This window comes from Desarmillaria tabescens, assembly GCF_030435595.1.
Source record: "Desarmillaria tabescens strain CCBAS 213 chromosome Unknown EV420scaffold_45, whole genome shotgun sequence".
In the NCBI taxonomy this organism is placed as follows: domain Eukaryota; kingdom Fungi; phylum Basidiomycota; class Agaricomycetes; order Agaricales; family Physalacriaceae; genus Desarmillaria; species Desarmillaria tabescens.
The window spans coordinates 1-261052 of record NW_026848344.1 but is presented as its reverse complement, the minus strand read 5'-3'; the positions used below and the strand labels follow the sequence as shown (position 1 = coordinate 261052).

Genomic DNA, 261052 nt, shown 5'->3' with positions numbered 1-261052 from the left:
AACAGCGTTGCGATGACTGGCCTTGCTGATCTTCGGCACAATGGAGATGAACTAGTAATTTGATCCGGAAGGATCCCAATCTTAGGGTAGGTCCCGTGTGAGACTCGCTTGATTTCTAGTAATATGCTCTCTTGTCAACCCTCTACCACTTCAGGAGAGATATCATCCAGACATCGAACACGTCGCAGTCACTGTGACATAGTGTATTGGTTTCGAATTTCCGGCTGTCGTCGCATGCACGCAGCAGGCAGAGTTTGCGGGCACTATCATGGGAATTCGTGTGACTCTATATCGCCTTTTCCTTCAATCGAGGAGGGACGTCCTCTAAGTCTACGCTCAGCCAGTTTATTGTGGTACGGCATATCTTCGTGACTGTGTAGCTCAATCTCCAGCTGTTGCCATGCACTGTCTGGTCTGCTTCTCTCAAGGAGAGACAACGATGCGTGTGACCTAGGTAATGTAATATAAATACTGGAGGAGCTGTGAATCTTGAATCTTCGAGAATGTTATGAAAGATGTCGTGTTGAGTGACCCGCACATTGTCATGCTGGCGTAGTTTGGCTACTCCCTGTGAGTTCCACATTTTGTGCATTGATTGACTTATTCGCCAAGCCCGTTCACTTCTTACTGGCGTGTTTTGAAGTGGAGTCAAACTTGAAAAGAATCGTGAAATTGCGTTGATGACAAATTACAAACCCTGAATGCCTCTCTTTGTTTTCTTTTCTGCGCACCTGGAAATCGATACTCACTTGATGGAAACGACACATCTAAGCGATGAACATAGATGAAAATACCAAGTATATATATATACATTATTTAGCCACAAGAATGCTGTTCACAATATTGCTTCTAGATTTCTTCTAGTCTTAGCATCGGATGCGCTACTAAGTACTGAATAATTTGTACAATTTATCTTCCAAATCAAGCCTGTGCCGTTCGAAACAGTCACCAGTATCATGCCATTTTCTGAATAACAATAATGGGCCTTAAAACTCGAAATCAATTCCACCCTTTGAATGATTCAGACCACCTTGAATTTCCGTAAGAGGAATTTCGGCATCATTAGGACTGATGCTAAGGTTGCCGGAGCTCCGGAACGGAAGCCTGAGGACCTTGGGAGCATCAGATTCTTGGCGCCCTGTCACTGCTTCTTGCCTCCTTCGTGAATTTAACCTAGACGCGGTCAGCTTGAAGCAAGATCAGCTACAGGGGAAGGACATGCATGGCTAGCAAGGAGTTAATATAGACTGACGATTATCCTTTCAGCCATTATCAATACTAAATGGTAAGAAATGAACCAACGTTTTGGCAATATGAAATCTATGGCCAGGAAAATCAGACAATCGGGCCATGCAAGATACTAGAAATCTAGGTGAAATCCTTTGAAAATGAATCAAGTGGAGGATAACATGCCGAAATAAGAACAAGCAGCGAAAACACGCTGTTGGTCTAAGATTAGTAAATCTGCGTGAGGAGCGTGATGCACAGTTACCTTGTGATCACCCCCGATATCAAGACAAGCCGCATTAAAACCAAAAGGGCAGTAGACGTGCTGCGATAAATTCATCTTCGAAGTCCCAAATTCACAGAATGGAAATCACCCACCTGGAGAATATCGTGGTGGCCCTGCTTTTGTATAGGTAATAACACATTAAGACGGCGATGATTATGTCGGCTATCACCACAGAAGAGAAAAAAGCATAGATTGTTCGCTGAAATACATCTTAGTATGAAAAAGGATGAAATCCATGGACCGCCGCCCACGTACTTTAACTTCTTCAGTGGGAACTGAAGACAGTGTCTTCGTAATATACCTATAGTAAATAGATCCAGCTGTGAGTGCCATCGAAGAAGCGATGAAAGATTCTATTACGTATCATAGATCGCGTCTGGCATTCCTTTGTGAGCACGAGAATACAAGAATAGGATAATAGAATAATATCTCACAAATTCCTGAACCTTTGATTAGATTATATCAATTCACGCAGCTAGGCAAATGAGATAGTCGTACAACCCACCAAACACAGCAGCTACGGCCAGAAACTGTCATCAGTTTGTCATTAACAGATTTATCTCATAATCAAGTGGATGCTTACCACGATCCAGGGAAGGATTCGATGAAGGTGTCCCCCGACTAAAAATAACTTAAAGATATACAATGTCTTCAGTAATCATCATACGAACGTTTCCAAATCCGAATGGCATAGATACTGTGGTGCATTGATAAATGAGTTTCAGATGTGGCAATTCACGAGGATGAGTCAACCGACACTTACGCTTGAACCCCAACAACTATCAGAATCTAGGACAGTTACTATCAATTATAGATATAGGGAAGATGGATGCAAGACACGCACATGAATTAAATACTGCAGCTTATAATGGTAGCATCGATCAAAAATTGTCAGAAAACAAGTGAGAAAAAATTACCTTGAGGCTCCTACAGTGAAATGTTGGTCAAAATCGTACGGGAGGTAGGTATTTCAGTGTCCGACAGCGTACCATACGATTTCAGTCAGTGCGGGAAAGTTACCGAATGAATCAACCAAGTAGAAATATACTGCGTGTGTAGTCAACGCGACATGGATTGTGTCAAGTATCCTACGGAAGACCATGTTCAGTTATTGAGGGACTCGATAGAATTGAAATATACCTACCATAGTGCTGCTACCTGACTCAGATAGAACAATGAGAATAGGTGCAATTGGATTTTCCAATGCTACAGACGCACCGAATATCGGTAAAGCAACCAGTCGTTTGGGTATTTCCTGTAATATCTTGCTGCTTGTAGATTCGTTATGCCAAATAAACTAGTGGCCGTCATGCCGAGTGAACAGACTGAGCGAAAGAAAGAATCAAAGCAAATGTTCTCACATGGCAGCAACCGTCGCCCCAATGTAAGCAGCCCCGAATGACTTTCCTAATGATGGAAGCTGCGTTGACATGGCTAGGTCTGGAGAAGGGTGAGGAGTTCGTTCAGATACTATCTTCAATCTTGTTTATAGGCATGATGAATCAGTGAAAAAGTAAACAGCTGGTCATCGCGGGCTTGCATCCCGGCCTGAGATGCTTGGGCTGTGTCAGAACCTGGGTTTCAGAGTTATTTGTGCCGTTACATACATTAGACCAGAGATTGGGATGCGCCCCATACAATTAAGTGTGAAAATTACGCTGATGTGCACCTCCTTCAACTTTGCCAGCATCACAGTGAAGGACATAGGTACAGCTTGGCAGTGGCTATCATTAGAGGATACTCTCAAGCATGCGACCGATTCACCGGTACGGTGTATTGCCGTGTCCGATGCATTAATATTGAGATCGAGGAGCATCATAGCGCTTAGAAAAGACCGGGAAATATCAGAAGGCAATGTAAACTACTACCATGAAGATTGAATACCTAAGACATCCGATGCTGAACCCTTATGCATTCAACGAGTGTGCGATCACTGGTTATTCATCTCGAGCTCGAAACACCACTTAAACATGTGCACCGCATACATACCCATCTTCTACTCATCCCGAACCATGTGGCGGTGACACCTCTGACATATAAGTGGGTACGAATCCTAATAGACGGAAGCGGACTTCGGCGGTGATTGCAGACCAACGAACACGGTGGCACTTCGGAGATTGAATTGTATGGCCGGGTCAAGACTCCGATTGGCCATCACCATCATCGAAGTTGTTCAACGCGGTGCTGTATTCTTGCCTTACATCGCATGAGTCCCATGCTCATGTTATATCACGCGGATCGACTTGTATCAGCCGCCGATCAGAGCCGAGCGCTACCCCATTATTGCCCTCATGGTGTCCTCAAATTTAGGCTCTGGAGCGGCTTTAGACTCGACAACCCAACCGCATTCCTTCAATGCTTTCTTTGGGCATTGGTCTTGCACTAGTGATCTCTTTGGCTGTTATTGCTTGGCTGTCGAAGCCAAAGCATTTACCTCTACCACCCGGGCCAAAACCTCTACCGATACTGGGAAATTTACGTGATTTTAGGCTCAAGGAGCTCTGGATAAGCACTACAGCGCGGTCTCAAAAATATGGTACGTGATTTGGAAATGTCCTGCCTGCTGTAACACGACCAATGGGTGTTCAGGCGACGTCTGCTACCTCCACGTCCTCGGATGGAGCGTCATATTTCTCAGCAGTCCAGATTCTGCATATGAACTTCTCGATAAACGTGGCGCTATTTATTCTGATAAGCCCCAGCTCGAAACGATGGGAGAATTGTCAGTAACTATTTCAAGATTCTATTATATGAGCCGTTCTCAGCTAACGTGCATATTTTAGAAGCGGTTGTGAAAATTTGGCAAGTCATTATTCCTCCTCCATGTCGGAGGCGAAGTAATCAGAGGTCATTCACAGCTGCCTTTATCAAACGATGGTGAGAAATTCAAGCGACAGAGGCGTCACATGCAGCATACTCTCGGGCCTCGCAGCATTCCCTTGTATCATGAAATGATCCGGACCGAAACTCAGACCTTCCGAATACCTCGGTCACATTCGCAAGTATGCTGGAAGTCTGACCTTGTCAGTCATTTATACACTTCGCGCCACGTCTTCAGAAGACAAGTTCCTTGTTATAGCTGAAGAATGCCTGTCCATCCTAGCAAACGAACTCACAGCCGGGAGTGGAATTTGGCCAGTGGACTTATTTCCGCCACTCAAATATCTACCTTCGTGGATGCCCGGAGCTGGTTTCAAGAGAAAGGCAGCTATTTGGAAGACAAAAATGAAGAACTTCGCTGACCAGCCTTTTGAGTCTGCCAAATTGAGCACCGTACGTATAATTTCAGCTACATCATTTGAAAGTCTCATCATTAATGATATGGACGCTTTGTAGCGAGAGGGAACAATTCTTTCATCATTCTGCTCCAAGTTCCTTGCCGACGAGACACTAAGTAACGAGGAAGACGAGTTCAAGCTCAGTGCGAACTCCATGTTCGCTGCCAGTGCCGATACCGTACGTATGTCTGTGTATCGTTCAGAATTAGTTCTTACCTGTGGATATTACTTAGACTGTAACGTCGATTTCACAATTTATTCTGGCTATGGTCATGTACCCAGACATTCTGAAGAGAGCGCAAGAAGAAATCGACCCAGTTATTGGCAGAGATAGACAGTCTCTACCTTACGGTACGTCCATGAGTTGTCTTCTTTTTGATATTTTATGCTACGTAATTTCCAGTCGACGCTGTGATGTCAGAAGTATGGCGCTGGGGTGTGCCCGTACCGCTCAGTAGGTCTCCTTGACTCCGACGACTTTAACAGTTTCATGCTGTATATCTCAGACCTGCCTCATTGCGTAAGACAAGATGATGTTTATCGTGGCATGTTCATACCCAAGGGCTCGATCGTATGTGCTCATTTTATGGAAAGACTCTTCTCTTAGTTAAAATATCTCAGAATTCCAGGTTATCGCAAACATATGGTGTTTCCATTACACTCTAACGCTTACTATCAGGTTAACCTTGACTATTATAGAGCTATACTCCGAGACAAAACACTCTTTCCCAAGGCCGACGTTTTCGATCCAGACCGGTTTGGTCCTGATGTTGAGTCGGAGTTGAGAGAAAAACGCGATCCCCGAAACTACATTTTCGGATTTGGTAGAAGGTACGCCTTCTTTTGCACCCAGATATGCTATTTACATTATCCGCCGAATAGGCGATGTCCAGGTGCCGACTTGGTTGAATCATCAATCTGGATCCTGATTGCTACCATGATTGCGACGCTCGACATCAAGAATCAGTAGACTCCAAAGGAAATACTGTTGAGCCTATTGTGCAATTTAGCAACTCGACCCTCAGGTACAGTCTAAGAGATTTCCGTCATACTTTTACCTAAATTTATTGTCCTTTCAGAGTTCCGGATCACTTTGTGTTCAACCTCAAACCACGGTCAGAACATGCGGTGTCGCTACTGGCATAAGTGTCAGCTTTCCAGTGTGAAAACTGTTCGACATTAAGTACGAAGGGTGCCTACACGTACAATCCTGTATGTCAACTTCGTTAATTACTATGCGATTCGTGTTTTCGTATTCATGGTGAAGTTTGGTTTTTACGATGTCCGGGGAGCTGTAACTGTCGTGTGCAGGAAGGAGCCATAGTAGCTGTCTCCGGAGTCCTGTATTCTGCTTTGGCGCAGGTTATCCTCCTCAAACTTGGAGAAATCTTTGAGCGACAGGGCATGTCGCTTGTGGACATATACGGCTTGTAGATTGTGGGAAAGGCACGAAGACAAACCGAAAGTGGCGGTATCTATAACTCCGACTACAATTCAGGATGCGAGAATAATAGGCAAGAAAAGAAATGTGTGTGTCTTCACAGTTGGAATGGTACCTCACCCAGAACGGGACTTGTCAGTGTTTACCGTCGCTAAGATGGGATGTTGAAACTTCACGTATTTTGCCTCGACGCACTTCATGACTATCGCAAGGTCAGGAAGTTCAAGAGAATGGGCGCAGCCCAGACAGGCCGTGTTCCAATTCAGTCTGATACCCTTATATCTTCCTGTAAATCTTGTCACTGCCTACGAGTTGACCTCGTACGATAATGTCACTTGAGGTGTGGGGTGCATCTCAAGTCCTGGAGTATAGTTGGTAGAATTGTCATCTTATATCCTGTAAAACAGGTAGCTCATTACGACATTTCCTAACGATCTCGGCGGCTCAGCGGTAGGCGCCTCCTACTCCGGGTTCGAGTCCCGGCAGTGTAGATTACAATTCTCGGTATTTTGTTCATTTTTCTTCTGAACAATGCTCGCGTGGTGCAAACCGAGGACTAGGAGTCTGGAAGGAAGTGCATTCTTGCCTGTTCGCATTGTACTAATCGTATCAGCCACCCACTTATACTGAAAGAATTGAATTAGTCTCGTCGTTGTAGAGGTATGTGATGACTTTGTCGTGATGGCAAGGGCGTGAACACAAACGAGTTCACTGGTTTCCTGAACTTGTATCCACGCAATTTCCTTTCATATTTCTCTATGATAGGGAGCTCAAATATCTTTCTAATGGACAACGAACATACGTTAACCTTACTTCAGGCTCCCAGAAACGAGCGACTTTCTTTGGGGGCGAAACATACATCCTCTCTGTTGGTGTTAAACGTGGATAAGTTACGAGGTCTACCAAAAGTCAGCGGCTCAAGTTGACTCGTGCCAGCCTCAGGGATCGTTCCCGTGGCCAGCGTCGTAGTCCTCGACCTGCTAAGCAACGCGAACTATAACCAGAGAGAAGATAATCCCGACGAGTGGAGATGCCTATCGATTTCGTAAGATGAAGCCTTGTAAGTAGAAGGACAAACAACAGACCATATCAGCGACAATTGGCAGACTGCCTTTTCCTCTCTGAGCTTGAAGAACCGCAATATAGGTAATAAGGTCTGCAGTATTAAGAGCTCCGCTTTCGATGACAATGCGAACCACAGGCATGAGACGTCCTCTCTTAGAGGTATTACTTGTGATAGCCTTCATGCGGCTCTCGGACCTCCAGATACGGTAAGCGATAAGTGCTATGGGACTCGCTTAGAATATTCAAGGGACAAGGAATTCAGAAACTGCTTACATGTCGATATCGCATTGGCAGCAAGCGAAAGGATAAGTATAGCGGTTCCATAGCTCGAAGGTGTCTTCAATATGAACGCGCCGGTATCTCGGTGTTGTGTGGCCCAGATTGTCATATATGCGAGCACTAAGCAAAAATATTCTATTCTGTCCCCCATTGTGTGCACATAAAGACTCACCGGCACTGCTGACGGAACACAAGATCGGCAGAACAACCAAGTACCAAGGATAAGCCCAAACGACCCAACATCTGCATATCTACAGACAGCGAATTGAGTATCCACGTTTCGAGTTAAATATGGGAATATTTGTTACCACGATAGCATCACCGAGGACCATCATCGTGAAGAAAATGGCGCGTTTCGCGGCATTGACAGGTATGGTAATATTCGCTAAGGTGGTTTGCCTCGTGGCTCGGCCCATAGGTACAAAAGTATTGAATATTGTTACACAGTCTACGGCAAGTTGAGCAGTGGCCAGGGAATACATGAGTCTATTCTGCTTGGAAGCGCCACACAAGGGGTGGGGAGAACGCCAGGAGCCTTACAAAGATGTTGCTAAAAGGGTATAGTTCGTGCTCGCTCGATTACGCCTGCGTAAGAGAACGCAAAGGGTTCCCATTGTGAGTATGGTGAAGACTCCTAGACGAGGATAAATAACCGTTAAGACCATAAATGGGCTCTGGTATCCACAGCCTACCGTATAAGCAGGCCTCTATGACGAGGCCAGCGAGTTCAGCGACATCACTTTGCATAGGCATGATCTAATACCGAGTAAATGATGGACAGAGACTACAAGGAGATTCTCAGAGCCGTATTTATAGCAGAATAGTGATATACCATCAGATAGTTCCTTCCTATGGCTCTTATCACAATATCAGGGCAGTGTCCTAGATGAACTTCAGGGAAATTTCATGGACCAGCTAGCGCGGAAACACGCGGCACATAACGGTGGCGAGTAAAGCTTCCAGTAGTAAGTCACTCACAGCAGCACGGGAAATTTTCGATACGAATGCCTGGACGTTCGAGAGTCCCCGATCGTAGAAGGATGATCAACGTAGGGAACTCCATGAATCATGAGCCAGTGAGCCTATGATACGCGATTCTGTCAAGTTCATCAGATATGCAGATGGTATCAGAAAGAAGTATCAGATTGCGACCTCCAGCGCCAACTGCTTTACGTCTGGCAGAAATTTATGCAAAATCTCTATGATCCCATCGGGTTCGCTTCGTTATGATATCCACGAGTTGAGCTCCCATTCCTAGGCGGTCTAGGAAATAAGTAGGCAAGAGTTCGCAGTGTCGGTGTCGAAGGTAAAATTCGCTCGGAAATTTGACAATTCAGGGTGATCTCTTGTCTCCGAATCTTGTTCTTCGTGTAAAAATATAATATTTGGAGGAAGAAGAGAAGGCGGAAGGGTCGGTTTGAGTCTGATTCCCATTGCCGAACTGTGGTGTCTGGCCACTTCACACATCACCGAAGTTTTGCAACTGTTTCACGCACACTGTACATATATCCTTTCTTTTAGCAAATGTGGCTTGAATACGCCACATAGTAACCGCGAACAAGGTCGAGACACACCCTGACGATGCTCCTTGCGATCATACATCCACGTATTCGTAGATACGCTATTGGGGTGCCCATCACGGTCGACGACAGCAATGATGGGCAGCTCGTACCCTTAACACGACTTCCTAATACTACTCCGCGATCCCAGCTCCGAGGTCTCCATCACGGTCCCCGGTCAGCTTAGCAGAGAAACGTTATTCAGGTCTGTTTAACACGTGCATATTTCGTAGTGGCAGGGTATATCTATAGCTCTGTTGATTTCCTTTCAGAATGAGAACAGCAAAACTCACCTGAAAGACGAGGCAAGCCTAAGGAAATAGAAAGTATGTCCAGCAAATAAGTGGTTGTCGTTGTATGCTTTAGCTTCGTTGAGTTCCGCAGCTGTTAATCAACACGCAGGAGACGGCCATCGTAGCAATGGCAAGATGGCGGACGAGTAACGCTGTCGTCACTAGTGAGCACCCCAGTAGTGGTGGAAGGAAAGAAACGCGAACGAACGTACAGTCACATCACGACCTCTGTTTACCTCCCATCCCGTCGACTTCGAACCCTTGACGTCTATTACGACTTGACCTTCTTCCAAAAGGCTATTGCTCTCTCTGCTCTAAAGGTTCCCGCTGTTCAGCTAGCACGGGTCTTGATCCCGAACGAAGGTGATAGGAGACTATGTTTCTTCCGATCCTTTCTTGTTGCTTTTTGAATTGAAGAAGCGCACTGCAGATCTCCTCGTCATTAGTTATACTTCATTCTCCAGTGTAACGAAATTCCCTACAAAAGTCTAGACTTCAAGGAATGTGTCCACAGCAATGCTAGGAAGGATAGTCACGGAAGATAATGCCAGAGAAAGCCGAGAAACAAGTTACGAGTAGACGGAGGCACAGTGATCGTGGGAAGTCGGGCCAATGCACAGCCACTGAATCATTGCCCCTTCCTCTGTCTACGTTGTGCTTCAGCAGGCTTCAGCTAGTAGCATTCCTATCGAGCCGCGATCAGCCGCCGATAGTATATCTATGTTCTCGGTCGCCGTTCATCAGAGACGGCTTCGTGATGGTAGGTCTTGCCGGCCTTAGCGCGTAGCGTTTAGCTTCAAGCTTTGGCACGAGATGCAGACCAGTCGCCAAATCACGTAGGATCTTTGAGTGTGTCCTTGCGTGAAGTTTTATGTAACATCGCTCGCCTTTAGGAATACGCTCTTCCGTTCCAGCAAGCTCTTGTATGCACCGTTATGGGCGTAATAGCGTGCAAAAATTCACCTGATAACAAGTTACCTTTATCTCTGCAAGTCAACCGAAATCCCTCCCTTGCATGTTCCGTCTGGGGTGACCAGTCCGCAAGTTCCTGTTGGACTCCGCAAGTTGCTGCTGGACTCCGCAAGTTTCAGGTGTGCTAAGCACAACTTGGTAAAGCCTATTCCTCACATGTTTCTAGTTTATCGTTGTCCACTCAAGTCCAGCAGTCTATAGGCGAGCTTCACTTGTGAAGAGGAGTTTCTTTCTATTCCGGCAGTTGGTCCTGCCATTTTCTGGTAATTTCCAAAGTGTCTGAGACTTGTTGCTAGAAGTCGGCTGCTTACCATCTGAATGCATGTCAAAATGTGCCAAGAACCGAATGGAAGGGCGGATATATATTTATACTGAATCTTATGGATGGTATCTGAAATATGTAAAGCCTATCTGTTGGCGCAGTTAGCGATTAATGACTTATATTATCCACGGACCACAAACGGCTCTCAATTGCTCCGAGATTAATCAAAACTAGGGAATACTTGTATTGTGAGCTTCAACCATCGCTGAAAGTTTAATAACCGCCTCGCAATACACCTCTATCCCCCAATTTGAATCCTCTGCCTCAAAATTGAAATCTCCCATCAATTCCTTCACAAACTCAATCTCCTCATCGTTGTTTAGAGCTACATCAGCTTCGTTTTCTTCGCCTGCGCTCTCCCCTGCTTCTGGGGGAGCAAAAGGATAGTTATCGTTGATATCTCCGTCGATGCCATAGTACGGATTCCCTCTCACTTCATCAGTGCTATCTCCGGGATCACCTGTCCAGTATCCACGTCGCATCGCCTTTTCACGGCTAAGTTCATATATCGCGATGGGAGTCTTGTAGTGTTCTGTGCGAAGCTGATGATGATTCCATGCATCACGGGTACGATCCAGGGAGGCCTGGATTCTTGGATGGAACACCAAGAACAGACAAACACGATGAACCAAGTTATCCATATCTAAGAGATCCATCTCTTCCAAATACTGAAAGATTTGCCGGTATGTTTCAAGAGAATCTTTGCGTACATCAAGCCATAGGCGCTCGATTCGCACGTTGTGAGTGGATCTAGATGAGCCTAATCAATTTAAGAAACATAGCATTGACTGAATCATACTCTACCTGCCACGAAGATATGCTCGATGCCCTTCTCCCCAGTGTCCAACAAGCTCTGCTTCGATTCCATTGTTCTCTTTTCCATAGTCGCCTCTACCCCTGCTTGGCCATCCAAATGTCTTCACAGCTTTGCGGAAGAGGATAAGGAGCGTAGCGGAACGTTTGTTTGAGCAGCACTCCAGGTATATGATCAGCCTCGAGTGGCCGTCAATACAACCGTGCACCCAGAATCCCCAAGGCCGAAGCTTCTCGTTCGCATCGTTATGCCACAATGCGTTGGCTCCTCGCACCTTGTATACACGGCGCTTGATTATACCTACCCACCTGTTCAATTTTCGATCAGACTTTGATTTTGCATGTCGGATGGGAGATGGATTCACCTCACAAGAACGCCAATGGCATTAACCCTTCGTACACTGTCCTGTACTCGCTTTCGTGGTATATGGATCTTTCTTGACTCCAACAGTCCCATGACAGTGGAAGAGCCAGAGAATGGATGCATGAGAGATATCTCCGTAACTACCTTGTCCAAGTCCTCGTCTGAGATCTGCGTGTGCTCCCTTTTTGCCGGAGAGAGACCTGCATAATCCAGATGGTTATACAGTGTACGTTTACCTACACCAACAGCATCGGCCACCGAATCCCACGTATTCCCAAGATCGTGCAACAGGATAACTCGTTGGAGGTCCAATGCATACCGTGGACGGCCTGGTTTCCCCGTTCGAATTCGCGGTATTTTTGTGGAAGCAGGTGGAGGTGGATTATCCAAGAAGTCTTGCAGCGGCTTCAAGACAGCATCAATGTAAACGACTGATTGATTGATGTCCTCATCAGACATCTGATGATCATCTAAAGAATGAAGAATAGTTCGAATCGCATAAAGCTGGTGAACAACTCGTTCTACTGCTGTTGTTTCAGCATTCGGAAGAGAGTCGACCATGAAGGTTGCCTGGGAAGAGATATTATGGCACTCGATAAGAAATTGGTGGATAGGATCTGTGTTTAGGCCATGGTTCTCTGACATGATGGTGGTATGTCGAAGGCTTTGTTATGATCAATCTCTTTCAAAAAACACGGTCAAGGCGAGACCTTTTAGGGACAAATCATTATACTTGTTTCAAAGCGTTCATCAACTACGTATTATACACCAGGTGTTCTAGTTATTGCTTCGTTAATGGCCTTGCATACCTCTTCTGCACACTCCCGGAAGTCAGCACGCTCGGAAACATTCTTATCATAATGATATAGCTAAATAAATGCGGATTCACATCAGTATTAATACCAAAACGTAAGGAAACTCTTACCAAAAGAGCTGCACGTGCACGAGCCTTCAGGGACTTCGCCATAAATTCTTTGAGGACCGGACGCCTTGTGCGATTTGGATGTGGATACTGAGCCAACACGTGACTCAAAAGGACTGCGAGGGAAAGTCGCTGACCAACAAGAAGTCTTGCCTTCTTCAAGCTGTAGGTTAGTTTGTCGTCGGGAAGCATCGCTGGAATATCTGATCCTGAGCCGTCAGAGCCAGAATCGTCCGATATCTCAATGTAACCGGGTATACCCGAGGGAAAATCCTTTGTACCTCCAGGAACACGGCTGCGGTCGTAGAACCTTGGCCTCGATTGTTCTGGCCTGGATGAGGAACCGGGTTGATTCCGCGTCCGCGGCATAGGCCTTGATTTCGGTTTCGGTCTGTGATTGGACGTCGATGAGCCAGCGGCAGACTTTGGTCTCCCCCTCTTTGCATTAGACGATCCTTTAGTTCCTGTTGGTTTATCATATGCGTGACTGGAATATTTGGTTTCCCTTAACTTACGGTTGCTAGGTTCCTTATCAGTGTCCTCAGGATGGCGCAACCCCCGTCAGAATTTGATATCTGGTTGATTCTCCTCAACGTCACAATACCACTGTGATTCTAATGAAGCGGTGTTTGTCATATCTGTTGTCTGGCGTCAGTGCGTCTCACTGAGATGATGGATTGAGACTTTACCATCTGAACTGTCGGTATCAGTGTTTTCGTTCGTGGGAATCCTCCATTTTCCAGTCCTACAGATAACAAAATGTGATATATTATATGGTATGCACGTGGAAAACAGGTATCCCTACTTGGCGTTACACTTGGATCGTGTTCTTGGGCCTTGTTCCTCCTACATCGTACCGCTATGAGTGATAACAGTATACCAGTGCGGCCAGTTTCACCTTTGAGTTCTTATTGCTGTTATTCGAGGGCTTGGTACTTTTGTGTCGTCCATCCTAGTACAAATTTAGCCATGGAATAACGATATGAGTCAGACCACATCACCTTGAAATAGTTGACAACCTTCCGAGCAAGGGAATGAGACGCTTTCGAGAACAGCTGATAAAACTCGCGGTGGTGTGGCTCGGAAAGTGGCATCACATCAAGAATATACACTACCAGGTCCTTGTAGTATCCATGGAGACCAAACTCGCCACCAACCACCACATCTGCGTACATCATTTTCGGATTACTTGAGTCATGAAATGCGCTCGTAAGATCAAACTGGACCTGCGCCGGAGTCATAGTCTCCAGATCAATCTTCTTCAGGATCAGATGCATGCGATGATTGGCTTTTGCGACCTGATGGGAATTTTACGTCAATGATATACTTTGAGGAATGTGGGAATAACATTACCGTGAGTCGTTGATCATACTTAGCTAGCAGAGTGGAAAGCTCACGAAATCCATCTGGATCCCACAAGTGGCGTTCATGAGCATGCTTGGCACGGAATCTAGTGAGCAGATTACAAATAACAGTCGGAAGGGCGACATAGAATGTCCAAACTTCCGAAAGCGAAGCATCCTTGCGACAGTCAGCCAAATCACGGTCAAGGATGTCATAGGTATACTTGAGGTAGGTCAAGACAATACCGAGTCCACCAGGACCGATGATGAAAGATGCGTCAAACTCTGACTCATCGCGTGAGGTCCACAGACCTGATATGGCATCTAGACGAACCCAGTCCGACAATGGCGCCTTATGAATGACTTCTGCGAGAAACAAAATTATCTGCTGACGAGAAAACGTCGCCGGGTTCGTCCTGAACATACGTAGAACACCCTCAAGGACGGTCGTCGATGTTTCGAAGTGTCGAAACAATGGGTGAGGTTTCTCTGCCCACTATGTTGCGTCAATCTCACTAACAATTATGAGCAAAGAGGGTGAACTGACCCATAACTGATTATCGTCCGGTGTTTGCATGTAGTGCAAGAGACGGAGGACGACATGATAATCACTTGGCGGCAAATCTCCGGCATCTGATTGGCTGTCGTCAGTTTGACCGGAACAGGGAGGCTAGAGAAGGTTATAAATAGACCTAGATTTTGTACAATGAGCATGAACGTACATCAATGTTTGGTTTAGGCTGACCGCCAGAACTTCCGTTTGATTCATTAGGTAATGATTCATCCTAGATGATGATGAGCGACAACTTTGCAACAAAGAGAGTTGGACTACACCTTTTCGTGTGAATTCCTCTGTTCTGGCTCTTCATTGAGACCAGCGGTTGACACCTTTGAATCGGTAAGTGTACCAACATTAGATGAAGCATGCAGGCACCTACGTTGTTGCTCTCGGGAGGGGTGTCAGCCTTCATGGCTACAATCAGTACAAATATGATATTCGAATATGCAGGCACTCACACTGCCTTCGTCGACAGCTACATCTGGCGCCGGTGTAGTGTCATTCATGTTACATCTCTAAACATCCATAAGATATCAAATAGTGGGGCTGGATAGCATACGTACGCTTGATTTTCTCTCCTGAGTGTCCTTCCCGCATTAAATGTGGATGAGCTGAATGCGTTAAGGGAATAACTCAAAGCAACATACCTGATCGTTTTCGAGGTTCTGACCTTCGAGATCGTCATCTTCTGATTCTGAATAGACGTCGTCGCTATCATGCTTCATATTCGTTGTTCTGGCACGTGGAGGGTTGAACTGAAAAGGGATATTGGGATTTCCAGGGCGCAGAGCGACCCAGAACAAGTTGGGGAACGTGGTGTTCTTTTCATACCCGCGAGGCTTGGCATTCTTTGTACAGGCCCTGTATATCAAGGCTTAGTAAACGAAGGGAAAAGGTATATTGACGCACAGTGCAATATCTCCGGAACCGATCAGTCCCGGTACCCTGAGCCTCATCGGAATGAGATGCGTCGGACCTCCTTGCCCTGATCCCAGCGGCGTCAGAATTTGCCATCCATCGTATGAGGATAATGGAGGGTTGAGCCCAGCGAATGCTAGCTCAATGGAGGTTTGGATCTGCGCATTCGATGCATTCGACGACGGCAGAGAAATGAAGTTAATCAACCCTGCATTATACATCGCGACCAATCTGTATTTTCAATTAATGGACCTGTCATGTGCAAAAGAAATGACCGTACTTATCGGCACCGGGGCGCTTGTACATTGTACTCGAATGGACAGCTGCAGTGTCTTCGACGAGCCCCACAGTGAACTCTTGATTAACTGGTTTGGACTGCGAGGATGACGCCATCATCGTCGGTGTTCCCGTGGAGCCTTTGCTCTTTTTCTTCGGAGGTCGTCCCGTGATATTGGCGAATTTTTCAGCGGTGCTCTGCATTATTTAAGTCCACAGTAATCTAGCCAAGTAAAGGAATCACCTTTTGTGCAGGATTGAATGCTTCCATCGTGTCCCGACTCCGTTTTGCAGCAATATCCCGAAACGGTGGCGCGCCCATTGCTGCTGATGGTGCCTTACCACCTCGCATCGTCGAGCTTGAGGCCGTCTGCCTAGATTCCTTCATTGTGGTCTCAGTAGCCGACGGAGGTTTGGAGAACTTGGGAGAAGCAGCATTGAACGTTGTGCTAGCGCCATCACCACTGTACTCGGGTTTCTGCTATGATAAGAATTCAGCAGTGATCTTGATATCGAAATGAAATGCATGCCTTGTACGGATCCGTCCTGGCACTGGTACCGACTCCAAAGCCATTTCCATTGGACTAATAATCATGGTTAACATTTGACTTGAAATATTTCACCATGACTTTACCGTTGTTCCAGGTCCTGACGATGCCGCATCTAATCCTGGATCGAAAGACGACCCTCCGGGAGGTGCATTTCTCTGGGAAATCAGCCATCCAGTCAGTATGAGGGAAGCATGAAGTGAAAATAGACTACCTGTAAATGGGCTTTTGCAGAGCAACCGCAAAAGAGGTAGACGGTGGTGGCTGGGATAGTTGTTGCTTCCATGTTGACGTCTCCAACAGGGAAGAACTGCTCGCAGCTCGTATTGCATGTCTGGAGATCTCGACATGGTCCGAGACGCGAAACGGGAAGCCTGAATGCCATGATGAGAGCTCAACGGAAAAATTCGTCTGATGATGGTTATGTGGAGAGGGACAAATCGGGATTTAAGTCCAAAAACAAATCACAAATCATGCAGTTCCACAAATAAATACAGCAAAACATCTCCGTTGACAGCCAGTTTCCAATTATTACAGAAGGAATCGGTCAATTGACACGAAACCAGGAAACCAACTGAGTTCGCGTTGCAGGTCCAGCACTTCGAAAAACTTGTGCAAAGCTCCGTTGCACCGGGAACGGAACTTGCGAACATGGGAGATGGAACGGAACTTGTGAAGTACAGAAGGGCTTAAACTTGCGTTGTGGAAGGGGTGGTCGAAGTTGGGGACACGACCGCGTTGTTGTGTTTTGTGTGTCAACGGACTTGTGACCAAAATTGGTCACTTGCACTCATTACTAACCAACTTGCGACCGGAAAAACGCAACGTGTGCCTGTATGAATTTTTGCACGCTATTACGCCCATACACCGTCATTGAGCCAAAACGCATCATGCATCACGAGTCACGGCTAGCGCTGAAACTTTCGGCTCCTTCGGAGTAGTTTTTCACTTCCAAAGTATTGAAGGTGAGTTTCTGAATGCTGTTCTCACTCTTAGAAGAAACTGGATGGCACTTGCAGACATAACGCAACTTTGCCAACTCTGACGGTGAGTCTCGTGCCTCCACTCAGCACTAGCGCTTTACCCATCTGTATGTTGACTACAGCATGTGCCCAAGGTAAACGAGCATCTTGGTAGGGGGTGGTAACGATGAGGGAACTTGTATTGTGTCCCACCGTTCAGATTCTTCGATGTACGCACCACAAAAGTAGCTCGTGTTAAAGGTTTCAATTCTCTGGCGCATTCGCTCAAACACTCAAGCAACATCTTTCAATTAATTCGGCTGTATGTATTCATTCAAATGACATCCAGCGGTTCTAGATGGGCCACGAGGTACAAGTCAAGCATACCTCTCCTCCTTCCCTGTGCCGCGGATTCGTATCTAAAATACACAGTCGTCAGATTGATGCTTCTATTATTCGCATACGGATGTACACTCCAGAAGCGCAGGATGCCTGGCAGTTCAAAGCGAATACCATCTGACACTTCAATCCTTCTAGTGTAGCGACCGAGAGAACCACTACATTTTTGGGTCTACTCCTTCCATTCGAGGCAGATTACTTCGCCGTTATCGAAAATTCGCAAGTCTTCTTTCACTAGGGCTGGATTCGTGACATAAGGAGTTGACATTAGAATCTCGAAGCTGGACGACAAAGTGAGTGACAAAGGCTCGGTTACATCTATGGCAAGCACGACGCGAGGCACCAACGATCAGATATGCATACTTTGTAGACCAGTAAATCCCGCGGAAATAAGCAAACACGTACGTGGATCCTTTCAATAATATTAATGACAGCTGACTATAGCCATACAAAGCTCGTAACTTCGCAGGCATCTCTTTAGCTAACTATCCGGCTTCATCGCTTGCCTCGAACTTCGTGTCTCTCGTATATAAACGCAATGTAGCATTTAAAACTTCCCCCATCGAACCAGCACTCAGCTATCCGATATCCAATATCCAATGGTCCAACTCACTTCCAAGTTCGCCGCTCTCTCTCTCGCTGTATTAACGCCCATCGTTGCGGCAGTTGATATCCGTCTCTGCGATCATGCGTACTACGTTGGCTGTGATTGGAAGTACAACGTCCCCACCGGAAAGTGCCTCAACAGCACCGCCAGTACTGGCTGGTCCGGATTCAACGACAACGTCGTGAGCTCGTAAGTGTCTTCCTAGGAAGCATTACTCTTGGTCGCTCACCTGGTTCTGGTGCAGTTACAATCAGACGAACACCGGCAGCTGTGGTGCATGCTACTATTTTGCAGACGACGACTGCTTCGATCTGTTGTTCAGCAGTGGCGACGCTAGTTTGAACTGGTTCGCTGGAAACAACGACCGTCTCTCGTCTATTTTCTGTTCTGAGAGCGCGTAATTGCGAAGTGGTGAGTTTCGAGGCTACCTAAATGCAGACTCTGCATGCTGATGAAATTCCCAGTCTTGGAATCGTGAAGAGTTTCGACAGTGTAATCGTGTATGTTGTACTTCCTACGTATGCAATTATGTGTGTGATTTATGAGTGAGAGAAGTACCGGATTCAATTGAGCTTCTTCGAGGATCCCTGCAAGCGCAAAGAAAGCCCAGTGCATGAGTGAAGGGTCACGTCGTCTCATCGACACCCCTACAGCAGAACGGGTCCTGCTTGTCGGGGTCTTCCGGTCTTACTTGTAGGTTCGCAAATCCCAGCTTAATGGCTGTCTCCGCAGTCTTGTATTCTGCTTTGGCCCAAGTTATCCTTTTGAAACTTGGGGAAATCCTTGAACGACAGGGTATGTCGCCTGCGGAGTGCGGACATATCCAGCTGGTAGATTGTGGACAAGGCGCGAAGACAAACCCGGAAGTGACGGTACCTATAACTCTCCGACTACACAGGGACAAAAAAAAAAAAAAAGAAACAATGTGCACTCACCCAGACCGGGACTTGTTAGTGTTTACCGGAATGCTATTTTGCATCGACGCACGTCGCAAATTCAAGAGAATGGGCACAGACCAGATAAGTTGTGTTCCAATTTAGTCTGATACCCTGTCAATCTTGTTGCTGCCTCCGTCAGTTGGGGCGTGGAGTCCATCTCAGTCCTAGTACCTGTATGTATGCTTGAATCCCCTAAGGTAGTTCATCTCAACGATCTGGGCGGTTCAGCGGTTAGGCGCCTCCTAACTACTCCGGGTTCGAGTCCCGGCAGTCAGATCTATAACCGCTTTGGAAGGTTCGTTTTTGCCTTGAATATTGCGAACTGAAGATTCCGGAATGAATTACATTTTCGCCAGTTTGCATTGCGGTAATCATATCAACCAATTATTCCGCGATGCGGACGTTATAGTGTAAACAATCGTGGCGGAAACAAAGGTCATTTTTACCTGTTCGCATTGCGGTAATCGTGTCAACCAACTATTCCGCGCGCAATAGTAAAGCAATCGATATATCATTCATCAAAATCAGCACGTATATATTCACAAAACTGGGGACCATTTTAGTCAACCCTTCTTCGTCGACGCCAGTTGAATGGACGCTCGACACGTAAAGCAAAAAAGAAAAAAAGAAATTTAATCTATGGATGTTGAACCCTTACGCGTGAAGATCTATGTGTGATCTACCAAATCCTAGTCTCTAGCAACAAGTCGCTGCTACCCTCCAAGCCAATGCAGGCTTTGAGGAACGCATCGAGCGCGTTACGCTGCCTGTTGAGGCTGTTGACGACTTCGGTGCCTACATCAAACGGATTAGTTGAATTAGAGACCGACGGCGATGACAAGACCTACCGGGCTTGACGAGCGGCGCCTTGAGCATGTACGAGAGCAACGAGAGGACGCTGTAGAGAGGCTGGAACTCGCTGGTCTCGGCCTTGTGGTACTTGACGCGAGTGAGGAGCTCCGTGAGGATAGGTCGAGAATCAGAGGCGTAGCAAGGAGGGAGTCCTGCGAAAGGGTGTTAGGAAATGAAGAGAGTAAAACCCTAAGTGACATACCTCGCATTCGTTAAAGATGTTGATAGTCGATCGACCACCGCAGAAGATCTCAGAATAGTACTCGTCGATGGCCCTCTTGGAGTCGCCGACAGCGGGGACGTACTTGATAACAACGACATGGTCGGGATGTTCCCCTTACCCTCAGTGCCCTCCTCAGGAGCCTTGAACAGCAGCCTATTCGTATTGACCATATCATCCACGACGCTGCTCTTGCTGATCTCCTGACTCCTGAACTGCCTCTCAGCAGAAAGGTTGTGGCCGTCGTTGTTACCGAGATGGTTGTACGACGCGATAGACAACGGCTTAATACCAGCATTGACGAGGAACTCAGTCAAGACCGACTTTTCGCGTTCAGCGAGCTCGATGATACCCGGGACGAAGGTGTTCTGGGGAGCACCGTTGACGAAGGGTTCGCCCTCGAGAATCGCAGCGACGGCAAAGACGGAGGATGGAGAAACTTCAAGGTGAGAGGTCTCGATGGTGTTCAAGATGTTGTCGGCGGTGTCGTTGACGCCAGGAATGAGGTCACTGTAGCATTCGGTGTTGGCAGTCCAGAAGACGACGACGCGGTCGAGACCATTGTCCTTCTTGAACTTGCGAACGTCAGCACGGATATGCCTGAGATGGGCTTGCTTGTCGGAATCTGGGATGAGGTTGTCCGCGCGTGCCTCCTTGGTTCACAGGGACGAAGTCGAGGTAGTAGATGGAAGGAAGGAGTTTTATCTGAGCCATGTGGGGAGTGATTTGGCGCTGGAGGTCGTAATCGAGAACACGGGCTCGCTCCATCGCCTTGTCCAAAGAGAAGCCAGAGCTATCGCGGCGACCGAGAATGAGGTCGTTGGGGTGCACCGTGTTGGGATTTACAACTTCAAGCTTGTACTAGAAGATTCCCGAAGCTTCGGCTTACTCATTTGTCACGATACTTAGATATATTTAGTTACTTTGGTAGAATATTCTAGATACATTTCGTAGTATATAAGGAGCTCACTAGGAGCTCTAGTAGCTAACAATTCAGTATTATACCTACTGCAAGCCTCCCACTGCAATAATTCCAACACACCGTTGGTAGGACATCGGAAACTGGGATGTGGATATCCTTGCCAGCGGTAGTCTCGGTATCGATGCGAACGGTGGAAGCACGGAGGGAACCAATCTAGTTGGCCTGCCAGACGCCCGACTTAGTAAGCCAAGGATCACGAGTTCAACAGCAACAAGGCTGTGGCTGGCTGTGTTCGGAACGTATAATTGTGGCGATGTGTTTGGTTTATTTTTGGAAGCTCCAGGACCTATTAAAGCCTACGCATCCTTGGCGTCTCTTTTGTGATCCTCTTGAACATCTTCCCTTTGTCTTCTTTACTGACCTCATGTCGGAACAGCGAGCACAAGACATATACATCCCTCTTATGATGGGACATCGTCATGGTTTTCCTTTATGGTTCCCTGATCCGGACTCCAACCTTCCTCCGTCTTATCAAGCGACGGGGACTCGAGTGGGCGATCTTGGATACATCACCGACGACGGAGCATTTGCCTATCTTTTCAATGTTTATGCACCAGCCGATGATCCTATCAATGTGGGCCGTGTACCCCCGACTTCGAACCTTTGCCAGGGGTTCCTCCTGCTGATTTACTCGTTCGTACACAGCAAGAACTGCACCCGAAGCACCATGCGTTGACTACGTCTGATGTACAACAATCAACCTTTACATTGGAGGCGTCCGCTCAAGGGCCGTGAGTATTCTCTGTGCCATAACCTCGTCGTATACTAATTATATCTTTACTGATAGTAACATCCCTGGAATCGGCGGAGGTGTTGGTTTCGAATTCTCCTGCTCTTCTGCTCGAGCCGCTATTCTGTTCCTCCCCGATGGCGCCGTGCGCTACAATTGTAACTTCCCTGCTCGCCTTTATGAACATGCAAAGACGAATGCCCAGTCTTGGTACCAGTATTTCAATGGTGAACAAGGCAGGGAGATCCGTAACGGCTCTCTATACCTCGTCACGGGTTGTGATAAATGTCATTCTTGGGGAACTGCATGCTTTCATTACCCTTCTGATCATCATTCCGTATCCTTGCGGTTCTTAATTGCTGGGCTAGGTGAGGTTGCAGGATTGATCTCACACAGATGGGAGGTCCAGACCGGAATCCATCGGCGTAATCACCAGTGTGACGCAACATCGAATCTTGCTAATCAGACCATTTTTATCCGTGGATTCACGATATCAGTTCGAGAACAACCTCAGCTTTTGAGGCGAATGTTCGGAATGAAGTCAGCTGTGGAAATTTACAAGAGCGATGGTAGCAACGTGAAAGGTCCCCGGATCTTTTCATCAATCCCATATGGCATAGAGAGTACATCAGAGAGCTCTAACTACAGTACGTCAGCCATGGATATGTACCGGACAAGCGCAGGGGTAATGTTACATCATGCTCCCTTTTCTACCTGTGCTGACAGTTATTGCTCTTGGTAGAACCACAGAGAGGCTGATGCCTCCCTATCTGATGGTGACATGAATCCAGTAGAGACATTTGCAGAAATCTTTCCAGCACGTGAAAAGGTATGGATCATTGTAATCACGCATGATCCCTTTCTTAAATCCGCAAGTCAGATCTTCAATCCTTCAGCTAAAATAAATGAGTATATACTCCAAAATGTGAACAATTTGGTTGCAGTCACTTCTGTCTGACTGATATCATTGACATTTTAGTGTCCGACTGCTCATGTCGCTATTACCCATGATGAGCAATGGATGAAATTTGGGCACAATGAGTGCCCTGACATGGAATCTCTGTGTCAAATATCTCTCCTGACAATATACTGATAACTCAGGGCAACTCAACATTTTTTACAAGAACAACATCTCGTTTGCTTCACTCGACAAGGAATTGCTAAATCACCTTGTTGAAATGGGCTCAATTTCGGTCTCAGATGGTAAGACTGTCTCTCTTCATTCTATCATCTATAGCTCTGATGTTCAAACAGGTTGTGCGATGCTTGAAATTACTACAGACACACAGGTGATTATAGATCAACGGGGAACATTTCCTGTTCCAAGGTATGGTCAATGGCAGGAGACTCTTTCACGTCATACAAATATCAGAGTTTCTCCATATACTGACCGACCATTTTAGAACTCCCGAAACCACAGGATACACCATGCAATGCCCAACTCTTGAGAATGTACAAATTCGGTCCACCAATGATGCTCTTGCAGTGTTCCATGGTGTGGCACTGAAAATCCTTCCCCTCATCACGTGTCAGCTTGACATCGAGGAGCGGAGAGGAATTACAGCCGGAAATGTGTATGTCTGGGAGGAGCGTGGCATCAACACGGAGACTGTTGGGCAAGGTAGTCTGGCCGCGGTCCGGTGCAGGACCGCATGAACCCGGTCCGAACCTGAACCGAACCCGCAGGTCCAGGTGCGGTTCAGGTTCAGGTTCAGCACAGCCACCAAGGTCCAGGTGCGGGGTTCAGCCTGGCCGAAATTTGCGCACCGGGTCCGGACCGGGTTCGAACCTGCTGAACCTCCAAATAATTCGTGCAAATTTCGCGAGTGTACAGGTGAGTTTATAAATCTAAATTTCCCCTCGTAATACTACCTAATACAGAGAATCGTGGTCTCATTTTGGGGTAACTATATAGTCGGGCAATATAAGGTTCAAGCCACCACGTTCAGCACTGTAATTACGTCTTTGCAAGAAATTTGAGCAAATCGAGTACGCCCGAGTATGCCCGTCGCCTAGTGCCAATAATCCGGCCATGGGTCGAGAAGTTGACGAAACATTGATCCTTCCAGAGAACACGAAGCGTCGTGTCCAGGTTGCAGCAAAGCTTATCCAGCGTTTGAAGGAAGCTCATCGAGATGGACGCGTAAGTGCGCAGAATGAAGCGTGGATGGATACTGGACCTTGTTTTGACAAGGCAGACTGGGACTTTTCAATGTAGTCGTTGATCCATGTAGTTTAGTGATTGTTTTTATATACATGGTTTGTGATACACAATGAAAAAAAAACTGTTGGACCGGGTTCGAACCTGGCCCGAACCTTGTGGACCTGAACCTGAGGTTCAGGTTCGAGGTTCGGGGGGTTGGGGAGCGAACCTGGAGGTGCGGGTTCGAGGTTCAGGCAAATGTGCCCGAACCTGGACCGAACCGGACCCCGGCCAGACTAGGGCAAGGCTTCGAACGATGGATGGATGGGATGGGATGGGGTCGAAGTCGCATCCATGATAAATTCCTATTCTACCACCAGAACAATCCTGATGACAACCTTGGGCCTATCACTCAGTCTCTACCGTGGGCACGGTCAATGAGGAGGAATGGAGAGTCTTCCAAATTTCCGGGATATTCCATATCATCAACATTCCGAGCCCTACCTGAAGCAAGAAATCTCATCAAGCAAACATACAGTGTTCATGTCAACCTACCCGCAGATCAACCTAAAGGTATTACACAGAAATGGCACCTTACTGCCTATTTCAGCCAAGATACACTTGAATCTCTGCAGACTGTGGACTCTATCCCAGGGGTTGGAGGCATGCTACCACCTGAAGGATGGTTTTGGAGTGCAAGGACAAGAAGAGGACCCAGCAGAAATGGCCTAAAATCCTTGACATATTCTCCTCTATCATCTTATGACCTAACTTCCCCATACTTGCTTCTCTCAACCCATCAGAAAGAGGTGTCCTCATCATCACACACCCACGACACTCTGTTATCAGAATCAGATACCAGTCCTGAGTCATCCAAATCTCTATCAGCAGCATTGTCCTGGGGATCCAACAACATCCCGTTGGATCGCGTGGAAGTCTCACAATGCACATCAGTACCTCGCCCCAGCTCAGTAGATGAGGCTCTACAACATCTATTTTCGAAAAGGTTGCTAGATAGCTAAGCCGTACCGCGGACACAATTTTCGGATTTACGTACGACTCGGATATCCATGTAAGAAGGGAAGCGATCCCTCTTACAAGTTACATCTTCAAGGTGTAATGGACTTCAAATCACATAACTTCCGATCTGTTCATCTTTTATGAATTTGTTACCTTGATACATAGGTTGTTCCGACTTTACTCATTCTTGCGCTCGGTGTAGTTCCGTACTCGTTTTTCACCCTTTTCATTTGATCTCGCTGCTTCGTATGGACTTACGAAATACCTCAATCTTATTTTTCCTTTCATCCACGAGGATCTGTAGCATGGGCATGATTATTTCGTGACTGCCATGGTTTGGACTCACCGCTCGACATTGTACTTCCAATCCTTTTCTATTCCGGAATAGCCACGCAGATTATCGTCGTAAGTATAGTCGCCTGTTGTTGTCCCCCGATCGTAGAATGACCTATGATATTCTACGTTAGCTCGTCACTACATTTCTCAACGATCTGGGCGGTTCAGCGGTAGGTGCTTCCGCCACCTACCCCGGGTTCGAGTCCCAGCAGTGTAGATAAATAAATCCTCTCTGAGGTTCATTTTTCTCCTAAACAATGTTCGCTTGGTGCGAACTGAGGATCCGGATTCTGGAGTGAAGTACATTTTTACTTTGTTCGCGTAGTACAACTAGTACCTGTATGTATACTTGTGTCCCCTAAGGTAGTTCATTTCAACGATCTGGGCAGGTCAGCGGTTAGGCGCCTCCTAACCACTCCGGGTTCGAATCCCGGCAGTCAGATCTATAACACCTTTCCTGTTTCGTTTTTTCCCTGAGTGGTTCGAACTGCGGAGGTGGAATGAAGTATACTTTTACCTGTTTGCCTTGTTGGTAGTCATATTGGAGTTACTGTGGCTGTACGAGCCATCGGAATCAATCGGCTCCGAACCCGTTACTTACCGTACCCGCAGTTTTCTTTTCTTTACCGTTTACCTCCACGTCGACGTACATAGGCTAAACGAGTTGCTCTTTTCGTTCCCTCCCTTGCTCGAATCTCAACAAGTCATACCATCGCCAAGAAATCAAATAGAGTTGTAGGAGTAAGTGATACTTCATCGTGGCACAACGCCATCACAATAGTAAAACAATCGATATATCATTCATTCAAAAATCAGTACGTATATAAAATCACACAAACTGGGGACCATTTTAGTCAACCCTTCTTCGTCGACGCCAGTTGAATGGACGCTTGACACGTAAAGCAAACAGAAAAATCTAATCTACGGATGTTGAACCCTTGCGCGTGAAGATCTAGATCTACCAAATCCTGGTCTCTAGCAACAAGTCACTGCTGCCCTCCAAGCCAATGCAAGCTTTGAGGAATGCATCGAGCGCGTTACGCTGCCTGTTGAGGCTGTTGACGACTTCGGTGCCTACATCAAATGGATTAGCTGGGTTCAAAGCCGATGGCAGTGAGAAGACTTACCGGGCTTGACGAGTGGAGCCTTGAGCATGTACGAGAGCAACGAGAGGACACTGTAGAGAGGCTGAAACTCCCTGGTCTCGGCCTTGCGGTACTTGACGCGAGTGAGGAGTTCCGTGAGGATAGCCAAGTCGAGGATCAAAGGCGTAGCGAGGAGGGAGTCCTGTAAAGGGTGTGAGAAACCGAACAGAAAATAGAAAGGCTTGCGCGACGACATACCTCGCATTCGTTGAAGATGTTGATAGTCGACCGACCACCGCAGAAAATCTCAGAGTAGTACTCGTCGATGGCCCTCTTGGAGTCGCCGACAGCGGGAACATACTTGATAACCACGACATGGTCGGGATGCTCGCCCTTACCCTCCACACCCGCCTCAGGAGCCTTGAACAACAGCCTATTCGCATTGACCATATCATCGACGACACTGCTCTTGCTGATCTCCTTACTCCTGAACTGCCTCTCCGCAGAAAGGTTATGACCATCGTTGTTACCGAGATGGTTGTACGACGCGATGGACAACGGCTTGATACCAGCGTTGACGAGGAACTCGGCCAAGACGGACTTGAGCTTGGTCTGGCCCGACTTGAGATCGTCACCACCGATGAACGACTTTTCGCGTTCAGCGAGCTCGATGATACCTGGGACGAAGGTGTTCTGGGGAGCGCCGTTGACGAAGGGTTCACCCTCGAGGATCGCAGCGACTGCGAAGACGGAAGAGGGGGAAACTTCCGGGTGGGAGGTCTTGATGGCGTTCAAGATGTTGTCGGCGGTGTCGTTGACACCGGGAATGAGGTCGCTGTAGCGCTCAGTGTTGGCGGTCCAGAAGACGACGACGCGGTCGAGACCGTTGTCCTTCTTGAACTTGCGAATATCGGCACGGATATGCTCGAGATGGGCTTGCTTGTCGGAGCCCGGGATGAGATTGTCCGCACGCGCCTCCTGGTTTGCAGCGATGAAATCAGGGTAGTAAATGGAAGGAAGAGGCTTCATCTGAGCCATGTGAGGAGCGACTTGGCGCTGGAGGTCGTAGTCGAGAACACGAGCTCGCTCCATCGCCTTGTCCAAAGACAAGCCAGAGATGTCCCAACCACCGAGAACGAGGTCGTTGGGGTGCACCATAGGCAGCACATCGGAGACTGGGACGTGGATGTCCTTGCCAGTGGCGGTCTCGGTACCGATGCGAACGGTGGAAGCACGAAGAAGGGAACCAATATAGTTGGGCTGCTGGACGCCCGCCTTGGTATGCCAGATGACATTGTGACGGTTGGCAAGAATGGTCGCACACAAAGTGGTACCATTGTTTCCTCCCATACCAATCATCATCAGACTAAAAAAAAGACACGTCAGAAATGTGAAAGCGACAGCGACGACCGCACACGTACCCAGTCTTCGAAACTTGGCGCTTGGTCTGGAACTCGAACGACTCGACGGTCGGGTTAACGATATACTGTCCATTGACAACGGTAATATTGGCATTACGGTTGTGGAATTTCGCAGTAATGTGCTCGTCGGTGAAGGACGTATTTTCGGACTGCACGACGATGGCGTGCGGGCGACGAGCAGCGGTAGGGTGAACTGGCAGAACTAGTTCGGATTCAGGGGTGGTGTATCCGGAATCGTTGGGAGCCATTGTAGATAGATATGGGTGTATATGCGAAATAGGTGGACAAGTAAGGACTTAGAACTGTATGAGGAACCCGGCCGTCGTGTGTTTCGAGCCGCGATGAGAGTTGTGGGAGCTGCAGAGCTGGTTCGAGTACATGCACAAATGCAGTGACCCTAGGAAAATAAGATTGTCTGCAAGAGAGAACGAGGAAGCAGACGATGAGGGTACTGCTTCAGTAAAAGGCAAGGCTTTTATAGCTTTCAGGCGCTTGGAGGATGTGGTAAGGAGCAAGTAGGGTTGGCAAGGTACCGGAAATTTATCGAATTAGTTCAAAGTCCGACTGCCGACGGTGGTTATTACTTAGTCGTACGATCTGTGCCGTAAGCAGCCTCTTCCGCCGGCTTTCCGGTCTCCTTTCCGTCAGCCGCGTCCTATGCCTAGGCTTGCTGGAAAATCTGTATTTTCGAAACACCATTGGCCAGTAAGTATGCAGTAGGCCTCCCTCAAATACTGCGATAGCTTGCTACTTGTGCATCAGGCTATTACTCAATACAAGGTTTGATATTGATTCTTGCATTCTAATTTTTGATCCTCGAGGCGCAAGATCAAGCTTTGTTGTTGACATCTTTCATGTAATGAATGGTCATGGGGTGAACGATAACTCGATACTACCCCAACGCCACCCTTCAATTGCGACAGTTTTTTGATGCTAGGCATTGCCGAAGGTTAAATCAAACCTCCATCTCACAATTAGCGTGATTATCACTGTCAATCACTGGCCACTAGAAGCGATTTTCTTATCAGTTATTGTCGTGGGGCACGTTCATTGGTCGTTGGCGGAGATAACTACAGCCCATGGAACCGTCTTATCATTTGTTTTGGCGCCGGAGCGACAAAGGCTGAAGGATATTACTCTTGACCGAGCTTGCTCTTAGCCCTACTTGGCCGCAAAGGACTGAAAGGAGGGTGGTCCAGAGCGATCTACGGGAACATGAGAGTATCACGTAATAGCGTGTGGGTCCAAGTAGATCCAATCTTCGGACCGGTTATGATTGCTACTCGAACCGGTCCCCACACCTTGGAAAGTTCCCCTAACGAGGAAGATGGCGGCGACGATACTTGGAATGCTATAAAGAACATGATACGACGTTTCGGAACCGTCACACTGGCCCGGTGTGCGGGGTACGCGTTGGTTTGTGATGGCCGCCATCGTTCCATGAGTGGGCTATTTAAGATCCGTTGTTTGCATCAACCTGACTGCACACGAGTTTGTGATACTTAACTACCACTGAGAGGCTTGAATCCAGCATTCAGAAGGCAGGCAAAGACAGACGCTGTTACCGTGACGACTTGTGACAGCGGCCCACGCTCTCCACGTGATAATCTCGGTATTTACCGGTGTCACAAACAAACAACCGTTTCTGGACACGCGCCATTTCTTTCTTCTGCCACCACCGCGCTTCTTATTCATCCAACAAGTCCAGACTTACGCGACGAAGACCCAAGAAGACATTTATCTGTCTTTTCATTGCTTCGTGCTTCCCCTTTCACGCGCGACACCCTCGAAAAATGGCTGAATGGGCCTCGGACTCAAATAGCGCTCTCAAACTTTCACTGGGTGAGCACAGCGGCAACGAGAAAGAAAACGTGGGCTAAGGTCTTTCATACAGTGCGAGCAGCGTCAGACAAAGAAGTGCTGGGCGACGACGAATCCTATGAAGACTTTCATCCGTCATTCACCTATCCTGTACGTGCTGCATCTTTTTCGGCTAGGCGTGGCTTCAGTGGTTCAATATCGTTCTAATAGATATTTGGAGAAGATGAGAAAATTTACGGCTACAAAGATCTCACCATTGACGTGTGTATCTCGAATATGGCAGCAAAATTATCACGCTGACTTTTCTTTCAGATGCGATTCGCTTCGGGATCTCTGGCCCAGTTCTTGGCCGTCAAGTATACACAGAAGCTGGGAGCGTCGTCTACAGTGGATGATGTTGAAGGTACTTTGAAGGATTTCATACCTCCAGGTACGTTGTTTGGTCTAGCCACCAAACCTCCAGCTTATCTTTCGCAGGGTATTACACGGACGAGGCTGCATTTGCTGCCAAGGTGGAAGAAGATGCGACATCCTTCAAGCCTCTCGGGAAGCTAATTCATTCATATTCACGTCCGATCCCGACGCATAAAGGAAAGGGCAAGGCCACTGAGAGTACAGAGACTGTCGATTATGAGGTTTATCATGTGAGTTGCCATACCACCCCTTCCAGCGTCTGAATTGCTAAATGCTATGTCTCAGACGACATGGGACACTCCCGGATTCAGGGAACATCATCGAAGAATGCAACTTTTTATTTTGTTACATATTGAGGGCGGCTCTTATATCAACGAAGAGGAGGATCAATGGGAATTTGTCGTTCTGTAGGTCGTCTTCTGTTGCCGGCTCGTATTGCACTCACAGCTTTCTTTCTAGGTACGAGAAGCGCAGACGGCGGGACGGCAGTTTTACATATCACTTCGTCGGCTACTCGTCCTTGTACAACTTCTACCATTTCCCAGAGAAAGTCAGGTTACGGCTGAGGTACGTGACTGGGCGAGTTCTCTTTGCATTCATCTACGACATCTCCCAGCCAATTCGTCATCCTCACTCCCTATCAACGACAAAGCCATGGATGTAAGCGTCGTTTCACTAAACGCGATCTTGGTTCACTGAATGCTCCACAGCTGCACTATACTCCGCCCTCTATCAATACGTTCTCTCTCAAGACCATATAGCGGAACTGACAGTAGAAGATCCAGCTGAGGCGTTCGAAGACCTTCGGGACAAAAACGACTTGAAGATGCTCTTTGCCAACGACAAGTTCATGCAAGAAGGGTTTGGAGGTGATGGCCTGTCGCACGGTGGAGGCCGTGTTGGTGGAGTGGGTAAAGGCGGTCGGAGTGGTCGAGGTGGATATTCGAGTAAAGGGAAACTGGGACCTCCGGTTGATAAGCACTGGGCGGAAAAGTGGAGGCAGAGCCTCAAGATCGCTGGTGTACGTGTCACCTTCCTCCCGAGGCAGGTGTAGTTGGGACTGATGAAGATCTGACAGCGCCAATTCAATCGCCTCGTTGAGATGCTCATTCAGTCGCGATTGGACCCAGCTGACCTTCGAGCATATCGACTGCAAGTCAAAGAACGCCTCTACAGATTTAACTTTGTGAGTATTAACCCTTCCTTCCCATCAAACTTGAGTCTGATCTACACTGTCGATAGGAAACTCTTGCGCAGCTAGAGAAGGAAGAGCGATTGGAGAAACTGGAGGAGACGTTCCAGAGTGTTCGGGAGGACTATTCGCGGATATTGGCATTGGTTCGATGACTTTGACGGTGTGTACTGATGTTGTATTCAGTGACGAATGCAGTTGTGTATAATCGGGCCGAAGTGTGAGAATAAGAACGGTGTCTACGGGCAACACTTGGCTTTGTCCATCTGTTCGACGTCATAACCGGCACTTACGTCCGTCTTGGCCTAAAAATCTGACTCACCCAACTCTGGCATAGATCTTTAGTTCCACCAACTTCGTTTGCAGGGAAATGGGTACCATAACCCATCGCTCGCCTGACCCGTAGCGTTCAGTGGGTCCTAACACTGAGTTATAACAGAGGCGACTGTACCTGAATAAACATTAAAGGCAACAGAAACTTCTATTTTTCTTCCAGAAGCGTGACTTTGTTGCCCGTCCGACGGGCCGTGGGGTAAGCGCCCATGATGCGAGGTATCATATAAAGTAAAGCTGACATACCCAGCGGTCTTCGTTCTCACAGCATGGCCTCCCCAGAAATTGCCTTCAAAATATCCATCCCGGACGACAAGCTCAAGCTCCTCCAACAAAAGCTTGCTCTGGTGACCTTCCCAGATGAGCTTGAAGACTCCGGAACGAAGTATGGCGCGCCGCTGAAGGATATCAAGCGTCTGGTTGCTCGGTGGCAAGACGGCTTCGATTGGCGGGCCCAAGAAGCCGCTCTCAACGCGGAGCTCCCTCAGTTCACTCGTGATATCGACGTCGAAGGTTTTGGAGTGCTGAACATTCATTATGTGCACAAGAAGAGCGAGGTCGAGGGTGCTGTACCGTTACTGTTCGTTCATGGATGTGCGTATTTTCCTCCAGAATCTGTGTGTGTAGTGGTGGTGGCTGATACATCATCACAGGGCCAGGAAGCTTCATCGAAGTACGAAAGATTCTCCCCCTGCTGACCGCATCATCACCGGAACACCCGAGTTTTCATGTTGTTGCGCTGAGCTTGCCGGGTTATGGATTTTCTGAGGCAAGCAAGAAGCAAGGATTCAAGCTCGCGCAGTACGCTGAGGTATGCCTCTTCACGAACAGGCCCGGAGCACTATTGACGTTAAGGCACATTATAGGTCGCTCACAAGCTCATGCTGGCGCTCGGTTACAACGAATATGGTGCGTGACTGTTAGTACCTTTTCGTGCGACACCTCCTGACTTTGCGCTTCCAGTTACTCAAGGTGGAGATTTGGGAGGCTTCGTGAGTGCCGTCTCTCCCTGAAACACAGCTACTCATCAATGTACTCATGCAGATCACTCGAAAAATCGCTCTTGTCTATGGTGGCCAGCATAGCAAGGCCTGGCATACCAATATGCCCTTGCATGTGTCTTTTTCAACTCCATCATTCGAAGAGTCTGATTGTCTACAGAGGTCGTGCCCCGACTCTGTACGAGCCCGTACTATACCTCCGCCACCTCTTGACACCGTATACAGCTGCGGAGAAAGCCGGGATGGCGCAGTCTCAGTGGTTCAACACTAAAGGATCAGGCTACTTTGCAGAACAGTCTACTCAGCCCCAAACACTGGGATATTCACTCGCCGACTCTCCAGTAGGTCTTCTTGCGTGGATTTATGAGAAGTTGGTCAACTGGACGGATGCGTACCCTTGGGATGATGATGAAGGTGGGCTGTCCCGAAATTTCGTCTCCGTCTCCTCATCTAAAGACGCGTGTTCTTTCCAGTCTTGACATGGATATCCATCTATTTGTTCTCGAGATCAGGACCTACGGCGTCCATACGCATATATTACGAGGTTTTTTCATCTGACATGGGTGTCTGGGGAGAAAAACCTACTATTCCCAATGGCTTGTCGTACTTCCCAAAGGAACTTATGGCTGTTCCCCGTATGTAAGTATCTCGGATGTCCTCGAACGGAAATTCGTACTGAGTTGACATTACAGCTGGACTCGTACCACTGGTAACATCGTTTTTGAATCCGACCATACCGGTGGCGGGCATTTTGCGGCGCATGAAAAACCTCAAGAGTTGGTGGATGATGTGAGGAAGATGTTTGGGAAGGGAGGGTCTGCATTCGGGGTTGTTCCTGGGAAGACTGGTTATAGGTGAGAAATGCGGGGAGACATTCGATATTCGACTGATGGGCCTTCCAAGTTGTGACAACCAGGCCCCCAGGACGAAGCTGTAGTTTGTATATGTGATATTGGAATGTAACGGTGTCTTATCAAGATTTCCATTTGTCGCGCGGCGCATAAACATCCTTCATCCAAGGTGTATTCCATGCTCAGTCGGACTCCAAGGAATGCTTCCCTTTGAACTCCTTCATAAGACACCGGGACCAACTTCTAGGGGCTGTTGCAAATGAGTTTCATGGCTAGCAGGATTTGCACCTGTCATGAGCTTCGGGTGTCATAACCTAGACACGGACCAATGCAGAATCAATTCAAGTGTCAATGTAGTACTCATCTAGAGCATCGTAGCGTTTTCCTCAGGTTCAGCTCTGGTCATTCCAGTGTCCACCGGAACGCAGGTATGGGAAGAACGATGTTCACTAGTTACGCCTCCGAGTTTTAAGGAAACAGATCTCTTTTTATGGTGTTTCGCTTTGACATAAATGCCCTAGTGAATGACGCATGATGCATGATGTTCGACGTCGACTCGACGACGAATCGGGGCGTGAAGACCTCGTTCCACGAGATCTGAAACATGGCATCATATGAAAGCTGGCTCTTCATGATGGAAGGAAGGAAGTTGGTTTTATTAGTCGTCGGTGCTCCTTAAAAGAAATGTAACGGTTAGTTCCTTTGGAAAGGTATAACGTTAGCTAAATTACTCAGAGAATAACTAAATGCTACGAACAAGCGTTCCAGAAGAAAATTTCCAACCTCTCTTACACCTCTTGCGTTGGAAACGTTTAACTAGGGTACGAAATCGCCATTGAAGGATATCCAGTATTCTGCCATGGTGACTAGGCGGAAAGATAGCTTCAAATGGGACGCGCAGGGAGCCGCTTTCAACGTCGGCCTATCTCAGATTGCTGATGATAGCAAATTCTCCAGCTCTTCCACAGTGTAGAGGGGATCCGCAGCCCTTAAAAGCTGGATCTAGGTATATTACGAGGACATTCTCTTCACTTCCCACTGAAGACATAAGATATCAGACTAAATTGGAACACGACTTTTCTGGTCTGTGCCCATTCTCTTGAACTTACTGTCCTTGTGATAGTCATGAAGTGCGTCGAGGCAAAATACCTGAAGTTTCAGCATCCCGTAAAACACTGACAAGTCCCGTTCCGGGTGAGGTACTATTCCAGCTATGAACACACCCACATTGTTTTTTTTTTTCCGCTGCATCCTGAATTGTAGTCGAAGTTATAGATATCATCACTTCCGGTTTGTCGAGTCCGCGCCCTGTTGACAATCTGTCACTCAAGAATTTCCCTAAGTTCCAAAAAGACCAGGAAGACCCCGACAAGCAGGACCCGTTCAACTGCGGGAGTATCAATGAGACGTCGTGGTGATCTGTATGTGATGCTTCATTCATGTACTAGGCTTTCTTTTCGCTTGCAGGACCTTCAAAGAAGCTCAGTTGAACCCAGAATTTACGTCTCTCTCGCTCATAAATCACACACATAATTGCATACGTAGGGAGTACAACATACACGATTACAATGTCAAAACTCTTCACGAATACGAGACTGCGAATTTCATCAGCATTCACAGTCTACATCTACGTAGCCTCGAAACTCACCACTTCGCAACTACGCGCCCTCAGAACAGAAAATAGACGAGAGACGGTCGTTGTTTCCAGCGAACCAGTTCAAGCTAGCGTCGCCACTGCTGAATAGCAGATCGAAGCAGTCGTCGTCGGCAAAATAGTAACATGCACCACAGCTGCCGGTGTTCGTCTGATTGTAACTGCACCAGAACCAGGTGAGCGACAAAGAGCAATGCCTCATAGTAAGACACTTACGAGCTCACGACGTTGTCGTTGAATCCGGACCAGCCAGTACTGGCGGTGCTGTTAAGGCACTTTCCGATGGGGACGTTGTACTTCCAATCACAGCCAACGTAGTACGCATGATCGCAGAGACGGATATCAACTGCTGCAACGATGGGCGTTAATACAACGAGAGAGAGAGCGGCGAACTTGGAAGTGAGTTGGACCATTGGATATCGGATATCGGATAGCTAAGTGCTGGTTCGATGGGGGGAGTTTGAAATCCTACGTTGCATTTATATACGGGAGACACGAAGTTCGAGGCAAGCGATGAAGCCGGATAGTTAGCTAAAGAGATGCCTGCGAAGTTACGAGCTTTGTATGGCTATAGTCAGCTGTCATTAATATTATTGAAAGGATCCACGTACGCGTTTGCTTATTTCCGCGGGATTTTCTGGTCTACAAAGTATGCATATCTGATCGTTGGTGCCTCACGTCGTGCTTGCCACAGATGTAACCGAGCCTTTGTCACTCACTTCGCTGTCGTCCAGCTTCGAGATTCTAAGGTCAATTTCCTATGTTACTACTTATCCTAGTGAATGCAGTCCTAGTGAAAGAAGAGTTGCGAATTTTCGATAACGGCGAAGTAATCTGCCTCGAATGGAAGGAGTAGACCCAAAAATGTAGTAGTTCTCTCGGTCGCTACACTAGAAGGATTGGTCAGATGATATTCGCTTTGAACTGCCAGGCATCCGGCGCTTCTGGAGTATACATTCATATGCGACTAGTGAAAGCATCAATCTGACGACTGTGTATTCTAGATACGAATCCGCGGCGCAAGGAAGGAGGAGAGGTGTGCTTAACTTGTACCTCGTGGCTTATATAGAACTGCTGGATGTCATTTGAATGAATACATACGGCCGAATTAATTGAAAGATGTTGCTCGGGTGTTTGAGCGAATGCGCCAGAGAATTGAAACCTTTAACACGGGCTTCTTTTGTGGTGTGTGCATCGAAGAATCTGAACGTGGGACACAATACAAATCCTGTCGTCGTCGCTTCTCCTACCAAGATACTCGCTTCCTTTGGGCACATACTCTAGTCGACATACAGATGGGTAAAACGCTAGTGCCGAGTGGTGGCACGAGACTTACCGTCTGAGTTGGAAAAGTTGTGCTATATCCGCAAGTAGCATTCAGTTTCTTTTAAGAATGAGAGCAGCATCCATAAACTCACTTTTAATACCGCATACAAGAGCGGATTCCTGACGGCTAGCGATATTACAGAAAATTCTACGCAACGACCCACTCAAACACCTTACATGATTTGGCGGCTGGTCTACGTCTCGTGTCAAAGATTGAAGCTAAACGCTACGCGCTAAGGCCGAAAAGACGTACCATCACGGAGCCGTCTCGAACGGCGACTGGGAACATAGATATGCTATCGGTTGCTCATCTCTGTCGGAGTCGTAGGCTCGATTAGTTTTAGCTCCGAAGATAGGGCGGTGACTGGCGAAACTATTGCGAGTCACGGCATAACATGTGACCTTGTTGATTCTGATCCCTTCCGGACCGGTAGGATAATTTTCTTCCTCCACCACCATCAAGACGCCGGCAAGCTATCATTCGCGTCTTGGGCTACTCTTCCTGCTTTTCGACGAGTTTTCCGAAGGACAACAATGGCAAGGAACAACGGCAAAGAACAACGGCAAGGACGAGAGTCTAAGGGTACAGATCGCATTGCGGGTTACGTAGCTCTAGTACTATGTGCGTGTCTCCTCCTGCCCACCGCATTCTTACCACTCACACGTTCATCCAGATATCCGTATGAAGAATTTTGGGATGTATTTCCAGATAGTTTCGAACTTGGTTTTGAATTCCTCGTCTTGCGGTATGTCAAGGCATCGATTTTTCTTCGCTATACTGTTGTTTCTTGCATGGAATGCTCTCAGCAAAGGAATCTCTGAACCTTCTGCGCTCAGTGTATTTTCCGAGTACTGTCTGGATCAAGAACGACTCGCCCTCACTTCGTCGTCCTATCCAGCCCTGAATTCCTCTTAATCGATGATTAATGTCGCAGCGTACATCAAGGACAGAATACGGAAATATTGCATGTCGGCGACGACGCGAACATCATATGCAGGCGGATTACTCAACAGCTTCTTGATAATGCTGTGATTACGAGTTGACTAGGGACCGATGTTTCCAAATCGTGGATTGCGTTGAATATGAATGATTCCTTTGCAAGATGGTGAGATACACGTCAGTCTCAGTTCAGACCTTATACTAATCAGCGGTGAAGGCGAGTGTGCGAACGTCTGGGTTCGTCTCACGGTCCAAAGAATTATCCGTAGCACCCTAAGACAGACGAAGACGTTTCTCATAGATATGTTCAATGTGTGTCGTCAAGAAGCCAGTATTGCCACTACCAGGAGGCTAAGATAGTCGGTAAGTAGATCCTTGGTGAACATGTACACATTCAGAATCGAAATTATTTCGCTGTAATTCACAAAATAATATAGAAGGACAGAGTTGAATAAGAAAGTCAACTAGAAGACAAAGCAGGCGGATTTGGAGTCTTGGAACCGCAATGTTTATCCTCTCGGTTGTCACTAATGCTATTATCAACATGTAGGCAATAGCTAATTTCCTCGTCCCTCATGAGTGCTAAGCGACCCCGCAGCACACACGCCCACCGCATCTGGAGGTCCGAGAACCGCATGAAGGCTTCCTAAGTAATTCCTCTGAGAGGACGGTTCGGGCCGATGTGTGAGAACGAGAAGAACGGTATCCGCTGACAACTGGCTATTCGACACTAACAAGCATCTCGGCATACTGCCTATGACTGCATAATAAACATTAAAGGTAACGAAAAGCTCTGTTTTCCATCCAGAAGCCTGACTTCGTTCTACCGACGGGCCGTGGAAGTAAGCGCCCATGACATGAGTCATCGTATAAATAAAGCTAACGTACTCATCGGTTCCGTTCTCTAAATGCCCCCCATGGCGTCCCCAGAGACTCCCTTCAAGATATCCATCCCAGATGACAAGCTCAAGCTCCTCCAACAAAGACTTGCTCTGGTTACATTCCCAGACGAGCTTGAAGACTCTGGAACGAAGTACGGCGCGCCGTTGAAGGATATTAAGCGATTGGTGGCTCGGTGGAAAGACGGCTTTGACTGGCGGGCTCAAGAAGCTGCTCTCAACGCGGAGCTCCCACAGTTTACTCGTGATATCGACATCGAGGGTTTCGGAGTGTTGAATATTCACTATGTGCATAAGAAGAGCGATGTCGAAGGGGCAGTACCGCTGCTCTTCGTTCATGGATGTGCGTATTATCCTCCAGATTCTGCGTGTGTATGCGGTAACTTATGCATTGTTATAGGGCCGGGAAGTTTCATCGAAGTGCGCAAGATTCTCCCTCTTTTGACGGCGTCGTCGCCAAAACATCCGAGTTTCCATGTCGTTGCCCTGAGCTTGCCAGGTTACGGATTTTCTGAAGGGACCAAGAAGCAAGGATTCAAGCTCGCTCAGTACGCTAAGGTAGGACTGTTCACGAGCAGGCCCGGAGCATTACTCACGTTAAGACACGTTGTAGGTCGCCCACAAGCTCATGCTGGCGCTCGGTTACAACGAATATGGTATGTAACCGTTACTTATTAGTTTTTTTGGGATCGTCTCCTGACTTTGTGCTTCCAGTTACTCAAGGTGGAGATTGGGGAAGCTTCGTGAGTGCCGTCTCTCCCTGGAACACAGCTACTTATCAACATACTCGTGCAGATCACTCGAAAAATCGCTCTTGTCTATGGTGGCAAGCATAGCAAAGCCTGGCATACCAATATGCCTGTGTAAGCATGTCTTTCCTCATTTCACCGTATAACGGGCCTGACTGGCTGTCTGCAGAGGCCGTGCTCCAACTCTTTATGAGCCCATACTGTACCTTCGCCACCTCTTGACGCCGTACACGGCTGCTGAGAAAGCCGGGATGGCGCAGTCTCAGTGGTTCAACACTAAAGGATCAGGCTACTTTGCAGAACAGTCTACTCAGCCCCAAACACTAGGATATTCGCTAGCTGATTCTCCGGTCGGTCTCCTTGCATGGATTTATGAGAAATTGGTGAACTGGACGGATGCTTACCCTTGGGATGATGATGAAGGTGCGCCGGCCCGAAGTTTCGTCTCTGTTTTCTCTAACGTGGCGTGGGGTTCTTTCCAGTCTTGGCCTGGATATCCATTTACTTGTTCTCGAGATCAGGTTCTACAGCGTCCATACGTATATATTACGAGGTTGTTTCATCTGACATGGGCGTCTTGGGAGAAAAACCGTCCATTCCACAAGGTTTATCATATTTTCCCAAGGACCTTATCTCCGTGCCTCGTCTGTACGTATCTCCTATGCTTGCCGTGAGTGGTTTACTGAGCCATCATTACAGCTGGACTCGTACCGTTGGCAATGTCGTCTTTGAATCCGAGCATACCGGTGGTGGGCATTTTGCGGCGCATGAAAAGCCTCAAGAGCTGGTGGATGACGTGAGGAAGATGTTTGGGAAGGGAGGGCCTGCGTTTGGGGTCGTTCCCGGGAAGACTGGGTATAGGTGAAGGGTGCGCCGGGAGAGTTATGTTTGATACTCAGCGGTTGATGAGTATTCCAAATCGTAAAGTCAGGCTGATAGGATGAAGTTGAAGGTTCGTGTAAATATTGGACTACAACAGTACGTCTTGGAAACTATCCATCCAACTGCTCGCATTGCAAGTCTAGCTAGTTATGAGTGCGAAGTTGTGAGCCCATCAGGGAAACTTCAATTCGATTTCTAAATCATTGGCTATCTCAATATCGGCACTCCTGCCTTGTTCACTATGAGAACGTGGTAAGACCTAGATTCTAACGAAATATTTAAATTTGATATCAAACTTCTGCCTGGTAGCCACTTGCACACGACGGGTCTGAACTAAGTCGTGACTCGATCTTTGCCGCGTCTTTGTTTTGGCAATGTCAGGCTTATGGGCGAATACTTAAATTTCATATTCGGCTTCTGCCTGACTTGTGACTCACTCTTCGCTTATGATCTTTGAACTTCTATTGTCTTGGCAATGTCAGCAGGGTCAACACCTTGGCGTCGGTTGGATCACCGATATTGACTTTAGCTATCCCTCCAGATGATGGGTATGAGAAGAACCATGCCGCGGAACGCGCGACCCTCTTTGTCGTAATGATACCTGGTGATGCTATTATGGTACGAAACATTCCGACTTATGACTCGAAAAATGGATACTCAAGTTGATATACTTTTTTTCTAGATATTTAGATGTTGCGTGTTCCCACAGCAGCGCTGGTAAGCCGAGCATTTTCGCATGCTAGTATTCATATCGATGGTAAGCTATGCCATAAAACACCCCTGTGACATTTTTCCGACGATCCGTGCAAGTAAGCGCTCATGACATGAGTCATCGTACAAATGAAGCGGTGGGCCAGTGCAGGGCATGGCAGATCCGAGTCCTGTGTGACCTGGGGGGGAAGGCTGAAAGCTGTCAAGCAACGATGTTCAACAGATATTTCAATGACAAGTGAAGATGAGGCCCTAGCAGCACGAAATGAAACGGAAGACAAAGAAAAAGAACAGGATCAACTAGAGTGCACGACACACAAACAGAAACGCTGAACATGAAACAAACAGAGGGAACCACATGGAGAGAGACAGCAAGCACGCCTATCTAAACAAGAGAGATGCGAAAGTAGAAGATGGTCGATTAGACAGCGGCGTATCAACAGACAGCCTAATTAATTAAGTCCGGCCACCAAACGAGACTGATAGCAAAAGAAGGAAATTGTGCACGACAAGGATCCGGAATTGAATGGTAATAAAGGGAATGGTCCCAAACCAAAACAATACAGCTCGGACAGAAGCAACAGAGAAAGAGAGGGAAATGCAGCCAACAGTCGCATGAAACTAGCATATCTCCAAGGACATATCAAGCCATATGTCAGACAGCACAATGTATTAGATGAGCTGATGAACAGTACGCAAAAAGAACAAGTCTCGAGACGCAGAGTGAAAGAATAGCTCCTAAAATGAATCCGCGTTCGATTCCAACGACCAACGCGTACCAAAAAGGGTCAGATAACCAACAAGGAGGGAAGTCGGGGTCAAGACTCAAACCCACATTTGCACACCAAAGCATCAATTTCTTCCTACCTCATTGACGGAAACTGACAGCGATAAATGTTCCGAACAGCGATGGACGAGAACTACCACACAAAAGGCGGCTAGTATGTAAACCACCATAGCAGACGAGACGAGAGGCGTTGATCGGAAGGGGATACTCACAGCGGTGTGTGTTAGGAGGAATATTACACACACGTAGGATAACAAAGGCAGGTTCTTCTTGAGTCAAGTCGACGAGAACGGTGAGCGAAGGTAAGTACTTATAGCAATCAGAGACGCAACAAATGGGATAACTCACATAAAAACCATAGATTTGAGGTGACGGAACCCTAGGTATTTCGGAAGGACGACATCGTGGAAACGCAACTGTCGATCATCGCGGTAGCCTTGAAGAACGGCCAGAAAAAGATCAATCTGAAATTACAATCAATAGCACTCATAGATGAAGGATTCACCAAGATAAGTGCCAACCATCTGAGGGAAGTCAAGGCGTACTGACAACAAGAATAGTAAAGGGAAAGAACGACGCACAACAAGAGCCTGAATGAGAAGAACGAGAAAAAAGATCGAGTCAGAGAAGGAGAGGCGCCAGTTAGCAGAGCTTCGAAGCATAAAGGAAGATACTGAACTATGCATACTACCAGCGAGCCAAAAATATACTGTTAATCATGTTGAAAGAGAGTTAAAGAACTAGAGCGCAACAGGGATGAGGATCCCCGATTCTTTCCGAATGGAGTGAGGAATAGAGAGGGTGTTTATCAGGGAGTCCGCGACCGATCGTCCACCATAGACCGTGGGCAGGGGCTATTTGGCAGTATTTTATTTTGCGTGCTAAATCTTTAGAACCAAACAGTTCTCTCGCGTTTCTTCCCGTTGTCTCTCCCGTACTGCCAGTATTAATTCAGAGCGGGTGGCGTTCTGTGTCTTAGCCGTGCATGCTGGAAAGGAATATAAGCCTCGCTACCTCTCCTCGTTCTTTTCTACTTTTTACCCCCTTTCACACCTCCTTTGCCTGTTTGCTGTGAGTTTTCTTCCGTTGTCGAGCTGCTTTTTCTTCTTTGCTCACTGAGACAACGTAGCTGTTGCCGAATAACCTTCTCCTGTCCTCCTAGTCATTGTCGGGCTACTAAATCCTGTCGTGAGTCATTGTTAGTTCATTGCATTTTGTATGGCTAACGGTAGTGATGTTACATGGCAGTGTGCATTGTTCTTATTTCGTTTCCTCTGTAGTGAGTTTATATGTCCTTAGTATGTGCTTGCGCTAACTCTATTGCCCTGGAAGCTATTCCTTGACACTTTGTTGCTCTGCGACGGCGCTTTGCGTCCCCTTTTTTGCGCTCGGCGCTCTTTACATTTGTTGTCCATGTTTCTGGTGAAAGCTCCATGTCGTTCACCCCGAGTTTTAAACGAAGCTGACGAACCCGGATGCTACGATGAGCAGTCTCCTATCCTGTTTCCGTTTTACTTCGACCCCTTGTATCATCCTGAATGTCACTCTGGTGTCTTAACACCCCAAACGGTTGCTTCCTGGCTTGAGCAGTGTTTTTCTTCTTAATTTGGATGGGAGTATGTTCAGGTTACGTTTTTCGATATGTCTTTTATTGTTGAAAATCACCTCTTAGATTTGTGAGTTGTGCTCGACCCTGCTTTTGTTGCGTCTGCTGAATTTCATCCGCGGCGGTGCCAAACACATTTTGAACAGTGCAATCCCGTTTGGATATACATGACCAGGGAGCAGTTAACAAACGGATTCGAGGGGCTGAATGTTGCTACGATTCGTTCCGGTATCTCTGTGCCACGAACTAAGAGGCGCTGTGAAGACGTGATAGCTGCCGTTGTTGACAAGTTTCTCAAATTGGTGTCAGAAGTTGTAAACACGAGAGACGAAGCTGTGATGGCTGCATACGATATGTGCAACGTGGGTGCTGGGACACGATGTCGAAGGTCAATAATGTTTCGGTTGTTTTAAGCCCAGCCCGGAGAAAAGTTGTTCCCTGGTATTGTGATACCCCAGTCCGGGAGTGGTCGTTTAGCTTCAACTGTTCTCGTCGTAAATCCTATGCTCGGATGCCTTGACCCCGAACTGGATAAGAAGATATTTACTTCTCGTGTTAGGTGTATTCCGCTTGCTCGTTTGAGATCGTGTATTCAGTTAATTCATTACTCTAGAAGAAGGTGCTTGTTGTCCGCACCTCGTGACGAACTGAGAGAGTTTCTTAGGTTGTCTATGCTGGCACGTTGGAACGAACTAATTGTTATGCTGCCTGAAATTGTAGGACTGATTTGAAATGCTACGTTGCGTCTGTTGATTATAAGTCATGGTTTTCCGTTTGTGATGTTATGGATTTTGAGTTTGGTCGTGATTTGTGCGCGTCTGTTTTGCCACCGATACGCGTTAGGAAAGTCGTATAACAACGACGTGACATCGTGTTACAGCTCGTGCAGAGGCTGCAGCACACATTAATGAACATTTTGCCACGGTTGAACACAATTGGCCACAACATGTTCTTCCTCACATTTCAACTGTCTTCGCATACTTCCTATGTGACTTGGTTGAAGAATTGTTTGAAAATGTAGTGGGGAATACCGGAGGGGGAAAAAAACTTGGATGCTGTCGCTCAATCTGTCCCAGCTTCTTTACCAATTTATCCAACCTAAGACTGATTTTCGCCCTCAAAAATCTGAAATCCGTTCCGGCCTCGTCCGAACATGGAAAGAATCGGGGACCGGTGCGAAGTCGCCGCTACTGGATGCTATCAACAACGCCCGTTCCAAATCGGTAGGCGGACCGGCAGCCATAGAGAACACATCAGCAATATGATGCAAACACTGATAAATATCGGACTTAACCAAAATGCACCGCCACCGAGTACCCTCAAACCGAGTCCTGTAATACACCAGGACTCGGAAACGACCTCGTTCTCGGCGGTTGGGGTATCTCTGACTTGTCTTTGGATAAAGCAATGGAGCGGGCTCGTGTTCTCGACTACGACCTCCAACACCATGTGGCCCCCCCCAACATGGCTCAGATCAAACCCCTCCCTTCCATCTACTACCCTGACTTCATCGCTGCAAACCAAGAAGCCCGCGCGGACAACCTCATCTCAGGCTCCGACAAGCAAGCCCATCTCGAGCATATTCGTGCCGATATTCGCAAGTTCAAGAAGGACAACGGCCTTCACCGCGTCGTCGTCTTCTGGACTGCCAACACCGAACGCTACAGCGACCTCATTCCCTGTGTCAACGACACTGCTGACAACATGAATGCAATCAAGATCTCTCACCCAGAAGTTTCCCCCTCTTCCGTCTTCGCTGTCGCTGTGATCCTTGAGGGCGAACCCTTCGTCAACGGTGCTCCCCAGAACACCTTCGTGCCAGGTATCATCGAGCTCGCTGAACGCGAAAAGTCCTTCATCGGTGGTGATAATCTCAAGTCGGCCAGACCAAGCTCAAGTCCGTCTTGGCCGAGTTCCTCGTCAATGCTGGTATCAAGCCGTTGTCCATCGCGTCGTACAACCATCTTGGTAACAACGATGGCCACGACCTCTCTGCGGAGAGGCAGTTCAGGAGCAAGGAGATCAGCAAGAGCAGCGTTGTGGATGATATGGTTAACGCAAACAGGTTGTTGTTCAAGGCTCCTCAGGCGGGCGTGGAGGGTAAGGGTGAGCACCCCGACCATGCTGTGGTTATCAAGTATGTCCCTGCTGTCGGCGACTCCAAGAGGGCCATCGACGAGTACTACTCTGAGATATTCTGCGGTGGTCGGTCGACTATCAATACCTTCAACGAATGCGAGGTATGCTACGTAGGGTTTTTCTCTTCTGTTCGCTTTCTAACAGCCTTTCGTAGAATTCCCTCCTTGCTACGCCTTTGATCCTCGACTTGGCTGTCCTCACGGAGCTCCTCACTCGCGTCAAGTACCGCAAGGCCGAGTCTGGCGAGTTCCAGCCTCTCTACAGCGTCCTCTCGTTGCTCTCGTACATGCTCAAGGCGCCGCTCGTCAAGCCTGGTAGGTTTTGTCCTCTCTATCGGTCTCTAAGCCAGCTAATCCGTTCCATGTAGGCACCGAAGTCGTCAACAGCCTCAACAGACAGCGCAACGCGCTCGATGCATTCCTCAAAGCCTGTATTGGTTTGGAGGGTAGCAGCGACTTGTTGTTAGAGACTAGGATTTGGTAGATCTAGAATCTTTACGCCGTAAGGGTTCAACATCCGTAGATTAGATTTTTGCTTTATGTGTCGAGCGTCCATTCAACTGTCGTCGACGAAGAAGGGTTGACTAAAATGGTCCCCCAGTTTTTGTGAATATATACGTCCTGATTTTGAATGAATGATATATCGATTGTTTTGCCTTTGTGATGGCCTTGTTTGTGTTTCCGCCCCATCGAAGTTATCGCATACCCCTACAATGTCGAGATCGATTTATTTCAGGTTCCGTTTGTCTTCGCGCCTTGTCCACAATGTGCTAGCCGTATACTTATGTCCGCAGGCAGCATGTCCCGGTTGCTCAAGCATTTCCTCAAGTTCGAGGAGGATAACCTGCGCCAAAGCAGAATACACCACTCCGGAGATAGCTATTATGTTCTGGCCTGCACACGACAAATACAGTCCCCCGGAGATTGTAAAATGTGGTCATGGCCTTGGTGACGCGTATCTCATTTCTGACTGTGATTAGTGTTGACCAGACCTTTGTGCATTTGTTTTCCCTTTCCATTAAATTTCCGACAGTCCTGGGATTCGCGAACCTACAAGCAAGGCCCGGGGTTTCGATGAGACGACACGATGATCTGTATGTGATCCTTCATTTATGCACCAGGCTTTCCTTTCATTTGCAGGGATGATGGATCTTCGAAGAAGCTCAATTGAATCAGGAACTTAATTCTCTCTGGCTCATAAATCATCACACACATAATTGCATACAACATACACGAATTACACTGTCGAAACTCTTCACGATTACAAGACTGCGAACTTCATTAGCATGCAGAGTCTGCATTTAGGTAGCCTCAAAACTTACTACTTCGCAATCACGCACTCTCAGAACAGAAAATAGACGAGAGCTGGTCGTTGTATCCAGCGAACCAGTTCAAGCTAGCGTCGCCACTGCTGAACAGAAGATCGAAGCAATCATCGTCGGCATAATAGTAGCATACACCACAACTGCCGGTGTTCGTCTGGTTGTAACTGCACAAGAGTCTAATGAGAAACAAAGAACATCCACTCTCAGAGGAAAACACTTACGAGCTCACGGCATTGTCTGTGAATCCGGTCCAACCATCACTGGCAGTAGTGTTCAGGCATTTGCCAGTCGGGACATCGTACTTCCAATCACAGTTAACATAGTACGCATCATCGCAGAGACGGATATCAACTGCCGAAATGATGGGCGTTATAACAGCGAGAGAGAGAGCAGCGAACTTGGAAGTGAGTTTGACCATTGGATAGCTGAGCTTAATGCTGGAGCGATGGGAGATGTGAAGTGCTAGGTTGCCTTTATATAAGAGACTCAACATTCGAGGAACACGATGGGGCTGACCAGTTGACCAAGAAGAATCCTGAAGAATGGCTCGTTTCACATGGCTACAGTCAGACGCCATCAATAGCACTGACAGGACTAATGTACGGTATTTACTTGATTCCATAGGTGCCTCCCATTCTATGAAGTTGGTGTCTTGTGAGTCGTCGTTAGCGCTGTATGTTGTAGTATTTTCCGGAGATATAACTTACCTTTCGTGTTCTCACTTCATTAGATTCCATCTGAACCTTGCCGCCCGAGTCCGACACAAGTCTTCTCTTTGCCACTACCATGCATGGTACTCACCACTCGTAGCGACATAATCCGCCCTACATCACCACCTCAGAAGACATCTTATGCCACTCCTCGTAAAGAGTCGCCGACCCGGAGGAAGCCAATACCTATAAGTAATGTCAAGCATATTCTGCATCCATGGAATAGAATGTAATTTCAGTTTGTCTTAGAGCTTACAGAAAATTTGTGGATATGTGTGGACATACAAGTCTCTTCCGCTCCTTATTTACAATATGTACACAGTGCTTGTTCATGTTCATGTAGCCTCTCCAGCTACTGATACGAAGCTATGGTAAACTATTTGTGTTTCTAGTACTTATGAAACTTCGACTCTCACTGCGAACACAATAATGAAGCAAGAAATATGAGCCTCGATCGCTGTGACTGAAATGAATAGCTCCGATTTTAAACCTATCTCAATATGTCTCGACTCTTTTCTTCTGCTACAGCTAAACATATCCTAGGTACCCGCTCTCATTCATTATTTCATCCTAATAATAATACGGATAACTGATGCAGTGGTATGTACACTCTCCTACTACCGCAAGCTTGGTAGCTCATTAACCAAACATCATCTGACACTTCAGTTCTTCTGGTGCGGCAAGCAGTATGGTATATTTTTGTGTAGTTGACTCCGATGTCATCGCAAATTCGCAAATTCCAATGCTTCTTCACTGGGGCTGGATTCCATAGATTAATAGCATGGACAGCTGACATCATTAGAATCGCAAATATGGATTCTAATGGGAGTGAGAATGCGAAATGTAAATTATGTGTGTGATGTATGAGCGAGAGAGAATTAAGTCGATGATCCCTGCAAGCGAAAAGGAAGCCTAGTACATGAATGAAGGATGACGTACAGATCTCCACGTTGTCTCATCGACACCCCTACAGCAGAACAGGTCTTGCTCATCAGGGTCTTCCAGCCATCCTTGTAGGTTCGCGAATCCCAGGACTATCGGAGATTCGGAAATTTAAATGGAAAGGGATATATCTACAAATTTTGGTTTTAATGCGGCTTCTCTTGATATCAGGAGTGATCACAAGGTAATTGTGCATCACGCTCTTCACGCAGGTTTACTAATCTCTGATCAACAGCATGTTTTCGCTGCTTAATCTTATTTCAGCATGTTATCCTCCAATTGATTCATCTGTTGGAGTTTCAAGTGTCATGCATCACAGCACAGTTGACATCGGGATCATCGGTTGTCAGGGTTAGTCAGGCAAGAACTCGTTTATTACATCCTGTTGCTTCTATTAGTGTACACGGTGAGTAGATAAATAGGTAGTTGAATGAAGACAACCCTCGCCTGTTTGCGAGGGTTCCCTGCTATATCCGGATGAGCAGCTGGAGAATTACCGCTTATCTCAACATCATCTTCGAAGGATATAACCTAGATCTCTAGTATCTCACATGGCCTGATTATCTGGTTTTCCTCGTGATAGATTTCGTACTGCCAAAATGTTGGTTCATTTCTTACCATTTGGCATTGATAATGGCTGGTAGGATAATTGTCAGTCTACATTAACTCCTTGCTGCCCATGTGTGTCCTTCCCCCTGCAGCCTGATTTTGCTTCAAGCTGACCGCATCTAGGTTAAATTCGTGAAGGATGCAAGAGGCAGCGACAGGCCACCAAGAATCTGATGCTCCCAAGGTCTTCAGGCTTCCGTTTCAGGGCTCCAAAAATGATAGCGTCAGTTGTAGTGATCCCGAAATTCACCTCACAGAAATTCAAGGTGTTCAGTCATTAGATAAACTGAATCGTTCAAAGGGCGCAATCGATTTCGAGGTTCAAAGCCCGTTATTGATATTCTGAAAATGGCCTGATGCTGGAGACTATTTTGAAGGGAACCAGCTTGATTTTGGGAGATAAATCGTATGAATTATTCACTAGTGGCATGGGCGCATCTGGTAAGGCTAGAAGAAATGTAGAAGAACTTTCGTAAACAGTGTCCTTGTGGCTAAAGAATGAATATATAGATTCTTGGTATTTTCATCTATGTTCATTCCTGAGATGCATCGTTTCAAGTGAGTATCATCATACCGATTCTGGAGAAGAAAACCAAGAGAGGCATTCAGGGTTTTGTGATTTATCAATGGTCATTGACATAACTTTGCCATTCTTTTCAAGTTTAACTGAACCTCGAAACACGCCAGTGAGAAGTGAACAACCTTTGCAAATATATCAGTCAGTCAATGAAGTAAATGTGGAACTCACCGAGAGTAGCCCATGTTGAGATAAGCGGTAATTCTCCAGCCACTCACCCGGAGATAGCAGGGAACCCTCGCAAACAGATGAGGGTTGTCTTCATTCGACTACCTATTTATCTACTCACTGTGTACACTAATAGAAGCAAAAAGATGTAATAAATGAGTTCTTGCCTGACTAACCCTGACAACCGATGATTCCGATGTCAACTGCGCTGTGATGTGCGACACTTGAAACTCCAACAGCCCAAACTATGCCAGCATGACAATATGCAGGTCACTCAATGTGACATCTTTTCATAACATTTCCGAAGAGTCACAGTTCCTCCAGAGTTTATGTTGTATTGTCGAGGTCACATGCATCACTGTCTCTCCTTGAGAGAGCAGGCCAGACAGTGCATAAGAACAGACTGATATTGAGCTACACAACCATGAAGATATGCCATGGCACAGTTAGGGCTTCGCACCGTCACTGTATAATATGGTTGTACGGGTACCGTAACTGTACCGTCGAGGGCTTGAGAAGCACCCATATTGATGGCCATTGACATCTGTGTGTATGGTATGTAGCCCTGAATCGCTGGGGAGTAAAATTTAGCTATCCCTCAGGGCTCAGAAGCTAAGTACGAAGTAATACCTTTCATTACCATTTATTTCCAGGCCATTGCAGACTAATTTAGAGGTGTTCTTGCATACTTGGGACTGATGACACAACTGTACACCTGTTAGGGGTATTTCTTTATAGTGAGAACCGGTTCTCCAACGAGGGTGATGATGTTGAGGTGTATCAGAAAACAAGCTAGGTATGTTTTAATGACTACATGGTATAGTCTTATGCTAGTCTGACCTACCAAGCCCAGCTCCTTACATATGGCCATACACACAGCCATGATGGATGTACTCATACAGCCAGTACACCGTCAACAGATTGGAGCTGACAGCTGTATACCATATATGGTACAGTGCGAAGCCACAGGCACAGTAACCTAGCTGAGTTCAGACTTCAAGGACATCCCTCCTCGATTGAAGGAAGAGAAGCGATATAGAGCCATACAAACTCCCATGCCAGAGCCCACATAGAGTTTCTGCTGGGTGAATGTGAAAAGAGCCATAGGCTCGAAATTAGTACACTCCACGTCAGTGAATATGATGTGTTCAACATCTGGATGATATCTCTCCTGAAGCAGTAGAGGGTCGACATGAGAGCACATTATGGGAAATCCAGCGAGTCTCACACAAGAATCTACCCAAAGATTGGGATCCTTATGGGTTGAACCACTGGTTTGTCTCCTTTGTGCCAAAGATCTGCAAGGCCAGTCATCGTGATCACAATGCTATTGGTGCTGAGCAAACTGATAAGAAATCCGTAGATGTGCCATCCGATGGCGGTGATGGTGGTGGATGAAAAGGGAACTGACCAGAACAGTGATGCCATCACATCATCTTCGAGCTCGACATCTGTCATATCAACAGCCCATACCACAATATTATTTCTCCTCATTGCCACACTGCTTACCAGCTAAAATTGACTGGGTCATAACTCAAAAAAAGGATGATAGTGAAGGACCGTATGCCTACCTACCCCTTTCTCTCTGCTTTTTGTACGTGTCCTGTATCTTTTTTGGCTCACAGTGAATCATCCAGGAAATTCTTAGTTGTGAAATGAGGATGAACTATTGAAGGAAGCTCTCTTACACATTGACATCACAGTCGTATCATGCAGCGACACTGAAATATGTTTTCAAGTAAAATTGTGGAGGTATGTTGCCGCTGCCCCCTCCACTTCTGCAACTCCGGACTGCAATACCTAGCACTCAAGGCATGGTTTAACTCGCAATGGAGACTAAGTAAGGTGACAACTGGAAACTTGTATTCCTAATGTCTGGTGCTTCATGTTCCATCTTTTCTTGATATGAGGCTCGACGGGGGACCCCTTTTGACAGAAACAGATGTGCATATTGATCCATTTGACGCTACCTCAGCAAAGTCCTTTATACGTCATTGGGATAGTCTCTCCGAATCGCCAAGTTCAAGAGGGGGCATTATATTGATGCAGAGGCATCGTGTTTTCACATATGACTTGCAATATATTCTGAATTATTGAAAGTATACTGATCAGGGCTACAAGCGCTTCCACAACCAGGCAGCACACGTTCTACCAATCATAATCATTAATGAGCATTTCTGCTCATACTACTTGGCAAGCATTTCTTGAAGTGGGACCAAATCTAAGGAGAATCTAGTTGAGTGAGAGAAAGTAGATTAAGTACGTGCCCTAGAATGCTGTTGTGATGCGGTTTGTTTACTTTGCTTTCAACCAGCTTTGACCAACGGCATGCTAATTCAGCTGAACCTTTTTTCCACTAGCCTAAAAATCTACAGTTGTGACTGGGACTCGAACAACATGACTTCCAGTTATGATAGTCCTCGTGTATGCTTTATTCTTCGGTTCAACAAAGTCTGGATTACATCAACTTGGGACGGACTCTCTAGGTCATCCATATTCAAGCATCAGCCTACCAAGTCGGGTTAACTGGTTCAAGCTGGTGTCGCCACTACTGAACAATGACTCGACTGCCAGTGGCATGAGTATACAGCTTTCATGCTGAAAAGATTGAATTCATGCATGTGGGTGTGTTTTCAGTACTTTTGACAACCAGTATGTTTTGCCAACTCCATCGGAATGAACATATCAGCTGGAACCTACTCTCAACTGCCAGTTTGTGATACTTTGGGTCTCTACTGCAGGCAGTTCCCAGTTTGTCCCCTCTTAGATTGTTCTCAATCTCTTCATCGGCTTTGTTCTTGGCACTTAGCTCACTCCGGTATGGAATGAGTGCCTTTGATCCCTGTTCCCATCGAGAGTGGAACAGTACTTTCTTGAGAAATTATCGATGTATCATCCAAGGATTTTCCACCAGATTTCACTGATAAGCATTTACACTGTTCAAGACCGCTCATGCCATGTCAGCACCAGTGATTGTTGGGATTTTGCCAGAAAGTTCTAGAAGGAGCAATCCAGCATTATGCTGAGAGTTGCTGAGTAAGCACAAGACTAGTAGAAAGTTGTAGTACATTCTAGATTACATTGCGAAGTAGTATAAATACAGGCTCTGTAGGAGCCTAGGAATAACAAGTTCATATCAACTGGCCTTACCAGCCAGGAGTCTACCCTGCACAACATCGAGGATTCCAACAGTGATGATCTTAGCTTCTGATCTCTTCTTTGTAGCAAAACCAAGAGGGATGAAAACTCATCTTGATAGCCTTGATAACATATTCCCTTGGCTGTCTTCAACTGTTAAAATTCCAATGCTCTCTAAGCCCCTTCTACATGTGGATTTTTTTAAATTTTTATTTAAACTATTTTGTAGTGTATTTACTACTATCCTACACATGAGCATATGGTCGGATATCACTTCCTTTGTAATACTACTCATGCTTTGAGTGTTATGATGTCATCAATTTGAACCTGCTCAACTAGCATGCGACTATGGCACAGAATTATCCCTTGCCCTCGATAATTTTGGTGTGACTCAGACACTGCCACCTTTTCCCATTTGGGAAATCCTAGCCTCTGCTGAAAGTGGCCACAATCTGTCTGTCACTGTTGTTTCTTCACCTATCCCTTCTCATGACCTAGTCCCACTTCCCACCAGACTCCATCAATCCCAGTCCTTCTCCAGTCTCTCTTTCCCAGACCTGCCTTATGTTAAGCACTAACTCTAATCTGAACCAAAGCTGATCTCTATCCTGTCACTCGCATTCGGTGATTCAGTGTTAGAGAGGCATTGGTAGATTGGGAGAAGTTAGGTGTCACTTATAGCAAAAGCAAGGAGCTTGTAAGAGTTAGGAGTATATAACCTTAGCCGAAGCTGGGGTCTAAGGCCACAGCGTAGGCTAGCTTAAATACATGTTAGACTCATACTAAGAATAGTATCTACAAGGGTGCATGCAGCGAGAAGTGCGCCCTTCAATGAATGAGAGGTGAGGACACTAAAAGAAGTGCACTCCCAACGAATGAGAGTTAAGAGCGCATGTCACCTGTATCTGCACAGGACTCCATCTGAATAGGCTGCATCCCGTAGACCACCCTTGACTAGCAGTCGACTCCTGTCCAACTACTAAGAAGCATGATGCCATCAAGAGAAGCGTGATGGTGCATGCAGGTCGTCGGTCATCTGGGATGCAGCAGTTGTGAACTGGGGTGATGGCAACTGGGTAAATGGGTAAGGAGTGTGCCAGTGGAATATCATGGGTCTGAGAGATAAGATAGGTAGGTTCAGGGTTCCGAGGGATAAGGATAAGATAAGATAAGGAAAAATAGGGGTAAAGTCATAATACCTTACTTGGCCAAGATCACCAACACAGTGTGATCAATTGATGTGGGGGCGATGTGCCGGGCCAGGGTGTGCTTGGATCACCACTCCATTTTGTTGCACCTGGGTCCCAACCAGGTGGCAGCCTTGTGGCATGCAACTCTGTTTCCCTGCACATGGGAAATTCCAAAATTTAGGATGATCTGATTTGGAACTTAATCATGTGATGCCACCCTAGGTGTATTATCCATATAAAGTATTCCCAACAGCATTGGGATTATATAATTAGGTTTCAGAACTAAAATAAGATGATTCTAAATTTTTGATTCCTGGTGTGTAGGCTCATTTACCAGCTGGCATTTTGCCCATGTGGCTGTCCTATGACTTTTGGGCGAAAGCGGCTGGGCAAATCTGCAACATTTTAGAGGGTCACGCTGATGAGCCTAAACTTCCATGGCAACGGCAAAAACCAAAACTCTAGAGGAGTTCATGGCAAATGGTGCGTAGCGGCAATAAAGGCTTTGTTGTTTTGCGAGTGTTTTGGTGCACCTCCATGCGATGAATTCCTCAAGAACGCAAGTATACACTGCGACTTTTCAGTCAGCGAAGTAGTACCCTTAACGATTGAGTACTAGAAAACGTTGGCTGTAAGCCGGAAGGGGTCTCGATAGACGAGAAGGAACGGAATCCGGTATAACTGGGAATACCAGCAAACTGTGAACGAAGTGACAGCAATTTAACTAGTAAAAGCTGTGGGCGATGTTGACGGAATTAGAGAAAATGCCATCAAAGAGAAATACCGTTGGCAAGATAACAAATACCGTGACGGCAAGAGATGAAGACTGTAGTCGAGAAACGAGAAACTGGCAGTAAAATGAAGATAAGACTGGCTGGCGATGATATGAGGGGGAACTAGTGACGGCAAAACAATGGCTGGGACTGGGCTGGACTGAAACTGAAACTATACTGAGGTTAACGATGGCAAAACGAAACTGATACTAATCCTGAGTCTACACGGAGACTATCCTATACTGAAACTGATGGCAAGATACCAAATACCATGACTGATGATCCTATACTGAAGCTGTCGACCGAAATTCCATGACAGATGCTGCTGGCGGCAATAACGATCCTAATCTGAGTCCACACGGGGACGTAACGATCCTGAACTGAACTGGGTAAAACGATGGCAACGTAGAAGGTGAAAACTGATGAAAACGATCCTGGCTGGTGAAAGTGAAGCGATGCTGGTGGATTAAAAGATAAAAGTGAGTTGTGGACACCAAATTCCATGTATTGGCACAATATGAGCATACACCAATACCGTTAGAAGAAAAGCCGTGACAGAGAGTATAACTTGGAGTGACTATGTTGTTATTGTCTAGCTCCTAGCGAGTACAAGCGATAACGGTGGTCGATAACGTGGATGATGGCTAGTGTCCAGTAACTTCCATCTAGCAACTCCTACTATACTAGCTTTTATACTACAAGTCCGGAATAAAATTAGAATACTTGAAACGAGTCCTTAGTAAGTCCTTAGTACATCGATTGGTAAGAAATGATACAAAACGTGTGCTCCCAGAGTTCTAAAGTAACAGCACCCACACGGTTTTACCGTGTATAGACTTAGTGATCAGAAAGAATTCCCCTGACATATGGACTCTTGGGCTGCTGTGTTGCTGCGGCAAAGTACACTGAAGGTAGTACACTGAAGTAGATGCGTGCGGCATTATCTTGGCATTGTAACAGCCTTAGTAAAGTGAGTGGAAAGGTCACGGTATTAGGTCTTTGCCGTGGAGTTGGTACTTTGACTGCGGCATTCTTCTAAATGACGCTTGATGCTGAGGTCATCGATGGCTGTGCTGGGCGATCAATGATGGTCCTAAATCCATGAGATCTGCAATCAGGTGCCTGGCAGCATTAATGAAGTGGCGCATATTGATACGGAATACGAGCTGGGAAGGATAGTTGGCAGTAAGAGTGGGTATTGCCGTGATTGCAATCGTTGACTTTAGTGAAAGTCCGCTAAGTGGACAAGGCATTTATTATAATGCTAAAATCCGTGAATTCTGAGCGTACAGAGCCTTGAGGCTCATCAACGCTTCATGTGACTTGGGACTTAGAAAAATTTCACATCTTCACTGCCAGTTTAATGGTTGTCCACTCCCTTCCTTCGCAATGCACTGTAGATACATGCATTTTATACTTTGTTTACCACTGAGCCACCTACACAGCTTATTTTTGTGGCCTTGCCTGGAAAACATTATTTGTGCTCCCATGATGTCATCCTTTTGTCATCATTCTCTTGTCATTCTCTCATGCGGTGATGAGCCTAAACTTCTGTGGCAATGGCAAAAACCAAAACTCTAGAGGAGTTCACGGCAAATGGTGTGTAGTGGCAATAAAGACTTTGTTGTTGTGCGAGTGTTTTGATGCACCTCCATGCGATGAATTCCTCAAGAACGCAAGTATACACTGCGACTTTTCAGTCAACAAAGTAGTACCCTTAATGATTGAGTACTAGAAAATGTTGGCTGTAAGCTGGGAAGGGTCTCAATAGATGAGAAGGAATGGAATCCAGTATAACTGGGAATACCGGCAAACTGTGAATGAAGTGACGGCAATTTAACTAGTAAAAGCTGTGGGTGATGTTGACGGATTTAGAGAAAATGCCATCAAAGAGAAATACCATTGGCAAGATAACAAATACCATGATGGCAAGAGACAAAGACTGTAGTCGAGAAATGAGAAACTGGCAGTAAAACGAAGATAAGATGAACTGGCGATGATATGAGGGGAACTAGTGGCAGCAAACAATGAATGGAACTGAGCGATGATGAAACTAAAACTGGACTGAGGTTAACTGCAGTAAAATGAAACTGATACTGATCCTGAGTCTACACGGAGACTATCCTATACTGAAACTGATGGCAAGATACCAAATACCATGACTGATGATCCTATACTGAAGCTGTTGACCAAAATTCCATGACAGATGCTACTGGCAGCAATAATGATCCTAATCTGAGTCCACACGGGGATGTAATGATCCTGAACTGAGCTGGGTAAAACAATGGCGACGTAGAAGGTGAAAACTGATGAAAACGATCCTGGCTGGTGAAAGTGAAATGATGCTGGCAGATTAAAAGATAAAAGCGAGTTGTGGACACCAAATTCCATGTATTGGTGCAATATGAGTGTACACCAATACCGTTAGAAGAAAAGCTGTGACAGAGAGTATAACTTGGAGTGACTATGTTGTTATTGTCTATCTCCTAGCAAGTACAAGCGATAACGGTGGTTGATAACATGGATGATAGCTAGTTTCCAGTAACTTGTGTCTAGCAACCCTTACTACACTAGCTTTTATACTACAAGTCCAGAATAAATTTAGAATACTTGAAGCGAGTCCTTAGTAAGTCCATAGTACATAGATTGGTAAGAAATGATACCAAACACATGTTCCCAAGGTTCTAAAGTAACAGCACCCACACGGTTTTACTGTGTACTGTGGTTCGAAAGTAACAGCACCCATATGGCTTTTACTGCATATAGAGGAAGTGATTAGCAAGAATGCCACCAATCTCCGGAATTTTGAGCTGCTGTGTTGCTGCGGCAAAGTACATTGAAGCAAGTGTACTGAAGTAGATGCTTGCGGCAATCTCTTGGCAGTATAATAGCCTTAGTATAGACTGAGGAAAGGTCACGGCATTAGAGCTAATGCCATGGAATTGCTATCTGAGCTGCGGAATTGTGGCTGTGCTGCGGAATTGCGGCTGTGCTAGGCAATCAGATGGGATTCTAAATCCATGAGATCAACAATCAGGTGCCTGGCAGAATTAATGAAAGAAGACTGGTGGAATTAGTGAAAGGGGCATGTAATTGATGTGGGGTACAAGTGGGGAAGGATAATTGGCAGCATTAAGCAATATTGCCAGGATTGAAATAGTAGGTTTGTGTGGTGGCTGGGGAATTAAATATCTGGTAAAATCCGCAAATTCTGAGCATACAGAGCCTGGAGGCTCATCAGCGCTATTGACCAGCAGTGGACCCATGATCATGGTATTATCATGCATAAAGTGGCTCACCCCACCCCAGTCTACAATGTGGATGGTACTCGTAACAAAGGCGGCAACATCACCGAGTTCGCTGAGGTCCGACTTAAGATCAGGGACCACAGCAAACACATCAAATTAGCAGTTGTTGACCTAGGAACAACACCCATCTTCCTAGGACACGACTGGCTACAAAGGCACAACCCACTCATCGACTGGAATACAGGTTCGGTAACCTTAGCATGCTGTGACTGCTGCAAGGTACCGTTCCGACTCCCAGACAAAGACCTGGAACAGCAGTGGGGAACCAAAGTCAAGGATGGGGACACTATCCTCATCATAGACTTTGAAGAAGCCTTTCACATATGAGTGGTGGGGCATAAAGCCAATGACTTAGCGGCCAAGGCCAACAAGGGAAAGAAAATAAAATCATTCAAGGAAATCATCCCCAAACATTATCAAGACTTCATCATTTTCACTAAGGAAAACTTTGATGAACTTCCCCCTCACAAGCCTTGGGACCATGCCATTGAACTTATTCCCAATGCCAATGCCAGTTTGGACTGCAAGATATACCCTTTAAACCCCAAGGAACAAGAGGAATTGGACAAATTCCTTGATGAAAACCTGGCTACTGGCTGAATTCGACCCTCCAAATCCCCTATGGCATCCCCCTTTTTCTTTGTCAAGAAAAAGGATGGAAAGCTGTGGCCAGTACAAGATTACCGCAAACTTAATGAAATAACCATCAAAAACCGCTATCCCTTACTGCTTATCTCTGACCTAATGGATAAGCTTAAGGACGCGAGGTATTTCACCAAGTTAGATGTCTGTTGGGGATACAACAATGTCCAGATCAAGAAGGGCAATGAATTCAAGGCCGCATTTCGCACTAACTGAGGACTCTACGAGCCCATGGTTATGTTCTTTGGATTAACCAATTCACCTGCCATGTTCCAGTGGATGATGAATGACATCTTTAAAGATCTCATTGCTCAGGGAAAGGTCACCATTTATTTGGATGACATCCTCATCTTCACAAAGGACAAGGCGGAACACCAAAGAATTGTATGGGAAGTCCTGAGGATTCTGTGCAAGAACAGATTGTTCTTGAAGGCAGAAAAATGTGAATTTGAGGTACTCAAAACCGAGTACCTCAGGGTCATTATCAGCAAAGGATCCATTAAAATGGATCCAATAAAAATCGCTGGTATCATGGACTGGCCAGCACCCTCCAAGAAACAGGAGCTACAATCATTCCTGGGATTCACCAATTTCTATCAATGGTTCATCTGGCACTATAGTGCAATTGTCAAACCGATGACGAAACTCACAGGGAAGGTCCCTTGGACATGGGGGAAGGAGCAACAAGAGGTGTTTGAGAAACTCAAACGTCAATTCACAATGGGAGTCGTTTTGGCGATGCCAAACAACTACAACAAGTTTTGCATGGAGGTGGACTCCAGTGAAGGGGCAATTGGTGCCATCCTGTCACAGGAACAGGAAGGGAAATGGTGCCCAATTGCATTCCTTTCAAAATCTCTTTCCGCGATGGAACAGAATTATGAGATTTACGACAAGGAATTACTAGCGATAATGATTGCCTTAGAAGAATGGTGACATTATCTTATGGGTGCCCATCAAGATTTCGAAATCTGGATGGATCACTCAAATCTACAATATTTCCACAAACCTCAGAAGCTCAACTGCTGACAAGTGCAATGGGTCACTGAGTTGGCGGGATACCATTTCATGCTCGACCACAAGCCAGGAGCATCCAATAGGAAGGCCGACCTCTTGAGTTGGCAGGCCAATCACGACCAAGGCAAGAAGGACAATGACGATATTGTCCTCCTAAAGCCGGAATTCTTCCACGCTTTAATAATCCCTATGGAGGAAGAAATTCATGGCAAAATTCAAAGAGCAACCAGCAATCATCAACGATGGGACAAAGGAATTGCTTCAAGTCTCAATCACGAGAAGGGGGTCATTGAAAGGGACCACCTTCTACACTATGATGGACGTATCTACATCCCCCATGATCATATGCTAAGAGGAGAGCTCATCTCCCACTACCATGATCACATCTCTGCAGGACACCCAGGCATCGAAAAGACCAAAGAATTGGTCTTAAGAGATTACTGGTGGCCTAAACTGTGAAGAGATGTGGAAACCTATGTGCGAGGATGCGAAGCGTGTCAAAGAACAAAAACTGATACACAGTGGAAGGCAGCTCTGCTACATCCTAATGCTATACCATCTCGACCTTGGGAACACATCTCGGTCAACATGATCACTGGATTTCCAGAATCAAAGGGCTACAATGCAGTATTAGTCATTGTAGACTGATTCTCAAAATACATCGTGCTGATTCCATGCACGAAAGAACTCTCGTCAAGTGGATGGGCCAAGATCCTATGCGACAAGATTATCTGTCGATTTGGGGTCACCCCCTCCAAAGTCATCTCTGACCGGGGACCACAATTCATATCGAAATTCATCACCGAACTATACGCAATGATGAATATTCAAGGAAATCCATCGATGGCTTATCACCCTCAGATGGATGGACAAATGGAATGGGTTAACCAAGAACTCAAAAAGTATCTTTGAGTCTTTGTTAACCACAAACAGGATGACTGGAGTGAATGGCTGCAATGGGCAGCATTTGCTCACAACAACCGCCAACACTCTGCAACGGGCTTTTCCCCCATCAAAGTAGTCTTCAGACGAGATGGGGAGATTCACCCAACCATGGTGAGGCCGTCGGAAACACCATCGGTAACTGACTTCATTGAAAGCCTCCAGAGAGTATGCAAACAAGCGGAACACTCTCTGAATAAAGCCGCTAAGGTTATGAGAAAGGCTTATGACAAACACACTCGTCCTGCACAGGAATACCAACCAGGTGACAAAGTCTGGTTGGATTCGACCAACCTTCACCTTCCCCGACTGGCGAAAAAGCTAGATAACAAATGCTGATGTGCTTGGTAACGGTGAGTGACAAAAGGCTAGTGAATGGATATGAACACCACAACACCAAAACCCTCTACTACTCTACACTAATCACTAATATTATTGAGTTTGGGTGTTTTGAGTATGATGGAAGCACTCTGCAGACTTCAACAAATCAGGGAAGGGTTGTTTAAAGACATATATTTGGTACTAGTGAGCTACACAAGATGTAATACTCATGCTAGCAGGGTTTTAAGACACGATTGGATAAATAGTGACTTGGGTTGAGCAACTGCGCTCAGTCTAACTCTGATACTTCAAAACTAGTGGCACTCTAGGCCAAATACTGGGTCTCACAAGCAGTCTACACTTGACTAGCAGCACCCTAGGCTCGACTAGTGGCACTCTTGGCCTAAGAACAAATACTTTAACTCTGAGAAAATACTTTAACTAACTTTGAAATGCTCTGAGTCACTCCAAGATGGAATAGTAACTTTAAGACACTTCAATTCGTTCAATACTATAGGTGACTAAGTGACTAGTAGACACTTTGTCGAGGTTAAGCACAAAAGCCTTTAATTTGGGCACTAGAATATGGACTAGTAGGTCACAATTGTGGGGATGGCTTGCCTGGCGTGCGAGGCTGCCCCTCCTACTTATATACTACAGAGACAGGTACAGAATAAATATAAATAGATTCTTTAGGGGTAATATTGGTAAGGATATCTTGGCTAGTCATGAATTATGGTGAATGATCATGCAATAGTTGGCCTAGCCTGTTCTTTCTGTCGGATAGCAGATCGAGGGACTCCGCTATTGGGTCGTTTCTGCACCCTTTGCCCAGCAGTGCTCCACTAGTGACATGGCTATATGAATAGTCAGGTAACCGTGCCTGTAGCAACTGCTCGATTGTGATCGGGGCACAGCCTGGCTATACTAGTGCCAATCATATGAGACCTGTATCACACTAGCCAGATCTGGGCTAAGGGTTATGCCTTTACTGGTTCATTTCTAAGTCCTTTCAGAAGTGCTCGCATGACTAGTCATCCTGACTTAGGCGTTCATGCCCAGATCGGTCCACTAGCAACTGAATAGTTGAGATCTGTGTGGGTTCTTACTTCTTGTTTGTGTGCTAGCAGCTGTATTCTTTACTAGTGACCGTATTTTACTAAGTCATACTAGCTTTGGAGGTGCTAGTCCAGTTGGCTGGTAGGGCTGACCCACTAGTGGTATCATTCCTAAGTCCTGACTCGACTAGTAGCATGCTAACTTGACTATCAGTCTGAAGTCTCAACTATAGCCCTTGATATATGACTAGTATAGGATAGACCTGCAACAGTATTGTTATAAAATCGCAAAATCTAGGTGTGAACACATAGACAGCATATCAACATAACATAGGTGCTCTCAGCAAAGGAAGCTCCGAACCTTTGGCACTCAGTGTATTTTCCAAGTTCTGTCTGGATCAAGAACGACTCACCCTCACTTCGTCATCCTATCCAGCCCTGAATTCCTCCTAATTGATATTTAATGTCGCAGTGTACATCAGGGATGGTAATATGGAAATACTGCATGTTGGCGGTGAGGTGAACACCATATGCAGGTGGATCACTCAACTATTGAAAATCGAGCTCGCAGATTTCTTGATGATGCTGTGATTCCAAGTCGACTGGTGATCGATGTTTCCAAATCATGGATTGCATTGTATATGAATGATCCCTTTGCAAGATGGTGAGATACACGTCAGTCTCAGTTCAGACCTTATACTAATCAGCAGTAAAGGCAAATGTGCGAATGTCTGGGTCTGTCCCACAATTCAAAGAATTATCTGTAGCATCCTAGGCCAGACAAAGATGTTTCTCATGGATATCACATTCAATGTGCGTCGTTAAGGAGGCAGTATGGCCACTACCAGAAGGCTAGGATAATTGGTAAGCAAATCCTTGGTGGACATGTATATATTCAGAATTGAAATTATTTTGCTGTAATTTACAAAATAATATAAAAGGACAGAATTGAATAGGAAGGTCAATAGAGTACAGGGTAGGTGGATTCAGAGTCATGGAACCACAATGTTTATCCTCTTGGTTGTCACGAATGCTATTATCAACATGTAGGCAGTAGCTAATTTCCTCGTCCCTCATGAATGCTAAGTGACCCCTCAGCGCCCATTGCCCACTGCATCTGGAGGTCCAAGAACCGCATAAAGGCCTCATAAGTAATACTTCTGAGAGGTCGGTTTGGGCTGACATGTGAGAATGAGAAGAACGGTATCTACTGACAACTGGCTGTTCAACACCAACAACCATCTCGGCATACTGCGTATGACTGCACAATAGACATTAAGGATAACGAAAAGTTCTATTTTCTGTCTGGAAGCCTGACTTCATTCTACCCGACGGGCCATGGAAGTAAGTGCCCATACCGTGAGGCATCATATAAGTAAAGCTGATGTACTCACTGCTTTCATTCTCACAGCATTCACTCTCCATGGCATCCCTAGAAACCTCCTTCAAAATATCCATCCCGGAGGACAAGCTCAAGCTCCTCCAACAAAAACTTGCTTTGGTCACATTCCCAGATGAGCTTGAAGACTCTGGAACAAAGTATGGCATGCCGCTGAAGGATATCAAATGTCTGGTCACTCGGTGGAAAGACGGCTTCGATTGGCATGCCCAAGAAGCCGCTCTCAATGCAGAACTGCCACAGTTCACTTGTGATATCGAGATTGAGGGTTTTGGGTTGCTGAATATTCACTATGTGCATAAGAAGAGTGAGGTTGAAGATGCTGGGCTGTTGCTCTTCGTACATGGATGTGCATACCCTCCAGATTCTGTGTGTGTTTAGGCAGTAGCTGATACATTGTTACAGGGCCAGGAAGCTTCATTGAAGTGCGCAAGATTCTCCCGCTTCTGACGGTGTCGTCACCAAAGCATCCAAGTTTCCATGTCGTCACGCTGAGTTTGCCTGGGTATGGATTTTCTGAAGGGACGAAGAAGCAAGGATTCAGGCTCATGCAATACGCTGAGGTAGGATTCTGCACCAGCAAGCCTGGGGCTCCACTGACGCCAAGGCACCATTGTAGGTCGCCCACAAGCTCATGCTAGCTCTTGGATACAATGAGTATGGTGTGTCATAATAGTTTCTTCAAAAACCTTTGTTAATTTTCCTCTTCCAGTCACACAGGGAGGCGATTGGGGAGGCACCATGAGTGCCATCTCTTGTTGGAGCAACCGCTAATCATGAGCATAATACTGAAGATCACTCAAAAAATTGCCCTTGTCTACAGCGGCAAGCATAGCAAAGCATGGCATACCAATATGCCTATGTAAGCGTGTCATTCCTTATTCCACCATTTGACAAGTCTGATTTTCTGCAGGGGCCATGCTCCGACTCTTTATGAACCCATACTGTACTTCTGCCACCTCTTGATGCCATACACAGCTGCTGAGAAAGCTAGGTTGGCACATGCAGAATGGTTCAACAAGACAGGAAGAGGGTACTCAGAGGAACAGTCCACTCAGCCTCAAACACTGGGATATTCACTCGCTGATTCTCCGGTGGGTCTTCTTGCATGGATTTATGAGAAGTTGGTGAACTGGACAGATGCATATCATTGGGATGACAATGAAGGTGCGCCGGCCTGAAGTGTCATCTCTGTTTTCCTCACCTAACAACATGTGTTCTTTCCAGTCCTGACATGGATATCCATCTATTTATTCTCAAGATCAGGTCCTATGGCGTCCATCCGCATATATTATGAGGTTTTTTCATCCGACAGGGGTGTCTGGGGAGAAAAACCGTCCATTCCACAAGGCTTATCATACTTTCCCAAGGAACTTATCTCTGTGCCTCATCTGTATGTATTTCCTATGCTTATGGCGAATCCAATACTGAGCCATCTTCACAGCTGGACCCGTACTGTTGGCAACATTGTTTTTGTATCTGAGCATACTGGTGGCGGACATTTCATGGCGCATGAAAAACCTCAAGAGCTGGTTGATGATGTGAGGAAGATGTTTGGGAAGGGAGGGCCTGCATTTGGGGTCGTTCCTGGGAAGACTGGGTATATGTGAAGGGTCTACCGGGAGAGACATGTTTGATACTTGGCATCTGATGAGTATTCCAAGTCGTAAAAGTCAGGCTGATAGGATGGAGTTGAAGCTTGCATGTGCATATGTTGAAATCATATTGGATGCAACAGGACATCTTGTCAAGATCACAGTACCCTTGTTGATCTTAAAAACCGTTCCTCCAACTGCTCGCATTGCAAATATAGCTAGTAGTCATGAGTATGAAGTTGCGAGCCAACCAGAGAAACTTCAGTTCAATTTCTAAATCATTGACTATCTCAATATTGGCACTCCTGCCTTATTCGCTATGAGAACATGGTAAGACTTAGATTCTAACAAAATATTTGAATTTGATATCGAACTTAGTCACTTGCGCATGACAGGTCCGAACTGAGTCATGACTCGATCCTTGCCATGTCTTTGACTTCCCTTGTTATGGCAATGTCAGGGTTATGGGCAATTTGTGAATACTTAAATTTAATATTCAGCTTCAGCCTGACTTGTGACTCACTCTTCACTTATGGCCTCTGACTTCTATTGTCTTGGCAATGTCAACAGGGTCGACACCTTGGCATTGGTTGGATCACTGATATCAACTTGAGCTATCCCTCCAGAGGATGGGTATGAGAAGAAACATGTCGCAGAACATGCAATCCTCTTTGTTGTAATGATACCTGGTGATGCTATCGTGGTGCAAAACATTCCGACTTATGACTCAAAAAAGGGATACTGAAGTTGATATACTTCATTTCTAGATATTTAAATGTTGCATGTTCCCTCAGCTGTGCCAGTAAGCCGAGCATTTTCGTGTGCTAGTATTCACAGCTAGGGCAATCTATGCCATAAAAACACCCCCGTGTCATTTTTCCGACAATCCGTGCAAGTAAGCACTCATGACATGAGTCACCATATAAATAAAGCTAACATACCCAGCTGTTCCATTCTCATAGCATTCTAAATGACCTCCATGGCGTCCTCAGAGACTCCCTTCAATATATTCATCCCAGATGACAAGCTCAAGCTCCTCCAACAAAAACTTGCTTTAGTTACATTCCCAGATGAGCTTGAAGACTCTGGAATGAAGTATGGCGTGCTGCTGAAAGACATCCAGCGATTGGTGACTCAGTGGAAAGACGGCTTTGACTGGTGAGCCCAAGAAGCCACTCTCAACGCGGAGCTCCCTCAGTTCACCTGTGATATCGATGTCGAGGGTTTCAGAGTGCTGAACATTCATTATGTGCACAAGAAGAGCAAAGTCGAAGATGCTGTGCCATTACTTTTTGTTCATGGGTGTGCGTGTGCTCTAGATTTTGTCTACACGTGTGGTGGCTGACATATCATTACAGGGCCAGGAAGCTTCATCGAAGTATGAAAGATTCTCCCACTATTGACGTCGGCATCAGCAGAACATCCAAGCTTCCATGTTGTCGCGTTGAGTTTACCAGGATACAGGTTCTCAGAGGGCAGCAAAAAGCAGAGCTTTAGACTTGCACAATATGCTGAGGTGCATCTCTTCAGGACAGCCTTGCGCACCATTGATGCAAGGCACCATTACCAGTCGCCCACAAGCTTATGCTAGCTCTGGGTTACAACAAATATGGTGTGTGACTGTTAGTCCCTTTTCATGTGATGCTGCTTGACTTTGCACTTCCAGTTACTGAAGGTGGAGATTGGGGAGGCTTCGTGAGTGAAATTTCTCCTAGAAACACTGATACTCATGAGCACATTCTTGCAGATCACTCGAAAAATCGCCCTGGTCTATGGCAGCAAGCATAGCAAAGCCTTGCACACCAATATGGCCATGTAAGTTTCATTTTTAATTCCATAATTCGACGAGCCTGATTGTTTACAGAGGATGCACTCTGACATTTTATGAACCCATACTGTACCTCTGCCATCTCTTGATGCCATACATGGCCGCTGAGAAAGCCAGGTTGGCATGTACACAGTGGTTTACCACTCACAGATCAGGCTACTCAGCGGAACATTCTACTCAGCCTCAAACACTGGGATATTTGCTCGCTGACTCTCCAGTAGGTCTTCTTGCATGGATTTATGAGAAGCTGGTGAACTGGACGGACACGTATCCTTGGGATGATGATGTAGGTGGGCCTGTCCAAAACTTCCTCTCCATCTCCTCATCTAAACATGCATGTTCTTTCCAGTCCTGATGTGGATATCCATCTATTTCTTCTCGAGGTCAGGTCCCACGGCATCCATACACATTTACTACAAAATTCTTGGCTCATCCAACATGGCCGTGTTGGGACAAAAACCCGCTATTCCTAATGGCTTGTTGTACTTCCCAAAGGAAGTTATGGCTGTTCCTCATATGTAAGTATCTCAGATATCCTAGAACGAAAATCCGTACTGAGTTTTGTCATTCCAGCTGGACTCATACCACCGGAAACATCATTTTTGAATCCGAGCATACTAGTGGTGGGCATTTTCTGGCACATGAAAAACTGCAAGAGCTAGTGGATGATGTGAGGATGATGTTTGGGAAAGGAGGACCTGCATTTGGTGTTGTTCCCGGGAAGACTGGTTATAAGTGAGAAATGCGGAGCCGACTGATGGGCCTTCCAAGTCGTGACAATTAGGTCCTCAGGACGAAGCTGTAGTTAGTATGTGTGATATTGGAATGTATCAAGATGTACTCCATGCTCAGTCGGACTCAAAGAAATGTTTCACTTCGAATCCCTTCATAGGACCCCGGGACAAACCTTTAGTGACTGTCGTAGACATGTTCCATGGCTAGCAGGAATGCGGCCTGTCATGAGTTTTGGGTGTCATAACCTGAACACAGACCAATGCAGATTCAATTCAAGAGTCAATGTTTTGGTACTTGTCTACCAGGTCATTCCACTGGAGTGCAGGCATTGGAAGAACGATGTTTACTAGCTACACCTAACCTGTACCAAAGTCGGACAAATGCGAATCCATGCAACAAAATTTTGAAGTTTCTGTTGGGACTAACTTGAGCTATCTCACTCTTGATGGGCTGGAATCCTAAGGTCCTCGATGGTTATACGGATTGGTGGTGTTACAATATAGCTATATTCACGTACATGATTTGGATAATTAAATATTCACTACTGCATATGCAACATTCCAATGTTGATCATTGAAACCATCTTCTTCATACAGGGCGACAACCTTATGTTTGTCTCATTGACAGGCTTTGGTTGGGGGCTGTGTCATATTAGTCAGTTTTGTAGCACAAGAGCCGGATCAGTGCCTCATACCTGCTTGATGAATTCTTGAAAGCCCTTTCCAAGGGTCTTGACCAAGCCCAAGTGGGTGATTGTAGTGTGAGAACAGTCAAACAGAACAAAGAATTTGTCCGCTCCATCATATCCTATGCCCTAAATGCAAAACTAAGCATCATCATGGACTCAAGTAGTCAGAGATGTTGTCACAGAAATTTCCACTGTGATTCCAGGCAGAGCACATGGAATAAAGGTATTGGCATTGACCAGGATGTCGGGTTCTTTGTGGACATGTTTCTGTGTCATGCACAATATACTGACTCCTGGGAGGCCAAGTGCTCTGTCGATGGGACCGAATGAGATGAATGGGATGGTCGCATTGATAGGGATAACAGAGCATTGGTCTCCCATGAGGCGATGCAGATATACACAGAAGGAACTCTCCCATGCTTCATATGGCTGCGCTTCTATCTGCCTTCTGTGTTTGCCTTCTCGTACGAGAAAACAGTTTCCTGTAGGCATCTGAGGGTCAGGAACATGGCATATTTGTGACAGTTGCCACACTCCTAAGGCTTTCAAGACATTGTAGTTGTTCCCCAATGGCTGAGTACTCTTTATCAGATCAGAATCAACTGAAGAGGAACATCGAACTGACGAAATCTTTAGGATGGAAGGGAACGCCGTTGGCTCGGCCTTGCAATAATGAGTGTTGGTCACTACTCAAAGGACCCTGGATAATCTGATATCCATGTGGACTGATGGTTATCTGAGGAAATATTAGCATATTGATTTTAGGGATCACAACATTTGGGGAGCCTACCACCAGCAGGGATGTAAATAGTGGTTGTACAGGACCCACATGGGGCTGGACGACAACTATTAAGGGTGTTAGCCTCTGAGGAGTATGCTACAGATTGATATTTCAGAATACAGGATGGTGTTTCAGCAGGTTGAAGCATGTACCAGAGTCCGGCAAAGTTTGGCATAAGAAGGAAGTGTGAAGTTCTACAGGAAACGTGAGATAGGACATTGACAAGACAGGGATGATCCTACCTCTTCGGAAGGCATTCTGCATCGAGGCTGAGATATGGGAAAGTCTCTTCTGTTGAAGGAAGCTATAAATATTTGCGTATCTAACCCCAGTCACTGTCAGACATTGTTTGCTATAAATATTAGGTCATACCTAATTAGCCGTCACATTGTTGCCAGATTTTACTATTGAGTCAGGTAGGTAGGTAGGTACTGTGGCACCAATTCTGTATGTGCAACTGAGACTGGCAAAACATATTTACCAGGAAATGAACAAAGCTCAGCATGAGGAATAAAATTACCTGGCCATTTGAAGGCCCATCGTGACACACTGGTCGAGACAAACCATGTTGTAGAATAAGGTGTAATGAAAGTGTTAAATGCAGTGGTAAACTGTGAGACTCGACCATTTGAGAGAGATTAAGTTAGGAGGTGCTAAAGCAATGAATACAAGGGGGTACTAATTTTGGGATTTGGTATACAACATCGAAAAAACTTTTAACGGCCCTTGACCCCCCAACCTACCTACCATATGACATCATAATTACCATATATAGAATAGTGTGCCTGATAATCTTGTCTGGCAAGCCCGATGCCGCATACCATGAGCTGTGCCAAGCATATAGTTGAAATCCCACCTTGTTGCAACCAATGGTACCTCTGGTACTACCATGTGTTGGAGAAGTATTGTATGATAATGATAGCACATAAAGATTAATTTCATAGCATGTGCAGCTTGAGGGAAGTCCAAAGTGCATATATAAGTATTTGTAGAGTCATAACAAATGTTTAATAACCTTGAATGGGGTCAGATAATACACAAAGTAGATCTATTTTGTACAAAAATGTCAGCATGTACCCATATATAGGGCAGAACTATGTGCTACAAAAAAAAATTTAGCAGCCCTTCGGGCCCAACCTACCTACCACCAGTGTGTACCGGTCTGCAATCCCAGTACCCTCTTGAATGAATATTGGAGGCTAAGATCCCCAGTATATATACTACAAGGTATGTACTTCTAGAATGTACTACTACCTACCAGTATCCATGTCTGACTCATTGCTGAGTGAGCAGACAAACGAACGACTTGAGGAGAAGCAACCCTTCCTGACAGGTAAATGTATTTTTTCCACTAGTTATAGTGGAACTGAAAGTACATTTTCTCCAGTAACTATAGGGCTGCCTTTCTCATCCCAGCTGGTGATAGGAACCATGTGTGTCATTTCTTCATTACTTTTTTCCCTTGCTTCCCGTTCCCTTTCACAAAATCCTATCCCATGGCTTGTATAAAAATAGATACATAGAGTAAACAAATATATATAGTCATTCGAAATGCAAATAAAATATGGTGCCAGTGGGTGGACCATATCGACAGTGGTCATCAGGAGGTATGGTCAAAAGAAGGGATCATTGCCCTGTCATAGTGGCTGATATAAGCTGGAAAAAATAGGTGTCGGGATAGGGAGTGGTGAAGAGGCTCTGTGCGTGCCAGGCTAGAAATGCACTAGCATATATAACACTAACACACCCACACTCACACTCACACACATACAAACCCTCAGTAGTTCGGGGGTGATGTGCGATACAAGCACACAATAGCAGTAGTATTGAAAGAATCCTTGCACGTTACAATATAATATAGCGTGCTTAGCAATATAATAATCTTCTAAGTCCAAATGCTTTGGAACAGGAGGTGAGTGAAAGAATCGCTCGGCCTCAAGGCAAAAGTATTATTTTGCAAGCCCCCAAATGTTCTACAAGAATGTATAACCCTCAAAATACATCGCGCACAACACACAAGTGTCCACAATGTTTCACAATTCACTTGACATGACTTAAAGCCTTGTGCTCCAAGCAGAAAACACTTCAAAACCCATTCGTAGATCCACAGGGTTCTAACCTATGCGATCCAGAGATACACAAACACAGAAAACACGTCCACAAGCCACAGGGTTTGAACGTATGCCACTTGGGAATAAACCAAAAAAACCTCAGAGATTACTGACAAGCCAAAGGGTTTGAACCTCTGCCACTTGCAATAACTCAGAATTCACAAACAAGTTCCAAAAACACAAATGCACATTCAAGTTATCACAATACAATATTCTCTAAGTAGAGCACAATCAATTACTGTACTTTACTTGAACAAATCAAGCACGCTCGAGCAAGGCGTGCCTCGCGAGCCCTCAAGGTGTTCAAAATAATTCTCAGTTCAATAATATTCTCTTGCTCGAAGCTTCAAATAAAATCCTTTCGTCATACACTAAGCGCGCTGCTTCATAGTACAACTGTAGGGGTCTGAAAACTTGCTAACTACCTGTAACTACCGCTCTTATATTTACTGTTAACTATATGAAATGTAAATACTGAAAATAGACAACGCTCCACCTCGGACTCCCTTCTCTTGCGTGCCATGTCAGCCGTAGTGATAGTAATCATTATTTTACTCAGCACTCCATGTCGGCGCGCATGCTACTGCTGTTTTCTCCACTTGGCAAGGCCTAGCCTCGTTGTGCCATGCAGCGTGTGTCTTCTTATTGGCTCCATGGATTTAATTACAGTGCCATGCAACTTATCTAGTGAGCGAGTTTTATTTTATTGGTTGCCACGCAACCATTTCTAGTTTAATATTTCATATGGGCAGCAGGTTTTATTTCTCTCTGGCCGAGAACTCCTTAGAGTATTCGGACTTGTTGATTCTTCATTCAGGATGATGTTTCTCGGTGATTGCTGGATCAGCAGGGTTCGCACGTCATAGATCAATGTAGTGCGAAGCACCTTCAATATATTATCTTCAGTGAATTTAATTGAGTGATACACTGCAGAGGAGGGCACAGTGTGTGTGTATAAGCACTGAGACTGCACACTTAAATGACACAAGTGTGCTGCTCTAAGTCTGAGCCATGCGCTCTACTCATATTATTTTTATTATAGTGCTTTCTGCCTCAGTGTGTAGTGCTCTATGCCTTACATGCACTCTTGTTACGATTTATTCATTTCTTTTCCTTTTTCTTCGTTTGACTCAGCCAGATTACGCACTAGCGATCATCACGGACTGATTCTCACAGTACTATCTTTAGCATACCAACGTGTATTTAAGTAGAGCCTCAGCTGGTCTAAACCCCAGCTTCGGCTAAGGTTTAATCTACCTAACATCGAACTCCGTCCTTCGTGACTATCTGTCCCATCGACTTGACTCGTCTTTGACTTGCTAGAGCATCGTCTACCGAAGTGCGAGTAGTGATCCTAGTATGATCTAAGTCGATAGAGTTAGTGGCTAACATTTAGCCGAAGCTCGTCCTACGTTGCTCAGCATCGCGCTGCCCAACCTACCCGTTCTCAATATTCAGCCGATACACTTCCTCGTCGCAATAGTCCTTTGGGTGATACCCTTTGATCTATTGCTCCAGATCATAGTGCTCGCCTGGATCATCGAATTTCTCCCTCACGACCCCATTCTTGCAGCCCTAGTAACTGCACTCTTTACCCTTGCTCTTGTCAGGCTCGGAATCTCTGCAACATTGTTAGCAGGACTGCTAGCTGCGTTGTACGGATTGTACCCCCGTCTCGTTTAAGGGCCAAAACGAATCCCTTTATCCTTACCTTCCAGCTCGCGGCACTGTTAACAACCCTGTTGATAGTGATTACGAGCACTGCCCCAGACTGCGAAATCCTGCTGATGAACGGCTCGAACTACGAGACCGACCTTAGCCTGATTATTGCAATCCTCATCGTACTCACCATACTTGCTGTCTATCAGCTTGCATGGTCAATCGTCGAATTATGCCGAGAGTAGATCCACGACTGGATGCCCTGGTCCGACTCCATTCTCGCCGTCTTCGCGACTTTTACATTCTTTTTCTTGTCCATTATTTTGTACCGACTACACCGTTGTTTTCGACAACAAAGGCGAGTCCGCGCACAACTACCTTTCCACTACATCCCCAGCATCCCGGCGTATCCCCCGCCAATAATTCACATTCCCACGGCATCTCAACAGACGATACAAGATGTCGAATCCGCCGCCTCCGGGGAACATGGAAGATCCCTCTACACATCGTCGCGACCCAGCTCGCGATCCTCCGAGTCGAGCACCGACTCCTACAGAAGCACTTCCAACGAGTCAGTCAACATCACCGATACCAGGAGCGTACTCCTCGACCGAGGAGACTCGCCCTTACCAGGTCTCTTCGACCAGTCTCCAGTCCAAGGCGAGTCTGGCAACGACAGAAGCCGAGGACAAGGCACCAGGCATCTGGTCGCGGGTGAAGAAAGCGCTGACACCGAGTTCGAAGGGGACGAGCTCACAGAGTGGGAAAGGACCCGACTCGACAACCTCCTCGACGACCTCTACCCGAACGAGGAGGAGAATGCTACCCATACCGGAGACAACTACAGGGGAAGGTCAGGGCATACATGGACAGATGCCGTCTGGAAAAGTGAAAGTAGGAGATACCGGGTCGCCCAGGAGGACGACTACGACAGTGATTCCGGAGAGCTTGGCCTCGGAGCCTCCGCGGCTACCACCAGTGCAACTGACGCACAGCCTCTTCCAAGGTCCTGGCCAACCGATAGGGGAGAGCCAATCGGTTGGCACCCCAGCACCAGCTGGGTCTATGCAGACCGGAAAGAGGCTCCTATGGCCAGAAACCAAGCCGGAGGAAAGCCCGACCCGATCCCTGAAAGGTCCGAGACCCCTGAGGTCGCTCCCGCCGTCCCCTCGCATGAGCCGACGAGTGGGGAGCTTTGGGGTGAGTTCCCAGAGTACGATGCCGAAGAACTTGGAACAATTACCGTTTCTGAGCGACTCGCCGGAGTCTCCAATTGGGAGCCGTCGGTATCATCAAGAGCCTTCGCTGACCCCGTCCCGGCCTCACAGCGTCCGTGGCCCCTCCTCTATCACACGTACGTCGAGTCCCTCCGACTCACTAGAGCTGGCCGGCTCGCCCCAGAAAACGAGGCCGCAATGGAGCGAGGCAGAGCGCATGACGCACGCATCCGACGTGCCGAGGAGGACGCTCTCCAAGGGCCCGGAGGCTGGTGGGATTTACCCCTCGAACCCGACGCCACCCCCGACGAAGTCGACAACCGAATCCGCGCCGCCGCCGTTCGATACGCTGGCGCCGCTCGAAGAGCAGGAACCGACTTGGAGGCCAGAAGAAGAGCCTGGAATGCCTACCAGGCCGAAATCACCGACGAGGACTCCGACATCGGGCGGTGGAGAAGAAACAAGGAGCTCGACAGAATCGCCAGGGAGAGGAAGGAGGCCCAGGATGCCAAGTCGGCCGCCGAACAGCGCCCTCGAGGCGGAGGTGATGATGGCGGTACGGAACCTCCTAGTTCACCCCCACCTTCCTCGCCCGACAATCTTTAATATCTTACCATGGCAAGGACTTTACGAAATCATGATGGAGGATATGGAGAAGGACTCCCAGTGGCTCCTTACGGAGGCGGGAGAAGACTACTTATACGCGAAGTCCATGGGGGACGTATACCTCATGAGGAATATCCTGGAGGTGGAAACATGGCACCGAGCTGCCTTAGTGTGGAATCTGGCCAACCCGGACCAGAAGCAGCGGGAGTGCGTGGCCTATCGACGACCGCAACCAATGCCCAACCCGCTCGAGACCGAGGAGTTTTGGGCAGGTGCGGGGCCAGGCGACGACGACGATATGGACGACCCCGGGGCTGGACCCTTGAACAAGGGTAAGCAGCCCGCTGCCCCGCCGCGACCGCCATCTCAGCCTCCATGCCGTCCGGCTTATCCAGGAGATTATCCCCCGCCCGGGGAAAATTATCGCTTATGGTCACTTCCACGACCGCCTAACCCCCCGGTGCCACCGCGAGCGCCCTCGCCCCCGGACCCCATACCGCCATGGACATTGGCAACGGGGAAGGATGGCAACCCCTGGAGCGACGTAAAGCCCAAATTAATCACGCAGCCTGAATACTTCACTGGGGAGTCCACCGACATCAACCGATTCCTCCACCACTGCGAGATGTATTTCCAAGTATTCCCGCTGCACTTCACCATGAACGACCAGGGGCAGAACCCTTACCGCATCACATTTGCGCAGGGGTACCTTCGGGACAAAGCCAAAGAATGGTGGGGAGACCAGTACTACCGTTACCGAGACGAGCAGGGTCATTGGAGGTTCCCCATGTGGGCGGAGTTCTCCAACGATATTACCACCAAATTCCGCGAGGTAGCCGAGTTGGCCATATGGAAAGCGGAGTGGAAGAAGGTCCGGCAGTCGGAGTTCAAGACGGCTGTCGAGTTCTTCGCCAAGTTCGAGCGTTTGGCCCACAAGTGTGGAGAATTCGGTGACGAGAAGCAGATGTTCAAAGCCGTCGAAGCGGCGATTAGGCCGACAGTGCGCAAGACGGTTATGCATGGGGACAATGAGCGCCCCACAACCTATGCACAATGGAAGTCACGAGTCCTGAGGATCGACGCCAATTATCGATACAACGTCGCCCAGGGTCTCGCCAGTAAGACCTCCTCGAACCCAAGCGGTTCGGGTCGAGGCAATCAAAACCAATCGAAGGGAAGCGGCTCGGGTGGCGATAAGAAGGACGCCACAGGCACCACTTATGGAGGCGCAGGTCAGCCGATGGAAATCGACAAACTGCGGACTGACAAGCGGTGCTTCAAGTGTGGGAACACCAGGTGGAGCCGTGACCATAAATGCCCGACGGACAAGTCCAAGTGGCTTCCCGTCAAACTCCCCCCATGCAAGAAGAAACCCAACGCTGCTCGACTCTGCCAACTACTCGCTGAAGCCGAAAAAGAGGAATTAGGAGAGAACACAAAGGTTGAGGAAGTGAAGGAGGAGAAGTCGTCAAAAGACGAGCCGGCGTCGAAATAAGCGATTCGACGGCGTCGGCTAAGGACTTAGTTTCATTTGGTGCGCGCTCATGTAATTCTAGTCGGACTTATACTATGTATGTAGGTACTCCGTTTGATCAATATACCAACCTTTTCGCCGCGTTACCAGTCGAGGAAACTAAGGATGAGGAATCGCAAAACACCCATGGCGTAGGAGGGGATTCCCGCCACTCTGCGCAGTCCGCGCTCAGTACTGAACCCCTAGGGGCTGTCCAAGCTCAGGAACCCCCGGCTCACCGTACAGGGAAAGCCCCTCGAGGGCAGAGCCCCCTAGGTCGAGTCCCGACTGCACCCCAGACGTGGGGAGGTCACCCCGGAGAGGGAGAAAGGTCAACAACCCAGCCCGCTGGGCCTGCGTCCTCGCCTGTGGGGCCATCTGTTCCAGCGGGAGGCGTCGGAAAAGCAGCTGAGGCTAGGAACTCGGACGACCACCCTCACCCAGTAGCCCTTATATCAGCAAACAGTGAGGACCTTTCGAGGGAGCCAATATGTGTGCCCCCGTGAAGGGTTACCCAAAGTACCGCCGGGTCCAGGAGGAGCCGTAAGACAGGATCAACAGTAGGGGTTGCAACGCCGCGCACAAGCACCCTAGGCCGGGGCCAAACACAGGGCAGCGAGCCCTCCTCTACCAGCTCGATGGAAGGTGACCAAATGCCACCGAGGGGCCTTTTCGACCGGCCCGGCGACCAACTGCCGCTCACGAGTACAAGACCCAAGGTATCATTGGAAGAAGTCGAAGACGAAGAAGCCTACCTACGGTCCGACATCCCGGTCGTCACAAGGAAGGGGACGTCCATCGTGACCCCCACGGACTCCACGGCGACGCGGAAGCCGATCGTCAACAATTACTACGAACCGTTTGGGGCGCATTGGACCCGAAGGGCGTTACGACTTGCCAAGGGTCGGGCCGCTGCGTTCGCCACCCTCAAGCAGTGGATGCACCCACAACGAAGAGAAGAAGTGACGGAGGAGTTGTGGGATGAATTAAAAGAGCAACCCGAGACCGCCACGGAAGCAAGGAGTAGGTGGGAATGGTTGGAGGACTTGAAGAAGCCTCCCATGTACATACGAGGACGGAAGGGGTGCAATGTATCGATTAACGTACAGTTGGAAACCCTAGACACCAGGGAAACCCACGCCGTCAAAGTGCTAGTGGACAGTGGAGCCACTGGAAGCTCCATTGATCGTTCCTGGGCACAAGAACACGCCCTTCACCTCAAACAGGCGGCCCAACCTATTCCCGTGTATAACGCCGACGGAACCAGAAACAAAGGCGGTGACATCATGGAATATGCCGAGGTACGATTACGTATCGGGGATCACGTGGAAAGGATCGAACTAGCCGTGGTGGATCTAGGGACCACACCTTTGTTCCTGGGGCATGACTGGTTACAACGTCATAACCCACTAATCGACTGGGACACAGGATCGGTTACGCTAGCCCGATGCACGTGCCGGAAAATTCCATTTTCCTTACCCGACACCGACCCTACTGCCCGCTGGGATGAATATGAGGAAGGAGACACCATTCTGGTCATCGACTTCGAGGAAGCCTTTCAGGTGCGGGCCATGGGCACCAAAGCCAACAAATTGGCTGCCCAGGCTAACGCCAAAAAGGCCGTAAAAACCTTTGAGGAGATTGTACCCGAGGAGTATCGGGAGTTTAAAGATGTTTTTGACAAAGAAAACTTTGATGAACTACCGCCCCGAAAACCCTGGGATCACGCTATCGAACTCATCCCGAACGCCAACGCTAACCTCGATTGCAAGGTCTATCCACTCAACCCCGCAGAGCAGGAGGAGTTGGATAAGTTCCTTGATGAGAACCTATCAACCGGATGCATTCAACCGTCGAAATCCCCCATGGCTTCCCCATTCTTCTTTGTAAAAAAGAAAGATGGTCGACTTCGCCCAGTTCAGGATTATCGCAAGCTCAACGAGATGACGATTAAGAACCGTTATCCGTTGCCGTTGATCGGGGAACTGATGGACTGCTTGAAGAAAGCCAAATACTTCACCAAGCTGGACGTATGGTGGGGATACAACAATGTCCGCATCAGAGACGGGGACGAGTGGAAGGCGGCGTTCCAAACTAACAGGGGCCTTTACGAACCCCTGGTAATGTTCTTCGGACTCACCAACTCGCCTGCAACCTTCCAATGGATGATGAACGACATCTTTAAGGATCTCATAGCGGCAGGGGAGGTATCCGTATACTTGGACGATATTCTCATTGCATCCCGGACCAAGGCGGAACATTGTCGCATCGTGAAGAAGGTTCTCCAAATCCTACGAGAGAACCAATTGTTCCTCAAAGCAGAGAAGTGCAAATTCGAGGTTGAAGAGACCGAGTACTTAGGGGTCCTCATCAGCGAAGGGAAAATCCGAATGGACCCCGTTAAGATCGCCGGCCTCCTAGACTGGCCAGTACCCCGGAAGAAACAAGAACTACAGTCCTTCCTGGGGTTCTGCAACTTCTACAGACGGTTCATACGCGACTATAGCAAGCATGTGCGACCGTTAACCGTGCTTACTGGAAAGGTAGAATGGAGGTGGGGTGTGGCGCAGCAGGAAGCGTTCGAAGGACTGAAGAAGTTGTTCAAAGAAGACGTAGTGCTAGCCATCCCCCTTGACAAGGGGAGGTTCAGGGTAGAGGCTGACTCCAGCGAAGGAGCGATAGGGGCGGTACTTTCCCAGCTCCAAGACGACAAGTGGCGCCCGGTCGCCTTTCTTTCCAAAGCGCTGCAGACCATGGAACGCAATTATGAGATATATGACAAAGAGCTCCTAGCCATCATGATTGCGTTGGAAGAGTGGCGACAGTATCTTATGGGTGCCAGGGAAAACTTTGAAATCTGGACAGACCATTCCAATCTCCAGTACTTTCGCAAACCCCAGAAACTCAATCGACGACAAGCGCGCTGGGTAACGGAGTTGGTGGAGTACCAATTCACCCTTCATCACAAGCCAGGAGCCCAAAACCGTAAAGCCGATTTACTCTCCCGGCGGGCTGACCACGATCAAGGGAAGGACGACAATAAAGACGTAACCGTACTGAAGCCCGAACATTTCCAGGCTTTGTTAATGCCCACTGAGGATGACCTACATCACAAAATTAAGTTGGCTACTCGCGATGTACGCAAGTGGGACCGAGGCATCTCCGACTCCCTCAACCACGAGAAGGGGATCTCTCGGATCCAGGATCTTCTGTGGTATGACGGACGCATCTATATACCTTCGGACCGACGACTTCGGGGGGAAATTATAGCTCTTCGACACGACCATGCTACCGCCGGCCACCCCGGGATAGAAAAGACAAAGGAACTCATTTTGCGAGACTATTGGTGGCCACGCATGCGCCGCGACGTGGAGGCTTATGTGAAAGGCTGTGAGGTCTGCCAACGAACTAAGGTAGATCGTCGCCCCAAGAAGGCTCCTCTCCACCCGAACGAGGTACCGAATCGCCCATGGACTCATTTGTCGGTCGACATGATCACCAAACTTCCCAACTCGAAAGGTTTCGACTCCATCTTAGTAATCGTCGACCGATTCTCCAAAACAATCATTCCGATTGCATGTACTGAGGAGCTCACCTCTTTGGGCTTCGCTAAGATCCTACGGGACTACGTCTACGTACCATACGGTGTCATACCAGAAAAAGTCATCTCCAACTGAGGGGCTGTTTTCGTGTCGAAGTTCATGAAGGAGTTTTATGCTCTCCTCCAAGTTGAAGGAAATCCCTCAACCGCCTATCACCCTCAAACGGACGGGCAGATGGAAAGGGTTAATCAAGAAATCGAGAAGTATCTCAAGATGTTCGTCAATTACCGTCAAAACGATTGGAGTGAGTGGCTAGCGCTTGCCGCCTTCACTCACAACAACCGAAAACATTCCGCTACGGGTTTTTCCCCGTACAAGGTAGTCTTCGGACGTGATGGGCAGGTTATTAAAACAGCCCAGCGCCCGGACATCGTACCAGCGGCGGCCAAGTTAGTCCAGGGAATTCAGGAGGTACAGGAGAAGGCGAAGGAGGCGCTGGAACGAGCGGCCGAATCAATGAAGAGGGCCTATGATAAACACAAGGATAAAGCTGTGGAATACCAAATTGGCGACAAGGTGTGGCTGGACACGACCCACCTAAACCTTCCGCGCCCTACCAAGAAACTTGGAGATCGGCGGGTGGGCCCTTTCACGATCACTGCCAAAAAGGGGGCTTCCGCCTACGAGCTCAAACTCCCCGTAGGCTGGCGGATTCACAACCGATTCAATGAATCCATCCTAACGCCTTACCACGCTCCCGAGTTCCCTAACCAACCGCGTCCCGAAAGGCCACCCCCGGAGCTCATCAAGGAAGAAGAAGAATACGAGATTGAGGAAATCGCAGGAGAACGAGATCGTGTCGTCGGTCGGGGACGAACCCGACGTACCATAACCAAGTACTTGGTAAAGTGGAAAGGGTACCCTGTGGAAGAAAACTCGTGGGTCAAACGTTCGGACATGGCCAATGCGGAAGAGCTCGTCAATGACTACGAGGCGCGTATCCAAAAGATGATATGGACGGTCAACAACAAAGGAAAAACAGTCGGCAGAGACGATAAAATACCGCTAAACCTTCCAGTCCAATATCACAGCCCGGATACGCCATGTATCACCGATGTCGAGACGGTATATTCCTCCGAGTGTACGAACCCGAGACACTCAGATGCCCAACCAGACTCTTACCCCTCTTCCGCAATCATCGATAATATCCATCTTCCCGAGGACTGTCCTGATGACGAGGAAGAAATCAATCTCCAAAACCTAGAACGTATACGCGAGAATTGGGACACTGAGGATGAGGGAGATGAGGACACAGACGATGATACCTGGTCCTTCTATTCACAGTCACGACAGTCGACTTTGAGCGGCGGCGACAGGTCCGACAATTCATTCAGTTCGGACAAGTATTAAAAACCTATTCACGGTGTAGAAGGGGATTTCCACCGCTCAATCATGAGCATTGAACCCTTAGGGACCGCGGGTCCCGACAGACAGTTGAGGCCTAACCGGCGCAAGGTGGCCCAGGTTGTCCATGGACACCGGGGCCCAGGGGGAGTGCGGGTCGGAAGCTGAACACAACGAGCGATTCTTCATGGTGTAGCGGAGGCCCAAACGATCCTGTTTTAAAGCAGAAGGGAGACCCTCATACTCGCTTTTGTGGAAGGAAGGAGATATATTCTCATTCGGGACGAATGAGTCTTAAGGAGGGGGTAATGTTACGATTTATTCATTTCTTTTCCTTTTTCTTCGTTTGACTCAGCCGGATTACACACTAGCGATCATCGCGGACTGATTCTCACAGTACTATCTTTAGCATACCAACGTGTATTTAAGTAGAGCCTCAGCTGGTCTAAACCCCAGCTTCGGCTAAGGTTTAATCTACCTAACATCGAACTCCGTCCTTCGTGACTATCTGTCCCATCGACTTGACTCGTCTTTGACTTGCTAGAGCATCGTCTACCGAAGTGCGAGTAGCGATCCTAGTATGATCTAAGTCGATAGAGTTAGTGGCTAACAACTCTAATATTATTCACGGGGCACACACACGTTTGCATTCCTAGAATTCACAAAATTACATGTGTGAACACATTGCACATGTGTCAGCAGGCATACACCGGTTACCATGTTGAGCAGCAGGGGCTTCCATGATCATGCAACCATGGATTTTGGCATATCTGTCATGGTCTCAAGTACCTCTTCAATGGCCAAAAAAGGCTTGCTTTTCATCATCGTCACCTGCCTTCTGCATCCCGACATCGCTCACACCCTCGCACCCTTCTGCACCTCTCCGGTACACTTTCTCTTGCTCCATCCCTTGGCCACCATTTTTCATGATTATGCTTCATGTTAAAAGCCTCCTCACCCCTCACACTGTTGCCGTTACCGTCCTGGCTGCTGCCGCTGTCGTCGTTCTGCATATAGTGAGGGAAAGAAGCGGAAATAGAAGTGGCACAGCCACCTGATCACTCTGTGGTTTCACGGACCAGTGATGTGCTCGGTAACAGGCAGCGCACAAATGAAACAAGCATCTAGATCGTCAATCTAGATACTAAATCACACACACACACACACTATCATCAATGTATATAAGTTCGAGGGTGAGTACGATAGAAGCACTCTCGATGTACTTAGATTTAGATAACCTAGTGGGGTTTTGTCTGAAAACAACTTCAATTCTTCTTTTGATGTGTTTTACACAAAGTACACTAGTCCGCGATAGCGGTTTTATGAACTTGTTTTGCAAGGTATAGTCGAGCAAGTTATACTCATTTTGACATCATCTAGAAGAGCTTCTAGCGGACACTTCAAATAATCAAACAACCAAAGACTCCAAGGTCTACAAAGAATGCACAGGTTCTGACTTCAAGTACAAGACTTGCAAAGAGTACACAGACTCTGGAGTTCCTTGAACCTGACGATTGTTCGAACTTAAAGCATTCTAGGGCTTATTTTACTTCAACTAGATGAGATCTTTTGACTTAAAGTCGACTCAGCATGTCTAGATTGCTAATCTCAGAGAGAGAGAGCATGAGGCCTTTGTCCACAGAGCAGTTTAATTAACTAGCAAGGCACAAACGTGGGGACAGCTCTACTTCCTACTTAACTCTTCTAGATTACTGTAGTCGCCCTTATGGGTTGACTTTGGTAATTTAATTCACTTCAGTCGAGGATATGCAATAAAACCAGTGATTGATTAGGTAGCTATACAGGCTACTAGCACAAACATGGGGGAATGCTTTCCTGCCGTTATGCATCTAGTCACTGCTAATTTATATGATTCGTGTTCTAGGTATAGGAGCCCATATCTACAGTAATTATGGTATGAGCTTTGGAATTAATACAAATGGGGAGTCACTATCTTACAAGTATCATGCCATTCCATAGTTTCTATTCAGTTCGACGCAACTGCGCCAGGTTATTCTGTCACCGAGGAGTGCCCTACTAGTCCGTGGGTGCTCCTTCTTCCATCTGCAAGGCTTGCTGCACACCGTATGTATGGAATACTGCGGTATGCGCAGGATCTCAAGGATGTAACCACCGATCGCAATCGACTGCAGGTCCGAGATTATATTCTGTTGATCACTGCACGATCAAGGTCGGTCATCTCAGTACCCAATGCAGCTATTCATTCTTCCAAGGTTATTCCTTTCCTAGCCTGAGTTGATCTTGAAAGCTGATCTGTTTCTCGACTCAGCAATTTTTCTTGACCGGTTCTTTTCTACTCGTCGAGGCGATGAGGCATCTAGTTCATTCCATTCTTCAACTTCTTGGTTTTTATACTCCATACAGATGAGTCCCTGAGATTTGACTGTAATAGTCTTGTTTAGGTAGGGCTTAGCTTGGTGTGTTGATGGCTGGTAGAATTGACTCTTTGAGACGTCATTTCTAAGTCTGTTCTGTACTGCTGTGCTTTCATTCTTTATGTAGTATTTAGCTACCAGCACGAAGCCTCCACTGTAGCTCTCTGTACCACTTGTAGATTGCATAAACTGATGTAAAATCGCAAAATCTACGGGTAGCCTGATACCAGGCATATCACTGGAGCAATTGAGCGAGTGGAATGCATCCTGGGGATGCATCCTCTGCTCCATTCCTGCATCCCAAAGGCCCGAAAATCATCGGAATATAATGATATTGTATTATACAGTTAGTTGTATACTTTTCCATATATTACATACATCCCAGCCTTGATTAATATGTATTTTATGGTTGAAAAACCACATTTTGGTTCATTTGCTAGCATATACTTATTGTATGCTGTTCTATGTTCCATGAAAACAAATCAGATTGGCTGCATATGCAAGATTATATAGTATATTGTTTAAACAAAGTGTCCAATCCACAGCGATCTGCTTGTGTAAACATCATAATTCACTTCATTGCTTAGAAGAACTGTTAAAACTTTGCTCTTGATGCACTTTTGTCTGACCGAAATAAAATTGTGTCAGGGCTTCAGGGCAGGTACATTTTCAGATATATACTACTCAGAATAGATGAAAGCTACACTTTTATTGACTCTGTATTCTCATTTGAATGTGTACTATGAGATAAAGGATGCAGAGTACTTGCATTTGACATCATAATTCATATTTATCTACAAGTCAGATAGAAGTTATAGATAAATAAGCTATACATGATATATAAATTCCAATAGACACTATCTATTATATTTTAAAGGGCTAAAAGAGCTTCATGACTGTACAATTGCGACCCATTGGTCACTGCAACCAGTATAGGGGTTGTCCAGCAAATTCCGGAAATCCATTTTTAAGCCTACCGGATTGGGAATGCTATATTCCCATGGTAAATGCATCTAAGTGCATGATTCAGCTAAATGTACCATGGGTAGAATACTAGTATATGAAATATTATTTCCACCTGTGTTGTTTTTTTGAACCCAGGCAATGAGTAGGAGGGCAGGAGGATATGGAAAATTAGGCATGCTTCCACGTGCACTGATGATATAGTTCCTGACAAAAACAGAGCGTGATAAAAAGGGAAAGTCAAGGCACATCTATCAGGCAGCCAATCGGAGTCAAGGCAGCATACAATGGCTGAAAGTAAATCCAAAAATATATATTTCACTGAGAACACGTCAAAAGTAAATACAATTTGACAAGGCCTATAAATTGTATTTGACAGCTCCAGTAGTTACTGGGGAAAATGTACTTTTGGTTCCCTTGTAGTTACTGGGATAAATTGTATTTTTTGGACATTACAGCCTCAGAGAAGAGACATGAAGGTTCTCGCATGGCTTCAACTCTAATCCGATTGCCAGATTGCCACGTGCGGCTTGCGCATCTTTGACAAACCAGTGGGGCAAAGTGTGTGTCAAGTGCCTTCGAGCAGGAATCCAAATACCATAACATAATACTGTACACAAAGCAGAAAACGTATCGTGAGTTCCTGGAAGTGTATGAAGATAATTTCCAATGACCATAGACGCTCTGCTGATGAGCCTAAACTTCTGTGGCAATGGCAAAAACCAAAACTCTAGAGGAGTTCACGGCAAATGGTGCGTAGCGGCAATAAAGGCTTTGTTGTTGTGCGAGTGTTTCAGTGCACCTCCGTGCGATGAATTCCTCAAGAATGCAAGTATACACTGTGACTTTTCAGTCAGCGAAGTAGTACCCTTAATGATCGAGTACTAGAAAATGTTGGCTGTAAGCCAGGAAGGGTCTTGATAGACAAGAAGGAACGGAATCCGGTATAACTGGGAATACCGGCAAACCGTGAATGAAGTGATGGCAATTTAACTAGTAAAAGCTGTGGGTGAGGTTGATGGAATTAGAGAAAATGCCATCAAAGAGCAATACCATTGGCAAGATAACAAATACCGTGATGGCAAGAGATGAAGACTGTAGTCGAGAAACGAGAAACTGGCAGTAAAATGAAGATAAGATGAACTGGCAATGATATGAGGGGAACTAGTGGCAGCAAACGATGAACGGAACTGAGCAATGATGAAACTAAAACTGGACTGAGGTTAACTGTGGTAAAATGAAACTGATACTGATCCTGAGTCTACACGGAGACTATCCTATACTGAAGCTGACAGCAAGATAACAAATACCAAGGCAGGTGATCCTATGCTGAAACTGATGGCAAGATAACAAATACTGTGACTGAAGGTCCTATACTGAAACTGTTGACCGAAATTCCATGACAGACACTGCTGGTGGCAATAATGATCCTAATCTGAGTCCACACAGGGATGTAACTGTACTGAGCTGAACTGGGGTGAAACGATGGTGACGTAGAAAGCGAAGACTGGTAAAACAATGCTGGCTGGTGAAAGTGAAACAATGCTGGCAGAATAAAAGATAAAAGCAAGTTGTGGACACGAAATTCCATGTATTGGCGCAATATGAGCATACACCAATACCATTAGAAGAAAAGCCGTGACAGAGAGTATAACTTGGAGTGACTATGCTGTTATTGTCTGTCTCCTAGTGGGTACAAGAGATAGCGGTTGTAGCAACTTAGTTACTTGTCGTTGATAACCTGTGTGTCCCGATAACTACTACTACACTAGCTTTTATACTACAAGTCCGGAATAAAATTAGAATACTTGAAACGAGTCCTTAGTAAGTCCTTAGTACATCGATTGGTAAGAAATGATACCAAACGTGTGCTCCCAGAGTTCTAAAGTAACAGCACCCACACAGTTTTTGTTGGAGTTTAGGTGGTGGCGACTCGGAAAGAGGATGTGGTTGACTCGAAAGGCAGGTATATTCTGTCGTAGGTACAGAGACAGTGGGTAGTTGGAGTCAAGTTACAATAGGTACGAAAATGTCAAAGTAAAGTAAAATGGTAAATAGGTATAAATAAGATGTGGCATTGAAGCCATGAAATCAAACCTTCAATAGTTTTACCGTGTATAGACTTAGTGATTAGAAAGAATTCTGCTGACATACAGACTTTTGGGCTGCTGTGTTGCTGCGGCAAAGTACACTGAAGGTAGTACACTGAAGTAGATGCATGCGGCATTGTCTTGGTGTTGTAACAGCATTAGTAACGCTGGTGGAAAGGTCATGGTATCAAGTCTTTTGCTGTGGAATAGGTACTTTGGCAGCGGCATTCTATTAAGTGACACTTGATGCTGATGTCAGTGATGGCTGTGCTGAGTGATCAATGATGGTCCTAATTCCGTGAGATCTGCAATCAGGTGCCTGGCAGCATTAATGAAGTGGCACATATTGATGTGGAATTCGAGTTGGGATGGATAGTTGGTGGTAAAAGTGGGTATTGCCATGATTGCAATCGTTGACTTAGGGAAAGTCCACTAAGTGGACAAGGCATTTATTATAATGCTAAAATCTGCAAATTCTGAGCGTACAGAGCCTTGAGGCTCATCACCGCTCGACGCTCACTGTTGTTTTTGGAACCAGTATTGCCAGAAAACCGAGGCTGAGCGATGAGCAGATACTCACTGGCAATTGTCGGCTATACAGTAGAAATCAGAAGGACTTCATTATGACCCGTCGAAGAACAAAATTCTGATAGGAAAGTTAGCTAAAGCACAAGGCAGACACGTAGGAAGGATTAACACAGAGGTTCAGTCGCTGTACACGCATACAAGACACAGCAAGCATTGAATCACCATCGAAAGGTTGAGAACAAAACTGTATAAGTGTATGCGAGAAGGTTTGAAAGAAAAGGGTCTAGGCGGTGTTAGGAAAGCAACATAATAAAGAAACCAGAACACACCATTCTAACTTCAAATTCTTTATCAGCTGTTCTATTTGGCATTACGAACTAGTATTAAGAGATCTTTATAGCTATAAGTAAAACAACAAGCTTGAAGAGCGAAAGCGCACATCCATATTGATTTTATGAGCATACGAGAGCCTCCAGTACGCTGCAGCCGTCGTCTGTTGTGAGAATTCTCGTAGTCCAAAGTTTCAGTTGCAGTAAAGAAGAGAATCTGCATTGCCTTGGCTCAACAAGAAGGACGGACTAGAAGACGTACTGTGACGTTAGCGATAGAAGTCGGTAGCGGCACACGGGGACGAATCAAAGACCGGGTAAAAGACACCTTGATTCGGGGGGAAAAAGGAAGAAAGACTACTGTAATTCTAGGCATGACCGAGTATTTATACCATAGATAAGAGTGGAGTGCATAGATAAGCATAGATCAAATAGAGTCCGGGTTTATGATACGAAAAAGGGAATAAGACGGGCCCGTCCGTTACACGTACGGTCCGGATATTTCCTTAGCACTGGTCTGCGAGGTCAAGTTCGAGCTAGCCGGAAAGCGAGCACCGTCAGAAAAGAGAGAGAGAGCAGTAGCCTTTGGAAGGAATATCAATTGCAAGTCCATAATAGAAGTCGAGTGCTCGAAGTCGGGGTCGGAGGTCAACAGAAGCCGTGACGTGACGGTACGCTGTTCCCCTTTCTTTCGTTCCACCACCATCGTTTACCGTTGTTGTGCTCCTTGTTCAGTGCTGATGACAGCGTTCTCTGCCGCCTCACCATTTCTACCGCAATGCTCGCTGATGAGGAACTGTTGATCTCGAAGAACCCAGAGCAGTCTTGCAACACCATCAAGTTCAGTTTGTGGAACGTACCTTTGGCTTTTCTCGGGTGAGTTTTGGAATGTTGTTCTTATTCTGAAAAAACTAAAACAGAACTAAAGATACGCTCTGATGACCCTGCTGCTCTTCCCTTCGTCGATTACAATGCCTACGCGTGGGGCACTGGCGTGACTCATGAACCCCGACTCTCTAGCTGGGGACCCTGGACAAGATCTCAGGACTAGGAAGATGGAGAAAAATTGGGAGCTCTTGCGGAAGGCACGAAAGGTCTGTCATCACCGTCGTCGACCCCGATGGGCCCCCCGATAGCATATCTATGAATATGTCATTGGGGTAATCATCGCAAACAGCGTCGCGATGGTGGGCCTTGTCGGCCTTTTGCACGAGGGATTTGAACCAGTCCTTAAAGTCAGCACGGTCATTGGGAGAGTTCATGCGCGGAACTCCTTGTGCCAGTGATGCTCTGTGATGCCGAAACCCTTTTCCGCTCCGAGAGAGAGGTCATCCAGACTTCGAGCTCGGAATGGCTGCTGTGGCGTGTACGTCAGAGGTCGGGACTCGCCTACTCGTGTATGTTTATGGTATGTTGACGGCATCTCCCTGCATGAGTTTATGCTTATGATACTCATAGCGCAAAACCCAGCTTTGCTATTAACGCAGTGTCTTCGATATTTCCTGCCACTCAAATGTCTGTTTTCATCAACGTGGCTCTGGGACTTGTCTTTCTTTCGAGACGCATTCACACAGGCCTCTAATCAGGACTCTCCATCTTTCGGAAGATAATTATAAATGAAGCCAGTCCTGACCGCGGCATCTAGAACTCAAGCGTACCCTTTTGACTGAGTAAGGATGGCGATGACTGGTAGATTGTTTTCCTATTGCTCGGCATCTACCATCCTGTCTTTTCTCGATGCCAGGCTCTGCGAAGATCTTCTCTTGATGGAAGCAGATGACCATGCTTTATCAGTTCGTGCAGTGCGCTACAGCCATCTTGTTGATGAGACCAACAGTCCCAAGCCTGTCGATGCTCATTAGATTGTTAAAAACGGTACGCTTCCTGGGTCACACTGTCATGTACGGAGTCATAATTTTAAAAGGGACGTCAGATGTCTCCCACGTGAATACATCCGACGAAAAATCTGCACCGCCAAGAGTACATGCATCTTTAACTGCCATGTCGTTGTTAGATGCATCACCTTATATGCAGTTGTCCTGTAACTCTGGTCAACCTCGTTCATTGCTCGTCATCTGTATAGGGGCTAACGAAGATTTCACAGCGTTTTGCGCTTCTATCACAATCAAACAACATTCCAGCTGACATATAATCCTGTCAAAGTATGGGAAGCACCAGCGGATGGTACGCATTATAGCCTCCGGTCACACTCATCTTCTCTGGTATAGATAGCGTTTACAGCAGTTGGGGGCATAATGAATGTCGATTAAATGTGCCAGATACCGTCTCGCACCGAATCTACATCCAAAATTGAACTTGAAGGCCGTCGTTTCAGTGAGGAAAGAATCCACGACGAAGTGGCAGGCTCTCTGAGAAAACTTGTACGTGCTTCGCCTTGATGGAATTTTGGCATCATCATCAGAAGGATGAGGACCCTGTGCCTTTCTGATGGATTCGTTAGGATGCTCTACCATATAATGAGCTGATCAAATGGCAGCAAGAGGCAATATCCTCCTTTCGTTCTGTCTTCAGAGTCAACATCATGGCTACTAGAACATATTCCGAGATGGCCATACCAGAACTCACCGACAGCCAGATCAAAGTCATTTTTCTCAATCTAGACGCAGAATTCAATGCGATTATGATGCGTGCATTAACACACGGTGAGAGAGCAATCAAATTATTGACGGAAGAACGTCCACCAATCATGTCTTAGGAATTTACACCGGTGTAGTGGCTGTCACCCCGTGGGCCGTTGGTCTGTGCCTTCCTTTTCTTGTGACCTGCATTTCTGATTTGTAACACTAGTTTCGAGGAAAAACTGCCAAAATAGAAGCCGATATTTTCTCGTTTTTATCATCTTGCTTTTGTATCTCGTGGCGATGGTCGGCACTTATGGCGAATGGACAGAGGGGGTCTCAACTTTTATCACCAACGGGAAAAACTTCTGGGAAGCATACAATTCTGATCCTGGCAAGAGGTCTCTACTGCCTCTGGGAATCGAGGCAATTCTAAGCACGATTCTGGCCGATGCTACTTTGGTATGGGATTCAGTCTTTATTTTCGTAGAATCCTCACTCATGAACTCCAACCAGATATGGCGCTGTTGGACTGTCTGGGGTCGGTCATGGTGCATTGTACTCATTCCGATTGTTTGCACTACCTTGGCAGCAAGTATGTCTTTGATTTCATCATTCTGATAATTTTACCGCTCACTAGCTCATATATAAACCCAGTCAGCAGAGGGATCGTAACTTATTACTCCACTCTTGATGTCGAACATCTGCCACCCCAGGCTCTATACCTCGAGAATGTTGTCAACTGGGCTGTGCTATACACCTCGCTCATAATGGCGACTTTGTTATGGTGCACAATTCTCATTGTTTATCGTATTCTTAAAGTGGGCGGGGTTTCTGCGGGGATGCGTGTATATCACAGAGTGATAGAGATACTTATAGAATCCGCAGCTCTCTATTCTGCCGTAATAGTTATTCTACTGGTGTTCGAAGTTCGTAACGAGGCAGTCGGAGGTTACATTCAAGAGTTGGCGATTGCGATAAGAGTACGTCTAATCCATTTTGACTTTTCTTTGTCATGATTCCAACGTCTCCCCTAGGGAATCATGCCTACAGTTGTGGTTGGCCGCGTTGCAGCAGGGCATGCACGTCCAGATGACTCCTGGAGTGAAGGTTCCACTGCCTCGTCACTTCGATTCGGGAATCGTGCAATCACACAGGATGGTAGCCAGAGGAGCACGGAATCGGACATCTCGATGCGTGACTTAGAAGAGGGCTTAGCCATAGCGGCTGATGGCACGATGCATGATGTCGAGATCCGAGGGAAAATTTGAGCCAAGTCGGCGCACTTGTCATCGGTATATTTATTTGTAATTCATGCCACTGTATGTAGAAAGCGTGTTATTCTAATTTGACCATAAAAACTCGTAGATTGATCGTTGAACAGCTACCAAAGTAAAGTAGAGCGCCCGCGAGACAAGCAAATTGTCTGCGGCTACGCGTTCGAGTACTCCTGAGAGTGAGATATGTATTCATACGGATGTAACCTATCCCTTCTCCCGCATGAAAGTGACGACCTGCTGTATAACTTCGTAAGCAGGGAGATAATCAAACTAAACTGAGAAATATGCACTCGAAGCGTTCAATGAGCACAACATCCTTTCATAATGTTTTCGAGGAAACACAGTTCCTCTAGCGGCCGATTTGTGTTATCCAGACCAACATACGACATACCTGTTGGAATTACTGTGGCTATACGAGCCGTCGGAATCAACCGGCTCCGAACCCGTTATGTACCGTATCCGCAGTTTTCTCTTCTTCACCGTTTACCACCATGTCGACATACTAGGTATAAACGAGTTGCTCATTTTCGTTCCCTCCCGTGCTCGAAATTCAACAATACCCAGCGACTTCAGAGCATGAATCGTCTCTCTTCTAGAGTGAACGGCCGCAAGCCAGGGCGTGCCAGCAGTAAGACTCGGTTACACGAGCATGAGCTCGTCCTATGTTATAAAAAATCCATGGGATCCGCAGAGGTATTCGAACTTTCAATACAAGCTCCCTTCACTTCTCCACGCTACAAGTCCCGAAGTTTTCATTATGGCTTGGCAGAGAGCTGTCACTCATGAAAGTGCCTCATGCGCATATATTATAGTTGAGAGCAAGGCACATCTACGAAGTTTTGAGTTTGTTTCCTTTCAGAATACGAGTACGACGTTTCAAATTTCATAGACCAAACGACGCCCGCATTGGTTCATCCAAAGGTACGTGATCTTCTTGACTGCCCTACTCTGCATGCAACGATAAGATACGTCTCGATATTATTCAAATGCTATTTTCAATTTCGAGTTCATGTTAAAGATGTGCTCGGACCGTCTGCCTGCGAAAATGAATCGTCAAGGGCAGAACCTGGAGTCTTTCTATTCTACACCGGCATGGTAACCAGCGTCCAAGTCTGCTGTGTATTTCCTCCAGGTTCATCTCCGTATATATACGAGTAGCAGTCCGGCACGATGAACTGGCGCCAACATTCCTCGCATTTGGTAGGTAACAAGTACACTCATATTTTCCTACCTCGCCCTTGTAGCTTCTTCCTTAGCTCTATCGAGAGCCCAGCAGTTCAAGCTTCGCCCTGAGCAAAGTGCTTAACTCTGGGCTGTGACACCGGGATATGGGAAGCGACGACGAAGGATTATACTACTTACTTGATTCAGAAACGCGAGCAAGCTGAAACTGACGTACCGATATAATAGTGGTGCACTGTGCGATGGTATGTATTCTGCTTGACGATACACAGGAGGTATCTAAGAGTTGATTGTCAAAGGTACCCAACAGGGTGGCAATTCCGCCCCCGTCGCTGCGTATACTCTTGTAGCGAGCTTTCAGTAGCGCACAGCAAATGTTACACGAAAGAATGCTAAATAACTCTCTGTTGTGCGGATAAATATGACCGCGAGTACTGAGTAAGTCTTACACGCAAAATGCTAGAGTCAATGGATAACTCACGTCGACTATCACTACTTGTTCAAGTCGATCAATTTCTTCTTTTGTCCCTCTTTATCAAACCTTCCTTTGCAACTGATGGAAAGATCATTGAATGGGTGCGCTAGCTCCATCTGCCGTGGACTGTTCACCTGATTACTCTAGGTAACCCACTGCTGCCTGAAATGGTGTTTCCGCTGCCTGCAGTGCGTGTTTACATTTTCCCCTATCATGAGTGGTGTGCCGACTAGGATTCATTGGCATACAAAAAGTTGCAGAGGCTGATTCATCGTTTAGGAGCACTCTTTCAATAAATCTCGTCACTTTGATCCCTGGTAGACAAGAAGGCCTTGATAAGACAAGAAATTCTCAACAGAACTGTCAACGAACTTCGAACTCTCACAACTCTCAATGCGTCGTCTCGAGCTAACTTACATTTCGTGGATGCTAAGTTTCATCCTAGTAAGGTCTGTCTTTCTCTGTCAAGATTAATCTTACAATGGACTCTCTAAGCTACAGAAATCTCCTGTCCACCAATAAATTCTGTTGTCCTTTCTTCCTACTTTTCCATGACAGACTCGGTTAACTCAGGCTGGGACGATTCGTTGCGCTGGTTCACAGTGTCTGCAGTCGTCCAAAATACAAAAGACTTTGGTAGCCCTGATTGTTGGCGTAACGGAGGAACATATACTTCAAAAGCATGTTACCAGGGGATGAAGGCGGCTGATGTGCAACATTGGGAAGGCAGTTTCAACCGTTTGTGAAGAGTATGTGAGTGTCGTGTTTAAAAACGGAGATACATATATTGTGGAAGACCCCATCTGGGTGTCATGGATCGACGATAAAATTGGGTGTTTATTTACACAAAACGTTCGTCGAGCTTTCGTTACATTAGGGTGATTCGTCATTCCACAGCTTCTTGATACTTTATTTCACGAAGAATGTTCCCTCTAATGGCGTTATATCATTACTCTCTAGGACCCAGACCTACACTCAGTGCAGCGGCTATTTCAAGGCGCCAGAATACTGACGAGACCATAAACAGAGTGGGCGTTTAACTCAGGATGTACCGGCCGCATGACTTAATGATGCATGTCATGTTTACAGCTTGATCTGATCTCTTATCGATTCATCTCTTGGAGTCGCTTTCATACCTTCTGAACGTCTTATTACTCCCGGGACCTCCCTCGTCATACACAGACCTGGTATCTGTTATCCTTCAAGTTATTCATCGCCAGCACCGTATACTACCGAGAAAAACCAAATTATATCGACCCTGCGGAACAAGAGTGAATTCGGTCGACGGTGAGCCTCGACATCTTAGCATCCCGATGCCTGTCTCATATAGCTCCGCAGATGTCGTTATCTCAGCCAGGTTCTCCCACTACCCCTGTTATGGTCCGCGCGCGCACACTCCCAGGCGGCTTATTAAAGTGCCCTGAATGCGGATATGCGCTGCTACAGAAAACCATTCCCCCCACTCTCCCTTCATCGCGATTCGAGGAGCTCTCGTCGTGCAATGACGCCCCTCTGGACTCAGAACATACAGCGCTTGAAACAGTTGTCCGAGAAGGCGAAGCCAACCTGTCTTCTCTTCCCCGGCGCATCGCTGCAGCCCGAGAAACGCTTCAAATTCTCCTTAAAGAACAGACCCGCACCGTAAAGCGTATCACAGATGCCAAAGTTCTCCTTAATCCCGTTCGCCGACTACCAGCGGATGTGCTGATCGACATATTCACCGAGTGTCTGCTGGAGGATATGGATTCTCTTGATGCTAAAAGTGCGCTGTGGGTACTCTCTCAGGTCTGTGCATTTTGGAGACAGACTGCATTGGCATCGACGGCATTATGGGCACATATTCATTTGAAAATGGACCTCTACATGAATCACACAAAGTGTGTATTCCGCTTTGGGACAGTATTGCATAGAACGGGAATGCACCCCCTCAAGGTCAACATCAAGGGTCGTCAAGACTTCTCACAACACCCTGTCTTTGCGATGATCCTACCCACATCGGTGCGATGGATATTTCTGAAGGTCATCGCACCTCTCCGTTGTTTCCGTTTGTTCAACAGCATATCACACCAGCTGCCTCTCTTGGAGATCTTGTCTATTAATGTACCGAGCGCCCATCGGTCAGATATGAAGCTTGAATCGAATTTTGTCGTTCACGGCTTTTGCGAAACCCCCCGCCTCCGAGAGTTAAGACTCACGCAAAGATTGTCATCGGACATGTCTTTCTTTCCGCGCTTGTTTGCTTTACCACTGGAAACGATATCACGGTTAGAGCTTGTTTCGACAGTCCCCGATGTGGTATCTCTCCTCCAATCTAACAGAGCGAAACATCTGATAACTTTTTTTATCGATTTGGTCAATTCTGAGCGTCGTGCGCTATCACAGCAAATCGAAATTCCGGTGATCAGGCATGCTCGTCTTCAGAATCTTGCCCTCACCAATTCCGCCACCGAACTTCTGACCCGGCTCCACCTCCCGGCTCTTCAGAGACTGGTACTTGGCCTTTCTAAAAGAGTTACCCTCCCCACTATATCTGAACATACAGCACCCGCTTTGATAGAGCTGACGATAAGCACTAAAGAATCCGTCGATGGACGCGCATTGGTCAATATGCTGCAGTGGACCCCAAATCTGACGTCATTGATCGCTAAAACCATCTTATTGACCGATACCTTCTTCATCGCCCTTGGAAGATCCAGAGACGGCGTTTTCGAGTTGGTTCCGCGCCTGAAACTGATTTCCTTCCAAGGCACTCGGTTCGTGCACCACGGTCAGGCTATTACTGATATGATTGAAGCCCGACGTACCATTGCACCGGACGGAGGACAATCAGCATTGAAGGAAGTCCGTTTGGAATACAACCTCGGAGACTCCGAGCGTTGGGAGAATCTACGCAAGGGTGGACTCAAAGTAAGTTATGGAGCCCGAGTATAGAAAACCGGACCAGAATCCCATCAGTACAGTTGTCTTTCTACTTCTACTTCTTTTCATTCTTTTGTTTTTCTTGCGACAACGAAAATATTCTGGTATCTACACCCATGTTATATGTTTTTAGGTCTTATAAAAATGATTCACGTCAAGATACTGTGTTAAAGTCCCTCCTGACCCGAGGTCCTGGAGTCCATGATTCTATGATCACAATTCTTGAGATAGCGTTTCTGAGTTGCCTGTGCAGATAAATGCCGAGCGGGGGAGCAAGGTCTTCGAAACTCGCAAAAATGAATGATTACTTCGAGGGTAGAATGCGAGAGCTCTCACCGGCTGTGCGGACAAGGAATCGTGTTTTAACTTCGATGGGATTTAACAGATACACGTTGAAACAGTGGGCTCAAGGGTGTTCGCAATCCTTAAAATGGGAATGACTCAACTGACGGAAGACGCGTCCTTTCAAAGTAGACCAAGAAAAATAATTGAAGGAGACTACTAGCCATCATCGTGAGTGGAAATGTCAAGTACCAGTCCAGTGGCTGCTAGCTTTCATAGTAAAGCCAAGCAGCAAACGCAGTCACGAACCACATTACGATTCCAAGGCTTGAGATCTCTATCCAGAAATGTAATTCTGGTAAACGAACTTTCGGTACCAATAGGTAACAAGTCCCATGCCTAGAATCATCGCCGATACGGAAGGAAGGGAAGGATACCTCAGAAAAGTAGGACGCCATGGTGAAATGAGAGCCGAAGAATGAACAAGCACGGGGGTGACTGTTCGTCGTTATTTCAAGAAATATCAGACAGAGCACGGCCCTCCATCGGTTTTCCACCCAGAAAACTGCTATGTTCGGAGTGGAAGACAGTAGTACATCTGAAAAGCATGATGATAGTCCCCACTTATGAGTTACCGCCACATATTGAAATTTCCACAGGGGTACTAAGGTGTCTGTCCGTGTGCAATCCGAACTGCTGCGGTGACGAGATGAATTGCTTTCTTCAAGTTTCGATGCAGGACGAGACGAAACAACTCATGGGAGATATTAGATTTATGCCTTCTTGCACAGGCCATAGATCTTGTGTTCCGCCTGTCGCGATAGGAATGCATCGTTAAGGATCTCTATCTGTACGATCCTGAAATCTATGAATATCGAGTCCATTGGAGAGCAGAGAAAGCTTGGAGAAAGCTGACCACTACGACTCTGAGGTGCTTACCATACAAGCCACTCAGGATAATGCTTAATCATTCAGCAATTAAATACATCACAATCTGTCATCTTCAGTGAGTCCAGCAACTAGGGAATAGAAGAACTGCGAGTAGTCCAGAGCGAAAGGTGTCTGTGTACTCCTGCTGAGCAGAAACTTTCGAGGTTCTTGACAGTCGTTTATGTGGCATTCACACAATATCCAGTCAATAAATCAACCCTAGATCGCGTGAGAAGTCAAGGAAACGAGATAATCTGCGGAAGAGAAGGAGAACGATGCGGTGAGGGAAAGAGGAAAGATGATATGACTCGTTTATTTTCAGACGCGTTGGGCACGTGCGTGGCACGAGGACAATCCTTCGTTCCCTCTCTACCCCCCCGCCCACTCCACGTACCCAACCTCAAAACAGTGATTCCCCCGCCAGGAGCTTCACCCAGTTATCCACCAGGCCATGTCAAATTTAGCCTCAGCTGTCATATTGCAAGTTCGGCTGCACGATTTCCTGTGACTCGAAGGAGGTTAAGTACTTTATAGCTTGTCCTAGTGCACAGGCATGCAAAGTCTGTCGAGGAGATACAGTCCGAACTCGAGCAGGAAATTATGGATTGTATGTTCGGCGTATGGTTCTAACGGCGTGCTCCCTACGCGAAGTGTACAGAAAGAAAGGATATAGTCCAGTCTATACCTATTGTTCGTCATCTTCCTTTGAAGGGACCCTCGTCTTCAGATCTCCTTTTTCTATGGAACTACTCTTCTGGTAACCACTTCTTCCTTCTTTCCACATTGAGGTCATGGGATCATCTATCGAGTGCCCAGCGGTTCGAGTTGTACAACTCTTCGCCCTGAGAAAAGTGCTTAACCAGCCTCGAGCTGTGACACCGGGGGATGGGCGACATCGGCGGAGAATTGAAAAGTAAGAATAAAATGAATGGGTCAACACGCACGTCGCTGCCAGGACTCGAACCCGGAATTATAGATGCCCTACCACGTGCAATCCTCATGAGAGAATGTTTCCAAACACCGAAGAAAGTTTGCGAGATCGTGTGTACTGAGAATTCCTCATCCACAGATGGAAACGTAAATGGCATGCACTGTGGGTAGTAGTAATACCGTTTCAAAATTCCGACGTTCGACTGCGGTCCTTGGAGTAACTAGGGTGAACAGGACATGGTGTACCCATCCGATGGTTTTTCTATCACCTGCAAGAAAGGCGCAATTAGTACGAGGATGAAGAAGAAGAAGCCGACGAACAAGTACTGATAGTCAAGATGACTTTGCTGACCAACCGCCGTTTGCATTTGTTTATGACTCAGTACCCTCGTCGTATTTATCTGCACAAGATGATAGTCATTTAGTCTTTTTTTGTGTTGTCGCACACTAATACAACTCATGGTTTTGCATCTATTGGGTACCTTGAACGATCTGCCCTCTGATTGACGATGGACCGAGAGGAGACATACCATCGTACACTACACCACTGTCCTATCTATCCGTTGGGTATAGTCAATTTCGCTGTGTTTCGGCTTTCTCGCGTTTCTGGATCAAGTAAGTACGGTGAACTGTATGATTTTCCAGCAGAGCGCAAGAATGTTTTTTTACTTGGCTCACCTTGGTATTATTGGAGACTAGTTGTGACTCTCAAAGGTATTAAGGTGTTGTTCTGACCTTGGGATAGGCGACTTTGATCCTCACTAAGTACTTAGTCTGCATCCAGTTAATGGCGCCGTGGTGTAACTTGCTTGTTCCCTGGTTCGATCCCCAGGCCCTGGTTAATACTAGGTAGATGCATCAGATGTTTTGCAACAGCCATAAAGCTTGCACTGGGGAGTGTTCAACGAAATAGAGTGAGTAACAAATATGTACTGCATGGCTCAGCAGTGGGGCACCTATAATTCCGGGTTCGAGTCCCGGAAGCAACATGTGTGTTGTCCCAAAATTTTCATTTTATTTTGCTTGTGTGATTTGCCAGCAGAGCACACTCGTGTTTGCTTAATTTACCTTGATATTCAATGGAGACAACTTGTGGTCAAGTACGTAGTTTGCATCCAGTTAGTAATGGCAGCGGGCGCTGTGGCATAACTTGCTTGAGCGCGACTTGCCTGGTTCGATCCCCAGGTCCGTTAATCACGAGATTTGCTACGTTTTTTTGGGACGGCCATAAAGCTTGCACTGGGGAATGTTCAACGAAATAGGAACGTTTATACCAGCATAGGAAACATCTTTGGGCATGAATCAATTATCTTTTCTGCATTGCACCAGACCCTAGGAGAAGAAATTCCGGCGGCTTGATATAGTGGCAATGAACTCTGATATTTACATCAGAACACTGTTTATGGGGCCAGAGAAGTTCACGCGCAAGGTCGAACGATTATCGCGTCCATTGTCCAAGTCCTGACGACAATTCCAGATCGGGCCAAATCCGAGCGATCTCGACGCGACGTGACGAGCACGTGAGCTCGGCATTTCCCTTTTCGATTCAAGGCGGTACCATGCGGACGCCGAAATGGTTCTTTTTCGTCGTTGGACCCTTCCTCCTTCCTCCTTCCCTCCTTCTCCCTTAATTCTGTGCCGTCTCTTGTAGTCCTGCTGCCTGACTTTTTTTTTGTCAGTGTCACCAGGTGCGCTTATTCATGACATATCAATTGATGTGACTGGCCTCATGTTCCCAGGACCCTCTTTTCTCAGGCACTTTCTTTCTTCATCTTTACGACTGGAACAATCGTTTTCTGCGGCTCCCTGCGTTGCTGCTGGAGGGTGTATTGAGTTTTTGTGGTCAAGGCGCTGAGTGATTTAACAATACGTACGTCGTCTTTCTGTTCGATAGTGCGCCAAATACTAACCGAGCACAAGTTTATCAAACATGTCATCGACAGCGTCATCGTCTTCCTCCTCCTCTTCGACACCCACCGTCTCTACAAGCCCGTCTTCCACTGACAATCGGCCGCTCATCGTGGGTGTAACCCTAGCCTCCATCGCCATCCTCGTCATCGCCATAATCCTCTTCTTCACCTTCCGGCGCCGTAAATCCTCCAGCTCAGGCTCCGACGACTACATCTTCTCCAGGCATGCTACCGTCGTTGATCGCGCCCACATCGCCTCGCGAATAACGCCCTTTGGCGCACCAGGCGGGGAGACGCCACAATTCGGTGCGTATTACTACCGTCGACGCAGTCCGTGGCTGTACTGAGAAGTTGTCGCAGTGCACACGCCAGGATCTAATATGCGTATAGCAAATCGGAGATCAGATGGTGTGTGGACGTTCTCTGACCCTCGAGCGCCGTTCACACCTCGAGGTGTCGGTGAACTCGACCTTGCGCCCGCGTCTCCGTGGTCCCGAGATAAGAAGGGGTTCCGCAAGGGCGCTTTTGATGCTTACGAGTTCGAGCCTGATCCGAGCGTCCTTCCACCCCCAGCGTACGCGTATGGAAACGAAGACAGATATCTCAGACAGTGACCTAGCGTCTCCCCCCACTCCCTCCCTCCCTCCCATTATAATGAGGACTAATTTACGATTTTTAACGACTGGATTTATTCTCGGATTTAACTTCTCCGCCTTCATTTGCATTATCGCTTCCGCTCACAGCTCGCATCTTGCTTTCTTGTTTCGTTCAATTTTTACTTATTATTCATCACATACCATGCATCAGAATGTTCAATTGCCTTTTAACTTGCTTGTATTTCATCTTATTATGGAATGTTGATCTATTGGCAGGAACCGCTTCTTGTCGTGGCTGGCCTGCTGACAGGGCTTTGTGTTCGCTGATACGCTCACAAGTTACTTGCCCATGTGCGACTGTATCACGCTCTTGCGAAGAAACCTACTGGATCAGTAGCTTTCTTGGTCTCAACCCTAAGGCACCGCGTTCAGAGTCGCAGAAACGATAGTATTGTCCTCCAGGCACTTATTGTATATGCACATGGACCGATTTCAAGAGGAGAAACCCACAGATTAACACGCGCGAGGAACAGCACTTCTCTCCGTAAAATCCGTTTTCCTTCCATCACCTCTGTCATCATCGCCCTGTTCTGCCACGAGAGTACGGATGCGTCGATTTGGTCCCGCCTTGTGTTTCGTAAGGTGGATCTTTAATCCCCCGATGTGACTGATCGTTCTCCAACCGGATTTATATTCACTGATAACGGGGGTGATATCCACGAACAACTGAGAGTTAAAATAAGGGTATGCCGTGGTTCTGGAATTATTGTATATGATGCTTGAAGTTTGTCCACCATCCGGAGTCAACCCTCACCGGGTTTCGTACCAGTAAGTTACTGATATTTTACCTCCCCTCCCTGGACTCGGGATTCGTCGGGACCTGAGCAAAAGAAACTAAAGATCATTACAAAGGCACTACCAGGGTTCGAACCTGGGTTGTGTCCTTCCGCGAGATGTTCGAGCCCCGGGGAAAGAAACTTTGTTGTTCTTGACAATCAAAATCCCAAGTGCTGCCACTACACCATAGCGCCGACACTGCAAATTGTTGACAGTCAGAATTTGATTCTCCTACCACCCTCCCATAACCAATTCCTATTTCTCGAGGAGTAAAATATCAATGGTAACTGCAAACTACGGTTGCTGAAATCATTGGCAGGCCATCTGGAGGGACGGTGTCTTTGATCTTAACTTCGACATTTGGAATCCGTCAGAGGCCCCGGGAAGCTCCCGCCTAAATATACTGTGCAAAAGCACCGGTCCCGTCTCTGCGGCTACTAGAAGTCATGAACCAAACACGAAATGAAGAGCAGCGTACCACTATTGCATTGCCAGTTGTTTGCCTTGGAAACTAGAAATGCGATGATTCGATGAACGACCAAAAATCATCAACAAAAGTGGGCCAGTGGCTACCGGTTTTCCATCTCATGACCGCAACGCGGAAAGAAGGAAGGAATGGTTACCTGGCAGAAGAATAGTGCCGTGGAAAAAGGAGAACTGAAGACGAGGGCCCCTACAAAGGAAGATGACGAACAATAGTTATAGATCCGACTATATCCGGAGCGCGCCGTTAGAACCATACGCCGAACATACAATCCATAATTTCCTGCTCGAATTCGGACTGTATTTCTAGAGACATCGTGTGCCCGTGCTCTAGGACAAGCTATAAAGTAGAGTCACAGGAAATGATGCAGCCGAACTTGCGACATGACAGTTGAAGCTAAATTTGACATGGCCTAGTGGGTAACTGGGTGAAGCTCTTGGTAGGAGAATCGCTGTTTTGAGGTTGGGTACGCGGAGTGGCGGCGGGAAAGAGAGGGAACGAAGAAGGATTGTCTTCGTGCCACGCACGTGCCCGACGCCTTTGAAAATAAACTAAAGACAGAGAACAAGTGTGTAAGAACTCAGTCGGCGCAGCGAAAAGCGGAAACGACTCGTATTGAGTGCTACAATACCTAAAGACAGAGAACAAGTGTGTAAGAACTATATCAACTGCGTAAGTATGTCGGAATACTGAAGAAGCTATGAAAGTACACACCTCAGTCGGCGCAGCGAAAAGCGGAAACGACTGAGGGTGGAAAAAGGTACGATACGCCTTATATACGTGATCGAGAGTGATCGAGGAAAGTACGAAAAAGGTTAGCTAAGGAAGATGGTGTGATATGTAATAATAGAAGTGTAAACCTACGGATCCTTCTCCAACATAAACGAGTCATATCTTGCCTCTTTCTCTCATCGTATCGTTCTTCTCTTCAGCGGATTTCTTCGTGCCTTGCCGCCTTACGCGACCTAGGGCTGATTTATTGGTTGGATATTGTGTGGCTGCCGCTTAAACGACTATCAAGAATCTCCAAGGTTTCTGCTCAGCAGGAGTAGTATGCGGACACCTTCGTTCTAGACTACTCGCAGTTCTTCTATTCCCCAGTTGATGGACTCACTGAAGATGACAGATTGCGATGTATTTGATTGTTGAACGATTAAGCATGATCCTGTGTGACCCGTACGGTAAGCACCTCTGAGTCGTAGAATCATGACGTCGCTTCGTAGACCCTGGTTTATCTCCATTTTAGGGCGTCGTACATCGTGCTCTTAGCCTTGATAGCTTTTTTTTTTTAATTATCCGTCGATCTCTGCATTAAAAGGGTGTGGTTCGCTCAGGACGCCACAGACAGACATATTGCCCTTGCAAAAGTAGTCTTATTATATGACATAGCTAATACCTTAACTTGGAGGGACTATTGCGTTGAATTGTATTGCACGAAGTTTCATGGGCTGACTTGTACTTTGAACTCTATCTCGACGTGGCTTATGGTGTGCTGACATTCCTGCAGGCATAGGAATTCCGAATACCTAGCCAACTTGCCTCATCACTGGATGTGATCTTATCCTGTTCTTAACTACGACGACGCGTCTTCCGTCAGTTGAATTGACGTACTTTCCTCGTCAATAGCCTGGTCGAGTCATTCACATCTTACGGATTGCGAACACCTTGAGCCCACTGTTCCAACGTGTACTAGCTATTAAATGCCGTCGAAGTCAAAATACGGTTCCTTGTCCGTATAGCTGGGGGGGAACTCCCACTCGCCGAAGACCTTGGCACCCCGCTTAGCATTCATCTACATAGGAAACACGGAAACGCTGTGTCGAATATTGTAATCGTAGAACTATACACTTCAGGACCTCTAGTCAGGGGGAACTTGAACGGGAAAGTAGTACAAGTATCTCGACGCGAACTAGTTATATAACACCTGTTAATGGAGTGAAGTGGATACCAGAATATCTTCGGCACCAAAGAGACAACAAAACGAAAAGAAGTACAAGTAGAAATACAATGTGGTAACAAATGTGATTCTGGTCCGGTTCCTAAACTCAAGCTGTACAGCGTACAGTCAGACCTTCTTTGTCATCCAACGCACCTCCTTTAGTGCTGCCCGTCTTTTACCAGGTGCAACAACGCGGCGCGCTTCAACCATATCGTCAATAACACGATCGGGGTTTGGAAAGTCTAACACAGTCTTTTCGAGAGAAATAATTTCCAAGTGTGGAACCAACTTGAGAACACCATCGCTCGATCTTCCGAGGGCAATGAAAAGTGCATCGGTCTTGAGCACGGTTTCAAGTGTCATTTCTGTCAAATTTGGAGTCCACTGCAGCATATTCGCCAATGCACGTCCATCAACCGAGCGACTACTAGAGTCTACTGTCAGCTCGGTCAAAGTTGGCGCTGTATGTTCAGATAAAGTGGGGAGGATAGATCTTTTAAAAAGAAGAAGTGTCAATTTCCGAAGAGCCGGTAGGCGGAGCCGGGACAAAAGCCCAGCAGGGGAATCACCGAGGACAAGAAACCGAAGACAAGAATGTCTGATCACTGGAATTTCGATTTGCTGTGGTAAGACATGACGCTCAGAATCGACCAACAGGGTACGAAAAGTCATCATATGTTTTTCCCTATTGGATTGGAGGAGAGATACCATATCGGAGGTCGTCGAGATAAGAGTTAAGTCTGATATCGTTTCCAATGGTACAGCAAACAAGCGAGGAAAGAAAGACATGTCGGATGTCAATCTTTGCGTGAGTGATAACTCTCGGAGGCGGGGGGTTTCGCAAAAGCCATAAACGACAAAATTTGATTCGAGCTTTATATCTGACCGATGGGCGCTCGATACCTCAATAGACAAGGTCTCCAAGAGAGGCAGCTGATGCGATATACTATTGAACAAGCGGAAAGAATGGAGCGGTGCGATGACATCCAAAAACGTCCATCGCAGTGATGTGGGTAGGATCATTGCAAAAACAGGGTGTTGTGAGAAGCCTTGACGACCCATGATGTTAACCTTGAGGGGGTGCATCCCCGCTCTGTGCAATACTGTCCCTAAGCGGAATACACACTGTGAGTGATTCTCGTAGAGGTCCATTTTCAGATGGATATGTGCCCATAATTCCGTCGATGCTAATGCGGTCTGTCTCCAGGACGCACAGACCTGGGAGAGTACCCACGGTGCACTTTTAGCATCAAGAGAATCCATATCCTCCAGCAGACACTCGGTGAATATGTCGATCAGCACATCCGCTGGTAGTCTGCGAACGGGATTGAGGAGAACTTTCGCATCTGTGATACGCTTTACGGTGCGGGTCTGCTCTTTAAGGAGAATTTGCAGCGTTTCTCGGGCTGCAGCGATGCGCCGGGGTAGAGAAGACAGGTTGGCTTCGCCCTCTCGGACAACTGTTTCAAGCGCTGTAAGTTCTGAGTCCAGAGGGGCATCATTGCACGACGAGAGCTCCTCGAATCGCGATGAAGAGAGAGTGGGGGCAATGATTTTCTCTAGCAGCGCATATCCGCATTCAGGGCACTTTAACAAGCTGCCTGAGAGTGTGCGCGCGCGGGCCATAACGGGTGTAGTGGGAGAACCTGGCTGAGATAACGACATCTCTGTGAAGCTATATTAGACAGACATCGGAATGGTAAGACGTTGAGGCTCACCGTCGACCGAATTCACACTTGTTCCGCAGGATCGGTATTATTTGGTTTTGTATATGGTGCTGGCGAGGAAAGAACTTGAAGGATAACGAATACTAGATCTGTGTATGACGAAGGAGGTCCCAGGAGTAATAAAGACGTTCAGGATGGTATGAAAGCGACTCCAAGAGATGAATCGATAAGAGATCAGATTAAGCCGTAAACATGGCATGCATCATTAAGTCATGCGACCGATATACCTTGAGTTAAGCGCTTACTCTGTTTATGGCTTCGTCAGTCTTCTGACGCCTTGAAATAGACACTGCACTAAGTGTGAGTCTGGGACCTAGAGAGCAATGATATAACACCATTAGAGTGAACCTTCTTGTGAAATAAAGCATCAAGAAGCTGTAGAATGACGAATCACCCTAACGTCACGAAAGTTCGACGAAACGCAATTTCATCATCGATCCATGACGCCCAAGTGGGGTCTTCCACAATATCGGGATCCCTATTTTTTAACACGACACTCACATAATCTTCAAAAATGGCTGAAACCGCCTTCCCAAAGTTGCACATCAGCGCTTCGTCATCCTCCGGTAACATGTTATTGAAGGATATGTTCCTCCGTTACGCCAACAATCAGGGTGACCAAAGTCTTTTGCATTTTGAACGACTGCAGACACTGTGTGAACCAGCGCGGCGAATCGTCCCAACCTGAGTTAACCGATTCTGTCGTGGAAAGAGAGGGTAACAGGATTGATTGTTAGACACGAGATTTCTGTAGCTTAGAGAGTCCACTGTAAGATTAATGTTGACAGAGAAAGAGAGGCCTTACCGGGATGAAACTTGGTATCCACGAAATGCAAGTTAGCTCGAGACGACGCGTTGAGATTTGTGAGAGTTCGAAGTTCGTTGACAACTCTGTTGAGAATTTCTTGAGGAAGTTAAATCTGCGATATATGGATCTAATGTAAAAGCGGTTTCGTACCACGTCCAGATGAGAAATATTTTTTCTTGCCTCTGTTGTAAGTTGCGTTGGAGCGGAAAGGAGCGGAACCAGTCGAACAAAGGTCGAACAGGGTCGAACAGGGTCGAACCTGGTCATGTGTCATGCGGACATCAGGCCCGGAAGCCGCAAAATCAATTTGAAACTTGTCTTTTCCACTCACGAAGATGGCTAGTCCTTGTTATTTGTTTTTATTGCTCTGCATTAAAACGATGTGGTTCGCTGACGCTGCAGACAGACATATTTCCCTCGCGAAAGTAATCTTATTACATGGCTAATGCCTTAACCTGGAGGGACTATCACGTCGAATTGTATTGCACGAAGTTTCAGGGGCTGGCTGGTACTTTGAACTCTATCTTGATGTGGCTTATGGTGTGCTGACATTCCTGCAGGCATTGAAATTCCGAATACCTAGCCAACTTGCCTCATCACTGAATGTGATATTATCCTGTTCTTAACTACGACGACACGTCTTCCGTCAGTTAAATCTACGTACCCTCCTCGTCCATAGCCTGGTCGAGTCGTTCACATTTTACGGATTGCGAACACCTTGAGCCCACTATTCTAACGTGTACTAGCTATTAAATGCCGTCGAAGTCAAGATACGGTTCCTTGTCCGTATAGCTGGGGGGGACTCCCACTCGCCGAAGACCTTGGCCCCCACTCAGCATTCATCTACATAGGAAACACGAAAACGCTATGTCAAGTATTGTGATCGTAGAACTATAGACTTCAGGATCTGTAGTTAGTAGGAACTTGAACTAGAAAGTGGTACAAGAATCTCGACGCAAACTAGTTATATAACACCTGCTAGCATATAACGTGGGAGTGAAGTGGATGCCAGAATATCTTCGGCACCAGAGAGATAACAAAACGAAAAGAAGTACAAGTAGAAATACAACGTGGTACAAATGTGATTCTGGTCCGGTTCCTAAACTCAAGCTGTACAGCGTACAGTCAGACCTTCTTCGTCATCCAACGCACTTCCTTTAATACTGCCCGTCTTTCACCAGGTGCAACGACGCGGCGTGCTTCAACCATATTTTCAATAGCACGATCTGGGTTTGGGAAGTTTAACACAGTCTTTTCGAGAGAAATCATTGCCAAGTGTGGAACCAACTCGAGAACGCCATCGCTCGATCTTCCGAGGGCAATGAAGAGTGCATCGGTCTTGAGCACGGTTTCAAGTGTCATTGCTCTCAAAAGTGGAGTCCACTGCAGCATATTTGCCAATGCACGTCCATCGACGGATTGTTCAGTGTGTATCGTCAGCTCTGTCAAAGTGGGTGCTGTATGTTCAAATATACTGGGGAGGCTAATTCTTTTAGAAAGAAGAAGTACCAGTCTCTGAAGAGCCGGTAGGCGGAGTCGGGACAAAAGTCCGGCAGCGGAGTCGACGAGGACAAGAAGCCGAAGACAAGCATGTCTGATCACCGGAATTTCGATTTGCTGTGATAACGCACGACGCTCATAATCGACCAAATCGATAGAAAAAGTTATCAGATGTTTCGCTCTGTTAGATTGGAAGAGAGATACCACATCGGGGATTGTCGAAACAAGATCTAACCGTGATATCGTTTCCAGTGGTAAAGCAAACAAGCGTGGAAAGAAAGACATGTCGGATGTCAATCCTTGCGTGAGTGATAATTCTCGGAGGCGGGGAGTTTCGCAAAAGCCATAAACGACAAAATCCGATTCGAGCGATATATCTGACCGACGAGCGCCCGATACCTCAATAGACAAGATCTCCAAGAGAGGTAACTGATGTGATATGCTGTTGAACAAACGGAAAGAATGGAGCGGTGCGATGACATTCAAAGACGTCCATCGCATTGATGTGGGTAGGATCATCGCAAAGACAGGGTGCTGTGAGAAGTCTCGACGACCGATGATGTTGACCTTGAGGGGGTGCATTCCCGCTCTGTGCAATACAGTCCCAAAGCGGAATACACATTTGGTGTGATTCGTGCAGAGGTCCATTTTCAAATGAATATGTGCCCATAATCCCGTCGACGCCAAAGCAGTCTTTCTCCAAGACGCACAGACCTGAGAAAGCGCCCATGGTGTGCTTTTAGTATCAAGAGAATCCATATCCTCCGGCAGACACTCGGTGAATATGTCGATCAGCACATCCGCTGGTAGTCTGCGAACGGGGTTGAGAAGGACTTTGGCATCCGTGATACGCTTTACGGTGCCGGTCTGCTCTTTAAGGAGAATTTGCAGCGTTTCTCGGGCTGCAGCGATGCGCCGGGGTAGAGAAGACAGGTTGGCTTCGCCCTCTCGGACAACTGTTTCAAGCGTTGTACGTTCTGAGTCCAGAGGGGCGTCATTGCACGACGAGAGCTCCTCGAATCGCGATGAAGAGAGAGGGGGGGCAATGATTTTCTCTAGCAGCGCATATCCGCATTCAGGACACTTTAATAAGCCGCCTGAGAGTGTGCGCGCGCGAGCCATAACGGGTGTAGTGGGAGAAACTGGCTGAGATAGCGACATCTCTGTGAAGCTATGTAAGAGAGCCATCGGAATGCTAAGACGTTGAGGCTCACCGTCGACCGAATTCACACTTGTTCTGCAGGGTCGGTATTATTTGGTTTTGTAGATGGTGCTGGCGAGGAAAGAACTTGAAGGATAACGAATACTAGATCTGTGTATGACGGAGGTCCCAGGAGTAATAAAGACGTTCGGGATGGTATGAAAGTGATTCCAAGAGATGAATCGATAAGAGATCAGATTAAGCCGTAAACATGGTATGCATCATTAAGTCATGCGGCCGATTTACCTTGAGTTAAGCGCTTACTCTGTCTATGGCTTCGTCAGTCTTCTGACGCCTTGAAATAGCCGCTGCACTAAGTGTGAGTCTGGGACCTAGAGAGCAATGATATAACACCATTAAAGTGAACATTCTTCGTGAAATAAAGCATCAAGAAGCTGTGGAATGACGAATCACCCTAACGTCACGAAAGTTCGACGAAACGCAATTTCATCGTCGATCCATGACGCCCACGTGGGGTCTTCCACAATATCTGGATCCCTGTTTTTTAACACGACACTCACATACTCTTCAAAAATGGCTGCAACCGCCTTCCCAAAGTTGCACATCAGCGCTTCGTCATCCTCCGGTAACATGTTATTGAAGGATATGTTCCTCCGTTACGCCAACAATCAGGGTGACCGAAGTCTTTTACATTTTGAACGACTGCAGGCACTGTGTGAACCGGCGCGGCGAATTGTCCCAGCCTGAGTTAACCGCGTCTGTCGTGGAAAGAGAGGGTAACAGGATTGATTGGTGGACACGAGATTTCTGTAGCTTAGAGAGTCCACTGTAAGATTAATGTTGACAGAGAAAGAGAGGCCTTACCGGGATGAAACTTGGTATCCACGAAATGCAAGTTAGCTCGAGACGACGTGTTGAGATGTGTGAGAGTTCGAAGTTCGTTGACAACTCTGTTGAGAATTTCTTGAGGAAGTTGGATCTGCAATATATGGATCTAATGTAAAAGCGGATTTGTATCACGTCCAGATGAGACATACTTTTTCTTGCCTTGGTTGTAAGTTGGAGCGGAAAGGAGTGGCTTCGGAACAAAGGTCGAACAGGGTCGAGCATGGTCACATGCGGATATTAGGCCCGGAAGCCGCAAAATCAATTTGAAATTTTCATGTCAGCTACTTGCCTCTCTCGACTTAGGTCACTACTAAGCATGTCTGCACCAGCTAGAATCTCCTGGTCACATATCCCAATCCTTGACCCTCTCTTGGATATACACCACATGCCGGCTACCAAGCCATATACAACGTTTCTTCCGGGTAATTACCAAGACCAGCGCGCCGACCCTGCTACTTTTTAGCGAGTAGGCAAATCACTCATTGTATAAGCACTGGTCAGTGGTTTTCCGTATCCCAGCACAAGTTCTTCTGTTTGTTGAGAATCAAGGTGCATAGGTCTGATGTCATTCTGATTTCTGGGCAAGATTACCCTCACGTGCATGCTTCGACTGACGTGCCATGACACGCGCCTATAAATACCAGTCGAGGGTTGGTTCTTCTCTTGCCTTTCCGCTCCTACCTTCACTATCGCCTCCCTCGCCTTCTCAGTCGAATTTTACATTGAGCCGACCGGCCTCTGTCATTTCATCTCTGGCTCAGGTTGCTCTGGTTCTCGCCATTCGCTTCTTTGCATCTCATTGTACATCATATGGTGACCTCCGCCCCATAAAATGATTTTCACTTGTCTCAATCCTCTCAGGCTTTGGTCTTTTCTCCCTCTCTACTTGATACCGCGAGGCGGTAACTGTCAACGTTTAGTCTTTCGCACAGCAACCATGAAGAGTACTCTCACGAACATCCGAGTCTAGACAATGTAGCACGGGAGCTGACGACCGTTTCCGTATCTTTGATTGTGAGTCGCAAACATGCATATATGCGTATACCTATACTTATATTGTCTTAGGTAAATAGGCGCCTTGAGTTCTTGCTCCGTGTGTGCCCGACGCCACTTGCCGTACGCGCCGGACATCGTCTCAGCGTATATGCGAATTCTATGGAGAGTACCCACTGACCAACGTGTATCGCTCTATATTTATGGACGACGAATCGCTCTCCAGCTTTTATTGTCTATCTAACCAGATCGCTTACACATTTCATCGCAGCACTGGGTTACCCGTGACGGTGATAAAGGACATATGCCATACAAGGCTCGATGCTAGTTCCTTGGTTCAATCAATACGCTTCGAGCTTCAGCATGGAGTAGCATAATGTGCTCCACAGTGATATAAACCTCGACGCCGCTCGTACGTATTCCATTACTACGATATCCGAACCATACCTCGGAAAGGAATCTCAGAATCTCTTCTTCTCACTGACGCGACTGTAGCTGGTGACGTATTAATAAGCGTTGCTTCTACACCTTATTGGGACCATGACGGGTTCTAGCCTAAACTAACTTATCAAAATCACTTGGCAATTCGTCTTCCCGAGACCCGTTCCCACCGAGTCAACCATTTTTGCTCACAACAAAGATGCATCACGCGGAGATTGGACTCGCTTTTTGGCATCTGGGCGCTTTGACGCTATGTAGATCACTGTCTCGTGGAGCCTCCCGGAAATAAAGGTGTTCGCTTTTCTCCTTGAATAAACAGCACAGCTGACGGATTTTTCGCACTCCCTTGATTCCTGTATACAGCTGTGAGCTTCTTTTCTCATGTCGTAAAACAAGTTTCTTCTCTTCACAGCACTGCCTTGATTGCTTCTTGCATTCGGAACTCGGGACCAAAGACTCTCTCGAAGCCGAAGGCAGTGTTGTCATTTATGACCTTCGGGCTCCCGCATACCGTTGTTCAAACCGACTTCTACAACCCTAGCACCACTTGTGGAACAAAACTGTTTTGGATGTGGCGGTATTCGAACATTACATACATGTACTGCGCCTCACACGGAGACGCAGGGTTTTCCCGAGAAAACTAGAAGATCTCATCTTCGGCCTTCTATGTCCTTGTCGAAGGCATGTAATAGCAATCGTATAACTCGGACCGTATCTGAGCAAGGTCCAGCCCTCAGAGACGCCATTGAAAAGCCACCTTCTCTTTCTCTGACGACAGAATCAGTCATCCGCTGCCGCGATCCGCTACCTTTCTTGCTCCGGAACGCGCTGCTTCTCTTTGGGAGTAGTAACCAGACCCACACATCTATTCCGCAATTACGAATAGGTGGGATACTGGTCTTCGTGAGTTCATCGTCTATTGCTATGTATATCTGGAATATTCTTTTTGTAATGAAGGGAATCTGAAACTTTGTGAGGGCAGCCGGATCAAGGACTTTAGAGCCAAGCAAACGGGTACGTGATACATGCGTCGAAGCCAGCGGATGTACCCGACCCAGATTGAGGAAAGCCTCGAGAAGGAAACCCGAAAACGCATAGAATTCGAGGACAGAAGCAAAAGGAAGAAGGACTTCATCTGGATAGTCTTGTTTGTACCGCATACGGCAAAAGGTTCCGAGAGCTTTGAGCAGGCAATTCGACTTGGGTTCATGGAAGGATTCCCCGGTGTGGCTTGTATGGTGAGCACTATTCATACCGACTCTTTTTCTCCATGACATTTCCGTCGTTTGCTCTTGTCCTAGGCACGCTCGCATTCAATGATTTTTGTGCCGGCTCCTTCCCTCGCTCAGCCAGGATTGACCATCGTCATGTCCAACCATGATCTATGCTGTTTTTTGCCCCTCTTCACCGTGGCGGCATACCATCCAGCACCAATGCCCTTCCTGCGAAAATGACACTCTTTCGCACCAAGAATTACTGAAGCCCCCGATTCGAGATGATAACCAGCATCTACCGCGCTCACAACCGAACGTGGAACAGACTAGAAGTTCTTCTAACGGGGGCGCTACTGAATGCATGAAAGATGCCTATGTCTTCCAGCACCGTCGATTTCGAAGGAATCTTCGACTTCGCCAGTGATATATATTCCGCAAAAGACTGCCAGGCTGGGAGGACTTCTCAGTGCTCCACTTCCTCGATCTAGTCGTCGTCACCCCGAACCACTCTGTCACTCCCAGTCGCAACGTTGATATCTGCAATATTGGATTACTCCCAGTAGACGATTCCTCTGTCCCACTGAACCCGTCTCTAGTTTGTTTGTTCCACGAGACATTGCTCATTGATGTCACTTGGAAGAGTTACTAGACGAGGTGGGGATCAAAGGCCCGAACTGTGCTCCCCGTAGTCCCGTATATTCTTACTGGAACATTGAAACCTGGTTACAGTATTTCCTGCCCCAAACTACGGAGATTTCCCTACTGCCAGCAGCACCCAGCGCGCGACAGTACCAATTTGGTCAAGTTCGGCACACCAGTTTTATTGCTACAAATTTCCCTTTTTTTCGTCAAGATATTGGCTAAATTTATCTGCGCTATTTTAGCCTTCGGCAACTCGGCACTGATGATGTCGAACGCCATTACTGCCAAAGCTGTGAATCTTTGAACCGTAACCACCAGGTTTCTTTCTAATTCTTCTTTATGTAGGCCTGAAGTCGCTATCAATGTCATCAGCGTGGAAGTGCTGCACGGCTCAATCTCCCCATCCTCGCTTACAGGCTACGCCAAACGACATCTCGCAATGGTTACCATGGTTTCTTTCGAGACATGGACGCCACAGATCAGTGGGGGCCGGAACAGTCGCTCTCCTCCTCTAGCATTCATAGCACTTCTGTGCAGTGTCACCTGGGCACCGGAGAAATGGGACAGGTCAGACCGAGAAGCGTAGGAGAGTGATCATGTCAGGTGCTGGGTATGTATTTTTTTTCTCTCCTGGGCCTCAATTGTACTTTTATTTCTTCCTCTCCTTCCATTCCCAAGTCTCGTAATACCTCTACTTGAGCTATTTTTGCGCTCCCGTTGATTTTACATATCGCTGTAGTGGTCTTCTCTGGAATGTCAATGCCCCCCCCTCCTACTTTTATCAGTTATCTTTTCCTAGATACTGTACTCTACTTTACTGCATGTAAGTTAAGTTCACAGGACGGGAGTCTAAAGCCTATTTTGAACATTAGTGTTAACGGTCTAGACCGAATTTCCCCGGATTTTCCGAATTTGTCAACAGATAACTCGCCTCTTGCTCGTGAGCCACAACAGCACTGGCATCTTATTGATGAAAATGCTGTCACGTACTGTCCATATAACGTCCCAGGACGTCATTGCCGGTCCACTTTTATCTTGTGATTACCTGTTCACGCGATTTAGAAGCCAGCATCCGCGCGGTTTCCCAATTACCCCCATCACGTTCACAGCGATATAAGGATTGAACCTCAGACACGCTCCGATGGCCTTTATCAGCTCCCAGGACGGCTTGTGGGATACACTGAACTCGTTGTGGAACGCTATGGTTGGGTTTATGTGGTATATGACTGCGTTGCTGGCAGTTTCTGGCAGTGGTGGAAATGTCGTGGCGGCTCAGTACCTTCTGGGATTGGGTGCGTTGCTTTCTCTTTTCGTCTCTCTCTTCGCTGGTTAACGGCAGTATAGGCGTTGCTGATATCACTGGGTATGTCGCAAGTTCTCATGCTGTCAATATTCGACTGACGGTTGGGTAGCCCGATTGTGGAAACCAACATGATGGTGGAGAAATTCAGCTTCTCTCTATTCACCTGGCTGAAGGGAAATTGTAGGGCTATGCATCTCTAGCGCAAACGGATACTGGGCTCCATATGCGTCAGTTCAGCCGTGTGTTTATCGTAGCTGATGCATCAGACCCTTCCAGTCGAATTCTGTTCATCAACTCTGGTGAGTCCTATCACTTCGACTGCGTGCTGAGCGGACGAATACGGTCTTCTGTGTCGATGAATTGCCGGGTAATGATTGCCAGCGATGATACGCTAGCGCGGAAGTTCATTAAGCGCCTGGGTAATTTCGTGGTCACCGGATCGAGGGAGTAGTCTTGAAATGATGGACGGAGGTACCATCATCCAGTTTTACATGCTTCGATGGATTTTCAGAGGTGTTTTGCTGTTGCGCGAAGCACGGATCATTGATGATTTCCTCTCCAAAACCCAGTCCCTAGCTTTTCCTGTTTGAAGAGATCTGCACAGCGAATCTAACACGATTTTCATTCCGTACAGATATAGCCATGGGAGATTCAGGTGTTAGGCGCTCGATCGTCGCGGAGTTGTCTTCCTTGTACCCGGGCGTCTACACGAACGAAAACATAGCGCTGATAGGGACTCATCAACACTCCGGTGTCGGGGGGTATCTGGAGAACCTCCTACCTCAGATAACTTCCTTGGGCTACGTTCCTCAGACAGCGGAGGCTATCGTGAGCGGCACGGTCCTAGCAGCGCAGCGTGCTCATAATAGTTTGGCGCCCGGAAGTTTAAGCCTGGGAAACACCACTATTTTGGACGCTAATACCAATCGGTCACCTTCCGCGTACCTGAACAACCCCGCAGAGGAAAGAGCGAGATATGAGTATGACCAGGACAAAGATATGACGCTCCTACGTTTCGATGACGAATCGGGTACAGCGAGAGGTTTCTTGAGTTTCTTTGCTGTCCATGGAACGAGTATCTATGAAGTATGTGTGGTCCAATTTCGGAACTATTTCGGTCAGTTCTTATGTGCGTGTTGATAGAACAACACCTCTCGTCAGCTCAGATAACAAGGGGATGGCCGCATACCTTTACGAGTCTATGCTAGAACCTGATGCAATGCCAGGCAACACGTCGTTCGTTGCTGGGTTCACACAAGCCAATGTGGGCGACACCAGCCCTAACACGTGCGTTTTCTGGTTCTCTTTCCACTCTCACCCCTCTAAACATGTTCCATACAGTCTCGGCGCTTTCTGCGAAAGCCCAGGAAAAGATTATGATGGTCTAGCTTGCGACTTCGATCACTCGACTTGCGGTGGGACCGTGCAAGACTGTCATGGACGGTAAGCGCTCATGAAAATAGATGATACAAAAAATTCCATACTAACATATCGAGCGCTTAGTGGCCCGGGATTTCGCGTGTCTGATTTCGAGTCTAATAGAATCATCGGTGAAAAGCAGTTCGAAGGAGCTCGAACGATCATGGAAGGCTCCTTGGCGCCCGTGAGTGGAGCTGTGAGAAGTGTGCATGTTTACATGAATATGTATGCTTGATCGTTTTTTCTCTTCTGGCTAGATCTAATGTGAATTCTCAAGGGCGAACCATACATTTACCTTGCCTAATGGAACTACTGTGCAAACGTGTCCCGCTGCTATGGGTGGGCCTCCTTATTTTCCTCCGAATTTGTGGCCAGGGGTTGTAATTGGCTGTCAATCACAGGTTTTTCTTTCGCGGGCGGCACCACGTGAGTGGGGTAGCGCGATCTTAGCTCACATCTCCACTCATTAGTTATGACACAGCGACGGACCCGGCGCCTTTGACTTCGTCCAAGGAGATAACTCGTCAAATACGCAGTACGTCGGTCATTGACGCAGTCAAGTCGAGATATTCTGACTGGCACCTGTTTGCTGACATTTAGGAATCCCTTCTGGGAGATCGTTAAAGGTATCTTGTGGCTTCTTCGCTAACGTTATGAGATGAGTTCGATTGATGTGTTACTTTGAATATAGGCGTCGTGACACCCTTACCATCTCAGGCCCAAATCGCTTGTCAGAATCCTAAGCCAATTCTATTGAACACTGGTAAATACGATGGCTTTCCCACCTAATGCGATACCCTCGGATCTTTGTTAAACGTCACTGGCAGGGTTACGCGCATATACCATACGAATGGTCCCCCAGCTCAGTCGACATTCAGATGCTTCGCGTTGGGAATTTTGGTGAGTTGTTTCCTTCGAAGCCGATAACAGCATATTGATCGAACGTATCAAAATCATCTAGTGATGCTCATCATGCCAGGCAAGAAAATTCACCCGCCACCCATGTTAACCTTAAGCTATTGTTATTGATATTGTATTATATCACAGGTGAACTGACAACTATGGCCGGCAGAAGAATTCGGTTCGCAACAACTCATCAATGAATTGCGGGGTTCTTTTTGATATGTGTTTATTTTAGGGAGGCCATTCGGGCAGAATTAATATCTTCGGGCATTTTGGGCTCGAACGCGTATGTGGTCCTCGCCGGCCCCGCCAACACGTATGCGCACTATGTGACCACCCGAGAAGAGTATGGTGCACAGCGGTACGAAGGTGCTTCGACGATTTTTGGGCAATGTGGGTTCAGCTCTTCTCGCTCCCTTCGAAAGCATAGTGGATTGACGCGGTACATTGGCAGATACACTTGAGGCCTACATCGACAAGTACACAAGTCTCGTACCCTTTTTGGGTCAGTCGCCGTCGGGAACGCCAGCCTCCGATGCAGCCCCCGCCGAACAAACCTCCAAAGCTATTTCTTTACAAGTGCGTTTTCGATTGACATTCCTCCATTTATTTTATTGTTTATTGTTTATCTATCAACTCAATTGTAGACCGGTGTCGTTTTCGACGCCGCCCCGATTGGGAAGCATTTCGGTGATGTCCTAACTGACGTTAAGGCTTCATACGCGGTTGGGGATACTGTCACAGCCCAATTTGTTGGCGCCAATCCGCGGGTAAGACCGACACTTCCTCCTCGTGATATTGGCTAGGAAGTTCATCGCTTAACCTAGAACAATCTGCGACTCGGAAGTACTTTCCTGACGGTCGATCGCCAGGTCTCGGGCCAATGGGTGTCCGTCAAGTCTGATTCTCACCCTTCCACCACACTCAAGTGGAATAGAACGAGTACTGTGAGTCATATGTATTGAAACTGACGGGAGAACAGCGATTGAAATGGATGTTGCTGTTTCATAGATCCTTGGCACCAGTACGGTGGACATTTCATGGTGCGCCCTTTACTAACCCTGTTGATTGTGGTGCCACCATGATTGATTGATTATTTTGTTACGTTAGGACCATTGAAAGTGGGACACCCGGTAAGGCTCTAGCATGCATTATCGATCGACTCCTAACTGATCTCATTCCAGCTGGAACGTATCGCATCGTTTATTATGGTGACTCCAAGCCGCTGATTGGCTCTATTTCTTCATTTTCCGGGATCTCGTCAGCCTTTACAGTCTCTTAGTGTTATTATTTCCAGTATTGACCTTAGCTTTATTAACGACATGTACGTCCTCCATGCATTAGCTTTACCCAGTGTAGTACGGTTTTATCAATTGTTCTGCTTCTTGTCGTGTACACGTATGGCGACTGGGCCAAATGCGGCTCTCGGGCTGCCTCGAGGTCAACATGAGTCCGAAGCTCATGATGGCTATTAAGGGTCAACAAGGCATGATGGTCACGGAGCCTCCCCTCACATCTACATCGATCACACAGCTGCTGTATCCCCCCGCTCTCAGCATGTTTCGCAATTTTTCCAGCCAACTCGCCGCTGCGGCCGTAGGAAACACCAGCGGAGACAAGAAGACAATGTCTCCGACCCTCCGATCCGACATATACACAGCCGTTGATCAGGCTAATTCGTGGCTATCTGGTGGGAAAGGAGGAAGCTTACCTGGAGATGGGGTGTCATACGGGGCTGTACTAGCTACGATCCAGAAGCACTTCCCTGACACGAAGATTGGTATTGATTCACTTGGAAACACGGAGAGTGAGGTCGCCATTGTTGTCGGAGGCGTCACGAACATGATTCTCGAGATGAGCAAATGGGAAGGAATGGCAGGAGGAATGGCGATGAAGACTTGGGTAGATGCGCTTGTTGGCGCCTATACCAGGGTAGACGGATCGAAGAAGGCCATGATCGCTAAGGGGATCACCAGAGGGATTAACCAAAACGCAGATGTATCGCTCATGACCAAAGAGTTTACGGCAAAGATTCAGATCATAACCTGCTTGAAATCTCGTAGGTTTTCTTTTTCCCATGAGAGAGATTTTCGCGGTCCTGACATTGCGCTATTAGTCATTACTAGGGTTTACGGAGTGGGAAGCGAGGAAGCGCGCCGGGCAGAGGCATCGCTGAGCTCTAAATTCATCTAAATTGAGCTCCGTACACACGAGGTTATGGTATATATGTACAGTAAATGATGTGGTGCACGACAAATCAATGGTAGTGTAAATACGATGGATAAGATCCAGTTAAATTAGAAAAATAATAACTCCGATAGCGAAAGCGGCGATGATAATAGAAATATCTGCAGGGGTAGAGATTCACAATTTGATATATTAAACAAGCGGCGACCCACTTACGCTATTACAGCAGGTAGTGGATGAAAATCCGGAAGTACATGGATAATACATTTGATTTACCTGAAAACGAATCGCAGATCAGCGGCGGCGAGTATCAAGAGAGAAGTGCGACTCACAATTGCATTTGGTAAGTCTCGCTCATATAATTTGACAAGTCCGTTGGGAAACAAACAGATGTTGGCGAACTTGATCCAGGGGTAGAATGATTATCGAAGACCTCACGAGGACTGGGTACGGCCTTCTCGACTGAGCTTCTGTCGGAATGAGGGGGGGTAGAGAAGCCCCAGGCAGCGTCGTCGAAGGAGTGGAAGTCATACACATGACTCTCACACTTGCTATACTCCATCATTTCCGTCGAGTCGTCGGTACCGAAGCATTCGGTTGGCATATTATCGAAAGGGAATCCTCCAAAGCGCGGATCGGAGAGTAGCTGGGGATCGCTCGCTGAATATCCAGCGGGGTAGCTGAATTTGTATATTGCCGAATACAATGTTCCAGAAGGGTGGGGGGTTTCCACTATATCCTGGCAGATAGTGTACTTCGTGGGATCTGTTCGTGAACGCGTTAGAAGGAAATGAAGCGAACAGAAGGGAATATGAGCTTACCGGAGCTCTCGGATATTGTCTTCCAGTAGCCTGGCACTAGCGGAGTGGTATAGAGTAGAGCACCATCGGTACCGGGTGCGGCTTCTGCAGGCGGCGTATCGCGTAATGTAAGGGTTGTCATCTCCGAAAAGACAACGACCCCGTCTGCTAGAACTGTAAAGTTCGAGTTCGCTGCAATCGGAGAACGAGAGAGGAACGCGAGTGTAGGGTCGATGGCGCGGATGGGTCTGGGTTCATCGGAGATCCGTCTAGCATTGTCCGTGATGGCGGAAGTGGATGTAGTGGCGGAGCCGTGCCTGTGGGTGGCAGCATCGTCGGGAAGGATGTCGATGCAATAAGTGTGTCGACCGCTATGCTTCTCGTGGGACGGGAACCCAAAAGAAGCTACTTCGTCTGTAGGTGTAATTGGCACGCTCGCGCTTCCACTCGACGAAGCCGAGTCGCAATTAAGCGAGGAGAGGCCGTGCTGTGAGCCGTACTGAGAGCGAATCAATGAGGAAGAGACTGGTCGACGACACGGAGACAGGAGATCCATGACTTGAGAAGCAGAATGATCAGCTGGAGATTTGCATGGAGTGACCGGTACACGTACGACGCTTCCCTGTGCAAGTCTCTCTGAGTTGTTGAAGGCGACTCCCAACTTGCTTTGCCGTCCTCCGTCTCCCGGTCTTCCGGAAGATGTATTCAGATATGAAGCGGTTGCGCATAGGGAAACGACCTAGGAGTCGCGTCTCCCTCGAATCATCTGGTTGGTATTGCTCCAGGCCTAAGCAAACGCAACAGTGTTAGTGCAACTGCAACCGGCGGAGTTAGAGTAGCTGAATACCTTCGATTAAAGCGGCCTCGAGCTCTGCAGGCCAAACCATCTCTCCCCCTCGCAATGTCTTCCAGCTTTTCCGTCCGTTATAGATGGTTTGGAAGACCTCCTGGGCACCAGTGGTATTGCTGGGTTTGACGTCGTTCATAATAGCTCGAGCGTATCGGGTTGTGGGTGAAGAGGATGATGCCTTTGCGTGAGAAGCCCAGACGGGAGGTGGAGACCGCATTATAACGTGGTGTATGTAACGAGTGAACGAGGGGGAAAGGAGTGTGAGTGTTGGGCCTTTTGAAGGAAGAACAAAGGCCGCAGATTGATCTTCGCAAGCAGCGTCATAGTGATAATTGAAGGCTCTTTAATACCAAGCTTTCTCGGCTCACATCAGTGTGCCGTATCGGGACGTCGGAGATCTCGTGAACATCGAGCGCTTGTCCTACAGGAGTAAAGTGTCTGGAGGAGCTAAAATTCTCTCGCCGAGCATAGACATTCTGATCAAGAAGGTATCCGTTTAGAGGCGTTGCCCCAAACGTGGCAAACTGTTGCAAATCAAAGCCTAACGAAATCAGCGTCAATTCGACTTCGCTCCCCCCCACTGAATTGCTCTCCACTGTTTAGGCATGCTTTTCCCCGTGTCCTACTCGCTCCCTGCAATGGGATGGTGTGCAGAATGAACAGAAAAACATAAGTCCGGGAAGACCCGCAGTACGTGAGCAGGTCCCAACATTGCTAAACCTCTGTGCACAGCTCCGGTGATGGATAACTCCTGAAATTACATCAGTAAACAAGACAAATTTGGACGTGGAATGAGGTGGTGTGACCAGCTGTTTTCCTTCCGCACTGATGCATTATGTTTTTCGACATTAGGTGTCCATCGATCATCAGTCGATCAGCAATCGCGTATCCGGTAACTTAGGACTCATGGAAGGCGCGTGCCTTCGACATAGTCGCCGTACGCGTGCAGTTGGGGCATTGAACGGGGCGCGAACTCTGGGTATATGTTTTTAGGTACCGGACCCACGGGATATGATTGAACGATACGACGAGAAGACTTGGTGAGATACAGATTTGCATCGATGAATCATCCTGAGTCTTGAGAATGATGGAAGCCAGAAATTCGATTCGAAAAACTTGTAGCAGGTTTCTAAAACATCCTCGATCAAACCAGACATATGGCTGCCCTTCATATGCTCAAGCGCCTGTGGGCATTTTGATGAAGGGGCTTACCACAAAGATGGAATTCACACACCGGATCCGGCAAAGCTTCCGTCGTCGACAAATGGCGAGGGCACAGGAAGGTCATCCACGGGTGCCAGTGTATTTGTCCCCGGAGTTATAATGGGACCTGAGTCCTGACTCGGCAAGATCTGCTTCGGACAACTTCACTAAGCGGATTTAAGGTGAACATTGGTGACAAAATATATACTAATAGAATACCAACGTTTCTAGGCGTCTATCAGTCGGCAACTCATCCTTCGAAGAACACGGGTCCCGTGATGGTGTCCGAATGGCAAGGCGTATTTGAGAGAACATACTCAGCAATCTGAGAAACATGACCCTGTTAGGAAACGGAAATTATCAAACAGCGTAAAGGTTCGCGGCATCCATGATTCTCTTCGAAACATAGATCTCAGCTTGTTGCTTCGAGGTCCACGGGCGCCAAAAAAGAACTCGGCAAAGTCGATGGATGTTCGGACTACACATGAGATCAACTCACTTTTTTTTCTCTGGTCCGAACGATATGGATACTGGAGCAGATTCGACGGCGTCCATTCATCTGAAAGCCGATAATCTAGGACTCGCGGGTCGTTGCAAGGAAGACAAGTCGTGGGAAGAATGATACTATATTTAGCAAGCGGTCCACTAGTCTGGCGTTTTCCGAAATATCTGATTTCGTATCCGAATCCCGATGCGATACGATTCTACGGTTCCGACGTTTGTACAACCGACCGACCCCTACCGACCTTCGCCCCCCAGCCGCACCCTATTCCAGCCCCAAGGCAGTACAACAACTGAGGTTTCCTCGCAAAATGTTATCTACCGTTTGACATTTGCTACTAAAATAACAATTAAAATAGAGGCTATGCATATGAGCAATAAGTAATAATTGTATGGCCCTGGCATTGGCAGATACAAGTTCGACAAGTGACGGAATCAGATGTTGTAGCCTCCTGCCAATGGGTAAATCCGGGGACTTCACAAGGCACCCAGCAGATCCGGATGAGTACTATGTCCTTTCATCTCTCTTGGGCGCGCGCGCTGACGGCTGAGCGCTCGTCATATGAGTCAAGGATCGGCCGCCTCGGTAATGTATCTTCCTTAGACTATATGTGTTAACGACACCTTATCAGTGGAGGAAAAGAAGTGCCTAGTTCTCGACAGTGTTGACGAGTAGTTCGTAAGATGATGATATAAAGGAGATAAGCTCTTGATTCAGAGAGCGTGATTGACGACAAGGTCGCTAATCGAGAACATTGCATTATTTTAAGGTATGATAAACAAGAATAATGCAATGTACGAAACCGACTCATATGATACATACAAACGTTGAATAAGTATAACTGAAGCAACAAACTAATACCTAGTCCGTGCGTATAAGGAAAGTAATATCCCAACTCCATTCCATAAAGAACGAAAGTGAGAGAACAGTTCTCTGATAATTGTGTCCAAAAAAAAACTTTACGATTCGTAACCTATACCGCGTCTAGCAACTTCCGTCTCTTGGGCAACATCAGCGGCAGCGGCAGCAGCTGAGGTTGTCCTGGTAGCAGTACTGGCAGCGACAGCAGGTGCTGGCGCCGCCGCAGCACCACCACCCCCACAAACGGCAGGGACGGCCACATTATTAGCGTCCCAGGCATTCGGGTACGTGCATCCCGCAATCGCCGTCGGGGCCGCCCCTGTATCCTGCGCATCATACCAACCATTCCCAACATCAGCACTCTTCGTCGCCTTGGCTGTCAACGTGGGAGGAGAAAGCGTATTCACAGGACCGGTCGACGTGTATGAAGGCAACAATGATAAAGCCGCATCAGCGCCATTTATTGACGCTGGCGGCCATGGAACGGTAGGAGAGATCGTTCCCGCACCCGCTCCGCCCGTCATCCATGACGAATATGTCCCGTCAAAGGGTACGTTAGGTGCACCGCCTATCGCGTCGCATCTGCCAGATGCCGTCCGTGGGTCCTTGGGCATCCACCCGTTCTCCAAGCCGAGTTGATACGACCAGAGAGGTGAGCCCACCACGCCGAGCGTTGTCGACACGCCAATCTTCCACGTCCAGAAGAACCAGTTTTGGAGAGCATCCATACTGGCCATCGCAAAGTTCGATACGGCAGCTTTAGTTTGGTCGTCCCACTTTGAAGAGTCCTGCCAGTCATTGCAGTTACCTCCGAAGGTGGGAACGCCATTAACACCATTGAGGAAATATCCACAGTCGTTCCAGCCATTACTGAACTCGCCAGCCATGGTTACACCAAATGCCGTTTGACTGGGGAGGTCTCCATCAATTTTTGGTTATCATATGAAAGTTCTAATCATACATACCTTGTGTTCATCCACTGCCCCCACTGGCAGACATCCGAGGGCCACGTACCGCCAGCTTGGTTACCAGTACCAGTAACGAAAGGCGCCGAAGCAGTACCACCTGAAAACGCTAGATATGGGTGGATATCCAAAGCGATTCGATCCGATCCTGGGAGAAAATCTGCCCAGTTGGCAGCTCCCGCAAATCCGTCGTGGATCGAGATGAAGGGACCATGCCCTTCTCCCATGCCAGTAATGCCACGAATCATGTCATGCGCCTCGAGATAGCTAGAAATATAAATAGCTTTCTCAATTCCCGTGCTGCAAATAGAGTATTTCAACTCACAAGCTAGTTATCTGGTCTTTGCCGATTGACGATACAATCGCTTCATTGATGATTCCGAACATGACGACGACATCTTTGTACTGAGGCTGGCTGATGAACTCGGTAATGATCCGGATATAGTTCAGAGTTCTCTGCGCGTTAGCGTATCCCATCACTCCATAAAGGAAGTTAATTTGGCCCGATTTACCAGAGTGGTTGTATCCTGGGTATTCATGTCGGTATGAGGAAGTAGTGAGGAGAATGATGCCTACCATTCTGGGAGCCAGGAATAGTGTGAAGATCAAGGTTTACTCTAAGACCATACTTACGCGCCCATTCGAAGGCCTTCAGAGCATACCTGGGAAGGCAAACGAAAGTCAGGATCCATGCCTTCCGGAGAAGAGAAGACAGGAAGATAGGAGAAGCTTACTTCCAAGCTGTCTTTTCGAGGAATGGTTCTCCTTCCCACTTGTCAATCGCCCAGAAGGGGATAGGCAGCCTGACCCAGTTCAATCCGGCACTAGCGATTTCAGCGAAGTCTTTCTCAGTCTAGGTGAAACTATGAGTTAGCGCTCAATTCATAAAGGTTACGAGCCGTATGGTACTGACAATGAACGTGTTGTAGTGGTCTTCGAGCTGCTGTAATCCGCCGCCGGCAGTATCAGCTGCCATGAGGGTACTCAGTGTCCATTCATCGACGGCACCCTGGTACTTCTCGTAAAGAGCTGGAGAAATGAAAGGTTCTAGAACAAGCCATCCACCAAGGTTCACACTTGTTGAGAAAGTGAGCAACGAGTTATACAAGAACGAACACAAATGTACCCGAAGACACGATCTTGTCCAAATTTCCAACTCTCGTTAAGCGGTGGGGTCCAGCTGTTGGGACGGGCGGCTCCACTAAAGGGATCGTTTGGATCAGCCACCCCTAGAAGAAAGAAAGGCAAACGTTAGAAAACTGCATAGGAGCCTAGGCAGGATGAGACGCTAGTCACATCCGAATGCCAGTCAAACAACGTGACGGGACAAGATCGAACTCACAATACCCCCCGAACGAGTTATTATATATGAACGAAGAACCATCTGCGAGAGTCACTAACGACCCGTCTCCCCCTGTAATGGCACCCGTCGGCGATTGAGGGTTGCTGGTACCATTGCCTTGCGGAGTCTCCGGTGCAGGCGAATTGTCTCCCGACGTAGAGCTCTGGCTGTTGTCCTTATTGTTCTGTTTCGGCTTGATAACGGTGAAATATACAGGAAGGATAACAGCAAGCACGACAATAACAAGCGCCGCGGCACAAAGCAACCAAAAGGCGATGCCTCGACGTTTTGAAGGGGTATTGTGCTCAGAGTCTGAGTAGGTATCGTTTTCGTACTTCGTATTCTGCAAAAGTGGTGCAGAATTGTTGGGGGAGGAAGTTAGAGAGTTTTGACCTGTCGAGTCCCGGGTATCAAGGAAAGACGCCCGTGGTGGGTCGAGGTCATGCTCCGTCGAGTTCAAGGGAACGCGGTTGGCGGCGAGAGAAGACATGATCCAGGAGGGCAACGACTGTATGTCGGGACCCTAATAAGTAGGCCACAGGAATAGAAAGGAGACCAGAGGGCGTCTCGCAGGCGGTCACTCAAGTTTCATCGTAGCAAAACAGTGCTTTCCCTTCGCGGGCCAGTAGAATCAGGTCTCATGAGCAAAAAAAGCACGTGCAGGGTCCTGCCTGGCCGTTTTTGGACTGTTACATCATGCCAAGACACTGTCAACATCTCTCGAATGTCTCGCACTCCTCTCACGAAGGAAAAACCAAGACAGAATCGAACGGGAGAATATTCGGCGTATATTATTCACGCAGATATAAGGCTCAAGCAGTGCGAAGCCAAGCGAACTCTGAAGGAGCTTTGATTTTCCTATATATTTCCAATTTTCCATATGCAGATTCAGGCGTACCTATTCCTCCGAGATTGGCAAGTAATACATTTAGGGTGGCTGTATGATGAGAAAGAAAGCGCTGCAGTCGGTCTCATGAACCTGCCACAATCCAGTCCAGAAAGTCTCATCCGCTCACCTCCTTCCACGGACACTAAACCTCAAATATCAAATTCCCCCAGCTGCGGGGACGATCCCAAAATTAATTGATGCGCTGATGTACATCTAGATGGAAAAAAAGGACTTGGCTTGCAATCGTAAAGCAAATACTAAGCATTAAGCTAGCGTAGTCGGTAATTGGACTGTAGCTCGCGTCCGAAACTGTTGGATATTTCCGCCTCCACAGAAACATCGATATCGGACCCCTTGCGCTCGGCCTCGACACCGGCTCGGACTCTAGATTTGTGTGGACGGGACTTCGACCTACCGCGCATCACGGGGAGTCGTAGAGCAGCTCGGATCATCACTAATGTCGGGATACCTCCACTCCCTCTCGCCAGGAAATCAAGGACTGCTCGGGGCCCGGCGAAGATAATAATAGAATTTTCGCCTAGCGTTTTGAATGCCGTAAGTTTTGAGACCCCTCGGCAATCTGGGGGAACATTTGACAAACCTAAAGCCTTTCTCCACAGCGCAGCTATTCCTCAACCCCAAGAGGGTCTCATCGAACTCAGGACCGGCACCACTCATAACCGATCACAATCTATCAGCATCTATCTCAAGCTTTGGTCCTCTGCTCTGGTTCTCTGCTTGGTAAATAAGGTCCGCGGAGGAAAAATATTACGGTGGATCGACCATATCTTCAAGTCCACAAAGTTGTTTTGGCAGAAGCCAAATACCGCGTTTCATTGCCCCGTAGATTAACATACAATTAACAGCTATGGAGAAAATCTCGGCGATGTCCTGACATTGGCATGTGCGCGCCAAACTCGGCGTGAACATCTCATGCCGCTTTGGAAAATAAAACGATCGCCGGAAAGTGCGAAAGAGACGGTGAGGCTAAGAAAACACAGATGCGAAGAAAGACTTGAAAGGCAGGGTTTGTGACATGTCGGACCGAAGGACGTCGTATGTAAATGTCATGGGGAAGATCGAGAGAAGATTGTAAATCTTTCAAACTTTCTTTTTACATTCAAAGAATCAGACGGGGTGGAATGTATGATAACCGAGGACACAGGGTAACGAAGCGAAGAATTCTCAGGGGGGTATGAAAACGTTCATTGTACTACAGATGGTGGATGAGAACCAAAGCGGATTTTGCGTGCTCGTAGCACGGATCATTATCTCGATCAGGTCCACAGAACCGTTGGATATTGAAAACGGACAAACCATCATGAAATTTACAAGGGTCATCAGCAAGGCGGCCGGTGGTGACTCATACATTGGCGAGCGTTAAGGGTCTTGGGATGTCACGAAATGCAAACTAACTTCCGTATACAGTACAACAATTTAATTATGCGCGCCAAACGTGCGTAGGATGATGTCTTCATGAATTGTGCTGATAGTCAACGACCCATTCTTTATCATCATTAATCAGCTTGTGCTATCGCCTCGAAAAGTCTACTTCCCACAAACCAAAGGGGTAAAGGCATGTGCAATGTGCATCCTTGTGCATCATCTCAAGTAGTGTGTGATCCTTCAAGGCCTCAGTCCCGATCCATTTCTAGGATTCCAACATCTTAACGATCACCCTGTGGCAAACCTCAAACACTATCCTGCATCCCCGCAAATCCATAGTCGCAAATTCGGCCCCGTCTCGTCCACCCTATCCTTCTTCCTCGTAAGTCCGGCAAGCAAAAATGGAGCCGTTAAATTGGCAGACACATCCAAAAATGCGGCTCTCGGGGTCCATTTCAGAATTCCCATCACCTGGCCCCCCTTAGAAGTGGGATCGCATCGATCCATTGCTGCATGAGCATTGGAGCCGATCTCTCCGTTAATACAGGTAGCGGTTTCTTGGGATCGTGAGTGGTATTTGATCCGCGGCAGAGGCCCCAGTGACGAGATAAGGCTGGCCATAGAACCACAGGGAGCTTAGCTTGAGCGTCACCAGCGACTCGTGACGACAAAACCCCATTCCAACTTTCTTCTGAGGTCTCCACGATTCCTGCACTCGCACGCTTCGTATGTTGAAAAACGGCCACCTTCTCGGGCTGGTGTTATCGCTGGACACATCTGTGATCTGGTCCCACGGGGACTGGCATAGCTCTGTGATGGCGGTCTTGTTCCACTGTGACAGCCCGAGCGTCTTTAGCCACAGCGTGTCCCGGGAGGCCGGGATAGCACTCAGAGGTGTTACCAACCCCACCTCTTCCGCAACTTTTTGATGAACAAGGCCCCGAGATACCCAACTGATCCTATGTCCTCGAAGGGATGGAACGTCCTGTACGGAAGGAAAAACAACGAGCGTTTCCACCGGGAAGACGTAGATAGTGCGACGGGGAGTACCGCGTAGCAGCATATACCTGTCGTAGCGTCTATGGACACGCTGAGCATCTGTACTCCCGATGTCCCCAAACGACCCAGAAATAGGGCGAGACGAAATAGCGGGCCCATGTTATCACTCTTGTAGTTGTCGAACTGTAATCGTAAGCATGACCACAGCTTAGTATTAGACAACACCGTGTGTCTTCAGCAGATACAAATATACGAGAGCGTCCACTGGCTGCGTGGGTCAAGAAAATGAAAGGAAGGGGGGAGGGAATGCAAGCAATGAAAATCTTTAGGAGAATGTCCGAGAATAGCCGACATATAGAGGAGACTTGGCATCTGTAACACTATGAGAAGAGCTCTAAGCTCTCCACTGGGTAATCCGTTCTTGCAAGCTCGTGATGTACTGGTCTCCCCTCTGTGTGGTAGATTCCAGTACTTCTCGTTCTTGATGCAAAGGAGCATCCTTCGAGTGAGAAAAAGCTCGGATCCGTGAGATCGGGAGCCGTGATCAAAGGGTTGTGTTTAATGAATTGTCGGATCCGCAATGCGGACAGACTTGGAGATGCGGCGGAAAAGATGAGCGCGAATCGCGGATGTGAACATTGCTATCGCCACAGATGGGTAAATGTCGCTTTCGAAGAGAAGGACAACCGGCTTACCATCAGCACAAAATGATTGTGACAACTTGGCCTAGTAAAGGGTAAGTTGGAATAAATGGTGTGATTAGCAACAACGCTCACCTTCCCGTATACAAAGGAGAACTGTAGCTATAGAGATAGATGGATATTTCAAGCCTCAGCTTGATACTTTCTCCATGCCCGTTCCTCAGTCTCCTATACCACAGCCGGCCGTATCGTCTCCCCTATGTAGAGCTATAGTTAGGGAGAACTCTCCGGGCGCTTTTAGGAGGGTAGATTGCGTCCAGGTTTCGAGGCGCGCCAACGACGTGTGTTCATTCCTGATTGAACTTGTAACTCGAGCTTGAAAGAACAACTGATCTCAGCATGAATTTAGTGACAAGCGTCAAATTTACGTACAACTCATCCCCTTCCCTTTGGTGTAGACCCAGAGCCGTGTTTTCCTGGTCAAAAATGGACTCTGGTGCAACCATACTGACGACGTCTTCTTTTGTCTGGGAGAGTTGATGCCAGCATCACCGGAACTCAGACTTCCCAATGAAATTCTTGGTAACTGATGGCAATGAACGAAGTCACGGAGACAAGAATCCGTGTCTGTCGCAATTGTGGAGCAGGAAAACGAGTGGGACCATGTAGGAATCTCCATCAACCACTTCCCTGGAAACTGAGGACAAGCGTTTCCAAGTGGCAAAGGCCAGAAAAAGTCGGCGATTTCATAAGGCGAGCATCCCTTCATTGCTTTGGTATTGAACAGAGATTGCAGACCAGATTCCGGAAAGATCTTCTTCTGACCGAAGCACCTTGTGAAACAGAGGACGCATGTAAGGATTGAGTCGCGCCACACAATCATTCTTCGATGATGAAACTGGAGGTATGTGAACAAAGAACCAGGTCAATAGGAGAACGAAGGTAGCTTACGGCTGCATGCCTCCAGAGGGACCCTATCTCTAGTCCGGTACGTAGGTGATGCAAGTGGCGATGGAAGAAACGATATGCCAAGTCTTCAGATGATATTCACGATCCATAGCATAGAAAGAAACATGAACCTCGGATCAAGAAAGTGGAGGTGCCACAAAGGCTACAAGAAAACAGAGCCCGCGTTGTGCTATCGAGGCTGTGGTCCGTCCAACAGGGTAACGCCTTCCTGGGTAGGTCACGCAATTCCGTGCTTCGCGCGTGTCACTCTTCCCGGCAGATCCAGCTATTGTACCAACGACATACAAATGGCAGGCTTTAGAGCCTCGACGCATACAAGGCCCTGTTTGAATATGAAGGGAGCCGTGATTTCGTGGTAACGGGCGCTGGGTTCTTTGCACCGAGAGGGGGAAGATGTCACCGGATCTTCGGATCCGACGCAGGCGAAATCTTATCAGCGAGCGTGCAAAGCAAAGGCAGGCAGGGTGCTTTGTCACCGGGCGGCATGAAACCTCGGATGTCGTTATAGATGTCGTATCTCGCTTCTGGATGACAATAGAGGAGCGTCTGGATGTATTCGTATACTGCGGTGAAGCTAGCTACGTACGCAGTATGTGAAATGTGAGTATATGCGCGGCTATTTAGGGTTGAAACTCACCATCAGCTCCTCTTGTATCTTGCCCATCAAGAAGCTTCAATTCCACTCTACCACGTCTAAATAGAATCGAACACTCCTGAAATCGCCGTATACTGAGCCAGGGTCATAAGCAAGGCTGTACGCAAGGTCACAGTACGACTTCGGATGCTATGCTCCGGACCACTGATGTACCGGGAGGTGTTCCGGGCTGATTGCGAGTTGGATTTGCTAAGTTTCGGTTTCGATGGGATTTCTCTCACGTCCTGACTCGCAAACGAAGGGCCCAGGCTTGAGGTGAGGAAATCCCGAAGGTGGAAGGCGTAGTGCTGATAGAGTGGAATGGAGGCGACAGGGGACTATAATCAACGACGACAACCACGGGGGAAAGCCGCCATTCAATGACAGAAGAGGGCGGTAGCTGTACGTCCGACCCGGTGACGAGACTGGTGTGAGAGATGATGGAGGTAAGAAGGAAAGAAGGAAAAGGAGAAAGGGCACTGTATGGGAGTATTTATAGCTACGCGTCATGGCGCGTCTTTCGAACGGCACACGTGAGGGTAGTGTTCCTGCTCTTTGTTGATTATGACATCATCACACACAGCGCTCAAGCTCACTCACCGACTGTGTCGACATTCTTGTCATCGTTATTGCTATTTCGGATTCATTTCACTAGGTCCAGGAGAGAGAATGGGTAATCGCTAGTGGTAGTCGCAGATGTTGCTACGAATTCGGAACAAACGGGAAAGTACGGGTATCCGGCCCTAATGTGCACGTGATCGAAGGGAACCGGGCCGTGCCAATGCTTCCAATGGTTTGGTATGCGGCTGTCATCGACTCAGTTGTAGTGTCCTTCGAGAAGGGATCGCTGGTCATCCGAAAATATGCGACGCCTCGTAGTGGGCGTGGTGGAAGGAGCAGAAACATCGGGAGATGGCGGTGTGATCGATGTATAAAAGAACAAGTAAATTTGGTAAGAAATGTTTACAAATATGAGATCATGATAAGAGAGAACAACCATACAAGAGTACAACACGAAATCACAAAGCCAGCTTGACGCCCGAAAGGGACGTTTTCAAATCAACAGTCCCCCTGCCTTTATCCTCCTCACCCCACCACACCCTACCTGCTACAATGCTACCCCCAGCTCTCTCAAAGCTCACCGACCTCTTTCTGTCTTCTCCTTTCGGATCCTCCACTTCATCAGCCGTAGTAACCTCCGCCCTTCCCATGATTGTAGCTAACCTAAACTCGCCCTCATAAGTAGGATGCATCGTCACGTCCACCGGGCCCATCGCCGTATGCGCTGTGAGGTCAAGCGCAGAATCGACAGACGCGTCGATGAACCCGAGTTCGATCTTCCCGCGTGCAGTGTAGGCCTTCACGTCAAACTTACCTCCCGTAGACGAGGGAGCGGTGGAGAAGAGGCTGATGCCTGCGGAGATAGGTCTGTAAATCGTCAGTACTAATAGAGAAGGAGTAAATGGCAGAAACCCACGCATTGGCGCTCTCCATAGAAACAGTGGTGGACTCTTCTTCGTCTGCGTTGAATAATCCAAGGATGACGTTGATTGGGCTGTTGGCGGTAGCCAAGTCAAGGGATGTGCTCGTGTTGAATTTTCCCTCGATAGGGCTATTGGCATTCTTGAATTTGCCGACTGCAGCAGACACAGACTGCAATGGATGTCAGACTTGCCATCGTCGGATAGAACGTGTACCTGCCTCAACATGGATGGGCATCATGGCACCATGCAATGTAATTGATTCGAAAAAGACGGTCTCGAGTTCTCCGACATGTTGAGAGAAGAGTGGCAGATCGGTGCGGAAATCTTGTATCGTAAGAGGAGTTTTGGGTAGGAGGACACGAACGTCGAACCCGAGATGGATATGATTGCGGTGAGCATGGCGAGGAGTCTGCGATGGGGGATATGAGAAATGAGCCATTACAGAAGGAGGTACGTACGAAGAACCCTATACCATTCTCGTTCCCTGCGCGACTGACCTTGCACACCTTGGCCAGCTCCAGCTCGTCGTCTTGGTACTTGACTGTGACCTCCACCTTTGCCGTATCCAAACTGACATCCTCAGATTGACCGATATATACCCATCCGTTCGTGTACGAACCGCGCGCAAGCAGGAAATGCTTGTCGGAGTTCAGAGGTAGGTCAAACGACGCGGTAGCGGACTGTTCGCCATTCCAGAACTGTCCCTCTTGGAATTCGGCACAGTGGTCAATGTTAAGGTCATTAGGGATAGGCCATTCGTAGGGATAGAAATTGTGAACCTGCTGTTCCTGTGTTTTATATCAGCAATGAACATAACAATCGAAACATGGACGCACCTTTGCTCCAAAGAATCGAGTGATCGCATATATTGTATGTCGCGGAGCCATAAAAGCATGTTCGACAAAGAAAAATACGAGAAACAACATGAGCATCGCGGTCACCCGGGTGAACACGCTAGGTCTTCGCCGAGCAAGCGTCTGCGATTCGACGTGAGGCATAGTCAGGACAGAGGCTGCCTTGTCCTCGATATGTTTCGAATGCTCCTTCCCGTCGTATGACATGGTGGTTGATGATGACCTGACCTAGAGGCTATGCTCTTATACAATGTCGAGCCGCGATGATGAAAGAGGATGCCGAGGTCGAGTCATAACTGAACGGAAAATCAAGCTTTCAAGACGGTTGTGATTACTGCGGCACAGTATTCGATAGACAAAACCTTTACCGAGAGTTCCTCCGTAGTTAGTAGTGCATACGGGTACCCCATGAACGTGGAAGAGGAAGGGGGGAAAGCGCCGCGGCATCGATGCCGACATCAGGTCGGCTCGCTTTCCGCGCCAAGCCCCTGACCTAAACACAAGTATCGATGCAGTTCGAATAGATAAACGTGAGGAGATTTTGGTTTCTTTCGAATTTATAATACTACGGACTACGGACTACGGACTCGCATAAGTTTTTCGATACTGAGGTATCTTTTGAATTCCGCAGCTGCAGTTCGCACCCTAAGATGGTTATCACCTCATGTTCGGCCCACAATCAGCGCGGGTACTCCTGGCCGCAGATATGATGTCTTGAATGACTCACTCCTCACAATTTTTGGGGAAAGGTCAGACACATTCCCATTTTCCTTAGCTGTGGGGTACCCAACGGCTAACATTTTATCTTATCTTATCTAAATACGTGATTATTGCGGTCACATGCCATGACGTCACACCTTTTTTTTGTGAGATTGCTTAAACTCAACTTAAACTGTGATGAAACTTGTAGCTCATCAGCTTTCTCCATGCCTACAGGTAAGAGTCCTGTATGTCAAATCTGTCTGAACAAACTGAACCTCATAAAATGTCATAGCTACAACCATCTCATCCCTTCCTACGGAAATTCTCGAGATTCTGCTCTTGTGGGAATATCCAAAATGTGACACGCATTATTTGAAAAGAGAACTCCTTCGACTGTCTACCGTATGCCGTCGTTTTCGTGAAATTCTCGCACGCCATATATATCGCCAATTTTCATCCAGTTTGGACACCCGCCACCCACAGGCGCTTATCGAAACATTTTCTTTCCGTGGGCACTTCATCACCACTCTCACAATAAGTCTTCAGGCCATCCATCGAACGGGGCCTTCTCGGCCTTCTCAGAGGCTTTCAACTTTACTAGCGCTCTTTCGATCGTCGACAAAACATCTGACGAGCCTTCAGTCTCTCTATCTCAACATCAGACCCGATTTCGGTGTATACGCGCACTCTTCCTCATCCTTTTTTCCTTATCCCCCACCTCCATCTGACAGTCGTCTTTTCACGGCGGAGCTCGAAGAGTTGAAATCCCTTTTTAAATCCCTTCCTCCTCAACTCGAGGAACTCATACTCGCCGGTTTTTCCTGGCTGGATGCTGCTCAGGGTCTAGCCCAAGCAGACGCTCCAGAAACTGCGACGGATTTCCCTGCGCCTAGAAGCCCGCTCTCGGCCACCCCTTGCCACATCTAATTTCCTGAGGGGCTGCCCAAAAGTCAAGGACATCGAGTTGCCCGCTTCTTGGTGTCCCGAGGCGGAATGGTTCCGTAGAGCCTTTGACGGTCGGCAATTTGAGCACCTGCGAATCGGTTTCAAGTATTGGGGATACCGTAATTCAGCGACTCATTCCTGTACTTCTAAAAAGTGCGAATGGAGCGAAAGTATCATTGCAGTCTTCTCCAATTCTTCCCAATCTCTTAAAAGTGTTACCATTGGCACTCCATCGTTTCCTTACGCCCTCTTGAAGGCCGTCATGCCTGGAGTCACATCATTATCTCTTTTAAGCCTTGGTTTCGATGATGATAGTTCCACCCTTAATGCTTTCATGAGGCCCTTTCTCAAATCGCCTTTGGAGCGCCTAACCATCATGGATTGCATGGAGACCCCGGAATCTTTAACAGAGTACATAGATCCCAGACCCCACATACAAGCTTGGCGAGGTCAGTCGGGTTTTTACTGGCCAGCGTTGAAATATTTCAAGGCTGATTTCGAACTCGATCAACTCTCCAAAACAACACGTTAGAATGAAGATAAATACGGAGCTGTAGAGCCATTGAAATGAGCGAAGAATATCGGCCAATGTCGTCTGGGAGTGGCTCGACAGATTTGTGATCTTTTAATGGAATATCGTGGTTTACGAGTTTTTTTTGCACCATTTAATGTCTCGTGTAACATTTTTCAATCTAAAATACTCCATCGACTCTGAGTGTTCCTGAAAGTCTGCATTTGCATATTTCGTACTAGACTCACAAATAGTAAGTTTTGCAGCTTAATCCTCTATCACGATAAAAGCTAGGGTTTGTGCCGAAACTCCAAGATGCGGCATCTAATGTACGCGTATAGATCAGGGGAAAATTAACAGTGTCTTTTTGGAACCCTCGGCTGTCATGTAGATATCCATAGTATACAGATCTATAGTAGCCCTTGTAAGCCCTCGTCATCAATATACCTCAATGCCTCCTTCGCTTCCCGTGCAGGTCTCGCAATGGACGGCTTTTCGTTGCCGGCACTTTCTATCACTTTTTGGGCAACACTCCGCATCAAGCCCAGCTTCTGGAAAAGATTCTCGCCCTCAACTGTCGGTGAATCGGCCTCGTCATCTGAGGATAGGACAGCAAGGAGCGTGTGCGAAGAAATGACAGATGCTGGAGTACCGGCAACCAAGTACGACCTATAAAAAGACTGCTTAAAAGCCAGACTCCGAGGACGACGAAGAATACGCACTCTACGACAGGTTGAAGCACATCTGGGAAGATGGCTAACGCCGCCACCAACGAAGCTATAGCTTGTATGTACGATTCTGGCGGATAGAGATTAGAACTTGGCCTGTAAAAGCAGGTCATATCAGAAAGCTTACCATCAGAGCTTCCCCTATATGCATCCATGACAAGGTCGACACACGCTTCCCTCGCCTTTTCACCTACGTTCTCCTTGGCACTTCTGACCACATGCGCAAGCGCCACCACTGCGCTGCTACCAATACCGTCATCGGCGTTGCCCTTGGCTCCTGTAATAAGCTCTGTCACAACTGGATCCACCCTGGGCTGGCTTCTCATCAACACGCCTAATGCCTTGGCCGCTTTATTTCTGACGACGATGCTCGCGGGATCGCTTACGCCCTTGACAAACGTCCTCTGGAGTTGTGGGTAGAAGGGTTTAACGAAGGCTGGTATACGTTCTAACATTGACGTCAGTGCACTCAGGATGGCCGTCTTGACCGCTGGTGGGTACGTCGTTGCCTGTGTCGCCACTCGAATCAGGGGTCCAGTGAAAGATACCACATATGGTTTGATCGCGGTATCTTCCGTACGTTCCACGAGATCACCAATAGCATAGGCTGCTTGTTCCCGCTGCTCGTTGCTTCCGGTTGTTAAACCAGCGATAATGACAGGAACAAGGGGCGCGACGGCCTTGGGAACACTGAAACCAGGTACAAAGCGACCTGGAGCACCTGTGGACTCGATACTTCGCCGCAAAGGAACCACTAGCGATTCGAGCTCGTCCTTGGGAACGGATTTGAGGAATACGTCAATTGTTTGTACGGCACTCGAATATACGTTGTCGTAATGATCCTCCATGGCAAATATGAGTTGCCTGATCCAGTCCACACGGTATAGCGAAGTATCCAGTTCGGTCTCTTCGCAGAAGATGGAGAATAACTTGTAGGCGCTCTTTCGCCGTCTAGGGGTATCGTGCTTCGACCTGAAGTAACGTTAGAACTAACTAATGTACACTGAGAATACACCGACCATCCTAGGAGCACCATCATGAGCGTATTGAGCCCTTCAACATCATTAATTGATGAGAATAATGCACGAGTTGCCTCATCGACTGCGGATAGAAGCTCCTCATCGGTCTCGTCTTCGATAACTTTGACAAAGGCACTTGTAATGGCTGACAACCGCTTGCTCAGTGCGTTTCCAGCAACAGTGACTAGTGAAGCAAGAGCATGTGCATTGAACACGGTCATTGGTAAAGCCGTCAATGTTGGAATCAGGACCGGGAACACGGTCGCCGCTCGTACCTGTGGTCAGATAAGGTTAGACGGGCGTAGTATGAGAAAAGGGGACTGCTGACATTCATGACCTCCCTGAGCGCTTGCAGTGCGGTGCCAGAACTCTCTCCAGGCTGCCGAAGAGCTTCCAAAAGCGTAGGGATAGTTTCGTCAATAGCTTTGGGCCCTATATGTTCTTGCAACATGTCGAACGCTTTGGCTGCCGCAGAACGAACATTGGCCTCATCGTCGACTAAAGACACGCGAACCATGGATATAATGTCGTCTTCGTGATCTTCTCGCTGAGTGTCGGTAGAATTTTCCCTGGACAACAAGTAAAAATCAATCTTGAGCAGTGCTCGGGGTTAAGAGTGGCTTACATAATTTCGCTCAGGACCAAGCAGACACCTTCTCTGGTTCGCGAGTCAGTGGATGTTGCCTTACCTTTGAGAACTGTCATGATTTCGCCCACGATCTTCTCGCCGAACTTGCGACAGAGCTCTGCTATTGTACGGCCAGAGGTCTATGACAATAAGTGAATGCTCTGAATACCGAGGATGCCAACATACCTCTTGCTGCTCGAACTCATCGCTAGATATAAGGACAATGATTTGGCTGATCAGCTCAGGAAGAATCTCTCGGACTAAGAACAGCGATGAGTCAACGTCTAAACAACCCGAATTATTCGTACCTGTCCGGGGAGTATTGTTCACCAAAGCCTTCCAGATTTGGATTGATGATTGACGAACGACAGCGACGCCATCTTGACGAACAAGATAAAGCGCAGCGAGAAGCCTATCTCTTCTTTCGACACCAAGAACTTCAACCAAAGCACGGCGGGAGCTTTCCGCAGTGCTAGCATCGGCGACGTCTTCCTCATCAAGATCAGAAGTCTTGCCTGAAATACCAGAAACCTTGAACATGAGCTCTCCGACAAGAGTGATGGACGATTGCTAGGGAAAGGCCATGAGCAAGAGAAAATGAAACAGCTTAAATCATACCCGAATGCGCCAACCAGGATCAAACATTCCATGCTCAAGCTCGGGAAGAAGAAGATCGATTGCCCTGTTCGAATAGTTGGTTATAATCATTCTTCCGGCCCTCATCGCTGCATCCCGAACATATTCTTCTACGTCAGATAGACCACTCAATATCGGAGTGATGATCTTCGGTAGATGAGGCTGGAAACGAGTACCAAAGGTGGCTGGAAGGTACACCAACAACGACATGAAACCTTCCCGAACCGTTGCTCTGGGAGATTGCGCGTTCGTGATGATGTCAGGAAGTAAACCTTCGAGGCGCTCCATTCCGAGACCGGACAGAACTTCACTTAGTCCTTGGGCAGCGCCCTGTCGATCCACGCCAGATGTATCCGTTTTAAGAGTTCGCAGAAGGCCAGGTACTAGGTCCGGGAAGTGACCTTCGCCCAGACGTTCTACTAGGGTTCCCAGCGCTTTGGCAGCTGTAGCCCTAGCCTCCGGTACGGGATCTACAAGTACAATATGCACCATCGGCAGTAACTCGGAGAGATAAGGGACGAAGTCTCGCGAGTCTGTCAACGACGCCAGATTACCCACGATCTGTGCTGCCTTCTTCTTGGTATCCGCGCCACGCTCGCGTAGGCCTCGTTCTAGAATAGGAACCACCTAGGTATCATCAGCTCAATTTATTAGATGACATACGTCGATGCTACATACCAAGGCCAAGGAAGAATGATCGATGTAGTGCATGAAAGAGGTCTTGAGTAACGAAGACAAAGCAATTGGCGTCTTCGCGGGGTCGACAAGAGCTTTCAGAAGGACAGGAACCAGCGACTGGATCTCGGGGTTACTGATAACCTCTCCAAACTGTTTCAAGCTCTTGTTGGCAGCTGTTCGCACTTGAGTATGGGAGTCCGTCAAGACACCTGTGAGACGCGGAATGACAATAGGGAGAGAGAGGGAAAGCTGCCTAGGTGAGCAATACGCCATCATTCCGAGAAGTTCTATGGAGCCCTTCTTTGTTCGCCACTGTTTTTCATCGAGACCAGAGAGTAAGGAAGGCAAGATGAGCTTGACGCCATAGCCGGACATATTCGCCATAATGACCCGAGCTGCATCCTGAGTGGCTTCCCTGACATCCGGAGTAGCATCTCCAAACAACGAGAGCAGGAGCGGAAGAACGTATGTGATATAAGGTTCAAAAAGCCGCCCCAATGAACTGGACAGCGTTTCAAACGCAAACATGGTGCCCTGGCGAGGCTCGTATCTCTTCTTGTCCTCCGTAGCTGCTCGCAAGCGACTGATCATATTGAACTCTTTCATCCCAGCAATCCCCGTGCCCTTAATGACGCCTGCCAAACCATACGCCGCACCACGACGAGCAGCATATTTCGGGGCATTCGCCAAGTCATCCATGAGGTTGTCAACCAAAGACGGCAGTTTAGGCCGCATCAGCCTGACGAGAGGGGACAGGCAGTCTGAAACAGCTATTTGTACTTGTTCGGCCGGAGTTTTGAGCGCCTCGACGAGTCTGTCGACAATTGTAGGAATACGTAGGTCAGAGGGATCAAGATGGCGGGCGACACGACCAAAAAGAATGACGACCGCTTCCTTGATATGATCGCCAGCTTCAGTGGATGGACTAGGACTGCTCAAATGGCCTTCAAACATGGCAATAAGACTCGATATACACGAAGCACCATGGAGGTCAATGATCGTTGTCCCAGCAGAGAGCATCCCCCTACGGACATCGGGTTCGCGATCGCCCAATGCCTCGTCCTGAATGAGAAACTTGAAGAATGGCTCGACTTCCGCACTCGTGAATGATGGTGCTAGCAGCTCAAAAGAACGCGCTGTTGCTACTCGGGATGGCCAAGGATCTGAGCGATCAAGACTCTGCGCTATAACCATGCCCTAAAATAAAATTAGCATTGAACACGACAAAGACGGTAGCAGTACTCACATATTGGTCATATTCTGGTGCCAGAATCTTCGCCTACAATGCAAGACGATAAGCTTTACGTTGTTGACCATTACCACCACTAACCTTTTCACGGTAGTACTCCTGTAATGCAGCGACGGTGTCTTTGATTGATTGAGGCCAATGTTCAACACCTTCTGCAATAGCAGCAGCAGTGCTGGAACGAACGTATGCGTGATCGTGATCTGGACAGCATTATGGATTAATACCTGTGATGGACATGCATTTTCAGCGGGCTTACTAAGGTAAGGTAGCATTGCACTAAGGAACGACTCGGGGACATCCAATCCGTTGTCTTCCCATACGTGCTTTGCCAAGAAGGAGTTTTGTTCGTCTTCATCATGGCAAGCTATCCAAAGTTCCGGCGACCAGTCCAAGTCCGTCAAATCGAAAGGCTAATGCGGAAAGCGTCACTACTATGGTAATCCTTCGAAAACAACGGATTCACCTGAAGAGATTGGAGACACGAGTTTCGGACATAAGCTTCTTGCAACAGCGTCCCCTGCAATAAAACACCGACTTCGCTTTTTGATGCGGTCCGATAAATAGCTTCGCTGAGGTCGATAAGCGCCGACGAGGCCTCCTTACTGAGCTTGGGTTGCTGACGAGTCGTCGATATGAGGATCTCTAACGTTTGTTGTCGCGGGTAGTCAAGTTCAGCAACTAGAAGAAAACAAACATCAGTCTAATCTATATCATACCAGCCATGAGCACAAGTACCTACATTCTCCACAATGGAATTTAATCGTGTGCAGCGCCAATGCAAGTTGCTCTTCCCTTTCTTCGGCATCCTCGGTGGAGACACCCCCTTGGGCCAATACATGACGGATCAGAGGAAAGACGTATGAGAATGTGGCGGGGTCGAACGGCGACTGCTCAGAGAGATATCGCAAGCGGTGCAACACCCTCGTGACCAAGGCTATATTACATTTTGTGAGCGCAAAATACGAGCAGAAACCAAGCATATACGTACAATTCAAAGCCTCAGCCTGCAATTCCTCCGGAACAACGTCCCCCTTCAATCCACGCAGAGTCGCTACCCCAACCCACTTCCTAAACGTGTCCAGACGGTCTGAGCAACATTGGGCAAGTTCCTAACAGCTCATCGTTACTACAAACACGAACGAAAGATCACCAGAACTAACCAGATACACATCAACGCTAATCTGTCCGACCAAGCGGGATCCAGCTCCGTCCAACAATAGCGTAACCACTGATGATATGAATGCGTTGAACTGCGGAACGCCTGCCCTCACTAAACTGCGGACGAAATGGAGTCCGCGCTCTAGGTTGGCTTTTACGGATTCTACGCGGCGCCGCACCGCGGACTCCTTCTCCAGTTGAGCGTTGACGAGGGCTTGCTGCTGCTTCGTCAATGTAGGGGTAGCAGTCTTCTTGTTGGCCAGCGATTTACGCAAATCTGCTTCCCATTTGGCGATATCGGCGTCTTTGCCCTTTCTAGTTTCCGTGGTTTTACCGGACGATGCCAAGACTATAAGAGCAGTCAGCCGGATTGCTTTTAGATATAGATTGAGGAAGTCTCGCCATCAACATAGGTTGTACCCTCTGGGGTCGTCCAAATCCCTAGGTCGTCGTCAGATAGTCCATTGACGACTTTGGCGTCCAAATCCCTCCGGATCTGATCTACTATTCGTGACACCGCAGTCTCGGGAGACACGAACGCCAATGTTGTCACTGCACGGTAACTGGCATCTTTGAAGCCAAACTAAGCCAATATGTCAACCCGAGCAAGGATGCACGTAAACCAGAACTCACTGCTTCGCTAAGGGAGTCAGTGGATACCGAGTCAATGAGTCGATCGATGTGACGGCTAACAAGATCGTGGGGGTCTGTTCCAGCTTTTTGGCAAAGATCAATCCACGTTTGACGAGCCGGAGCACCTAAATAGAATCTGTTAAACAGGAACCGATATCACTGAAGGCTATAGACAAACATATGAGTTCGTGATGGGCTACAATCAACGCCTCTACAGCCTCCCGTTCTTTGACTGCGACATCACATTCAGCGGGAAAAGCGACGGAACTGAGGAACAACGCAGCGAGTCGCGAATGTTTATTCCACGGAACAGGTACATCATCAACCTTGGCCGTGGAAGGGGGCCCACGAGCTGTGAAAGCCACCATTGCATCACGAACCAGATGAGACGTCAATTCGGGGAATTTCGAAACAGACGACTCAATCGCTCGGTTCACATCTCTTCGAATATCCGCAGACGAGCCGTTGACGGAAAGATGCAGGAAGATATTTCCAACTTGCAGCCTATTGGATGATAAGCGACTGGATTGTAGATTGAATTGAAAAAAGGGACCTGATGGCATCGTTTTTGGATATTTCTTTGCTAAAAAAGCGTATTAGAGCCTCAGTGGCGCGCAAAAGCCACCGCTCATCCTCAGAGTCAGTGAGTTTCTGATAAACCCGTTCGGAGAGAAGGAAGGAGGGCTTTGCGGAACTGGACGTAATGGCCTGAATCACCGGGTTCCGCGATACGACATCATCTAGATAGGAAATCAATACCGCATGACACTCATCACAGAGCTATCAACGTACCAAACTTTCCGGCCTGCGCCAAAGGTCCCAGAAGAACTGCCACCGCGATATATCCCTCGAACGCACCGACATTCGGGTTGTTCGAAGTCGTCTTCAGACTGCTCTCGAAGGAGGGTAAGACTGCAGAAGCAAAAGATAGCCATGCAGACGTATCCAAATTCTCCGATGACCATAGAATATTGCCCGCTAAAGCGCAGAATGCTCGCCGGATGGGAGGCTTGAGGCTATTCATCTCCTTGGCTATCAAAGACAATGTGTCTTTGGCAAGAGAAAGGCTAGACTGGAGGAGATGGAGTATATGAGGATGAAGAGCGGAGGTAAGGGTGGATACAGCTGCATCATGACTTTCTTTTGCGAGGAGAGGAGTGGTGGTTTGAACGACAGAGGTGGAAATGGCACAAGCGGGTATTGATGCGAGCATGGTATAGAGCGCAACACGATGATCTGGTCCTATCGTCTTTCCTGTCCGTGGAAGTGTTAAAAGTTCGTTCACAGCGGTCTCCAAAACCAACGGTGTCTGATTTGCGCCGACGATGGTCTTGAACAATTCGATTGAATTTGTTCGAACGGCATTGTTACTTGATTTTGAGCAATTTACGGCTTGTGCAATTACACGGTGCACAGACTCATCGCTGAGGGGACATGAATATGCGGTGAAAAAATGCCTGGTGACTGGGACCACTATGAGCTGCGACATCAAATTCATGATATTGACATACCATTAAGCGAATATTCGGGTGACCTGAGTATCGCTTTTTCGCAGGCGGGCCAGATTGTGCTGGCAAAATCATCTTCCGTGACGAAATGGTGAATGAAATCATAGGTCGCATCCTGTATCGTGGGTCAGTCCAAGGCTTGCTGCGAGAACAAGAGAAACATACCAATACGTGTGCAGGAACAACATGTTTCGACATGAGTAGCGAGCTTGAGTATAAAGTAAGTATGTCGGTCTTGATTTCGCATGAGAAAATTTACGCGACTGAACGCGAAAAGGGGGACATACCATCAGTGCGGTGGATAATCTAGATGATGGTGACTCCGTGATATTCCTTAGTCGCACAAGCACTCCTACTGCAACACCGATTAAAGGGATGAGCCGTTGAGGATGATGACTGGACTTGGCTTGCTTGAGAAGAGCCTCAATGACGAGATTTAATTTTCCGCCACCCTATCGATCCATTAGACAGCGAGGCCACATGAAAAATATGATAACGCACTGAACGGAACGCACGCCTCGTGCGAACTAAAGCAGCATGTTTGAGGGATTCTTTCGCCCGTGAAGAGTCACTGATCATATCCAGGAGGAGAGCCATGGATCCGAGCAAGGCGTTCCACGACTGCGTTTCTGAGAATCCTGGATTATGCTGGATGCATACGGTATATATCCCACAACACCAGCTAAGAAGCGTGAAAAGATCTGAAGGAGCACAAGCGCTTGGATAGGCTAAGTTGAGCCCAAGAACAAAATAAAGCGATGCTTACCTTGATGAACTGAACTTCGAATAGCGCGCTACTTCATGAGACAGCCAGCCCAGTATCTGCTCCGTGACTCCAAGCTTTTGTTCATCTTTATCCGTCGTCCCACGTAGTTCATCCCTCTTTACGATCTCCATTCCTACCGTCTCGACAGCAGTCCTTCGATGTTGAATCAGCATATCTGGGGTACGTGAGCGTTAACAGCTTGAAGATATCAAGATTTTGGGACAATGAGAGCTCTATCTGAGGATCAGAGATCGTATACAGGCCGCAAGAAACGCACCTACCTGCATGTCGAGCGAGAGGAAGTAATTCTTCCTGCAAGAATCGTACCCTGGACGACGTTTTGCTTTCCAATAACCGATGCTGGGCATATTCCATCGACGGCGACCAGCCTTCCAGCACCCGGTCTCTCTGCCACGACAGACTAGCAGATTCACTTTCATCGCGTGCCGTGCTGGCGGAAGACAGCCAGGATTGAATATCCGACTTGCTCATCGTACCCAAGTCTTCGTCGCGGGACTTGAGCCGCGCAAATGTGTTCTTGCGAGGCAGACCGAGTAGATTTCACGCTAAAAGTGATGGGATATCGTTGTCGACACGAGTCACAGTGCGGTACCGTGGTGGTGGAAAAAAGCCGGGATATTTGGCAACGGCACTGTGACTCCATCTGGGGAAGATGCCAAACATCGGAGATTCTTCCCGATGATCCGCTAACTTCCTGTCTACTACCATCACCGTCAGCGGTCACCACCAAGCACGAGGCTACAAAGGTATATCATGAGATAAAGCTTTCAGCGTTATTCACATTAGTTTTATTTTGACAATTTTGTTGCAGTACTCGATGTTTGGGCTATCCAAGAGTCGCGCGACCGCCATGTTCTCAGCAGTTCGAGGGTTGCGTTCCTCTACTAGGCCTTTCAGCTCAACCGGCAGAACGACCGAAACCCCGAACCCCCTCCCCGCAACCTTCTTGCGAGGAGGTACTTCCAAAGGCATATTTATCAACCGTGACCATCTTCCTGCCGACCGTTCTGCCTGGGATCGCATATTTCTTGGAATAATGGGTTCCCCAGATCCAGTTCACGGGCGGCAGCTCAACGGTATGGGTGGAGGGGTGTCTAGTCTCTCAAAAATATGCGTTGTCGGCACCCCATCCCCCAGCCAGAGATCCCAGGGTGTCCAAGTAGAAGTATACCTTCGTTCAAGTAGGAATCCGTGATACCAGTATAGACTACTCCGGAAACTGTGGTAACCTTTCCAGTATGATTGGTGCATATGCCTTGGACGAAGGAATATGTCGCGATCCTGCCACCACTCTAGACGGCTCTCGTATAACTATCCGTTCCCTCAATACCAACACCCAAAAAATCATCGACACCACTTTCCCCGTGAACGACGCATTGGTTCCTGTTCTTGATCTCCCGGAGACTTCTATCGCCGGAGTTCCAGGCAACGCTTCCCAAATAATCATGGACTTCGTAAATCCCGGAGGAGCCAGGACTGGGAAACTACTTCCTACCGGTGATCCTATCAACTCTTTGACTGCTCCCAACGTCTCCGCATCATTAGTTGATGCTACAAATCCCACAGTATTTGTTCGCTCAGACGAACTCGCGTCATTTCTCCCATTATCCGACTATCTGAGAGAACGTCCCAACGGATGTTCCTCAAGTCCTCGAGTCCATTCGCCAGAGCGGTGCCGTGAAAATGGGGCTTGATCCACACGCTCAGGCTCAGCCAAAAATTGCCATACTCAGCGCTCCAAGCACCGATGACGATCACGCCCAGTCGGTTGATGTCGTCGTCCATGCCTTATCAATGGGTGTTCTCCACAAGGCCGTTCCAATGACAGTCGGACTTTGCCTTGGTGTTGCGGCCAATATTCCCGGCACCATTGCTTGGGACATTGTTTCCGAAGCGCGAAAGATCCGTCAAGGAGACGGTAAATTAGTACGGATACGGCATCCCAGCGGAACTGTTGATGTAGGGGCAGAAATCTTGCCTGATGGTCACGTAAAAAGCCCCAAAGTGGTGAGAACAGGCAGGAGACTCATGAAGGGCGTTGTTTGGTGGTAATTCACTCACACGTAAGTCATAAATTAATTTCTTACTTCCGCAGCTACTGTAGCTGAGTGTCTGTAGTTTGATGGATAGCGCGGTAATGGACTGCCTTTCCCCCGAGCCGTTATCTTGCCATGATGAGGGAGAATACTCGGACAGAGACGTGGAACGAACGGGAGATGTCTTGCATGCAGGAGGCTTCGTAGTCCAACTTGGAGTTCAAGATGAGGTACAGTTCACGTGGAGATGGAGAAACATCGGAATTCCATTTCTCAATAGCAGATCTTCGTCTTATTATAGATACCAGCTTGAATGGCATTTCTAATACCTTGACATACATGCCCACACAAATCCCAGGGATAAATGATACTAGACATCATTATATATTGCCCTAATTAATCTCGGGCCGGTAAAATATCGGGGATTTGAACTCAGATCGGAAGATTCGTTATCTGCCTATAACAGTATAACTTGCAGCGACACTCGCCTGCAACCCTCGACTGCGCACATCATGGCCCATAGTTACCGTATCCTTGTAGCATCGTACAGCAACGATATCTACTCCCTTTCATTCGACCCATCCACACGCTCATTGACTCGCACTTCCTCCATTGAAGCTGGCTTCCATCCGTCATGGATCACCCATTATCCAGGCGATAGCTCGCTGGTGTTCGCTTCTGTAGAGCAGGAAAATGGCAAGATCATCGTGCTCAAATACGACAATAATGCCAGGGGTATTATCGTAGCTGAAGCATCCAGCGGAGGAGACGATCCCTGTTCTCTTCTTGCAACCAAAGACCAGCTGTTGATCGCGAATGTACGTGTCTTTCAACGTGTTTTCTATAAAATCAGCTCATCTACTTCGAATAGTACTCCTCTGGACACGTCTCCTTTCTCCCGATTGCCCCAGAGCCGCCATATATTCTTAAGGAGACGCCAACAACAATAACGCTCACAGGCTCTGGGCCTAATAAAGACAGGCAACTATCGTCGCACCCTCACCAGGTGTATCTAAATGAAGAGCACGAAGAAGTTCTCGTCCCTGACCTTGGCGGCGACCGCGTCTATAGATTCAAGAGGGATCCCGCAGGAACCTGGACTCCTCAGAGCCACATTGCCTACCAGCCTGGTGGAGGACCTCGCCATGTTGCATTTTACAGTATGTTCTATCTTCATCTTACAGCATATTTCTCGCTAACGCGATGACCCAGACGGTACTCTCTACACCCTTCTCGAGCTTACCAGCACCGTAGTCTCTCATCGCCTCCCGCCTCAACCGGCAGAGCCTTCCTTCGTTCGCACTGTAGAAACCATGTCACAACCACCATCCTTCCCCAGTGATATGCTCGCCGCTGAGATTCTCATTCCTCATCCGAACGCAACCTTCCCAACACCCTATATATACGTCTCGAACCGTAACGACCCTTCCCCCGGCGGGGACATCATCTCCATTTTTTCCACAGAGGCGAAGTTCATTGCTGAAGTGCGTTCGGGACTCAAACATCTCCGAGGCATGGCTTTTGGTGGGCCGGACGACAAGTGGTTAGTTGCTGGAGGCGCACTAGGAGGAGGGATCAAGATTTTTGAAAGGGTTAACGATGGAAAAGGGTTGGTGGAGATTGCGGCTAATAATGAAGCTGAATCTCCTACCGGGTTTTTGTGGTTATAACGTCCATAACTTTCTGAGATGAAGTGATAAGAATATCAAGTGTGCACAGCCATCAGCATTGCCTAGAGACGAGTTATATTAGGCTGTTCGCGCCCTCTGCGGCTTGTCTCTATAGATACTCGAGGTGCTTCGCTGTAAATGTGGATAACCTGCCGTTTCAAATCAGCATCAATAGAATATTTATGGTTTACTGGTCGGAAAGAATCTCGTAACGATATCACCCAGATGTAGCTTAAATCAGAGAATATGCACCCGTTTTCAATCTGCGAACACCGAATTATACTCAGAGATTCTGAGGCTTGCAGCTGGCGCTACTAACTTCCATATTTGGTGCTCAAGCCCGATGCTAGTCCTTTTCATTGTCGGTCCCGCGCTTCCAAGAGTTTCAAAGCTTTTTATATGTTTGTGCAGTTCAGTCATTGACGTCAAGAAAAGTAAGTTTCATTAGTTTGAAATCTGGAATAATCTGTGTGTTCAGAAAGCAACTCCTTGGTACGTATATGTATGTAATACTTTGCCTACTGCTAAGTAATTTATTATAGGTCAGGATTCGACACTGGAAGAGAGAGAGGAGCTAGGTGTACAATATTATAGGGATATTATCGATGAGGTTGTCAAGTTCTATCAGCAACGAATCAATGAATGCACGAGACTCTTCTCTTCTGCAGAAAATATAGCTCGTCGTCGTGGGGAACTGAATATGCTCCCAGATAGCGAGGAAAGAGGGGATAGAGAGCCATTCTGAGGGAATTTATACAATGCCCCCTTTCGTGTGGGCTTCTCATAGAGAACACCCAATGGCACGCGTAATTCACGCTCTTTTGGTTCCGGAACAACGATGTTCAGGACTGATGAGTTCGCAGCATAATCATGCTCGCGACTGTCCTTGAATGTCTTCGTGTCCTCGTGTTTGTCAGCCTTGAGATGTGGTACGACAAACGTAAAACGGAAAGGGGCGATGTTCTCGATGTCTTCGTCGGCGTTCGGCGGAGTGGCCACTGCTGTGGAGGTAGAAGAGAAGCTTGTCTCGGGGCTATCATCTGAGTCGGAGGTGTTGTGGGTGCGTGGGTAAAGGACTACACCCTCCTGTTCGCCCTGATGTCCGTGAAAGGACGGGAGGCTAAAGAACATGGTTGAGCGAAATAGCAACGTGAGAACGGAGCACTAACCGTGAATGTCTCGTTGCTGATGAGCATATGCGTCAGGTCAACTGCAACGCGAAATGGTGTTATTGTGTCGAAAGCCATGAGTGAGAGCACGTCAATGATGGGTGAAAGTGAGAGAGAAGGAGAAGTGATTACGCTGGAGTTTTATGGTTGGAATTCGGACCGAGGTGCAGTGCCACTCATGTTGTTTGGCTCTTTCTCGAAATCAGGGTCCTATTGACTTTGTTATTTTACTATTCGGGACAGTACCTCATATGTGAAGGTTCTTTGTGAATTTCGTCCTACACGGCCATCGTGACTACGTCTAATCACCATGAATCGTAGGGCGATGAACGTATACAAGTATAAACGTTCTTTGTTCACACGCGTAGTTCGTTCTGACTCCTGAGACGACGCGTCGCGTAACGGATTACACGTGAATTGACTCTCACCGTGACAGTGCACTGACAGGAAGAAATATCAGCATGCCACGAAATACTACATTCATCGCTCAGCAAAGGATCGTTTAGCAACCCATAAGCCCGGTGATGCTGGTAGACTCTGCCAGAAGGTTACAAGAAACAATACTTCGATTATGAAAGAGCGTTTATTCCAAGATCTCCGATCCCGACCTATAGCTTTGCCCCAGTAAGCCGATATTCAGGACTTGCAACGTTAATATTCAATGCTCAACACCTAGATACGAAAAAACATCTCTTTCCTATCTCACCTATAACCCGTCTTCCCGGGAATGACCCCAAAGGCAGGCCCTCCCTTCGCAAACATCTTCCTCACACCATCGACTAACTCCTGAGGCTTTTCGTGAGCGGCGAAATGTCCTCCACCAGGATGTTCAGATTCGAAAACGATATTGCCATTGACACGGTTCCAGCTTTGATCACGAGTCAGGACAAACATCATTACAGAGTCTTTGAAGTACTCACAGACGAGGAACGCCTTGAAGTTCCTTTGGGAAGTATGATATCCCATGCGGAATAGCAGGTTTTTCTCCTGTTGTCGCGATGTCGGTCGGGCCTTCGAAGGCTTCGTAGTATATACGGATAGACGCTGTAGCACCTGATCTAGAGAACCAGTAGATGGAGACCCACGTCAGGACTACAAAGAATGCAACATTAGATGCAGATAAATGAAGATCGACTTCGGCATCACTGACCTTCGTCATCATCCCAAGGGTACTCGTCTGTCCAGTTCACCAACTTTTCAAATATCCACGCAAGGAGACCGACTGGGGAATCGGCGAGTGAATATCCCAGTGTTTGAGGCTGCGTAGATTGTTCCGCTGAGTAACCCCTTCCTTTCGCGAGGAACCACTGAGCGCGTTCCAAGCCTGCTTTCTCTACTGCTGTGTATGGGGTAAGGAGGTATCGAAGATAAAGTAGGGGGTGACGAATGGTCGGTGGACGAGACCTGATGTCATTCAGATTCGTCGAAATAGAGATAACACAAGACGATACTTACCATGGCCAAGGCATATTGGAATGCCAAGCCTTGCTATGTTTATCGCCATAGACGTGAGCAATCGTTCGCGTGATCTTTTCAGAAATATGTCATTGCTAGTGTAATGAGAAATCGCAGCAGAATATACTCACAAAAGCTCCCCAATCGCCTCCCTGTGTGACTAGAAGTAGACGGTTAGCAGAGGTTTTCAAAGAAGTCTTTATAGCGCACCATACTCGTTATAACCAAGAGCTAGCATGAGCTTGTTAGCGACCTACAACACTCCTTAGCATCAAAAGTACAGCAGATCTGCTTATGATGAAGCTCACCTCAGCGTACTGCGCAAGCCTAAAGTTCTGTTTTTTGCTAGCCTCTGAGAATCCATACCCGGGCAAGCTCAGCGCGACGACATGGAAACTCGGATGTTCTGGCGATGCTGCCGTCAGCAATGGGAGAATCTTTCGTACTTCGATGAAGCTTCCTGGCCCTACAAGAAGAAACAAGTTAACGCATGCGCCGCTCCAGTTAGTATAATTGTCACGCACACCCATGAACGAAGAGCAGCGGTATGGCCCCTTCAACCTCGCTCTTCTTATGCACATAGTGAATGTTCAACACCCCGAAACCCTCCACCTCGATGTCACGAGTGAACTGTGGGAGCTCCGCGTTGAGAGCGGCTTCTTGAGCCCGCCAGTCGAAGCCGTCTTTCCACCGAGCCACCAAACGCTGGATGTCTTTCAGCGGCGCACCATATTTCGTTCCGGAGTCGTCAAGTTCATCTGGGAACGTAACTAACGCAAGCTTTTGTTGAAGGAGCTGTAGCTTTTCATCCGGGGTGGATATTTTGAAAGGGGATTCTGGTGATGCCATTGAGGAACGCTGTGAGAACAAAGTCAGGTATGCATGTCAGCTTTATATGACGCCTCAGGGTCGTTTACTCCACGACACGTCGGAAGAAACAATTGTAAAGTTCAGGTTGCAAAGCCTGCCGTAGTGTCGGACTTCGTGACTAAGACTTTAATGTTGAACATAGACAGAGCTGACTGAAATCTAAGCTCAGCGCCGTCAAGTGAACACATCGTGCTCTGGTGAGATGGCCCGAGCTGAAGCTATTAGACGTAATGAACTCTAGAGAAGTACGGTTTGCGGAACCAAGGCGGCAGTCCCAGCCAAACACAACCAATTTGAAAAAATGAACGGAGTTCGTCCGAAATTATTTTTACAGACGTCGTTCTTCTACCAGCTATACTCAGGGACAGATATCGACTCCACAGTCCAAGTAATGTTGTCCTCTGAGGTCAACTCGGAGGCGGTAACGAGATTTATCGCAAGAGTGCTCCCAAACGAGGAATCAGCTTCCGCGAGGACGATAGTTGTGTTCGTGTACGCTAAACAAGTCCCCATCAGAAAGCAGCTCGTGACGGAAGAAAAATAAACACGTACTGTGGGTAGTAGAAGTGCCGTTGCAGGCGTCTTCTTAGCATTCGACAGCAGTTCCCTAAAGTAATCAGGGTGATCAGTACCTGTCCTGGGAAGATGGAACCAGCGTACCCATCCAATGGCCTTTCCATCAGCTACAAAGAAAAGGATATCAAGATGAGGATGAAGAAACACAACAGAGGAAACCGACGAACAAGTAGTGATAGTCGAGATGAGTTCTCCGTCGACTGTAACCTTTTGCGTGTACGACTCGGTGCTCTCATCATATTTATCTGCACAACAGAGGATCAGTTTTCCCCACACTGTTATGCGTCAGTGCTACTCACAGTTGATTGTTACAGGAGTATTCGCATCGACGGGAACGGAGTCACCACTAACTTGGTCACCTTTAATGCAATCCACCTTTTAGATATACCCTCCGAGTCAAAGATAGTGCATACCATTGTACACGCTAGCAAATGCACACCACTGGCCCGTCGATCCGCCACACTCACTGTCGGGTATCGTCAGTTTTGCTTTGCTTCAAAGGAGAGAGCACGTTGCTCACCTCTCCGGATCAGCCACAGCGAGTACGATGGATTGGTATAGTCCTCCACCATTGGTCCCCATGCCAGGCCACAGTGCTAGTCTGTCAGCAGCAGGGCTAGGCACTTTGCTTGGGGTGAGAGTGGTCGTAGCCTCGATGATGTACGAATTCGTCGCTCCGAGAGAATAGTAGGGACCAAATTGCTGGGCACTTGACAGAGCGAAGAAAGAAGCAACAAGTGCGAGGTAGGAGAGCATGGTGTACTTGTTATCTGTGAAGGATATTTTGGCACTGAATCACCGTGGTGGACTGTTGCTTATATATGTGGAGACGGGCTCGGAGAAAGTATTCGGCGGACTTCGAGGTTAGTGACCATGATGGTGGTGAATCTAAAGAGTCCAGGTTCCGCCCTTGACGACGAAGGTCGAGTGTTTGTCGCGGACCAACGGCCCGAGCGCATCGATGTCAGCCTTAAAGACGAACTGGTAATCGAAATGACATTTGGAGAATATCAAGACGCGTCTTGTCGTTCCCTGCGGAATTGCGGTGACCCGGAAGTAACCTCCCGGTACCGCAAGGAATGTAGCCATTATCCAATGGGCCGTAGCATCGGCACCGAGGTTTTGCCGGGCGCGATTGCTAGAAAATGGCCGGAGGTCAAGGCCCTCGGTCACTTTTGACAAGAAATGCGATTGTGAACCAGGAGACAGGTTGTATGGTCTTTTATCGTCGAAAAATCGGAAAGATGAAGCTGATTGCGGATCCGTATGAATGTGATATCGTCTGTAGTTACGAATCGTGCGGAGAACGAGTCGAGTCGTTATCCGATCATGGCGAAGGAAATGCTCTTCCGGTCTTAGTAAAAAGTAGGCTCAGTTTAACTGTGAATATAGAAGAGAACCGTACCCTTGTTTCCCAGTTAGTCAAAAACAAACAAAGAGGGAGGCGTTTAAGCTCGTAATTTATCATCCAGTGGCTACACAACTTGACTTCTTGCCTTCAAGCTTAACTGGATACCGAGTCACATACGGAGCTTCACTACATAGGAGGAACTTCAGTGAGCATATCAATTAACTGTCAAAAGAAAGGCGAAACTCACTGGGAGCAGGCAGAGAATACCGCTATGACTCGTGAGCCACTCGACGCGTCTTTTTCATAACATTGTCGGCGAGCCATGGCCCATCGCGTATCCGAGTCGTATTACCGGGACCACACAAGACGCGTCCAATGCTTCATCACGAGGATCGTCTCTCTCCTGGAGCGGAACAGGACCGATAGCGCGTACCAGCAGCCGGAGAATCAGCGTTACGAGCACGAGCACACCCCACGCTACAGTAACCCTGCCGAGTTCGAAGCTTGGATGACATCTCTCTTGTCGAGGAAGGGGGTCACCAATACAGACCATCAGTGGCAATACGAACCCCTACGCCAGATCCTGTACACAGGTACCGTTGGGTATATGCGCCAACAACTGGACACTCGGAACCAGCAACCCCTTCGCCACAGCAACCCTCCCGAGCTTGAAGCCTGGATGTCCTCTCTTCTAGAACGGAAGAGGGTCGACAACACAGACCGTCACTGGCAGCTGCCGGCACTACAGCAAACTCCATGCAAGGTTCCTCCCAACGACCCTACCGGGTTTGAGAACTGGTAATCCCTTGTGGAAAAGATCGACAAGACCCACCATCGCGACGTTATTCGCGATGAACAGCCCAATAACAAATTCATAGATGCATTACTGGGCTGCCCATCGGGGTCGACGACGGCGGTGACAGGCCATTCGTACCATCCGCAGAAGCTCCCAATGTCGCTCCACACTCCCTGTCCCAAGGTCGCCACCAGGGTCCCTAGCTGGCTCAGTAGAGGGTCGGCATTCATGTTGGTGGCCCACACACAGGCATCGTAGTCGACCAAGGGAAGAACGGTAGGAACGTCGGTGATGTATCTACAGTTCTGTTTATTTTCTTCAGAATGAGAACAACATTCTAAGACTTACTTCGGGGACATCGCAAGCCCGAGAACTTGAAAAACCAACGGTATGTTCCACAATATGAATTTGATGGTGCTGCAAGCTCTAGGTTCCCCAACGTCAAAAGTCCTCATCAGCGATCGAGCGACGACCGCCGTGGTAGTGATGGCGAGGCGATAGAGGATCCTGTTGCCAGTGATGAGGACCGTAATGGTGGAAGGAAAGAAACGGGAAACGCGTACTGTCACGTCACAACCTCTGTTTACTTCCGACTCCGACTTCGAGCTCTCGACTTCTATTCCTCTCAAACGCTACTGTCCTCTCTCTTCTCTAATGAGTTTTTATTTTCAGCTGCCATGAGCATGGTCTTGAGGAATGGTGACAAGGAAATGTCTGTACGTCTTTCGACCCTTTCTTGTTACTTTTTGCATTGAGCTAGGAACTACAGGTCTCTACTTTATCGGCCATTTTTCATTATCTGGCAGGACTGACTCTCATTCCAACCCCTGTAATGCAAAGGACATAATTGGAGATACTCTTCTGTATGCTCTCATCGGCGACCCCGAATCGTGCTCCAGATGCCGCGAACTCTGCGAGGACACACTCTTCGAACGATGGATTCATCTTTGCTAACTTAATAGGACCTGAGAAGACGGCAATATTGCTTATCTACCCAGGTTAATTTCAGTATATAGTGTTTTTTTGTGATGCAGTGTCCTACAGCTCTTCCTGTTAAAAAGAACTCTCTACAGCTGCGTGTGATTCCGAGAAGTGACAGATGTGATAAGGTTCCGGTCTCTTTTGAACCTCTTTCAACGCTGACATATCTGCCGATATTATGGCGACATAATATTCATTATGCATATAAACTTCAAGTGGTGCTATGATAATTGCTCATTGCTAGCAATGGACCATGACCACACTTCTTACACATGTGTATCGAATTCCTTGCACCACGAGTTCAGCATCAATGAAGCTGTGGTTGGCTATGTTCGGACTGCGGATACAACTCAGCCAAGGAACCATATGTTTGGTTTATTGTGGGTACTTCTCGAGCTTCAGAACTTATTTAAGTCTAAACAGCCTACAGTTGCCTAGTCCCCTTGAACGTTTCTTTCCTGTCTCCGAGTCCCTTCTCTCATCGTTCTCATGGCGGAACAGCGAGCACAAGCTATATACATCCCTCTCATGCTTGGCCTCGGTCACGGTTTCCCTTTATGGTTCCCTGATTTGGATTCCAACCTTCCTACAGCTTATCGATCCACAGGGACCCGAGTGGGCGATCTTGGTTATGTTACTGATGATGGAGGATTCGCCTACCTCTTCAATGTTTGCACGCCAGCCGACGATGGTATCAATGTGGACCGTGTACCCCCTAACTTCCAGCCTCTAGTGGTTCCTAGTCCATCTGTTCGAGCATGGCAAGAAGCGCATCCAAGGCCTTCGGCGTTAACCACTTCTCATGTACAACAGACTACCATTGAACTACAAGCATCTACTCAAGGATCGTGAGTATTCTCTGTGCATATATGACCTGTTTATTAATTGTACTACCGAAAGCATTGTCTCTGGCGTCGGCGGAGGTTTTGGTTTCGAATTTTCTTGCACTTCTACTCGGGCCGCTATCCTAGTCCTCCCAGATGGCGGTGAGCGCTATGATGCCACATACCCTGGTCTCCTTCGCAGGTATGCCGCTGAGAACGCACACCATTGGTATCGGTATTTTAATGGCGAGCTGGGCATGGAGATTCGGAATGGTTCTCTATACCTCGTCACGGGATGCGATAAATGCCATTCATGGGGAACGGCATGTTTTCATTGCCCTTCTGATAATCGCTCTGTATCCTTGCGATTTTTAATGGCTGGAGTGGGCGAGGTTGGAGGAGGGATCTCTCATAGGTGGGAGGTTCGGGCAGGAGTTCATAGGCGCAATCACCAGTGTGCCATGCCATCAGATCCTGCTAACCAGACAGTTTTTCTCCGTGGTTTCTCGATATCTGTCCGAGAAAAACCTACGACGTTGAGGCGAATACTCAATATGAAGGCAGCTGTAGAAATTTTCAAGTGCGATAGTAGCAACATGAAAGGTCCTCCAATTATATCATCGATCCCATATGGCGGAGCGAGCACTTTTGGGAGCGTTATCCATGATGCGTCGGCAAGAGACGCTAGTAATATACACAGGGAGAGAGCTGAGGTAGTGTTATGTTATTCTTTGTTTTCTATGTTGACAGTTATTCTTCCTGACAGAACAATAGCGAGGATTATACTGGCACATCTTATGGCGACATTGACCAAGTTGAAACATACACAGAAACATTTCCAAAGCGTGAACAGGTACAGGTCTTTGTAATCGCAAAGAGTTATGATCTTTTTCTGAAATTCGCAGGTCTTCAGCCCAACGGCGAAGATAAACGAGTATATACTCCAGAATGTGAACGGTTCAGTTCTCGTTCCTATTTGACTGATATCATTGACTTCTCAGTGCCCAACTGCTCATGTTGCTATTACCCATGATGAACAATGGATGAATTTCAGGAACAAAGAGTATTCTGGCATAGAATCAGTATGTCCGGGTATTTCTCGCAACCTGAGAAGATGATAGTAATGACGTGAAATCTCTCCAAGGATACTACTTTGTTTGCTCCACTTAATGAGGAATTCCTGAATCGCCTTATTAAAATGTGCGACATTTCAATCTCAGCTGGTAAGAAAATTTCTCACCATTCTATGGCTCTGACATTTAAATAGGTTGCGCAACGCTTGGGCACACGCAGCGGATTGCAAATAAACACGGAAAACTGCCAGATAGGACAGATGGAGAGAGAGCTCTCTACACCTCTCCCACCATACCAATGTCCGAGTCTAAGTCTCTCCGATTATATGGGGTTCCTACCAGCGCCAAGGAGGTCTCCCAGACCCGATACGCTCGAGCTATTATGAACGACGTCAAACCCGGCAATACCACTGGTGCCCAGGAGGTCTTCCAAACCATCTATAACGGACGGAAAAGCTGGAAGACATTGCGAGGGGGAGAGATGGTTTGGCCTGCAGAGCTCGAGGCCGCTTTAATCGAAGGTATTCAGCTACTCTAACTCTGCCGGTTGTAGTTGCACTAAGGCTGTTGCGTTCGCTTAGGCCTGGAGCAATATCAACCAGATGATTCGAGGGAGACGCGACTCCTAGGTCGTTTCCCTATGCGCAACCGCTTCATATCTGAATACATCTTCCGGAAGACCGGGAGACGGAGGAACGGCAAAGCAAGTTGGGAGTCGCCTTCAACAACTCAGAGAGACTTGCACAGGGAAGCGTCGTACGTGTACCGGTCACTCCATGCAAATCTCCAGCTGATCATCCTGCTTCTCAAGTCATGGATCTCCTGTCTCCGCGTCGTCGACCAGTCTCTTCCTCACTGATTCGCTCTCAGTATGGCTCACATCACAGTCTCTCCTCGCTTAATTGCTACTCGGCTTCGTCGAGTGGAGGTGCGAGTGTGCCGTCTACACCTACAGATGAAGTAGCTTCTTCTGGGTCCCCGTCCCACGAGAAGCTGAGCAGTCGACACACTTATTACATCGACATCCTTCCCGACGATGCCACTCACAAGCATGGCTCCGCCACTACATCCGCTTCCGCCATCACGGACAATGCTAGAGGGATCCCCGATGAACCCAGACCCATCCGCGCCATCGACCCTATACTCGCCTTCCTCTCTCGTTCTCCGATCGCAGCGAACTCGAACTTTACTGTTCTAGCAGACGGGGTCGTTGTCTTTTCGGAGATGATGACCCTTACATTACGCGATACGCCGCCTGCAGAAGCCGCACCCGGTACCGATGGTGCTCTGTTCTATACCACTCCGCTAGTACCAGGCTACTGGAAGACAATATCCGAGAGCCCCGGTAGGCTCACATTCCTTTTGTTCGCTTCAGTCCCTTCTAACGCGTTCACGAACAGATCCCACGAAGTACACTATCTGCCAGGACATAGTGGAAACTCCCCACCCTTCAGGAACATTGTATTCGGCAATATACAAATTCAGCTACCCCGCTGGATATCCAGCAAGCGATCCCCAGCTACTCTCCGATCCGCACTTTGGAGGATTCTCTTTCGATAATCTGCCAACCGATGGCTTCGGTACCGACGACTCGACGGAAATGATGGAGTATAGCAAGTGTGAGAGTCATGTGTATGACTTCCACTCCTTCGACGACGCTGCCTGGGGCTTCTCTACCCCCCCTCATTCCGACAGAAGCTCAGTCGAGAAGGCCGTACCCAGTCCTCGTGAGGTCTTCGATAATCATTCTACCCTTGGATCAAGTTCGCCAACATCTGTTTGTTTCCCAACGGAGTTGTCAAATTATATGAGCGAGACTTACCAAATGCAATTGTGAGTTGCACTTCTCCCTTGATACTCACCGCCGCTGATCTGCGATTCATTTTCAGGTAAATCAAATGGATTATCCATGTTGATGATGATGGTCTGGATTGGTGACCCGCAACACGCCTCGTAATGGGCGAAGACGCGGGGGTATAGTACTCTACAGCTATGTACGTCTATATACTCGTTATAATGCTCTAATACTACTGTTCGGCTCTATGGACTGTGTAACTCTAGGGTGAAATTCTATGTATCTTTTTTTGGCTCGCTGCTGTTTCGTTGTGTGAAATCTCTATCTACGGCAAGGAGAAATGAATAAATAAAGGGGCTCAGGTGACACTGGTGGTTCTAACCATCTTCTTCGGATTATCCATGTACTTCCGGATTTTCATCCACATCTGCTATTGCTTACACTCGTACCATCAATTTGTCCAGCTAAAATTTCTACCTATCGCTCGGATGAGGGTCAATTCTTGTTGCTTCTCTGCCTAGCAAATGGTGATCTACATCGAGCAAATACCCTAATACTAAACAGTCCACTCATTTCTAGCACAGGACCGTTGAAGGAAGGAGGGACAGAAAGAGTGGGTCGAAAGCCGCCACTTAATGCTATCTCATCTTCGTAGGGAGGGAGTGAACTAAGGTTCCTTTTCGTAAGCGACGGACAAGACCACAAAGAATAAGGTCGCCTACCTCTATGCCAATATTCCACGTCCTCGTTTATTATGAGTCGAGTCGTTATCCTGTCATAGCGAAGGAAAAGCTCTTTCAGTTCCAGTAAAAATGTAGGCTCAGTCTAGACACGGATGGAGAAGAGAGCGTACCCTTGTTTCCCAGTTAGTCAAAAACAAACAAATAGGGAGGCGTTTAAGCTCGTAATTTGTCATCCAGTGGCTACATAACTTGACTTCTTGCCTTCAAGCTTGACTGGATATCGAGTCACATATGGAGCTTCACTACATAGGAAGAACTTCAGTGAGCATATCAATTAACTGTCAAGAAAGGCGAAACTCACGGGGAACAGGCGAACTATACCGCTATGACTCTTGAGCCACTCAACGCGTCTTTTTCATAACATTGTCGGCGAGCCATGGCCCATCGCGTATCCGAGTCGTATTACCGGGACCACACAAGACGCGTCCAATGCTTCATCACGAGGATCGTCTCTCTCCTGGAGCGGAACAGGACCGATAGCGCGTACCAGCAGCCGGAGAATCAGCGTTACGAGCACGAGCACACCCCACGCTACAGTAACCCTGCCGAGTTCGAAGCTTGGATGACATCTCTCTTGTCGAGGAAGGAGGCCGCCAACACAAACCATCGGTGGCAATACGAACCTCTACGCCAGATCCTGCACACAGATACCGTCGGATATACGCGCCAAGAACTGGAGACTCGGAACCAGCAACTCCTTCGCCACAGTAACCCTCCCGAGCTTGAAGCCTGGATGACCTCTCTTCTGGAACGGAAGAGGGTCGACAAGACAGACCATCACTGACAGCTGCCGGCGCTACAGCAAACTCCATGCAAGGTTCCTCCCAAAGACCCTGCCGGGTTTGAGAACTGGTTCAAATCCCTCGTGGAAAAGACCGACAAGACCCACCATCGCGACGCTATTCGCGATGAACACTCCAATAACAAATTCGTAGATGTGCTACTGGGCTGCCCATCGGGGTCGACGACGGCGATGGCGAGCCATTCGTACCATCCGCACGAGCTCCCAATGCCATTGCTCCACGTTCCTAGTCCCGAGATCGCCGCCAGAGTCCCCAGTTGGTTAGGCAGAGGGTCGGTGTTCATGTTAATGCCCCATGCGCAAGCATTATAGTCGACCGAGGGAAGAGCTGTAGGGACGTCGGTGATGTATCTACAGTTCTATTTTATTTTTTATTTTTTCAGAATGAGAGCGACATTCCAAAACTCACCTCGAAGACATCGCAAACCCGAAGAAGACCAACGGTATGTTCCACAACATAAATTTGATGGTGCTGCAAGCTCTAGGTTCCTCAACGTTGAACATTCCTCATCAGCGAGCGAGCGACGACCTCCGTGGTAGTGATGACGAGGCGACAAAGGATCCTGTTGCCAGTGATGAGGACCGCATTGGTGGCGGAAGGACAAGAGGAAAGAAACGGACTCAGGGCTGAAACGGATCCGGACGGGAAGGACAGGAAGCGCTACCGTCACGTCACAACCTCTGTTACCTCCGACCCCGACTTCGAGCCTTCGACTTCTATATTCCTCCCAAAGGCTACTGCCCTCTCTCTTCTCTAATAAGCTTTTCTTTCCAGCCACCACGAGCTCTATCCTGAAGAAAGGTGATAGGGAAATATCTGTACGTCTTTCGATCCTTTTTTGTTGCTTTTTGCATTGAGCAAGAAATACTACAGGCCTTTACTTTATCGACCATTTTTCATTATCTGGAACGACGGAATCGCATTTCAACCTCTGGATTGAAAAGGACATAACTGACGATACTCTTCTGTATGCTCTCATCGGCGACTCCGAATCGTGTTCCAGATACCGCGAATTCTGCGGGGACGTACACTTCGAACGATGGACGATAGCTACTACGTACCGGTCATACTATGCTCACAAAATTGATATGAATCCGTGCTCTCTGAGCTCGTTGATTCGTGACTCTCGGTACCATTTCGTGATTCCCAAGAGAGGAACCGGTAGAGAATCCGACGAGGGAAAGGTGCGTTCTGGGACCCTTGTTGTCCTACCTTTCTAATGCTCTCTAGGCTCTCTTTCCCCTGCATTTGATTGTATGCGCTTATATACGTTTCTTTAATGCGCGATGTCCCCTTGTGCTCAACTTTGACATCCATGGTCCCTGTTGCGACATTGCTGGGAAAATGTCGACCGGAGCGGAGGCGTCTCGAGCTACATATGTGGAAAGGATTTGCTGCAGGTTTCTCCGCCATCTTCACGATCAAGGTGTCGCGTAGACACGCCTGAGAATACCTCTTTGACTGACACGAAGGATGCGACTGAACTGGGCCGTCATCGATTCATACTTAGATTGTATGGTCAAGACAGTTGCGTGCCAGCCTTTCGCAGCCTTTACCTCTGAGATCAGCCATCCTCTAGAGGAGGACTCGTATCGTTGCATCTGTCCTGTCTGGAAGGAGGAGCAGATTAAGCAGATGCGTACACTTCTCCGGTATGCGACCCTTCTGTTGATATAGGTGATTTTAATTTACTCGTGATACTGCTCTAGTGCGACGTCTTGACCTTAGCTTAAGTATAGGACCGTTCAGGTCACGTAGCGAACTACGCTGTAAGGAATAGTCTTAATCGTTACTCAATCGCAAGAAAACTGATCAGGAAGGATATACCCATATAACCCTAAGTCTTGGAACTGCGACGCCGCCCAGCCAACGTGATCATTTTGATTGTCCCTTTTGAATCGGCGGTCCTTGGCACCCGCACATGCAGTACGAAACGCCAGCGGTTATTGCCTTAATCAAAGACACGAGACGAGCAGAGGGTCTGTTTCGTTGTGGCTGGACTTGGCTTGGAAGTCGCCAATCTTTCTCTTTTCGGGAAAGGTCGCCTTGGACATCGATCGGCAAATGCACCGAATGACCACCGCCGAGCCAAACAGACTGAATGGGTTGTCCTTGGCTCGACAATAAGCGGTGTATCGTTTCTCGCGTCAGAACACAGGTTACACTCGCGCTCTCCATCCACCACTCAAAGCAAGGTTCTTTTGAGGCTTGGCCCTTGAAATGAATGTTACCCTGCTTTTTCATTGCCGCGCACCTCCCCGACCTCATGTCGAGTTTGTCTTACTCTGAATGCTTCGCCCTCTACCTGTGTATCGTCGCAGGGCCATACGAACATGTATAAAGAGGCTGCAAAAAGAGGCCTCCATTCTCCAGACAAACACTCCACCCTCGTCTACCCACTTCTGTCCACTCATTCTCGTTTAACACGTTCACCATCATGCGTTTCTCACTCGCCACGCTCGTCCCTCTTGCTACTCTCATCGTCCCCGGCCTCTCTGCCACTTTCAACGCCCGCCAGCCAGAAGCGGGGAATGCCACCATCCAAGGGAGGGACTACTACGGTTCCTACGCTCCCTGGAAGCCGTCTTGGACCTGGCCAGGAACGGACAAGCACTGTCCAAAAGACGTTCCGGAGTACTGTCCTTGCTTAGGCGACGTATGTTTGCTCTCTTGCTTCCCTTCTCCCGATTCTGATTAGCTTCGAATAGCCTGTGTGCGGATTCAAGTGCCCCTCCCAATGGCCTTACAACAAGTGTACCTGGGAGCCTGTGTTCGTCGACAGGTATGACTGGAAGGGATGGAAGCCTGGCAAGCGCGACCCATTCTCCTGTGGGTACGTCGACAAGGTAACCTATGAGATTGGTAAGCGCGTCTTTTTTCATGAACTAGGTCTTTTCTTTATTCATGACCTACGCAGACTGCAAGGACCTTTGCTTGGCCCATGACAAGTGCAACTCTTGCCAGGGTATGTAATTGAAACTTGTCCTCCTCGACCGTTCACTGACAGAGGACATTTCTTCTAGTCTATACCCTCGAGGAAGCTGCGGAACAGTTCATCTGCGCTCTCTTCGAGGAGATCGTTGATATCACGACCTGGGAAGACGACTGTGAGGATGACTGGGTCGACGATTGGGTGTACTATAGTTCTTCGTACTGGAACGTCTATTACTAGGTAGTGGATGTTTATGACTTCGTTCGTTTCGGACATGTACGATCATTGGATTTTTTTGTAGGACTTTTCCCGTATGTACTCTTTGAGGCCTCCGAAATGGATTTTGACTTGGCTATTCTTTTACCTCTAGCTGCAACTATGAGCAAAACATGAAAATCTTCTCGGCCATTGATCCCGAAATGATACTACACGTGTCCTGTACCGCATTTTATGACGATCTAACTCGACACCTCTTCAAAGCGCCGGTTCTGATGTAGATCCAACCATCTTGATTCAAATGACTGCGATCTCCGATGCTTCATGAAGATCAATGGTCGCCAAGACATTCCCCATCTGTGGGCACAAAGGGCTTTGCGTACCAGTAATTATTAGTGTTTCTGGGTCGCGTCATACCATGTGCACTACCCTACCGCATATAGGGCCATCAACCCAAATCTTTGAATGGACTGAGGATATCCTACTGCGCAAGGTAATTTTTCATTCAACCTTCAGTCCCAGTCAAAAGTCTGGAGGCCTGGGTAGATTTCCACGGGTACTGGTCGATCCATCGATGCCTGGGGACATGCAGAGGTCCTTCATGGATGCCCTTGGACGAGCATACTCTCCAACTGCCATAGATTTTTGACCTTTGAGGATTTTGGGCCACAAGTGCTGGTAAACTTGCCAACCATTTTTTAGTGTATGCATGCACGCAAGTGATAACGTGGGGCTGGCGCTCCCGGCAAAGTCCGAACACACTTTCCCTTTTACCATCATGACCATCGCCCGGCATATTGCTGTTTCCTGCTGCGCTACCATTCCCGCAGAATACCGTCACCTCTTAGTTCATTTGCAGTGATTACATGGCCTAGATGCTGCCGACGGCGTCCAGCTCATCGAAACGGCCCTGTCGATCCGGAAAGGCACCAAGGCAACCGCATATAATCAGCATCTTCATTCGTAGTTGATGGTGATGAGGAGATTGGACGTGATTCAGTTGAAGGAGATGGTGAGTCTGCTTATAACCCTCTCCATTTCGTTGTCTTATTCTCCATTATGCTGCATTAGGTTGACTTCACGGCCGTTGGCGGTGCTATATATTCACGTCATCTCTTCCATTTCGCTTTTTCTAGGTGCGAAGTTATCACCTTTTTGCCTGGTATTGATTGACTTCCAGGTGCGAACTTTGGTGCCCGTCAACTCCAGGCTGCTACACATGACGCACTTTCGTTGGCCGCGCCCTTTCCCGCCTTGGATGCGGTATGTTAAAGCTCTACATTACGGGTATCTGCTTACAGTCATTCAGGTTGGCTCTTAAGACTACTCCCATGGTAGCACTCGACCAGAATTATGTATGCACCGTGTAGCCGGTTGACGAGGTGGGAGGCAAGGGATGAGTATGTGGTGGAACGGGAGTTCGATAGGTGGTGGACGTCTGGACCTGTAGCTAGCCGCTGTAGCTAATGTATATAGGTAGCGAGCAAATGAATACGTGTCTATTGATTCCTATCGATGTACAACGATGCACACCGACAATAATCTATGAGCATCGAAGGACATCCATAGGTAGCGATCGCAAAAGCATAGGATACCCCATTCTTAGCTAGTTACGGGTTTCCATCGATTTATCAACTGATATACACTGCCATCGACTCAAACCCATGGAGTTTGACTGGGCTTCAGTACTCAGTACTCAGTCTTCAAATCGTCAATTAATTTCGTTCCTAAGTGGTCCAGTGGTGCATACCATACACATGTTCGTCGACAGCTGTCAATTTAGCTAGCTCTCAACAACACGGTTATGACACCCATATGTCGAGCCCAAGGCCAACAGCGCCCGTTCGGTGTTTACTGACAGATGTGCCAAAAGAACATAGCCTCAGCCTCCGTTTGATAAATTAGATCGGCGTCTCCTTGGTCTTAGTACGATTGGCTTGCGATCTAGACGTCTATTTCTTGTAGGTCTAATGTCCATACTCAGCAGACAATTAACAGTGAACACAGTGAACTGCAATGCTACAGAGGGGACACCGTGAGCCGTTGTTGCTGCCTGCTAAAATGCGCACAAATTCATCTAGACCACATCTCGACAAGATAATGGCGGAGCTACTCTGCTCCGAAGACTGATGGAATCTGGTCTGGCGAGTCAGCATACAAAAATAGCTCCGAGCACCCAATCGAGCAGACATCAACTACGGTCCGGCATGTGGCTTGTCTTCGCTCTTGATCTTTCCCGGGGCTTTCTTTAACCACCGTCCCCAACTGACGGCGCATTTTTCATCTTGTCTATAACCTACTGAGAAATAACTTAAGAGTCTGCTGTCTGTGTTCGAAAACGAGAAAAATGCTCATTGGAACTTGTTCAGCGCCTAATGCCTCAAAGCGGTCACTACTCCTGGTTTTGCCGTCCATCTCCGGACTATCATGTCGTTCTTTTCTCGTCTGCGAGCTCCGTGCTTATCGGCTACTGAATCCCATCATTCAACTCAATAGAGCAAATTTTCTACGTCCATCTTGAAATTTGCACACGGCATGGGTGTACGTTCAATCAGCTTTCTCACACCATCATAAAACAGACGGTGTAGTTACCCCAATGTCCGTTACTGCTCATGAACGTCAACTGAATATTGATACAGATATCTCAACTCGCATGACAGATATCAATGTCATTATCGCCGCTTACCCTCGCGCGATGACGCATGACTGCACCTCAGCACGGATCTGATCTCATGCTGCCCTAGTATATAATGAGATGGACACAACAACACCGAATTTGAACCATCTTTCTTCGTCGTCTACTCTATTGTTTGGTAAAATCAAGACGCGAATTGCTTCTCGTTTGTATTCAGAATTATTCCCATGATCGCTAGAACATATCTCGGGACTACTGCAGACCTAACCGACACTGAGACCAAAGATATTTCTGTTGGTCTAGATGCGCAATTCAACGAGGTAATGATTACTGCGTTGACGCATGGTAAGAGAATTCGGAACTTAGAGAACATTATTCAACTAATTTTTTTGGAGGAATATACACTGGAGTAGTAGCCGTCACCTTGTGGACCATTGGTCTGTTTTTCCATCCTTTCGATGCACTCGTTTCTGACCGGTATGTCTAGCTTCAAGAAATAACAACTGCAATTATGGAAGGCCGCGTCCCTTCGTTTTTGTCATATTGCTTTTGTATCTTCTGGCGACTTTCAACCTTTACTGCCAATGGGCACAGAATTTCTCATGTTTTCCCACCACCGAGGAATCCTTTTCGCAGGAATACATGTATAACCGTACTCAGGACACTCCTATCCTACTGACTATGGGGATCGATGCAATTCTGAGCACGGTATTGGCTGACGCAACTTTGGCATGAGATTCAATATTTGTTTTTTGCCGTGTCCTCGCTCATGGTTTCCTAGATATGGCGTTCCTGGACTGTCTGTGGTCAGACATGGCGCGTTGTACTCATTCCGATTGCTTGTACCACCTTAGCAATAAGTACGTCCTTTAATACTTGAACCCGGTGATTTACGACTTATCAGCATCAATGTAAACCTAGTCAGCAGAGCGATCATAACTTATTACTCCACTTTCGGACCTATCGAAAATATGTCACCCCGAGTCCTGTATCTCGAGAACATTGTCAACTGGGCCGTGCTATACTCCTCGCTCATACTAGCCACCTTGCTCTGGTGCACGGTTCTCATTGTTTATCGTATTCTCAGAGTGGGTGGTATTTCTGCAGGGATGCGCGTGTATCACAGAGTAGTAAAGATGCTTGTAGAATCCGCGTCTCTCTATTCCGCCGTAATAATCGTTCTGCTAGTGTTCGAAGTTCATAATGACGTAGTCGGAGTTTACATCGAGGAGTTCGCGATTGCGATGAGAGTAAGTATATCCAACTCTTTCTATCTTTTTTCCGTGTCATGACTATACTCTCTACTAGGGAATTATGCCAACAATTCTGGTCGGCCGAATTGCAGCAGGGCATGCGCGTCCAGACGACTCCTTGGACGAAACTACCACAACGTCGTCGCTTCGATTCAGAAGTTGGCAGAGTGACAGCCTTGAAATGAGTGCTGGATCTGAATCAGACACGTCTCAGCGTATAATGCCTGACCTGGAGAACGGCTTGGAAGACAGTGTGGAGAGTTAGGACTGGAAGGTGCTTATAGATTGCAGTGTTGTGTGAAGATCAGCTTTTCATTTGGTAATACTAGTCGGCGTCAGACTCAACGAAGCCGCCACGATGAAGCGAGGACTATGCCCCATAATATAATATCTCTGAAGATAATATTAGGGGTACTTCGATTCGGAGACTTAAAAATTGCGACGTAACGTGGTGGAATCCAGTTGGGTGAATCAAGAAAAAAAAAGTGTTGATACCCAAATCAAGAAGACATCAATTACGGTCCCGCGCGCCTCTGCGTCGTCCTCGTTCTCGGCTTTGTTTCCAAGGCTACTTTCAATCAATCGTTCCGACTGACGGTAGCTTTTTTGGTCTTTCGGGAAATAATGTTGAGTCCTACTTATATGTTCGAATGCCAGCTTTTCTGATGTGGTGGGACCAGTTCAGGATTAGTAGGTCTATCCCGTCTCCTGAGCCTTCGTTCTTTTCTAGTACATATCCTTTTCTGTGTTCCTGAGACTCATCATATCCACTGGCAACTCCGAATCACTGACTCTGATGCGGCAATCCCAAGCAAGGTCTTCGAACACCACCTCTTCAGCATGGTCTTCCTGCCCCCTCTCTCACTATCACTTTGGCCAGCCCTCGTTATAAGGTCTGAAAACTTGTTATTAGAGCTCTCAATACCCTCATACTAGTGGAACACTTTTCGGGGTCTTATTTGTACACGCTTCAGTTTGGGCTTTCTTGCATCGTTATAAAACAGATGAGCGCTTACTTCCAGTGTTTCATTACCTACTAAGCCTATTGAAAATTTATATCTTAAGCAGCATATCGGATATCAGTTTCGTCCAATAGTGAATGAACAATACTATATTTGCTGTGCCTTCCATCATTTACGGATTTGATCGCGTGCTCTACTATATAACGAGCTGATGGCTGGGAAGCATACATCCTTCGTTTGTCTTCGGAGCCACTACCATGATCGCTAGAACATATCCAGGGACTGACATACCAAAGCTAACAAATAGCCAGATCAAAGACATTTTCTTCGATCTAGAGACGCAACTCAACTCCACAATGCTTGGTGCATTAACACATGGTAATAGAAATTAAATTTTACACAAGGGAATGCTAGTCATCCATAGTTTTTCGAAGGATTCTACACCGGAGTAGTCGCTGTCACTTTATGGGCTGTTGTTCTCTACTTTCCATTTCTTTTGATATTCATCTCGCTGACTGCGATGTCTAGCTTCAAGAAATAACCGTGGCCAGAATTCTCAAAGAACCGTGCCACATTTTCTTGTTTTTATCATCTTGCTTCTTTACCTCCTGGCGACATTCAACCTTTACTACGTATGGGATGTGGAAATCTCAAATATCTCCATTACTAATGGGAAAAGCATTTGGACGGCATATAATTATCAATTTGGCACTCCGATCACATTGGCTGAGGGAATCGACGCAATTCTTAGCACAGTTCTCGCCGATGCGACTTTGGTAAGTGATTTGATGCTTGTTTTCGTAGGGTCCTTGCTCATGATCCCTAGATATGGCGTTGCTGGATTGTCTGGGGTCGATCATGGCAAGTCGTGCTCGTTCCGATTGCATGCACCACCTTGGCGATAAGTATGTTCTTTGACTTTATAAACCCGATGTTTTACAACTAACGTAAACCAGTAAGCAGGGGGATCGTAACTTATTACACCGCTTTTAGGCATGCCGAAAATGCGCCATCCCAAGCCCTATACCTCGAGAATGCCGTCAACTGGGCCGTCTTATACTCCTCGCTCATATTGACCACCTTATTATGGTGCACCATTCTCATCATTTATCGTATTCTGAGAGTGGGCGGCGTTACCGCAGGGATGCGCGTGTATCGCAGAGTGATAGAGATTCTTGTTGAATCTGCATCTCTCTACTCTGCCTTGATCGCCGTTTTGCTAATGTTCCAAGTCCGTAACAAGGCAGCTGGAATTTACGTCGAAGTGTTGGCAGTTGCGATGAGAGTACGTCCAACCCACTCCAATTTGTGTCTTGTGATTACAATACCTCCAGGGAATCGCACCTACAGTTCTGGTCGGTCGTGTTGCAGCAGGACATGCGCGCCCAGACGATTCCTGGAGTGGAAGTACCACCGGGTCTTCACTTCGATGGTCTTTGCTTCGATTTAGAAGCCATTCAAATTCGCAGACTGATAGCCAAATGAGTGCTGGGTCTGGATGGGACACATCTTCGCATGTAAGACCTGATTTAGAAGAGGGTTTGGAAGGCAGTACGCGGGGTTGAAATTGGAGGAAACGTGGTCACATTCTCGGTCATTCGACCCGCTTCTTCAGGACATGGCTGGTTTGGGTGAACTAGGCTTTTAATTTGGTAACGGTCAGCTACATCCTGTAAACGGTTTGTCAAACAAGTAAAAGGAAACATCATGAGATTTGTATGTGAGTATCCTTCGTAAGTCAAAAATATGCCCAAATCTATAGTTAGGATAGTTAGCCTCGCAGAAAGAGAGAGACTCTGAGACGACTAACCAAGTCAAATGTTTGGAAACAAAACGTTTTGTGTTTCTGTCCAATTACAGGCTATCAGTACGAATCTGGGAAAAACGAGCGTATTCACCTCCACTAAATGTACGACTCGGGCAATTATCGAGTTAGAAACCACCGGAAAGGTTGTTATCGGGGTGCCGCAGCATAAATCCAGGGCACGGTACAAACGAGTACGATATTCAAAATCCTGTGCTATTGGCGAGGATATCATTCTTACTCACGCACAATCAGTGGCGAATTCGGCTGAATATCAGATCTATTAGTGCGCATCCAGTTGGGGAGGAAAGTAGCGACCTCGAAACACTGTATTTATGGTGTCCAAGGCCGTCCACCGTGATCTATTTTGTCACTGTCAGGACGCCGACTCATCTTGGCCGGAGTTATCGTCTCGAAACCCGGAGAAAGGTAACATGACAGGCAGTAAAGGATGACCAGAACGAGTGACTCACTGAGAAGGCGCAACATGATGATCACTTCCTCATTGCTCGACCTTTATCTACTCACAATGTCCTTCACTCTTCAAGCTCCAGCCAAATTTGCCGGAGTTACAGATGCGTATATGCGAATGTAATCCTGGGAGAGGTGAACCTCAGGCTGGTTTGTATGCACAGGATTTGATACTCTGCCTAGCCTAGCCTAGCGGCGCCATCATCGTCGAGTTCGTGCAGTGGCCTGTCCATCAGGCCGTCATATTCGGACCAACTTGAAAGACGTTATGTCGAGACCTGAAGAAGGCGTTTAAACTATAAGAGATTGAAATTGTCCAAACGATGCACCCGCTCTGCAATATCTTGGGCAGCAAACCCGCATATATGCGCTTTGAATACTCGCCAGCGTGAAAATGGCCAGTAGAGAAGACGTAAAAATGACGGATCTACGGAAATCAGGATGTTCTCGCCGATCAGCAACGAAACGACACTGGTATGTAGCGGAAAACGTACCACTCCTTGGTCTTCGACGTTGTAGACAGCGCCAAAATTACTCGGGAAGGGAGGTTCAGCAGAAAAAGGTAGCAATGTTGAGCGGAAGGAAGTTATTCATAGTTGCCGGGAGGAAGGAAGGCCGTGACCGTGACGATAAACTATCGTCCGATTTCTTTCCTTCCTTCCATCACGACCATCGATAACCAAACTCATTGTTGGCGACTCTTACCCTGTCGAGAACGACCTCACCAAGTGTTGCCTACGAGGCTCGTTGTCGCCGCCTAGCATGAAAAAGGTTGCTCTTGGAGCGCCCTTGGAGCGTTCACCCGATACCTACTTGCAATGGGGAGATGTCTTGCTCGTCGTCCTAGCGATATCAAAGGTGCGTCCAGTACCATTGTAATTGTTGCAAAAAAAATGAATGGAATCATAGCTATGTCCGCTTTGCTACCTGCTTTCCCGAAACATCCTCTTGTGAGAGGACCCATCAGCGTGGAAGAAGGAACCCGACCGAATATCCGGTATCGAGAATGGAAAATGGTGGATATAGCGTCGGCGAGGCTGCTTGGAATGCCTCGTGCCAGTGATGAGGCTGAGGCGAGAGATTTGGCGTCGTCGTCGTCAACCCCGACGGACTGACCGATGCCATATTGTCGTATATTGTGTTGGTTTGTCTGTCGCGACTGGCGCGACAGTTCTGGGTCTTTTCGTCCCTTCTGCTTCGCATGAAGTCCTCCCAGTCGTCAGGTTCGGTGTGCGGATCGTGTTGGAGCTGTACGCGGCGCCAGAATACCTCCCGCTCTTCCCAGGCCTTCCTATCGTCGTAGCGAAAATTTCCGAGGAGGGTTAAGAGGAACCATCTAATGTATTCACCAGTACGCAGGGTCGGCGCATCTTTTGGGATCTCGCCGGGGACATATGGCTTGTTGTTCAGGATCGCGAGCAAGCTTCGGTGAGAATCGAAAGGGTGTATAGGCGGCGCATGGCTCGGTACGATAGGAATATTGTTCCTGCAGGCCGTAACCCGAACGACAATGGCAGAATGATTTTTCCACTCCCAATGAGTTCTCTAGTTTTGTAATTGAGTACGACGTGCTCACCAAAACCTCACCCTCGCAGGCTAGTAACATCGCATCCCTATGGGCGTAATAGCGTGCAAAAAATCCGACAAATGCAAGTTAAATCTTTTCCAGTCGCAAGTTACTTTTAAGTGCACAAGTTCGCGTCCCTCCTGCAAGTTAAGTGTTTTCCTATAGTGATGTACACACCGGCATCATTTGTTACCATAGATCTCTGAATAAGATCTGGGGGCGCGTGTTCGGATCGGGACGAGGTGGCCACTGAACCGGCCGACATTATTTTATTTCGGTGCTTGACACTCGTCATTCCGCCATTGCCATAATGGCCCGAATTCCTCCAGCGTTCTATTCATCTTTACCTACTTCTCCATCACTTATTCAGTGATGAATTCAGATACATTTCCTTTGGGTGTTTGATCTTTGGATTCAAAGCCGCTCAGACTCAGTCTAGACAGTACTCCCTTATAGATTTGAATGCTCGGAATTCTGCAAGACAGCGATAGATCGAACTCAGTGGGGCGCACTGAGAACGTCATTTCAGAGGGTTCAAGGGTTCACGACATGGCCTGCTGAACAGCATAGGTACCATATTCCTTCCCAGAATGTTAGTGTTCATATCTTTCGTGACCAATTGTCGGGTATCCGGACGGCTGGACGGAGATTTGTATATTACAGCCTAGGCTTTGCTTATTCTGAAGCTATATCCAATAGCAAACTTGCGAAAAAACTACTAACTTGCGGAAGGATATAAGCGAACCTGGGGGCTTATAACCAACTTGCGAGCGGAAAAACGCGACTTGCGCCAACGTGAATTTTTGCACGCTATTACGCCCATACATCCCTCTCCCTCAACACCTCGACATTTTTAAAGTCAAACACCCCGATCTGCGATGTGGCGGTCAGTGGCGATTCCTCAACATACGCGATCGTACTCAGGGTATAAGTCCAGTCGCGTACTTCGGACATTAGAGCCTCCCACTCTTCGATTTCGTGAGTGGAGTTCATATTGGAAGTTGGCAGGTGAGCGTTGATTACTTTGTGGGTGTTGGACTAATTACAAATTATGAACCCTGAAGGTATGAGCCTTTGTTTTGTTTTCGGACGTCTGGCAAACCACAACCAAGGTATGTTTTTCGTCGTACGTCGTAGAATATTAAGTACTCTGGTTGAGCGCTCTCTCAGTTTGGCGCGAATTATTACTTGGTGTACGAACGACGAAATTTCGCTCTCGAGTTTTCTTTTCGACTACCAACACCAACACCTCGCCAAATGTCTGACACGGATAGGATCGCCTTTCATATCACGAACTCGCTGGAAGTCTGTCTCCACGAACTACTCTTTTGTTGGCCCCCGTATCGGCTGGGGAACAGGGCAAATAAATGCCCGCTATTGATATAGCGTTTATTTCTGTGGCGCAGCGTCAACCTCGCTCCACACGTTCGCCGCAATGGAACAAGGTGCGTTCGATTTCTTTTGGTGCTTCTGATAAGTATCTGAAGAGTATGCACAGAAACGCCTGGTTCTCATATGCACAGATCAAACAGGGTATTCACGAGTCTTTGCTTTCCTTTCGGACGTCTGGCAAATCACAACCGAAGTATGTCCTTCAGTGATTATTATGTGCTCAGGCTGAACGCTCTTAGTTTCGCACTTGAGTTCATTCCTCAACTGGTTCGCCAAGGTGATATCAGACTCGAACAGGACCGTCATCAGGATTTCTGCCGGTGATGATCTCCTTGATCGTCTTTTCACTTTCATGCCCTCATACCCACTGGCCAAATCCCCGCAACAGACCTCGCAGCCAATCCTTTGGTACACCATCAAATTCGCTTCACATAATCCACCGTGATAACGAATTTACGTAATGTTGCCTCGGATATGAGGCTTGTAAAACACGACTATCTAAGTACCATCTCTTCCTGCACATTGTGACGGGACTCTCTGCTGACAACTTTGGTATCCTCAGTGGCACCTTCGTCAGGGAAAGATCGGAAACGGTTGACCTTCACACGCATTGCTTGATGCATCTTCCTAATTAGCGATCCTAAAGGATCTTTCAGAATGTTCGTCACATTTCGATATCAAGTATTACATATCCTCAAACGATACCAGGGATGTCCTACACTGCATTTGACGGGGTACTGATACCTCCCCAAGTCATCGGCACTGAAAGTATAATGTCCCCTCTCGTCCTGGACCTGTAACGCATGTGGTGGCCAGCTGAAGCGATCAAGGATGTCGTAGTAGTGTGTCGCATTTGTGGCACCTTTTGCACGAGCTCATTATAGCAAAAAGCATAAGAGGCACCCAAATCGACGAAGCATGGTCAAGGGCTGACCGTAGTTGCATTTAATAAGATTCTTATTCTTCTTTAAGTCGTCGCCACTCTTATGGCTTCGCTTCGGACAACAGCCCCATCTTACATAATTGAAGTTAATTCGGAATACTGAGGCTCAAGCTGCGATGATATGTGGCTACACCATGAAGACCAACAACTTCCATGACATTCTTATCCGAACCTTTGCAGAAATTATTCTGTAATAAGCTGGGTACCTCATCCCGCCGAGGTTAGAAATTAGACAACCGGTATGTGGTAACAGCGAGGTCTCCCGTTCTCACAAACGCATTGCAATGTATTTATGACATCAAAAAGCAGTTGCCGACCGGCAGCCTGCGGGCAATAAAGTGCATCATACTAGCGTGCCACAATCTTCATGGATAAGTGCGGTGTAGATTTGTATCACAGCGTAGGGAACTGGTATTGCATTGAGTCGTGTGAGGCTGGACGAATCGCAGATGGAACGAACACAGCCCCAGCCTCTGATCGACAAGCTAAATCAGCTTCCTCTTGGCCTTGGCAGCATTGGATCCAGCCTATTTTGCACAGACCCAATGTCTACGGTCGACACTAAAGGCACTCAACTCAGAAGACGCACCTTGCTCTTGAAGAGGCGAAGATTACGCACAGGGGAAAATTCACAAGATATAATGAGCAGCTTTGCTTTGTCGAAGGTTCAGAAAAAATCAGGATGGTATGATGGAACTTAGAAATCGCGAGTCAGTACAAAAATAGCGTGTATGCGGAGCACATCTAGTTCGAGCTCTTCCGATCAAACAGGTGTTTTCTACTGCTTCTTTCAATCACTACTTCGGCTACCGCGGCCCCTTCCTTCATCTTACTAGGGAACAATTTCGAATGCCACTACCACTCCCTATCTGTTCAAAAGACAGCATTTTAACAATGCTTTGCTGTACCGTAACATAACGACTCAGCGAATTTCCGAGCCGGTATGACCTTTGCAGCCGGCTCGTGGCCATCTCTAGTCTCGGTGTTCGTTCTTGATTGCCATAATGCTCCATGCTTCTTGGCCTTCTTGGCCACCATCATCTGCTGGCCGGCGGAAAAATCGTTATGATGCAGTAGTCCCAAGGTCTTCGAAGAATGGCATCCCAGTCCTCTTCCGCGTGCTAGTGTTCTTCCTGCCTTTCGTCCTCGGTTTTACCTCTGTCAAGTTGGAAAGTCCGTATAATAGTGCTGGAAAACTGTTACGTCGAGCACTTAGCTCAGCTAGCAGAACAAAAATTTGACGTCTCGTTTATAGGCGCTCCAGTTCGAATTCAATGGCATTTTTCGCATGATACAAATGGGGGTACTTACTTCCGTTTTGAAGTTTCTTATCATCCATCCATCCTATAATCAATATCAGAATAGGTTATTAATGGCGCCTCCTCATCCAATGGTAAATGTACGGCACATTGGCTGTACTTCACATCAAAACGAATTCGATCTCGTGCTCTACTATATAACGAACTGGTGGCTCGACAACAAGAAACGATACCCCTCTTTCATCTGGCTTCGAAGTCACCGTCATGATCGCTAGAAAATATCCCAGAATTGCTTTACCAGAGCTAAGCGACAGCCAAATCAAGGACGCTTTTCTCGAACTAGATGAACAATTCAACTCGATAATGCTTCAGGCATTGACATATGGTAAGATCAATAAAATTCACGCGACTCAAGGAAGTGTCAGTTAACCAGTTTCTTTTGAAGGAATCTATACCGGAATAGTAGTCGTTACCTTGCGGACTGTCGGTTTGCACATTTTGTTTCTTTTTATGCGCAACCCTCTGACTGTCGGATGGTATGTCTAGCTTCAGGAAACAGCCACCGGAATAATAGAAGGCTGTATTTTCTTGTCCCCGTCGTCCTGCTGTTGTATCTTCTCGGGGTGGTCGACTTCTGCTTCGACTGGGCACTAAGCATCACAATGTTTATCGATAACGGTGAAACCTTTTGGAAGGAAATCCATACTAGCGTCCGCCTTCCCATCCAATTGACTGAATCCATCGGCGCAATTCTCAGCACTGTTTTGGCTGATGCTACTTTGGCAGGGATTCAATGGTTGTTTTTCCGCGAGTCCTTGCTCATGAATTTCTAGACATGGCGCTGCTGGACTGTGTGGGGTCGGTCGTGGCGCATTGTGGTTTTTCCGATTGCTTGCACTACCTTGGCGATAAGTATGTCTTTGAATTCAGAACTCAAGAGTTTACGGCTCATCAACATAATGTAAACCCAGTCATCAGAGGGATCATGACTTATTGCTTTGCTTTCGATTCTCTCGATGATATACCACCCCGTGTCCTCTATTTCGAGAATACTGCAAACTGGGGTGCCATTTACGTCTCACTCATATTAGCCACTTTGCTATGGTGCACGATTCTCATTGTGTATCGTATTCTGAAAGTGGGCGGTATTGCTGCAGGGATGCGCGTGTATCGCAGAGTGATAGAGATACTTGTGGAATCCACGTCTCTCTATTCTGCCATCATAGTCGCTCTGTTAGTGTTCGAGGTTCATTATGGGCCAGCGATGGCTTACATCAGTGATTTGGCAGTTGTGATGAGAGTACGTCCGACCCGTTTGTTTTTTTTTCCTGTCGCGACTACAATGTCTCTTCTAGGGAATTGTGCCAACAATTTTGGTTGGCTGCGTTGCAGCAGGGCATGCACGCCCAGATGACTCCTGGAACGAACCTACCACAGTATCATCACTTCGATTCAAAAGTCGCTCAAGTTCGCAGAGTGACAGCCTTGAAATGAGTGCTGGATCTGAATCGAACATATCTCCGTGCATAACACCTGACTTAGAGAATGGTCTGGAGGACGTAGAAGATCATTCGGCATGCCGAGTCTTCAGGACGTCGAATTCTATAGATCATGGTGTCGTGTGAAGTACGACGTCGGAAATATACCCATCATTTAAAGGTATCGAAGTTCATGTAATATTACAGTTTAACGTTTAGAAAATGATGATGACACTACGAATTAGCTATCATTCATAGGTCGATGCTAGCTGTGACCGTATGTACTTTCCGACTCGAGATTATCCGTGACCGTAGGCGAAATCCGAAATTTCAGTTAAAACCGCTTCCTATACTTAATCCAGAGCGGTCAGAATGACGCGTCACTATGAACCCAGTTGTCACTTGCTAGCTAATAGGAAATCACAATTGGGGAAAATAAATGATCGTGTGCTCCTGATACTGCCACTAAGTATTATGAGCATTTCTGACAATATTCTAAGAGGGAGAATACCTACTAGCATGTACGCAGCCCTTGTTGAGATAAGCGGTAATTCTCCAGCCGCTCACCCGGATATAGCAGGGAACCCTCGCAAACAGGCGAGGGTCATCGTCGTTCGTCTACCTATTTATCTACATGCCGTGTACACTAATAGAAGCAATATGATGTAATAAGGAAAGCCGAGGAGGAGAACAGATGAACGGTGCTTCCTACTGAAGATCCCGACGTCGACTGCACCATGATGCGCGACACTTGACATTCCAACAGCCCTTACAAGAGAACACAACTAGTTATGAATACAAAAAGACGCATCTAAATCTAGTCAAAATACCGCTCGGAGCATGCCGTGGACGTGCGATTATTTGTTCTGCTGTTTGCACCGGGAAGTTGCCTCGACGACGATCTTTTCTTCTTTGTTTGACTTTTTCTCTTCGGGGAAAGCACATCGCATGGTGGCTAACGTTCAGATCGCATATGCGGAGGCTGAGGAGATGAGAAATCCTAGCAAAGATGGTGTTGGATCTGGCGCCGATAGGCGTGTATCGAGCTTGGATCCTTCGTATTACCAGGCCCGTCGACGCCTTCGTGTTCATTGTTCAGTGCATAGTAGCCTTCACAGCGGGAAGCCGTCATATTGAGACCAAAAGTTTCGTGTCAAGACCTACGGAAGACTGTAAAAGCGCATAAGAGATGGAGGTGCACGAACGACGCACCAGGTTGCGGCTTGGAATTTAAACAGCATTATTCTCGTTGTCTAGCCAGCATATATGCACTTTGTATTCCCATCAATGTGGAAGAAACCAGTGGAGCAGACGCGAGTCAGACCTGCGGGACGTTCAACTCCGCCAGTCAACAAGGCGACATCGGGAGCAAGAAACATACCATTCTTTCCTCAGTACAACTCGACATTGTAGACAGCGTCCAAGGTCTGGAGGGAGGATGAAAGGAGCATCAAACATTAAGTGGGGTCGCAGTCAGTAAGAAGGAAGGTCGTGACTGTGACGGCACGCCGTCTCACCTCTTCTTTCTTTCCTTCCACCACGACAACAGAACTTGCTGCCAGTAATTCTTTTGACGTCGACAACGTCCTTAACCAGTGTTGCCTACAAGGCTCGCTGTTACCGCCTCTCATGGGAAAGGTTGCTCATGTAGCGCGAGCCCGATACCAACCGATGCGATGATGGCTTGCTTGCCTAGGGAGCCGCCAATGGTTGGTCTGACACTCTTATTATTTTTCAAAGAACCTAATGCAATTATAGTTGCGAGATATTCGTTATTCAACGTTGCTCGCCCGGATTCTATGCGAATGCGTCGACATTTCGTGCCCGTAGCGGAACAAACCTGCCCGAGTATTCTGCATCTAGGGTGAGAGAGGTGGTCAGAACGTCGGATAATCTGCGTGGTAGGCGTAGCGCCGGTGGTCAGGCAGAGACAGACGATCCGATTAGCTTGGTGTTGTCGTCGACCGGACCGCCCGGCGACGTATATGCTGTAGTCACTATGGAGTTGGTCAGCGGTTCATCGGGATTGGTGCGACGATCCCGGGTCACATTTCCCTTCTTGCAGTGTATGGACAGGTCTAGGTGATATCAAAGGTTGGTCTGGCACCGTTATAAAGTTGCTTCAAAAGACTGAATAAAAAGCGTAGCTACGGCTTTTGGATTCCCTGCTCGCTTGCCCGAAAATTCCTCTGCTGATGGTAGGCGAGTTCCATCGGCCCTTCGTAAACGGTCCCATCAGCGTTGAGGAGTGAATCCGACAGTGTCCTGTATCGAGAAAGTGAAACGGCGGCTGCAACGTCGGAGAAGTTGCTTGGTACGCCTCGTGCCAGTGGTGAGGCTGATCTGGGAGATTTAGTATCGTCGCTGCCAACCTCGATGGGGTGACCGGTGGCGTATTGTTGTATATATCATTGATAGGTTCATCGCGACGGGAGCAATGGTTCTGAGTGTCCCCGTTCCTCCTACTTCGCATGAAGTCTTCCCAGTCGTCGGGCTCGGTCTACAGATCGTGTTGTAGTCGTACGATGTGCCAGAGTACTTCCGACGAGGAGTGGGACAACTTATGGGTGGCTGGACTGGGTAATTCGACTGTTGGTATGTTGTTGTTCTTCTCCACCCAAAGGTGCGCTATTCTGATGTTCGATTAGTGCTAGCCTATGAAGACGACGATGGAACTGGATACGGCGAGGGACTGCTAACCCTCCACAACACGGGTACTCCAAAGGAGTACCCGAACATTGCCATGATGCATCCCTCGGAGGAGAAGGACACTATCATGGAGAAGGACCAGCTACTAGGTACTGTTCCTTATACTCGAGCTATGCCACTGGCTCAATATGTTTTCTTCTCCCGTATTCACATTTTCTATCTTTACAGGTTTGGGTGGCTACGCGCTCAAGCTACCGGCAGAATTCTCGACGGAGCTTTTCTTCAAACTCCCGCGAGGACTGCGACCACAGCACTGCCGGGATGGCACACGATATTACAACGTGGCGCCACCCTATGTTCTGAATTCGTCCAGCCCCCAGTTTATCAACCTCGTTCAACTTCGGCCACATAAATCAACGCTAGTTCTATACACCCGTGGTGTCGACACGATCGTGAACGGTAACGCGACAATTAGTAGGAGGGTCAAGAAACTGGACAAGCCTGATCCCGCCACCGTTGTGGGACAGCTCGTAGGCAGTCAGGTCGATGAAACATTTATCTAGGAGGCTCTCAAGCACGATGTTGAGCTTAAGTGGACGGCAAACTTGGCGACGGAACTGCTGGTTCTAATCCTGATGTTCAACGTTTTACATTATTACGGTGATATGAACTCGGAGGTATAAAAGGGCTTCTTAATTTCGCGTTGTATCTTTGCTCGAACTTGAAATTTAGAGAGTGGTCACTCAAATCTGAATTACAACAAGAGTCAGAAGTTAGAACAATCTGGTATGTGCTTAAATGATAGACTCATGTCGCTTCATGGCCCGTCCCGCAGCTCTTATGTAGGTAATTTATCTTTTTTTAATCAGGAGGAGCCCAAGTATCTCATTGAGGGAACTCGGAGACTGGTATGTAGCATTTGAACTTGAAGGGTAAAAAGAGTAGAGCCAAGTTCCAACCCCTAATCTGTCGGAAGGCGGCCCGACTCGTGCCGAAATGCCGATTGGTTTTGAGGATAATCCTTCGAGCACCAACCACGACGACGACGACGATGCATGATACTATCCTTTCATTGATATACCAACGTCTAACCACTGCAAGGGGCCCTGAATGGATAAACATCGCTATGATTCCGGGAATTACTGGTAGCGATGGATTACTTCCAGTTTCGCTTTGACCTCGGATTCGCTTTTGATTGCACTGGTGATCAGCTGCATTTGCTTCTTCAACACGCCGGGCAACCAGTCATGCGGCTAACAAACAGGAATTCGGATAAAATACGGGATGCGAAGGGAACAATTTCGCCACATGATCGCCATCGTCTTCAATCTAACTAGGACTGATGTGTATAAGAAGAGTTCGAGTTCCTGAGCTCAGCGGTTTCGTATTCCTTTCCTTCCTCACATTTGTTATGCTCCCACAAGTATACCTTCTTCTCCTAGCGGCGGTCCTAGGGACCAATGCGCAGAAATACTGGTTCAGTTTGTATGTTCAAAATCTTTTTATTTACCGAGAGTTGATTAGACTATCCGAAATTCCAGCGGTGACTCGTACACCCAAACGGGGTTCACCACCACTGGTACCGTACCAGCTGTGGGTAACCCACTGGGGAACCCTCCCTATCCAGGTTGGACATCGACCGGAGGCCAGAATTGGGTGGACTATGTCACGACGGTGGATAACACCTCTCTTGTTTTGACGTATAACTTAGCGTCGGAGGTGCGAGTTCAAATTCGCAACTCAACGGTCAAGTTCGGTTGCTAACATCTTGGGCAGGCGCTACGATCTCCGCAGACCTAGTGGCGCCCTTCGATCCTACCGTCCTCTCGCTCACGGATCAGGTAAACCAGTTCCTGGATAGCTATGCTGCGAAGCCGTCGACTACGCCGTGGACGAGCGCGAGTACGCTATTTTCGGTTTGGATTGGGATTAATGATATTGGGAATAGCTATTACTTGGGTGGTGATCGGGATGCGTATGTATTGCTCTATGTGATATCACGGTTATGTTTATTTTATAGGTTCTCGGATACGCTGTTAGATGCATATTTCGCGCTTGTGGAGAAACTCGTGCGTCGGTGATTTCGCTTGCTATTTCTTGAGCTTTATCTGACTCGGCTCAACTACAGTAGTCGGTTCCGATCTCTGAAGCGTCTAGTAGTGATCTGACGTTCAACTCCCAGCATGGTTGGCGCGAGGAACTTTTTGTTCTTGAACGTCCCGCCGGTGGACCGGTCGCCACTGGTGAGCTTTTGGACGTGAATTCTAACTCGCTTGCTGAAATTCAACTTGGTGTAGATGCTCGCTCAATCGACCTCGAGTCAGGCTCTCGAGAAATCCGTGATAGCTGGGTTTAACAGTAAACTTGTGGCTCGTGCTGCTGCTCTGGAGGCCAACTATAGTTGTGTACGTTTTCTAGTATCGGATATGGTGTCGGTATAAAATAATGCAGGTTGTATAGGTTAAAGCTTGGATGTGGGACTCGAATGCTGCGTTTACGGCGATCCTGGATGATCCCACCAGTTATGGTTTCCAGGATGCGACGAGCTATGGAGATGGTGACGGTCTCTTTTGGCTGTGAGTAGGATTCACATTCACGGCTTATCGTCTCGTGCTTATAGTTCCAATAGTAATAACCTTCACCCCACCAGTAAGTTAATTTCTTTGGGCTCCTAATTCTTTTCTCAATTGGGCCCTGCCAGGCTACGCACATGCGTATTTCGGCCAGGACGTAGCAAATGTCCTTGGAGGATTTATTTGAGGGGGGGGAGACTTCATAGTAGTCGATGTAACATTTGAATGGGCGTAATACTTCCTCCTTCTCGAGTGCAAGTATGTTAGCGTGTTAAAAATTGGAGGGCACAAATTATTTGATCACAAGAGTTCAGTGATTTTCTATGAAGATATACACGTCCGTGTCAGTTGTTACATGGATATCTGAATGAGATCTGGAGGGTGGTTCCGGAGTGGGATGGATCAACGGTGTTTACATATGCCCGCCCTCTTCCTATGACGTACTCACCTGACCATGGCGCGTACTGTATGACGCGCTCGGACCAAATCTGTGAAAATCGATCAGTGAGAACGAAATTCTGGAGAAAATCGATTCATCATGATAATGTAATAGGTGCCATATTCTTTCCTCTAACAACAAACTTGTCTCTAAAAGAGATCCACTTGCGCTATCCAATTATCATTTGCAACTTGACATGAAGAGGTTTATCCAAGTTAGGGGCCTCGGAAACGCGCCTGTGGCGTGGGAAGTTTAATAACTTTTCTTCGGTCGCCGCCATGATGCATCTTGGCTGTTCCCGTCGTCTGCTATCCACTGCATGTCCTCAGCGTACCGCCCGTATCGACAAGCTCCCCGATGGATATCGAGTGGACAAAATCATAGCAGCTTTCAAGGCAAGCCCGGCGGAGCACACTGGGCAGATAAGAATTTGAGGGAGACCAGAATGTGCACAATAAAGTTACGTTTTCAGAGGTTGATCTTGGCAGAAAATTTACATAAAATTTGCATGTTCTCGAAATTTATCTCTGGCGGACAGCATGGGATTTAGATCCTCCAAAATGCGAAGTTTGTTGACCCCAAATGAAAATGTTACATTTATGTTCAAAATTCAGGTTCATCAAAAATTTTAATCTTCCCCCTTAACCGGCCCGGATAGTGCCGAAATGCCGATCTTAATTCTTTGTAGCGATGTACGGGGTTGCTCAAGCCCGAAAGCCAGCCCAAGCCCAAGCCAAGCCCACCTTATGCCAAGCACAAGCCCTAACAGCCAGGCCAGGCCCTGTACATCGCTAATTCTTCGACCAACCACCACTACGACGATGTGTGATACTATCCTTTCGGTTGATATGACAACATCTAACCACGCTGCAAGAGGCCCTGGACGGAGAAACGCCGCTATTATTCCAGGAATTAACCAGGACCAGTGCTACGTATAAGAGTTCTGGTTCCCAAGAAAAACGCTTCGCATTCCTTCCCCACGTTTGCCTATGATCCCCCAAGCACAAGTCTACCTTCTCCTCTTTGCAGCAGTCCTAGGGACCACCAACGCGCAGAACTACTGGTTCAGTTTGTACGTCCAACCCAAATCCAATCCAGTCTTCTTATTTTACTATCCGAAACTCCAGCGGTGACTCGTACACCCAAACGGCATTCAACACTACTAGGACTCTCCCGTCTGTGGGTAACCCACTGGGGAACCCTCCCTACCCTGGTGAGACATCGACCGGAGGCGAAAACTGGGTGGATTATCTCACGACGATGGATAATAACTCTCTTGTGTTGACGTACAGCTTTGCGCATGGAGGTACGAGTTCAAATTCCCACCTCAACCGGATCGCTACTTAATGTGATGGATGGGCAGGCGCAACGATCTCCGCAGACTTATGACACCTGAATTGCCTACCATCCTTTCACTCACGGACCAGGTCAACCAGTTTCTGACTAACTATGCGGCTAGACCTTCGACTACGCCGTGGGCAAGCGAGAATACGTTGTTTTCGGTTTGGATTGGGATTAATGATATTCTGAATACCTATTACTTGGGGGGTGATCGGGATGCGTATGTCTTCAATGCTGCAATGTCACGGTGGGGCGATGTTGATTCCTTGGTTAGGTTCTCAGATACGCTGGTGGATGCGTATATCGCGCTTATGGAGGAGCTTGTGCGTTGGTTTTTTTTTCGTTCGTTCCTTCTTATTTACTCTGACTCGATTTATAGTAGTTCGTGCACATCTTCGAAGGGATTGGTACATATACTGATCTTCTCACAGCAATGTTGGCGCGAGGAACTTTTTGTTCCTGAACGTCCCTCCGTTTGACCGGTCGCCATTCGTGAGTGTTTGGATGTGAGTTACAACTCGCGAGCTCAACTCGGTGTAGACGCTCGCACTATCGACGTCGAGTCAGGCTCTCGAGAAATCCGTGATAGAGGGGTTTAACAGTAGGCTCGCAACTCGTGCTGCTGCTCTGGGGGCCAACCATAGTGATGTATGTTGGCTAGTATCAGGTGTGGTGTCGGTATAAGCCAATGCAGGTTGTATAGGTTAAAACTTGGATATGGGACTCGAATGCTGCGTTTACGGCGATCCTGGATGATCCCACCAGTTATGGTTTCCAGGATGTGACAAGCTATGGAGATGCTGATGGTCTCTTTTGGCGGTGAGTAGGGTTCGCATTCACAGCTTATCGTCTCGTGCTTATCCTTCCAATAGCGATAGCCTCCACCCCACGAGTAAGTGAACTTGTTTGGGCTTCTAGTTCCTTTCTCAATTGGGCCCTGCCAGGCGACGCACATGCGCTTTTCAGCCAAGACGTTGCAAAGCTCCTCGGAGGATTTATGTGAAGGAGGAATTCTCGTACTTAGCCGGAATAGTGTTGATGTAGTATGACATTAAGTACCACGACGTTATCAGAGTGTTGGATCTGGATAGGACACTTCTTCGTGCATAAGACCAGACTTAGAAGAGGGCTTGGAGGGCAGTAGACAGAGTTGACACTAGAGGGAATTGCCCAAACTTGCCAATGTATATGATTTCGTTTTTTGGAGGTATGTTTCAGTTGATTGTTTCGTTTCCGGACGTCTGGCAAACTACAGATGAGGTACGTCCTTCTTCAGTGAATATTAATTGCTCAAGTTGACCGCTCTCTTAGTATGTTGTGAATCATTATTTGGTGTATACGCGACGAAAATTTTCGCCGCTCGAATTAATTATCTGTTCGACCGGCGCGCTGATATTAGTCACGAACAAGATCGTCTTCCCTAGGGTCCGGTGATGTTCTTCATGGTCTTTTTTTTCAGGCCTACTTGTTGGCAGATCAAATCCAGCGATAGACCTATCGTCCATCCTGCCGTGAGCACGGCATCAACCTCGCTTCGCACGTCCACCGCAACGGACCAAAGGTACTTTGAATTTGTTTCCGTTCGTTCGATGAACAAACCAGAGATTTCGGCCCGCTATGCCTGGTTGTTATTTGCTTGATGTTTGCACTGCATTAGCACTTCTTCCAGTCAGTAACATATCTTGATATGCTGTGAGCGCCGGACTCAACTACCCGCCTTTCCCATCATATATTAGCATGTAATAAGCCTCTTTCTTCTAGGCTGTATGCACGAGTCATACAGAAAGTTATCATTTCAATATCTTGTTATCGTCGTCTCACTTGTTGCAGGGATTTCGAGAGGATTAGATCTAGGGCTTTCCCGCTGAAGCACGGTACACCTTTGCGCCCATCTCCTTACAGTCCAGATATCCAGCCGAAGTCTGTATGACTAGAGTCGCTGATTCGTTATCGCAAGCGGCAAGGAACTTCTAGGCCCGGCCTTCGAAGGCCTATTCATTCACGATAAACTGGTGGGTGTTCGTTCGTAGTTCCCGGACTAGGCTTGAAAGCCTAAAGGAATCATCTGAGGATAATCGGTAATACGAGACTAGTACCAATGCGGGTGAAAAATGTTCCCCCAACCTAGCCGAGAGGGCGGGAGGATGTCAGCGTGGCTTAGACAAGTGAACTCACACGTTCGCCGTGTTTCGAAGCACACTAAGTGAAGTCCGCGTGTCGGTACGCGTCAAAGTTAAAAATAACAATGTTATCAGGGCCAAGGTATGAAGTTCTGCCACTGGACAATGACACGAGTCTTCGCAAGAATATAATGACACACAACTACGACAAACGGGCCAGTCAAAGAGGTTTTCAAAGTGGACACATGTGATTCATCGCAAACCAGTGTAATCCTTCAAACTAAATAGTATACACCTACGAGTACAGTAACAAGTAAGTCTAGGGAATACATATGGCATAACTGAGAGCAAGAAAGCAAAGCAATTAGGAAAGCAAATGGCAATGATCTATAGATTTGATCTATATGCTGTCTAGTTGGTGATCGTGCATCGTAACACACAAGATGGGATGGGGTAGGAGTGGTAGGTTCTACCGGCAATGGTAAGCGGAGGCTCTATCATAGAAAACCGCAAAGCTCACCAAGAATGACATTAATCATGGTCCACCAGATGGAACCCATTATTGAAAAGGGCATCCTGGGGCATGTGCGCCTCGCCAACCACAATGACAACATTGAGGCAAAGATTCGGCAAATTTTGCTCTTGTCGCAAGGCAAATTTCAGGCTTCGTCTCGTCAAGGCGCAGTGACGAGGAGAGGGAGGCCGGTGAGGATGAGTACGCTGAGGACGAGCACATTTTTGCAAAGGATGGCGGGGTTAGTTGTCTAACGGTTGGAAGGCGCGTTACCTTTATATACACTGAGTCATGGAAGATGTCAGAGACGCCTAGCCCCAAGAGTATATTACTTTGACGCTCGAGATCCACGTCAAGGGGACAAGCACAGCACAGCCCAGTCGAAAAAGTGAAAAAGAACGAGCTTGTTACTTAGCAGCCATCGACACTTCCACCCTATAAGCGAGTAGACCTTCACCTCGACTCGGAATCCAGGCAAAACAATTGAACGCCGGATCCTCGGTGGGTCCCTACGCGGTGCCTAGACTTTAATGCCCGGGAACTTGCAATAGTCGGCTGCAAGTCCAGACTGCGAGGCAGTTCTTTCGGTAGTGGAGTTAGGTGACGCCACAGAAGGTATGTTTGTGACCCACGCACGAGAAAAAAGAATATCACTTTGATAATGGGTTGACAGCCTAGAAAAACTCGTAGTCTATGCTAGTAATTTGAAGCAGCTCGTAAGCGATAATACAGTGAGGTAACAGGCGAATCGTACCATTGTCATGCAAAGTATAGACTTTGATGTCGGAGGCTATAGACTGAGTGTGATACCAGCCGAGATTCCCGTCCAGGCTGTTGCTAACGTCACAGACCCACGTATGTCATTTATTGCTTCCTAAGAGCGAGGTCGAGACTTTGACATTAATGAAGAGCTGGGTGGATCATCGTTGACCCTTTCCCAGGAGACGCCATTCATTGCACGGATTTCATAGATGGAGCGAATGACACGGTCACGATGCGCAGTACAAAATCTGCGAACGTGTCGGAGGAGCTAGTTGTTTCACAGGTGTACGGGGCGTGATTGTCTGGTTTGTATCCGAAAATAGAAGAGAATAGTGAGGAGTATCGTCAAATCTGATATAATTACCTCAGCCGTTCATCCGGGAGGAAAATTTAGTGGATAGAAATCGGAAAAAGAAGCGATAACTGCGTATTGACTGGCAAACAATTGCGCTTAAATTGCACCTGTCCGCATTGAATCAGTATGTGCGCGCCCTTTGATAGACCCACTTGTTAGAATCAACAAACTGATACAAAGGTATTCTAACCCCCTGGTCGGCACTAGAAAAATCCACCGCTAAGACCCAAATCTGGGAGCCTTCCCCGGGATCGCTCCGCAAAACCTTCGGAGGACGACAAGGTTAAATACTATGTTCGTCTGTACAAAAAAGAATACTAGGATATGCCGTATGTTGCATCTATGTCTTATGACTCAAGGTTAACGATAAATAGCGACGAAATGAGGTTGCTTACCATCGAAGTCCAAAGCGGTAACCTGAAGGAGCTCGAGCTTCTGAATGCTTGCCATGGGGTCGTCACTATTCTCTCTTTACGAAGAATCGAATAAGAATAATAGGGTGGGCGAATACAATAGACAGATTGAAGATAGAAGCCAAGTCATCGACGTTCATGCGACAGTCGTGGCGCAAACTTCGGCCCGGACTTCCTGACTGATAAAGTTGTTTGGACCAATCATGGAGGATCGGTCGTTGCCGACCCTGATCTATCAACCGTTGTTGATTTGTTACGTTTTCAAGCTCTGTGAGGGCGTTCACGTGCAACTTCAGGCATGGCTTGAGTGTTTGACTTGTTCCCCCACCTCTGTAGAGAACTGCAGCTCAGTTCTAGTCAACGTCAAATTTCACTGCCAGCAACTTGGTCTTATTGTCCCAAAAGATTAGCCATGTCAACGACGTCTCGTTCTCTTGGAGACTGGCAGGTCCTATTTGCTCGAATGTGTAGCTCCGGTATCATCGCAGGAATTCACTCTGTCACCTTTCAGCCTACTCCTGGGTCTACGAATGAAGACCGATTCGTCGTGAGAGAATGGCTGATAGAAGGCCAGTCGTGGAAGTTCCTCGCCGTTTTCGACGGTATGTTTTTTGTGACGTGCTCTTAACATGCAAATGATTGATTTTTGGAGCTCGAAGGACACGGAGGAGAATATACTGCTGAGTACGGTGCTGGCAATCTTCCGGAAAGGATAGAGAGAGAATTGCGTAAAGTGCTCTCAGAATGTCAAAACCGATCTCGGAAAACTCTCATAACCCGGATAAACAAGCTCTTATTTTGGAGAATCTACTACTTCGACAGCGAAATTGGTGATGCCGTCCAAAACCTCTGTCCTGACCCGTCATTACTCGATGATGAAGAAGCTCAGGCACTAGTTGACTCCCACAAAGACATTTTCCAGTGAGGATTCTCTGGTACAACTTTGACAGTTGCTCTTTTGAACGAAGAACGAGACAACCTGTGGGTGGCTGGACTCGGTGATTCGACTGTCGGTACGTCGTCTCGTGATCATCAGACCACTCTCCTGAACAATCCGATATGATTCAGCACTCGCTTTTAAGGACGAAGATGGTCTAGGAGAAGGCGAAAGACTTCTAACATTCCACAGTACGCATACTCCCAAGGAATACTGTAGCATAGTTATGCTCCATCCTTCATCGGAAAAGGACACCATCATGAAAGACGACAGGCTGTTAGGTACTCTGCTTCCCACTCGAGGTATGTTGTCGCCTGTGACATCTTTGTTTCTGGAATTCACATCTTCATAGGTCTAGGAGACCATGCTCTAAAGTTCAAGTCTATCTTTTCGACAAAGCTATTCTTCAAGCTGCCTACCGAGACAAGAACCCAGCGCTATCTCGACGGGGCCCAACACTACAATAAAACGCCACCATATGTCATGAATGCCGCCAACACCCGCTTCATCGACCTTGCACCGCTTCGGCATCGTAAACCCACTCTAGTTCTATTCACAGATGGTGTCGATATCATCGTAGATGGCAAGACGAACGTAGATAAGGATCTCGAAGGTCTGAAAAGGTCGGAACCTGCCGCTGTCGTTGGAAAACTCTTAGGCAATCGCATCGATGACTCTTATGCCCAGGAGACGCTCGAACACGGCGTCGAGGTCAATTGGATGGGTGAAAACGGTAACAGAGCTACAGAGTTACTGGGAAATTTGATGGCGGGGACTTCAACGGAAACTTTCGCCAAATTTCTTGGACCTGCAGAGCGTGGGGAATGGGATGAGAAGCTTTACTTCGATGACACAACGATTCTCGTTTACGGCCTCACTTCTACTCTATGAATGTTACTCCTCGGTACTAGTGTATACCTGTCCTATTCGTTACCCAATATAATCCGTCCGGCTAGCACTGGCGGCCACTGCTAAATGCCTGACTTAGCCAAGCTGAGATCTGTACAGAGCCTGAGGCGATACGCATGGAAATCATGAATGACAAATTGGTAATTGTGGATGAGCAGAACTAAATTCGCGATAGACAGCAATATCGTCGTGTTGGTTTCCTTTTATCATAACAAGACTTTGGGCGCTTAGTGATGTTTAAGGCCTATCTTCTCAGGCAGCTCATTATCTGGTAGCGTCCATTCAAAACCAATCGCATATCGGGTTCGCTAGCATTTTCGGTTGTGAACACAGAGAAGCAGTGGCAACTCATTCTGTATAATCAGATATACCCTTGCCCTAATCTGAAGAAAATGAACGCGAAATGATCCGTACATACCACACAGCCCCCAGAAAAGGGACCAGCGCCGGGTATAGGAAGACAAATATGGCAGCCACGATACTGATATGTCTTGACGAAAAACAAACTTCGGAAATGACGATTACGGCAGAGTAAAGAGAGGCGGAGTGCGTAATAACCTCTATTTCCCTGTGATACAGGCGGATCTCTGTGGCAACGCCAGAGGAAGAGGATGCGGTATATGATGAAGATTGTGCGCCATCCGAGGATGCGGACATAATGAATGTTATATCCTTGCATCCTTTATGCCCACCTTATATTCGCAGACGCGCGCGCACCAAGTCGTGAATACCTTCGGCAAGTAAGAAACTCGCACGGATGTATTGGACGTTTTCCCGCCTCTGAAAATGTCCAAAGCAAGCTGCAACTCGTTGAACAAGTGAACCCGTATTAAGCTACACGCGTGCCGAAGATATACCCCACGGCTTATAGGACCAAACTCAAGCGGAGGTATGGTCCTCCAGCCAGTCCCACAGCTTCTTCGTCACAGCAGGATCATCAGTGCAGGGATTCGGACGTGCGATCCTTGCCCACGGCGCCAGGAACCAAGTTGGAAGTCCAGGTTAATTCGCTTCTCAATGTCATTAACCACGGTGTACCATGCCATTGCATCTCAACGCCTCGTGCGCGGTTCCCGCCCAGAGCTGTGTTAGGGCTCCGTGGGTCGTTGAGTATAGGAAGGTATCGCTGTGGAGGGCAGGTGAGCTTGGGTGTGGAAGTAGGTAGGGGGGTGTCGTACGCTGAAGTATCGGATAAGCGAAGATTTATGTCGGAGGAGTTCGCTATTGATGTTCTTTGGATAGACCTGGGGCCTTTTCACGTGCGCTTACTTTTCCTCTTGTCTCCCTTGTCAATAATCATATGCACTCGATATACCGAGCCATATATCTATTTTCAACGCTAAGTACCTCCCAACAACCAAATATCCGTACAGCTAAGAAGGATCGACTAGCGAGCTTCTAAGCCTTGGGTTCACTGCCAGAACTCTTCGATTTATCAACCCTAACAATACTCGCCGGGCTGGCGTCAGCTGTATTGGACATATTCGGGGTCGAACTCTTGCCACCATCATGAGGAGAAGAAGCCTGAGTGTGATCTGCCGAGGCGGACTCCTTGGTATACGCAGACGTTCGATGAAGGTTCTGTATGACACCCCATATTTTCGGCAGAGCATTCTGCACCGCTCCATTAAAATACCTCTGCGAGGGTGCCGGTAAATTCTGGTCTGGGGATGACGAGGCGGACGTCATAGCAGACGTAGGGAGGAAGTCGCTGAATGTCAATTTCGGAGCGGGCCCACTGGTAGATGAGTTGTTTGCCTTCGGATTCTCTCCGTCTATGTGGATATGCATAATCATTAATGAAAAGAAAAAAAGTCAGCGCACCAGAAAAGGCTCCAGGTCTATCCGTCGAAGCAGCCACGGGCGTCAATGTACCATACTCCTCCCCAGGCGCACTCCGGTACAACTTCCCATGTGTGTCCGTAAATGTATACTGCATCGTATCTGCATCATACCCTATCCTTTGAAAGCCTTCCGGGAGGCGACGCGAATCCTGCCCAAAGAAAAATAAAGGCGTCAGCAACGCCACGAGTAATCCAACGCATACACACCTCAGCATGCTGCGACCAACGAGACATTTTCGATGAACGTAAGGCTAGTGGCTCTCCGAAGGCTTTATGAGTTTTTCAAAGGACACGACCTCATTTAGGGATGCCCAACATGCCCGTATAACAGGTACGAGCGACCCGTACCCATACCGCAATGAAGCGGGGGACCATCGCAAGCAAGACCGAGTCCTCAAGTTGTTTTGTGAAACATATGTCAAATGGATTCGTATTACTTAGGATTATCAGTAGGAATATTAGCAGTGAAAAACATATTACGAGGGGACAGGAGTGACGGTACATAGCAAGGATTATTAAGTAGGTGTGTTCCGAGGTGCATTGGTTGGGTGGTTTGGGTGGGAAGCGGGAGTTGGTAGAGTCGCTCTCGTGTTCAGAGGTCGAACGGTTGCAGTCGAGTCTAAAAAAAGTGTAGGGCACTGAGGCAGGAGCTCCGAAGCAGCCGAGAAGGCTAGGACCGGTTGAGGCTAGTACAGTAAAGAGGCATCGTGCGCCGAGAAAGCGTCACGTGAGTAGAAACAGCGTGAGCGATGTAAGATTAAAGAGAGAGTTAAACAAATAAAGAAAAACGAAAGCACCATAAGACTCATCTTAGCGAAAAAGGTCGACCCGGTAGCAAGATGAAGATGGCGAGGAAATACAGTGACTGCATATGAGGGGTCCCCCGGGATACGTTCACGAATCCCGAAACGCTTTTCCCGTCTCGCTGGTACATAGCCGAGTACGGCTCCGCGGGAGTGGCCAATGACCACACTACTAAAAGTGGGACTTGAAGTATTCTGTGCGGCGCGGAGGTCTTGGGCGTCGTCCGTCGTCTTCCTTTTTGCGTTGTTGCCAGATATGGCTGGGGATTCTATCTCGGGCTGTGCTGCATATTCCGATCTCATAGGGATATAGAATACATTGAACAACCCGTTGAAGAAGTAAACCCGTACTAACTTGGTCGAGATATGCAGGACCGATGTCAACGGGAGGTATGCTCCTCCAGCCAGTCCCACAGCTTTTTCGCTACAGCAGTGTCATCCGTGCATGGATTCGGACGTGCGATCCTTGCCCACGGTGCCAGGAACTACAAAGTTGAAGTCCCAAGTCAGTACGCTTCCCACTGTTATTAGCCGCAGCTTACCATGCCATTGCACCCCAATGCCTCACGCGCGGTTCCCGCCCAGAGCTGTGTTAGGGCTCCGTATGTCGTTGAGTATAGGAAGTATCGCTGTGGAGGGTGGGTGAGTTTGTGTATGTATGGAGGTAGGTAGGGAGGTATCGTACACTGAGGTACCGGACAATTGAGGACTTGTGTCGGAGGAGTTCGCTATTGATGTTTCCTAGGTATCTGTTAGCACACAGCGTGTCAATTCTCAAAGTCAGACATCACCTGGGTTGAGTGAGATCGAGACGATCCCCTCATCTCCGTATCGTCTCGCAAGCTCGTTCGAGAATACCACGTTTGCCTGATATGATCATACCGTGAACCTCATAACCACAAAAAAAGAAACGACAAACGAATTTGCTCTGGTGGTACAAAGCCTCTGTCGACGACCACCACGCTCGTCGACTCGGCCCGTCGGCCAGCGTGTCCCAGTTGATGCGATGGGTGAGGTAGCTTGCCCCTGATGAGATGTTGATAATGCGGGATTTTTTCTCTGGGAGGGATTTGGATCCTGCTTTGAGGTGCTCGAGGAGGAGGTGCGTTAGGAGGAAGTGGCCTGGTGAGGATTTATTAGAGGGGTTCAGAAGGATTTGGATATAGTATCTACCCATGACGTTGGTAGCGAATTGGAGGTCGTATCCATCGGCGCTGGTTTGGTGCAGAGGGGGCCACATAACTCCGCTGAAATTAGGAGCTATATGAAAGAGTATGTTCGACATCAGATAAAATCGTACGCGTTATTGAAGAGAATATGCAGTTCGGTTTCTTTGCTGTATGATTATTTATAAGGATTTAGTTAAGTGACACTAGACAGCAATTAGTGACAAACCTCTTGAATTCCGCAGCAGCTTCTCTTACACTCTTGAGACTTGCAAGGTCCAACTTGAGGAAGATTGCTTCTTTCCCCGTGTCTTTCAACAGCTCCCGTATCGCGTTACGCGCCTTCTCTTCGTCTCTAGCAGCCGTGTATACCTTGGCATTTCGCCTAAGAAGCGCCCTAATAGTCTCTCTACCAATTCCCGTATTCCCGCCTAAAGGTGCGCATGTCAATCATCCAGTGCCTGCGAAATTTCCCAGCTCCTCACCCGTAACAATAACAACACGTCCAGAGAGGTCGGGAATTTGGTCTGCAGACCATTTTGGGGAAGGGGGGAATGACTGGGAGAGGAAACGGTAAAAATTGACGAGGTAAAGCCACAATATGGATATGAGCGTCATGTCCAAAGTCGAAGTTGGTGGAAGATTATTTTTGGCCATGATATTGATAAGAATAGATGCCCGTAGCCACGTGCTATGGACCTAGCGACGAACGGTCTAGACCACCGCGTGTTTTGGTTGACGTGTCAGGGAGCGGTGGAGCCGCCTGAGTCATTTACTCTTAACACCCATGATATATCTGTGATGATTCAATCCCCTTCTTCAATACCTATGTTACGGCCTCGTTCTACACCGCAGTTGTTTTCCTAGGCTCTCGGAGATTCTCGGATGGAAAGGGTCCCAAAAAGAAAAGTGTTTGCGAGATATCAACCCGATTTCTTCCTGGTTACAAGGTGTGTAGTTACAAATGCAAAAAATTGAATGGGTGGTGCTAATGGAATGCGAAGGTGTACTAATGCTGGTATTGGTGGTTATATGGTGTCATCTCTGGAATGCGTTAGGCGACGTGGAGAACCCACGTATCGCTCTCATCGTCGTCCTTGGTTAGGCCCATGAACCGAGTTCTCCCGTTCAGATATGCCAGTCTAGGGTAGGCAACCATATCCCTATACTGGTCATCGCGCTCTACACCCATGAGCAACGAAGGCGAAGGCGACGGCGACCACGGAATAGGGACCTGCAACGCGCGCCAGATACTCTCAACCACATCCGCCACTGTCACCCACTCCCGATTAGCCGACCTCTGTACGACTATAGGCCACGGCAGCATCCGGCTGACTACCGCCAATGATGGTAAAGGCGGTAGAGTCGCTGGCTCAGTCACGCTGCCCCATACGCGCGCACAGGCGAGGCTTACGGAGAAGTCGAGCTCGATTCGGCTTGCGTTGAGCTCGAGCATCGGGTGTATGACGGCGATTTCGGGTATTTGCGAGAGTAGGGGCATGTGGGCGGCTACCTGGGGCGTCTGGGGCGGCGAGCCGCTGGGCGATGTTGCAGATGGATATGTGGGTGCTGGATGGGGTGACCGGCGATGTGGTGAAGGCGCCTGGTCCTGGGCGTTAGATGGCGTCTGTGATGGGTGGGTCCACTGGGGTTGGTCTGTCGTGGGTGGTCCGAGCGCTGGTGACGGCCTTGGGCTCGGTGCGAGGACGCTAGAGTTGCCGGTGAATGTATTCATGCTCTCCGACGGCGATGGAGGCTGACTGCAAGAATTCCGCCTTCCGATCGTGTCGGCTTGTGGTGGGAACATCCTCGTCCTGTATATATGCACTCATTAACGATGCCCGTACAGGCCCACGACAAAGGGAAACCATACCAATTGTGAAATGATAGGTGAAGGTGATCGAAGGTGATGAACAAGGGGCAACACGTAGGATTGCTGGGTTATGGGTAACTTGCGTAACAAGAGAAAACCTAACCCTAAGTAACATCTCGGTACCGTGCTATGTTCCGCTTTTTGGGTACTTATTCGGTGTTCTCCGTTGCATTGCATGTGTTCTTGTACTGGATTTGGGTATTTGGCGCTTATTTCGCCGCTGCTTTGATGGGAATGTACCGGCGACTTGATCTCTTTCTCTAAAGTGATCTGGCTGGGCTTGAGAGCCTGGCATTCCACAGTAAAAAGCTCGGTGAGCCTTGCGAAAGAATGGAGATTCTTTCTGGATGTACCGGTAGGTTTACCGTCCTGTAATCATCTACAGTGTGTCATCTTGCTACAGATCACACTGCTCTTGAGCTTATCTAGGTGTCAGAACAACCTGCACGTATACCTGGGTGGTGTCACTTCCCGTATTTTGTATAGAAACTCGAGGCCATCCCGGCTCACAAACCGTCATTGAGAGTCATGGGCTGTGGGATTCGAAAAGAGACCACTTGTTAGGATGCTACATTTGCTCACATTGTTCAATTACTGAGATGATCAGCTAACGCTCTGACATGCAGGTTCGCTCTTTTTAGTCGACCGAGGCGGGAGAAGACAATCTAATTTATCATTTGGTAATTCATGAATGACTTTTCAGCACATACTTGATTGATGTAAGGGAACACAGGTTGTGCTGGGGTACCGCTTTGGTTTTCAATTGGAGTTCTTTGTGTGTATTCAGTAGATGAAATAAAATCGTAGAAAAAATATGGTACACCATCTCCTTCGATGAACAATCGTCTTAAAAAGCCTTTTGCCATTTTACACTCGTCGCGTCTGTGGCGTGCGAATCTTCCGACAGCGTGGGAACCAAATTCTTTTTCTTCCCTCCCGTTCATGACCTTCCATGCTCCGGATTGTCACCCGCCATCACCACCGCCTTTACGCTGTCGGTAACCTCTCTCGCTCCTACACCACCACCACCACTTCTTCTTCTTCTTCAGCTTTCATCAGTCCCCATTCTCTCTGCCACCAGACGCACCGTCCGCGTCGAACAGCTCCCAGATGGATACGACGTCAGCGACGTCGTCGGCACACTCAGGGCCAGCCCCGTCGAGGCGATAGTACCGTCGCAGAACTATGTTTCTCTTCGCTTTTTTGCGAAGACTCTGGCGAAGAGGTATCGGTTGAGGAATTCGGACCGGTTGGATGTGAGGATTGACGAAGAGGTCCGGACGCCGCCATTGTCTGCGTTTACTGTTGCGGCCCTGGGACGGTATGGGCTGTCGTTGGGCTTTGTTGTTGAGGGGTTGCCTGGGGGTATGATGGAGGAGGAGATGAAGGAGATGTTGTTTAGTGGTAGGAGGGTGGTTTCTTGGCGGCTTGAGGGTACGAGAGCCGACGTGCGGGTGTTTTCTTTGCACCATGCCATGCTGGTACGTTTGCTTGCAATGTTTCATTGTTTTTCTGTGCTTAATCTTTTCGTCAGGTTTGGCTTACACTGAAAGAGAACCCCCAATTCAAGGACTGCCGGATGACATTCATCGACGAGGGCGATTACCTGTATCCCGAGTGGTACTCACCGCCCAAGGAGGGTTCCAAGCGATCCGTCATCATTGACAATATCCTGACGTCGCAAACCTCCATTGCTGTCCGAGACTGGGTCAGCTCTTTCGACAAACAGGTACCGGGGCTCGGATACGGAGCCCTCCGACCCGAGCAAAATGTTTGTTTTTTGCTCGGTCCTCGTTTGAGTGTTAGCTGACCCCGCTTTTGGCTGTAGATGATGAGACTACGGTTCGTCTCACCAGACGTCGCACGACAGTTTATTGCCAAATTCGAGGACCGGTCAGACGGATTGAACGTCAGGGTTACGTTGGGCGACGGCTCTTCCGTGGAAGATGGCATGGTCGCCAGCCCGGCGGAGCGCCGCAGTCTGGTAACTGCCATCAGCATGGGTGCATGTCGGACGCTAGTCGTACAATTTGATAAGGCTCATCATGTCGAAAAGTCGGAATATCGGGCGTTCTTTGGGCAGTTTGGGAGTATAGCCTTGATATCCGAGCAGAAATGGTGAACTTCTGAACTATTTTCCCTTGTCTTGACGACTGATTGGGTTTGTGTAGGCACGATGAGCTCCGGCTGTCGGTGCAGTACGAAGACGTGCACGATGCTATGCAGGCGATCGTCTCTCTGTCTATACCAGGGAAGGGGCATATGTATGAAGGTGCTAGGGTGAACTTTTTGGATGCTAATCATTTACAGCCTATCTTTATAGTAAACTCGCCCAGTAAAAGTATATTACATTTGGAGGAATCTGATATGTGATACTGGTGCATTTCTTTTGCGGGGAACCATCAATGCTTAGTCGTGTCCGTTTTCTAACATGTCGTTATTGCAGCGTACCTATGTGCTGCTTTGTTACTCGTATGAAGAAGCAACCGTCATGCAGAACTCCCAACAGTACAACACTGTATTCCGATTGAATGACTCATGATTCTCGGCCTCTCTACGTCGTGCCAGGTAATATCGCGGGGTAGAATGTGAGCATGGCTGATGAACCTTGCCCTAGAGTGCGCATCAGCGTGTGCCAGTCACGCGTTTTGTGCAGCTGCTTTGCTACAGTCCTGATATGTGAGATGCACCTGCGTTCTGGTCCCCCCCCCCCCTTTTTTTTTTTCTAGCGGAGATGACGAAACGATATTTTCCGAGGATGGTCAAGCGCACAGGTGTAGTTATGCCCTTTGTGCAGCTGATTTGTTACCCTTAGGGAAGAAGGGTCCGTCGCATCATCTCGAACCGTACAGTGCTTTCCTATGACAGATGTCCACTAGCTTATCCAGACGTGGGGGACAAGGGAGGGTAATATCACCCATAAGCTATGCCGCAAAACTCTTGAAAAGATGAATTTTGGTCTGTGTTCTACGGGCGTTTTATCTGTTGATGCATGTAGTTGGAAGACATAGACTAAAAAAATTAGATGTAGTGGGTACCGACTGTTTCATGAGGTCTACATTACAGAGCTGTACTAGGAAAGAATTTTTAGTTATGTAGGCAGGTTGAAACTTGAAAATAACGATAAGTAGCTAGTTAGAACAAATTCGAACGAAGACTGTTACAAAGGTATGAAATTGAAGGTCAAAGAAGAAAAGTCGGCCGATGCACAGCCATCATGGACACTTGCCGCGGCCCGCGGCTTCAACGCCACTCGCGCGATCCTGCACGGCCCACCCAAGAGCAGCGAAAAGCTAGCCATCCACTTGTCCGGCATCATCTCTGTGGCTTTCTCGAAGATTTCTCAATGTGCTTGGCTCGCGCTGAACATGACATCTGCAAGAAATCCTTCCATCCTCGAGGAGAACTGCCACCCGATTTCCGTATTTTGCTTGTCTTCTGCATCTGGCCAAGTCGGATTCATTTTCTTTGATGACTGATATGAACAATGATGCTCTGATTTATGTCTCTGGCGTTTATCCTTTTAAGATAATGACATCCCTGGCTTTTCTCTAATATTGCATTACCCATATCAAAATATGCTGAAATGTCTTTAGCGTTGGCTTTTTTCCTTGTCATTGACCCGCTGGTCAAATCTACAGCGGCACAAACATGCACAAATGTATAAAGTATCTCGGTCTTGGACACATCCCATATTTGTTCCTCTACAAAAAATGCCATCAACGGTAAGAGCGATATCTTCTTTTGCATCAAACAGCGTCTCACTTCTTCCCTCAGAACGTACCTCTTCCTTCTTTCGCAGAGCTTCGCCACTCCTTGGTGCGTACTCCAGAGTGGCAGCAGTCGGCCATGTATTCTCACATGTTTCTCTATAGAATGTCCCGCCTCCGGAGCGCCAACACCGTGACAGCGCGCCTGTGCAGCCTAATGCTAGCACACCTCCCCTCATCACATCTCCCCGGCCTATAGTCCATCCTCCCCAGTTCGTCTCCCCGGGCCACCTTTATACATCTGAAATCCCTTTAGTTAAACATCGATCCTCAAGGATATCAAATCATCCAAGGACCACCCACTCCAGATCAGTACTGGTGGCTGTTCCACGACAACAGGTCGCAGGGCGTCACGAATGAAAACAGCGTTAGTTCGGTGTCGAGTTTTAATTGGATCTTCATCTTACGGAAATATCCAGCCGCGGGGAAACAACTACACGGTCGATAAACCTTCAGCAGCAATAGCAACTGAGCCCGATCTCTGTCTTGGTCCATCAGGGGGTTTTGCAAAGGATCTCTATCATTCCAAATCACTAGTACATTCACATACATGTCTTTTGCTGTTCTTTCGACACTGAACTTTAATTCACAGACATTCACAGATCCACGTTTGGCTCAAGGAAAATCATTCTGTATATCTCCACCCCATTATGGGGGACCAACGCTCTGTCATCCCCGTAGCTTCGACTATTTCGTTCACCTCGACCGACCCGACCGACAGAGCACTTGGTCTTCCTGGTGTCAGTATCTCTCGCCTACTCGCACTGCTGAGCTTGGTATTGCGTTTAGGTAGTAGGTCACGAAAAAAGGGCGCATACTGCTATTATTCCCCTCGAATAGCAGTAATGCGTATATAACTCACCTGGGCTTGGCTCAGGCAATTGCGAACGGCTTTCATGATGTCCTCAGTCAGGTATGTGTATCGTACTTCTTGATTTCGCGTGTTATCTGACTGACGAATATGGCAGAGCCCCCAGCCTCGACCTGTCCACGAAAAAACCCTGAGGTTGGTTGCCCTCTACTCGACAGATCCCTCGGGCCAGCGGTGGAATGCGGCGTATGCAATTGTAAAAATGAAGGATTCCAAATGATTTGTTATACGACTGTATTCTTATGGTATTTACCAATCTCTGAACCTTTTGAAGACTTGTAATGCGAGGAATCGAAATAAGGAGAGTAATCCTTCGCATTCAGCCTACTTCGGGGAAGTCTAGTGTTTAGTACCCTGTAGTAAACTAAGTTCAGCACCTATGGCGACCCGTACCGGAAGGGATACGAGGAGGATTCAATATGATATTTTTCACTGCTCTAAGTATGCCGAAAAGGATACATGATTATATCAAGCAAGAAGCACAGTAGACCATTTCACAACGTCCAGATTCTCTAACCTCTTTCTGTCTTCGTTGTCGGGTAGTATGAAGATCGACACTTTCTCGAACCTCCGTTTATAGCCAGACCGTCTTCGACCAACAAGCCAAAATTTCATCTTCTTTTCAGTGCTCCATTCACCGATATTGCCCACTACTGTATATGAGCCCTCTGTTATTGGGTACTGGTGATTAGCGACAATCTCGAACACATGATCCATCCCGTCCTTATCTCTGACAATCAACTTCCCCCGTCGGGACTGCCCTCGTGAGTCTTCCTCGGCCAATCCTTGCACAAGGGCCGATTCAACGTAGTACCCTCTGCATAGGTCGATATCAGGGTCGACTTCCCAACCAGTGACAATATTATGCGGGCCCATCGACTGCAACGGAAGCTTCTCAGTCATGACCTGCTTCCATGACGGTCGCCATATCCTGTTTCCGTCCCCAGGACCAGGATATCCAAAGAGCAATTGTTCTCGGAGGCATTTCCACATCACGTTCACCAGCGCAGTCCAGGCATCCTCTTCAGATCGTTTCTCGTAGTATGCCGGAATAGATATCGAGCGAAGAAGGTGCGCTAATCCCGCAACCTTGTCCACCCTATTTGTGGATACGCGGCTCTGCATCTGCAATAGCACGTGAAACACATTTCGGGCGTCCTGCAACTTCCGGAGCAGTGTCAGTTGCTCATGAAGCCTCCTTTGTATATCTTCTTCTATGGTCCCTGTCCTCATCTGTATCCCCGCCAATGAGTATTTCCTCGCCAGTCTCCTGCAGTGTCCATGCTCGGTTGAACCAGCACCGATCACTCTCAAAGTCGTCCGCCTTCAAATCCTTGAAAGGTCGTCCGAGGCTGCCGAAGTAGCATACTATTTTCGTTTGGCGATATATCCCTCCGATAGTGGGTACATCGACCCTCCACTCTTTTGCGCGCAGATCCTCCCTTCTTCCGCCTCTCTGCCTCAAGCAAAGGACGTCAAGCCAGACATACTCAGCCCCCAGATTCAGCATCTCGATGCGGATGCAGTCCAGGTTGGTGTCTTTCGGGATTGGCACGGGCCGTTTGCAGCCATTGATGGGCGTTGTCACATCTGTGCGATCCGATTCTTCTATCCAAGCGTGTGATATCGCCCAAGGCTTTTGGGAAACAGCCCACCATGGAACTACCCGATTACTATATAGATCCCAGACACATCGAGGAGGCACCAGGGAGTCGACGAGTGTGTTATTGACCAGTACGGCATGCCGCATTTTGCGGTCTCGGGCTTTGCGGGTGCGTAGCTTATGTGCAGTGATAGTCAAGTCCGTGTGCCGGACTGGGCGAAGATGAGCGTAGGCAGTACCAAAGTCTTCGGCGATATAGCCTTTGAGAAGGGAGTATAGGGACGTGGTGTGCACGATTCCAAGGAAAAATAAGAGCCTCTCTAAGAGATAGGAAGCTGTGGATGGGATGTCGAGAACGTATGGTGTACCGAAGATGGTGTTGAGTTTCTCTAGAAGTCCATCAACACCGAGTTCAGCACAGGGTGTGTTTGCGAGAGAGGATGCTATGACAGGCTTTTTACCGGCGTAGCTTCGTTGCTTCGAAACCGGAACTGAAGATTCCTCTTGGCCAATCTCGGTGAGGGCCGAGAGGACAACCTCTGGGAGACTCTCGTGCTTGAGATGCGACTATATATATATATTATGTGTTATCCTTTGGGGAGTGCTTTTATATGCATACCTGTTCAACAGAGCTAGATGGAGAACGAACATCTGCATAAAGACGGTTCCATCTCCAATTTTGAAGCATATTGAGTCCTCCTGGTCAGAATGAAATCGTGAAACATTAACGTTGAAACTAACACAAGCAAACATACAAAAGTACGTCTTGCGGGAGGTTATCTTGTTAAAGAGGCGCATTGTCAAGAAAGAAACAAAGTATTCGTCATGTGCCGTGCGAGCGCCATCAAGATGCATCGTTACCAGGAGTGATCGTTCAATCAGTCACATCGCTTTGCGATTCAGCAGCTAGATGCCCAAACTTCGATCGTAGCCAGCCTACAGAGGATCATCCATCAGTGTTGCATCAGTGATCCCCCGAGCACAGGTGTCCAGATCTTCACGCTACATAGTATTAAAGATAGGAGAGGAGTAACTGAACTAGATCTCGAAGGATCTACCGCCAAAAATGTTGCCATTAGCAAGGGATAAGAACCCACTACCAAGGTAGCGGGATAGCGGGATATTACTCGAAGCTGCGTGAAAAAGATGAACATCATGTGCCATGAAACGAAACAGAACGACCCACTGCCTCGCGTTACAGGACCATCAATCCCAATTTCAGCAAGGAAAGGGTTGATCTGGTAGCAAAACTGCGGCGGCACATTCGAACCGATGCGGTTTAGTGAAAATGGAAAGGTTCTCACGCCACAAGCGCGGCTTCTCTACCACCAGTCACGGCTCCTGAAAATCCTCTTGTATCTCGCATTTTCTATCCGGGAACTTGCATATTGAAATGAATATGAAAGCATATTAACACATCATAGAACTTCCAGGTACTCTAATTTTCATGACCTTTTTCTTAAACACAGCTGCCTGCCTGCGGACCTAGTGACTCGGTTGGCGCGCGGCTCTCACCCTTTGTTACTAGATATATACATCTATGGTTAGTGGATCCATTACATCTATAGTCCGTTGAAATCGCAAAATTCTACTGCCGAGTTCATACGCGTTTTGGATAGAGCTATGTCATGAGGTCTGCGACGCTAAACCTCGTGTCTCGAGCCACTCTACTCTCCCGGATCCAGGGAAGCACTTACAGCTTGCCCGTATTTGCTGTATATATGCCCAGACTTTGTGGTTATCATCGTATTTCTTTCCACTTATTCGTCTGTCTGACTGCGGAACGGAGGGCATTCCAGCCACATCATCTTTATCCAAGATGCAGACCCTAGGTGTGAGATACGCTTCGTCCTTTGGAGGGGCTATCGAAGGCCTGTGGTTCTCATTCACAGAGACCATCAGCTCTTTAACCTGGGGGCCTTTCCTCACTTTCTGCAAATCACAAGTTTTAAGGTGCGCTCGCTCTGTTCTGACCCAATGTGGTTGGCTATCATTCTATTTCTCTTTAGAGCCCTGAGTGGTATCAATGCTGGCCATCTCACGATAATAGATGGAGACGATGTGTACGAATTCGGACCAGAAGAAGCACCTTATGCCTTCCTGCGTGTTCGATCAGGTGAATTTTGGACGAGGATAGCCCTGTTTACAGACTTGGGTCTCGCAGAGTCCTTCATGAGTAGCATCGGTATGCGCTGTCTACAAATTCCATCCTTCTCTGACTTGCCATGAAGTCGATTGTGATGATGTATCGAAACTAGTCAAGGTAAGCTACATACTGTCAATGCTGTAGAATGTTATGCTTATTTTTTCATTGGACAGTTAATGATTCTCAATCGCGATTATCTATTACGATCTCTGGATGGTTTCACGACCTCTTTACTTGCACGAGGACGATTCCTCACGTCTTACAAATTTATCGGGAACTCGGCTAACTCTAAGGCCAATATATCTGCCCATTATGACCTTGAAGATGCGCTGTAAGTACCATGGGTTGTGCTGAAGCAAAGCAACAATTCAAGTACGGCTTCAGGTTCCCCGCTTTTCTAAGCCCAGACATGAACTATTCGTCCGCCATCTTCTCCAAGATCGATGCAGATCTCACTGGGGTTCCTGAGGATACACTAGAAGATGGCCAGATGCGGAAAATGAGGTAAGTGTTATACAATAGACTTCAATTCTGACCTAGCATCAATACATCTAGGATGATCCTGCGAAAAGCTGACATCCGACCAGGAGACCGCGTGCTTGAAATTGGTACCGTGCACGCTTTCCACATGACGACATTCTAACCATTCATGTAGGAACGGGCTGGGGATCACTAGCCATTTTAGCAGCCACCACTATCCCAGGATGTACCATTGACACCGTAACCCTCTCTTCCACCCAAGCCACATTTGTAAGGAACCGTATCGGCGAAGCTGGGCTGTCAGATTCCATCGTAGTACACGAAATGGACTTTCGCGAGTGCTACCTCCAACAGGAATGGGCTGGAACCTTTGATCGTTTCATCAGCATAGAGATGATCGAGCATGTGGGTAGGGACTTCTTGGTTGAGTACTGGAAGGTAGTCGATTGGGCAATGAAACCGGATACTGGAATGGGTGTGGTGCAATTGACTACCTTTCCGGAAACTCGTAAGTGTTATCTACGTTGGTTCGCTTTTGGTTAATCTCATTGTTTCTGTGAAGGAGGCGAGGAATATAACTCGGAAGGTGCTGATTTTATACAGAAATGGGTAAATTGTTTCACTCTTCTCGTCCATCTGATTCTGACTGGATCTTCGGTAGAGTAAGCCTAATAATACTTTAGTACAATACTAGTGGCTAAGAGGTTACGTCCCTCAGTTTTTCCTGGAGCGTACCTTCCCACTCCATGTATCCTCATGGAGACTATGAAGACAGGAAGCTCTGGATGTCTTACGGTCGACTCTATGGTCAATATCGGGCCGCACTACGCACGCACATTGCGCGAGTGGAAAAGAAACTTTTTAGATGCCTGGGAGGAGACGATATCCCCTGCTCTTGTCCGCAAGTACAATCTGACTGCAGCTGAGCAGGAAGTCTTCCGCAGGAAATGGATTTGTGAGTTAAATTTCGATATATACTAGGTGCCGTAGCACTGATAAAATGTATAGATTATTTGTATGTCCTGTGATTTGTTTCTGCTAAATGTTTTGGGTTTGACGTTTCTTAGCTCTTACTGCGAAGCAGGGTTTTCTACCCGGAGCTTGGGGGATCATATTGTGACATTCACTCGCGAGGGAAACATGTCTATTCGCTGTGATGTATGATCTAATCCATAGGAAGGCGTTAGATGATACTTGCACGGGCTTCGATGAAGGAATACCGATTGGAATTTCGCTAGCATATTAATATCAAGTTCTCGTAGTCAGAATGAGATCGTGAAATATTGAAACTAACACAAGCACACATACAAATGTACGTCCCGCAGGAGGTTTGTATTGTGGTTTGTTATCAGGGCGCCTCGTCTTCAACAAACAAAGCGTCCGTCACGTGCCGGGCGAGCGCCATCAAAATGCATCGCTACCGGAGGTAACTAGTGATTAATTAATTAGTAACATTGATCTGCAGTTCAGAGGCAAAATAGCCGCCCAAAATTTGATTCGCAACCTGCAGAGGATCATCATGATGTTAGTGATCCCCCGAGCACAGGGCGAATGCTCAAATCCTCGTCTACATCGTTCAGTGCAGTCTCGCACGAGTCCTACCCTCTTCTCAGGTGCTGGATTATTGAATGAGCCCATATGTGTGCAGCGTTCCTTCCAAGTATGATCTGTGGCTACACAAATGAGAAAGCAGACAGAACTGCAAAGTATACGTGCACTATCACTGTATATATTACTCGAAGCTGCACAAAAAAGATGACTATTATGTGCCGTGAAATGAAATAGACGACCCACCATCTCATTATCCAGCCAAGGAAAAGGTTGGTGGCAGCGGCATGTGTTGGAATGTCAAGTGTCGCGCATCATGGTGCAGTCGACGTCGGGATCTTCGGTAGGAAGTACTGTTCACTTGTTCTCCTCCTCGGCTTTCCTTATTACATCGCATTGCTTCTATTAGTGTACACGGCATGTAGATAAATAGGTAGACAAACGACGACGACCCTCGCCTGTTTGCGAGGGTTCCCTGCTACATCCGGGTGAGCGGCTGGAGAATTACTGCTTATCTCAACAGCATGCAGTGTCCGGCGGCACATGCGGACGGGTACGGCTGACTGAAAGTGGAAAGGTTCTCACGCCACTGGTTGAGTACCACATCAGCCCGAAAATATCCCCGTATCTTACTGATATTTATGTATTGAGATTACTGCGGAGGCTCCTGAACGCAGATCATTCAAGAAAACTCTGATTTGTTGACCTTTCTCATGCAGCTGCCCGCCTACGAACTTCGTATTTCCTTCATTACTAGCTCGTCTCTCTCACCCTCTCTCACATTTTGCTACTAGTACTAGATTTCCACATCTATGGTTAGCGAACCTATTCCACTCAGAATCCGTCAATATCGCAGGATCTGCTGCCGAGCTGACATGACCATGCGTTCTGCGATGCTAGACGTTGTGGCTTGAGCTGCTCTATTCCCCTGGATCCGCGGGTGCGCTTATAATTCGCCTGCATTTCTTGCATATAGACCCAGACTTGGCGGATATTATCGTTGCAGCTCTTCCCACGTATTATTCGGTCTGACCGCTGAATGGAGGGCATTCCAATCACATCTCTATCCAAGACCCAGACCCTAGGCGTGAAATATGGTCCGTCCTTTGGAGGGGCTATCGAAGGCCTGTGGTTCTCATTCACCGAGACCATCAGCTCTTTAACCTGGGGGCCTGTCCTAACTTTCTGCAAATCCCAAGTCCTAAGGTGCGCCCGCTCTGTTCTCATCCACCGCTATCGTCTATCATGCTACTCTCTCTAGAGCCCTGAGTGGTATCAGCACTGGTCATCTCACGATAATAGACGGAGACGATGTGTACGAATTCGGACCAGAAGAAGCACCTTATGCCTTCCTGCGTGTTCGATCAGGTGAATTTTGGACGAGGATAGCCCTGTTTACAGACTTGGGTCTCGCAGAGTCCTTCATGAGTAGCATCGGTATGCGCTGTCTACAAATTCCATCCTTCTCTGACTTGCCATGAAGTCGATTGTGATGATGTATCGAAACTAGTCAAGGTAAGCCACATACTGTCAATGTTGTAGAATGCTATGCTCATTTTTTCATTGGACAGTTATTGATTCTCAATCGCGATTATCTATTACGATCGTTTAGTGGCTTTACGTCCTCTTTACTCGCACGAGGACGATTCCTCACGTCTTACAAATTCATCGGGAACTTGGCCAACTCTAAGGCCAATATATGCGCTCATTATGATCTCGAAGATGAGCTGTAAGTAACCTTTTTTTTCTGAAACAAGGCAACGATTCAAGTGCGGCCCCAGGTTCCCCGCTTTTCTAAGCCCAGACATGAGCTACTCTGCGGCCATCTTCCTCGAAGTAGACGCGGATCTCATTGGGATTCCTGAGGATACACTAGAAGATGGCCAGATGCGGAAAATGAGGTAAGCGTTATACAATGGACTTCAATCCTGATCTAGTATCAATACATCTAGGATGATACTGCGAAAAGCTGACATTCGACCGGGAGACCGCGTACTTGAGATTGGTAAAGTGCACGCTTTCTACACGACGATATTCTAACCATCCATGTAGGAACGGGCTGGGGATCGCTAGCTATCCTAGCAGCCACCACTGTCCCAGGGTGTACCATTGACACCGTAACCCTTTCTTCCACCCACGCCGCATTTGTAAGGAACCGTATCAACGAAGCCGGGCTGTCCGATTCCATCGTAGTACACGAAATGGACTTTCGCGAATGCTACCTCAAACAGGAATGGGCTGGAGCCTTTGATCGTTTCATTAGCATAGAGATGATCGAGCATGTGGGTAAGGACTTTCTGGCTGAGTACTGGAAGGTAGTCGATTGGGCGATGAAACCAGATAGTGGAGCGGGGACAGTACAGGTCATTACTTTCCCGGAAGCGAGTAAGTGGTATTTGGTATTTATGCTGGCGTTGATAACCTGAAAAACTCATATTTTTGGGAAGGAGTCGAGTCATATCATGCAGGAGGTGTCGACTTTATTCAAAAATGGGTCTGTCGCTTTATTGTTCCAGGTTAGTTAGTTCATTGCTGACAATAGTTTTTATCTCTCCAGAGTGAGCCCTTAATGACGCTGTCGATACAGCGCAGCTAATGGATCGATGTCGTCAGTTTTTCCAGGGGGATATATTCCCAGCCTGTGCGTTCTTATGGAGGCTATGAAGAAAGGAAGCTGTGGACGTCTTACAGTCGACTCTATGGTCAATATCGGACCGCACTACGCGCGCACGCTGCGTGAGTGGAAGCGAAACTTTTTAGATGCATGGGAAGCCACGATATCCCCGGCGCTTGTCCGGAAGTACAATCTGAGTGCCGCTGAGCAGGAAGTCTTCCGCAGGAAATGGATTTGTGAGTTAAATTTCGATATATACTGGGTGCCGTAGCACTGATGAAATACGTAGATTATTTGTACGTCCTGCGATTTGTTTCTGCTACATGTTTTGGGTTTGACGTTTCTTAGCTCTTATTGCGAAGCAGGGTTTTCTACCCGGAGCTTGGGGGATCATATCGTCACGTTTACCCGCGAGAGAAACATATCTCTTCGTTGCGACGTATAATCGGCTCTTCGTAATGAGTAGAATTAGAATGACTAGAATAAAAAATAGCACCAAGTACATATACACCGCCTAAATACACACACATAAACTGTCATCCATCACTCATAACACAGAATAAATATCTTCCCCTCCTTCACAGACAAAATCACCGCTCCCTGGCTCTGATCAATATTAATCGTCTCGACCGTATCCAAATCCAGCTCCTCCGGGATCTCCAGCGTGCGCACCTCACTCGGTGAGGCGAACCCACCACACTGGCTCCCGTCCTCGTCGTAAGGCGGGAACGTTACGAAGCGCAGCCACTTGGCCTCGGGGTCTCCTACCCCCGAGTCCCCGTCGACTTCGACGTACTCGATCCACACTGCGTGCCCAAAGTCCACGGCGATGAGCGGTCGAGGCCTGTCGGATTCCTCGTCTGGCTCGGGCTCGGGCCCGTCTAGGACGCAGACGATCTCGAAGGGTGTGCTGACGTACCAGAGTTTCATCAGGTGTGTGTCGGGGAACTTTGTGGAGGAAGAGGAGGAGGAATAAGGGAGTTTGGATGGAAAGTGAAGCCAGTCGGGGTCGACATCGAGCATGGGGACGCGAAAGTAGTGTTGGGCGAGGATGAACCGGGTTTTGTGGGTTATGGGGTCGTGCGAGGCCATGAGTATCACGGTGCAGCTCACCCGAGGCATTCCGTGCAGTGCAGGCCACCATTGGCGCACGAAATGAGCGCTTTCTGGGTACCAGGGAGGGAAGGGAAAGGGGTTTGTCGCGGTGCTTGCGGTGCCATTGGTGGATAGGGCGAGAAGGCTAGCCGGTGCTGCACCGGGTGCGCTGATGCCAAGTACTGTCGGAGTAGTGTTGTCGCCATTAGGTGGGGGAAACGGGATGGGAGGGGGGAAGATGAACTTTTTGCTTAAAGAGCGAAAGGGCGGCACGTGCCCCGATATTGTTGGGGCTTTTGCAGCGGGTCTGATGTGCGCCATAAGGAGCGCCACTGGATAGAAATACTGAGATAGAGACTCATGTTCTTCGCAATGAACAACGATGATCTTGTCCAATAGTATACAGGACCAATTGGATGAGACGGACTGCACGATGTCAGAGATCAGTGCACGTAATGGGCAAGAGCACTCACACATTCGATACCTGTATCAATGAAGACGTACTCATCCTTGCTCCAGTCCGGCAAGAGATACAGCGCGATAGTGTTGGACGTCGATATCCAGATGTAGCTCGACAAGAGTCTGGCAACCGGATCGAGCAGAAACACGTTCATTACGACTCCCTTCGTTTTGAAGCGTGTAACATGATTAAAGGTAGGTGGCCCATTCAGCGCACCGTTTGCGAGGGGTTCTGGGAAACGCAATCGCATGAGGATGAATTCCATAATCTGTGCATCGTCGTAGCTGTCGAGGCATAAGCAAAGACAAAGTTCCAGAAAACGGCACTCACGAGCCCGACGGCACCTTCGCCATCGTAAAGTAAACAGACCGAGTCTCGAACTCGACCCTGCACTTCCACAGCTCCCACTTTTCCCCCGGGGTCCACTCAGCGAGACAGGTGTCCGTCTGGATATCCCAGCAGACGACCTTGCCGCTCTTTGTGGCGCACAGTGTATAGCTCGAAGTGATAGGCGATAACCAATCGACTTCTTCCTCTGGGGGAGACCGTACGATTCTGTACCACGAGGGCGGTCTAGGGTCATAAATATTTTCGTCAGAATCTAGGTAGTTGCTGAGCGGGTGTATGCCTGGTTCGTAATGCCGTGTGATGGGCCTGGGTGTTCGTCGGCGCCAGGCATGCTCGTTCCGGGTAGCTTTGTTGACAGCGCGTATTAGCTGGGGTGTCGTGAGTTCCATAGGCCGCTGGAAGCCCTTCAGAGGGAGTGCCCGACATCGTTTGAGTAGATCTGTGGCGAGCTGGCGGTATACCGGTCGGGTAATGGAGAAATCGTACAAAGATTTGCAAGTCTGGAAGGAGAGAATGAGTCAGCTTGGTTTTTCTTTTGCCTTTCCCCGCCTTGCCATCCTTCCACGATACTATGCTCCCAGCCCTCTTGAAAAATGAACGACCACTCACCAGATGTAGCGCATGCACGTCGTATAGGCTGAGATAGGCAGCGATGTTCAGCAGCAAGTCGTACGGCAACGTCTGCAAGCCCATTTCCACCGCTGAGTCGCTTGGACCCTGGTCGTCCAATACCTGTTTCTCACAAAAAGCAGAGAACCAATTGGACAGATCCAGCATAGGACAGTCGTTGATTACAATACTCTTTGCCGGTAGCGGACCGCAGTTCCAGTGGTAAAAGGGCTTATATGTTGTCCTTTCGAGCCCTAGAAGACCCTTGGTAGAGCACAACAGAGCAGTGGGAGAGGCCGGCAGTCAATACTGGGCTTCCACAGTTAAAGTGGTGGTGGTGGTACCGGTACAAGACAGAGTTGCTCCCGTCACCGCCGGCGGCCACGTGGGGGCGATTCCGGCGAAATCAGGGGTAAAAACAAGGAGATCGGCATTTCAAACTTTCTACGGAAAATTACAGAATGAAGAGATGAAAACAGATATAGTCGTTAAGCTTGCATTAGGAGGAGGGAAGTGGTTGGGACAGAATCTTTGGTACTGTTTTCTTCTGAATAATATATGTTATCTAAATATCAAAGGATTGGCAACCTCGAATGCTGGCATTATTATTATGCTGCCGACAACCCACTTTTGTCAAGCAATACGGCGCGAGACCACGGGCATCCAAGAACGTAATACTAAAGAAAAAAAAAATCATTCCAAAGAAAGTATTACTGGCCAAACTTTCCTTTAAAGATATATATTGCAGTGTACTCAAGGAACTGGTAACCTCCAATGCTGCCTACGCCCCACATGTGTCAAGCGATACGGTGCGAGATCACGGGCACCCAAGAACGTAATGCTGGCCCCCTCAAACGTCGCCTCCGTCAACATCACTGCCTTCATAGCACCTAGAATACTCTCAAAATGCAAGCGCAGCTCTTCAGGACCGTCGTCCTCGCTGTAAAAACAATCTCAGGCCACGGATCAATTAGCAAATACGCCCCTCACCTTGATTGTGGACGAAGAGCACCGTACTGTGAGAAGAAACTCCGATATGCGGTCATACTGCTCCGGTGTTCTGAAGGTACGGACAGCGAGATGCTTCGTCGGGCGCCCAAGGTCAGCGCGGTTATCATCCCTCGGGATATCCAACGAGGATCGTTATCCTCCTGATACGATAGCTCGACATCTCCCAGATCCTTACAAGCCTCAAGGAATTGCTTAGCGTGTCCCGATGTCGCCAGGACCACTTTCATCGCCTACAGGCAAGCATATTTGAGCGCGGAACCACAAGGAACTGAACACCATCATACCTTCGTCTTCCGCTCATAATGAGCTTTCAACAAGAATCCATGGGCATCAAACTCCGCAACCCGCTCGCCGAGGATCCGCAGCGTTTCCCCATTTTGGATATTGGATACCAAGACATTCCGTTCCACTTTGCCCACGAGAAATTCTCCTCGGGGATACCAAGAAGGAAACATATACTCGTCCTTGTCATCAGGCACGAATATGAACACTGCGCCTTTCACTGCATTATACCTAGAGAAAACCTTGCAAACGAATATGTCAGTATAACAACAGTAAAAAAAAAATCAGCTAACACACCCTACAAGCATCCACAACACCCCAAAACCTATACTCAAATCGCCCGTTCTCAATCCTCGTCCACTGAAGCCCCTCCATCTCCCCAAGCAGCGCCCTCTTCTCCTTCGGAGGATTCATAATCGACAACGTCCTCGACGCATCCTCCAGCCCAAGCGCAGCAACGACATATGCCGACAACCTTGGCTCCGGCTCTTCATCCATCCTCACAGAATACCCACCAACGTTCCCTTCAACACACCGCCTAGCCGTACTCTCATCAAAAAACCTGAGCAGGAGGTGATTTTTCAACGGTATGACGGACTCCACCGGGCTCGCCTTGAGAGCTGCTATGATTTTATCTGCTCGGTATCCGTCGGGGAGCTTGTCGATACGGGCGGTACGCCGAGGACACGCAGTGGATAGCAGACGACGGGCGCAGCCAAGATGCATCATGGCGGCGACTGAAAAAAGAAAAGTTATTAGAATTCCCACGCCACAGGCGCGTTTCCGAGGCCCCTAACCTCTAAGTCGTGCTGCAAATAGGGGCGTAATCGCGTGCAACACGTTCGTAATCACGAACCGATCTCCAGAATTTCATTCTCAGTGCGTCGCAGTGAGTTTGATTTTCACGGGCTTGCAGTATGCGGAGCATTTGAATCCAGAGTTGATTGTCTAAATTGATGTCGAAATATACGCCGGTTACCGAATAAACCATGACACAAAAGGCATGCGTACCTCTACTTGGAGACCTTGAGGATAGCCAACTACTGAGATCGAATATTGAAGGGCAATGAACCTGAGTTCATAGCGTGAAATAGTGATGAGAAATAGGTAACGCAGATAAATGAGAAGCTGAAGAAATTTGGGCCACCACGGCAGCAGAGGAAAGTTGGAAACCTGTCCTGGGAGACAGAAAACATGTGGGAACTTACGGAAGGCGGCAAATACGGTGAGCGACGCGTAGAAGTCTATGTGGGAGTAAGCTCGGAGGAAAGAAGGGAATGGTGCGCCTTTCGAGTATTTATATGACACGTACGTCACGCTCGGACCAAGCTTTTCGTCCCATTCTTGACTTCCGCTGCGTCATGGTCGGCAAGTACGTCATAGGAAGAGGCGGGATTATGTAAGCGCCCAAATTTGTTGAACTACCTCAACCCATGTCCTTCAGATTCTGTTCAGATATCTACGTAAGTTTAAAAACTGACACAGACGTATATCGTCACAGAAACCCCCTGGACTTACCGGGGGAGGCGAGCTTGCTCCCTTACAAGTAGCTTGCAAGTTGCGACCGGATAATTTGTGCCCATCCAATTTTTCACACGCTATTACTTCTATACAACGACTACTATGAAGTCCGCCCCTCCTCAAATAAATCCTCCAAGGACTTTTGCTACATCTTGACCGAAATACGCATGCGCGTAGCCTGGCAGGGCCCAATTGAGCAAAGAGCTAGACTCAGAAGCTCAAACAAGTTCACTTACTGGATGGGTGGTAGTTATTGCTATCGGAACTATAAGTACCACAATACGAAGCAATAACGCGAAGAATACTCACCCCCAGAAGATAGTTGCGCCATCTCCATAGCTTGTCGCATCCTGGAAACCATAGCTAGTGGGATCATCCAGGATCGCCGTAAACGCAGCGTTCGAGTCCCATATCCAGGTTTTGACCTACAATGCCACAGACATCAGTACAAATTCTCCCATTCGAGTCTAAACATTGAACATACACAACTATGGTTGGCTTCCAGAGCAGCAGCACGAGTTACAAGCTTGCTGTTAAAACCCGCAATCACAGATTTCTCGAGAGCCTGACTCGACGTCGATTGTGCGAGCATCTACGCCGAGTTGAGCTCGCGAGTTGTAATTCACGTCCAAACACTCACCAATGGCGACCGGTCAATCGGAGGGACGTTCACGAACAAAAAGTTCCTCGCGCCAACGTTGCTGTGAGAAGATCAGTATATGTACCAATCCCTTCGAAGATTTGCACCAACTACTATAAATCGAGTTGAGTCAGATAAAGCTCAACAAATAGCAAACAAAAAAACCAACGCACGAGTTGCTCCACAAGCGCGAAATACGCATCCATCAGCGTATCTGAGAACCTAACCAGGGAATCAACATTACTCCGCCGTGACATCGCATTGAAGACATACGCATCCCGATCACCCCCCAAGTAATAGCTATTCCCAATATCATTAATCCCAATCCAAACCGAAAAAAGCGTATTCGCGCTCGTCCACGACGTAGTCGACGGTCTGGCCGCATAGCTAGTCAGAAACTCGTTGACCTGGTCAGTGAGCGAGAGGACAGTAGGCTCGTAGGGCGTCACTAGGTCTGCAGGAGATCGTAGCGCCTGTCCAAGGAGTTAGCAAACGAGGCTGAGGTGTGAATCTGAACTCGCACCTCCATACGCCAAGTTATATGTCAAGACAAGAGAGGTGTTATCCACCGTCGTGACATAGTCCACCCAGTTCTGGCCTCCGGTCGCTGTCCAACCTGGGTACGGAGGGTTCCCCAGTGGGTTGCCTACAGCCGGCACAGTACCATTGGTGGTGAACCCCGTTTGGGTGTATGAGTCACCACTGGAATTTCGGATAGTCAAATACAATCTTTGATTCACCGAAAGTTAAATTGTACCTACAAACTGAACCAGTATTTCTGCGCGTTGGTCCCTAGGACCGCTGCGAAGAGAAGGAGGTAGATTTGTACTCGGGGGAACATGACGAATGCCGTGGGGAAAGAATACGAAACGTTGTTCTTGGAACTCGAACTCTTCTTATACACGGCAGTCCTGTTAGATTAAACATCATCATCATGTGGCGAAACGGTTCCCTTCGCTTCCCGTGTTTTATCCGGTTTACTAACCGCATGACTGGTTGGCCGGCGCGTTAAAGACTGATCACCAGTGCAGCTTCGACAGCGAATCCGAGGTCAAGGCGAAACTGGAAGCACATCCCGATAATCCATCGCTGCCAGTAATTCCCGGAATCATAGCGACGTTTCTCCATCCAAGGGCCTCTTGCAGCGTGGTTAGAAGTCGTCATATCAACCAAAGGATAGTATCATGCGTCATTGTGGTGGTGGTCGGTCGAAGAATTGTCCTCAACGGCATTTCGGTACGAGCCGGGCCGCCTCCCGACGGGTTAGGGTTCTACTCTTTTTTTTTACCCTTCAAGTTCAAGTTGCTATATACCAGTCTCCGGGTTCCCTCGATGAGATATTTGGACTTCTCTCGGTTAAAACCGAAGAACGTAACCGCGGGAGGAGCCATGAAGCGGTATGAGTCTGTCATTTCAGCGCATTCCTTTGGCATTCCTATTACTGACTCTTGTAATTCAGATTTGAGTAACCACTCTCTAAATTTCAAGTTCGAGCCAAGATACAACAAAAATTGTTCTATGAAGAGAGGTAACGACTTCTCGTGAATGGCTGGCCACTTAGAAATACGATTTCCAAATTAATGTAGACACCCAATACTGGTTACAGACTGTGGTTATTATTTCCTTCTGGTCTACAAGGAGCACCGGCTAGAGTGACAGGGAATTGAAGCTGGTACGCTATCCAACGACTCCAGCTCTAATCACTAAAATATTAACAGTCAGCATCACAGACATAATCCAATCCTCTCACGGACCTGAGTTACTTCCCACTGCTCTTCGGCCTTCCACGACTTTTAGCCGGATCTGCATTGGGACTGGGACTACAGGGAGTGGTGCTACCGCTTAGTGGAGTCGACGGTGCAGACATGAGCTGCGCAGGCTTTCTATACGATTTGCTCAGTACATCCGGGTTCAACTTCGTAGTTTCCAAAGAGGGCGGCTGTGGAAACTGATTCAAAAGGGGGGTCAGTCCCGCCGTCGATGACATTGGAGAAGTCGGGCTCAGGGACTCGGATAATAGGGCCGTGGTTTTCAGAGACGGGAGTCCTGAGCGAGATGACACGGAATTAGAAGAGCGGCCGCTACGGTGAGACGAGTTGTTTGACATCTGTGGCTGGCGATTGGTCTGAGAGATTCCTGAAAATTTGAAGTCCTTTTATACCTCGTTCATATGGCCGTAATTATGTATAAAGGCTGAACATCAGGATTAGAACCACCTCATGTTTTACACGGTGTCAAGGTGAGATATCACGTCCTTGCAGAGAAATTAGCCGCTTCTTTTTGCCAAGGGACCTTGCCATTTTGAGTGTCAACTACGAAATATGTGGTACAAGTCTCCTTTACGTTCACCGCGAAGCCCGATAGGTGATTAGCGCCGTCAGATATCAGACTACGCATGTACGTTCCGACTCCGTAAAATCAGGCAAGGACCAATGGATCTCCCTTCATCGGACGGAACTACTGATTGAAGCATGCATCTGCGTGGAAGGGCCTGAAGGATGTCCAATATTACAGTCCGGCGGCGGTGGGAGCTACATCAACTTTAGATCGCAGTTCATTAACATTTCCCAGGTTTCTCGGAGAACCCATGCGAACAGTCATTGGTTGCCTTTCTTCAGTACCACTAGATTATTTAGTATTTTTTTGTGTATTGAGCACAGCACAGCAAAGCATGGAATAAGTATGCAAGTACAGAATAAGTGAAAATTAGGCCTCCGTTGCTAGTTCATACCGCAGGATCGTTGCATCATCAACATACACCGCCCGGTCCCGATCCCTACGTTCCGCAGGTCCAGGGAGCTTGGCGAAATGTTCTACCGAAGTCCCTGCTACCAAGTTTCCCAAGAGCTCGGTCGCCCGGTTTGTCGTCCAGTTAAGCTCAACACCATGCTTGAGAGCCTCCTGAATAGAGGCCTCGTCAACCTGACTACCTGTGAGCTTCCCTACGATGCTGGCGGGATCGGGTCTGTCCAGCTTCTTGATCCTTTTCACATTGCCGTTCACGATCGTATCGACGCCGTGGGTGTATAGAACTAGCGTCGACTTATGAGGTCGAAGTTCAGCAAGGTTGATGAAGCGGGTGCCAGGCGAATTCAGAACGTATGGCGGCGTCACATTGTAGTACCGTATGCCCTCCCGGTAGTTCTGTGGTCGCAGTCCTCGCGGGAGTTTGAAGAAGAGCTCCGTCGAAAATTCTGACGGTAGCTTGAGCGCGTAATCACCCAAACCTGCAAGGATAGAAGACGTGATTACAGGAGAAGAAAAATGATCAAGCCAGTTGTATACCTCGAGTATAGCGCACAGCGCCTAACAGTTGGTCCTTTTCCATGATGGTGTCCTTCTCCTCCGAAGGATGCATCATCGCTATATTCAGGTACTCCTTTGGAGTATCCGTATTGTGGAGGGTTAGCAGTCCCTCGCCGTACCCAGTTCCATCGTCGTCTTCATAAGCTAATACTAAGCAAACATCAGAATGGCGCATTGTTGGGTGGAGAAGAACAACATACCGACAGTCGAATCACCCAACCCGGCTACCCACATATTATCCCGCTCTTCGTCAATAAGAGCGAGCGCCAAAGTGGAACCAGAATATGCACGTTGGAAGATATCCCTATTAGCATTGACGAGATCCTGGGCTTCTGGATACGAAAGTGACAAGGGATCGGGGCACAAATTCTTGATGGCATCGCCTATATCCTCATCGAAATCCTCTATCGTCCGCCTCAAAAGCCTCTTGACCTTGGTGATGAATGTATCTCGAGATCGGTTTTTGCACTCCTCGACAACGTCGCGCAGTTCCTCCTCGATCAGCCTTGGAAGATTGGCAGCGGCGTATTCCGACGTGTAGGCGCTTCCGTGTCCTACAATTAAACATTTAGTCGGATAAAGTAAAGACTGTGAGTGAAAGGCTTACCATCGAAGACGGCAAGGAATTTCCACGTCCGGTCGGCGATGAGCCATTCCTGAACCACAAACCGATCTTCATTTCTGGCGCCGGGAGTGTGCTGAAAAGTAACAGAGTGGACACCGGCGGTGACGCTAGACCTACAGACCCGAGCAAAGAGCGCTCGCTAGTCACTGAGTGAACGGGAAGACGTGGACATGATTGGAGATGGTCGGTATCTGTGGCGACGGAAAAAGACGACTTGATGGCGTACAAGCCTGCAGGTTTCTGAAGTTAGAGACGTAACGTATCAGAAAGTCAAGGGTTGAAGCTAACCTACTGGGAACGGAAACTTGAAGATCGATAACTGATAATGTGGCGGATTTGGAGAACAATGCAAAAATGGGTGGCAAACTAGTTGAAATATCTAAATCAGGGTCGGTGCGGAGAAGTCCGTTTATTCGTGGTTGGTTCAGCCATGTTTCTCCGAGCACAATTCTGGCAGCCAATTCTGTAATTAAACGGAACAGTCGCAACATCAAACGAACGAGGGTCAAATCCACTTCCTTGATTAGCGCGGTACACCCATCAAGTACAACAAATATTGATTGCCGATAGATTTCTCCCACAGGAGGCCAGCAACTGGGTTAGAATGAACTAATGATTCCGGAGCGCTTAGTTCAAGCATGAAATATCGAATGCAGGAAGGTGTACCTTTGTTTTAGCTTTTGCTTGCCAGACGTCCGAAAGAAAGACGATGACTTGGAGTCTTTGCAATCACAGCTGCGGCAAGAAAATCTCTATGTCGCTTCGCTTCCAACCGTGATAATACGCTCGTCTTCCTCCGACTGGGATGTTCCTCCGTCGCAAACACAAGGATAGATCTACGCACTTGTGAGTACGATTGCTATAGTAGAGGGAACATGAATGATATTCCTACGTTGGCACCTTGCATGTGCTAGGTATTTACCAAGTCGTAGCTTTGAGGGATAGGATCACGGATACTCCATTAAGCCGGAGAAGCACACTGGCTGCAATAGCAAGATCCTGGTGAGTAGATCATTCTCTCGTGCAAAAGTGGAACTCATTGGCAAGGGAGAATGTTACCGCGGACAGAGCTGTGGAGTGGGATCCAAAACGGATGGTTTGTACGACAGAGCGACTATGGGCGCTTTCGACTAGCAACGATACTTGAGATCGAATCGCCTGGAGGCCCCAGACGGCCCTGCCATCCTCAATACATGCGAGTGGAGACAACGGTCGCTCAAAGCGCGTCAGATGCCACGACACGTATGTATGGGAGGACTTGTTGTTCAGCAGAAAGGTCGATGAGGCCCAGCATCGTATTGTGCGTGATGAACCTTTCTAACAAGAATCACTTGATTCCTTATAGGTAGGCCCATCAGAGCTGACGATGAAGATGCCAGGTCACTTGTACCCTCAGCCTCAACCCTTGAACAGATGTTCACTGCATTACCAACCATCTCTGTCATGGGACCTACTCTTAGTCTATGTCTGGCAAAGAGAAGCAGTCAAATACCTCACAAACTACTGGATGTGGTTGCCAGAGAACTGCGCTGAGGTCACTGAGTATGTCAGAACAGGGAGTAATAAGGTTCACAATGACTGGCACGTCGTCACGGCACAGCATGCTATCCACACATCCATTCGATGCTAGCTCTCAGTCTCGAACAAGCAAGCTTTCTGTTCCTCGGACGACGCGCGGCTGATACCCATGGTGACTCTTGCTGACCTGCCTCCGAGTCCGTAGACGGCGATACGACGATAGGACTAGGAAGGTCTCAGCGAAGCGCGAGGTACTCTGGTGCATACCGTCGGGTCGTGCATCATCAGCTACGGGTTTCGTGGGGAAGTCTTGGATATATATTACTGAAAAGAAGATGCAGCTATGCACTGAACCCGAAGACTAGGAAAGCGTTCTGGCCAGGAAGAAGGTCGAGATGGACTGGCCATCCGTCAGCCTATCAGGATTGACGACGACGCGGCCACACCTCAGCCTCACCGTTATGTCTTGCATCAGACGGATACGCCGTTACATCCACCATCTCTTGTCTCGGGTATTGCTTGCTCGGAATGAGCATATCGATAATGATGAACCCAAGACAAGATGGTCGAGGCTGACTCCGTCGAGTGAAGCTGCAGGTAGAGCTAATAATTTTGCTTCAGCTCCGTGTGCAATGATAACGATTTCGTGCCGCACCTCTCATTCCCGAAAGCGTCGCTTCCATCGCGATGAAACGGCCTAGTTCACAAGAAGACGTTATCCACATGTTCGTTCGATTTGGTTCGGCGCCTTCTCTTTCTGTTTCTGGGGAGTTCCTGGACGATCCGTCGTTCCCCGATATCCTTGCCGGTCCTTGATAGGAAGGCCTCAGAAAAGCACGAGGTACTCTGACGCATACCGTTGTGCTATGCACCGTCAGCTAGAAGTTTTATCAGGGAAGGCCTTGAAGCTATATTGATGAAGAGGACGCACCCATACGCTGAGCCTAAAATCTTCCTGACTTGCAATAATCAGGATGGAACAGAGTTCAGCTACTGGAGCTGAGAATCGACGAGGACGCCTCACCACCTCTACCTCGCCGCTAGTCCGCATCCGCATCCGCATCCTCTGTTTCTCGTCTTGATTACTGGGTATACCGGCTAGCTCAGAGTGAGCAGGACATGCCAATTGCTGATAATCGAATGGAAGGGACTGGCCCCCTCGAGTGAAGCTGCAGGTTTATCTAATACTTTTTCTTCAGCTCCATGAGCAGTGATAACAATCTTGTATCGCACCTTTCATGCCCCAAGATGTCGCCGCTTTGGTCGGTATACGTCCATTTTCTGACGGGAAGGAAATTTGTGCTGTGCTCCAAATAATTCCAGAATGTTGTGCTTGATACGAAAAAGAGACGGCCTGAATGGCTGAGAGCAAGCGCTACTGTCGTGGTGGAAGAAAAGGAAGGAAGGTTGCCCCCAGCCAGGGCGAACCGATGTTGTCACAGTTCCAGTCACAGCCTCTCTACCTTCCTGCCCCCAGCGTCCATGAAGATATCTATGCCACGAATCTCGTTCTTTCGTCGCTGCGCCTGCCTTTCCAGGCGCCGTTAACTAGGTACCAGACGTCGAAGAAGGGAATTAGGGAAAGAAAGGTACGTTTGTCGCTCTCTCGTATTGCTGCTTGTCTCACAGAAACATCACGTACGTCCAGCAGTTTCCTTTACCGTTTCTTCCTTACTTGGAACCTCTGTACTGGCGTCCAATACGGCGAACTGGAAAGCACAAGATTCAGAGTCGGCCACTGAGGAGAGGTTTGTTGATTTGGGAAGACAAGGGTACGTCGTTCTCGCGGTTTCACTGCCCGACCAATATTGATGCAGGCGTCTATGATTTTAGCCATCTTCTCTGTCGAAGCGGTACGACATGCTCAGCAATTCTAGACTGCACGACGAGCAGTATAATGCAGACTTCACGATTGCTCACCAGCTTCAGCGATCACCACAATGAAACCAGCCTCGCCGGGCACGTTTGCACCGAAATGAGGCTTCCTCACATCGAACTGGTATCTCTGTCAGTGCATGGCACGCCTACAAGGTGGATATATGCGCTTGAAAAGTCAAGCTGGGACGCATACATGCTGAATTCTTCTGTGACTTCTGGCTCCCCGTTCTGCTATAAGAACAAGGGTACTACGATTGTTCAGTGTAAATTGATTTCTGTCAGTATCATAATAATAATTCAACAGCGACCGGCTACCGGTGACTTCTCGTATCCCGCCGACCCTGAGGCTGAAAGTGTACTTCTTTATTTGGTTCTCAACCACCATCCCGCCAAAACCCTCTCAAACGGGTGCTTTACAGAGGGTGCCTTCATGGTGGTACCCCAATACGCATCCAAATGGAATCTAGATGTTACGACACAGGAAGGCTGCGTGATGTTTATGGCAATCGTTAACGACGTGAAGGAGATGGTTAAGGAGCTTTCATCGTCCATCTGTTATCAGACTGTGCATACACCTCGTTTAGTCCTAGGCGACTGTCTTGGATGGTGTTGGTGGGGGCGGTTTGTAGCTGGGAACACCTATCAGGATGTACGGGAACTGGAGACGGGCAACTTACCCAAGCTCGGTCTCTACCTGAACATACGGGGAAAGCGCGAAGAAATATCCAATTGTGCTGGAAAGCGTTACATCAAGAATTCAAGCCATTTCAGCATCCTCCTGCGAACATTCTCTCTTTCTACGAGTCAAGTTAAAGATACATCTTCTTTGAACCACGCAAGGGGAAACTTAGGGTTCCTGAAGTATATCCTTCAGATACGTATCGAAATAATCCAGGCTGAAACACATACCTTAGTACATAATCCATTGCCGTTCACGTTTGAAGCAAGGTTGGCGCCGCGCCACAGGATTAGATAGTACCGGGACTGTTGCTGAGTTGTTTAACCGGCTGGTAACAAAAGAGAAGATCAAGAAGCCAAGCCTTGGAGAAGAAATTCTGGTATGAAGGATGGTCCTAGCCACACCTTTCACAGTGGCAAGTCGATCGGGGAGATAATTCAAGTGCGGGAATTTTTTGTCGAATATCACCAAATAATGATACACGCCAACCTAGAAGAAAGTGCCCAACCTGAGGATTTGATATTCGGTGAAGAAAGACGTACCCCGACTGTAATTGGCCGGATATCCGAAAAGAAAACAATGGCTCATGCTTTCAGGGCTCTTGATTGGTAATTAGTACATCGGCCCACAAAGTAACGAACGCTCACCTACCAGCTTCCAATAATATGGACTGGCCTCGCGAATTGGAGGAGTGGGAGGTAACGGTGTCCGACATACGCGACTGGACGTATATGTTGGTGAATACGATCACATATACGGAGGGGTCGCCACTGATCGCCACATTACAGAAAAACGTCTTGGGATTCCGGAAAGTTTTGACTTTGGAAGAGAGGGCCTTGGAGACCCTGCTGAATGAGAAGGATGTGCTGCTGCTTGCCGAATTTTTGGTGAGTGTATTATACTGGATTACAAAAACTGAGAACTCATTGGTAGTAGAGAAACCATTCCACGGTCACGGATCGGGTTACAGTCTGGAGGCGCAATATTGCTGTTGTATCTCCGAACCATTCACCGCCCAAGCACCCATTCGATTCGCATCAATGTTTGCTCTTGATCTTGGATGCCAGACCCTATATTGCCGGCGAGGTCCTTGGCGAAATGCCGACTCTCGATGCTCGCAAATATATTAGGTCATTCCTTCTGGGACTCCTTGGAAAACCGCGCTGCGATAATAGGAAAACTTTGGAAGAACGTGAGGTACTCTGGCATACCATACACCGCAACCTGCACACTGAGCCCGATGACTGGGGGGACTTCATGTGCAACAGGAAGGCCAAGGAGACCCAGCACCGTCGCGTCAGTCGCGATGAACCTACCAATACCATATACAACAATACAGCATCGGCCAGCCCATCGGGGTTGACGACGACGACGTCAAGCCAGCCATACCAACCACCTCCATCTCGCCACTGGCACTAGAGGTCGAGCAAGTGAGTAGGAAAACCAAGTCATCGCTATGATTTTAATTCAGTTCCTTTCAGCAATGATAATGGTACTGGACGCACCTTTGATATCACCTAGGGCCATCCATACACAACAAGAAGGACCAAGCGGCCCAGCACCATCGCGGCCATCGCGATGAACCTGCCAACAACATATACAATGATACGTCGCTGGTCGGCCCATCGGGGTTGGCAACAACAACACCAAGCCTATCAGACCCTCTGCCTCTGCCTCACCACTAGCACTAGGCCTGCCAGGCAACTTCTCTGACATCTCCGCCGTTTCTCAGCCTAGTTGCTACATAGCCAGGGCGGGTTTGCTCGTCCATGTTACGAGGCACCAACAGCAGAGGAAGATTCGGACCAGCAACGTAGAATAATGGGGATATCGTAACTAAAATTCTATTCAGTCCCTTGTAATAAAGATAATGATGTCCAACCGACCATTGATAGCTCCCTAGAACCTTGAGCAGGAAAGCATCATCACAATCAGTTAGTATCGGGCTCTCGCTACAAAAAGAGCCGTTTCTGTCGGCGGCGGCAGTGGCGAGCTGAGTAGGTGATTCTTGTTGAGGTGAGTCTCGACGTGGTAAGAGTTGCCCGCAGTGAGATTTGTTGTCGTGGGGAAAAGAAAAGTAGTGAAACGACTGTATGCCGTCACAGTCACGGCCGCCTTCGGGCCGCCGCCGCCTTCCTTGCTCCCGACGTCCATCCCGCTCAACCTTAATGCCCACTGCGCTTTCCCTCCAAACCTTCGACGCCGTCTACGACATTGAAGAGCGATGACGAGGCAAAGGTATGTTTCCTGCCCCTGACGTCGCATCGTTATTGACTGGCGGAAATATCATGTAGATTCGTCTCTTTCGTCTTCTTTACTGGTTTTTTTCGCGCTGGCGAGGATTATAGGCGCATATATGCTGACTAGGCAACGATGATACTGTTGTTGAAATGCTGCGTCACGACCGGGTGCGTCGTTCGTGCAATTTCTATCTCTTGCTCTCTCTTACAGCTTTTCTCAGTTCTTGACGCGCCTTTTGGTTGAAATATGACGGCTTCCTTCTGGGCAAGCCACTATGCACTCGAGAATGAACACAATGTACCGATGGACCTAACAGCGAACCAAGCTTGAACGTCCAGGCAGACCACAATCACGACGTTCCAGCGCCTCCATTACACTGGCATCCTTTTGATCAAAGCGGGACGCGCTTTCCCTCTCCAAAGTGCCAAAGTACCGGCATAAATGCTTGTAATACTTGGCTGCGGTATCTCGAGGACACCTTCAGGCTCTGGTACGTGCTATGTTGTGAGCATGAATATCAGCTTTACCCACCGACATTTCTTTTCCCAAATTGCGTTAGGAATCACCGCGTTCATGGCTAGGCGTCATGATAACCGCTCTGGTGCGCTTGGAAGGCAAGGTCCGGACTGACATTTCGGATTCCGTCTATGGTTGCCTTATAAATCAGGTGAGAAGGTATAATAGTAACTTCTGATCATTTTTAGGTGCCAAAGTCTGATGGTAGTTCGTAGCTGACCGTTACCAAATTAAAACTCGTTCTACTTTACGCAACGCTACAATCTACGGAATTAAAAGTGGCATGTCGAACAATTGCGTACGTTGCAAGTTTGCACTAAATCTGTGTTCTATCCTCTAACCCATTTTCTATGTCAGGTATTATATGCGGAGATGTGTCGAATAGAGATCCCGCACTCGTTTCAGAGCTGTCACTCTGCAAATCTGAGTGACTTTTGAATTGAAGCGACGATGCTGTGGTATTTTCGCTCCAGGAGTCGTCCGGGCGTGCATGCCCTGCTGCGATACGGCCGACTAGAATTGTAGGTATGATTCCCTAGAAGAGATGTTATGTTATGATAAAGGAAAAAATTGAGACTGATTAGGCGTACCCTCGCAGCAATCGCCAGCTCTTCGACGTAAGATCCAGCTACTCCCTCATTATGAACTTCGAACACAAGCAGAACGATTAATACCGTAGAGTAGAGAGACGCCGATTCTACGAGCATCTCTACGACCCTATGGTATACACGCATCCCAGCAATACCGGTCACTCTCAGGATGCGATAAACAATGAAAATTGTGCACCATAGCAAGGTGGCCAATATGAACGAGGAGTATAGTACGGCCCAGTTGACAATGTTTGCGAGGTATAGGGCTCGGGGCGACATATTTTCGATAGGTCCAAAAGCGGAGTAATAAGTTACGATCGCTCTACTGACTGGGTCTACATTAGTGCTCATAGATCGTAAAATCAGTGCCGGATCATGAATTCGAAGACGTACTTATTGTCAAGGTAGTGCAGACAATTGGAACGAGCACAACGCGCCATGACCGGTCCCAGACAACCCAACAGCGCCATATCTATGAGTTCGTAAGCAAGCACTCCAAAAGCAAAGGTGAAATCCCATGCCAAACTAGCATCAGCAAGAATCGTGCTCAGAAGTGCTTCAATCCCTTCGACCAATAGGATCGGAGTGGGGATATTCGATTTGTATGCCGTCCAAAATGTTTTACCGTTGATGATAAATATTGAGATATTAATCCGCCATTCACAAGAGAAGCCCACTGCCGTTAAAAGGTATAAAAGAAGGATGATAAGAACAAGAAAAAAAGGCCTTCTGTTATTCGGGGTTTTTTTCTCGAAGCTGGTCGTGCAAGTTAGAGAGACACATGTGAAAGGAACGAAAAGTATGACCAATTGCCCACAAGGTGACAGCCACTATACCAGTGTAAATCCCTTTGAAAAGAAACCAGGATTGGCGGACGATCTCCCGCGAGCTGCAGAGAGATGATATCTTACCATGTGTTAGTGCCTGTAGCATCACCTGATTGAATTGTTTGTCTAGATAGCGAAAAATAGCTTCGATCTCGCTGTCGGTGAGCTCCAGGGTGTCAATCCCTGTAGACGTGTTAGCGATCATGGCAGCGACTCGGAGACAAATCTCAAAGAGGAGAGTATTGCTTCTTGTTACCGAGGCCAGTTCATTATATAGTAATACGGCACTATATCAAATATATGATGATGCATAGCAAATCTATCACGGATTCAGTATTGGACAAAAGAAGGCTTGTTGGATTCAAAGAGAGGTGCGTACAAAATAAAACATCAAAAATCTGTTCTGATGAGTTGGATGACTCATGGGTTCTAGGAAGACCGAGAAGAACGGAGCTCGCAGGAGAGAAAAATGCGAACTCAACGGCTGTAGTAGACGAAGTTCCCACCGCACATTGGTGTTGAACCGGCCCAGGCGTCAGCGTCTCATTTGAAGAAGGCTAGGAGGTTAGACAGATGGGTATCAGGACTGAATTATTTCCTGGAAGGATGAAGGAATGTGCCATCAGTCAGAGGAAGTGATTGAAGATAGATAGGTAACAGATATATTAAGAAAGCCATGAAAAAAACCTAGTATGATCTAGGTAGCTGATCCAGGTCGAAAAATCGGGACCGCAGTGAACCCTTGACCGTGCTTCGATCTGGGTCCCTCTTATGCTTTTTGCTGCGTTTTTAGACGTCTACTATAAATAATGGGCTCGTGAAAAATGTGCCACAAATGCGACACGCCATTACGACGTCCTTCATCGCTTGTAGCTGCCGCCAACCTTTTTACATGCGTTACAAGTCCAGGACGAGAGGGGACTTTGTACCTCTCGGCGAGATGAGATACACATTTTTAACGGGTTCCTTGAGCGCTTGGATGCGACTATCTTCAAAGTGGTCATTGATCCCCATCGTGGAGCCATACTGTATGAATCCTAACTTAAACTCGAGCATCAGTCTTTTGAAATTCGAGTGAAGATGAGGCTACGACTCGAAGTTAATCAGTGCCGATGACTTGGGGAAGCATCAGTACCTCGTCAAATACGGTGTAGGACATCCCTGGTACCGTTTGAGGATGTGATGCTTGATATCGAAATGTGACGAACATTCTGAAAGATCCTTTAGGATCGCTAATTAGGAAGTTGCATCAAGCAATACATGTGAAGGTCAACTGTGTCCGATCGTTCCCTGATGAAAGTGCCACTGAGGATGCTAAAGTTGTCAGCAGAGAGTCCCGTCGCAATGGGCAGGAAGAGATGGTACTTAGATAGTCGTGTTTTACGACGCTGTTTTCCATGTTGCGACCAGGCCCGAGTTCAACGAAGTCAAAATCCATTTTTGCGATCACAAAGATATAACCGAGTACACAGAAAAAGCCCTAGAGAAAAATCCAATCATCGTACAGGCCTCATATCCGAGGCAACATTACGTGAATTCGTTATCACGGCGGACATGTGAGGCGAAGTTGATGGTGTACCGAAGGATTGGCCGCGAGATCTGTTGCGAGGATTTGGCTAGTGGGTATGAAGGCATGAAAGTGAAAAGACGATCAAGGAGATCATCACTGGCAGAAATTCTGATGGGGGCCCTGTTCGAGTCTGATATCACCTTGGCGAACTGGCTAAAAAAAGAACTCGAGAGTGCGCAACTAACGAGCGTTCAGCCTGAGCAGGTAATAATCGCTAAAGAAGGACATACTTTGGTTGTGACTTGCCAGATGTCCGAACGGAAAACAAAGGCTCGTGAATGCTTTGTTTGATCTGTGCATATGTGATCCAGACGTTTCTGTGCATACTCTTCAGATACTTATCGGAAGAACCAAAAGACATCGAATGCACTTTGGTCCATTGCGGCGAATGTGTGAAGCGAGGTTGACGCTGCGCCACAGAAATAAACGCTATATCAGTAGCGGGCATTGATTTGCCCTAGTACCCAGCCCATACACAACGAAAGAGTAGTTCGTGATATGAAAGGCGATTCTGTCTGCGTCAGACATTTCTGTGGCGAGGTGTTGGTGTTGATAGTCGAAAAGAAAACTCGAGAGCGAAATTTTGTCGCTCGTACACCAAGTAATAATATGCGCCAAACTAAGAGAGAGCGCTCAACCTGAGTACTTAATATTCAACAACGAAGAACGTACTTTGACCGTGGTGTGCCAGACTTCCGAAAACAAAACAAAGGCTCATGCCTTCAGGGCTCGTGATTTGTAATTAGTCCAACACCCACAAAGTAACCAACGCTCACCTGGAAACTTCCAAAATGAACCCACCCCGCGAAATGGAGGACTGGAGGCTCCAATGTCCGATATACGCGACTGGACGTACATCCTGGTGAGTACAATCGCGTATGTTGAGGAATCGCCACTGATCGCCACATCGCACATCGGGGTCTTTGGCTTTGAAAATGTCAAGGCGTTGAGGGAGAGGGCTCTGGAAACCCCGTTGAATGAGAGGGACGCGATGTTACTAGCCTGCGAGGGTGAGGTTTTGGTGAGTACATCGTATTCAATTACAAAAACTGGGGAACTCATTGGGACCAGAAAAATCATTCTGCCATTGTCGATCGGGTTACGGCCTGGAGGAGCAATATTCCTATCGTACCGAGTCACGAGCTGCCTATTCACCCATTCGATACTCACCGACACTTGCTATCGATCCTGAACGGCATGGACTATGTCCCCGGCGAGGTCCCGGACGACGCGCCGACCCTGCGTACTGGCGAATACATTCGGTGGTTCCGCTTAACTCTCCTTGGAAAATTCCGCTATGACGATAGGAAGGCCTGGGAAGAGCAGGAGGTAGTCTGGCGTAGCGTACAGCTACAGCACGATCCGCATACCGAGCCCGACGACTGGGAGGACTTCATGCGCAGCAGGAGGGACGAAGAGACCCGGAACCGTCCCGCCAGTCGCGATGAGATAACCAACAACGTATACAACAATATGTCGCCGGTCAGCCCATCGGGGTTGGCGGCGACAATGCCAAATCTCCCGCCTCAGCTTCATCACTGGCACGAGGCATTCCAAGCAGCCTCGCCGACGCTGCAGCCACCATTTTCCATCCTCGATGCTAGATACCCGTACGGCTTCGCTCCATCACGCTGACAGGTCCGCTCACAAGAGGAAGATTCGGGCATGCAGATAGCGAGTAAACGTAGCTATGGTTTTATTCATTTTTTGCAAGAATTATAATGGTACTGGACGCACCTTTGATATCACTAGGACCACAAGCAAGACATCTCCTCATCGGTAGGTCTCGGGTGCACGCTACAAGAGCGCTAAAAGAACAGCCTTTTCTATGAACGACGGGGGCAAACGAGCCTCACAGCGAGCACCGGTTGAGGTCAATTCTTGACAGGGTAAGAATTGCGGGCAGTGAGTCAGGTTATCGTGGTGGAAGGAAGGAAAGAAAGAAATCAGGCCATGGTTTGCCGTCACGGTCACGGCCATCCTCCCGACGGCCATGAATAACCTCCTTCCGCTCAACATTGCTACCTTTTTCTGCTGAACCTCCCTTCCAGAGTAGTTTCGGCGCTGTCTATGACGGCGAAGACCAAGAAATGGTACGTTTCCTGCTACATACCGTTGTCACCTCGTTGCTGACCGGCGAGACCATCCTGATTTCCGTAGATCCGTCGCTTCTACCTTCTCTTGACCGGCCCTTGCCATGCTGGAGAGAAGGCAAGGCGCATATATGCTGGCTGGGCACCGAATATGCTGCAATTGAAAAACAGACTGGCGACCGGGTATGTCGTCCATGCAGCCTCTCTAATCCTTCCTTGACGCCTTCGGGCTCTCTAGGTCTCCACAGAATACTTGCGGTCGAAGCATGACGGCTCCATTATGGGCAGGCTACAATATAGACTCGACGATGACCACACGAAGGCATCAACGGGTATCAACTTAAAAAGGAATCAAGCTCGATACTGTGAATCAGCCTGAGATATGACGCGTCCTCGGTCTCAGTCAATGCGATGTGCTGGAGCCTAAGAGCGAGGTCAAGCAAGGAAAAGGTGACCATCGTTGAGGCTATTTTCTGGTGCGTTGTTTGTTCAATTTTTTTACAGCTGGTCTTGATACATTCATCCAGGTCTCGAGGAAACGCCTCAAGTCCAACGAGTTGACCGTGCTCACCAGCGAATACGCGTGACCTATTGCTCCTAATGCACCACCGATATCGTCGTTGACAGCGACGACTCGCAAATACGGTGGATGGTTAGTTTTTTTATCTTCAAGCAGACCTAACATCTTGTCACCTCTCCTAGGATATCTCATCCCCTCAGACCTCAGTCTCGGTATATGCGTTTGTGATCCTCTGCGTGATGTGCCATACCAATGAGCAGAGGAAGAAGACACCATCATTGAGGCAACTTCCTGGTTCGTCATTTATTAACTCGTTCTTCACGACCAGTCTTGACGCATTTGTCCAGGAATCATCTCTATCCGGGATTGATTCGGACATCCTAAAAAAAGAATAGATAATGGGCGACTGTACATCGTAATTTCGGATTCTAAGCGTCTGCACTATCCTTACCAGCCGGACGCATAGCTCTTGTGGATGTCATGTTCAGCCCGACCCGTGAGTAGGCATCATATCTTCGCAAACAGTGCTGATATCTCTTCTAGGACGGTTCCATACAAACGCTCTAAGTACGTGCTAGAAGACATGTATGGTACGGTGTCCTGGATATACGCTACGGTGCCTTTATAGTCATATATGTCGAGTGTTTGAACTGACATTTCCGTCGTCGTCAGTTCATGGCCAGCCTGTTAACAAACACGGTCTGTCGAAATCTTTTCGTAACTCTGAGGGAGACTGGCACTCGATTACTTCGATGTAAAATGATTTACGATGAGACCAGTTCTTTACATGAATCAGACCACGTCGTTTGACAACACTGTCTGGTCAATATACGCGTGCGACATATATGTGAGAAGTTCCCATTGCTGAACCAGTCCAGAGGTACTGGTCCTAGGATATGGAATAGTAGGTAAGACCTGGCATTGAGACTGCGGAGGTCCGTTGATCTTGATGAGCCACTCGACAGTGGATCAACAAAACAAGTTTTACAATTATAAAGACGCGCAAGTCACCGGGACTCGGTCCCCGCCTGAACATATGGTGAAGAAATATTCAATTGTACTAGTAAGTATGACACCGATAATGCGAGTCATTTTAGCATCTTCCCGCGAGCATTCTCTGACAACAGCACCTTCCTAGTCTCGTTACCATCCTGTATATGAAGCAAGCTGTCGATATACAGTCTGGTCTTTCTGAGTTTAAATTTGGCAGGCGGTACAGATTTCGCTCAAAAAGGCTATGATCGGGTTTCGCGTGGCATGCACAGAGCACTATTTCAATGTTCGACACTCTGTTTTCACACCTGGGGTATCGTTATCTGTTTAAATACCCAATAAATGCACCAAGCTTGCAAGGATGTCTTTTTTTTTTACAACATCTGTCTGCAATGTGCAAAAACACATAAAGGTACCAAAAACCATGAGATAGATGTGAATCGGGCAGAAATGAAACCATGGGCAACCAAGTAGATGGAACAAATAATTAATATACACATTATACACTGTTTCCAAGGCCCTATGGGCTGTTATTTGAGTCCGGGGAGTGTCCAACGCTCTCAGAGGGTCCGTACGAGTAGTGTTGCCGCGGCTCGGCTAAAAGCCGCTTAGTCGCGTAGCCGAGCCGGATTAAGCCGAGTCTGAGCCTTTGATTGGCTCAGGCTAATTCCGAGCTCAAGCCCCGTTTGGAGTCGGCTTGAGTTCGGCTTGAGCCGACTTAGCCGGTTATCGATGACCAAATTGGTCATCGATAACCGACTTTCGTTCTTGACTTCCTCCCTCGCTTACCATCGTTCCCTCAACATCCCTACAACGTAGAAACAAATTACCACCAATTTCCAACCTTGAAGCATGCTTTTGTGACCATCAACATGCTTTCTTCATCTCTGCTGTGGCAAATCCTAGCCGAAGGCTCAAGCAAGGCCTCAAGGCAGTTTCAGGGTGAAAGATGGTAGAACAAGCGAATATTACGAGGAGGGTGCGTTATTCAACTCTTTATTTGGTCTAACTCTGCTCATTGAAGCCCCCGTAGGTACCGATAGTCGCCTGGTGTTGTTGTAATTTACAAATGTTCTGTATACTGGTTAACGGAATATACACCTTCTATTTTGCCACCCTGCGTCGCGCAAATTCCTTAAATACTTCTCTCAGCAAGCGTAGCATGTCCCATTGACCTACCCATCTCTTTTTCTCCCTTTCTATCTACTTGTCTATTTAATGGCACCACCTGGACGACCTCGCGGACGACCTCGCAGAAAAGGACGCGGCGCAGACGCTGAACCTACAGTGGTCCCCGATGATGCGGGTGCTGATCCTGAGGCTCCTGGGCCAACTGAGACTATCACCGTACACCCAGGAGGCGCATTGAATGCGCGGTTTTTTATACCAGGTTTAGGTATGTATTTCTATCTTCAACGGCTGCCATATGTACTTATATCTGTACGTTAATTAGAACACCATAGTCCAGCTCCAGCCAGCCAGCCTCCAACATCACATGGTACACCTCCAACACCTCCGCCGCCTGTAACGCCTGTGCCCCAGCAATCCGCTCGCCGACGTAGGCGTCAGCCTGATCCTGATGACGACAACCCATTTACATCCACCCCTGAGCGTAGTTCCAGACACGCTCAACCTCTGCGTAATGTGCAGTTCTCTGGTGGCGAAACTTTCAACATCGAAGACTTGTCTGAGCCATCAACCCCAGCCACGCCTACGCCTGTTTTGCGGCCAGTAGCTGCAACTCCAAAGAGCAACCGAAGGCGCCGACGTGCTAAGCGTACAACAGCTGAGATGCCTAATATACCTGACCTTCGCCCCTTCTACGAAGTGCGTGAAGATCGAGTACACTGCATCTTTTGCTGGTGAGTATTGTTCTTTCTACGTGCAAAGGGCTACTGACTCTATGCTGGTATACTTAGTGCACAGAAGAAGTCAACGTCATTCAGCCGCTCAACAACGTCCACAAGCAATTGGCGGTGCCACCTTCTTATGAAGCACCTGGGACTCTGGGTAGAGGCGTGTGACAGACTTAAGGTAAAGATTACAGCGGACAAAGCTGAGGGTCCTGTCGCCGCATACCGGGAGTCAAAGGGACAGGACCCGAAACAGAATTCAAGCTTGCCTAGTGGGTTTGACGAGGTGCCAGGCTTCTCTTTAGAAGCATTCATTGATGCGTTGGTTGCTTTTATTGTTAGCAATGACCAGGTAGGCTTTCTTTGCGTTACTCAGATTGCAGCGTTAATGATGATCATAGTCTTTCAATGTTGTTGAGTCTCCGGAGCTCCGCCGGATATTCTTGATGCTTCGTGAGGAGCTTACCGATGATGATATTCCCCGCCGAACACAGATTCGGAAGCGAGTTATGGAAATATGGGAGGATCATTTAAAGCAGCTTTCCAAGGAAATGCAGGTGTGTACAATATTGAAGGTTTCGGAAGCCTCTTAGCTCAGATATGTGCAGGGTGCTTTAGGTAAAATCTCCTTCACGTGTGACATGTGGTCAAATGCCAACCTTGTGCCCTTCATGGCTGTCACGGCACATTGGATTGAAACCAAGGAGGTCCATCCTCCAAATGGCGGTGATCCGTATTTGACCCTTTCTCTGCGAGCTGATTTGATTGGTTTCCATCGTGTACCTGGCCGTCATGATGGAGAACATCTGGCGTGAGCATTCCTTTTCATTGTTGATCGACTTTGAATTGTGTCTAAGGTATGTTCTCCAGTGTACAATGATCATTATTCGGTGTTTATATTGTTTGCAGATGGGTTGGATCAGCCTGGATAATGCATCGAACAATGATACAATGATGGCTTTCCTGGAGACGCTACTAATGCAACGTGGAATTGAATTTGATGCAATCAAACGGCATATCCAGTACGACAATCATTCCAGTACTTGCTGCCTTTCTAACTGTTGTTAGCTGCTTTGCCCACATCGTCAACCTGGCTTGCAAGGCTGTTTTGACAGCTATCACAAATATTGACTATGCCCATGATGATACCGAGTTCGTTCCGCAACCAGGACAACCAACAAATTTTATGGCTGCATGCAGACGTGATCTGATTGCTACTGCTCGTTCCATTGTACGGCTCGTGAGTCTTAGATAGACCCATTATAATCTTGGACTGTCTGATGTTTGCTTTTCAGGTTCGTGGCTCATCTATAAGGTGTCAAATTTTCTCAGAGATACTTGAATCTCTGCACATTGATAATCTTCAATTACTGCGAGATGTCGTTACATGCTGGTCATCGACTTTGCTCATGATTGAACGTGTTCTATATCTGCGTCCAGTTAGTTCTCTCCTTACATCATGTTGTATTGCTCTCATCATTGATTAAAGGCAATTGATAGCTTCCTTAGCTCTCGAGACTTTCCTGAATTTCATAAGTATCAACTGAGTAGTGCAGAGTGGGGTGCTCTTTCTGATTTCAAAGATATACTTGCTGTGTGCTTATTTTCATTCAGGAACTTCCCAGCTGACATTGCTTCCCAGGTTCCGCACGCATTTCAGCAAATTCTCTCATGTGAAAAGACGCCATGCATTTCTGACACCATCCCGGCATTTGAAGCAATGCAATTAACGTGGGAGGAACTACAGAAGGAAATGCCCCATGCTGCCAACGTTATTGCGAAGGGCCTTGATAAACTTGCCGAGTATCGTAATCGAGTTGGCAATGTTCCGATCTATTCCTTGGCGATATGTATGTCATTCTCTAGCTTTCAATTCTTTACTCACATCTTAGCAGTTATCCATCCTGCATACAAGCTCCAGTGGTTCCAGAAAAACTTGCCAGGGGAAGTTCTTGAAGTCAAGGATCTATTCATAAATACGGTGCGAGCTTTATGTCATTTATCATTGATCCTTCCTAACTTGTTTTGATAGCTTCGGAAATACCACAATATGCCGGATCTTCACACACCAGTGCCACCGACAACCTCAGATTCAGGAAACCCGCTTATTCGTGCTAGAAATATCTTATGTTTGGACAGGCATGCTAATGCTACCAGTTCAGAACCGCGGCACAGCCTTGACGTTGAGGTTGAAAGATATCTCTCGGATCCGATCAGAAGTGATGTATCAATTCTGATGTTCTGGCAGGTAAGCATGCAACGATTCAGCTACTTAGTCTTTAGTATTGATGTGTTATATCAGGAAAATCAGAAGCGTTACCCAACAATCTTTTCATTTGCACTAGATGTTCTGCCTATACAAGGCACTGCTGTGCCCTCTGAGTGGGTATTCTCCAGTGGGAAAGAGACTGATACTCTGCGGCGGAATCGGCTAGGTGCTGATTCAATGGAAGCACTACAGATGTTGAAATTCTCAGTAAGAAAAGGGCAGGGCTTGAATTTTATGGAGGGAACAGATGAAATGTCAGAGATTCGTGAGCTGGAGTTATTAATCGAGCAGCAGACATCAATTCCGGAGGATATGCAGGCATTTATCAAAGGCCTTGTCTTAGAAAAGGGCAATGACGCATTTTAATTTATCAATTGCCTTATTTATACATTAGTCTGAACTCAAGCCGGCTAAAGCCGAAGTCTAGCCTGAGTTCAGGTAATAATTTTGGCTATAGCCGACTCGGCTAAGAGCAATTACCAAAGTCGGAATAAGTCTAGCCGAGCCGAGTTTAGCCGAGTCGCGGCAACACTACGTACGAGCCACGCGAAACTTCGATCATAGCCTTTTTAGGCGAAATCTGTACCGCCTGCCAAGTTTAAACTCAGAAAGCCAGGACCTTCTATCGTCGGCTTGCCACATAGAAGGTATTGTCACAGGACTAGCACCTTCCTACAAGACTCGTTGGGGATAGGTCTTTGAACCGCTCAAGGGAACCTGAGATTTCTGTAGTATTTCTTTTAGTCACCTGTCGAAATAATCCAAGTTGAACGGTGAACATGTACAGTTATTTACCGGTCATTGGAACGCCGAAAAATATTTTTTGTCTCATCCACCACACATCGTCTTTTTCCTCAAATAAAGTAGCCACAAAATTTTTAATATTACTCAGTGATGTCAATACAAAGTATAAACTGGATCAAAGCATCTAGTATTGAGATATTCTTAATTTACGGTGTTTCATTGACTGGTAAATGACCACATGGCAAACCCCTGCCAAATTTGCATCACTGTTCGATTTTTCACGGGGTCAGCAGTAGCGCTAAAATTCCCAAAAAATCACTAAAAATCTATAACATCTATGTCTCCGATTATACAACACTGTCAGGCAGCGGAACTGGGGAGAAGGAGGCTAAATCAACTGTTTCAGTGACTGATGGTGTTGCAATGACCTGTCAATAACTGTACCTCACAGCTGTTGGCGTTTGAAGCGAGGTCGACGCTACGCCACAAGTTTGGATGCCGGCCAGCCGGGTCCATTACAATTTAGTAGGTCATTTAACTCACTGAGAGCAAAAGTGAAGACCAGAAAGGCCAACTCTTGAGGAAATTTTGGGAAGAAAGACGGTGTCTATCACTGTGGCGAGCCGGTCCATGATATAATTCGAACGCGGGTTCTTCGTTGGCGCACCAAGCAATAATTCGCGCCAAACCAAGAGAGAACGACCAGCGTAAAAACTTAATATTCGACGACGAAGGAGGCACCCTTGACTGTGGTTTGCTGGGCGTCCAAAAACAAAACAAAGGCTCATCATGCCTTCAGGGTTCGTGATTTGTAATTGGTCCAACATCCACAAAGTCACAAACACTCACCTGTATACTTCAACTATGAACTTGCCTCGGGAAATGGAGGAATGGGAGGTACCGGTGTCCGAGGTGCAAGATTGGACCTACACTTTGGTGAGTACGATCGCGTATGTTGAGGAGTCGCCACTGACCACCGCATCACAGATCGACGTCTTCGGCTACGAAAACGTCGTATCTTTAAGGGAAAGGGCCCTGGAAACCTCGTTGAATGAGAGGGATGTGATGTTACTTGCCTGTGAAGGTGAAGTTTTGGTGAGTGCATCGTTCAATTGCACAAACTGGGGTACTCATTGGTAGTAGAGGAATCATTCCGCCGTAACCGATCGAGTTACGGCCTGGAGGAGTAATATTCCTGTTGTACCAAACCACAAGCCGCCTACACATCCCTTTGATTCGAATCGGCGCTTGCTCTCGATCTTGAATAATAGGCCCAATGTCGCCACCGAGGTCCCAGACGACGCACCGACTCTCAATACTGGCGAATACATTAGGTGGTACCTGTTAACCCTCCTTGGAAAATTCCGCTACGATGACAGGAAGGCTTCGGAAGAACGGGAGCTGCTCTGGCGCACCGTACAACGCGATCCGTATACCGAGCCCGATGACTGGGCGGACTTCATGCGCAGCAGGAGGGACAACGAGATCCAGAACCATCGCGCTAATCGCGATAGACTTACCAATACCATATACGATAATATGGCATCGGTCAGCCCATCGGGGTTGACAACGATGATGCCAAACCAGTCGTACCCACCGCCTCAGCCTCACCACTGGCACCAGGCATACCAAGAAGCTTCTCCATCGCCGCAATCTCCATCTCTTGCCTTGCTTATCGAATGATTCGGTGCTCCAAGCTCGTAGGCTCGCTCAGCATACGAAATGTCGATGCATCCGCCTACCAACCGCAGAGGAAGGCTCTGGCAAGCAAGTAGTGAGGGAAAAAGGCTATAACTATGATTTTATTCAGTTATTTTCAACAATGATGATGGTACCGAACCCACTTTTTATATCGCTAGGACCACGAGCCAATCTCATCATCGGTAGGTATCGGGTGAACACTGCAAGCGTGCTACAAGAACAGCCCTTTCCATGAGCGGCGGGGGCGACGAGCTTCGTAGGCAAGGCGTGTTGAGTTCGCTCTCGAGAGGGTAAGAATTTCCAAAAATCAGTCCGGTTGGTCGTGTGGAAGGAAAGAAAGAAATCGGGCCACGTACCCGGGCCACGGTTTGCCGTCACGGTCACGGCCTTCCTTCCTCCCGGTAACCATGAATAACCTCATTTCTGTCAACATTGCTACCTCTTTCTGCTAAATCTCCCTTCCAGAATAGCTTTGGCGCTGTGTACAATGTTGAGGACCACAAAATGTACATCTCCTGCTACATCCCGGTGCCGCTTCGATGCTGACTAGCGAGAATATCCTGATTCCTATAGATCCATCATTTTTACGCCTCATCTACTAGTCATTTTCATGCTGGCAGTAATTCAAAATGTATATATGCGTGTTTGGTGCCCAAGATATCGCCGTTGAAATGCTGACTCGCGACTGAGTGCGTCGTTCGTGCAATTTCTATCTCTTATTCTTTTCTAAAGCTTTCCTCAGGTCTTTATAGGATACTTTTGGTCGAAACAAGACAGTTCAATTATGTACCGACCGCTATTCAGCTTCGTAGGCGACCCCCAAGGTGCCGACGGGCCTGGAAATCAGCTTGAGATGCAACGAAGCCTCTTTGGTCTCGTTATATGCGCTCGTAATATCCTGCACGGTGCGCCCGACTGCAAGAGCAAAAGGTCTAGCAATGCTTAATGAAGAAAAGACTTTCATTGAGACTTGTGTGACTAAAACATCGACACTGCCGACCTTATCAACATCTGCGGTGGCCAACCAGATGCTACCATGGCCTATAGCTGTCCAGAGGTCTGCCAATCGAGAGTTAGAACCCCTAGAAGTGACGCTCATATCCGTATTCTGACTCTTTGCATAGTCAATTTTTTTTCGTTTCTGACTTTCTAGACGTGTCATCAATGTTACAGGTGAATAACGAAAATTCTGTTAGGCATTCGAAGGCTGACAAGCGTACCCTCAGGCGGAAATGCGGGGATTGATAGAGGCGCTTCTGTGCGGACCGTTATTAAAGGAACATCAACAACGAACACCTCTGACACAAACCTTTGGTTTTCAACACTTTACTGCACGGTCCAGTATTACTTGCTTCCGTATCCAATTTCACCAATGCTTTACAGAGATACTTCCGACCCGACGACATACGGAGCCTTGATGTAGCTCTGGACGGGAACTGTTCTAGAGACGGCAGTGTACAATTGCAAGGTACGCATTAGTCATCCAGGAGCAGTGCCCAAACTGATTTGGACTACTTAGTTCTTTGCGCAATTTATGCGGCATAAATTGCACATCTGAAACCATCCAGATGATACTTCCATCGTGACAAAATGCTCTTTTAGCGATACAACCCCCGGATCGCTATGGATTTCGTGTAAACTTGTACACTCGCATCTTCATATTATTCTCGCCCGAAAGAAATAACCTGTTGTTCAACGACTGTGTCGAATGTAGATAATAGCAACAGGCCATAATTACGGAAAATCTGCCGTCCCATCTCCGCTTCGTTTGTCATCGTCTGACTCTAGGCCCTCCTCCAGGTCTAATCTTAGGTGAAAAGAGGAGCCGCTTTCAGCACTCATTTCGGTACTGTCTTGGTCGATCGACTGATCTCCAAACTGAAGCGACGACACAATGCTTTCCTCGCTCCAGGAATTATCTAGGCGTGTATGCCCAGCGGTGATACGGCCGAACAAAATTGTAGGCACAATTCCCTAAAGATATTACGGTCAAAATGGTAAGGCTGAAATGGATGCTGGATGCAATCACCTTCATCTCGCTGGTTACGAGAATCAAATAGCTTCCGACTCTGGCGTTATTACGAACTTCAAACACCAACAGGACCACTAGGCAAGCCGAGTAAAGAAAGGCCGAGTCTGCTATGACCCCTATTACTCTGCGATATGAGCGAAGTCCTTCGGCAACGCCACTAACTTTGAGGATGCGATATATAATCAAGATGGTGCACCATAGTAGGGTGGCCATGATGAGCGAGGAATATAGCACAGCCCAGCTGACAGAATTTAGAGTGAAAAGGTCGGATAGATGCTGTATGTTGCCGAAAACATTATCGTGGAGTATAATTCCTCTACTAACTGGGGGACGGCGATGAGTCGCGGGTACCGGTAACAGACCAAATGCATCACAGACTTACTGACTGCCATAGTAGTACATATAATCGGAATGAATACAGCGCGCCAAGACCGTCCCCAAACATTCCAACAACGCCAAATCTACGATTAGTTATGAGAAGGCTGCATCAAAAATAAAGGAGACGTCATGCCAAAGTGGTATCTGCCAGGAGAGTGCTCAGAGCGGCATTGATATTCTCCGTTAAGTCCATTGGCATAGATCCATACACTGAAGCCTCGTATGTCGTCCAGAAGTTTTGTCCATGGGTGATGAAACTTCGACTAACACTCATCCAGTCATAGAAAAGGGAAAAAGTCGCCATGGCATACAGAAGGAGAACAGTGATGATGAAGAAATGTGGCCCCCGAGAATTTTGGCGGTTTTTGCCTGAAACTACACAGGATTGCAACTTGTCAGAATGGTACATCATTGGTAAGGAGTAATGCATGAACCAAGGATCCACATCGTTATGCCCACTACTCCAGTGTAAAATCCTGTAAATAATGAGTTGCAGACAGTTCGATGGAAGTGGATGGATCCTCTGACCATGTAATGACGCCCAGAGGACCGCTCCGTTCAATGTTCGATCCAGACATTGGAGGATGTCCTGGACTTGACTGTTGGTTAACTCTGGGATAGGTGTCCCGGCACTATAAGTTCTGGAGAGCATTGATCCTTGAAGGAAGAGCAGAGATGGGTTCTAATACTTGCTACTACAACATCAGTGCTTTATGTAGAATAAACCTAGCACAACGTAATAAATTGAAATCACCATTACCAAAGACATTCGATGCAGCCGCTGTGGCCCATCATGATCACGCCCAGATAATGATGAGTTTCAGGAAGCCAAGAAGCACGGGGTACCCTGAACCTCTGAAAGGTGAGTATTCTGGCATGTCAGTGGAGACCTGACGGCTGCCGAGTGAAATTCTGTCTATGTTATGGTGGTCCGGCACTTGATTTAAAAAAGAGCTGGCATTCGAACAGACTCTGGAGACTGGGTGGTGGAGATCAAAATTATTTTCCGGAAAACGAGGGGAGCGGCCATCAGTATCCAATAAGAAAATCTTGACAGCAACGCGGGGTTTGATAGAAGTTTGATCCACTGAGGGACGAGAGCCTACGGCAAAGCGAATGTTGGACCGCGGCGGTTTGAAGTCTTCTCGACGTTGACATCAACGTTATTTTTGCATCGAGTCTTGACTCGCTCAGACCTGTACCTTCATCTTGAATGATGGCAGGTTCGTAATTTTAAATTTACAACGACCTGTGGTGTAAATCTGAGGTCCAACGGCAGTACTTGGCAGGCTCATCCAACGTGCTTATCGCATACCCGTAGTTATCTCGTACAAACGAGCTTGTATCGATAACCTGGGTGCGTGATCTTTACAGGATATCAAGGCGCACGGTCTCTTAAGTTCCTCATTATTGACTGTCTCCTATGGACATCGGACATGCGAAGAATTCGCTGGATTATAATTCAGTGCTACTAAGTACAACTGAAGCACCTGACTGAGGGTATGCTCCATCTGCCATCTGAGCAGCCAAATTCGAATCAAAATGAGGCTGTGACTCGCTCGGACTCGAACCTAGAAGCATTAGTACCTCGATCGAACACCATGAAGAGCGCGAAGTCGCACCAAGTACAATAAACCTGGAATATATGCGAGTTAGTTAAGGAACCAGTTCTAATCGCCCCCTAACTCAGACTTTCGTATTTTACGACGTTGCTTTCCACGTTGCGGGCAGGACTGAGTTTAGCCAAGTCAAAATCCATCTCTGCGGTCACAAAGGGACAACCAAATACATTTAGTAAAGGCCCTACAAAAAATACAATAATCGTACATGTCCAATGTCCGGGTCAATACAAACTTCACGTTGCCTAATAATAGACGTTCCAGTACGATGAGCTAAAATACACCCAATCGTCGACCCAATCATCCTCACAGTCGTCCTCCCACGTCGTGACATCAACAATTTCCTCGAAGAGCGCGCAAATAAACTGCTCGGCCGCTTCCTCAAGCGTATAGACTAGAAGGAAGACCCTCAGTCAATAAACGGTCAAAAGAAGGCGAGCTTCAGATACATACCTTGGCAAGAGTTGCAATTGTCGTGGGCCAAGCAAAGGTCCTTGCAGTCTACGTAGTATAAGTAAAAAGAAAGCCTAGGTCACGAAAGAAGACACGCGTACCAATCTCATAGGTCACCTTGTCGACATATCCGCAGGAGAATGGGTTACGCTTGCCGGGCTTCCAGCCTTTCCGGTCATACCTGTCGACGAATACAGGCTCCCAGGTACACTTGTTATAAGGGCCATTGGGAGGGGCATTCAAATCCACAGACGGGCTGTACGGATCTAATCAGAACCGGGAGAAGAGAAGCCGGAGGAAAAACGTACGTCGTCTAGGCAGGGACAGTACTCTGGAACATCTGTTGGACAATGCTTGTCCGTTCCTGGCCAGGTCCAAGACGGCTTCCATGGAGCATAAGAACCATAGTAATCCCTTCCTTGGATGGTGTTGTTTCCTGTTTCCGGCTGGCGGGCGTTGATAGTGGCGAAGAGGCCGGGGACGACAAGGGCAGCAAGAGGGCGAGGCGAGTGAGAAGACCATGATGACGAATGAGTTAGAACGAGTAGACAGAGGGGGTTAGACGGGCATGGAGAGTTTGTCTGGAGCGTGAAGGCCTCTTTGCAGCCTCTTTATACACCTTTGTACGTCCCGGAGACGATACACAGCTGAAGGGCGAAGCATTCAGAGTAAGACAATGCCCGACATGAAGTCGGGAGGCGTGCGGTAATGAAAAAGCAGGGCAACATTCATTTCAAGGACCAAGCCTCAAAACAATTTTGCTTTGAGTAGTGAAATCCAGGTTGGATGGAGAGCGTGAATGCAACCTGTGTTGTAAGGGAGCCGCATATTCTCGAGCTAAGGACAACCGATTCAATCACTTTGGCTCGGCGGTGGTCATTCTGTGCATTCGTCGATCGCTGTCCAAGGCGATTTTTCCAAAAAGAGAAAGATTGATGATTTCCAAGTTACACCCAGTCACAACGAACCGCCCCGTGTCTTCGATTAAGGTAATAGCCGCTGGCGTTTCGTACATATGCGGATGCCAAGGCCCGCCGATTGAAAATTGGACGATCGTAACGATCATGTTGGCTCGGCGGTGTTGCATTCCAAGAGTTTTCTGGGTATGTAATCATTTGTCCAAGGCGATAGATTGTACCAGCTTTCGACGCTTGGCACTACAAGCGGTCCTAGCACAAGCGAGTCGCCGTCTGCATATCGTGCCCTATCTGCATCAAGCTCCGTTTGAAGGGAGCGAGTACTGATGCAGTGAAGGCTCAGTAAGAAACGCGTATAGATCGTTGAACTCCAGAAGAACCCTTCGCCACCCGCCAGACCTTTATCCATACCAAACAGGCCTATCAAACATCTCAGCTTACGGCCAAAGAACAAAATTCTATGCATCGCACCTGGATAACACCATATATCGTTGTTCTACGCTTCAGTTTAAACTGGGTCCTGGAGCCAATCCGTCTCAATTGCGGATCCGTAGTGTATGCCACCTTGGAGACTCGTCACACAGATCAACACGTTAACGCACGATGCTTAGTGCTAAGAAGTGGATGCTTTTCCCTCCATAACGAGTCGCCGGCTGGGCATCTTGGGACCTATAAACGTGGTCGGGATTGGAAGAACACAACAAGAGGAAGAACGCACCTAGTAGTTTGCGTCCACTTCTTCACGCGCACCCTTACGCATATCTTGCGCCACTACGAGGGTGAATATTGACGTTATGAAAAATATTAAAACAAATAGCCCGAAAAAAAGAGCCTGTACAATGTTTTCGCTCAGCAAGAAAATAGATAAGAAAAAGATCAGATAGCTCACCCCTCCTTCTTCGGAATCCCAGGATATTAGCTCGTGACCTGAGAGCTCAAAGACAGATGCAGGAAGAGAGGAATTCTAGTGCAGGTATTGAGTCGTCGTAGATATGGAGGTCCAAGAAGGTCCAGAGAGGTCCCGGGCTAAGCAAGGAGAGATTGTGACGTAACGTGACGTATCCTCTTCCGGGACCTCCGGGCCTGTCCCTCCGGTGACCGATCCTTCCTTTCCCTTCCACAATCACCACCGCATCTCAGTCTTGCTGGCAACGACGCCCTATGTGACGCTTTGTGACAATTTCTCCTTGATGAAGAGCAGCTGATGAGAGGATCAGTAGTTACATTGGTACCGTTGTCTCGCCTCGTAGTCAACCTCACTGATGTAATCATACCTCCTCAAGGTTTACCTGGACTACTCACAGGCTTGCAGGCTTCGAAAAGTGAGTTTTGGAAACGATTTTCTCTATTCTAAAAAGAAATTAAATGAAGCTTGTAGATATAGCTCGACGTTGCTACGCAATTATTGTATATGCACATGGCACACGAACGGAACTGACGACTCTGCACCGCCTAGCCGGCTCGAGATTGCAGTGTCGATGAGGAGACTCGGGATGTGGAACAATGGAGGGAGCTCGGGAGGAATGATCCACTATGGCAGCTCGTGCGAGGGAGAGACCGGTCATCGTTGTCGCCAAAGGCCATGGTCCAACATTGTATTTACAAATACTCTGTTCGATGGTTCATCGTGAACATTGTCGTGGTAACAGATCTTGTCGACCTTGTCGCGTAGTACAGGTGACAGTCCACGCATCGAAGGCAAACTAGTAGGAAATAAAATGTAATTCGAAAATTAGGAACAATACATATATGCTACGCATTTTCTGCTATTCCGTAGTCCCTGCTTTGCGAGCCTTCCTCTAGGCCTTCCTCCAGGTCCGGCGTTGCGCGCAAGGTCAAATCGCCTTCAGCATCCATTCCAGTGCTCCTGTCTTGGCTGATTGAATGATTTCCGAATTCAAGCAACGATACCGTGCTTCTCGAACCGCCCCAGTCATCATCTGGGCGTGTATGCCCTGCTGCAACACGGCCGACCAGGATTGTGGGCACAATTCCCTGAAAAAGGACATCTGAGCAAAGTTCGCATTGCAAAACGGGAGAAATTACCCTCATCACAGAGGCTACGTTTTCCAGATAAATCCCGATCTGCTCATTGCGAACTTGGAACGCTAACAGAACGGCAATTATGGCAGAGTACAGAGAGGCAGAGTCCACAACAACCTCTATTGCTCTGTGATACCTGTGGATACCTGTGGCAATGCCGGTGATTTTGAGGATACGGTACACGATGAGGATTGTGCACCAAAGTAAGGTAGTCAAAACGAGCGAAGTGTAGAGAACAGCCCAGTTGACAGACTTTAGGTCGTAGAGGATCGATGGCGGTAGGCCGCTCTCCAACCAGAAAGTACTATAATAGAGTACGAATGCCCTGCTCACTGATTTTGTAATGAAGATTTCAAGACAGAATCGTCTTAGCATATATTGGAGAATCATTACTAGAAACTTACCGACTCCCAGAGTAGTGCAAATAGTCGGAACGAGCACGACACGCCAAGACCGTCCCCACACAGTCCAGCAACGCCAGATCTGGATTGTTGTAAGTTGATCATACACAGAAAACGGAGACGGCCATACCAGAGAGGCGTCAGCAAGTATAGTGCTCAAGCAAGCGGTAAATCCTTCAATGATGCTAATCGGCATAGACGTGTTGGTGAGATATGCCGTCCAGAAGTTTTTCCCATTCATAATGAATGATTGAGTCAAAAATATCCAGGAGATGAAAACGTCGACAGTTGTGAAAATATATAGAAGCAGGATGACGATCATGAGGAAATGGATCCCTCGACCATGTGGACGATTTTTGCTTTGAACTGTAGATAATCGCAAATAAGAAAGGGTAAGATCGGTAGATGCAGAAGATATAAACCAGTGGTCCACAAGGTCATTGCCAGTACCCCGGTGAAGAATCCTGGGAAATAAGTTGGCATGCAGACAACCTATTATAAGCAGATGGTGTACCATGCATTAACACAAAGAGGATTATGGAATTTAGTTGAATGTCCAGCCACTGAAATATGTCGTCGATTTGGCTTTCGGGTAGCTCTGGGATAGCAGACTTGTTATCCATCCTAGTAAACATCAAGGCCTCCAGGAGGGAAAAAGAAAGAATCGTGCCTATTTTAGCGATGCTTTTGGTGCTTTATACTGACCAATGCATGGAAAATTTCCCTTCAAGATCAGCGGCAAAGATGAAATCAATGCATTGCTGTGTCACTGAAGGAAGGCGATGCTAATATGATCCCGTGCCCGCAGCTTGAGATGCCCCTGACTGATGGAAGTATGCCTTCTGTGATAGCGAAGAAAGACAAGAATCTGAGCGTTACAAGCCAATAGTATGTGACAAAAGATAGTGAACGCTGAGGTGTCTGAGAAAGCAAGTGTATAAATCTGATATAAATAGTCACATATGCAGCTCGTTTACGGCATATGAGTATCAATTTATCACCAGTTCTTGACCAGGGTGAGTGACGGGAAGGGATTTCCACAAGCGGTGTGATTCTACTGATAGAAATGATAATGTAAAAAATAGATATGACACTACGAATGGCTTACTTGACGATGCTGGGCTAATACGATATCAAGGAAGCCTCGGACCAACATGATGGTCGTTTAGTTCCGGATCGCATGGGGGAGACATCAAACACCTTGCTTTTGCTTCTGGGTGGACCCGACGCTTGAGACTATATCCTGCTGTTAGTACAAGCAGGACCAATGGACGATGAGAACATGCCAAAAGTTCCTTGTCCACGATATCTTCACATATGTTTCTCCATGTTGTTCTCATACCATGGACTACGTTGCGAATCGTTACTCAGGTGAGTTGTTGACGCCTGGAAAAGGTGGAGTTGTAGAGGTGAGTGGAACGGAAATTGCCATACAAGAATGCCGTATCGCGGCTTAAGCCTGTACCTGCATCATATGATGGCAGGATAGTGATATCGAAACAAGGATGTAGGTTGTAGCTGGCTCCAGCAGGCCAGAACATCGTGAACAGGTTCTAATTAGCCATAGATGAAGAGTAGAGTCCAAGAAAGAGAATCTAAGTTAAAATTTTCCTCAGTAGAAGAAACAGTAATGAGGAACAGAAAACATACCCCCTACTAGGCATAAACTCCTCGTCAACTCGAAATTACAGAACTCCGACCATTAGCCTGTATTTCTTCAAGAGATATACACGACAGAACAATATGGTCTGTGAGGAAAGCTATCCAGTAGTTGTGGGCTGGTTGAAGTCAAAGGCCGTGGTGTCAGCTGTAAAGCGAGCTTGTGACCGTGACTTCCGTATTTTCCCGTTTCTCTTTCCTTCCATTACCATACCCCTGCCTCCTGCTACCACTCAATCGCTCAGCCTTCGCATGGGCTTAAAGGCCCTGCCGATGCCGTTGCAGACGGTGCTCTGTTGTTACGTCCACAGATGGAGTCCCTTGCAAGGGATTTCATCTGTGCAGTGGATACATCCACAGGAGGTGTCCTTTGCGAAGGATATCACCTGTGCAGTGGTTACATCCACAGATGGGATCCTTTCCGAAAGATCTCACCTGTGCAGTGGTACTCGGTTGTTATGTCCACAGGTGGTGTCTTTTGCAAAGGATCTCACCTGTGCAGTGGTACTCGGTGGTTACGTCTGCTGGTGGTGTCCTTCGCGAAGGATCTCACCAGTCTGGTGGTACTCGGTGTTTCGTTCGCAGGCAGTCTCTTTCTCGAAGGAGCTTGCCTGTTTCGCTGTTCTTGGTTTCCGTTTCATCATTTTCATGGGCTAAGGCTTGAGCAAAACAACGGACCTCGTTTGTTGTGTGCACATGATGCTTGTGTTTCATTCCTGCAGTCTGTGGTTCTTTGTTTCTTGGTGGATGATTCATATGCTCCCATTGCCCTTGATATCTTCTCATTGCTGCTGACCTTCCATACACCTCATGGTCCGTGCACCATGTCTCACTCTCCCGTTACGCGTTTCACATTTGTTCACATGTTCTTTCACTGTCATTGATGATGCACATGTCTCATGAGCCATTTCATAACGCTCCTCCTTTTGGATGGCACTGATTCCCGCTACCTTGGTAGTGGGTCATGTGAGGTTCACTCCTGTTTGAACTTTTGGCATGAAATTGCAAACTAGCCGGAAATAAAGCTGGGGGCAGTGCGCATCCGTTTGTCTCTGATGGGTGCCAGTCCAAAAAACACTACTGTTTGAACTTTTGGCATGAAATTGCAAGATAACCGGTTTATTGACCGAAGACACTGTTCCATTTTTTTCCGCAACACTGCCATGGAAGCCGGAGGCAGTGAGCACTCTCCATGTTCCGTGTCTGCCCGATGCGTCTCGCTGAAAAAAACGCTACTGTTTGTGTTTTTGGCGTGAAATTGAAAGATAACCGGTTTAGAGACCGTACACCCTCATCCGTTCTGTTCCCTCTGGATCACGTGAGGGCACGATCCTGACCAAGCGGCATGGCGGCTCTTTTGACCACCTCTGTCTTTAATTCCTCATGCTTCACTGTCTCGTTGGGAAGGAGAAGTACCAACTTACTCTCGCTTTTGAAAACGATCACTCTCGATGTGGCAGTCTCATTCATGCTTCTGGAGGAATCTCTTCCGTTACCATTCACTGCGAGCAAGGACTTTCACGACTCAAATTCCACTCGTGATTGGAAAAGAAAGTAACGCCGTCGTTCAACTCGGATTTGACTGGTTTGTAGAACTCGTCAAAAGTCCTAACTTCCGCAAAGGTGTGTTATATCAACTACTGTTTTCTTTATCTCGTTTTACCTGATTATTTCTTTCAAGAGAATAACAAGCTACCTATTATCGCTCTGCAGGCTTTGATTGATCACTATGTTGCAATGACGGATCTTACCCGAGGACTTCTTACCCTCGATCATCGTGACCTTGCACACCAATTACATGGTCACGGTTGTCTTTCGTATACATCCTGCATGGATTTTCGCAATTTCGGAAGGCTGTTATTGGAGCATTTCCTCGCAGGCCTCTGTGCAGGCGAGGGTGGTTTATTGTGCTCTGCATTCATGACTCAGTGTCACACAGTCATGATCCATCCATCTTTGCTCTCTTTGTCATGTTTATTGTCATCAAACGCAGTGCTACGGATGCCATCGCCTATGCTCTGTGCCGTCATCGATGTTATTGGACTTTCATCCGACAGCGAAAGCATTCATGTACAGAGCGCCCTCCAGGAACGAGTGAATGCCACAATGCACATGCCCTACAATCCTCATCCTGACTACATTGTTCATCTTTTGACCAGGTTTGAGAGACTTCGACGTGAAGACGTCGTTAAAATCGCTTTAGCCCATGGTCTTGGCACCGAATGCAGTGTTGAAATGATACGTGCACGTGTCTGCGATCATGTTTTCAGGGGATCTTGTCTCACCTCTGTGCATCGCCCCTTGCTGACTGTTTGTCCCGGTTGTTTGGAGGTTTTTGCGGAGCTTTAAAGAGTTGATACTAAAGATTTTCTTCCTTTTCCTTTTCTTCCTTTCCATGTAACCCACCTATGTCTCACTCTCAATTCACTATTTTCTCTGTTCACGACGAGCTTGTTCGGTACTTGTTCGACAGTTATCTGTTCAACTCTATAGTGTCAACGTCATGGCTGTCTTCCCGTGGGCTGCTGACATCCCGTTCTTTGGAACTTGTTGTCCATTGCCGAGGAGAGCATGGTACTGTCATGTTAACCATGCGATTCCAGCCGTCCAGGATCCCTGACAACGACATCATTTTCGGTCGTGACTTCTCGGTGTTGTATCGCGAACTGTACCCGATTTATGGCTCCAGTTTGTTCTTTCTTATATTCTTTACACTGTTTTATTGAAGTATTTGTTGCAGTTGATGGTGTGTTGCATGACTCCACCGATGATGCCATTCCTGTTCGTTGTTTTGACAATGTTATCCCAAGGGATATCAATTCGGCGATTAATCCATCTTCCTCGACCGTCCTGTCTGTGACAGGTGCTTCCGCTGATATGCCTGGTATCAGGCTACCCGTAGATTTTGCGATTTTACATCAGTTTATGCAATCTACAAGCGGTACAGAGGGCTACAGTGGAGGCTTCGCGCTGGTAGCTAAATACTACATAAAGAATGAAAGCACGGCAGTACAGAACGGACTTAGAAACGACATCTCGAAGAGTCAATTCTACCAGCCGTCAACACGCCAAGCTAAGCCCTACCTAAACAAGACTATTACAGTCAAATCTCGGGGACTCGTCTGTATGGAGTATAAAAACCAAGAAGTTAAAGAATGGAATGAACTAGATGCCTCGTCACCTCGACGAGTAGAAAGAACCTGTCAGGAAAAATTGCTAAGTCGAGAAACAGATCAGCTTTCGAGATCAACTCAGGCTAGGAAAGGAATAACCTTGGAAGAATGAATAGCCGCGTTGGGTACCGAGATGACCGACTTTGATCACGCAGTGATCAACAGAATACAATCTCGGACCTGCAGTCGATCGCGATCGGTGGTTACATCCTCGAGATCCTGCGCATACCGCAGTATTCAATACATACGGCGCACGGCAGGCCTTGCAGACGGAAGAAGGAGCACCCACGGACTAGTAGGGCACTCCTCGGCGACAGAATAACCCGGCGCAGTCGCGTCGAACTGAATAGAAACTACGGAATGGCGCGATACTTGTAGGATAGTGACTCACTGTTTGTATTAATTCCAAAGCTCGTACCATAATTACTGTAGATACGGGCTCCTATACCTAAAACACGAATCATATAAATTAGCAGCGACTAGACGCATAACAGCAGGAAAAGCATTCCCCCCGCGTTTGTGCTAGTAGCCTGTATAGCTACCTAATCAATCACTGGTTTTTATTGCATATCCTCGACTGAAGTGAATTAAGTTACCAAAGTCAACCCATAAGGGCGACTACAGTAATCTAGAAGAGTTAAGTAGGAAGTAGAGCCGTCCCCGCGTTTGCGCCTTGCTAGTTAATTGAACTGCTCCACGGACAAAGGCCTCGTGTTCTCTCTCTCCGAGATTAGCGATCTAGACGTGCTGAGTCGACTTTAAATCAAAAGACCTCATCTAGTTGAAGTAAAATAAGCCCTAGAACGCTTTAAGTTCAAACAATCATCGAGTTCAAGGAACTCCAGAGTCTGTGTACTCTTTGCAAGTCTTGTACTTGAAGTCAGAACCTGAGCGTTCTTTGTAGAGTGATTTTGCACTCTTTGTAGACCTCGGAGTCTTTGGTTGTTTGATTATTTGAAGTGTCCACTAGAAGTTCTTCTAGACGACGTCGAAATGAGCATAACTTGCTCGACTATACCTTACAAAACAAGTTCATAAAACCCCGCTATCGCGGACTAGTGTACTTTGTGTAAAACACATCGAAAGAAGAATTGAAGTTGTTTTCAGGCAAAACCCCACTAGATTATCTAAATCTAAGTACATCGCGAGTGCTTCTATCGTACTCACCCTCGAACTTATATACATTGGTGATTGTGTGTGTGTGTGTGTGATTTAGTATCTAGATTGACAATCTAGACGCTAGTTTCATTTGCGTGCTGCCCGTTACCGAGCACATCACCACATCCATGTTAAATGGCATGGCTACTGGAAGTGGTCATAGTGCTAGACCATGCGCATCCACCACTGCTGATACCGCTGATACCGCTGATATTGCTGAAGTTACCGCTGATATTACCGCTGATACTGCTGATGTTACTGCTGATGGTTTGTCTGTGTCTGTGCCTAGTCTGTTGCATGGAGATTCAGATTCATCTGGTGTTGGATCCAGTATTCAACATCGCATTCTGACTTCCCTGTTTTTCAGTCATATTGCTACTGGTCCTCATGCTTCTCTCTTTGTCGAGGACTTCGATGTTATTCATGTTATTGCTCGCAGTCATGGCCTTACGTATGATGACAGTGTTGACATCATTACAATTAGACAGTCTGTAATATGGCATTTGATTGTAGGAGACTGCTATGAATCTCATAGAAGATTTAGAAAGCATGATGAATTTTTCAAGGACCCGAATGATACATTTGAGTGTGCTGTATTTGCATCTGGATTCACATCTGCAGTTGAACTCAGTTTACATACTGTTCGACATGTATTGAGTTACACAGGGCATGTTGCACATTTGACTTTATCGAAGCTTGGCGCTATAGTTGGGTCATTGGGCTTTAAAGGGTCCTGGACTAGGCAGAGAATGCTTAACTTTCTCACAGATTATATGCACACTCTTGATCCACCTACTCGGGGTTTTCTGGATGGTACTCCAACACTTGTTTTGGAGCGCATGGCCAAGGCTCACGGAATTTTTTCCGGTGTTAACACTACGATCTCTGACTTGATAACTGATCTCAGTGAACATTTTCAGGATGGAATATGTGCCCATCACGATGATACGACGTCTATGTGTGACGAACATCGCTCCCTTTCTGATATACCTCTTCGTTCAGACACAGACTTGTTGCTTGTTTGGATGGAATGTATTGTTAGAACCCTTTCTTTAAGAGCGTGTTGTCGCATCATGACCAGTTATGGTTTGAACCCCGATGTATCCACTGCAAAGGAAGCCTGTACTGTTATAAGGAATCACATTCACGGAATCCGAAAAGGCAAAAAATATGCAGAGTTTGTTTCTGGACAAAATGCTATTAGAAAAGAGGTGGTTCACGATGTGGACAATGAGAGACAAGCGCAGCTGGAAGAAGTTCAGAGTCAATGGCCAAGAAAGGCATCTCTATCATTGAAGGAATGCTTACTGTCTGATTTTATGCATGAAACTGGGAGCGACTCACTATGTATGTTTACATGCTCTTGTTGTGCTGCACGTTATCGTATACAAGACATTCGTCGACTGACTGTCAATGAAATTGATTTAACATGCTTATGGGTCGACGGTGAGGGTGGGACAGATGTCATGAAATGGCCCGGCACTGACAACAATTTGCCATTCCAAACAGGTGAACTCGCTGGATTACAATTAGACTCAAGCAGAATAGAGGTTGGTGTCGACGGTATCTCCATTCTAAGCATGTGTAAATGTTGTGTCAGGAGCATCCGTCGTGGTCGTGTTCCACGTCTGAGCCTTGCTAATGGGTTATATCAGGGACCGGTACCCCCCGAGTTGGCCAAATTGATGATGATCGAAGAGAATATGATCTCGTTATGTCATTCAAAGTGCACTGTAGTTCAGTTGAAAGAAGAAGGTGGTATCGAGAAGGACTACATGCAGCGAGGAATAAGAGGACATGTTATTGTTTATCCACAAAGACCATCAGAAATAGCAAGATTGTTGCCACCGTCTGTCAAGGAAATCACGTCTCCATTATGTGTACTCTTCATTGGTGCGTATAAGCCTTCGGATGAATGGCTCAGAACAAAGGCTAAACCCCTGGCTGTCAATGGGGCACGCATCTGGGCAGCTTTGAAATGGCTGAAAAATAATAATCCCCTTCATCGTGACATTGAAATCAATGAAACGGTCCTTCAGGAGTTAGACGACAATCCAAACTTGCCTTTTGTTATACAGCATATTTTGCCCAGTGCAGCCAGAGACACTCTGACATCGCGATATGAAGCATCTGTTGATAATCCCAAAGTACAATTGCCTGTACCCGACTCAGTGAATTTTGAGAGTGTCATTATAGCGGATGTTGATTTTTCTTCCTCTTTGAATAATCTTAAACAGGCCGCAATGAGGCACATCCACAAAAGAGGGGGGGGTTATATTGAACTTACGCATGATCCTTCACCCACGGACGAATTTAATAATCCTTTGTTGTTCCTGATGATGTACCCAACTTTGTTTCCATATGGCATAGGTGGGTTTGAGGAGCCAAGTAGAAGGATGAGTCTATCATTGCGCTCCCAAGTTAAACATTTTTTCAATCTGAACGATACAAGGTTTCAAGAGCATTATTCTTTTTTATTTTCTGCATTTAATATGCTTCAAAGATGAGAAATGTTGCTACGCACAAGTTTGAAAGTGAAACGCAAGAGTTTCATGTCTGTTGCTCGAAGTTTCGCTACTGTTTCCCCAGAAGCACTTCATATTGTCTCGGAGTGCATCTCTAGAGGTGATTATACAACGGCGAATAACCCGGAAGAGAAGGAGGTGTTGACATTGATGAAGGAAGTCAAGGCAGTAACTGCGACAGTTCCAGCTTCAGGTGCCTCTCATACAGTCATGAGGAATGAGATTCGTGGTCTGATGATAGACCAAGGCTCGCCAAGTTTCTACGTTACAATCAATCCCACTGACATCTATAATCCGGTGGTCAGTCTTCTGGCCGGTTCTGATATCGATGTGGATAACATACTAGGTGGAGATCTTCCAAAACATAGGGACCAAACTGTTCTTGTAGGCAAGAATCCCAGTGTCGCAGTGAGGTTTTTTAACATTTATATGAAAGCCTTCATAAAATGTATATTAGGTTATGATCCAAAACGAACCGACTTCGATGGAGGTGTTCTCGGACTGGTAAAGGCATATTACGGATGCGTTGAAGCCCAAGGACGTGGTACACTTCACTGTCACATGTTAGTTTGGCTAGAGGGATCATTGAATCCCAATGAAATCAAGGACCACATTGACAGGCAGGGCGACAAAGAGTTCAGAGATCGTCTGCTTTCATTCTTAGATGATGCAATCAGCAATTATATACCAGACATACCAGAAAATTCGGTTCCCATTCTTTCCGATGGTTATCATGCATCTGCCATAAGGGGAGGCATTGATTTACTGAATGATCGTGGGGAAAGAGACCCTGCACTCTGCCAAAGAGATCTGCATAATCTCATAAAAGATTGTCAGATTCACTCACACAGTAAAACATGTTTTAAGTATTGTGGCGATGGCGAACCCAAGGTCTGTCGGTTTGACCTCGACGAGAGCAAAATTAGAGCAGAATCTTCATTCGATTATGAAACCGGTGAACTTTGTTTGAGATGCCTGAATGGAATGGTGAACAACTTCAATGAAACAATCTTACGTGCGATGAGGTGTAACATGGATATCAAATTCATCGGATCTGGTGCATCTGCAAAGGCTGTCCTATATTATATCACTGATTATATCACCAAATCGCAACTTAAGACTCACATCGCTTATGCTGCTCTAGAGCTCTCTGTTAAAAAGTTGGGAGAATACGATCCCAACGAGGATGAAATCACTGTGAGAGCAAAGCGTTTGTTGCAGCGTTGTGCTTATACTATGTTATCACATCAAGAACTCTCTGGGCAGCAGGTCATGTCTTACCTAATGGATTTCGAGGATCATTTTACTAGTCATGAGTATCAAGGTTTGTACTGGGGTTCTTTCGAGCAGTACATTGAGAAACAAGATCCGTCTCCAGAATGCTCTGTTTGTCAATCGATCACATCACAAGACCTAAACCATGAGGATTCCATTTTGACATGCAACGTTGAAATACCTGTCAACATTTCGAACGATCCGTTGCAAAGCACTATGCAAGTGGACGTGTGCCCACAGAGTCCAGACAAACCCTCTATAACCTTAGCGGAGGCAATGGACATATTTGATGACCAAGGAGGATTCAATTTCGAGATATCGGATGAAAGAGAAACCATTGGTCTGACATTTGAACAAGATGAACAGTTGAGTGATGATGATTCCGATAATGAGAGTGAACATAGTGACAACGGTCCTGATGATCCTGCTGAGATCGAAGGTGATGACGAGGAAGAGATAGTTGTGTCCGTGGATGAAAGTGGCGAGTTGATCCCACGGGTGAGCAGAGTCACTGATTACATTCACCGTGGCCCTGCATTGAATGAATTATCATTATGGGAGTACATAGCTCGTGTTAAGAAAGAAAAAAGTAAGAAACTTGGTACAAAGTATTACAATGAAGATGATGAGGGCAATAGTGATGTCGAGTTTATGGCAGAACCAGAAATAGATCAGATGCTGTCAGTCGAAATGCTAGCACAAGGCGAACTGGGCCTCATTACAAGATGTTCTTGAGGACTGTAGTCGGAAAAGACCTAAGTTTACTTTCAGTTCTGAGCACATAGAAAAAGATACATACTATCAGGTGATTATACGACCAGAGTCACGGAAGGTACCTGTTCCTTTGGGTGCATCCATTCCCCCGTCGCGACAAGGAGGAAGTTTATCCATGTTACTGTTGATCTAATGCTTATTCTTTTCAAACTGTGGACTTCCGCTTCAGATTTGCTGAAATGCAGGGGAGTCATGGAGTGACGCTTTTGAAAGGTTCCGTACGATCTGTGCTCGTAATGTCTTGTCTGTTATCGATAACATGCAAATCATGCACGAATGTCGTGATAGTCGTGATGATCATTTTGCGCACTGTCGTATTCGCATGCCTGGAAATGCGTTTCCAGGATATGGAGGTCGCTCTCAGTTCGATGACAATTTCCAAGGTGACGAGGACACAGATGAAGCAATTCTGCAGCATCTTCAGAACCTTGACCGCGCAATGGGAGAACGTATGGATTTTATGAAGAGGAGTGTACACAACAGTCTCTGCCATGCTGAGAGCGTTGGAATGTTTAACAGAGTTTTTACAGAGCAAATCCAGTCGAGGGCTGAAAGAAACGGCATTCAGTCGGCCTCTGAGACAGGGGAAGAGTTAATTGACGAAGACGCACCTCATCAGGAAGCTATTTGGTTTAGCGAATACGAGAAACGGCATACTCTGTTGAAAAATAGTGCAATGGTTAACACTGTTCCAGAACCTTCTCCTTCTAAGCATGGTTCTTCATCTACCGCCAATGTCAATGATGGCAGTGCATTTCACGAAGCTTTCAACAATCCGATAGTTTTACCTCCTTCATTTCAGCAAGACATTCCTGCAACCGATGCAGACAAGGAAGTAGATGTTGACACATTGATTCAAAGTACACGCTGAATACAGAGCAGCAGAGAGCGTTCCGAATCATTGCTGAGCACAGTATGCAATTAAAGCCTAAGCCTCTGAGGATGTTTTTGAATGGACCTGGCAGTACAGGTAAATCTATGGTAATAAATGCGCTCCATGATTTCTTTGACTCGAGGAATCAGTCATGACGGTTTAGACTTGCTTCCTATACTGGTGTTGCTGCGAAAAATATATCTGGGCTGACGTTACACAGTGCTCTGATGCTGAACCAGTGAGGAAAACGTGGTTCTGTTCAATCAGGTTCCAGTCGAGACCTCATTTCCATGTGGCAAGGAGTGGATTATCTTTTTATTGATGAAGTGTCTATGGTTGGTTCGAAGATGTTGGTACAGATTTCTGCAGCGTTATGTGAAGCAAAGGAAGATAACATGGCATTTTTGGTGGTATCAACATAATTTTTGTGGGTGACTTTGCGCAACTTTCTCCTGTTGGAGATAGTCGAATTTTCAGTCACGTCAAGAACAGAAGTTCGAGGGCAGATTCCATTCAAAAACACGTACTGGGGAAACTGCTGTGGTTCTCTGGTCGATGTGGTTGTAATTCTGCACAAAGTTATGAGACAGGAAGGCGCTGAAAATGCTGACTTTGTCGATCTCTTGGGTCGATTGCGAAACAGGTGTATGTACAGGAGGCAGACTTCAAACTGCTGAATTCTAGACTGGCAAGTCGTGTTAAACCGGATTGGAACTCAGAAGAATGGGAGAATGCACCTTTGATAGTGTCAGAAAATGCAGTTAAAGACGCATATAACGATCAAGCCGCTCGAAGTTTTGCAGATTGCACTGGAAGAGAATTGGACTATTATTACTCTGTAGACGAGCATCAGTCAAAAAGTTATTACCGATCCTTCCTTGACCAGTCATCTGCATGGTCTGACATCCAGCACAACATGTCAAAGACTTGGAGCATTGCTGCTTGTCATCAGGATGCCTGTGATGATCACAGTGAACTTTGATGTCCAAGCAGGTATTGTTAATGGGGCTATCAGAATTCTTGATCGATATTCGATACAAACAGTGACAAAGATGGCCGAACGTTACTGCTCTTTCATGTGTGGTATCCTTGCCTTCCATAACTGGGACCAAATTTATCTGGCGTACAAAAAAATCAGGTCATTGCCCTGCAAGATACAATGGATTTGATTTTCAGACATCCTTACTCGAAGAAAAAATTATTGATCAAACTGAAAACAGGTTCCTATCATGCCAGCCTTTGCAATGACAGGCTCATAAGGTGCATAGGGGCAAACACTGCGTAATGTCATCATTGATTTAGAGAGTTGTTCGAGGCACTGAAGCTCCGTATGTAATGGCATCATGAGCAAAGTCTTTGAGTGATTGGCTGATATTAAGGCCCTTTAAGATTGATAAGATTCAGAAGAGGCAATCAGAAGACTATCGGAACGAGAGCAGATGAACTAAGGGTTCTGCAGTTACTTACTAATCAGAAATATGGCAACAGGAGAGAGATAGAGGGTGCAAATAAAGAGCTCACACAAATTGCTGTAGTCTGCAATCCGAATTCACTTCATGTGAATGAGGATACTGACGCTAATAGCCTCGGCTGACCAACAGTTGTTACAATTCGAAGAAGCAGTGGATCAATTGGGTTTGGTGAAGACAAAACGAAAAAATGAATTGGATAACGAACATCAACGTCGCCCAAAGCGTCATAGGGCAGACACTCGTAAATTGGTGAATGAACGTTTAGGAAATGCAAGAGCATTGTCAATTTGAAGTTATCACGCTTGAGCATGCATGTCATGTGCCAGTGAGACCGTACTCAGGCTGGTGCTTCTTTTACTTGTACCTGTTCGACCAGATTCCCTCTGCTCTCGATGCTCGCTTTGAAGGGGACTCTGATTGCGAGCGTTTGTGGACCGTCGGCCATTATTAGCAGCAACCTTGTGTCGTCTGCATTCGACATGTTTGGGATAGGGTCATCTCGGTAAGCCTTTCTTTGTTATCTATTTGTTGTATCTAACAGAATATGCACAGCACATTGTTTGCGGGTCCATTTGTCTGATGGCATGCTTACTTTCAACAACACCCTCACTTATGCTCCTAACGATTGGTCACCTTTCGATCAATAATCGAATGATTGTATTGGTCAAAAGTAACTTCCACCTCCGCTTTTCGATCATGTTTTGGGGGGTGGCATCAGGTCATTTTGTCAGCACCAAGCATTGGTGGGTATTAGGCTGCCTGTTTGGGTAGAGGATAGGTGGCAACCGAACGTCGACTCGCCTAATTTTCCCCCATGCCAAAAAGGTATGTTTCGTTATGGGTGTATGTCGTGCTTGCTCACGGTACTCAGTTGTGTTCTGGACTATCGCTCTGATAGCGATGAAGAAACAGATAACAATGTAATAGATTTACGGTTAGTCGCCATCAACTCACTTCTAACAATCCT

General features: G+C 47.5%; 81 protein-coding genes and 1 non-coding gene across 82 annotated transcripts; 46 read left to right on the top strand and 36 right to left on the bottom strand.

Moving 5' to 3' along the window:
* Positions 1-1980: 1980 nt before the first annotated feature.
* Positions 1981-2945, bottom strand: EV420DRAFT_1647911 (uncharacterized protein; the record flags this gene model as incomplete). Its single annotated transcript, XM_060478093.1, has 10 exons — positions 1981-2043; positions 2097-2134; positions 2185-2210; positions 2277-2302; positions 2358-2369; positions 2431-2440; positions 2503-2601; positions 2658-2671; positions 2732-2810; positions 2875-2945. The coding sequence occupies 10 exons, from the start codon at positions 2943-2945 to the stop codon at positions 1981-1983; spliced, it is 438 nt and encodes a 145-aa protein (XP_060326039.1).
* A 923-nt stretch (positions 2946-3868) lies between these two features.
* On the top strand, positions 3869-5761 carry EV420DRAFT_1622454 (cytochrome P450; the record flags this gene model as incomplete). Its single annotated transcript, XM_060475807.1, has 10 exons — positions 3869-4049; positions 4103-4239; positions 4372-4454; positions 4486-4786; positions 4850-4969; positions 5025-5142; positions 5195-5245; positions 5298-5362; positions 5471-5622; positions 5674-5761. The coding sequence occupies 10 exons, from the start codon at positions 3869-3871 to the stop codon at positions 5759-5761; spliced, it is 1296 nt and encodes a 431-aa protein (XP_060326038.1).
* A 1451-nt stretch (positions 5762-7212) lies between these two features.
* On the bottom strand, positions 7213-8177 carry EV420DRAFT_1714619 (uncharacterized protein; the record flags this gene model as incomplete). Its single annotated transcript, XM_060479677.1, has 5 exons — positions 7885-8177; positions 7749-7827; positions 7571-7696; positions 7318-7517; positions 7213-7266 (listed from the first exon to the last, which is right to left on the bottom strand). The coding sequence occupies exons 1-5, from the start codon at positions 8056-8058 to the stop codon at positions 7213-7215; spliced, it is 633 nt and encodes a 210-aa protein (XP_060326037.1). The 5' UTR covers positions 8059-8177.
* Positions 8178-10892: 2715 nt separating this feature from the next.
* EV420DRAFT_1313672 (uncharacterized protein) lies at positions 10893-12544 on the bottom strand (the record flags this gene model as incomplete). Its single annotated transcript, XM_060468616.1, has 2 exons — positions 10893-11447; positions 12332-12544. 2 exons carry the CDS (start codon positions 12542-12544, stop codon positions 10893-10895), a joined length of 768 nt encoding a protein of 255 aa, XP_060326036.1.
* A 792-nt stretch (positions 12545-13336) lies between these two features.
* EV420DRAFT_1569383 (uncharacterized protein) lies at positions 13337-15304 on the bottom strand. The gene is made up of 12 exons (XM_060474223.1): positions 15287-15304; positions 15182-15238; positions 15103-15129; positions 14999-15052; positions 14887-14949; positions 14712-14834; positions 14175-14660; positions 13823-14119; positions 13720-13773; positions 13627-13667; positions 13511-13566; positions 13337-13459 (listed from the first exon to the last, which is right to left on the bottom strand). The coding sequence occupies exons 2-12, from the start codon at positions 15227-15229 to the stop codon at positions 13383-13385; spliced, it is 1326 nt and encodes a 441-aa protein (XP_060326035.1). The 5' UTR covers positions 15230-15238; positions 15287-15304; the 3' UTR covers positions 13337-13382.
* A 2736-nt stretch (positions 15305-18040) lies between these two features.
* EV420DRAFT_885903 (uncharacterized protein) lies at positions 18041-18987 on the top strand. The gene is made up of 4 exons (XM_060483874.1): positions 18041-18227; positions 18281-18622; positions 18678-18844; positions 18898-18987. Exons 2-3 carry the CDS (start codon positions 18426-18428, stop codon positions 18832-18834), a joined length of 354 nt encoding a protein of 117 aa, XP_060326034.1. The 5' UTR covers positions 18041-18227; positions 18281-18425; the 3' UTR covers positions 18835-18844; positions 18898-18987.
* Positions 18988-20050: 1063 nt separating this feature from the next.
* EV420DRAFT_1751253 (uncharacterized protein) lies at positions 20051-21298 on the bottom strand (the record flags this gene model as incomplete). The annotated part of the gene is made up of 4 exons (XM_060480360.1): positions 21107-21298; positions 20529-21057; positions 20220-20375; positions 20051-20166 (listed from the first exon to the last, which is right to left on the bottom strand). The coding sequence occupies exons 1-4, from the start codon at positions 21209-21211 to the stop codon at positions 20051-20053; spliced, it is 906 nt and encodes a 301-aa protein (XP_060326033.1). The 5' UTR covers positions 21212-21298.
* Positions 21299-21831: 533 nt separating this feature from the next.
* Positions 21832-22897, top strand: EV420DRAFT_1276391 (uncharacterized protein; the record flags this gene model as incomplete). The annotated part of the gene is made up of 2 exons (XM_060467957.1): positions 21832-22096; positions 22236-22897. 2 exons carry the CDS (start codon positions 21832-21834, stop codon positions 22895-22897), a joined length of 927 nt encoding a protein of 308 aa, XP_060326032.1.
* Positions 22898-23379: 482 nt separating this feature from the next.
* Positions 23380-23999, top strand: EV420DRAFT_885853 (uncharacterized protein). The gene has a single exon (XM_060483873.1). The coding sequence runs from the start codon at positions 23485-23487 to the stop codon at positions 23809-23811; it is 327 nt and encodes a 108-aa protein (XP_060326031.1). The 5' UTR covers positions 23380-23484; the 3' UTR covers positions 23812-23999.
* A 442-nt stretch (positions 24000-24441) lies between these two features.
* EV420DRAFT_1569350 (uncharacterized protein) lies at positions 24442-25723 on the top strand (the record flags this gene model as incomplete). Its single annotated transcript, XM_060474222.1, has 1 exon — positions 24442-25723. A coding segment is annotated over one exon (768 nt), but the record flags the coding sequence as incomplete, so codon positions are not given.
* A 483-nt stretch (positions 25724-26206) lies between these two features.
* EV420DRAFT_1339365 (uncharacterized protein) lies at positions 26207-28699 on the bottom strand. Its single transcript, XM_060468912.1, has 4 exons — positions 28161-28699; positions 26998-28105; positions 26782-26941; positions 26207-26728 (listed from the first exon to the last, which is right to left on the bottom strand). The coding sequence occupies exons 1-4, from the start codon at positions 28406-28408 to the stop codon at positions 26613-26615; spliced, it is 1632 nt and encodes a 543-aa protein (XP_060326029.1). The 5' UTR covers positions 28409-28699; the 3' UTR covers positions 26207-26612.
* A 1007-nt stretch (positions 28700-29706) lies between these two features.
* Positions 29707-31845, top strand: EV420DRAFT_885549 (acyl-CoA N-acyltransferase). The gene is made up of 11 exons (XM_060483871.1): positions 29707-30002; positions 30055-30131; positions 30192-30242; positions 30294-30411; positions 30459-30625; positions 30681-30802; positions 30855-30962; positions 31012-31055; positions 31106-31416; positions 31474-31581; positions 31638-31845. Exons 1-11 carry the CDS (start codon positions 29954-29956, stop codon positions 31740-31742), a joined length of 1260 nt encoding a protein of 419 aa, XP_060326028.1. The 5' UTR covers positions 29707-29953; the 3' UTR covers positions 31743-31845.
* Positions 31846-32189: 344 nt separating this feature from the next.
* Positions 32190-34190, top strand: EV420DRAFT_1714591 (Alpha/Beta hydrolase protein; the record flags this gene model as incomplete). Its single annotated transcript, XM_060479676.1, has 8 exons — positions 32190-32514; positions 32574-32731; positions 32787-32829; positions 32884-32912; positions 32965-33038; positions 33082-33335; positions 33395-33560; positions 33614-34190. The coding sequence occupies 8 exons, from the start codon at positions 32190-32192 to the stop codon at positions 33777-33779; spliced, it is 1215 nt and encodes a 404-aa protein (XP_060326027.1). The 3' UTR covers positions 33780-34190.
* Positions 34191-35341: 1151 nt separating this feature from the next.
* Positions 35342-36189, bottom strand: EV420DRAFT_885460 (uncharacterized protein). Its single transcript, XM_060483870.1, has 4 exons — positions 36038-36189; positions 35643-35984; positions 35421-35587; positions 35342-35367 (listed from the first exon to the last, which is right to left on the bottom strand). The coding sequence occupies exons 2-3, from the start codon at positions 35837-35839 to the stop codon at positions 35431-35433; spliced, it is 354 nt and encodes a 117-aa protein (XP_060326026.1). The 5' UTR covers positions 35840-35984; positions 36038-36189; the 3' UTR covers positions 35342-35367; positions 35421-35430.
* A 1015-nt stretch (positions 36190-37204) lies between these two features.
* EV420DRAFT_1569314 (uncharacterized protein) lies at positions 37205-38135 on the top strand. The gene is made up of 3 exons (XM_060474221.1): positions 37205-37374; positions 37427-37858; positions 37910-38135. Exons 1-2 carry the CDS (start codon positions 37287-37289, stop codon positions 37666-37668), a joined length of 330 nt encoding a protein of 109 aa, XP_060326025.1. The 5' UTR covers positions 37205-37286; the 3' UTR covers positions 37669-37858; positions 37910-38135.
* Positions 38136-38423: 288 nt separating this feature from the next.
* EV420DRAFT_1569305 (Alpha/Beta hydrolase protein) lies at positions 38424-40428 on the top strand (the record flags this gene model as incomplete). Its single annotated transcript, XM_060474220.1, has 9 exons — positions 38424-38532; positions 38599-38934; positions 38992-39149; positions 39205-39247; positions 39306-39334; positions 39387-39454; positions 39510-39763; positions 39823-39988; positions 40040-40428. Coding segments are annotated over exons 2-9 (1214 nt in total), but the record flags the coding sequence as incomplete, so codon positions are not given.
* Positions 40429-41587: 1159 nt separating this feature from the next.
* EV420DRAFT_1569301 (uncharacterized protein) lies at positions 41588-42310 on the bottom strand. The gene is made up of 2 exons (XM_060474219.1): positions 42069-42310; positions 41588-41996 (listed from the first exon to the last, which is right to left on the bottom strand). The coding sequence occupies exons 1-2, from the start codon at positions 42077-42079 to the stop codon at positions 41786-41788; spliced, it is 222 nt and encodes a 73-aa protein (XP_060326023.1). The 5' UTR covers positions 42080-42310; the 3' UTR covers positions 41588-41785.
* Positions 42311-42647: 337 nt separating this feature from the next.
* Positions 42648-43320, top strand: EV420DRAFT_885421 (uncharacterized protein). Its single transcript, XM_060483869.1, has 4 exons — positions 42648-42791; positions 42850-42908; positions 42969-42999; positions 43053-43320. The coding sequence occupies exons 1-4, from the start codon at positions 42706-42708 to the stop codon at positions 43144-43146; spliced, it is 270 nt and encodes an 89-aa protein (XP_060326022.1). The 5' UTR covers positions 42648-42705; the 3' UTR covers positions 43147-43320.
* A 1290-nt stretch (positions 43321-44610) lies between these two features.
* On the top strand, positions 44611-45948 carry EV420DRAFT_1767650 (uncharacterized protein; the record flags this gene model as incomplete). The annotated part of the gene is made up of 4 exons (XM_060480927.1): positions 44611-45148; positions 45205-45566; positions 45620-45779; positions 45833-45948. Exons 1-4 carry the CDS (start codon positions 44734-44736, stop codon positions 45946-45948), a joined length of 1053 nt encoding a protein of 350 aa, XP_060326021.1. The 5' UTR covers positions 44611-44733.
* Positions 45949-46786: 838 nt separating this feature from the next.
* EV420DRAFT_1569297 (uncharacterized protein) lies at positions 46787-47392 on the bottom strand. Its single transcript, XM_060474218.1, has 3 exons — positions 47374-47392; positions 47011-47349; positions 46787-46953 (listed from the first exon to the last, which is right to left on the bottom strand). The coding sequence occupies exons 2-3, from the start codon at positions 47205-47207 to the stop codon at positions 46797-46799; spliced, it is 354 nt and encodes a 117-aa protein (XP_060326020.1). The 5' UTR covers positions 47208-47349; positions 47374-47392; the 3' UTR covers positions 46787-46796.
* Positions 47393-63607: 16215 nt separating this feature from the next.
* Positions 63608-65193, top strand: EV420DRAFT_1276356 (Alpha/Beta hydrolase protein; the record flags this gene model as incomplete). The annotated part of the gene is made up of 7 exons (XM_060467955.1): positions 63608-63932; positions 63989-64146; positions 64203-64249; positions 64365-64445; positions 64497-64750; positions 64811-64976; positions 65028-65193. The coding sequence occupies 7 exons, from the start codon at positions 63608-63610 to the stop codon at positions 65191-65193; spliced, it is 1197 nt and encodes a 398-aa protein (XP_060326019.1).
* A 964-nt stretch (positions 65194-66157) lies between these two features.
* EV420DRAFT_1483895 (Alpha/Beta hydrolase protein) lies at positions 66158-67745 on the top strand (the record flags this gene model as incomplete). The annotated part of the gene is made up of 9 exons (XM_060470026.1): positions 66158-66307; positions 66401-66482; positions 66537-66556; positions 66736-66790; positions 66845-66873; positions 66926-66993; positions 67043-67296; positions 67356-67524; positions 67580-67745. 9 exons carry the CDS (start codon positions 66158-66160, stop codon positions 67743-67745), a joined length of 993 nt encoding a protein of 330 aa, XP_060326018.1.
* Positions 67746-68358: 613 nt separating this feature from the next.
* EV420DRAFT_1647888 (uncharacterized protein) lies at positions 68359-69467 on the bottom strand (the record flags this gene model as incomplete). The annotated part of the gene is made up of 7 exons (XM_060478092.1): positions 68359-68382; positions 68436-68555; positions 68610-69002; positions 69055-69165; positions 69220-69306; positions 69363-69404; positions 69453-69467. The coding sequence occupies 7 exons, from the start codon at positions 69465-69467 to the stop codon at positions 68359-68361; spliced, it is 792 nt and encodes a 263-aa protein (XP_060326017.1).
* Positions 69468-87227: 17760 nt separating this feature from the next.
* Positions 87228-89352, bottom strand: EV420DRAFT_1483893 (uncharacterized protein; the record flags this gene model as incomplete). Its single annotated transcript, XM_060470025.1, has 10 exons — positions 87228-87268; positions 87292-87304; positions 87569-87616; positions 87679-87732; positions 87831-87936; positions 88060-88151; positions 88244-88372; positions 88429-88470; positions 88675-88797; positions 89227-89352. The coding sequence occupies 10 exons, from the start codon at positions 89350-89352 to the stop codon at positions 87228-87230; spliced, it is 774 nt and encodes a 257-aa protein (XP_060326016.1).
* A 588-nt stretch (positions 89353-89940) lies between these two features.
* Positions 89941-91529, top strand: EV420DRAFT_885352 (uncharacterized protein). Its single transcript, XM_060483868.1, has 6 exons — positions 89941-90231; positions 90285-90326; positions 90377-90609; positions 90664-90742; positions 90805-91130; positions 91185-91529. The coding sequence occupies exons 1-6, from the start codon at positions 90111-90113 to the stop codon at positions 91416-91418; spliced, it is 1035 nt and encodes a 344-aa protein (XP_060326015.1). The 5' UTR covers positions 89941-90110; the 3' UTR covers positions 91419-91529.
* Positions 91530-94071: 2542 nt separating this feature from the next.
* EV420DRAFT_1569285 (uncharacterized protein) lies at positions 94072-96161 on the top strand. The gene is made up of 2 exons (XM_060474217.1): positions 94072-94371; positions 94421-96161. Exon 2 carries the CDS (start codon positions 94423-94425, stop codon positions 96013-96015), a length of 1593 nt encoding a protein of 530 aa, XP_060326014.1. The 5' UTR covers positions 94072-94371; positions 94421-94422; the 3' UTR covers positions 96016-96161.
* Positions 96162-99811: 3650 nt separating this feature from the next.
* Positions 99812-101161, top strand: EV420DRAFT_1569281 (uncharacterized protein). Its single transcript, XM_060474216.1, has 3 exons — positions 99812-100015; positions 100066-100361; positions 100416-101161. Exons 2-3 carry the CDS (start codon positions 100076-100078, stop codon positions 100667-100669), a joined length of 540 nt encoding a protein of 179 aa, XP_060326013.1. The 5' UTR covers positions 99812-100015; positions 100066-100075; the 3' UTR covers positions 100670-101161.
* Positions 101162-101561: 400 nt separating this feature from the next.
* EV420DRAFT_t225 lies at positions 101562-101682 on the bottom strand. The gene has a single exon. It is a non-coding gene; the product is annotated as a tRNA-Gln (tRNA).
* A 1767-nt stretch (positions 101683-103449) lies between these two features.
* EV420DRAFT_885224 (uncharacterized protein) lies at positions 103450-105795 on the bottom strand. Its single transcript, XM_060483867.1, has 3 exons — positions 105630-105795; positions 104065-105578; positions 103450-104022 (listed from the first exon to the last, which is right to left on the bottom strand). Exons 2-3 carry the CDS (start codon positions 105574-105576, stop codon positions 103900-103902), a joined length of 1635 nt encoding a protein of 544 aa, XP_060326012.1. The 5' UTR covers positions 105577-105578; positions 105630-105795; the 3' UTR covers positions 103450-103899.
* Positions 105796-107571: 1776 nt separating this feature from the next.
* On the bottom strand, positions 107572-109107 carry EV420DRAFT_1647878 (uncharacterized protein; the record flags this gene model as incomplete). Its single annotated transcript, XM_060478091.1, has 1 exon — positions 107572-109107. One exon carries the CDS (start codon positions 109105-109107, stop codon positions 107572-107574), a length of 1536 nt encoding a protein of 511 aa, XP_060326011.1.
* Positions 109108-111998: 2891 nt separating this feature from the next.
* EV420DRAFT_884687 (uncharacterized protein) lies at positions 111999-112879 on the bottom strand. Its single transcript, XM_060483865.1, has one exon. It carries the CDS (start codon positions 112741-112743, stop codon positions 112081-112083), a length of 663 nt encoding a protein of 220 aa, XP_060326010.1. The 5' UTR covers positions 112744-112879; the 3' UTR covers positions 111999-112080.
* Positions 112880-114427: 1548 nt separating this feature from the next.
* EV420DRAFT_1647877 (Neutral/alkaline nonlysosomal ceramidase) lies at positions 114428-118193 on the top strand (the record flags this gene model as incomplete). The annotated part of the gene is made up of 23 exons (XM_060478090.1): positions 114428-114578; positions 114631-114649; positions 114699-114723; positions 114774-114888; positions 115224-115675; positions 115733-115745; positions 115798-115876; positions 115931-116032; positions 116093-116233; positions 116286-116347; positions 116410-116434; positions 116490-116543; positions 116609-116634; positions 116700-116771; positions 116836-116908; positions 116970-117089; positions 117147-117304; positions 117366-117490; positions 117559-117681; positions 117739-117858; positions 117923-117954; positions 118022-118044; positions 118096-118193. 23 exons carry the CDS (start codon positions 114428-114430, stop codon positions 118191-118193), a joined length of 2208 nt encoding a protein of 735 aa, XP_060326009.1.
* A 275-nt stretch (positions 118194-118468) lies between these two features.
* On the top strand, positions 118469-119104 carry EV420DRAFT_1276319 (uncharacterized protein; the record flags this gene model as incomplete). Its single annotated transcript, XM_060467953.1, has 2 exons — positions 118469-118970; positions 119028-119104. 2 exons carry the CDS (start codon positions 118469-118471, stop codon positions 119102-119104), a joined length of 579 nt encoding a protein of 192 aa, XP_060326008.1.
* A 322-nt stretch (positions 119105-119426) lies between these two features.
* On the bottom strand, positions 119427-120884 carry EV420DRAFT_1276300 (uncharacterized protein; the record flags this gene model as incomplete). The annotated part of the gene is made up of 4 exons (XM_060467951.1): positions 119427-119863; positions 119920-120456; positions 120512-120685; positions 120746-120884. 4 exons carry the CDS (start codon positions 120882-120884, stop codon positions 119427-119429), a joined length of 1287 nt encoding a protein of 428 aa, XP_060326007.1.
* A 2291-nt stretch (positions 120885-123175) lies between these two features.
* Positions 123176-126254, bottom strand: EV420DRAFT_1569231 (glycoside hydrolase family 5 protein). The gene is made up of 8 exons (XM_060474215.1): positions 125622-126254; positions 125406-125508; positions 125193-125355; positions 125014-125132; positions 124856-124941; positions 124605-124806; positions 124280-124546; positions 123176-124223 (listed from the first exon to the last, which is right to left on the bottom strand). The coding sequence occupies exons 1-8, from the start codon at positions 126109-126111 to the stop codon at positions 123413-123415; spliced, it is 2241 nt and encodes a 746-aa protein (XP_060326006.1). The 5' UTR covers positions 126112-126254; the 3' UTR covers positions 123176-123412.
* Positions 126255-129641: 3387 nt separating this feature from the next.
* Positions 129642-130685, bottom strand: EV420DRAFT_885136 (uncharacterized protein). The gene is made up of 3 exons (XM_060483866.1): positions 130488-130685; positions 129969-130434; positions 129642-129911 (listed from the first exon to the last, which is right to left on the bottom strand). Exons 2-3 carry the CDS (start codon positions 130417-130419, stop codon positions 129757-129759), a joined length of 606 nt encoding a protein of 201 aa, XP_060326005.1. The 5' UTR covers positions 130420-130434; positions 130488-130685; the 3' UTR covers positions 129642-129756.
* Positions 130686-131933: 1248 nt separating this feature from the next.
* EV420DRAFT_1569223 (uncharacterized protein) lies at positions 131934-134082 on the bottom strand. Its single transcript, XM_060474214.1, has 6 exons — positions 133846-134082; positions 133460-133790; positions 133082-133411; positions 132841-133032; positions 132617-132792; positions 131934-132567 (listed from the first exon to the last, which is right to left on the bottom strand). Exons 2-6 carry the CDS (start codon positions 133682-133684, stop codon positions 132159-132161), a joined length of 1332 nt encoding a protein of 443 aa, XP_060326004.1. The 5' UTR covers positions 133685-133790; positions 133846-134082; the 3' UTR covers positions 131934-132158.
* A 280-nt stretch (positions 134083-134362) lies between these two features.
* Positions 134363-135836, top strand: EV420DRAFT_1569217 (uncharacterized protein). The gene is made up of 3 exons (XM_060474213.1): positions 134363-134413; positions 134472-135020; positions 135073-135836. Exons 1-3 carry the CDS (start codon positions 134404-134406, stop codon positions 135654-135656), a joined length of 1143 nt encoding a protein of 380 aa, XP_060326003.1. The 5' UTR covers positions 134363-134403; the 3' UTR covers positions 135657-135836.
* EV420DRAFT_1569216 (armadillo-type protein) lies at positions 135837-145258 on the bottom strand. Its single transcript, XM_060474212.1, has 29 exons — positions 144920-145258; positions 144823-144871; positions 144639-144791; positions 144374-144590; positions 144160-144324; positions 144038-144106; positions 143876-143987; positions 143157-143828; positions 142918-143104; positions 142543-142868; positions 142365-142489; positions 142134-142314; positions 141734-142080; positions 141562-141682; positions 141313-141507; positions 141037-141251; positions 140830-140983; positions 140655-140773; positions 140571-140603; positions 139325-140521; positions 138629-139273; positions 138319-138580; positions 138197-138270; positions 138008-138150; positions 137711-137951; positions 137383-137657; positions 136491-137335; positions 136358-136433; positions 135837-136304 (listed from the first exon to the last, which is right to left on the bottom strand). Exons 1-29 carry the CDS (start codon positions 145128-145130, stop codon positions 136046-136048), a joined length of 7668 nt encoding a protein of 2555 aa, XP_060326002.1. The 5' UTR covers positions 145131-145258; the 3' UTR covers positions 135837-136045.
* A 251-nt stretch (positions 145259-145509) lies between these two features.
* EV420DRAFT_1631068 (PrpF protein) lies at positions 145510-146711 on the top strand (the record flags this gene model as incomplete). Its single annotated transcript, XM_060476139.1, has 3 exons — positions 145510-145810; positions 145845-146285; positions 146308-146711. The coding sequence occupies 3 exons, from the start codon at positions 145510-145512 to the stop codon at positions 146709-146711; spliced, it is 1146 nt and encodes a 381-aa protein (XP_060326001.1).
* Positions 146712-147144: 433 nt separating this feature from the next.
* On the top strand, positions 147145-148618 carry EV420DRAFT_883999 (Lactonase, 7-bladed beta-propeller-domain-containing protein). Its single transcript, XM_060483863.1, has 3 exons — positions 147145-147513; positions 147567-147855; positions 147908-148618. Exons 1-3 carry the CDS (start codon positions 147208-147210, stop codon positions 148363-148365), a joined length of 1053 nt encoding a protein of 350 aa, XP_060326000.1. The 5' UTR covers positions 147145-147207; the 3' UTR covers positions 148366-148618.
* A 1151-nt stretch (positions 148619-149769) lies between these two features.
* EV420DRAFT_883966 (Alpha/Beta hydrolase protein) lies at positions 149770-151999 on the bottom strand. Its single transcript, XM_060483862.1, has 8 exons — positions 151514-151999; positions 151298-151455; positions 151200-151242; positions 151121-151149; positions 150990-151063; positions 150685-150938; positions 150455-150626; positions 149770-150402 (listed from the first exon to the last, which is right to left on the bottom strand). Exons 1-8 carry the CDS (start codon positions 151836-151838, stop codon positions 150237-150239), a joined length of 1221 nt encoding a protein of 406 aa, XP_060325999.1. The 5' UTR covers positions 151839-151999; the 3' UTR covers positions 149770-150236.
* A 205-nt stretch (positions 152000-152204) lies between these two features.
* EV420DRAFT_1483875 (uncharacterized protein) lies at positions 152205-153191 on the bottom strand (the record flags this gene model as incomplete). Its single annotated transcript, XM_060470024.1, has 7 exons — positions 152205-152356; positions 152412-152444; positions 152492-152542; positions 152603-152680; positions 152735-152794; positions 152849-152901; positions 152956-153191. The coding sequence occupies 7 exons, from the start codon at positions 153189-153191 to the stop codon at positions 152205-152207; spliced, it is 663 nt and encodes a 220-aa protein (XP_060325998.1).
* Positions 153192-155896: 2705 nt separating this feature from the next.
* On the top strand, positions 155897-157429 carry EV420DRAFT_883821 (uncharacterized protein). The gene is made up of 5 exons (XM_060483861.1): positions 155897-155943; positions 155994-156411; positions 156464-157100; positions 157154-157240; positions 157301-157429. Exons 2-5 carry the CDS (start codon positions 156053-156055, stop codon positions 157418-157420), a joined length of 1203 nt encoding a protein of 400 aa, XP_060325997.1. The 5' UTR covers positions 155897-155943; positions 155994-156052; the 3' UTR covers positions 157421-157429.
* A 595-nt stretch (positions 157430-158024) lies between these two features.
* On the top strand, positions 158025-159334 carry EV420DRAFT_883817 (uncharacterized protein). Its single transcript, XM_060483860.1, has 3 exons — positions 158025-158216; positions 158272-158805; positions 158861-159334. The coding sequence occupies exons 2-3, from the start codon at positions 158274-158276 to the stop codon at positions 159295-159297; spliced, it is 969 nt and encodes a 322-aa protein (XP_060325996.1). The 5' UTR covers positions 158025-158216; positions 158272-158273; the 3' UTR covers positions 159298-159334.
* Positions 159335-163076: 3742 nt separating this feature from the next.
* EV420DRAFT_1569199 (uncharacterized protein) lies at positions 163077-164029 on the top strand (the record flags this gene model as incomplete). Its single annotated transcript, XM_060474211.1, is given in 5 exon segments — positions 163077-163457; positions 163510-163663; positions 163719-163766; positions 163825-163992; positions 164004-164029. Coding segments are annotated over 4 exon segments (563 nt in total), but the record flags the coding sequence as incomplete, so codon positions are not given.
* Positions 164030-166615: 2586 nt separating this feature from the next.
* On the top strand, positions 166616-167407 carry EV420DRAFT_883550 (uncharacterized protein). The gene is made up of 3 exons (XM_060483858.1): positions 166616-166929; positions 166980-167021; positions 167072-167407. Exons 1-3 carry the CDS (start codon positions 166812-166814, stop codon positions 167317-167319), a joined length of 408 nt encoding a protein of 135 aa, XP_060325994.1. The 5' UTR covers positions 166616-166811; the 3' UTR covers positions 167320-167407.
* Positions 167408-167555: 148 nt separating this feature from the next.
* Positions 167556-168102, top strand: EV420DRAFT_1647861 (uncharacterized protein; the record flags this gene model as incomplete). Its single annotated transcript, XM_060478089.1, has 2 exons — positions 167556-167834; positions 167893-168102. The coding sequence occupies 2 exons, from the start codon at positions 167556-167558 to the stop codon at positions 168100-168102; spliced, it is 489 nt and encodes a 162-aa protein (XP_060325993.1).
* A 938-nt stretch (positions 168103-169040) lies between these two features.
* On the top strand, positions 169041-170524 carry EV420DRAFT_883522 (uncharacterized protein). Its single transcript, XM_060483857.1, has 6 exons — positions 169041-169177; positions 169234-169271; positions 169328-169575; positions 169626-169704; positions 169756-170084; positions 170134-170524. The coding sequence occupies exons 2-6, from the start codon at positions 169265-169267 to the stop codon at positions 170362-170364; spliced, it is 894 nt and encodes a 297-aa protein (XP_060325992.1). The 5' UTR covers positions 169041-169177; positions 169234-169264; the 3' UTR covers positions 170365-170524.
* A 1513-nt stretch (positions 170525-172037) lies between these two features.
* EV420DRAFT_1714433 (uncharacterized protein) lies at positions 172038-173429 on the bottom strand (the record flags this gene model as incomplete). The annotated part of the gene is made up of 3 exons (XM_060479675.1): positions 172819-173429; positions 172651-172670; positions 172038-172619 (listed from the first exon to the last, which is right to left on the bottom strand). The coding sequence occupies exons 1-3, from the start codon at positions 172934-172936 to the stop codon at positions 172038-172040; spliced, it is 720 nt and encodes a 239-aa protein (XP_060325991.1). The 5' UTR covers positions 172937-173429.
* A 3639-nt stretch (positions 173430-177068) lies between these two features.
* On the top strand, positions 177069-178253 carry EV420DRAFT_1751221 (uncharacterized protein; the record flags this gene model as incomplete). The annotated part of the gene is made up of 3 exons (XM_060480359.1): positions 177069-177535; positions 177591-178172; positions 178229-178253. Coding segments are annotated over 2 exons (737 nt in total), but the record flags the coding sequence as incomplete, so codon positions are not given.
* Positions 178254-180238: 1985 nt separating this feature from the next.
* On the top strand, positions 180239-180925 carry EV420DRAFT_1483866 (uncharacterized protein; the record flags this gene model as incomplete). The annotated part of the gene is made up of 3 exons (XM_060470023.1): positions 180239-180308; positions 180362-180511; positions 180591-180925. The coding sequence occupies 3 exons, from the start codon at positions 180239-180241 to the stop codon at positions 180923-180925; spliced, it is 555 nt and encodes a 184-aa protein (XP_060325989.1).
* A 973-nt stretch (positions 180926-181898) lies between these two features.
* EV420DRAFT_1714429 (uncharacterized protein) lies at positions 181899-183333 on the top strand (the record flags this gene model as incomplete). Its single annotated transcript, XM_060479674.1, is given in 8 exon segments — positions 181899-182074; positions 182089-182337; positions 182383-182439; positions 182545-182605; positions 182660-182767; positions 182823-182938; positions 182992-183011; positions 183064-183333. Coding segments are annotated over 8 exon segments (846 nt in total), but the record flags the coding sequence as incomplete, so codon positions are not given.
* Positions 183334-183924: 591 nt separating this feature from the next.
* EV420DRAFT_1714419 (uncharacterized protein) lies at positions 183925-185941 on the top strand. Its single transcript, XM_060479673.1, has 11 exons — positions 183925-184446; positions 184502-184616; positions 184667-184680; positions 184738-184935; positions 184990-185042; positions 185098-185122; positions 185147-185207; positions 185256-185363; positions 185419-185534; positions 185588-185607; positions 185660-185941. The coding sequence occupies exons 1-11, from the start codon at positions 184364-184366 to the stop codon at positions 185716-185718; spliced, it is 852 nt and encodes a 283-aa protein (XP_060325987.1). The 5' UTR covers positions 183925-184363; the 3' UTR covers positions 185719-185941.
* Positions 185942-189153: 3212 nt separating this feature from the next.
* EV420DRAFT_1751218 (protein serine/threonine phosphatase 2C) lies at positions 189154-190783 on the top strand. Its single transcript, XM_060480358.1, has 5 exons — positions 189154-189481; positions 189539-189709; positions 189830-189892; positions 189948-190118; positions 190169-190783. Exons 1-5 carry the CDS (start codon positions 189292-189294, stop codon positions 190705-190707), a joined length of 1134 nt encoding a protein of 377 aa, XP_060325986.1. The 5' UTR covers positions 189154-189291; the 3' UTR covers positions 190708-190783.
* Positions 190784-192075: 1292 nt separating this feature from the next.
* On the bottom strand, positions 192076-192974 carry EV420DRAFT_883166 (uncharacterized protein). The gene is made up of 3 exons (XM_060483856.1): positions 192777-192974; positions 192550-192718; positions 192076-192500 (listed from the first exon to the last, which is right to left on the bottom strand). The coding sequence occupies exons 1-3, from the start codon at positions 192801-192803 to the stop codon at positions 192124-192126; spliced, it is 573 nt and encodes a 190-aa protein (XP_060325985.1). The 5' UTR covers positions 192804-192974; the 3' UTR covers positions 192076-192123.
* A 655-nt stretch (positions 192975-193629) lies between these two features.
* On the bottom strand, positions 193630-195209 carry EV420DRAFT_1569141 (NAD(P)-binding protein). The gene is made up of 9 exons (XM_060474210.1): positions 195024-195209; positions 194768-194969; positions 194673-194708; positions 194546-194619; positions 194292-194494; positions 194164-194239; positions 194058-194113; positions 193915-194001; positions 193630-193857 (listed from the first exon to the last, which is right to left on the bottom strand). The coding sequence occupies exons 1-9, from the start codon at positions 195193-195195 to the stop codon at positions 193753-193755; spliced, it is 1011 nt and encodes a 336-aa protein (XP_060325984.1). The 5' UTR covers positions 195196-195209; the 3' UTR covers positions 193630-193752.
* A 75-nt stretch (positions 195210-195284) lies between these two features.
* On the bottom strand, positions 195285-196496 carry EV420DRAFT_1569139 (uncharacterized protein). The gene is given in 3 exon segments (XM_060474209.1): positions 195285-196120; positions 196136-196352; positions 196412-196496. 2 exon segments carry the CDS (start codon positions 196343-196345, stop codon positions 195593-195595), a joined length of 738 nt encoding a protein of 245 aa, XP_060325983.1. The 5' UTR covers positions 196346-196352; positions 196412-196496; the 3' UTR covers positions 195285-195592.
* Positions 196497-197261: 765 nt separating this feature from the next.
* On the top strand, positions 197262-199083 carry EV420DRAFT_1569131 (uncharacterized protein). The gene is made up of 5 exons (XM_060474208.1): positions 197262-197409; positions 197471-197892; positions 197946-198182; positions 198240-198529; positions 198583-199083. Exons 1-5 carry the CDS (start codon positions 197364-197366, stop codon positions 198782-198784), a joined length of 1197 nt encoding a protein of 398 aa, XP_060325982.1. The 5' UTR covers positions 197262-197363; the 3' UTR covers positions 198785-199083.
* Positions 199084-200124: 1041 nt separating this feature from the next.
* EV420DRAFT_1647849 (uncharacterized protein) lies at positions 200125-201272 on the top strand (the record flags this gene model as incomplete). The annotated part of the gene is made up of 8 exons (XM_060478088.1): positions 200125-200136; positions 200189-200230; positions 200287-200379; positions 200438-200548; positions 200601-200717; positions 200784-200921; positions 200978-201094; positions 201150-201272. The coding sequence occupies 8 exons, from the start codon at positions 200125-200127 to the stop codon at positions 201270-201272; spliced, it is 753 nt and encodes a 250-aa protein (XP_060325981.1).
* Positions 201273-201371: 99 nt separating this feature from the next.
* On the bottom strand, positions 201372-203432 carry EV420DRAFT_1569127 (uncharacterized protein). The gene is made up of 3 exons (XM_060474207.1): positions 203275-203432; positions 202361-203222; positions 201372-202275 (listed from the first exon to the last, which is right to left on the bottom strand). Exons 1-3 carry the CDS (start codon positions 203341-203343, stop codon positions 201521-201523), a joined length of 1686 nt encoding a protein of 561 aa, XP_060325980.1. The 5' UTR covers positions 203344-203432; the 3' UTR covers positions 201372-201520.
* A 1042-nt stretch (positions 203433-204474) lies between these two features.
* Positions 204475-206401, top strand: EV420DRAFT_1483858 (Mycolic acid cyclopropane synthetase-domain-containing protein; the record flags this gene model as incomplete). The annotated part of the gene is made up of 10 exons (XM_060470022.1): positions 204475-204608; positions 204665-204840; positions 204887-204918; positions 205126-205132; positions 205158-205305; positions 205357-205409; positions 205457-205789; positions 205844-205943; positions 205965-206236; positions 206349-206401. The coding sequence occupies 10 exons, from the start codon at positions 204475-204477 to the stop codon at positions 206399-206401; spliced, it is 1308 nt and encodes a 435-aa protein (XP_060325979.1).
* A 1754-nt stretch (positions 206402-208155) lies between these two features.
* Positions 208156-209876, top strand: EV420DRAFT_883008 (CFS1-like protein). Its single transcript, XM_060483855.1, has 10 exons — positions 208156-208266; positions 208313-208344; positions 208401-208558; positions 208611-208730; positions 208782-208834; positions 208882-209214; positions 209277-209323; positions 209372-209387; positions 209443-209739; positions 209792-209876. Exons 1-9 carry the CDS (start codon positions 208254-208256, stop codon positions 209712-209714), a joined length of 1044 nt encoding a protein of 347 aa, XP_060325978.1. The 5' UTR covers positions 208156-208253; the 3' UTR covers positions 209715-209739; positions 209792-209876.
* Positions 209877-209888: 12 nt separating this feature from the next.
* On the bottom strand, positions 209889-212309 carry EV420DRAFT_882849 (uncharacterized protein). Its single transcript, XM_060483854.1, has 4 exons — positions 211956-212309; positions 211329-211846; positions 211012-211282; positions 209889-210964 (listed from the first exon to the last, which is right to left on the bottom strand). The coding sequence occupies exons 1-4, from the start codon at positions 212121-212123 to the stop codon at positions 209987-209989; spliced, it is 1935 nt and encodes a 644-aa protein (XP_060325977.1). The 5' UTR covers positions 212124-212309; the 3' UTR covers positions 209889-209986.
* Positions 212310-212313: 4 nt separating this feature from the next.
* Positions 212314-214000, bottom strand: EV420DRAFT_1569109 (uncharacterized protein). The gene is made up of 4 exons (XM_060474206.1): positions 213546-214000; positions 213251-213490; positions 212946-213196; positions 212314-212895 (listed from the first exon to the last, which is right to left on the bottom strand). The coding sequence occupies exons 1-4, from the start codon at positions 213975-213977 to the stop codon at positions 212709-212711; spliced, it is 1110 nt and encodes a 369-aa protein (XP_060325976.1). The 5' UTR covers positions 213978-214000; the 3' UTR covers positions 212314-212708.
* Positions 214001-214888: 888 nt separating this feature from the next.
* On the bottom strand, positions 214889-216631 carry EV420DRAFT_1714401 (uncharacterized protein; the record flags this gene model as incomplete). The annotated part of the gene is made up of 10 exons (XM_060479672.1): positions 216171-216631; positions 215933-216111; positions 215683-215863; positions 215579-215631; positions 215495-215522; positions 215410-215470; positions 215254-215361; positions 215079-215194; positions 215006-215025; positions 214889-214947 (listed from the first exon to the last, which is right to left on the bottom strand). The coding sequence occupies exons 1-10, from the start codon at positions 216248-216250 to the stop codon at positions 214889-214891; spliced, it is 885 nt and encodes a 294-aa protein (XP_060325975.1). The 5' UTR covers positions 216251-216631.
* Positions 216632-218012: 1381 nt separating this feature from the next.
* EV420DRAFT_1714399 (phosphatase 2C-like domain-containing protein) lies at positions 218013-219512 on the bottom strand (the record flags this gene model as incomplete). Its single annotated transcript, XM_060479671.1, has 5 exons — positions 218013-218636; positions 218695-218865; positions 218916-219269; positions 219323-219453; positions 219505-219512. 5 exons carry the CDS (start codon positions 219510-219512, stop codon positions 218116-218118), a joined length of 1185 nt encoding a protein of 394 aa, XP_060325974.1. The 3' UTR covers positions 218013-218115.
* Positions 219513-222091: 2579 nt separating this feature from the next.
* Positions 222092-223733, top strand: EV420DRAFT_882564 (uncharacterized protein). The gene is made up of 4 exons (XM_060483852.1): positions 222092-222447; positions 222510-222630; positions 222676-223597; positions 223651-223733. The coding sequence occupies exons 1-4, from the start codon at positions 222217-222219 to the stop codon at positions 223655-223657; spliced, it is 1281 nt and encodes a 426-aa protein (XP_060325973.1). The 5' UTR covers positions 222092-222216; the 3' UTR covers positions 223658-223733.
* A 347-nt stretch (positions 223734-224080) lies between these two features.
* Positions 224081-224834, top strand: EV420DRAFT_1647841 (uncharacterized protein; the record flags this gene model as incomplete). Its single annotated transcript, XM_060478087.1, has 3 exons — positions 224081-224152; positions 224204-224302; positions 224352-224834. The coding sequence occupies 3 exons, from the start codon at positions 224081-224083 to the stop codon at positions 224832-224834; spliced, it is 654 nt and encodes a 217-aa protein (XP_060325972.1).
* A 1504-nt stretch (positions 224835-226338) lies between these two features.
* On the bottom strand, positions 226339-227178 carry EV420DRAFT_1569083 (uncharacterized protein). The gene is made up of 2 exons (XM_060474205.1): positions 226763-227178; positions 226339-226707 (listed from the first exon to the last, which is right to left on the bottom strand). The coding sequence occupies exons 1-2, from the start codon at positions 227111-227113 to the stop codon at positions 226489-226491; spliced, it is 570 nt and encodes a 189-aa protein (XP_060325971.1). The 5' UTR covers positions 227114-227178; the 3' UTR covers positions 226339-226488.
* Positions 227179-231026: 3848 nt separating this feature from the next.
* Positions 231027-231554, top strand: EV420DRAFT_882212 (uncharacterized protein). The gene has a single exon (XM_060483850.1). It carries the CDS (start codon positions 231250-231252, stop codon positions 231520-231522), a length of 273 nt encoding a protein of 90 aa, XP_060325970.1. The 5' UTR covers positions 231027-231249; the 3' UTR covers positions 231523-231554.
* Positions 231555-233888: 2334 nt separating this feature from the next.
* On the top strand, positions 233889-235141 carry EV420DRAFT_882461 (uncharacterized protein). The gene is made up of 3 exons (XM_060483851.1): positions 233889-234161; positions 234219-234627; positions 234685-235141. Exons 1-3 carry the CDS (start codon positions 233984-233986, stop codon positions 235034-235036), a joined length of 939 nt encoding a protein of 312 aa, XP_060325969.1. The 5' UTR covers positions 233889-233983; the 3' UTR covers positions 235037-235141.
* A 4987-nt stretch (positions 235142-240128) lies between these two features.
* EV420DRAFT_1483849 (uncharacterized protein) lies at positions 240129-240738 on the bottom strand (the record flags this gene model as incomplete). Its single annotated transcript, XM_060470021.1, has 3 exons — positions 240129-240481; positions 240553-240588; positions 240642-240738. The coding sequence occupies 3 exons, from the start codon at positions 240736-240738 to the stop codon at positions 240129-240131; spliced, it is 486 nt and encodes a 161-aa protein (XP_060325968.1).
* Positions 240739-240826: 88 nt separating this feature from the next.
* Positions 240827-242496, bottom strand: EV420DRAFT_882192 (uncharacterized protein). Its single transcript, XM_060483849.1, has 5 exons — positions 242271-242496; positions 241876-242218; positions 241747-241825; positions 241362-241687; positions 240827-241306 (listed from the first exon to the last, which is right to left on the bottom strand). Exons 1-5 carry the CDS (start codon positions 242318-242320, stop codon positions 241067-241069), a joined length of 1038 nt encoding a protein of 345 aa, XP_060325967.1. The 5' UTR covers positions 242321-242496; the 3' UTR covers positions 240827-241066.
* Positions 242497-243618: 1122 nt separating this feature from the next.
* On the bottom strand, positions 243619-244597 carry EV420DRAFT_1568978 (uncharacterized protein; the record flags this gene model as incomplete). Its single annotated transcript, XM_060474204.1, has 5 exons — positions 244460-244597; positions 244119-244395; positions 243916-244080; positions 243815-243862; positions 243619-243755 (listed from the first exon to the last, which is right to left on the bottom strand). Coding segments are annotated over exons 1-5 (645 nt in total), but the record flags the coding sequence as incomplete, so codon positions are not given.
* A 1838-nt stretch (positions 244598-246435) lies between these two features.
* EV420DRAFT_1568968 (uncharacterized protein) lies at positions 246436-247970 on the bottom strand. The gene is made up of 7 exons (XM_060474203.1): positions 247846-247970; positions 247690-247786; positions 247598-247639; positions 247306-247541; positions 247179-247257; positions 246778-247106; positions 246436-246726 (listed from the first exon to the last, which is right to left on the bottom strand). Exons 2-7 carry the CDS (start codon positions 247694-247696, stop codon positions 246484-246486), a joined length of 936 nt encoding a protein of 311 aa, XP_060325965.1. The 5' UTR covers positions 247697-247786; positions 247846-247970; the 3' UTR covers positions 246436-246483.
* A 1388-nt stretch (positions 247971-249358) lies between these two features.
* On the top strand, positions 249359-249777 carry EV420DRAFT_1568961 (uncharacterized protein; the record flags this gene model as incomplete). The annotated part of the gene is made up of 1 exon (XM_060474202.1): positions 249359-249777. A coding segment is annotated over one exon (354 nt), but the record flags the coding sequence as incomplete, so codon positions are not given.
* Positions 249778-251161: 1384 nt separating this feature from the next.
* EV420DRAFT_1714371 (uncharacterized protein) lies at positions 251162-251911 on the top strand (the record flags this gene model as incomplete). The annotated part of the gene is made up of 3 exons (XM_060479670.1): positions 251162-251522; positions 251575-251807; positions 251861-251911. Exons 1-3 carry the CDS (start codon positions 251243-251245, stop codon positions 251909-251911), a joined length of 564 nt encoding a protein of 187 aa, XP_060325963.1. The 5' UTR covers positions 251162-251242.
* A 2957-nt stretch (positions 251912-254868) lies between these two features.
* On the top strand, positions 254869-255672 carry EV420DRAFT_1276348 (uncharacterized protein; the record flags this gene model as incomplete). Its single annotated transcript, XM_060467954.1, has 1 exon — positions 254869-255672. One exon carries the CDS (start codon positions 254869-254871, stop codon positions 255670-255672), a length of 804 nt encoding a protein of 267 aa, XP_060325962.1.
* A 3-nt stretch (positions 255673-255675) lies between these two features.
* EV420DRAFT_1219922 (uncharacterized protein) lies at positions 255676-255993 on the top strand (the record flags this gene model as incomplete). The annotated part of the gene is made up of 1 exon (XM_060466445.1): positions 255676-255993. A coding segment is annotated over one exon (318 nt), but the record flags the coding sequence as incomplete, so codon positions are not given.
* Positions 255994-256119: 126 nt separating this feature from the next.
* On the top strand, positions 256120-257073 carry EV420DRAFT_1218433 (uncharacterized protein; the record flags this gene model as incomplete). Its single annotated transcript, XM_060466434.1, has 1 exon — positions 256120-257073. A coding segment is annotated over one exon (954 nt), but the record flags the coding sequence as incomplete, so codon positions are not given.
* Positions 257074-258007: 934 nt separating this feature from the next.
* On the top strand, positions 258008-258610 carry EV420DRAFT_1647830 (uncharacterized protein; the record flags this gene model as incomplete). The annotated part of the gene is made up of 1 exon (XM_060478086.1): positions 258008-258610. One exon carries the CDS (start codon positions 258008-258010, stop codon positions 258608-258610), a length of 603 nt encoding a protein of 200 aa, XP_060325959.1.
* Between the last annotated feature and the right edge of the window lie 2442 nt (positions 258611-261052).

Coding starts and splice junctions, on each gene's coding strand:
- EV420DRAFT_1569383 (XM_060474223.1), bottom strand. CDS start 15,229: ATGAATGACACTACACCGGCGCCAGATGTAGCTGTCGACGAAGGCAGT. Junction 15,053..15,102: donor CCCCTCCCGAGAGCAACAAC/GTAGGTGCCTGC, acceptor ACCGATTCAAAG/GTGTCAACCGCTGGTCTCAA. Junction 14,661..14,711: donor CGGACGATAATCAGTTATGG/GTCAGTTCACCC, acceptor GACGCAACATAG/TGGGCAGAGAAACCTCACCC.
- EV420DRAFT_885903 (XM_060483874.1), top strand. CDS start 18,426: ATGGTCCAACTCACTTCCAAGTTCGCCGCTCTCTCTCTCGCTGTATTA. Junction 18,623..18,677: donor AACGACAACGTCGTGAGCTC/GTAAGTGTCTTC, acceptor GTTCTGGTGCAG/TTACAATCAGACGAACACCG.
- EV420DRAFT_885853 (XM_060483873.1), top strand. CDS start 23,485: ATGGTCAATGGCAGGAGACTCTTTCACGTCATACAAATATCAGAGTTT.
- EV420DRAFT_1339365 (XM_060468912.1), bottom strand. CDS start 28,408: ATGGCTCCCAACGATTCCGGATACACCACCCCTGAATCCGAACTAGTT. Junction 28,106..28,160: donor CGCCAAGTTTCGAAGACTGG/GTACGTGTGCGG, acceptor TCTTTTTTTTAG/TCTGATGATGATTGGTATGG. Junction 26,729..26,781: donor GGCTCCACTCGTCAAGCCCG/GTAAGTCTTCTC, acceptor CATTTGATGTAG/GCACCGAAGTCGTCAACAGC.
- EV420DRAFT_885549 (XM_060483871.1), top strand. CDS start 29,954: ATGGCTGAATGGGCCTCGGACTCAAATAGCGCTCTCAAACTTTCACTG. Junction 30,412..30,458: donor GAAGGATTTCATACCTCCAG/GTACGTTGTTTG, acceptor TATCTTTCGCAG/GGTATTACACGGACGAGGCT. Junction 30,963..31,011: donor AAAGTCAGGTTACGGCTGAG/GTACGTGACTGG, acceptor GACATCTCCCAG/CCAATTCGTCATCCTCACTC.
- EV420DRAFT_885460 (XM_060483870.1), bottom strand. CDS start 35,839: ATGGTCCAACTCACTTCCAAGTTCGCCGCTCTCTCTCTCGTTGTATTA. Junction 35,588..35,642: donor AACGACAACGTCGTGAGCTC/GTAAGTGTCTTA, acceptor GTTCTGGTGCAG/TTACAATCAGACGAACACCG.
- EV420DRAFT_1569314 (XM_060474221.1), top strand. CDS start 37,287: ATGGCAAGGAACAACGGCAAAGAACAACGGCAAGGACGAGAGTCTAAG. Junction 37,375..37,426: donor TTACGTAGCTCTAGTACTAT/GTGCGTGTCTCC, acceptor ACGTTCATCCAG/ATATCCGTATGAAGAATTTT.
- EV420DRAFT_885421 (XM_060483869.1), top strand. CDS start 42,706: ATGCTGGAAAGGAATATAAGCCTCGCTACCTCTCCTCGTTCTTTTCTA. Junction 42,909..42,968: donor TCGGGCTACTAAATCCTGTC/GTGAGTCATTGT, acceptor GTTACATGGCAG/TGTGCATTGTTCTTATTTCG. Junction 43,000..43,052: donor CTTATTTCGTTTCCTCTGTA/GTGAGTTTATAT, acceptor TTGCCCTGGAAG/CTATTCCTTGACACTTTGTT.
- EV420DRAFT_1569297 (XM_060474218.1), bottom strand. CDS start 47,207: ATGGTCAAACTCACTTCCAAGTTCGCTGCTCTCTCTCTCGCTGTTATA. Junction 46,954..47,010: donor ACAGACAATGCCGTGAGCTC/GTAAGTGTTTTC, acceptor ACTCTTGTGCAG/TTACAACCAGACGAACACCG.
- EV420DRAFT_885352 (XM_060483868.1), top strand. CDS start 90,111: ATGGCTACTAGAACATATTCCGAGATGGCCATACCAGAACTCACCGAC. Junction 90,232..90,284: donor GATGCGTGCATTAACACACG/GTGAGAGAGCAA, acceptor ATCATGTCTTAG/GAATTTACACCGGTGTAGTG. Junction 90,327..90,376: donor TGTCACCCCGTGGGCCGTTG/GTCTGTGCCTTC, acceptor TTGTAACACTAG/TTTCGAGGAAAAACTGCCAA.
- EV420DRAFT_1569285 (XM_060474217.1), top strand. CDS start 94,423: ATGTCGTTATCTCAGCCAGGTTCTCCCACTACCCCTGTTATGGTCCGC.
- EV420DRAFT_1569281 (XM_060474216.1), top strand. CDS start 100,076: ATGTCATCGACAGCGTCATCGTCTTCCTCCTCCTCTTCGACACCCACC. Junction 100,362..100,415: donor CGGGGAGACGCCACAATTCG/GTGCGTATTACT, acceptor AAGTTGTCGCAG/TGCACACGCCAGGATCTAAT.
- EV420DRAFT_885224 (XM_060483867.1), bottom strand. CDS start 105,576: ATGTCGTTATCTCAGCCAGGTTCTCCCACTACACCCGTTATGGCCCGC. Junction 104,023..104,064: donor GACGGGCAGCACTAAAGGAG/GTGCGTTGGATG, acceptor TACGCTGTACAG/CTTGAGTTTAGGAACCGGAC.
- EV420DRAFT_884687 (XM_060483865.1), bottom strand. CDS start 112,743: ATGCGAGCGTGCCTAGGACAAGAGCAAACGACGGAAATGTCATGGAGA.
- EV420DRAFT_1569231 (XM_060474215.1), bottom strand. CDS start 126,111: ATGTCTTCTCTCGCCGCCAACCGCGTTCCCTTGAACTCGACGGAGCAT. Junction 125,509..125,621: donor TAACTCGTTCGGGGGGTATT/GTGAGTTCGATC, acceptor TCTTTCTTCTAG/GGGTGGCTGATCCAAACGAT. Junction 125,356..125,405: donor GGACAAGATCGTGTCTTCGG/GTACATTTGTGT, acceptor TTTCTCAACAAG/TGTGAACCTTGGTGGATGGC.
- EV420DRAFT_885136 (XM_060483866.1), bottom strand. CDS start 130,419: ATGATTGTGTGGCGCGACTCAATCCTTACATGCGTCCTCTGTTTCACA. Junction 129,912..129,968: donor CAAAGGGAAGGGGATGAGTT/GTACGTAAATTT, acceptor TGTTCTTTCAAG/CTCGAGTTACAAGTTCAATC.
- EV420DRAFT_1569223 (XM_060474214.1), bottom strand. CDS start 133,684: ATGTCATACGACGGGAAGGAGCATTCGAAACATATCGAGGACAAGGCA. Junction 133,412..133,459: donor CTCGATTCTTTGGAGCAAAG/GTGCGTCCATGT, acceptor TATAAAACACAG/GAACAGCAGGTTCACAATTT. Junction 132,793..132,840: donor TGATGCCCATCCATGTTGAG/GCAGGTACACGT, acceptor CATCCATTGCAG/TCTGTGTCTGCTGCAGTCGG.
- EV420DRAFT_1569217 (XM_060474213.1), top strand. Junction 135,021..135,072: donor CTGGCTGGATGCTGCTCAGG/GTCTAGCCCAAG, acceptor CCCTGCGCCTAG/AAGCCCGCTCTCGGCCACCC.
- EV420DRAFT_1569216 (XM_060474212.1), bottom strand. CDS start 145,130: ATGAGCAAGTCGGATATTCAATCCTGGCTGTCTTCCGCCAGCACGGCA. Junction 144,591..144,638: donor TCGAAGTTCAGTTCATCAAG/GTAAGCATCGCT, acceptor AGCCTATCCAAG/CGCTTGTGCTCCTTCAGATC. Junction 141,508..141,561: donor GCAGGCTGAGGCTTTGAATT/GTACGTATATGC, acceptor AATGTAATATAG/CCTTGGTCACGAGGGTGTTG.
- EV420DRAFT_883999 (XM_060483863.1), top strand. CDS start 147,208: ATGGCCCATAGTTACCGTATCCTTGTAGCATCGTACAGCAACGATATC. Junction 147,514..147,566: donor ACCAGCTGTTGATCGCGAAT/GTACGTGTCTTT, acceptor TACTTCGAATAG/TACTCCTCTGGACACGTCTC. Junction 147,856..147,907: donor TCGCCATGTTGCATTTTACA/GTATGTTCTATC, acceptor GCGATGACCCAG/ACGGTACTCTCTACACCCTT.
- EV420DRAFT_883966 (XM_060483862.1), bottom strand. CDS start 151,838: ATGGCATCACCAGAATCCCCTTTCAAAATATCCACCCCGGATGAAAAG. Junction 150,939..150,989: donor TCCAATATGCCTTGGCCATG/GTAAGTATCGTC, acceptor GAATGACATCAG/GTCTCGTCCACCGACCATTC. Junction 150,403..150,454: donor CTTCAAGGCGTTCCTCGTCT/GTGAGTACTTCA, acceptor TCGTGATCAAAG/CTGGAACCGTGTCAATGGCA.
- EV420DRAFT_883821 (XM_060483861.1), top strand. CDS start 156,053: ATGGCGGAACAGCGAGCACAAGCTATATACATCCCTCTCATGCTTGGC. Junction 156,412..156,463: donor CAAGCATCTACTCAAGGATC/GTGAGTATTCTC, acceptor TACTACCGAAAG/CATTGTCTCTGGCGTCGGCG. Junction 157,241..157,300: donor CATTTCCAAAGCGTGAACAG/GTACAGGTCTTT, acceptor GCAGGTCTTCAG/CCCAACGGCGAAGATAAACG.
- EV420DRAFT_883817 (XM_060483860.1), top strand. CDS start 158,274: ATGGATCTCCTGTCTCCGCGTCGTCGACCAGTCTCTTCCTCACTGATT. Junction 158,806..158,860: donor GACAATATCCGAGAGCCCCG/GTAGGCTCACAT, acceptor GTTCACGAACAG/ATCCCACGAAGTACACTATC.
- EV420DRAFT_883550 (XM_060483858.1), top strand. CDS start 166,812: ATGATCGCTAGAACATATCTCGGGACTACTGCAGACCTAACCGACACT. Junction 166,930..166,979: donor GATTACTGCGTTGACGCATG/GTAAGAGAATTC, acceptor ATTTTTTTGGAG/GAATATACACTGGAGTAGTA. Junction 167,022..167,071: donor CGTCACCTTGTGGACCATTG/GTCTGTTTTTCC, acceptor CGGTATGTCTAG/CTTCAAGAAATAACAACTGC.
- EV420DRAFT_883522 (XM_060483857.1), top strand. Junction 169,576..169,625: donor TTCTCGCCGATGCGACTTTG/GTAAGTGATTTG, acceptor CATGATCCCTAG/ATATGGCGTTGCTGGATTGT. Junction 169,705..169,755: donor ATGCACCACCTTGGCGATAA/GTATGTTCTTTG, acceptor AACGTAAACCAG/TAAGCAGGGGGATCGTAACT.
- EV420DRAFT_1714419 (XM_060479673.1), top strand. CDS start 184,364: ATGATCCCCCAAGCACAAGTCTACCTTCTCCTCTTTGCAGCAGTCCTA. Junction 185,123..185,146: donor GCACATCTTCGAAGGGATTG/GTACATATACTG, acceptor ATCTTCTCACAG/CAATGTTGGCGCGAGGAACT. Junction 185,535..185,587: donor GCTGATGGTCTCTTTTGGCG/GTGAGTAGGGTT, acceptor TCCTTCCAATAG/CGATAGCCTCCACCCCACGA.
- EV420DRAFT_1751218 (XM_060480358.1), top strand. CDS start 189,292: ATGTCAACGACGTCTCGTTCTCTTGGAGACTGGCAGGTCCTATTTGCT. Junction 189,710..189,829: donor CTACTTCGACAGCGAAATTG/GTGATGCCGTCC, acceptor CAACTTTGACAG/TTGCTCTTTTGAACGAAGAA. Junction 189,893..189,947: donor ACTCGGTGATTCGACTGTCG/GTACGTCGTCTC, acceptor GATATGATTCAG/CACTCGCTTTTAAGGACGAA.
- EV420DRAFT_883166 (XM_060483856.1), bottom strand. CDS start 192,803: ATGTCTCGTTGGTCGCAGCATGCTGAG. Junction 192,719..192,776: donor GTTGGTCGCAGCATGCTGAG/GTGTGTATGCGT, acceptor TTCTTTGGGCAG/GATTCGCGTCGCCTCCCGGA. Junction 192,501..192,549: donor TAGACCTGGAGCCTTTTCTG/GTGCGCTGACTT, acceptor ATATCCACATAG/ACGGAGAGAATCCGAAGGCA.
- EV420DRAFT_1569141 (XM_060474210.1), bottom strand. CDS start 195,195: ATGGCCAAAAATAATCTTCCACCAACTTCGACTTTGGACATGACGCTC. Junction 194,970..195,023: donor ACGTGTTGTTATTGTTACGG/GTGAGGAGCTGG, acceptor GCGCACCTTTAG/GCGGGAATACGGGAATTGGT. Junction 194,240..194,291: donor TGTACCACCAGAGCAAATTC/GTTTGTCGTTTC, acceptor TGATCATATCAG/GCAAACGTGGTATTCTCGAA.
- EV420DRAFT_1569139 (XM_060474209.1), bottom strand. CDS start 196,345: ATGTTCCCACCACAAGCCGACACGATCGGAAGGCGGAATTCTTGCAGT.
- EV420DRAFT_1569131 (XM_060474208.1), top strand. CDS start 197,364: ATGCTCCGGATTGTCACCCGCCATCACCACCGCCTTTACGCTGTCG. Junction 197,410..197,470: donor CCACCGCCTTTACGCTGTCG/GTAACCTCTCTC, acceptor AGCTTTCATCAG/TCCCCATTCTCTCTGCCACC. Junction 197,893..197,945: donor CTTTGCACCATGCCATGCTG/GTACGTTTGCTT, acceptor TCTTTTCGTCAG/GTTTGGCTTACACTGAAAGA.
- EV420DRAFT_1569127 (XM_060474207.1), bottom strand. CDS start 203,343: ATGCTTCAAAATTGGAGATGGAACCGTCTTTATGCAGATGTTCGTTCT. Junction 203,223..203,274: donor CATCTAGCTCTGTTGAACAG/GTATGCATATAA, acceptor ATATATATATAG/TCGCATCTCAAGCACGAGAG. Junction 202,276..202,360: donor GAAGGCGGACGACTTTGAGA/GTGATCGGTGCT, acceptor AGATGAGGACAG/GGACCATAGAAGAAGATATA.
- EV420DRAFT_883008 (XM_060483855.1), top strand. Junction 208,345..208,400: donor ATGTATCGAAACTAGTCAAG/GTAAGCCACATA, acceptor TTCATTGGACAG/TTATTGATTCTCAATCGCGA. Junction 208,731..208,781: donor GGCCAGATGCGGAAAATGAG/GTAAGCGTTATA, acceptor CAATACATCTAG/GATGATACTGCGAAAAGCTG.
- EV420DRAFT_882849 (XM_060483854.1), bottom strand. CDS start 212,123: ATGCTGGATCTGTCCAATTGGTTCTCTGCTTTTTGTGAGAAACAGGTA. Junction 211,847..211,955: donor ACGTGCATGCGCTACATCTG/GTGAGTGGTCGT, acceptor CTCTCCTTCCAG/ACTTGCAAATCTTTGTACGA. Junction 211,283..211,328: donor GCGAAGGTGCCGTCGGGCTC/GTGAGTGCCGTT, acceptor ATGCCTCGACAG/CTACGACGATGCACAGATTA.
- EV420DRAFT_1569109 (XM_060474206.1), bottom strand. CDS start 213,977: ATGATGCATCTTGGCTGCGCCCGTCGTCTGCTATCCACTGCGTGTCCT. Junction 213,491..213,545: donor GTGTTGTGGATGCTTGTAGG/GTGTGTTAGCTG, acceptor TTCGTTTGCAAG/GTTTTCTCTAGGTATAATGC. Junction 212,896..212,945: donor GCTCTTCGTCCACAATCAAG/GTGAGGGGCGTA, acceptor TTGTTTTTACAG/CGAGGACGACGGTCCTGAAG.
- EV420DRAFT_882564 (XM_060483852.1), top strand. CDS start 222,217: ATGGCTGAGAGCAAGCGCTACTGTCGTGGTGGAAGAAAAGGAAGGAAG. Junction 222,448..222,509: donor AGGGAATTAGGGAAAGAAAG/GTACGTTTGTCG, acceptor TACGTCCAGCAG/TTTCCTTTACCGTTTCTTCC. Junction 222,631..222,675: donor GTTGATTTGGGAAGACAAGG/GTACGTCGTTCT, acceptor ATATTGATGCAG/GCGTCTATGATTTTAGCCAT.
- EV420DRAFT_1569083 (XM_060474205.1), bottom strand. CDS start 227,113: ATGAGCACTAATGTAGACCCAGTCAGTAGAGCGATCGTAACTTATTAC. Junction 226,708..226,762: donor AGCTGGCGATTGCTGCGAGG/GTACGCCTAATC, acceptor CATCTCTTCTAG/GGAATCATACCTACAATTCT.
- EV420DRAFT_882212 (XM_060483850.1), top strand. CDS start 231,250: ATGGTACGTTTCCTGCTACATACCGTTGTCACCTCGTTGCTGACCGGC.
- EV420DRAFT_882461 (XM_060483851.1), top strand. CDS start 233,984: ATGGCACCACCTGGACGACCTCGCGGACGACCTCGCAGAAAAGGACGC. Junction 234,162..234,218: donor GTTTTTTATACCAGGTTTAG/GTATGTATTTCT, acceptor TACGTTAATTAG/AACACCATAGTCCAGCTCCA. Junction 234,628..234,684: donor GTACACTGCATCTTTTGCTG/GTGAGTATTGTT, acceptor TGGTATACTTAG/TGCACAGAAGAAGTCAACGT.
- EV420DRAFT_882192 (XM_060483849.1), bottom strand. CDS start 242,320: ATGTCTGGATCGAACATTGAACGGAGCGGTCCTCTGGGCGTCATTACA. Junction 241,688..241,746: donor ATGTACTACTATGGCAGTCA/GTAAGTCTGTGA, acceptor GCCGTCCCCCAG/TTAGTAGAGGAATTATACTC. Junction 241,307..241,361: donor TCGTAACCAGCGAGATGAAG/GTGATTGCATCC, acceptor TAATATCTTTAG/GGAATTGTGCCTACAATTTT.
- EV420DRAFT_1568968 (XM_060474203.1), bottom strand. Junction 247,258..247,305: donor TACTTGCTGACGCCTCTCTG/GTATGGCCGTCT, acceptor ACAACAATCCAG/ATCTGGCGTTGCTGGACTGT. Junction 247,107..247,178: donor TTGCACTACTCTGGGAGTCG/GTAAGTTTCTAG, acceptor TTACAAAATCAG/TGAGCAGGGCATTCGTACTC.